Source organism: Hemibagrus wyckioides, linkage group LG13, assembly GCF_019097595.1.
Source record: "Hemibagrus wyckioides isolate EC202008001 linkage group LG13, SWU_Hwy_1.0, whole genome shotgun sequence".
NCBI lineage: Eukaryota > Metazoa > Chordata > Actinopteri > Siluriformes > Bagridae > Hemibagrus > Hemibagrus wyckioides.
Window position 1 is genome coordinate 16,673,288 of NC_080722.1, and position 284,214 is coordinate 16,957,501.

The 284,214-nt window shown below is 39.7% G+C and overlaps 19 protein-coding genes and 1 long non-coding RNA gene across 46 annotated transcripts in view; 13 read left to right on the plus strand and 7 right to left on the minus strand.

Annotated features, from left to right (window-relative positions):
* Positions 1-18,398: 18,398 nt before the first annotated feature.
* On the minus strand, positions 18,399-82,542 carry trrap (transformation/transcription domain-associated protein). Of its 2 annotated transcripts, none has more exons than XM_058406144.1 (71): positions 82,501-82,542; positions 81,498-81,665; positions 80,148-80,197; positions 79,912-80,022; positions 79,722-79,826; positions 79,526-79,609; positions 79,381-79,437; positions 78,852-78,977; positions 78,130-78,207; positions 77,906-77,994; positions 76,661-76,757; positions 76,401-76,539; positions 75,827-75,905; positions 74,913-75,147; positions 73,709-74,039; positions 73,169-73,266; positions 72,796-72,984; positions 72,150-72,341; positions 71,330-71,495; positions 70,209-70,465; positions 69,914-70,114; positions 67,848-67,999; positions 66,395-66,594; positions 66,028-66,245; positions 65,721-65,918; positions 64,795-65,055; positions 64,305-64,466; positions 63,951-64,047; positions 63,529-63,650; positions 62,503-62,673; positions 62,299-62,367; positions 60,621-60,740; positions 60,411-60,530; positions 60,150-60,314; positions 59,866-60,047; positions 59,546-59,744; positions 56,679-56,807; positions 56,074-56,340; positions 55,709-55,915; positions 55,434-55,592; positions 55,196-55,324; positions 54,952-55,062; positions 54,651-54,797; positions 52,876-53,089; positions 51,414-51,539; positions 50,644-50,790; positions 49,258-49,457; positions 48,758-48,879; positions 48,259-48,472; positions 46,866-47,045; positions 46,577-46,723; positions 46,022-46,141; positions 44,989-45,276; positions 44,348-44,485; positions 44,147-44,259; positions 43,768-43,903; positions 41,990-42,181; positions 39,777-39,972; positions 39,369-39,634; positions 38,119-38,219; positions 35,248-35,449; positions 33,428-33,589; positions 31,430-31,520; positions 30,950-31,149; positions 29,350-29,611; positions 25,436-25,661; positions 25,081-25,298; positions 23,324-23,508; positions 22,665-22,868; positions 21,417-21,611; positions 18,399-21,310 (listed from the first exon to the last, which is right to left on the minus strand). In XM_058406144.1, exons 2-71 carry the CDS (start codon positions 81,595-81,597, stop codon positions 21,026-21,028), a joined length of 11,499 nt encoding a protein of 3,832 aa, XP_058262127.1. In that variant the 5' UTR covers positions 81,598-81,665; positions 82,501-82,542; the 3' UTR covers positions 18,399-21,025. The 2 variants fall into 2 exon arrangements, with proteins under 2 accessions (XP_058262127.1, XP_058262126.1); XM_058406143.1 differs by having other exon boundaries at positions 18,400-21,310; positions 72,796-72,990.
* A 9,656-nt stretch (positions 82,543-92,198) lies between these two features.
* nptx2b (neuronal pentraxin IIb) lies at positions 92,199-97,974 on the plus strand. 2 transcript variants are annotated; one of them, XM_058405755.1, is made up of 5 exons: positions 92,199-92,874; positions 93,708-93,927; positions 94,140-94,384; positions 94,578-94,757; positions 97,030-97,974. In XM_058405755.1, the coding sequence occupies exons 1-5, from the start codon at positions 92,458-92,460 to the stop codon at positions 97,255-97,257; spliced, it is 1,290 nt and encodes a 429-aa protein (XP_058261738.1). In that variant the 5' UTR covers positions 92,199-92,457; the 3' UTR covers positions 97,258-97,974. The 2 variants fall into 2 exon arrangements, with proteins under 2 accessions (XP_058261738.1, XP_058261739.1); XM_058405756.1 differs by having other exon boundaries at positions 92,201-92,874; positions 94,143-94,384.
* A 7,357-nt stretch (positions 97,975-105,331) lies between these two features.
* On the plus strand, positions 105,332-124,339 carry baiap2l1a (BAR/IMD domain containing adaptor protein 2 like 1a). 2 transcript variants are annotated; one of them, XM_058406838.1, is made up of 14 exons: positions 105,334-105,769; positions 107,995-108,070; positions 108,170-108,256; positions 114,948-115,009; positions 115,751-115,822; positions 116,657-116,791; positions 118,171-118,323; positions 118,780-118,935; positions 119,587-119,704; positions 119,874-120,081; positions 121,704-121,763; positions 121,914-122,052; positions 123,244-123,284; positions 123,374-124,339. In XM_058406838.1, the coding sequence occupies exons 1-14, from the start codon at positions 105,719-105,721 to the stop codon at positions 123,444-123,446; spliced, it is 1,431 nt and encodes a 476-aa protein (XP_058262821.1). In that variant the 5' UTR covers positions 105,334-105,718; the 3' UTR covers positions 123,447-124,339. The 2 variants fall into 2 exon arrangements, with proteins under 2 accessions (XP_058262822.1, XP_058262821.1); XM_058406839.1 differs by lacking the exon at positions 108,170-108,256 and having other exon boundaries at positions 105,332-105,769.
* Positions 124,340-125,700: 1,361 nt separating this feature from the next.
* tecpr1a (tectonin beta-propeller repeat containing 1a) lies at positions 125,701-138,647 on the plus strand. 5 transcript variants are annotated; one of them, XR_009206361.1, is made up of 26 exons: positions 125,701-125,857; positions 126,599-126,831; positions 126,914-127,096; positions 127,165-127,287; positions 127,384-127,506; positions 127,598-127,772; positions 127,892-127,992; positions 128,119-128,220; positions 128,991-129,139; positions 129,351-129,898; positions 130,506-130,651; positions 130,760-130,915; positions 131,095-131,244; positions 131,537-131,694; positions 132,672-132,799; positions 132,911-133,013; positions 133,089-133,185; positions 133,314-133,393; positions 133,489-133,545; positions 134,023-134,197; positions 134,328-134,463; positions 135,066-135,158; positions 135,284-135,390; positions 136,320-136,393; positions 136,498-137,106; positions 137,194-137,222. XR_009206361.1 is itself a non-coding variant. In XM_058406470.1 (25 exons), the coding sequence occupies exons 2-25, from the start codon at positions 126,607-126,609 to the stop codon at positions 137,338-137,340; spliced, it is 3,582 nt and encodes a 1,193-aa protein (XP_058262453.1). In that variant the 5' UTR covers positions 125,701-125,857; positions 126,599-126,606; the 3' UTR covers positions 137,341-138,647. The 5 variants fall into 5 exon arrangements, 1 of the variants encoding a protein (XP_058262453.1); XR_009206358.1 differs by having other exon boundaries at positions 135,284-136,393; XR_009206360.1 differs by having other exon boundaries at positions 136,320-137,106.
* bhlha15 (basic helix-loop-helix family, member a15) lies at positions 138,409-141,572 on the minus strand. The gene is made up of 2 exons (XM_058406472.1): positions 140,558-141,572; positions 138,409-139,565 (listed from the first exon to the last, which is right to left on the minus strand). Exon 2 carries the CDS (start codon positions 139,533-139,535, stop codon positions 139,017-139,019), a length of 519 nt encoding a protein of 172 aa, XP_058262455.1. The 5' UTR covers positions 139,536-139,565; positions 140,558-141,572; the 3' UTR covers positions 138,409-139,016.
* Positions 141,573-145,459: 3,887 nt separating this feature from the next.
* On the minus strand, positions 145,460-153,769 carry LOC131363268 (uncharacterized). The gene is made up of 3 exons (XR_009206296.1): positions 153,680-153,769; positions 149,891-149,946; positions 145,460-148,016 (listed from the first exon to the last, which is right to left on the minus strand). It is a non-coding gene; the product is annotated as an uncharacterized LOC131363268 (long non-coding RNA).
* Positions 153,770-155,528: 1,759 nt separating this feature from the next.
* On the plus strand, positions 155,529-156,559 carry LOC131363207 (parvalbumin, thymic-like). Its single transcript, XM_058405521.1, has 4 exons — positions 155,529-155,688; positions 155,862-155,994; positions 156,142-156,251; positions 156,333-156,559. The coding sequence occupies exons 1-4, from the start codon at positions 155,628-155,630 to the stop codon at positions 156,359-156,361; spliced, it is 333 nt and encodes a 110-aa protein (XP_058261504.1). The 5' UTR covers positions 155,529-155,627; the 3' UTR covers positions 156,362-156,559.
* A 1,196-nt stretch (positions 156,560-157,755) lies between these two features.
* Positions 157,756-160,086, plus strand: LOC131363208 (parvalbumin-2). The gene is made up of 5 exons (XM_058405522.1): positions 157,756-157,837; positions 158,397-158,468; positions 158,762-158,894; positions 158,984-159,093; positions 159,785-160,086. Exons 2-5 carry the CDS (start codon positions 158,408-158,410, stop codon positions 159,808-159,810), a joined length of 330 nt encoding a protein of 109 aa, XP_058261505.1. The 5' UTR covers positions 157,756-157,837; positions 158,397-158,407; the 3' UTR covers positions 159,811-160,086.
* Positions 160,087-162,701: 2,615 nt separating this feature from the next.
* On the plus strand, positions 162,702-164,534 carry pvalb3 (parvalbumin 3). The gene is made up of 6 exons (XM_058405606.1): positions 162,702-162,793; positions 163,135-163,200; positions 163,409-163,541; positions 163,629-163,738; positions 164,095-164,153; positions 164,268-164,534. The coding sequence occupies exons 2-5, from the start codon at positions 163,140-163,142 to the stop codon at positions 164,118-164,120; spliced, it is 330 nt and encodes a 109-aa protein (XP_058261589.1). The 5' UTR covers positions 162,702-162,793; positions 163,135-163,139; the 3' UTR covers positions 164,121-164,153; positions 164,268-164,534.
* Positions 164,535-169,201: 4,667 nt separating this feature from the next.
* pvalb9 (parvalbumin 9) lies at positions 169,202-172,589 on the plus strand. The gene is made up of 4 exons (XM_058406367.1): positions 169,202-169,262; positions 169,536-169,668; positions 170,247-170,356; positions 172,462-172,589. The coding sequence occupies exons 1-4, from the start codon at positions 169,202-169,204 to the stop codon at positions 172,485-172,487; spliced, it is 330 nt and encodes a 109-aa protein (XP_058262350.1). The 3' UTR covers positions 172,488-172,589.
* A 3,941-nt stretch (positions 172,590-176,530) lies between these two features.
* On the plus strand, positions 176,531-189,948 carry ccz1 (CCZ1 homolog, vacuolar protein trafficking and biogenesis associated). 2 transcript variants are annotated; one of them, XM_058407161.1, is made up of 17 exons: positions 176,531-176,712; positions 178,424-178,509; positions 178,597-178,693; positions 179,492-179,589; positions 180,052-180,145; positions 180,532-180,612; positions 180,759-180,806; positions 180,885-180,968; positions 182,735-182,910; positions 183,887-183,968; positions 184,092-184,153; positions 186,560-186,671; positions 186,943-186,976; positions 187,085-187,202; positions 188,867-189,025; positions 189,147-189,274; positions 189,470-189,948. In XM_058407161.1, the coding sequence occupies exons 1-17, from the start codon at positions 176,704-176,706 to the stop codon at positions 189,523-189,525; spliced, it is 1,524 nt and encodes a 507-aa protein (XP_058263144.1). In that variant the 5' UTR covers positions 176,531-176,703; the 3' UTR covers positions 189,526-189,948. The 2 variants fall into 2 exon arrangements, with proteins under 2 accessions (XP_058263144.1, XP_058263143.1); XM_058407160.1 differs by having other exon boundaries at positions 176,533-176,712; positions 178,424-178,498.
* Positions 189,949-198,731: 8,783 nt separating this feature from the next.
* Positions 198,732-205,057, plus strand: dlgap5 (discs, large (Drosophila) homolog-associated protein 5). Of its 2 annotated transcripts, XM_058405875.1 has the most exons (20): positions 198,732-198,868; positions 199,448-199,680; positions 199,757-199,935; positions 200,020-200,082; positions 200,191-200,224; positions 200,338-200,406; positions 200,513-200,605; positions 200,709-200,786; positions 201,001-201,041; positions 201,138-201,325; positions 201,440-201,760; positions 201,862-201,950; positions 202,047-202,207; positions 202,353-202,454; positions 202,637-202,886; positions 202,993-203,773; positions 204,255-204,303; positions 204,394-204,568; positions 204,691-204,737; positions 204,857-205,057. In XM_058405875.1, the coding sequence occupies exons 2-20, from the start codon at positions 199,449-199,451 to the stop codon at positions 204,959-204,961; spliced, it is 3,057 nt and encodes a 1,018-aa protein (XP_058261858.1). In that variant the 5' UTR covers positions 198,732-198,868; position 199,448; the 3' UTR covers positions 204,962-205,057. The 2 variants fall into 2 exon arrangements, with proteins under 2 accessions (XP_058261858.1, XP_058261859.1); XM_058405876.1 differs by lacking the exons at positions 198,732-198,868; positions 199,448-199,680 and having other exon boundaries at positions 199,796-199,934; positions 200,018-200,082.
* An 83-nt stretch (positions 205,058-205,140) lies between these two features.
* rsph10b (radial spoke head 10 homolog B) lies at positions 205,141-211,070 on the minus strand. Of its 8 annotated transcripts, none has more exons than XM_058405880.1 (19): positions 210,846-211,070; positions 210,491-210,566; positions 210,294-210,362; positions 209,028-209,201; positions 208,857-208,942; positions 208,657-208,777; positions 208,375-208,551; positions 208,062-208,292; positions 207,707-207,896; positions 207,476-207,584; positions 207,312-207,391; positions 207,061-207,206; positions 206,884-206,994; positions 206,428-206,598; positions 206,212-206,265; positions 206,064-206,121; positions 205,840-205,965; positions 205,499-205,688; positions 205,141-205,351 (listed from the first exon to the last, which is right to left on the minus strand). In XM_058405880.1, the coding sequence occupies exons 1-19, from the start codon at positions 211,031-211,033 to the stop codon at positions 205,150-205,152; spliced, it is 2,559 nt and encodes an 852-aa protein (XP_058261863.1). In that variant the 5' UTR covers positions 211,034-211,070; the 3' UTR covers positions 205,141-205,149. The 8 variants fall into 8 exon arrangements, with proteins under 8 accessions (XP_058261863.1, XP_058261861.1, XP_058261862.1 ...); XM_058405878.1 differs by having other exon boundaries at positions 206,197-206,265; XM_058405879.1 differs by having other exon boundaries at positions 206,212-206,268.
* A 142-nt stretch (positions 211,071-211,212) lies between these two features.
* On the minus strand, positions 211,213-218,691 carry pms2 (PMS1 homolog 2, mismatch repair system component). Its single transcript, XM_058405886.1, has 15 exons — positions 218,410-218,691; positions 217,251-217,390; positions 217,071-217,157; positions 216,889-216,991; positions 216,326-216,509; positions 216,062-216,229; positions 215,104-215,201; positions 214,193-214,292; positions 214,026-214,110; positions 213,734-213,886; positions 212,810-213,653; positions 212,550-212,717; positions 212,368-212,468; positions 212,101-212,270; positions 211,213-211,534 (listed from the first exon to the last, which is right to left on the minus strand). Exons 1-15 carry the CDS (start codon positions 218,421-218,423, stop codon positions 211,391-211,393), a joined length of 2,559 nt encoding a protein of 852 aa, XP_058261869.1. The 5' UTR covers positions 218,424-218,691; the 3' UTR covers positions 211,213-211,390.
* Positions 218,692-218,839: 148 nt separating this feature from the next.
* On the plus strand, positions 218,840-235,079 carry eif2ak1 (eukaryotic translation initiation factor 2-alpha kinase 1). Of its 7 annotated transcripts, none has more exons than XM_058405891.1 (18): positions 218,844-219,628; positions 223,480-223,647; positions 224,726-224,862; positions 224,954-224,997; positions 225,110-225,203; positions 225,288-225,368; positions 225,469-225,565; positions 226,618-226,678; positions 226,759-227,071; positions 227,190-227,295; positions 227,420-227,526; positions 229,457-229,586; positions 230,467-230,546; positions 231,311-231,544; positions 231,953-233,750; positions 234,060-234,095; positions 234,723-234,758; positions 234,945-235,024. In XM_058405891.1, exons 1-15 carry the CDS (start codon positions 219,463-219,465, stop codon positions 232,067-232,069), a joined length of 1,935 nt encoding a protein of 644 aa, XP_058261874.1. In that variant the 5' UTR covers positions 218,844-219,462; the 3' UTR covers positions 232,070-233,750; positions 234,060-234,095; positions 234,723-234,758; positions 234,945-235,024. The 7 variants fall into 7 exon arrangements, with proteins under 7 accessions (XP_058261870.1, XP_058261872.1, XP_058261874.1 ...); XM_058405890.1 differs by having other exon boundaries at positions 231,953-233,400; XM_058405887.1 differs by lacking the exon at positions 231,953-233,750 and having other exon boundaries at positions 218,840-219,628; positions 234,945-235,079.
* A 1,659-nt stretch (positions 235,080-236,738) lies between these two features.
* Positions 236,739-245,181, plus strand: usp42 (ubiquitin specific peptidase 42). The gene is made up of 19 exons (XM_058406374.1): positions 236,739-236,892; positions 238,646-238,891; positions 238,988-239,197; positions 239,283-239,393; positions 239,485-239,584; positions 240,065-240,132; positions 240,308-240,378; positions 240,575-240,657; positions 240,790-240,901; positions 241,030-241,170; positions 241,283-241,389; positions 241,494-241,641; positions 241,721-242,350; positions 242,510-242,580; positions 242,704-243,624; positions 243,747-244,018; positions 244,103-244,267; positions 244,368-244,404; positions 244,527-245,181. Coding segments are annotated over exons 2-18 (3,450 nt in total). The 5' UTR covers positions 236,739-236,892; positions 238,646-238,653; the 3' UTR covers positions 244,370-244,404; positions 244,527-245,181.
* A 151-nt stretch (positions 245,182-245,332) lies between these two features.
* Positions 245,333-261,439, minus strand: cyth3a (cytohesin 3a). 3 transcript variants are annotated; one of them, XM_058406378.1, is made up of 14 exons: positions 259,948-260,298; positions 255,137-255,265; positions 254,094-254,176; positions 253,935-253,999; positions 253,758-253,824; positions 253,552-253,670; positions 251,691-251,771; positions 250,949-251,061; positions 250,227-250,375; positions 250,031-250,142; positions 248,904-248,980; positions 247,635-247,706; positions 247,389-247,543; positions 245,333-246,715 (listed from the first exon to the last, which is right to left on the minus strand). In XM_058406378.1, exons 4-14 carry the CDS (start codon positions 253,970-253,972, stop codon positions 246,643-246,645), a joined length of 1,056 nt encoding a protein of 351 aa, XP_058262361.1. In that variant the 5' UTR covers positions 253,973-253,999; positions 254,094-254,176; positions 255,137-255,265; positions 259,948-260,298; the 3' UTR covers positions 245,333-246,642. The 3 variants fall into 3 exon arrangements, with proteins under 3 accessions (XP_058262361.1, XP_058262360.1, XP_058262359.1); XM_058406377.1 differs by lacking the exons at positions 255,137-255,265; positions 259,948-260,298 and adding an exon at positions 261,210-261,439; XM_058406376.1 differs by lacking the exon at positions 255,137-255,265.
* Positions 261,440-265,851: 4,412 nt separating this feature from the next.
* On the plus strand, positions 265,852-272,348 carry minpp1b (multiple inositol-polyphosphate phosphatase 1b). 2 transcript variants are annotated; one of them, XM_058405553.1, is made up of 6 exons: positions 266,403-266,534; positions 266,676-266,941; positions 267,917-268,111; positions 269,937-270,034; positions 270,618-270,748; positions 271,210-272,348. In XM_058405553.1, exons 2-6 carry the CDS (start codon positions 266,695-266,697, stop codon positions 271,586-271,588), a joined length of 1,050 nt encoding a protein of 349 aa, XP_058261536.1. In that variant the 5' UTR covers positions 266,403-266,534; positions 266,676-266,694; the 3' UTR covers positions 271,589-272,348. The 2 variants fall into 2 exon arrangements, with proteins under 2 accessions (XP_058261535.1, XP_058261536.1); XM_058405552.1 differs by lacking the exon at positions 266,676-266,941 and having other exon boundaries at positions 265,852-266,534.
* An 813-nt stretch (positions 272,349-273,161) lies between these two features.
* Positions 273,162-279,855, plus strand: papss2b (3'-phosphoadenosine 5'-phosphosulfate synthase 2b). The gene is made up of 12 exons (XM_058407101.1): positions 273,162-273,326; positions 274,679-274,793; positions 274,944-275,179; positions 275,290-275,428; positions 275,526-275,644; positions 276,451-276,564; positions 276,763-276,874; positions 277,070-277,275; positions 277,400-277,535; positions 278,432-278,700; positions 278,813-279,042; positions 279,160-279,855. Exons 1-12 carry the CDS (start codon positions 273,300-273,302, stop codon positions 279,296-279,298), a joined length of 1,842 nt encoding a protein of 613 aa, XP_058263084.1. The 5' UTR covers positions 273,162-273,299; the 3' UTR covers positions 279,299-279,855.
* A 563-nt stretch (positions 279,856-280,418) lies between these two features.
* atad1b (ATPase family AAA domain containing 1b) overlaps positions 280,419-284,214 on the minus strand; it is a 12,478-nt gene continuing 8,682 nt past the window's right edge. For both annotated transcript variants that reach the window (XM_058407104.1, XM_058407103.1), the window contains one exon: positions 280,419-281,830. In XM_058407104.1, coding sequence (XP_058263087.1) covers positions 281,710-281,830 — 121 coding nt within the window. In that variant the 3' untranslated portion in view covers positions 280,419-281,709. The remainder of the gene's footprint in view (positions 281,831-284,214) is intronic.

A 284,214-nucleotide genomic window follows, 5' to 3' on the forward strand; every position in this document is an offset into this window, starting at 1 on the left:
TTCTGACACTTTTTACCTTGTGGAGACAATTGCCTATTTGTCCTTGCCCACTAAAAACAGCAGCTTTTATTTAAAAAATGTCAGCCATAAGGTTTTGTTTGGGTCTCTGAGGTTAAGCCTAGTGCTAGATTTGCACTCTCAGAAATAAAGGCTTGTTTCCTGGGTGGCATCATCAAGGGTCCATCCTTTATCCCCTCACTTCTTCTTTTACCTGGAAATATTTATACAATATAACTTTAAAAAGAATTTAAGGTAAATAATTGAACCTAAAGGACCACTCATGTATCCCGAAAGCTTTACTCTAACAAATTAATTACATGAACACGAGCGTGTATCATTTTCCCAGGTAGAAGATACACAATAAAGGTACAAAAGCTGTCCTCTTGATGATAGCACCCTAGTGACAGGAACTACAGCTCAGTGCCTTTATTTCTGTGTGTGTAGGTTTAAGCAAAATATTAATAATTGTCAGTGGAAGGTCCTCACAAGGATAGTGAGGCTAACCTGTTTGTGTGTGTGTGTGTGCGTGTGTGTGCGTGTGTGTGTCTGTGTGTGTGTGTGTGTTTCAACTCACAATTCACCTCTAGCCCATAATCAAAGTCATAATTTGACATGATGAAAGAACACACACACAAAAAAACAGATCTCACAGAAGCCGTTTATATCCTTAGGCTATGAAAAAATGACACAGCAGAATTGAAGAGGGAGTTCACTGTCCCAATACCAATGATTCCATTTTAGAACTGTACAGTGTAGCGTAGAACCAGCGAGTTCAATTATCTGGCGTTCCTCCAGATCTGATGGGACTAGGCATATGTGCACAGAGGCAATAGATTGAAAACAATCTGGGCTTTAATCTGCAGGGCTATCAGAGCCATGATCAGTAATTACTACTGACTGTCAATTTAGCACTTGCTTACAGGTCCAGGATGAAACCCAGTGCACACACACACACACACACACACACTTAGACCTTTAACTTCAGCAACTTTAGTTCTCATCTGCTTTAACACACACACACACACACAGACACATACACACATACACACACAGACTTTTAACTCTGGCAACTTTAGTTCTCATCTGCTTTAACACACACACACACACACAAACTTAGACTTTTAACTCTAGCAACTTTAGTTCTCATCTGCTTTAACACACACACATGCGCGCACACACACACACACACACACAGTATTATTTCTGTTTTAACGTCACACTCTTTGTGAACATCTGCACACATCTTTAGCTTAGCTTTAGTCTCAGTCACATTTTTGAGGTTGCAGTGACCTTCTGTGTGATACAATGTTTTCCCTTTATCACATCCTCAAGGTTTTAGTTCCCGATTTCTCAGTGCCAAACAAGAAACTATTCTGAGGCAGTTTTCTCATGCTCATGCAGTCCAGTAACTGAACATATAAGCCTGAAGTAAAATGTTGTGATCATTTACCACTAATATACACTATTTCACTTTTATTTTATCATAACCAGTCATGTGCTATAATGCTAATAATAATAGTAATATACACCTTTATGATTGAGCTTCTGGACTTCTTTACGCTCTTCTGCATGGTGGAATTATCCCCACCAGACAAGTCATTTCTTTATCTGATCCTGACCTGACACAACATGACAAATTGCTTAAGCATTTTTCTGACACGTTATCTGGATCGTGGTCTACTGACCCTTTGGATGTTGGCTATGTAAAATTGAGCCTATTTCTGTTCCAGGGTCCATACATCCCTCTGTTTTTCCATTCTGTACTGATATGCAAAGCCAAGAAACTCACGACACTACTTTCAAAAGGCATTGTTGTCCCATGCTCATCACCTACATTGTCTCCTCTTTTGGCCTTTTCCTAAACTGGCACTAATACATTTCACCGGGTGTTTTTTGTTTTAAGCACCATTCTGAGTAAACTGTAGAGATTATTGTGTGTGAAAGTCCCAGCAGATCTGCAGTTTCTGAAATATTCAAACCAGACCATCTGGCACCAGCATCCTTGCCACAATTAAAGTCACAGAAATCATACTTTTCCCCTATTCTGATGATTGATGTAAACATTAACTGAAGCTTTTGACCTGCATCTGCATGATTTTATGCCTTGTGCTGCTGCTACATGATTGACTGATTGGGTAACTGCATAAGTGTAGCAGGTGTACAGTAGAGGTGTTCCTAATAAAGTGACAAGCGAGTGTACATTGCTGAAAAATAAGTAAGTGATTTCTGGTTGGTTTGACTGCCTTTGGGTTATCCTATCTCTTATTAACATTCTTCCGTATCTGTACTGGATTTCTGTTTTGACTTCAGTTTGTACTTGATATTCCACACATACACTATATTGCCAAAAGAATTCGCTCACCTGCCTTGACTCGCATATGAACTTAAGTGACATCCCATTCCTAATCCATAGGTGTTCAATATGACGTCGGTCCACCCTTTGCAGCTATAACAGCTTCAACTCTTCTGGGAAGGCTGTCCACAAGGTTTAGGAGTGTGTTTATGGGAATTTTTGACCATTCTTCCAGAAGCACATTTGTGAGGTCACACACTGATGTTGGACGAGAAGGCCTGGCTCTCAGTCTCCGCTCTAATTCATCCCAAAGGTGTTCTATCGGGTTGAGGTCAGGACTCTGTGCAGGCCAGTCAAGTTCCTCCACACCAAACTCACTCATCCATGTCTTTATGGACCTTGCTTTGTGCACTGGTGCACAGTCATGTTGGAAGAGGAAGGGGCCAGCTCCAAACTGTTCCCACAAAGTTGGGAGCATGGAATTGTCCAAAATGTCTTGGTATGCTGAAGCATTCAGAGTTCCTTTCACTGGAGCTAAGGGGCCAAGCCCAGCTCCTGAAAAACAACCCCACACCATAATCCCCCCTCCACCAAACTTTACACTTGGCACAATGCAGCCAGACAAGTACCGTTCTCCTGGCAACCGCCAAACCCAGACTCGTCCATCAGATTGCCAGATGGAGAAGCGCGATTCGTCACTCCAGAGAACGCGTCTCCACTGCTCTAGAGTCCAGTGGCGGCGTGCTTTACACCACTGCATCCGACGCTTTGCATTGCACTTGGTGATGTATGGCTTGGATGCAGCTGCTCGGCCATGGAAACCCATTCCATGAAGCTCTCTGCGCACTGTTCTTGAGCTAATCTGAAGGCCACATGAAGTTTGGAGGTCTGTAGCGATTGACTCTGCAGAAAGTTGGCGACCTCTTCGCACTATGCGCCTCAGCATCCGCTGACCCCGCTCCGTCAGTTTACGTGGCCTACCACTTCGTGGCTGAGTTGCTGTCGTTCCCAAACACTTCCACGTTCTTATAATACAGCTGACAGTTGACTGTGGAATATTTAGGAGCGAGGAAATTTCACGACTGGATTTGTTGCACAGGTGGCATCCTATCACAGTTCCACGCTGGAATTCACTGAGCTCCTGAGAGCGACCCATTCTTTCACAAATGTTTGTAAAAACAGTCTGCATGCCTAGGTGCTTGATTTTATACACCTGTGGCCATGGAAGTGATTGGAACACCTGATTCTGATTATTTGGATGGGTGAGCGAATACTTTTGGCAATATAGTGTATATTTCGCTCAGGATTTAGTCTCAATCTTAATATTCTTTATATAGACTTAATATTTTAGTCTTAATATAGTCTTAATATTTTTAAGGTTGCAGTGACCCTGTATGTGATGCAGTGTCTTCCATTTATCACATCATCAAGGTTTAAATTTCGGATTTCTTGGTTGAAGTGGAAACTATTAGGAGGAAGTTTTATCACGCACATGCAGTCCAGTGACATCATATACAAGCCTGTCTTTACTCAGAGTTAGAGTGAAGTGATCACTTATCAATAAGATGTTGATCGTTTTCTACATAACCAATCATGTGCTAGAATTCTGTGCTGTATTTGTGATTTTAGGTCAGTCTCTTAGTTATTAGACACACTCTCTCTCTCTCTCTCTCTCTCGTATAGTATATATATCCTATAGCCATAAACATCTTTCTGGTTGGGCTTCTGGTCTCAGAATCTCTCTGCTCTTCTTCAGGGTGGAATTTTCTGTTTTAATTTCAAATAAAATTCAGCATTAATACACCATGTGTAATGTTAACAAGGGAGTTAGCAACACTGTGCAATCTGTGCAATACCTCCCCTCTCTCATTAATACCTGTTTGCACTGCCACTGTTTTTGCACTTAGATTCATGTCCTACTGCATACATCACCCTGTATATACTGTGATATTTTCTATTCTAGTTATTTATCTTCTCTGTATATTTTTATATTGTAGATTTTTTTTATATTACAGGTTTTATATTTCCTTTTGCTGCTGGTCTCTGAGAGCTACCAAACAAATTTCGTTATATCACTACAATGACAATAAAGACTCTTTATCTTTATTTAATAATAATATAAGGTTGTTTAAAGGTTGCAAAATTAAACCTTCATTCAATACTTGCCAAATAATAAGTACACATTAATAAGTAAGTAAGTAAGTAAGTAAGTAAGTAAGTAAGTAAGTAAGTAAGTAAGTAAGTAAATAAATAAATAAATAAATAAATAAATAAATAAATAAATAATACAGTATGTTAATAAATGCTAATAATTCACCGAATCCTGATCCCCAGGTGTAAATAAAACTGGAACTTGCTTTTCTGCCGTATATGAATGAGTGTTTTTAACTAAGGAATAAAGCACAACTGGGTGTTTAGATAGATAGATAGATAGATAGATAGATAGATAGATAGATAGATAGATAGATAGATAGATAGATAGATAGATAGATAGATAGATAGATATAGATAGGTAGGTAGGTAGGTAGGTAGGTAGGTAGGTAGGTAGGTAGATAGATAGGTAGGTAGGTAGATAGATTCTTTATTGATCCTGAAGGAAATTCCAGATATCCAGCAGCAATAGAGACAGTAACACAAAGACAGGTTGTACTGTAAATTGCACACTGTAAATCTTACAAATAGTCAGTATACACAGGGTAATGTGACCAGGATACCTGACCATAATTACTAGTGCAATTTTAGAACAAGAACTACAAGAAATATAAGAAGCAAATACAGTATATAAATCACAAAAAGGGGGGGCACATATAAGAGAAATGAGGTTAATGGCAGTGCAGCCCTTGATGTGCAATTTTATATGTAACAGTGACAGTGCAAATGGTATTATTTGTTCAAATACCAAAGTAAACGTGCAAAGAGCAGCATGAAAGTGGCAATGAAATTGAGTCTGTATGTAATGGCAAGATATGCAATAATGAGAGTAACTGAGCAGACCCTGAATCTAACAGATGAGAGCATTATACATGTAACACCGTGATGCATATAGCAGACAAGCCTTAGCCTAGATCTCCCAGTCCCCATTACCATATCCCTGTAGAGAGGTGTTGAAGAGCCGAATGGCTCTGGGAACAAAGGATTTCCTAAGTCTGTCCAGTGAGCAGCTTTGCGACAGAAAAAGTAGAAAGTAAAGCAGAAAATGTATTACCACTCCATTGTTTATTATTTTCTTATAATCAGTTTTCTTTATTAAATAAAGAATGAGCCATTATACTTGTAAATTTGTGTAGTTTTATGTTGTATTTAATGTCTGTGAAACAAGTAAACTTGTCACTTATACCACTTATAACAGTTACTATATTAACAGTCGTTCACACACCAGTCTCACTTTTTATTTCTCTTGAAGTAAAGCATATGAAAAGCAAAGAGTAGCTTGTTTTATCAGAAAGAAAACTTTAATGAACAGAAAATTAAAGCGATATCCATTTGCGCTAACATTTTCCCTTGTGAAAATAATCTGCATTATCTATACTAGTCTATACCAATCTGTACACACACACACACACTTTGTAGACAGAACCAGTCTTTCGTCAAATTCGAATTTTGAACAATCAATAACATAGTTCATTCTTTTTAAATGATTCTTTATTCAGCTATTTATTGTAAATCTGTTCAACATTACTGTACTTACTGCTCTCCGTTGTTAGCAAAAAAAAGGTCATGGAGCTAGTAAGAAAAGTGTGTTTACTTCTAAAAGTCAGGCACTATGCCGTTCCTCGTGCTTCCTTCTCTGGGGTTTTCATTGATTTATCGACACTGACAACTGTATTACTGCGTTTAATTAACACTTCACTAGAGTCTCCGGGTGCGATCTACCAATCACGCACAGAGAATGAGGTCATTTTTTTCTACAGTAACCTGACATGTTGATTAATTTGACAATTGTCCCCAGTGTCAAGTGTAAAGCCCAGGTAGATAAGAATTTTATTTGCGGATGGTTATATGGCTCTGACCCTGCAGCAAGAACATACTGTACATATTGAAAGTTTCCTTCCCTCTGAACTATTATAATATGCTCCCTCAGAGCCTGGAATGACGGTCTGTATCAGATACATTCTGTAGCTTCAGGCCTCTGCATGTTGAGTTTGCTTTGCTTTCTGAGTGTAATTATCAGTGTAGAGAAATACTGCTGTGGTTCAGGGCTATCGTATTCAAATTTCAAGCTTGATCTTCAGTCCTCATCACAATACAGTGGACAATAAATCCACCATGTAAGGAAAAGGCCAGTTGGAGGTTCAGAGCCTGTTTGAAGTAGGACACGCTCATAACCAGAGGAGCCACAGTGAGTAAGGAGGTACAGTCAGTATTTCCAGGATGAAGGAGTGCAATACGTGCCTTAAATCAACTAGTCCATGGGAGCAGATGGGGTCGCCATACACACACACACACACACACACACACACATATATATATATATTATATATATATATTATATATATATATATATATATATATAGAGAGAGAGAGAGAGAGAGAGAGAGAGAGAGAGATGTATATATGTATATATACTCTTTTTTTATCCATTTCTAAAACATCAAATTAATCAGATGGTTTATAAATAAAAATTGCGCTTAGAAATGAAGTCTATTCAAATGCAAGAGATTCTGAAGAAACTGCTCAGAACTACTTCCTTCAAAGAACAGCGGAAATATATTCTAACCAGAACAGAAAAAGGAGTTGGAGGTGCACAACTGTGCAAGAAAGAAAACAAATACCTGAGAGTGTTTACTTTAAGACAAAGATGCTCACAGGTCCTCAACTGGCAGCTTCATTAAATAATACCCACCAAGCCCCAGTGTCAACAATAACAGTGAAGAGGTGACTAAGGGATGCTGGGCTTCATGTCAGAATTGCAAAGAAACAGCCATATCTCAGGCTGGCCAATAAAAAGAAAAGATTGAGATGTCCAGAAGAGCACAGACATTGGACATTGGAAGACTGGAAAAATATGTTGTGGGCAGATGAGTCCAAGTTTGAGGTCTTTGGATCAAGCAAAAGAACTCTTTGAAACATAGAACAAATGAAAAGATGCAAGAACAGTGCTTAATGCCATCAGTCAAGCATGGTGGAGGCAGTATAAAGGTCTGGGGGTGCTTCGGAGGTGGTAAAATGGGATATTCGTAGTTGAAGGGACCTTGAAAAAGGAAGACTATCACAACATGCCATACCCTGTGAAATCGGGGCCAATTTCATCCTACAATAGGATAATGACCCAAAATACACCTCCAAATTATGTCAGCACTATCTATAGAATAAGCGGTCAGATGGAATTCTGTAATGGAGTGACCGGCACAGACTCTGGATCTGAACCCTATCGAGCTGTTGTGGGAGCAACTTGACCATGTGGTACAGAGAAAGAGTCCATCAAGACAATCCATCTTGTGGGAGATGCTCCAGGAAGCATGTGGAGAAATCTCATCAGATTACCTTGACAAATTGACAGCTATGCATGCTGCAAAAGGTGGCTTTTTTGATGAAAGCAAAGTTTGAAGAACACATTCATCATTTTGATTAAAATCATTATTTATAACTCTGACAATGACTACATGTCCTGTTAATTTGCTATATTTCCTATTCAACCAATTTCATACGTTTTTTACTGTAAACAAAAACAAGGAAACAGTAATGAACACAAAAAAGGGGGTGGGACTGCAACAAGTGTTAATAGAGGCCCACTGGGGCAGGAATCATGCTGCCCCATGCCTGTGCTGTGAATATTTTCAGGATAGGAGTAGGACAATTAATTACAAGGTTGCCAGAGTTGTGAATTTTATGCCAGCTGGGACAGACAAAATAGTCAGGACTGTCGAAATCTTGTTGCTCTGCAAATAATCAGAATTTAATCTAATAAATCTGTACAACATGGTCATGCACCAACAGTATGTCTAGAACCAATTCAACTGTAAAATATATTATAAAGAGGCGGGAAAGTGTTAGAGGGAAAGGAGGATTATGGAGAGGATCTTATCAATAAATCAGAAAGGTTTGTGCACTGTGCTGACCTTGTCTCCCACACAAAGGCTGAGAAAAAGAATAAAAATGTCTCCCCTGTTTCCACTGACCAAATTGCTTTGGGCTATTTTAGGTCTTTTGTGTGTTTTGGGAGATTTTTGCTAAAACCTGGCAAACCTTCTACATCAAGCACAAGGTATGTTTAAAACTCCTCAAAAGCCTCATAACTAATATCTTGTCCCACCAAAGTCTACGATCATGGGATTATGTTCTTTTGTCTTTAGACAAAAACTGTTTGCTTAGGAAAATTCACGCATTGTGCTGAGAAATCCTGTCAGTGTTTATCCGGTGTGTTAAATAAATAAATAACTGAAATGTGTCTCATTTCCTTTCATGCAGCTTGTAATATATGGAGGAAAAAAGAATTCCTGACATATCATTTTCTATGTAAAACATAAAAACAATTTTTTTTTCTTGGCCTTGTGTCTAATCAGATAGTCTTTTGCACATTTGCAATATTTATAGTCCACCATTAATCATTAGTTTGTCTTCACCACATATCCAGCCAGGTAAATTAAAGTCCGCTATCTGCATGGCCCAGCCACTCCACTGTGCTTCCTAATCAATGCCTGAATTATAGGATGTTGTCTCAGTGGAAATCAGGGCTGGTGAGGCTACGGTATGAGCAGTGAAGGATACAGTAAGGGCAATTGGTAGATTAATCAGTAGGCTGCAGACATTTTCATACTCTGGCTCTAAATAAAACCATTCTAAGGCCTTACTGACAAGCAGTCTATGACAAGCTCGCTTAGACCACTCTCAGCGTCTGATAATGACTCATTCTCTCGTCCATTTTCCCTAGCAAATGTTCAGTAATGATGTGAACACACTGGCTTTTACGAGGCTTATGAAAATGAATGAAGCATGAATGATGATTAATTCAACTTATCTCCATTTTTAGCTTGCAAAGATTTGAAATAAATGTTCTATTAGCTACAACATGCTTAAATAGACTGCTGTTATTAGGAGAAAAAGTGGCAAAAATGACCTGATTAAAATAGATTTGCATGAAGTTAAACTGAGTTGATGATAATGCCTGTAGTTAAAAACTTTTAGTTTATCATATGATTTGATTTGTCTTTTGTAATCATGATTAAATGTAACAAAACAATCATTAACATACATGGTGGTCATGTATAAAGGGAAAATGAACAAATTGAACAAATGGCTTCAGGGGAAAGGTGACTTGGTAATTAGTGCTTAAGACTCAGTTAATTACTGGATAATTAGTGAACTCTTGCGATCATACTTACTGAGTAGTAGTACTAGTACTGCGCTGGAGAACATTACAGTAAAGTGTTAACAAATTGTCTTAATAGTAGGGAAACTCTAGAGTGTGAGATCTGTGGTTGAAGTGCTATGCAAAAAGCACTGCTTAGAAACATCACTTTGAGGGCATCAGCCAAATAAACTGTGTCTTTTACATAAACAGGGATATTATTAGCCATGACATTACATTAACCTGCTTCTGGGGGGAATAAATCACTCCAGTTGTTCAGCTCTGATGTGTAAAGTGAAAAGAGGGGTTGAACACAGGAATTTGGTCATCAAATTTTGAAATGTTTTTCATTTATTTGAACACAGTATTCATTCCATCATTTCATTTCATCCGTAACTGTGGATTCATAACGCGAGCATTAAAGTATGAGTGTGTCTATGTTTTATATTCTCTGACACCAGTCCCAATATGAGTTATTAAAAAACATGAACCATGCATCTAATATGAGTAAAAATACATTTTGTGAGGATTCCTTTTATAGATGTCATACAAGGCGTTCAGTAGGGAGTTAAGCCATGTGTACGTGATGGATGGCAGGAAAGGGCTGAGCTATAGTGAAAGCAGGCCATGTTATGCTCCAAACTGGCTTTAGTGGATTTCCCTGTACCAGCAGCTCTCCAGTGAGAGATATTTTGCTCATTAGTCTGAACACATTGTTTGTAATGGAAGCTAATGGTTTATGCTTATGGAAGGAGCAGCAATTGCTCTTGTGATTTAGTGTGATGTTTATTTTATGGAAATCAAACAGCAAGATGAAATGAGCTCCACTTTCTGTGCATGGATACAGTATGTCAGCAATAATGTACATTATGCGAATACGCTGAACATCTGTGCATAATATATACGTACATGATGAAGTCATTCATCACCTCTAACTGATGTGTGTGAAGAGACTGTGTTTGTGCTACTGTAACAACACTCAATCACCAACAACTCACAAAACCCACATGTCAGTAGGCTAGGGATGCCTTGAAATGTCTGAATAGAGGACAACAAAAAACCTATGGAAAAATGTTAAGTGTGCTAAAAAATGAAAGCTGTAATTAAAGATTTAATCACTGATTCCCATGGAGGAAGTGTTGGTTGTTTTGATGAAGCTAGGATAAACCACTGGCCACATCATTAGGTCCTTATTGTGTTTTCAGATAGCACCGTGGCTGAGTTTAATAATCATTATGGGCCATAAAGAGAAGTGGAGCGAGGAATGTGTTTCATTAAAGATGTAATTCCAGGAACCAGCAGCTTCAGTGAGGAGACTGAACAGGCAGCCTCCCTGCTGAAACAACAGCTTAGCCCATTTGAGTCATTTGGCCTTGTTTTGAACTTAGCATCCATGTTAGTAGGGCTTAATTAATCTACAGACTTGAGCAAAAACAACAGAACACAACAAGACCACACTGGCCATATACATATCTTAAACCAGTCTGGTTTCTTCTGTGGCTTCTTTCTTCATTAAGGCTTTCTAGCCTTTAGAAATGTGACTCACTGGATGTTTTTCACACAGTTCTGTGTGAAACCACACAGAGAATCCCTGGAGATCAACAGTTTGTGAAATATTTAAAGCTACCTATCTGGCACCAACAACTATGCCGTAATCAAGATCAATATTGTCACTTTTTCCCCCTAATTCATGGTACTTTATCAGTATCTGCTTGAGAATGTGCATCGGGCTGCTTGTACAGGATTGGTTGTTTGGGCAAAAGTATAATTCTATATACATGTAATGTAAAAATATATAAATAAACTAGGTGTACAGGTGTTCCAAATATTGCTTAGTAATATTAGGAAATATCAATGGCCACTATATATAGATCCTTAACAGCTGTCTAAATTAATTACATAATTTCTAAACTCATTAAACCATCCATTGAGCCCTTGTGCTTTGTGGATGGGGACATTGCCATCCTTGAAGAGATAATACAAAGTCAGTATAACTTTCTATTGATTTGCAGTGACTCCTGTGTCTAAGGGGACAGGTGGACCAAATCCACGCCAGCAAAATGCCTCCACAGCATAACAGCAAGCAGTTTTTCTTTTCAGTTGTCACCTATCTTTATATTGAATAATAAATTACTGTACTTGGTGGTTTCTCTCACAATGTCATTTGACGGTGTAAAAGGGGACAAAGAGACTCTCATCAAGAAATCCAAATTCTATGAATACGCTAATTAGAAAGACTTCAACACTTCAAGCTCACCTCTTTCCAGTGTTGGAAAATGAAGCGCCAAATGAGGTGCCAATGAATCAATGATGGCTGATGGTAAATGTGTCAGAATAGTAAATCTGGTTATTCCATACTCCATATACTCTCTGCACTAATTGTAAGGTCAATAGGCCAATAGCTAATTAGAAAGCAGCTAACACATTCCAGTATCACTGTTTTGGGTGGCTGTATAGTGTTTATATGAGATACATTACTCTTCTTACACTATTTCAGTTTGGAGAGCACACATCTGCCAAATGCAAAGCAAATTGGAGAAAAACTGGAACTGTACATGCCTTAGGTTGAATTTCACATCGCTTATTATTGGGCATATGCTGCATACATATGGTGTAAAAAACATCCTATATTTAAGAAAATTTACATTCATCAAATATGATCCTTTTTTATTTTTATGCTAAACCTGAAAGTGCTGTATGAAAATCTGATTTAGCTGCTTGAGTCCTGATATGAGAATTATATTCAAACCAATCCCTCTGTGGCAGTGCTGCATTACTTTAGGGGATGTGTTCCTATTATATTATTACTGTTAACAAAGTGGCAAAGGGGTGTGGTGGCAGGGAAAAAAGTGCCACACACTATGAGCTCACTGACATTGTATGTTAGTAACACAATATCAGTTGTATTACAAAATCAGGTGACAGGATATTTAACTGCAGAGCTGGGAAAGTTACTGAGACAGTAACAGTTATTAATGCTGAATGTGGTTTCAGCAGAAACAGACTCCTCTGTTTCAGATCATCATATTCATAGAAATGCCCTTAAATGGCAGAAATATGTTAATTAAAAAGAACTGTACATTACCAGTAAAAGTCAAAGCATTATGACATTTGCTCCAGCATTTTCCCCTGAACTGGGAAAAAAATCATGGGCAATTATTTTTTATTTTGAGGTGCTGGCCACCAGCACCTCGCCTCCACCTGCCATGAGGTGTGATTGGCCGTGATCACTTATCTCTCCTGAGGGCTAAAGGAGCCGTCTCCCTCCACTGGAGGTGGAAATGAGCTGGACTTAAGATGCTCGGTGTGTCCTGCCACAACAGCAGCTCTTGTACAGTACAGCTTATCCTATGGGAGAAAAGCACATGTCAAGAAAGACTTTCATATAATAAAGATGAACACTCTAACAAGGGCTACTAAAGGAATCAAATGAGTTCAGCAACACAGTTATTTGGGGGGGGGAAAACATACTAAATGTCATTTTCTTTCCAGTGCAAAAAACGAAATGCAGAATTTCAAGGCTGTTGAAAATTACATTTACAATTCCAAGTGAGACTTACAAATCCAATCTGAGCACAGAGCTGTAAAAGAAAATGGTTTCCACCAAATTGCAACAAGTGCAAGGTAGTATTCGGCAGATATGAATATGAGCCTCAATAGCTAACTTTCAAAATACAACATATTGAAAATATATCAAAAATATTAAACTACACAGCAATAGCATAGCCCTTAATTTAGGTGCGGCTATAGCCTGAAAGTACATCTGAAAATCTGCAGGAATTGCATTATGCAGCGTGAATCTCAAAGGAATGTTTCCGATATCTTGTGGAATCCATGGCACAAAGAATAGCGGCTGTTTTGAGAGCAAAGTGAGACATTACCCAGTATTAGTATAGTGTTCCTATTAAAGTTCCTATTAGAGTGTGTACAGGAATAATGGAGACTGAGAGTTATGAAGCAAATGAAGCTGAATGGCAATTCTAGAGTAATAAGTGTGGAAACACGAGTAAAAAATTCGTTCATTTACATTTACGGCATTTGGCAGATGCCCTTATCCAGAGCAACTTACATTTTTACCTAATTTTACCCAGCTGAGCTGTTGAGGGTTAAGGGCTTTTCTTAAGGGACTACCAAGTGGCAGCTTGGTGGATATGGGATTTGAACTCACAACCTTAAAACCCAACACCTTAACCACTAAGCTACTACATCCCCAACGTACTAAATGGCATTCATTAATTTATTCAGTCATTCATTCATCCTTGTTAAAGTCATAGTGGAGCTGGAGCCTATACTGGAATGACTGACATTGAATGAATTCACCCTGGGAAAGATACCAGTCCATCACAGGGCACAATGCACACATACATCCACATACTCGCTCCCACCTACAGCCAGTTTAGCATAGCCAAAACCTCTACCTGCATGTTTTTGCAGGTAGACAGTGGGTAGAAACCAGAGAACCGAGAGTAAACAATCATGAACACGTGAAAATACACACAGAAACCAAGCTTAGGAGTACACCCGGGTGCCTGAGGCTGTGAGGCACGCTGCCCTGAACGAATATGGTTAAGAGACATCCAGGAATCACCAACAAGTTTCCTAAGCTGAGGTTTATGTTTGTATTGAAGCAACCTTGTATTATCAGGGAGGGAACACTGTCATATAACAGGGCAGAACTGGGTGAGGTGAATTGGGAGGTGATACAAAAAACTATAAAGCTGCTTGAAAAGATAACTCACATTACTGAGTTCATCCACTATGCATTTCCAGGATATGTTTATCTTATAAAACAGAACATTCAGCAAAAAAAAACAAAAAAACATTTCTATATGTTTCCAGATAAATATGTCATTGTCAGTTGAGGCACTATGATCTATGACAGGAGATGTCGATCTTGACAAGCTGGAGTAAAGCCAGTGGGTTTTAGTAGCACAAGCCACAAGTAACCTAATTATCTACCCTGCTTGCTGCATCAGCATTTCTAGATTCATACTGCAGAAAAGAGGTCCTGGAAAGGATAAATTATAGTTCTGAGGGAGCAAAAAATATCTCTCACTAAACTATTTTATCCATATCCTATAAACAGCAATGACTGAAATGTTATGATAGTATAAAGTTTTAGAAAAAAGTTTACATCCTGGGGGCTAAATTGTTCCAAGACTTCACAACTTGTGCTTGCATTCTCTCTTTTACACACTATGGATTTGCCCACTTACCTCCATCTTCATCACACCGTCTTCAGACTTGAATCCCCCGGCACGCACCTAAATGAATTGGTGTGTGCACTCCATTCAGGTGCTCTTCTCAGGCAATCCTCAGCCCAATCAGCCAGCTGTCAAGGTGAGACAGTTTTACATGGTGAAGCTCCAATGCCCTTGTCCAATTTCACTTTGGACTGAACCTGTGCTGAACGTGCCAATCCTCATATTACCAAACAAATTAAATCAGGGCATTGGGAGGGGGCTGGGGAGAGTCATCCTGTCAGACACACACCAGCTCTCCCTTCTCTGCCTGCTAAAAGATCAGGACACTTGGAGAGGAGAGTGGTTAATTGATTTAGGATGTGGGAGGTGTGTCTGACAAGCACCCAAAGACACACTGTAATGAGGGAAACTAGCAGGCCAGAAAATTTCCCCATCCCAACACAGTAAGGGGAGGGGAGCAGGTTTGACTCTCACTACCCTAAGACACAGTTTATAATCAGGGTGAAAATGGAGTCCACACTCATTTGTCCAGTCCTTTCACGTTTAATGTGATAGTAATGATAAAATCATTAGCCTCTAACACAACTACATGAACAGTAAGTAGTAATCGCACTCCATATAAAACTAAGCTACATGGCATCCAGGAAAGAATCAGCTTTAAGATCATTTTAAACCAGAAAAGTAAAGTATATTTATTCATTGTCCCTTTCACAGTCCCATTCTAAATTATTCATGTACCTGTGGGATTTGAGGATCATGGTGGACACAGAAATTATCCTGGGAGCACTGGGCTTGAGGCAGGAATGCACATCATGGCACAAACTCGCACACACTCGCACACACACACAGCCACACACACACACACACCTGGGGCAATTAAGATTAGCCAATATACCTACTGGCATGGTTTTTTGGAGGTGGGACAAAACCAAAGACTCTGGATAAAACCCAAACGAAGATATGTAGCCTATGCATAGAAACCTAGAAAGACAGGAAAGCTGAGCTCAGGATCTAACTTTCTGGATCTTTGAGGCGGCAATGTTTCTATCTGTACCACTGTGCCACCGGATAATAATAATAAATAATAATAATAATAATAATAATAATAATAATAATAATGATGATGATGATGTAATAGTTGAGGCTTAATAACAATAATAAAGATAATAAACATGGTCACCATGATGAGCTTTTCATTCCTAACCTTTCTCTTACTTTATTTTCTCTTCTCTCTCTAATTACACTGCCCCCCACCCCCCAAAAAAAGTCACTGCTCAATAAAAAAATAAAAAGTTCATTCATAAATTAAAAATATTCTTAAAACATAGAATCTCTTTAATTAAACCCTTACAACAACAACAACAACAACAATAATAATAATAATAATAATAATAATAATAATAATGCTCTGATACATTTTTCTTGGAGATCAAAATATGCTTAACAACTCCGAAGAACATCAAAATGACAAGGTATTTGACTAGAGAGTAAAGTTCTTTTCTTCACGTCAATCCAGAAGCATGTCTGTGCTTCTCCAGTGATCCAGCCACTGCAAACATATTGCAGCAAATGGTTAAGCGGAAAAAGCAGTGAGCCATTTCCGAAAAAGCCTGTCATGTTAAAGTTTTGTAACACCGTGGTTAATAGTAGTGTTCACAGAGCTCTGTGATATCTACATAAGACCATCATGACAACTGACATAAAACTGATAGAAAACTCAGTCTTATGCTCATTTGGGCTCACATGTTAAACACCATAACAGTGTTATCTGAGGTTCAGAGAAAAGGATGACTGACATTTTAATCATGGCATGGCAATAGTGAAATATTTAACAGCCAGGGAAAAATTTCACATCACTGCCAAAATGTTCATTATAACAATTATACAGAAGGTTTGAACTGTACAGTTGATTACATCATAAAACTTTAGACCAACAAACTCAACATAACATCAACATGGAAGTCATTATGGAAGTTAAAGTCACTCGCATGCAACTTAACAGGAACACCTGCACATTCATGCAGTTATCCATGACTTCCTGTCAGCTTGAACCAGTCAGATCTCTTACCAGCAAGGTATTTCCACCTGCAGACCCTGCTGCTCACTAGATGTTTTTTTTCCCCCAAGTAAACTCTAGAGATCCAAGGAGACAAGCAGTTTCTAAAATACTCAAACCAGCCCACCTGGCACCAACAACCTTGCCATGCTCAAAGTCCTTGAGGTCCCATCATTCCTCATTTCCAACATTTGGAACATTAACTGAAGCTCCTAATGTGTATCTGCATGATTTTATGGATTGCGCTGCTGCACATGATGGACTGATTGGGTAATTGCATAAATAAGCAGGTGTGCTTAATAAAGTGGCCGGTAAGTCTATGTTGAAATTATTAGGTGTTGATTATGGAGTCATCATGAAGCACTTATGCTGATGACATGTAGCGCTATATGAACTCAAGTAAAGTGTTGCCTAATTTTAAAGGCATCATTCAAAGAGCCTCTTTCAGTAATTCAGCAGTTGTGTCGTGACTTTCCTCTAGAAAAATGCCACATACTTGAAAACTGCACTTAATTCAGCCCATTAACTACTAGACCTATAATCCTTCAGACCAAATCACTTTCCATCACCATGAAAAGCTATTTCATTAGAATGAATTAAAACACCTCCATGTAATTGTAGACTGCAGACAGATGATATCACGAAGGGTGTGTTTGCTCTTGACAGAGTCGCAGACAGAGTGAAGGATTCTTCCTTTCATGCTCAGCATGTGTGCCAATCACAGAGCCCACTCTCCCTGAAGGCTTCCATCAATCAGCCTCCTCATCGCCTTCCTCTATCAGTCTAGACATCTACAGGCCAGGGAGAGGTATCCAAACCATCGTATCTCTTCCGCGCCCTTCTTTTCTCCGTCCTGAATCCACCCACAGCCTTCTGAAGGAACACACACGCAGCTATAAATAAGCCGCAGGAAGCTGACATTTTATTTGACAAGTTGCTCTGGACTGATTGTGTGCAATTGTTTGGGGGGCTTATCTTCTATACGGTTGTGGCGGGTTTCCCCATCTAGAAAACCTGAAGAGACACAGCCTTGTGCTTTAGTAGATCTTAACACCCGCTAAAAGTGAGCAGAGATGAATGAGGTGGTGGTTCAGGGAAACCATTAAACTGAGTCATGCTGTTTGATCAAGGCCAGATTTGGAAGAACTTGGGTGTGGTAAAGCTTTAAGGATGCTGAGGTTTATGGCTCTGAAGGGTGTGTAGGTGTTGACAGATTAGCGCAAGGCAGAAAGGAGCCAGTGGGATATAATGGCAGGGAGGTTAGACTGGAGCCAGGAGAGTTGTAAACTTATTCAACACTTTACTCTACAGTTTAATCTCCTCCCACAATGCAGGGGATATTCCTCAATCTTTTACACAGATGCTTCAAAATGTACTTTCAAGGACTTTTCACACACTGATTTGTTTGTATTCAAGACTACACAAGAGATGCTGTATAGTCAAGGGCAGCTGCAGTCAGGAAAGAGTTGAAGCAAAAAATTTAATTAAACAAAAGATGTTTCTAATGGAAAATACTGGCACTTCATGAAAACGTAAATAGAAATGAATAACAGATGGAATGATGCTGTCAACATTGATTATCTCATTTGAGTGGCACCTGTCAAGGGATGGCATATATGTGAACAGTCGGTTCTTGAAGTTGATGTGTTGGAAGGAGGAAAAATGGACAACAGCCAAACTACAATGGATAAATAACTGCCAGGGCATCCCCAATATGGCAGATATGGTGTGGTGTTGCCAGTGTACAGTGGTCAGTACCTAAAAATAAATTGGTCCAATAAAGGACAACCAGCAAACCCTGTAATAGGGTCATGGACACCCAGGTTTAATTAATACCTGTGTAAAGGGAGGGCTAGCCTGCTTGGACCGGTCCCATAGAAAAGCTACTTTCGGCAACTACAGAATATTTGCTTAAGTCTTGGTGCTTTATACCACAGCACACCTTCAGAGGTCTTTATTTGTCACATATACACATTACCGCAAAGTGAAATTTTTCTTCGCATATCCCATCCTTGGTGGTTGGGGTCAGACATGATGCAGCGTCCCTAGAGCAGGGTGGGTTGGGGGCCTTGCTCAAGGGCCCAATGGTGACAGCTTGGCGGTGTTGGGGCTTGAACCCCGATCTTCTCAACCCATTGAGCTATCACTGCCCCAACAGGTCAGCGCTGTTTTGGCAGCATATGGGAATATACTGTAACTTTAGCTGTGTACCAAAATATACTGGATTTGAAATTAAATAATGAACATAAGCAGACAAAATGCAACAAACTTTAAATTTATCAAACAAAACTGGCAAAACTACTTAAGACTTAAAGCTTTTAGTGGTTAACATTATTTTAGATATTTTGATGGTCATTACCCAGAATACTCAGGTCAACATCCATTTCTATGTTTTACATTGAGAGGCCATTGGGTTTCCCTATAATCATGGATGACAAAAGGATTTTTTCCCCCCCATTTGTGCAAACTTATATTTTTACACATGTAAAACCACATACATTTTGAGAGAAAGTTGTGTTAAACATATGAGGATGATTCCTGCGAGAATTTCTAGAAAGAAATTTCTTAGGTTTTCAAATAAAATAGGTGCCTTGTGAAGGGTGCCGGCAATTGTAGAACTGTGTCTAGGAACAAACCTAGAAACCTAGTGCCCATCAACTCTACAACTAGCAGGCATCATTCACACACTCCGCTCACACATCCGAAACAGTGGCAGCATCTCCGCTGCTTTTACTAAAAAGAGCAATTTATTAAAACAAAATGCTTATTTACATTTTACAGTAACAGTCCTTGAATTGGCACAACGTACGTACCATTAGAAAATGCAGGGACATTACCATTAGAAAATGCAGGGACGTGTACAAACTTGAGTCTAGGTCTACCAGTGACAAACAGGTCAAGAGGATCAAGAACCTAAGAGTAGCTAAAAGGCAGCTTCATACTTCCTTACCTTACCTCCTTATTGATTTACATAACACTATACACATGCTATATCCGCATCACACAATTGTCACCCAAATGAGGATGGGTTCCCTCTTGAGTCTGGTTCCTCTCAAGGTTTCTTCCTCTTACCATCTAGGGGAGTTTTTCCTTGCCACAGTCGCCTCAGTCACCTCAGGCTTGCTCACTTGGGATAACATCTAGGACTGTCTGTCTGTTTGTCTGTTCATATGTTTGTTGTTTTCTTATGTCGTTTCTCATGTAAAGCTGCTTTGAGACAATGCTCTTTGTTAAAAGCGCTATATAAATAAAATTGAATTGAATTGAATACTTAGCTTTCTGTATAGCTTGTATGACTGGATTCTAAAGGTTTCATCCATTTGGAAGGATAAAATAAAATACTGGTCTCAACACTATTGCTTAATTCTTAATGCTTATAATAACAGCTCAATGTGCTCTGCATGTCAGTATAGGGTGTAGTTTCTCCAAAAGAGCAGAGAAGATGGCAGAAGTGAGGATATGGGGTTTGACAGTAGTGCAGAACCAGGAATAGGCACTGAATATAATCACAGTAAGGTTTAAAAAAAAAAAACCAAAAAACAAAAAAAAAAGGGCAAGGGGGGTGTTAAACACAGTGGGGACTATTCACATAAACATAAAATCTAAAGTTATTAATTTATATGAATCCTAAGACACAAAACAATTACTATAACAAAGCTGGATAGGCTTTAACATGTCCCTTATTTGCAGACTGAAAACTATAAACTCTTAGACCTGAGACTTGTAAATAATGGAGAATGAAATCTTTTGGGACAACCACCTGTCCCTGGCGAAGAAAACACAAAACGCCACTTTTTTCGCAGGACTATTCTGTTTGCTGGAAAGTTTAGGCTAAAAATCATGTATGTTGCAACAAATATAGATGTTGCTAAGCACATCAGGTGAACAGCAGCCTTTATAGGCTTAAGTACAAAGCAACTTTTAATGGCTGGGAGGAAACACTCAGCCACAAGCCCTCTATTGACAGGAATAACACAATCAGCACAATAAAGATCATCTGACATTGACAGTTCATTTTTTCATCCTCCAATTAGTTTGCAAATACTTTCATACCCTCCAAAAAAGTTCATGTTTAGTAGAACCTAGTGCCTCAAGACACGTTTAACCTGGTCAGTCATCCAAACTGCTTCACAGTGACATGTCCATTCCCTCTCTTTTAAAGCTATAGGAGTGAGTCAATGTTTCTATAGCCATGGGTGCCAGGCTGGGTCCATGCGACATAAGTTGTCCAGACTGTTAGCAGCTGCCACCAGCGTGTTCACTTTACTCTCTCCACCCTCAAACTGAGCCAGGCTGTGCAGACGAGTCATGATGGCCGTCACAGCCTTCTGGACAAGTGACACCAGCTGCTGGCTGTCCATGTTCTCTGGTTGTCCAGCAGGGGACAGAGGCATTGTTGTGTCCTCTTGGGTCTTCTTGTGCCAGGCAATGATCTCGTCTCTCAGTACTGCTTTGAGAATGCCATCCACCTGAGAAACGATGATATGAAAATGATGAAAGATCAGCACTGCTTTGTTGTTATTAATATTCATACAAATAAATTAACTTTAGGGTTTAGCAGAGCATGGGCACTACCTTGAAGTTGGGCTGGGCGAAGCAGCGGGCCACAGCGATCATAGAAGCTGTGAGAGGGCCCGACACACCGATGGTGGTTAGAAACTCTGAGATGTTGGGTGTCAGGCGGAAGGGAACAGGCCGGTTGGCATCCAGATCCCCAGTGGCATCGTTGATGTCAAAGCGAAAGTAAGAGACGTTGAGCTTCCCTGTATCCTGTGGAAAATAAGAATAATGTAAAAACGCAGCACTAGTACAAGGCATTTCTGCTTCTCAGAGTGAGAGGCAAGAAGTATAAGCAACATGAAATGGAAGACACTGGGCTAACCAACAAACTGCAGTTTGGTATTGTGCCGTTTCATTCCACCTTCAAAGTGCTGTGTAATACTCACTTACACTGTAGTGCAGATTCATGTCATAATCCCAATTAATTCGATATTAGTTTGAAAATGTCAAAGGGAGTGAATATTTATGCAAACTACTGCACACACAAGATAGGTGCTACGTGAGAAGCTCTAAAATCGTTGACTACTAAATGCTCAAGACGACCAACGTGTGTGGAAAAGGTTCTCTCCACAGGCTGACCTCAAGCACAATCAATGTGCAAAGCCCTCCTGATGCCAATAAACAAGAGATATGTGAAAGCACACTTGTGCTTGGTTCTGTAATCTCACTGTGCCTAATAAGATCTGCAGAAAGGAGCATGAAGTGAGGACACTTAATCGTGTCGCTTAGCTGTCTGCTCCTCTGCTCGTCACAAAAAAAAGCAGATTAGGATCAGAGGATGGAGCATCTGTTTAACAATCATTTCTAATAAAGACTTTCGAACGTGCTCTGTGCTCCAAAATCTACCTGCCCCATTGCCATAAGGATGCAGAGCCAAATCTTCTTCAGTCAGCCTTTATAAACTGAATCAAGGCTGACAGCAGGAGACTGAGCAGATAATCAGGCCATCTGAAACACTCCTCACATCCGAAGAGCACACCAGCACTCAGCAGTACATGGGGGTGTATCAGTGCTTCATCTGCTGTGTGATGGTCCACACAGCATGCAAGACCACGGCTTTATTGGAGTCGCACATCTCAGATGGATCCCTAGAGCTGATCGAGTCTGCCTGGACTGTGTGTATCCATAATCGCTTGTGCTTAAAAAAAGCAGCTATATATTTTTTTTATACATCCAGATCCTAGTGTTACTGAACTGCTTATTTATCAGTAAATCTTAACCACCTTGTGGGATTTAACTCTACAGTAGCTGAGCAGTTGTTACCTGGGCAATCTGCAGCATCTCAGGGTTGAGGCGGTTGAGGTGCAGCATGAACTCGGCCAGGCCGATAAGAGCCAGCTGGATAGTGAACATCTTGCGGAAGGTCCAGTAGTCCGTGGCGTTGGGGAAGGTGTGAAGCGCCCATTCCTTCAGCATGCTGCGAGGAACCATGTTGCCCTGTACTTCCTTCAGGATGTCCCGCAACACCTGCAGAAGAAACAGTTACGCCGTGTTCAATACTTGGAATCTAACTGAGAAAAAAAAAGTTCAGCATCTGAGGTCTAATCAACATGGCTGTTCAGTGCGTCAACAGTAAGCATTGTGGCTGTTCTTAACTTTTAATTAAGTCCAATTTTATGTGCTAGTATTTGATTTAGATCAATCATATTAGCTTGCTTAGAGCTTTGCTAACAAAAGACAAATAAGAAGCCACTTTGGAGCTTGAACCTATCGTAAAAGATAATTGCATAACATTATGCAGAATGAATGAACATTATGAATAAATAAACAGGAACTTTATGCACATTGTGTTCATAATTTATGTTGCCTAAATGTCTCTAAATACTTATTAGGTAACCAATAATAGAACATTAAAATCTGGATTTTATTTTTTCTCCATCTGAGTGAATACGTATAAGGCTCCAGTGTGATAGATGTTTTACCTGATGGCTGGCCTGTGTTCCTCTGGCCTGTACCGTAGCTAATCTGTCGTAGTAGCGGGAGATGGGGTTGTCATGCTCAATGCCTTTCTTAGCACAGCGCTGTTTGTAGATCTCCACCAGTGAGAGGGATGAAGGATTATCCTCCACCAAGCGCATCTGAGGAGACACGGCCACCACCCTGGGCACTGCACAACACAGCACAACACAATCACATTTAATGGAGCCAGACAAAGCCCGGCTTAGTAGAAATAAGGCTCACTTTCAAAACAGACAGTATTATGCTATAAGTCTCAAACTGAATTAAACACACAAAAAAAAACCCACCACACACAGCACAATGCATCACCAAATATAGCCATATATTTAAAATCCTATAGAACCGTAGACTATGAAGAAACCTAAGCTCATCCATTAACCATCTTCTAAACATTTCCACAGACGCGCCACTGTCGATACAATCGTTCCATTTACACAGTGAGTGAACTGAGACTGCAATTCCCCAGTCATATCATTTTTTAAACAAAAGCAATCCATGGCTGAGAGAGCCTGTGAGAAAACACCTGTGAGGAGAGAGCTCTCGGGAAAACGCCCACGAGCTCGGAGCATGGGCTGCAGGAAACGACTAATACGCTGCAGGTTTGCACTGCAAGCACTTCATTTGCTTATGAAGACAAGTGACCTGATAATATATACCAAAAGAAAGGCAACTCAAACAAAGACAAACTGAAATGAAAAAACCCACACCAACACAAACAACCAGCCAATACAGATATTTAAAATTGTTAAGCTGTACAAAATGAACCCCTGTAAGGCTTTGCAAGGTGTCCTTGACATCTATTATGAGAAAATGATTTACATTGTGCTCATTCTATTTCTGTCAGGAGACTGGCAAAAATCATTTCTTATTCCTTCTGCTTCTCATACAGCTTAGAGAGGTTGAGCAGCCTCTTTGGTAGCCTCGTCCTACATTGTTTTCACTGCAATATCACACTCATCTGCTGAGCTAACTGGCAACAACTAGGCCATTTAGCTGAGCTCTGAACAGCAGAGCCAAGTACAAAATATACAGCCTTCAAATGCCAGCCACTAAAGCAGATCTATTATATACTGCCCAAACAGGGCTGAGTCACTAAGCAATTAGATGGATAGATAGATAGAATGACAAATCTTTAAAAGTACAGTAACCAAAATACATCAGGACTTTTTTCACCCCAAAGGAAACCATGTAAAATTTAACAGCATTAACATTTACGGCATTTGGCAGATGCTCTTATCCAGAGCGAATTGCAATTTATCTCATTTTTATACAACTGATGCATTCAGCCTTACTCGCTAACTACGGAAATTAAACCACTTCAGGATTTCAGCTTTAATATATGAAATCAGCAGAGGCAGCTTTTCCTTCACAGCATATAATTCTCAATTTTTTTTCCCAATCAAATAACTTTAATCCATTTTAAGTTTTACAAGAAATTTCTTTGGATTTTTTTTTGCAATAAAACACACATCTCTGGTTGTTCTAACTGTAAAAACATTTAAGAAGGCCTTTTCTTGCATAGCAGCTCAGTGTTAAGTGTACAAAGTAGTGTGCTGGGCTAAAAAGATACATACTTTTTTTGTGTTGGTTCTTTGTTCAGACCAACTTCACATTAACCACCACCTATGTTTTAAATTACCAAGTCTTACACCTATTAAAAAGATGCATATTAAAGCAGCCTGTAATTAAGCTATATAGTGATGAAATGTGAGGATGGTACCTGTGAAGAAGAGATGTCTCTTGGTGGTCTCCTTCCTCTTCTCCAGGCAGGGGTTGAGTAGGCGTAGGAGCTGCAGTACCCGCTCCTCTCTGCGTGACTCTGTCAGACAGGCATCATTCATCACCAGGTATGGGTAAATCTTTCCGTTGTGCCCACGGATGTAGAGGCGGCGAGCAGCAGTGTTGTGCTTCTGAACGATCTCCACCCTGGGCATGAACCTGAGGATGAGAACATCGCCTCATGGGTTAATCACTGCATGGGGCATTTTTACAGCTGCAGGTGTGTCAAAACATCTTGCCACATGAGTAGGAAAGGCAATCGTGTGTGTGTGTGTCTGAGATAAATTTTCTTTTACCTCGCTATCTTGATGTAATAGTGTGTGGGCTTGGGCATGAGGAATTCTCCTGGGATCTCCACTTCAGCTGTCTGGGCTGAGAAGTTGCTAAGGAAACGGCATTTCTCCTCAATCAAGAAGAACTTTGGCAGCTGTTTGGTCTTGGCTTCCAAAATCTTGATCCATTTCTTTAGTTTAGAGATGAGATTGTGCAGCTTCATAGAGCCGGGTACGCTGAAGTCGAAATCTGCACCGGCAAAACAGAGACATGACAGAAAGACAAAGACGAAGATAAGACACAGGAGAGATTGAGAGAGAAAAAAGAGAGAGAGAGAGAGATTGCAAAGCAAGGAAGAGGAATGGAGACAGGTGAGAAAGAGGGGGAGAGAAAGAGAGACGTGTTATCTAAGGATCAGGAATGAGAAGTGCTGTGCTGTACTCTCTCCCATGTTCCTCTTGTGATGCGAGTCTGCAGATAACATCAGCAGGCATGGAGAGGGAAGCAAAGCGATTACATACTCGGTTCAACTTTTAAATGACATTGGCAGAAAAAGAAGGTGCAAAAGGTGCAAGCTTAACACAAGCCATGTTCCTAATTTTGGAGACAACCTCAGGGCACAACTTATCAAATAGGCTAATACCTGTTTCACTTTCATAATGCTGTTGTGCTTCCCCTGTACTGTAAAACAATCAGAAAATGGCCTTGCTATACAGCTCGAGCTTTAAAAAGAAGGGCAAGGTTGTCAACATCTCACAATGATGTGACAGTCCTCACACCCTTCCCATGTCTTCAAACATTTGAGTGAAGTGCATAAGATTCAAAGCCTGTCACACTGAGCTGTCACTCAGCTAGGAGTAAAGCAGCGAAAATGTGCCTCATGCATACTGATGGGCCACTTAAAGATCCCTGACTGCCTTCATGACATGTAATAACGTCAGTGTTTTGAGTGTCATTTTGAGTGGAAACAAACTGCCATAAGCAAAACTTCTATTTTAAACACCCACTAAATAAGACGCAGGCAACAGACACACTTTTATAATATATTGTTGGTTTCGTCCAGTTGCTGCAGTTTCCTTCCACCTCCAGAAAACCTGCCTTTTGGTGAACTGACTACTAAACTGCTGTCAGTGTGTTTGAATGTGTGTGAGGAAAAGTACGTGGTGCCCTGTGATGGATGGGTATCCCATTCACGCCAAGTTCTTGCCACGTGGGAACCTGAAGTTTGTTTTTTCACCCCCCAAATCACAAAAATAAATGCTCCCTAGGCCAGAACACTCAAAAGCCTGTGCAAAAGAGGAGCTTTTCTGACCACATAGGTAACATGACTGGCCCACATCATTTGTTTTCTCTCCTGTTTACAGAGCCTGGGGTGCCACAGAGGCCGGAGTTTTCCCCATTTAATAACGGCATGTCAGAGAAACGTTATAAAATATATTTTTTAAAAACCTGCTATCATAAAAAACAGAGGTAATCTTTACAAATATTTCATAAATGCAGAAAATCCACCGATAATGAAGTGGGGCACTTGTGGGAAGTCTCTTTAGGAAGGTACAATTCATAGAGTGTGGATAGAGCAAGTTGTTTGCTGATAAACACGCTGCCCTCGAGAGGCTTGCTACAGAGTGTGTGTGCACAGACACAGCGTGAAGCGAGATTTCAGCTCCAGAGCGTGCCCCCAGATCTGCTTTGCTCTTGAGAGTACTGCAGCTTGCAGCATCATAGAAACAAACACTCTGCTCTCTGACCTGTGGACACAAAGCATGAAACGAAGACATTTTCTCCACCTAATAACCAGCCAGAGTGTAGAAGTGGCCAAGTGCTTGCAACAGGCCCAGAGTGAGGTGCCTGTGCTTCCGTGTGCACGTGCTCACTGCTTTAAATTCCATCATAGGACCGCTTGAGTGAACACAGGCTGACTTCTGCAGGTCGACCGGTAATGCAGGGATTTCTAGCAGCCTACTTTCAGTACCTGTGCAAGGTTACGGCTTGACTAGAGAAATACATATTTCATAGCATCAGACTTATGGTGCAACATTACTTTTCCCTGAATGCAAGTTACCAGGAAACTCAAAAAGCAGCAGAGGCCAGATTTCTTTTATCTGGGTATGATGGATTGGATAGGAAAACAGAGAAGACAAGAAGATTCTAGAGGAAGAGATGAGAAAAAGTAATAGAAATGCAGCAGACATGCAGCTATGGCAGCCACCCTCTATAAATAAGGCAAATGGTTTGGCTATGATCAGATTAAATGGGCTTTGCCTGGCAAATTATGTGTGGTGTAAGCGCATGTACTCTCATGAATAAAATTATATTTTCTATCCTTCGTCTCACTTTGGAAAACCAACGTATGCTGCAGAGTGGTGGGAGAAAGAATGTGAGTTATGTTGTGCTGCCTCACTACAGTGGAACAGCTGGCACCATCACATCTGCTTTACACCCTCTTATAGTCCCCCAGGACACACACACACACAGCTTGAGCTGTAACTGGCATTTCTACAACTCCACAGGCCTGAGGATGTGGCCAGAGGAAAACAGGAGAGTTGAGCTGGACATATTTGAGTTGTGTTCTCCAAAACGGAGACCTTATATGAAATGAGGGATTTTAAAATGAACTTTTCACACATCTCTCGCCATGCTTGTCCATCAGCCAAGTGAAACAAGGGAACTGGGAAGGTGGTATAATATGTTTAGAGGATAAGGGAAAGTCTTCTCGCAGTAGGGAACTATAAGCAAAGCTTAAGATTATTTTGTAGTAGTAGTAATTATTTTGTAAAAGTAGCAATTATCAACTCTACTAATGCGAGTGTTTTATTAATTTGCTAAATGAGAACATAACCGCATGCAATTCACCCTCTCTGAGAAACTAATCTGTAGACATTACATGGAGGGGGGGATCCTCCTCTAAGAAACGAAATACTGACGTGAAAAACTGAATTAAGCAACATGCTGAATTAATGCCTACGCAATCAAACACACCCAGCGTTCTACAGTCATCCTGCCACACCTTAGAAATATAATTTTATGGTTCTAGGCACCAGTTATCTCCTGAGCCAGGTGTTGTTAATGCAGCACAGGAGCTCTTCTGGACCAGATGTTTAAAAATCATAAACTGCAATCTTTAAATTCCACCACACACACACACTGTTTCTGTGTCACCCACAATTCATATCCTGCATATTACAGAAGAATTTGAAATGTATATACAAGTGTTAGCATTTCCCTGCAGTCACATGAATTATGATTTTTCCTCTACATATGCACTTTACTCCATGATCTAGCGATATCCATTGATATTTTTTTCATCCATCGTGTGATGGATCATTTTTTGATTCCTTGGCTAGCAAACATTTATTTTGTAGTTTAATGATAATGTACAGACCTATGCACAAATGTTCCACATTTACTTCCAAAGATTTTTTATTCAGGTAAGATAAAAAGGTACCAGCCGTGTGGTACACATTCAGTGAATATTCTGATTACTGGGCATATTACAGAAAACAAATTGCGTACACATATTGACTAAGATATTAGTATAGTATAGTTTAGTATAGTATAGTAAGTATAAACTAGTCTTGCCTGTTTCTACAGACATTGAAGTGTTTTTTTCCTCACTGGGATTCATAAAGCCCCCACATGCCCTAACTGGCAAAAATAATGTAGCTCAGACATATATAGAGGGCAAGGTAAGAAGAAATACTCTCCAAAGTAAACACTTACAAATTGGCCACCATTGTAGCATTACATGAGATATGAAACAATGGTTTTCAATGTGTTTGTGACAGAGGATGGAGTACATCCCCAACACTAGGCTCAGAGCTCAGAAATGTCTCAAGAATTGAGTTTTTCAACCCTGCATGTTAATATTTGGTGCACTTGCCCACTCAAAGCAGCACTTTAGTATTGAACGAGGCAAGAAGTGTGTGTGTACACTGACCTGTGGTAAACTGGCCCTTCATCTTCTGGAACACAGGATCTTGGGCCGTGGCCTGTGCTCTGCGAGCCAGAGACTCTGAGGCAGCGCTGGAGAACATGGTGGAGACATTGGAGACGTTCTCTAAGCCCACTCCAAACGTGCTCACCAGCTTCTTCACAAAGTTCAGAGTGTGTGGAGTAATCTTAGCATCCGACACTGCTCCGCTTTTCTCAAACGCCACAGAGTGACACTTAGCCAAGCCTTGCTGAAGCTGCCGCAGTACCTGAGGATGAGAGCAAGCTGTGAGGAGAAATACTCTGAATAATCTGATGTGTGTTCACTACTTTTTTTTTTTTTAGTGCAGGCCAATCCTTAAATACATATTCTTTAAAAAAAAAAAAGAAATGGGATATTAAATTTTCCCCTGAATCTGACACTGCCTCATTCCCACAACGTGCCAGATGCAGAGGGTCGTCCCCCAGGACAATGTGTTCACAGCCGTCGCCTTCCATCGTCCCTGTCCAGCTTCAGCACATCACTGCATCTGCTGCTGTCGTGGGCTGCCCATATCCCAGTGCCCAGTCCCTCTCGCTCTCCACAGCCATCAATCACACCTCTCTGCTCACCACAACCCAATTAGCATGAGAGCAAAAACCTCCCCAGCACTGCAAAACCACTTTTCAGCCTCACTGAGCCCTTCTTTGACGCCTGTGTCAGCTTTCATCTACACAACTACACAGACTCTGAAGACACCTAGGAAACTACTGAAGCCATTTAGGCCACAGCTCTGTAGAAATCTTAAATCTGAACTTATTAATTTTTTTTTCTATAAGAATCACTCACAGCTCTGACTGTAGTTCTGGCCATAATTTGAGGGAAAAAAGAAAGAAAAAGTTTTAGTACCAACATACCCAGTCTACATAATCTAAGCCTTAATAACAACTGGATTAAAATTGTGTTGCTTTTTAATAAAGAGAAAGGTATAACAATTGATATAGTGATGTTTTCTGTAAGGAAACATTTATTTAATATTTATGGAAGGAGAGGCTCAGGTGTTAGGGCCTTGTGCAAAGTCCTTTATCTTGAAGTCTCCACCATTATGAAAAGCTTACAGTCAGTTACAAAGACTTACATAATGAAGGAGTTGTCAGGATAAAGGACATTGTACTTTTAAGGTTTCTGACAAGCTAAATATATTTTTATTAAATAATTATTTTTATATAATTTACTATATTCAGGTGAGAGGAAAAAACAAAGGCTGGTAAGGGAATGCTTATTTATAGCTGCAGTATCATTAAACCATTAAAAAAAGCATGACATTCTTAAATAAATCATAAAAAATCTTTACCAAATCTGTGGTACAAAAGGAATAACGTCACAGTGGTGTGTGATTAAGATAAAAACTGCGAAAAAAATGCACCTTGTTTAAAAGTATATTTTGAATTGGCCTATTCTTATCTAAACCAGCACCACATCAGGTGCTAAAAAGCTCTGCAGTCTTATTCAGTGTAGAAAACATTTGCATGTATCATGCATCAATCACGTATACACGCTCAACTCAAACACATGCATTCTGCTCTCTTGGGACTAAATGCATTGCGCAGTTGGTGGTGTAGTCTACCTCTTCATGCCAGTTCTCTCGGAACCACACCATCTGGTCGACGATGCCCTCGAGAGATGAGAGCAGTGTGGGGTGCAGCTCTCGCTGCATGTGCATGATGCGGCTGCAGCGCCACATGGGTGCCGTGGCCCGGATGGGACCTGGATCTGATGCAGAGTGGCTCTGAGCTCCCACTGAGCTTGGCTGTTGCTGTCCAGAGTCTAAGGAGACACGCACAAGTGAGCACAAAATCAGTAATAGCATACACACACAAACTACTGTAAACAGTCATGATGCTGCAGTAACAGTATATTTTAAAGGAGATCCAAGTATTGTGTAAATTGAAAGGTGTTATTATGAATGCAGGAACAAAATGACTAGAAACCTTCACTTTTCATCTAACTTCTATGAGCATACATAATGCTGCAGAATAGCGACACTGTTTATCAGGTCATTATTATACCTGCAAGAATCAGGAGGAGCTATTCAAGTCGAACTCACCGCTCTTGTAACGCTCCCGCTGCTCGATCTTCAGTGTCAAATACAAAGTTCGTATGGGAAAGTACACAGCCTGAGGATAGACACGTCCCACCTGAAAGACACAGGCGCAGATTACACTTAAGATGGTCCCCGCAGGGCCGGTGCTGGAGCAGCACGTCGATGACATGTCTTCAAACTGCTGTGCGATAGCATGGGATTTTGAAAATGAAACCGCAGCGAGGAGAAGCAATAAAAATGGACAAACATCAAGGGCAGATTAAAACCGTGGCTCAATATGCCATTTTGTAAAAGCTCGTCATGTCTGGACAGGCCCTCTCCCTTTGAGATCTGCAGTGCCCTTGAACAGCCTCAAAGAGCGCTTGGAGAGCAAAGCCTATTCATCAAAACCCTACTCAGCCATTTACACTAAAACGGCTAAGAACAATATCTGTGTGTAATCAGAGCTCAAGGTCATGAAACTATTTTACTTCACACCTTGATCATCATCAGCATTTTCCACTTGCTTGTGGGCACACCTTATACCCAGCTCTAACTACACGCATAAAAAAAGCCTCCCCAGATCACACACAGCTTCAAAGCACCTTCAGGGAACCTCAGTCTCAGTACCTGACAGACAATATGACGGTGTATAAACACTGTATGAATGTTGGCAGGACTGTTTAGGGTGAGACTGTAGCTTAGAGGAGGAGTGTTTCTCCTCCAGCAGCCCTTCTAGTGGTCATGTCTCTCCTGGACAAACAGCCATTAGACTGGACACCGGATCCGCAAGAGAAGCAGACCGCAGGGGCGAGTGCTAGCTAGGTGTAAAAAGACACCTCAGTGCCTGGAATGGGCTTCATATGAAAATAACCAATAAGTACATGGAAGCTCTGGTTTTAAGAGCTTGGTAAGTAGCGCATTAAAATTTCAAAAGGAAGAAGGAGGAAAGAACACCCCAATAATCGGAGACACTGCTTGTTATATTATAAAACGTGTATGCACTATGTGGCGTATACAGCAAGGTGTCGGGTTGCCTTTGCTTCTGTTTCATCTGTGAATACTTCATAGCTCACCTTCATCAATTTTTCAGCAAACGTTTTAAAAACGTCCCGCCAACTGAAGTGCGGCTAAATAATTCAGCGCCTGAGATTAAGGTGCTCCATTCACTGGAGACTTCACTTGACAATGTAGAGAGCTTCTGCGTTCACCCTTCAATCAGCAGCAGGCAGTGACAGCTCTTAAGATCAAACTCAAAACGTCCTCTAGCAGCGAGAACGCTGAATGGATTGACTAGCCTTGACAACTCTGTTAATTGAGACAGCAGTATGTGCACATCTCCCTTTCATTGGTTGATTATTGGCTTAAGTGGCCTTAATCTTCCAGCTAAGCATCTTGAATGCAGGGTTGAAATTGGCAGATTAAGAGGCATTGCGCTTGTGTATCTGCGCAAGGAGGACGAGATGCCTGGCTGCATTCTAAACATCTGAAGAGAGGAGGGGAAAGGAGAGATGGAGGTTTAGGTTTAAGTTAAAAGCTCAGATCCTTCGCTCTGAAGGGCCCCTGGAGCCGCTGCCTGATCTTTGAAATGGAGGTGCTTTTAAAAGGCTCACAAATAAAACTCCATCAAGCAAGGGAAATTAGGCCTTCATTTAATTTCCTTTGTTCCTGCAGGTCCTGGGTGTTTGATATTAAACTCTGCAATAATGTGCTGCATAAATAATTCGAGAGGTGGAGGGTAGGCAGTAAAATTAAATTTGATAAACTAAATTTACATGATGCCAAGAACAAAAGGGACCCATTCAGATTAGTTTACTGATTCGCAGGTTAACAGGGGTAGACAATACCCCTGAGTTTTAACATCTATGAATGAGAAAACACACTGGGACTCATCTCTTGTTCAGTTTTATTGAACATGACAAGCGTTCATGCCAAGCTCTTGCCAGTTTCTGCCAACAAACAATAAAAATGCACCCTGGGCCACATCACTGTAATAAAGAGCACGATAATGCAGGTACACACCTGGCTGATGAGGTTGAGAAGAGGTTTGCCTTCAGAGCCTACTAGGCAGGTGAGGAGCTGAGGGATCCAAGCGAGCCACTGGATTGGCGGCACCCCAATGCAATACTTATCCACAGCATCTGCCAGTGTGTTTTTATCATCAAAACTCAGTAGCCACAATACCTAAAAAAAAAAAAAAGAAAAGAAAAAAGGTTCAGTGTTGATAAGATCATATGCTAAAATATATAACACTTCATACAAATCCAACACAAGCGGCTGAAGACATTCAAAAGTATGAACCAGCCGTCTGTCTAATGAAAATCCATTTACATGCACACATCTCAGAGAATCAGACTCATCCACACAACACTGGTCTGATCTTGTCCATATCATGATCCAAATGAGCAATACTCACTCGTGTGAATTTAACATCCGCTCAGCCGTATAAAACAGACTTAATGGTTTGTGAAATCATATCATCGCCATCACACTCCGTTTGCTTGTTAGAAGCTTCTGGATGTGGAAGGAAGGGGGCTGATGGCAGGTGAGGCTCAACCCCTGGAGGCGCTGATGGAGACATTAACCCCGCGATGGGCCACCAAGGCCACACAGCTTGTGGGTAATTACTGATAATCACTAGCCATCTATTCTCATTTATCATCTGTAAACTGTGCCAGCGGCTCTGTGTAGTACACAATTGGATGGCAGTGTTCCCTACATAATCAAATGCCCTCCCGGGGTGTCGGACCACCGGAAAAATAAATACCCACAAGCAACTGGAGCGAGAGTGCACCCGAGAGCATAGCACCATGTGGGCAATGTTCATACAAAACCAAGCATCAGCTCTAATAATATAATTGCAGACATTATCCACGGTCTATATCTGACTGCCACCTCTGATGATACTGGATTAATTTCATAAAGGGCTGCTTTTGTTTACAACAATTTAGGAAAGAGATGGGGATGGGGAGCTGAAAGGGCTGATGGATCCCTGGTTCTTTGGCTTTCAAAAAATGTCCATGGCAGAACTGAGTGAAGAAATCCGATGTAAAATTCCTACAGCAGTAAATCCAGTATAATTACTAGGTATATGCACTTGAATTGATTTATAACAGAAGCTTGTTCCCCTGTCACCTAAACAAAAAGTTTAATTCAATTCTGTCTACAAGGTACCACAAAGTACCCCATCAGCATCAAGATATTGATTACTTGTGTGTAGCAGCAACATGGTAACACAAATCACAAGAATAACATCAATTAATTCGGCAGATGATCGCTACAATACCTGCTGTGTTATAAAGACAAAAAGCATCCAGTCCATATAGCTGCTGGTCGCTATAAGGGTTTGAGACTGATGGAAAAGGGAACGCTGCTTTATATAAAGGGGAACATAGCCTTTTCTCCTCCTGACCTGCTGCTAGCAGATCACAAAGTGTTTATTGATCGACTGAAGCAGGCATCTCTGTGGTAGAAGGAAGGAGGGGGGGTCAGGCTGCACAAAGCTGCTTAGATTGGACTGACAGGGGTGGAATTAAGCTCTTAACCTCTAAGATGGTGGTGGGGGATCTAGCCAGGGTCTGCGGGGGTGGCAGTAATTGTTAAAGGGTTTCACAGTGCGCAGCACCAGGCATCTAAATTGAGAATGAGCATTTATCCATGTAACAGCAGACCAACAGAAACAGGCAATCAGGAAACCGCCTTATGATACTGTTCAGCAGTCAGCACTAGCAGAGTAGCTTGCTATAAGATGTCTTTAATGGAATAAACGTATCCCCTACAACCCTCAATTAGACCAGTCTAGCTGAGGACAGCGAAGGCTGCTGTAAAGCAGGAGTTCTTACCTTGGCTAGGTACTTGCGTGACTTGCTCTCGTTCTGATGCCTGCAAGCGTGGAGGTAGCACGTGATTGCAGACACACCCAGGTGTAACTGACGATCTTTCACAAAGATGTTCTCCAGGTAATCGCCCCACATGGCCCAAGCCTTCACTAGTACGTCATGCATCTGGACAGCTGCTGAGAAGGCTTTATTGGCTTCCTCAGATCTGCAGATAGGGAGAAAGGGGAAATAAATCAATTCCTCTACAGACTCACTGATGATCGAGACTTTCCAGTAACCCCATGTGATGGACATATTTTTGCAAATACAATTTGTTTCCCTGTATAGAACTGATAAAGAATCAATACAAAAAGGACCAAGAATCATTCTGGTATAGAAGTAAAAATCTGATGCATGTCATATAGATATTGCAAAAAGTGCAAGGATTGCAGATATGTGGCAATAAATTCAATATTACACGGACATGCAAGTCTATAAAATAAATATGATTTCAGTACATTAAGAAACTGTGTGCTTGGTAAATCCTAGCAAGGCAGCTTGCATCTCACTAATATTAGCTGACAGAGTCTGATATTTTCTTTCATCATCCAGTCTGCACCTCTGAGAGCCTTTCCTCAGTGATTATGCTTTCCTCAAGTTGGTTATGGAACTGCTTTTAGAACAGAGCAGTAGCCGAGCTCATAAAATGACTTTATAAGGGACTAAAAACAGTTGAGAGGAAACTTAGCAACGTGGCTTAAAGCCTCAGCCATTACCACCATCCCACGCACACGTCTCCAAGTATGGACCAATGTGAAATGTTTCCCAGGGCAACCACTTATAAGAAGAACGTATAATGAGCATGTGGCATGCAACAGGATTGAGCTTGATTGCGATGGGAACCAGGGGAGCCCACATCCACTGAAGCATTCACTTCGTTTTGGACATTCACCATGTGCATGCATCCAAACACACACACACAGCTGAGTACAGAGTGTGTGGCTATTCCTTTGCCCAGTCAAGTGTTTAAAGTCTCCGTCTGACAGCACCATTTCTTTATCAAATCCCCTGTTAATATTTGCAGAGAGTGAACATGCAATGATTACATTAAGTGCTGCTGAGGCTAGGGAAACTTTTGCTGATCCCAGAGATTTTACAAATTGCTACCGAGTTAATTATTCGGCGCTGTGTATTTAATAAGCTGTTGCGATTCAGCAGTGCCCTCCAGAGTCACCATCACCCTGAAGGGCATTGTCACAAGCAGTGAGGGCAGAAGCTGGCATGAAACCCACTGAGCCTCAGTGCTGCAGAGAAGAGCAACAGTGATGTGCTAGAACCGGGAAACTCCATTTGCTTTAGATCCAAAACTTTGTCCAATTACATTAAAGTTATACAGAATTTGGTGAAGAGAATTTCATACCTAGCATTTTTTTTTCCAATTTCACACCAAAAGTTTTCGTTACAAATGAGATCACCTGCAACAACTTCAGAATTTGCATTTAATGACCCGTGCATTCGAGCTGACGCGGACTCCACAAGTTTGTGCAAAACCTGATGATCCATGTTAGATCAAATCTATCCAGCCTGAACGTGTGTTTCAATAAAAAGGATGCAACTCGCGGACAGATCTGACCTTTGGAACAAAGGACACGGTCAATATCGCAAATCTGCTTACATTTAAATACTGACCTAGAGATTGTGTAACATCTTAAATATTGAATAGTATGAATTAAAGTAGTATGAATAAAATAATAACTCAACAGTTATTTTCAGCTATTTAAAATAAAGAAATCGCATTTTTTCAATGGGGTGTCAGACATTTAGACCCTGCTGGAACCTGCTGTATGACTTTAAAGCTTGAAACGTGTTAATCATCAGGAAACGGGCAGAATAATCTTAGAAATATGAAGATAATTGTTTCCTACAATTTGGCAAATTATCTTTCTGAAGCAGAAATACTGAAAAAACTCTGAATAATGAAAACATGAGGAGGAAAGAAGAGGCATTTCAGTTTTAAATGAAATGACCATAACTTTCTGAAGAGGAATATGTAATGAGTAGCAGTGATTTTTATTTATTTGTTTTAATAAACTGTATTTCACAAAAGTAGTGTTTTTAAAAAAAATTTTTTTTTTTTATAGTGGATTACTTTTTAAATCTCATTTGTACACTTACCGTGTTATATTCAGCCATTTTTCTGGCACATTTTTTTCTGCGGCTGAATATCAGATGACATCCACTACATTTAGTATACTATGTAGGGCACTTCTGCTTAATGTGTTTGGAGGATATTGATGCTAAAAGGGCAGGAATCGGCTTGGCACTACCTACAGATGTTCGCAAAATGAGGCTTCTTCTAATTTATTTCATTAATTTATTTTATTTCAACTTGGTTCCTGAGAACCTTCAAACTGAGGACCCAACTAAACAAAACCAGAAATGTCACTCAATACAAGTACGACCAATGGCGTCAATCATTGTCCAAGAAGCCCATAGCCATTATCTCTATCCGTGAATGCAGGATGTGAGGTTAATTAGTCATCATCCACTCATATTGGCTGCTAACGATTGCCTTGACCTCATTATTGGCCTAATGCTTCAGGAGTGATCATTAGCGGGGAAAATAGAAACACAGCTGTTTATCCGTCTCCTTCATTATGCCTCTTCTCTGAGAATGTTCATTTACCAAAAAAAAAAAAAAAAAAAAAAAAAATCTGTGCTCTTAATGGCCAAAGCTGTCTGCCAGACCATCATCCCATTTCTTTAATGTCAGTCTAAACCAGCATTCAGTGTGAAGAGAAGGACAGAAAAAAAGACTCAATAATGCTACAAAGGAAAGAAGGGAGACAACCAGACAAGGACAGAGGCACTTCAAAGAAGGGAATCCACACTTACTTATTGATCTGGGCTAAGAACATGCCCTTGAGTGCGTAGAACTCGGCAGTCATCTCCTTGGTAAAGTACTTGAGATTGGTAGACTCAATCACCTCAAGCCCCTAGTAAGACCCCAAAAAAAAATAAAGAACAGGTGATTTCACAATATAGCATTATAATACAACATAATATCATAAAACCTACATTACACACATTGTGTTATTTTCTATTAAAATTGGCTTTATTGGCAATTAGAAAGCACAAAACGGCAGTAATGGTTGGGGCTGATTTCTTTGTAGCCCAGACTGTAGATTCTTGTAATGCATCACTGATTACACCTCCATCTCCACTGGCCCTAAACCTGCAATACTGCCGCATCCATAATGACACATCAGCAGTGAATCAGAAGGAGCACATGCAATGCAATAGCAGGTGTAATAATTACAAACAAAATGCATACATTTCCTCAGTAATACATTATCATCACTTCCAAAAATGCCTTCAGACGAGATACTAGAAGTAAGCACACATTGTGGAAATCAAAGGGGCAAATTACACAAGGAGAAACAGCAGAAGCCCATGTGCTTGATTTGAATGAAAAAAGCCAGCTAAGACCATATAGGCAATGAGAAGAGGAAATTATTCTGCTCCCAATCAATTCCCCTGAAAGTTTCTTTCTAAAAAAAAAAAAAAATCCAAACTACTAGCAACTCTCCATAGCAACTCTCCAGTATGATCCCTGATAATAGCACCTGCCACATTCTCAGGAGTAGATTCTACGAAACTAGTGCTAGAAAAAGTCAGGAGCTACTCCTGAGAACACTGCAGGGGCCATCAGATGGGATCAGACAGAGGCTGAGACTGAGGCAGAGCGATGATGAAAGGAAGGAGAGTGAAGCAGCCCTATTAATCAGGCTTAAGAGGATGCTGGGGCCAATCCTTACACAGCTCATGACTGACAGCAACCAAGTCACTCTCAAAGGAATAGAGAGCAGAATTATTTGGACTAAAGGTAAACGTGCAAGGAAATACAGGTCCAATAAAAGACGTGCGAGGAGAAATGAATCAGGTTCTGTAATTCCACGTTGAAGAAAAAAATGGATCCTGTATCCACTTTTACCACTTAATTAACAATATTCAATCAAGTGTAGATTTCTTAACATCGTCATCAGTTAGAATACAAGTATGCAGAATGACCTAGTAGCAATATGGACTCTAGAAAAGCTTGACCAAACAGCATTATGATTGACAGCAGTGACTGATTGGCTCACCTGCATACACTCGTTCTTGCCCATCACGCCTGCTAGCTGCAAGTAGCATTTCACCTGCTGCCTGATTTTCTGAAAGCAGTCGACAATGGGCACAGTGGGGATGGTGTGGATGCGGCTCAGGATGTCCAACGCCACATTGACCAGTCCCTGCTTGCGAGCAATCTTGCCGTATTGGATGATAGCTGAGGCTGACGCATGCACACCCAGCATGGCGTTGTTGGTGTTGGGATCGTGCTGTGTGTTGCTCTCATAAGCTGATACAATGGCTGCACAGATATTTAACACAGATTAGCAGACAACTTCGCTTTGAAGCCATAAGCAAATTACACTGAAAAGCATACAACATATTGTGCATTATCTAATGAGCTAAACCCAGTGGGGCACAACAGCTCATGTATCCCAGTTTACCCTGGTAGTGGTGTTGACGCCACATGAAGATGCTGCTCCAGTGCGACAGGTCATCCGAGACGATCGGCAGCCGGTTCCTCCATGTTTTCACTACGGTCTTCATATCGTGTAGGCTGGTGTTACGGCCCAGGTTGGCTGGCTGGAGGCCCATGTTGATCTGAGCAGCCTCCTGCAGCTCAATAATCTGTTGGGCAGCCTGTGTGAAAGAGACAGAAGGATGGACAGATGAAACTCTAACTGTGGCCACAGAATACACCATTCCTTATAATAAATAAATAAATACATAAATCAGCTGTCTCAGTTTAGTTTCATCAACATGACTGCAAAATCAAAAATCTCTCAGCAGTTACATTTGTAAAGGAATCTTTTAGCTCTGCTTATCCAAACCGCTAGCAGGCACCTCACACTCTCCTGCATATAGCAATCGCAAACCTATTACTCTAGCTGTATTGCAGGCTTATGATCCTTATTGAAGACGACAAAAAAAATCGAGTGAAATGACGCCTGAGGTAGCTGGGCAAAAAGGGTGGATCAAAGTATCTTCTAACCCATTTATCCCAAAAGACAAGAGAGAGACTGTAAGCTGCTCAATGTGCTCCTGCTTCTCTGTAATCATGCCATCAGACAAAATATAAGAAATATGAATAGACAATAGACTTGCAAAATGCCTAGACTTAAAAATGCAATCTATTTCTCACTTCATATTTGTGTGTGACCGATTTTAACACATTACGCTGTAATGAAATAGATTCAGTAAATGTAATGCCATTACACACACAAATGCTTATTTAAAAAGTTTATGATCATTAGGACTATATGATTATAATCACACAATGACTAGAATGATTTATTTATAATGATTTATAACATAGCTCATTGTGAATTTCACAGAGTATACAGATTACACAGAAGGAGAAAAACAAGGAAACCAACTGCCTACACACACGAAGGCTGCTTGAAACGATCATTTCTAAGGCGCGAATCAAAGCTCTTGAAACAAAATAAACGGGGAAATACAATATTTTTCACAATTATCAGTTAATATCAGCTGATGCCACATTATACTCTTCATTCTAACTGCCCATTCATCATGTAAATGTAATTTTCTCATAGGTATTTAATCAAACGCTATCTGATGAGGAAGGAAAAGTAATTACTGCCATTTTAAACTTACTGCTTTACTTCCCCCCACACACACACACACTCAATGTCTGCTTGCCTGCCCCATCACTTTTAGTCTTATTTTCTGCATGAGGGAGGTGTTTCTCCCCCCTCTGTGGTACATATGCAGGACTAGAGCAGCAACAGGAGTAAACAAAATTTCTTGGAAACTTTCACAGTAGACTGCCCTGACCAGAGAGAGGGTCATCTGCTGGAAAAATTATAAAAAAACAAAACAAAACAAGCCACCCAAAACATATACTCACAGAAACGCAAAGGAGGCACATAACATCAATTCCATGGAACAATACATGTTGCTTTAGTGCTATGGCACTAGAACTACAAATCTGCTTTGTGTTACATTAATGCAATCATATAAGCCTATGTTTGCATATTTTAATTTCTGTTACTTTATAAATCCAATATCAGAAACCGTTTTAAAACTAATAATTTTCCTAATTTTTAATTAAAACCTGCGCAGGCTGCACAATCACTGATCTGTTTTACGAGCTCCAGCCAGTGACCCTGCTGCTAGACTTGTAGAGCTACGGAAATCACCTAGTCTGGCAGAAGTAATCTTACAGCCACACATCACCTTCACTGTTGCGTGCATGGTCTGATTATGCGTGTGCCACTCCAGAAGTTGCAACACACTTCGAATATTAATAGAAAGCACCTATTCACAATGCCTGTTAACACACACAGTCGTTCCTAATGACTTAAGAAGCCATCACGGCAGGAGACAGTCAGCATTACTCACAAAACAAACAGTTAGCAGAGAAATGCGTCAAAACAGTAGGAAGGAAATTGCGTAACAATATGTTGCAGTGAATGATTAAGCTTTTAAACCTGAGAGCACGCAGAATAACGCGAGAGCAGATTTCATATTACTTCGTGGTTTTCTGAACTGATTGTCAAGTTTGCCAGAGTGAGATAAAGTATAAACCTTCTACATATGATCATCTGTGCAACAATAACCATAAGGTATACTGTGGACTGAGAGTGACTGTGTGTGTGTGTGTGTGTGAGAGAGTGTGAGAGACTTTTCTGACCTGTAGCAGTGGGGTGTGAACATGAGAAACGATGTGAGGCAGTCTCCGCCATTCTCTGATAGCCAGGCTGCTGGCCATCTCCACCAAGCGCTCAATAAAGTTGAGTTGCTGCTCCTCTGGGTGACAGATGGCCAAGTACCCACGGTGCATGTTCACCTTCCATGCCATCTCCTTAGGACAGCTCAGTTCCACCTGACACACACACACACACAGTGCAATTCCTTTAAAATTCAAATAGGATTTTAATTATTTAAAAGATTTTAGATTACCTCATCCTCCAAAACACAATTAGGGCAAACCCTAAATTGCTTCCAATTAATTACATACATGCTAACTACATAGCGTATAACACAATAGCACTGTAGAACCTACATATTGCTCAATAAAATGTCCTTTGTAATAAAATCACCCAAGTCGTTTGGAAGAAAATCATCCAATAAGCACAGGTAATGCCAGTTTTTATTCATTTTACTACTGAAACAGAAATACTACTTCATTTATAAATATATGTGAAATAAATTAAACTGTAAACTTTATCATTATTTAGAACACTTTCCTTCATCAAGCAGCACTGGATCCAAAAGGTTTTCAGGAAACCAATTTTAATAGACTTGTATTCGGTAGCTAAATGCAAACCAAGGAAATTTAAAAAACGTAAATATTTTAAGTATGAATATAGCAAAACTACTCTGGCAACCCACACACACTAATAAATTCAGTAGGCATTACATATTAATATTTTTTATTATATTGGTACTAACTAACAAAGGCATTTTTGCAATACCTTGAATCAAGTGTTTATTTCCGCTGCATTTTTTAATTACTCAAAGAAAAACTATATAAGAATCGGTGACATTCACTGAAATATATACAATTTGACATCCTGGAGCGACAGTGAATCAGCGCTATGTCACAGCAACAAAGAACATCTTGGTGAAGAGCATCAGTAGTACACCAAGTTGACCTAACAGCATTATTTGAGATATTGGTCAGTGTTAAATGTTATTAACATTATAAATGAATAGTACAAAGTTATAAATTATTATTAACCATGCCAACGAAACCAGAAAACAAAAAGTTGTTGACATTCAGCTGTGCAGCGTGTTGAGGAGAGTGGGCTGAATTACAGCTATGGGTTACAGCACATTTACCCCGCTCAACATTTTGATGAATATCCCTGCAGCAGAAATTGCCATATCGTCTATGCTTTAATTGAAACCTGGAATATTCCAACTTCCGGAGAGCAAAAGCCACTACAGCACACTGCACCACGGCTCAGCGCAAACAAATCTCTTCCCAGCAGATGTTTGCGCAATTATTCAAACATGTATCTGTAAATATTAGATGCATAGCGAATGAAAAGGAGGAGGCAGAGAAGTGGGCCGACGGTGCCGGACAATTTAATTAGGTGTCACCTTAGAACAGAAAGTTCAGTGGATTCATTCCCTGGTCTCCTTGAACAGGAGCAAGAGTATTTATAATGTGTCAAGTGGCATCATGTCCTTTTTCCACCCGACTTTAAAAGACAGGGCCATAAATTAACCACCAACAGGGAGGCTACATTTCTGAAACGTTGTAAACAACAGCTTCCTGCTTTACCACACACTGCCTTAGGTGTTCTAGTATTCAGACTGATTTTTTAATAGTGATTATGGGTGGTTAATTTTGGGGTAATATCCCCACTCTGATGTCAATCAAGGAACAGTGTAGGAGATGATGGACAGCTAAGGACCGGAGGGAAGGAGGGGGTAACTGCATTGTCTGTTAATGTAAGTTACCTGCACCAGTGCTTCCTTCATGGCAGCCCAGTTGGAAACTCTCCAGGCACACTCCAGCACCAGGTATGGGTTGGTGTGACCTTTAGACTGGCCGTATTCAGTCAGCGCCTCCCACTGGTTCAGTTCTTTAGAGCAGCTGGAACAGAGGAGAAACAAACACAGCCCATGGTTAAACCTTTCCTGAATGCATGCCTCACAGCAAAGTAACTCAGAGTAAGCCAAATTCCATAAATTGAGTTTTGGACGGATTACAAAATCCAGCGTGGCTTTAGGAGAGGAACCTGTCATCTTGAGCCAAGTTCTGAGGGAATGTTTGGCTATGCAGCAGAGAGCTAAGACAGGTCGGCTTCCAATGATTTAAAAAGGCCACGGAACCTACCGGATCCAGTGATCCTCCCATAGCTGGTACTCGGGGAATATTGCAGGAGACGTGTTTGTCCGCTCATGCTCTTTGCGGGCTTTCTCCATGGCTTTCTCATAACTCTCTTGTGCCTGGTGAGAGGAATTTAGCGATTAATGTTTACAGGACGAACAGGAAATTAAGGGGTTTTTAAAGTAAGGGTACACTGCGTTCATCTACCTGCTCAAAGAAGCCATGCTGTTCATAAGCAATAGCTGTGCTCATCTCGGGGAACTTGCAGCGCTTCTGCCACAGCCCCGCCCACATGTCCTCTTCCTGCAGCAGGGAGTACAGCTCTGCCAGCGAGTCCAGGATCTCCTAAGGGACGAAAACACAAACACGCTTAGAGGCTATGGAACAATAGTGAACCATATTGCGCATGTATTTTGAGAAATGAACATTTTATTCCCTGTTTTATATGATATACATACACATATCAGAACATAAAATGGTAGGTTTTAATGGAAGTACAGATATGAGTCAAGTCTGTTTAGGTTCATGAGTAAGTATATGCCTCAGGCGTTCACCTAGTCATCCGCTTTGTATCACTAGCAAGCCACAATATTTCATATTATTAAAAAAAACAGCATGATTTTATATGATTAAAAATTACAATCATATAATCAAGGTTTCTTTCAAAATGGTAGGTAAAATATTTCAACCAGATTCACACAGCGCATTAGATGTAGTGCCATTTACATGCAAGTCGTCTTGCCTGCACCCATGAGGTCTTTGCTTTTTCTGATGCTGGACAGAACTCCAACCTATCGCACATCATTAAAACAAGAGAAAAATGATTTAGAATGAGGTCCTGGGTCTACCTGCTGAGGGGGCGTGATGCTCTCTTGCTCGTAGAACTCAGTGCTCTGTTTGGGTTTGATGTGAAGGCTGAGGCCTTTCTCGAAGGCCTGCTGTTCCAGCATGAGGGTAGAGCGGAGCCACAGATTATGCGTCTTGCCTAGGTACTTGAGCACACAGGGCCTGATGGGGATGGGAGGAACACACTGTGACATGGACTCCACAAAGCAGTTGAGTGCACTGGGCTGGCAGTCTCTCTGAGCCTGGTGACTGCCGCTGCACAGGAATGGACCCATCTCCCCAGACAGGGCCTGCAAAGGGGCCATGGAGCACAAGGTCACTTTCAATATTCATAGAATATAGCTTTCAAAAACAGATTATTCAACTTTTGGAGTGAGGATACTGAATGGCTTTAAAAAGCTTTAATCTCTTGGTAATACATACCTGAAAATATTTTTCAATGAATATTTAACATCAAAAATGGCAAGTGGAATAAAAATGCAAATGATGATCAGAGGATCATATACACATGACAGAGCTTGTGTTATGTACCCTAATTCAGTTCTTCCTTACCACTTAGCCAAAACAAAGCCATAAAGTGCTCGATTTCAATACTTGAAATGCAGGAAAATGCAGTTTAAAGATTCATAGCACCCATTATCACAAATCAAAGCTATTTAATTAGAATCTTAATGCTCAAGACATCTGGCCCATTAAATTCTTGATATTTGCATAAATGCATGAATTTCTTCCTCATTACCATGGTCTGCATGTGTAACTGCTATTGAAGAGGGCAAAGAGTCAGAGTGCCTGTTTCCCATGAGCCTACTGATTGGACTTTGTGAGGGACGACATGTGACCTATGACACTATAAGGGCATTTAGCTTGCAGAACAGGTAACGTTGCGATATGCATCATGAGCGCTGAAGCACTTCATCAGGTCCTAAGGTCAAATTAAGAATTTGGCACAGGACTATTTTTAGCAGAACTGAGTACATTTTTTTACGCTAGGCTGTAGCTAAGAACCCAAGTACAGGAGAGGACAGTGGGACTCACATGCTGCTGACGGTCTGACAGGATCTTCCAGAGACAAGGGAAAAGCTGCACCCATGTCTTCTCAGCCAAGGGTGTGGAGATGTGACAGAGCTGTACGAGAGCATTCAGCAAGGCTCCAGTCTAAGAAATACACACACTTTCAGCTCAGTTATTTACATCATGCATTAACATTACAGGTAAAAACGTAGTTCATATTGTAAGATGTAGTGTCTCAGCGAAACCAAATTTTTTTTTCATATTTAGATCCAAAGGGATCATCATTGTGATTCCTTATGAATGCATGCTAAATTTCTGACAGCCGTTCCTCTGGCAAATTGTGACAGGTGAGGTTTCTAATTACTCCCAGTCCTTGAGCCCAAACAAAAACCACAGCTTAACCTGAAGCAACTTTGAGTCTATACGATGCAATTTATACAGCATGGAGCACTTATTATTTCTGACTCCATATAATCTGTCTTATTTTCCATGGGATGCTAAAGTGTGTTATTGTGTGTTCTGCACACATCAGCCTGAGGGACGCATACCTGAGCAGCATATGTTGAGGTGGCCACTCACCTTGACCTCTCGAAGAGAATCCAGAAACTTGTCATGGCGGTTGGTAAGCATGTGCAGCTGGTTGCCCGCATCCCGCTCTGCCTGCTCCTTGGTCTTCGGCAGGCTGGTCTGATCCCCGGGTGCCAGTTCAATGTCTATCTCCACATCCTGGACACAAGGACAAGGCAGGGATTTTAATGAGGCAACTTTAAACGGGTGACTTTAGTAAGATTAGTTTTTTATGTCTTGATAACTTTAGGACCAGGAAATGCATACTGATGAGTAGGGATAAAAAAAATGCTACACAAACCTCCTCTTTGGTCTCGCTGTTCTCCCTCTCACGTGGTTCCTGTTTGATGTGAGTGGCCATGGCGAAGGCAGCACGGTCATGGCTGTCAGCCAGGTTGATGACATTGGTGATGGAGGGCAGCATTGAGCCCTGGCAGCTGGTGCCTATGATGGTGCCCTTTTCACACACAGCCAACAGCAGCTGAGGAACACAGAGTAGAGGTCTCAGTCAGTGGAGCTTGATGCCAGCCTCCATTATAACCATTGCACCCTCCTGGGGGTGGGGAGTAATCAATCCCCAGTTAGGTCTGCACCCTGGCCTTGCTTATTGATATCAGTACAACATAGGGTTGACTTCTGATCTGCTGCACACAACTACAACTGCTACAGATTTCTACACCGACAAAAGCCTAGAGGGCACGAATGCTAGAACATAGTTCTGCTACAGCACAGCAGGATGAATCAGTACACGCCACTAGGGTGTGTAGGGCAACATTAATAATTCACTAGCAAGCAGCCAAATTGATTGTAGCAGAGATGAGGGATATATATTTTTTTGAGCTGCAGCCCACACCGCTACCCTTAAAGTCAGAGATGTGAGATTGATGGCAAACACTTAATTCTCTGAAAACCATTTGAAGAAGATTAAACTGGACTTAAAGAGAAAGTACAGTTTGCCAATATTGTGTAGGTTCAGGTTGGGGTTTGTGAAATCTCTTCCTTGAAAAAAAACAAAAAACCTTTCAATGCATTTGTATTGTGTTTTATTGTGTGTTAACAATTCCCATCTTTCCCAGTACTAAAGAGTGAACACTTATTGATTCAAGTCAAATACTATTGGCAAATGAAGTACATCTGTATAATTCATCAAGTTAAAGCAGGGATTACTTCAGAAAGGAAAGGAAAGAATACGAAAGAAAGGAATCTGCATTTATGAGTTACCAAATAAGTGCCAGACCTTGAAAGGATACCACAAAACTTTTGAGAATGTGTATCTGAAATAAAAAACCTAAAAAAAAAAAAAAAAAAGTCCCAGGGTTTTTGTTTGTTTTTGTCTTATACCACATCTTAACCGTTTTAGTTTTGACTCTAAGTAATACAGCTTCATCGTATAATTTTCAACAGCTGCTCAGAGGTTAACATGTTTGTTCATTTCTCAGCAAAATAGACAGTTATTATATATAGACAGTTGTTAGAATTTTCCTTTAAGGCGATGTTGCTCTACTGCACATCTTGGTGTATCCCCTGCTCCTGATTCAACAAATCAGCTAATTAACCATCCTGAGCCAAATTAGTTAGATGCTGAGTTAAAGAACAGAAAACCCTCAACATGTTAAGTGCTCTGGTACCCCAGGACCAGGACTGGGAAATACTCCTTTAAGTAATTGTGTTTCTGTGTATGCTTTGCTCTGTACCTCAATGCACTGTTTGATCCAGAAGTGACTGCCCATGGCCTCCCAGTTCTGTGAACAGCAGATGTAAAGGAGCCTTTCATAGACACGCCGCTTCATAGAGCCATCAAACACCTCAAAGAACTTCGCTCTGATCAGTGGCTGAGCGCAGCGTAGCCCGGACAGGAAGGCCGGCTCCAGCTTCGATGTGATGTCACTTCCTGACAAGCTCTCATCCCTGAAAAACAGTGAATAAAAAGTTAATATGTTTGGAAAACTTCCATTTAAAATTAAAAAGAGAGAAGCTAAAACACACGCACTGGTTTCAGTGGTGGCAGTGTTTATTCAGAGTGGGCACAGGACCCCGTCATGCCACCTGGTTCTTAAATACCAAGGCCTACTCAAGCCCTTCAGCCACTCAAACTGGCAATGCACTCCATGAATCAGCTGTGGCCTTGTCGCCATGGCAATAGATGGACAGGGCAGCGCAGCCACACAACCCATGATTAATTGGTGCAATTACCTGTAGACGTAATTAACGAGGTCCAGAAACTGTGCATTTAATTCAAGGTCATCAGGAAACCGCTTCTCAATGTAGGTCATCATTTTCACCAGCAGAATGGACTTCTCTCTGAGATTAGGCATCTGGGCCAAAAGAAAGAAAGATGAGTGAGAAAGACAGAGTTAGAGTTACAGGGAGTTTTTAAAAAAAGAAAAATATCCATAAGGGGGGGAGCAAGCACAGGGTGAACAGACTGATACAGTCCATTTATCTCAGATTTATCAGGTGGGCTTCGCTCAGCTCCTTTTTCTCAGTGTCGGCTCTGTTGCCTCAGGCTAACTGAAAGAACACCTGGGTCCAGCCATCCAGCCAGGGCACGCTGCCCACTGAACAAAGCCATGAGAGCGTAACAGATGCACCCAATACACTCACATACACACAATCTTTTAAGAATGGGGTCAGAGCATCACATATAACCCCAAGCTTGTATTTCTAAAATGTACTGATTTTAAAATACCTACCTGGTTGGATGCCATGGGAGAGTTGTTCTTCACCCACTCCTCCACAATCTTCACCACAGCGCGGAGGACCTTCGGGTCTGGCGATTTCTCAATCAGGGAGGTGAGAATAACCTGGATGAAGTTCTTCCGCATCTCCATGTTCATTACAGACAGTCTGGTCTTTACCAGGTCCAGACTCAACATGACCAGCTCACTTGTAACTGACACACAAAAACACACAAATGTACATCAGTAAAGGCAATCTGAGGGTAAAATATCAAGAAATGATCTGTAGAACTGGAGTTGTCAAAGGAAGCTTTTACAAGCCATGATATGACGCTCTTTCCGCTAGTTGCTCATATCAGATTTAAATTTCACTCTCAGCTTGACAAAATCATCCAGAATCAAACTATCAAAAGACGGAAAAGAGATCCCTTTACATCCCGCCACAGGAAGAACTGGAGCTAAGGAAAGCTAGAATCTGAATGCATTTTCTGGTTGATTTGCGAGTGGTTAAGTGTGAGTGCTGATCAGCCGGAGCAGTAGGGAGATGGGGATTGTGCTAGTTGCAGATTGCTGATTTGAAGCTCGGTGTGGACTCGTGCTGTGTGCACAGGGCTTTGGTCTGACTGCCTCGCTGACGCTGAGTGACGGCTGAAAGTATGTGCATGTGTGCACAAGTCTGTCTATGTCCTGAAAGTACACTATCCATGACAGGAAAAGCACTACGGAGAGCCATGAGCCGAGAGGTTGGACTGGAGTCGCTAAGCTATCGGACAAGGTGAGGAATTTTCTAGCAGCTGTTTCCCAGCTCAGAGAAATTAGTGATCCCACATAACAATGGTTACACTGGTCCTTCTGCAGCACCCAGTGGTCAAATACAGACACCACAGGATACGCTCATGCTTCGAGGTAAAGACCAAGAGTTGAGTCCAGTCACTTACTCATATGCATAACTGACTGTAACCCAATCAGCAAATGGCATACAGGAGTAAGCCATAATAATTACAAATACCAAAGAGATAGAGACCCAACCTAAACCTCATAAAAACCTAATTATACAGCCAGCTCTGGGCCAAAGAAAAAATTCTTTCTCTGTGACACAAAGAGTCATGGCTTCAGAACAAAGCAGGGACAAAAGGGGGCTAATCATAAGAATGAGGACGGTCGTATGTGTGTGTGACAGGAGCAGGAATAAGCACCTGCAGGTGGTGTGTTGACAGAAAGAGGCCAGCACTCAAAGTACATTTTTGTTTAATTCGGCCTTGGCAAGCTACGTCATATCACCTTAATGCAGCAGTTTTTAGACAGCAGCTAATATGAATTAATACAGCATCCTGCAGGTGAGCTGGAGCCCTTTTACAGCTAACAAGTGTGATCTGGATTGTATGGATTTGGGTGGCTTACCTGCACTGGTCTCTGTAGCACCAGGATTGGTCTGGGGGCTCAGGTGCTCCCGTACCATCTTCTGAAGTGAGCGCATGAAAACGGAGATGAGGCGGTCGATGTAGCTGGAGTTGTAGCTGCAGGCTGACTTCAGGATCATCAGAGTTCCTGTAAGTGGAGGAAGGAAAAAGAGAAGGAGGAAGGGAGGGAGGGAGACAGAGATGAGGGTTAAGATGGCTCATGGGTATGGGGTCTCTCTATTGCACCAGTGCAGGGCCATTTAGCGGCGATGCCAACAACTTTGAAAGCAGCTTTTGTCTTAGACTCGTTGAATTACAAGGTCATTTTAAAGAAATCCGACTGCGATAGCAGCTGAGGTGGGGGTAGAGAGGATGAGTAATGCTTTTTTTGGACTGTGACTCTGGGGAGCAGAGACAAATGTAAAAAGTCACCCTGGGCGAGACACATACATCATATCAGTGGTGCATGTGCAACTGTATGCCTCCAGCAAGGCGGAATCAGGAGGTATTTATTGACCAGCAGTGCCATTTTGGGCCTGGATCAAATACCACTAACTATAAGATGTAATCCAATAGCGTTTTATCACCTATTGTGTGTTTGTGGGAATTAAGAAACCTGCTTTATGGAAATTGAGAAATCAAAAGCACTTCCGATAACAGGATATAATATTCTGACAAACAAAAAAAAAAACCTACATGAAAGTAGATATACACTACATAAAAAAAATAAAAAATACGGACATTAAAGTGGTCTCAAGAAACACCTCTTACCAAAGAGCTGAGTGGGGTTGGCGCTGGTGGCTTTCTCATAATTGGTAAGACCCTCGTAAATGACTTTACCAACAGCTGCATACAAACACTCCAACTCCTCATATTTAGAGGCCACTGAAGAGGTACCTGAGAACAGAGTGCAAAAAGAGAGGAAAAGAAAAATACATTAGTAATTAAAAATAAGAACAAAATAAAACAAGGGACTTGTTAAAATGACAAATACATCCCAAAAGACTTCACTAGGGTTCAAATGGAGATCTGGTAAGATTTCTTGGTCATCTGCCACCTATCTGCATGTCAAAATAAATTTGCCAGCTCAGGTATACTCACGATTTGTTAAAGGGTCTGGTACGCTTTGTTACTAAAATCATTTTTTCCAGTGTAGAGTACAGCTCAAAATGCCTTGGTAACCCAGGGCTATTCGTATCCCACCAAGTGTGTGTGTTTTTCTCATCACATAACTCCAGCCATGAAAGTAAGAGTTTCTGTAGATCAGGTCATGACTTAATGAGCCACCAAACAGCGAAAGACTCCTCAAAATTATAGATTTTTTTTTTTATTAAACCATCTCACTTGGTATATAAATGCTCATGGAGTGCACTCTTGAGCACAGTGAGTTTGCTAAATGGCAGCATACGCCACTGCTGGTAGAGAAGCAATTCCAGCCAGTCATTAATCAGGATGTCTATGAGACTGTGTTTGAACAATTGATGGTCTTAACCTTTGTCCATCTGCCCCTGCTAAGCTCACGCAGCAACTGAGCAACAAGGGAAAACTAAATTCATCACGAGTAATTAAATACGTAAAAATAAAAAAACCCTCACTTGGCAATGGAAAAGGCAACAACATGGCTGTTTATGGGTTATTTGTGGAGCTGAGCCATACTGCACCATACGTTGGAAAAAAAGCATCATAACTGTGGCCAGAAATGACTTAAACAGGAAGAATCCACATGACTGTGGATCTGCTACAGCACAAGTCTGTGTTTGGTTGATTGCAGTGTCAAAAATCTGAGCTTATCTTGTTTACTCACCACTACTTGCTTCACAAAAGCAAAATTGTTTACAAGCCAATAATAATTTTGTTCAAAATGAAATGTTTTTCTATTGAATACATGTGTTTATACATATGACAGCTGTACAGAGAATGGTATATAATTATAGAAGTTCAGCTCTATCATGTTTATCTGCTTTTTCCCCTTTTTTTGCAGTGTGTGCGTTTGTGCGACATTTGTGTGAATTCTCTTCATGCTACATGATACTATACGCTTTACTAGTAATCAATAAGCAGCACTTCAAACCCACCACAAACCATTCATTCCTGTTCTCAGCAATCTTGACCAGCACAGAAAACCTTAACACAGGAATCTTTGTTATTAGAAATAAAAAAAAAAACACACAGGTTTATTTCCTGTCCACTGGAATAAATACAGCTGGCCCATTGCTCAGGCACTTTAACTCACTGGGCTCAGTGGGGAAGATGCTCATGAGTCTGGAGAGTAGAGAGTGCACAGCGCGGAGGACTTTGGTGTTGCCGCAGGTCATGCACGCTGCGATGCCTCGCTGCAGAGGTTTGAAGTGAGCCAGGATGGCTGGTGACTGTAGCACGGTCAGCAGGAAGCTCAAGATCTCCAGCCCTGTGCAGATGTTTGAAAAGTTGGCCTGGTTGGGCTGCTCCTGTAAAAGACAAAAAGAAACATCTGAGATTAACAGAAGTGTTCGGCTTTAAAGCATGATAATATCCATCACGAAACAAAAAAGTGAGACATCACTCTTAAAAGTAGCAGCAGTTTCACTGATAGAAACCTCAGCACATCTGAGACTGATTCATGAAAGAGAGTCCAGCATGAGGCACGGATGTGTCTAAAGGAGACACACAGGTTGATATGCAGTGAGCTGCCCAACCCGGATGTATGTCCCTTAAACACACAGACAAGGCAGTACAACAAAATGATAGAAATCAGATTTGTGGTGCGCTTTATTTATGAGAATGGGGTTGGACAGGTAGTCTACTCCCTTACGAGACCCGGAGCAACCCATGAGAACTAGTGTCTTTGTCAGAGAAATAATGGAGTGATATCTTCCATGGGGCAAGTCTAGGACATACTGATAACCTTGTTAAGCTCTGTCAGTATAAACGCACAGAAAATAGCAGTAGAAATTAATCCACTAAAAATACAAGACAAGTCTAGGAACATAAGAACAGCTACACCATGTATATTGGTTATACATCACAAATCACGCCTGCTCACAGAAGGTATCCTTCGTTTTCAATATTTCAGAACATTAACCATGTTAACACTATAACACTACTAAATAACACATATCGGAGTATAGTGTCAGCAGTCAGACAGTTTCTCTCAAAATCTAGATGAAAGATAACGAAACTAAATTAGAATTATTTCCTATTTAATTTCTAATATAATTTCTTGCTAAAGAAAATACTTCCTCTATTTTGATACATTAACTTCCCTATTTAAAAACATAGCTCTTTATCAGAAGGAATCAGCTTCATGGCCATGAACGGCACAACCATTTAAAGTGAGAAAAACAAGATCTTTCCTGCTATTCAAGACAGACAAATGCCAAACTCCAGGAATCTACAATTACACAAGGTCCAAACAGACTGCAGTGTCATTTTATTGCAGCCTGGGGAATAAGGCTCCATTTGTGCATTTCAATCAAGCACACAAGCCAAGAGAAGGGCACATGTGCCTGGTCTTGTAAAGAATCAATAGAGTGGTGTGTCTGCCTTTGGAACAGTCTTCCTGTGTTTCAGAGGAAAAGAAGGAAAGAGAGGGCAACTGAAAAAGAGAGCACGTAAAAGGTTGAACAAACACAACAAAAAAAAAAGAGCGAGTGAGCTAGAGGAAGTGAGGCAAACAGAGAACACACCCTGAAAGAGTGGACAGACTGCCTAATTGAGACCCAGTCTCCTAGATGACAAGAGAATTAGTCACAGCGCTGAGCTTCAGAGAGTGAGAAATCAGTCATAAGCCAGAGGATATCGATTTGGCTCACATCAAAACCGCTTTTGGAAAGGCAATGGAAAGAATGAGGAGGAATGAGACAGGACGAGGACAAGGAGAATGTCTCGATAAAGAAAAAGAGGGCTGCAAAAACGTAACAATGGTATTACATGAGTTCTAACCACCATATTCTAACAAACTTTATTAAAACGCTCATTACCTAAAGGCAGGTATAACCATTTGTAAGCACAGCTTCCATGGGTACTCACCACAGTCATGAGCAGCTTGTCAAACCACTGCAGCTTGAGCTCAGCGCGGGGCCACATGTCTGGCCGGAGGGCCATCTTCATCAAATTCACACAGCGGCGGGAGAGTAGTTCACCAGGAGAGCCTGCTACGCTAGTGCTGTCATTCACCTAGGAACAGAAGACAGTTATCCTGTAAAGTACAAAATGCTACAATGCACAATGAAGAGACACTCAGCAGACAATGATCTAATTTACATCAAGTTACCCCACAATAATCCTTCTATTGGACACAAGAGAATAGAGGACAAGGAGGTTTATATACCTGGCAGGCGATGCGGATGAGGAAGTTGACTACGGTGTCTGTGTGCTGCTTCTCTACAGGTTTGGTGAGCAGTGCCTCAGTGCCAGGCATTGACTGACTGCGGCCAAAAACCTGATGAGAGAAATACGAGACTTTGTGTTCAAACATGACACTTTGAATTATTTAAGCAGATACAGACAGAGAAACCCAGACAGGCCTGCAGTTATGACATCTCAAACTGTTGCTGGGTTTAAGATTTCCTCACCGTGCCCACTGCACTGGTAGCTGTGCGGAACCTCTTCACATCCTGAGCCGAGTCCACAGATGCTCCCCGCTTCAACGCTCCAGCACTTGTGCCCTCACCACCAGCAGTTGCGTCTGCTTCCGACTCCGGCTGTCACCCAAAACATTCACAAACTGGGTTTATCTTTGAGGAATGGAATACTATGAAGGAAATTCAAACACTTTGATGGAAATTAATCTAAGAATTACATGCATCTGACCTGCTGATCTTTGAGCCGCTGAAGCTCCCATTTGATGACCACCTCAGCCAGGTCCACAGCCAGCTTCCTCTGCTCGATAGTGACACTGGGGGTGAAACCGAGTCTCTGCATAGCACTGATCATGTGCTGCACAAGGTGATGCCTGACAGGATAGTAAACCTGACCACAAACAAGCACAACGTCATCAAGGGTGACAGCAAGTGGACTGTGTGTTTCTGTTTGGGTACAAAAAAAGAGATTCATATTCATGGTGTACAATTTAAGCTGTATCATACCCTGAAATGCTGCACAATGAGGTGTAGTATATGGACCAGCTGTGGCACAGTGTGGCCCTCCTCTACGATGATCTTGCGGGTCCAGTGAGTGAGCATCTGATGCCCATCCTCCATGCGGGCTGGTACAGCTGGGGTCAGGATAGCCATGGCCTGCCGCACAATGGCACGAGCCTCCATAGTGTGAGCCTTCAGCAGACTGTGAAACACCTGAAACCGGAACATTCATGAGTATTCAGGCTCGGATAACCGTTACCAATAAATTCAAACTTCTTTCTAAAGGATCTGCAACCTTGTATTTATACAATAAACTGCATTCAATTTTGGAAGGACACTGGAGAATCTGATTTTTGACTTAATTTTCTAACCTGCAGGACAATCTTCTTGTGAATGGCAAATTTGGCGATGATGTGTGCCAGAAGCAGATGACCGCTGTATTTGCAGGCTGGGTCCACACAGGCTTTGGGTAGCAGACAAGGCCAGGCGAAGGTCATGAGGCGCCTCAGTTTGCTGTTCCTGCTCTTGTTGTTGTCGTGAATGTGGTGGGGTGCATGTTCCACCAGCAGTGTGGAGAACTGCAGCAGGTTGATCCTTAACGAGTCCAAGAGGTCAGATTGCTTCTCTGGGTCCAGCACCTGCACAACGGAAGGCTTACTTCATTTCATCCTTCTAAAAACACTATTACTGCGAGTAAATTCAGAGATTTGAAGTGGCTACAAAGGATCAGGCTATGAGAGTAACTGATAGGCCAGGCTCTCTGCCATGGTTAATACCAGACTGGGCAAGAGATAATCAATTTGAGTGTGAAACAAATGGAAGCCATTATCCCCTAGCATTTTGTCTTGGCTATAATCCGATTCGAAACAGCACAAACACTATGACCTTTAACAAGGTTGTGATATTTCTCTCAGACTAATATTATCCCCTGGTCAGAAGTGAATGACAGCTCGGCTGTGGAAGCCTGCAGCATTACCTTAGTGATGAAAACACTAGTGATGCTCTCAGGGTTGTCGCCCTCAGGGTTGGGTGGGCCCAGGAGCTGCTCTCCTTCCCCTTTCTCAAAGCTGTACAGAAAGGCTGGGTGTAGGATGTGCTGCAAAACCTGAAGAAAAAAAAAATGCAAATAAACAAAACATCAGCTATAATTAACAGATCATCAACACATTGGACTAACAATAATGCAGCAAACGCTAAGTCCAGGTTGCAGGAGTGACCAAGTTGTCAAGAGCGTGTTATAATTTATTGCTTCCTCAGAACTTCTGCTGCTGGGTGGCAGCTCTGATTTTGAGTCATGGGTGGCAGTTCATTCTCCAGCACTGTGATATTAATCACAGTGACATAAAAGCACATTACAATAACATCATTAGACTGTTTGCGTTCCCCTCTGGCTCTCCTGCTCAAATTCCAGGAAGGAGAATGATAAATGTAGAAAAAAACGTTGTAAGTGTTCAAAGCGGACATGAGATAAAAGGAAACAAAGTGAGGAAAACAGACAAAAAAAAAAAAACAAAGCAACAGGAAAAATTTTATATATATATATATATATATATATATATATATATATATATATATATACACGTACATACATACACATATATACACACACACACACACACACACACCTCAAACCTGAACTTCTGAAAAAAGAATCAAGTGCAAAAAATGTGTGTATATGTATATACATATACAAGAAAAATCCTTGCTTTGTTCCTTCTTTATTTTTAAGTGTTACACTTTTGCACAAAATATTTTACATTGTCAGTATTTATCATGATATGCAAGCTAAAAGATTGAGTGGCTGTGAGGAGGGAAATTTTTTTTTTATATATCTCATCCAAGACAGTTGCTTAGCTAAGGATATATTGTTGCTTGGTTTTCATTCTGCCATGTTCTTCAGTATGTTTGATAGCTGTTGTATATGATAAAGTTATTAACGTTCTAGAACTGGCAGTCTACAGTGTTTACAACAGTAGTGGATTACACAGTCAGTGCTTCCTCTGCATAGAAAGCAGTGATTTATGGGTATTCCAGGGAGAGGGGGGGTGCAAAATCCAACCTATTTTTGGAAAAGTCGAAGCCAGACACAAAAGGAATGAGAACCGCTGGAAAAATGCTATTTAATTGTTGTGTAAAAAAAAAAAAAAAAAAAAAAAAATCATTATGTAATTATCCCTACATACACCATGACCAATGGCAACAACTCTTACTGGTCATATATATGTGGAAACGAGCTGTAGACTTATCAGATGGACAACCTGTTCTGAAAAAAATAAGTAAAAATGTTTTTATGCTTATTTAAAATTAATAAACAAAAATGTGTAACTTCACTATTATCATTTCGTAGCTACAGTTAAAATCATCTTTATAAATTATTGATATCACTCAAAATAGAAATATCAGCAAAGGCACTTCAAAAAAAGCAATCAATTACTTTTATTAAACACAGTTCTCAAAACACAAATATCATGTCTGAATTCTTAAGCTGCTGTGCTCTCTCTCTCTCTCTCTCTCTCTCTCTCTCATTAAGCCTTTACAGAAAAGCATCAAGGCAGCACCACTTGAGCCAAGGCACATCCCATTACAAAAAGTGATCAATAATCATGTCTGCTCGTCCCCCAGGGTAATCAGACCAGTGGGCAAACCCGGCTTTGTCTGTCTCTGCAGGTGAGACAAAAAACTGGCTGTGTCTGCTGGCTGCGCGTTGTTGTTTAATAGTGGATGCTGCGTGTGGGTTTTTGTTGTGTTAGCGTGCGTGTAAAATAAATGATGGCACGTACGATGCTGGTATCAGGCAGGCTGCAGGGCTGCAGGTGTGCCTTCATTATCCCCCGCCCTAATGAGCCCCTACGCCGTTAGCATGACTGATGGAGCAGCACAGACTCCATTACACACTATCTATTATGGCAGCACACAGCCCCTAAACACAGACACCCCCCCACAGACATCAGAGAATAGAACAACAGAGAATAGCACTCAAAACAAGCATTGCGTTGAAACAGGTTGCTGTGTCTACTCAGAAAAAAAAAAACGTCTCTGTGTGCACTTTTAGTGGCAGTGATTCGGATACAGGCTGGCAGGAGGTGAAAAATGGTTACGCTTTACAGAGCTGTAGGAGGGCAGCGATGGCTAAACAACCAAAAATCATGGAAATTGACTGTGTTTGCAGGAGGAAAGTGACATTAATCAAGAGACATTGAACACTCTAAAGGCTCTAAATAAATAAATGCAGATATTTATATGGATAATTCTTAAAATGGTCACTAAGACACCATTTACTAACTTCCCATAAAACCATAACACCAGTGTTATGCAAACCTACTATAACTAGGTAAAGCTGTGTAACCTGCACAGAAATATTCAGCAGCCTTCCTCAAAGAGCTGCAGGTGTGTAAATGCAGTACCTCTACGAGCAAAGCCGAGATAAAAAAAAGTTTCCTCCCGGCTTTAGCCATGTGTATTCAGCAGGGCCTTTCAAATACAGGATTATACTCCCAGTGCTCAGGTGGCATGACAGGAGCATGTTCCAATCTCATGCCTCAGCCCTTTTTGTCTCTAATTAAGAATAGAGATTGTGTTTGTTATGCACAGGTACACGGATCCATGTCACAAAATCAGTCACACCCACCAAATACATCCAAGATAATAGAAAAGGGTCACAGCTAAGCACAGAGATTCCCTATGTATGCATGCAAAATACCTTGGAGAGCTTCTCGTCTGTTGATTTGACAAGGTTCAAGTCTCTTGGAAATTCAGCCCTGTATTATATTAAACTAACAATATTTAAGACTTTGAAACATTTCTCCCAATCACACCATCTTTACACATCAAAAGGTGTCTCACCTTGGCTTTGAGCTCGTCATTAAACTGCGGGTCGTTGAATTCGACGAAGCGGAAGAAGAGCGCTCGTTTGTGTGCTATGGTGTAGTTCTTCGGAATCTCTTCCTCCATATACTCTTTCAGGAAGGTCATGTTGCACAGGAAGCGGCCAGTGAAGGCTCGCAACAGCTGGAAGAGCAGTTCGATCTCAGAGTAGTTACGTCTGTAAAGCAACAACCCTCTCGGTCAACAACAAAATATGATTTCCATTAATATAATCATACAGGTTTTTTCCACATCCATGTGATGTGAAAAGTCCATGATTTAGAATGTCCTGGTCATACTTGCAATAGCTGAGCAGGCAGTAAGCCAGCAATTTAGGCTCCTTCCAGTTTGTGGCAGCCATGTTGTCTTTACGGTGGCGCTCCTGGAAAGCCTCGCTGACCCAGACACGCCTTAGCTGGCTCACCAAAGAGTGCTGGCCGGCTAGCCAACCTTCATCATTCTTCACTATAATGCTTATGATCTAAGACAGAAAAGAATTGGTTACAGTGCTGTCCTATAGTGAACAGTCACTCGTCAGATTAATGTGGAATGATGAGAATAATGACCCAAGACTTCTGTTCACCTTAATGGCCTGGAACTGCAGGTCTAGGCGAGCCGTACTGGTGGACGGTGAGCCGGGCCGCACCGTACCTGGAGTACCTGCAGGAACTAGCAGGGGGACGAAGCGACTCGGGTTTGAGGCCAACACATCTCGGAGGGGCTTGGCATCTTTGTGCTTTAAGAAACTCTGAAAAGAGGAGTTTATCACGTCAGCAAATCTTTCAACCACATGCAGTTACTGTAATGAATAAGTTTAGACGCAGAACACTCAAAAAAAGTTTACCATGAACATGCGGCTCCACTGCGGGTCATTCAGCGTGGCCTCCATCATGAACAGTTCCACTGTCTGGGAGGGGTGACGTGTCAGGAACTTGATGAGTGGCTCTCGGAAAGGACTGCCCGCCTAAACGGACACACACAGAAAAGTTTGTTGCCCAACTGTTGCCCATCATGGCAAAACATATATATATATCCATTAAAAAAAGCCCTGTACCTCAATCAGCATGGCTCGCTCAGTCTTCATCACTACCTCCAGCAGGGGTTTGACCAGAGTCTGAGGAGCAGCCGGGATCAGGTGAAAGAGGTTTATGATGGCTGAGCAGATCTTCATCTCCTATTTGGTATAAAAGGATAAAAACCATCACTCTGTTAGTACTTTGTACATAATTGTTATGACCCATGGTACAGACTAGAACAGAACAGCAAGAAACAGTAGGAAGAATTCCTCAGAAATAAAATGTAGGGTTTCGCATTTTTAATGTTGAATTTAGTAAAGACAGACTATGAAGCAGAAAAAAAAATCAGATGTTTCTAGATTAAGGTTCCTAGACACTTATGACCAGTACTTTGTTTTAGAGGACTACACAAGAGATGCTGTTTGCTGACCTAGGGTGGTCTGGGAGGATGGGTTATTTACCCCCAGGTGTTCCAGTGCTTGAGTTTCAAAAATGTTGGTACTTTAAAGCACCTGAAGCACCTTCACAGACCTTCAATTTTCATGTAAAATGTAAAACCAGAAAAAAAAAAAAATCCTATTTCCATACATATACATACACTCCTCATCACCAATCAGCTGTCTGAATACTGCACTCAACAATGACTATGTCTAGACTTGACGGGACGAACATAGGAAAAAGTGATACTCAGAAATCAAACACGACACCACAGACACAGAGGCACAGTTACAGGTACAGAGCACTCCATCAGCACAGAGAGAAAAATAAGCACAAGCACAGGCAGAACGCCTCCCAACACAGCACCATCTCACCTCCACACCCTCCATGGCAGGCTGCTCCAGAACAAGAGAATAACGAACACACAATCAGCAAAGCAGTGAGTGACAGGACAGCAGTGAAGAACATTAATGATGGAGGGGTGGCTGAGATGCGAGAAAGAAAGGAGATGCGAAGAAAAGATGTGAAGACCAAATGAGTGGAAGGGCTGATCATGAAGCACAGACTGACAGAAGGACAGAGTGTGGTCTAAAAAACTGTAGCTTTAGTTAAACTGTCTCATGACACATTTAAAAAGACAAGTTTGAAGAAATGTGCATAAAAAACATCACCCTGTTTCAATTCACAATTCATCATCCTGAGCCCCGCCCCCTGCCTGACACCGCCTCATCAGCATGGCCGCTCATGAGTTACAGGTACAGAGGACCAATTTGCATGTAATTGCGATACGTTTAGAGGAAGTGGGTGCAAAGAAAGAGTGCCACAAAGGATGTCAGTAATCTATGAGGTTCCATCCTCTCACCTTTTCTTTTCTCTACAAGGTTATCTGCCCACCAGATAACAAGGATCCAATGCTTGGAGTCTTGTTAGCAAGCCGAGCCATGGGAGTCTGGCGCCTAATTAATCATTGATTGTAATATGGCCACTCGCACCTCATATATGAGCAAGCTGTTCTTGGGCAGAACACTGTGGGGGGGAACACTCGACTCGGGCCTCTGCTACCACTCTCTTGAAACACAGCACTGCTAAAACAGTGTGACGATGCTGACTGCAGAGGCTTAATCTAAAGCAGAAAATCACTCGGAGACATATATCTGCATTCGGAAAAATTTGAAAGTCACAGTAAAGACCCAGAGAGTCAGCACCGACTTCCAAAAATAAGCTCACTCAGCCCTGCTGAACCCTAATGCAGGCAAAAGGAAACTGGCTCACACTTACACTGCCATCACTGCGCTGGCCTCCTTTATGAGTGAGCACCACCACCTCCATCCATTTCCTCAAGTGTTGCTGAGAGAAACAAAGCCCAAAGGTTACACAGCTATAATACAACCGCCGTGACATTTCAGAGTAAGTGATGGATAGAAGCATAAGTGACAGTGAGCTATGTTAAATAAAAGGTCTTCTTATGTGCTTGTAACTCACCATCATCTGGTCACAAAACTTGTCATTGAAGGAGTTGGGGAAGAGTCTTGTGACGGAGGTGAGTCTGTTTACCACATTTAGAGTCAGGCTGCGATAATCTCCCAGCATCATCAGCAGGGGCCGCATGTGAGTGTGGATCTGATCTACTTCAATGGTGGCTCCCTCCAAGAACTTAGAGAAAAGAAACTACACAATGAGAGACATTCTTTTACGGCTGCCTTTTTAACCTATGTGTTTAGGATTTTTAGGTCAATTGTGGACACTAATTAATGCACATAGTAAAAATCTTTCTGTTGTAAGTCAGGGCACGCCTTAGACACTGCATTTACAATTAGAGCATTTGGGGGGAAAAACGTGCTTTGACGACTCTATGAATGAATACATGGATAGTGTAGTGGTGTAGTTCAGCAGGTGACAGCTTTCACTAGCGTGCACTTTTAATAAAAATATTTACTACAATCCTGTTCATTCTAGTACAAACTATAAAGAAAAAATCTTTATTACTTGATTTGCAGGTTTCAGCCTGCAAAAGGGATCCGTGAACACTTCATTGAAAACCAGACATACAGAATTTGGAATATTATTATATTATAATGCGTTAGTTAAATCAGTCACATTAATATACCTAGTGTGGCGTTAAATTTATCATATGTTTTTGGCGCCAATATACATCATTACCCACACTGATGTGTGCGACATCTAAAAAGAGGAGAAATGTGACTTTATTCTTCAGCAGTATCATGCTGCACAAAAACAGCAGGCTGCCTTTCAGTCTCCTGTCAGCAGTGGGACAGAAAAACTCAAAGCCCAGTGTATCTCCATTAGCAAAGGAAAGGCCACTCTAATAAAGCCCAGGCCAGTCTTCCATAGCAAGATGATGCATCACAGCCACATTCATTTTCCTCACCGCCTGCCTCACTCCATCCTGTATTGATTGTTCCAGGCAGAACTCATTAGTGGCAGCACGGCAGGGAGAGATGCAGAGAAAGGGGAATAAAAGAAGACCGGTGTTGTAAGAGAGCTGACCTTTCTCATGCAGGCCTCGCCAGCCTCCTGCAGCTCACTGTTGGTGGAGTTCAGGGCCTTGAAGAGAGCTGCAATAATCTTTTCCCTAGACTGGGGCAGGTAGTTGCAGGCTGCCAAAGCATCTGAACAAGAACACACACAGAAAATATGTTTATGCAAAATGCGTATTAACGTTCACAGGAAATAATGTGACCTAACACACACTGAATGTGTAAAGCAGTTCTACAATTATAGTAAACAGGCAAAAACAACAAGAAAAATGTGATAAATTAAGTTCTAACAAACAATTGTGAAGGTCATTATAGTTCGTCTTATATATATACATAATTGAAATTTTGTCAGGCTGCCATACATAGCACAAGTACCACCTCTACACAGGTATGTTGTAAATTAGGAAGGTAAGAAGGAAGTAAAATACTTACTGAGGGCAGCAATGCGCAACGGCACCAGAGAAGGCAGACTCTTGTAGCAGGGCAGCTTCATAAGTGCGGCATCTTCAGCCTCACACAGATTCAACAACTGCACAAGACACAAATGACAAGGAATTAACAAGGAATAACCTAAAAAAAAAAAAAAAAGTGATGATCAAGAAAAAAAAAAAAAACCTGACTCTGGGGAAAAAAAAAGTGTCTTTGACTGAAATCGAATAAATAATAATTTAAGCCAGTTACTTTATATAGTGGATAAACATTGGGAAGAATTATTTTAGGGCGTGATTAGTTGCACTCAGTATGTGATTTCTGGCACTCCGCAATGTGTGAGTGCACGGAGATTACCTCAGTGTAGAAGACCTTGTGCTCGACAACGCTGAGATCCATGGTAAAGAGGCGAGGCTGCAGTGTGGTGCAGAATGTGTTCCCTTCCATCAGCCCTATCTGAGCGTTGGCAGGCTGGTGACGAAGAAGATGCTTCTTGGGAGGAACCATATCCTGAAGAACCTGATAGCAAACAAACATCGTTCTTAAAACTTTTCCTGATTACATGTGAAGGCGTACGATCATTGATGGGTTTTCTCTGTAACGACAACATTGCGAGAGGTTATATCTTTCAGCTGCATTTGTCACCGGATTCATTTATTGCTTTTGTTATCTCTGGGAAGCATCTGGAAGTTTTGTAATGCACAATATAAAGCTTTACTTTTTCACAACATGTTGTATTTCATATTCCAGCTCAATTTCAGATAGTTTCATGTGCATCCATCAGGTGTGGACAAAAAGAAGAAAATGTAATTATTTAGAGCCCTGATGGTACATCACTCAAACATACCTCTTTGTGAGGCTCCATGATGATAGTGACACTCTTGCCAGTAACCTGGGCCAGAACTTGCAATGAGTGCATGGCTTGTTTGCGCACAGTGGAGTTGGGTGAGGTGACCTCGCGCACCAGGTCGTGCGTCACCATGTGAAAGGACTTGTCCTGTGCACTGAGCAACTCCTCAGTCTTCTCCTCCTCCTTCAGTGGAGTGGCACAGCGCACCAGCAGCTGCTCCAGGGTGGTCTTCGCCATCGCCACTGCACCATTAGATACCTGCCGCAAACATTAGGAGGTGAGTGATTAGGATTCATTTTATGTACAAGGAGTTGGTACTGGTAGAGATTCAAGGAATCAAAACAGGATAAGTATTTTATTCCACACAATAACTTGCCAGCAACTACATTAAATACGCCATATTTTTTATTTATTCAAAGTTACAATTAATGTCGGAATAAACACAATAGTTTCTGTAAGCAAGTATGCTATAGCAGCTATAAACAATGAAAAGAAAATTTATGTTCTGACAAACCAGTCCCTGTGAACTATCTGCTTCTATAAAAACAATAACATTAGACTGAGCACATGAACATAAATCTGTGACTTGCTTTGCAGCCAGGACTACTGTCAGGAAATTTATCTGACCAATCAGAATTCAGCAGCACTATGCATCATGTCAGCAGAACACACATCCTAGGGGCACTGATTCTTAGTGGAAGAATTTATTCTGCATTTTTTTTTTATGATGATTGTAGTCTGTTTAGACTTGTGTTGCGATGGAAATGCCTAGGATCTGAGATTGGACATGGCTGTAAAAACTGTAGCAGCACATTCTGGGTGGAGCAACACTGGTGCCTCCCCTTCTACAGGGACAGGCACAATCCTCTAGTAAAATCTTCCTACACATAAACCTGGAGGTGCGACACTGTGACTGTTCCTACCTCGCCAGTGAGGTCCATCATGACAAACAGCAGGGCCTTGAGGAAGGTGAGTTGGTTCTGCAGCACCCAAATGAGTGGCAGTCTCTCCATGAGGAACTTGATAGACACCACTCCACCAAGCTTGGCATACCAAGCCTGCTCATAGCAACACGCACACAGACGCTCCACGATGTAGGAAAAGAGTGGCAGCTGGCACGCCTGGCAGAAGCAAACACTGCACTTTAACTCAAAATATGTCTTATCAAACATCAGCAGACATTTGACATGAACAGGGTTGAGATTGTGTGCTGCAAGAAGAAAGACTCACCCTCTCTTTGGATCCTAAGATGATGCTAGCGACATCAAAAATGACAGCCAGTGCAACTTCGCCGATCTTACACAGCTCTTTCTCCTCGTATGCCATGCAGATGGCGATGGCATCGATCAGTACCAGAGGATCCATTCCCTTAGAGCCATTCTCCTCACTGTGGAACATAGCAGTACTGGGCTGACTGCCTTGCTGGTAGCATGGCAGCAGGAACGGACCTGGGGAAGTTAAAAGAAAAAATAAAATAAAATCTGGATTCTGTAGATTGACCATTAATTCCAGCATTCAAATATAAGATACACAAGGTTTATTCATCAAAAAAAGAATTCATGGCTTTGCTGCATAAGGAATATAGTGTTGTACGTACCACACTGCTGAGCTACAGCCACCATGGTGTAATGGCGGATGAGACTGGCCACGAAAGGCAGAGCACTTGGACGCAGATCTTTAATGACCGCAGACATAAAGGCTCCGGTCAGGGCCTGTTCAAATGTCCTGCGTGCAGGCGTGTCCTGAGCCTTGTAGCGGTGGGAGATGATTACATTAGGGATCCATTTCTCTGTAAAGCTACAAGAAAAGGCCGGAATTAAAAACAGCTCACAAAAAGATTTCAACTTAATCTGCTGCACATCTGCAGCACACACGATCATAACTGAATATAATCTTACAAGCTACTTTCTGTAGCGGTTTACTTGAAATTCAGAATTCAGAATCTGTTATACACACACAGAACTAATAAACACATAGAAAGCTATTTTTATAAATCACATAGTTAAATAAATTCAGAGAGGAGAGGCCCGTCTCCGAGAGTAGAATTTTTGGGGGGGGGTACTGGCTAATATGTTGTGTGCGAGATGGTGGACTGAGTTTAGGTTTAAAAAGAAAACTGTAGAATTTTCATCATTTCAAGTCAGAAGTATCAAAAAATTTAAGTCAGGTAATAAAGGTTAATTAGTCAATGCCAAAAAGATGTTTATACATCAACAGCTCAGTCCTGTGGGAGCTTCTGCTTTGCATTTGACTGGCATTTGGTTGGATGTTTCATTATTTACCCCCACTGATAGGAACGCTATGATTGAGCGGCTGTTTTATCCATGCCTGAGCTTGTATTCTATAAGGCCAAATGCCAGAAGCAGCAGTGATGGATTGTGCCATTTCATTATCGCTATTTAAAAGACTTTGGCTCTGGCCTAGACATAGCTGAGGAGCTGGCTAGCGGAGGAGGGAGTGGCGGATCAATTCAAATTCATACCGCCGCCACTTGAATGGGACTCCATTATCCGGGCTGGCATTTGAGATATTAAGTGAGCATGCTGCATTCTGAAAAGGCACTTTTCACTGTGACCAGCGCAGTCTGCCACGCTCAAAGTGAGAAAGAGAGGATGTCATGAATCAAGACATCTGACAGCGGAGGCTGCTCTTCCCCCTTCATAACTGACACACTTCATTATCTCTGTGAGGGGCACAGGCAGCAGGCTTTTGGGGTAAACAGACAGAGAGGAAAGTCAATTAGCCGCAGCGCTGAGTTCAATGCCTGGGTAATGTGACCCAGCTACCCTCTACGCACAGCCGCTCGAACTGTCTGAGTAATTAGCCCCTTTTTAACAGGGCGCACGTGGCTCTGAGGAACCGCCGAGGTTAGGACGATACAGAAGCCAACTGTGCTCACGTTGCGCCCTGAGAACTGGCTGAAGAAACAAATGGAGGAGATAAGCAAAGCGGAAAGCCAGAGAACTCCTTGAAAACCTAAACTTTACATCCCTTTTGAGATGCCAACGGAAATGTATTTAAGGCTTGTGTGACAGATAAGTGGATCGTACTTAGGATGAGCGAGGAGCTGGTACAGGGCGTGTTTGTTGTCCTCCAGGCTGGTCATAGCCACCAGGAAGCATTTGATCACCTCCCATGCCTGTCGCCTGTAATATGGCTCTGTGTTGGCACTCTTCAGACAGTCCAGCGCTGTCTCTATAGCCTGGAAAACAATAGAGAAAAAAACACTTCAAACTTACCTGATGCCACCATATTGTAATGCAGCTATAGAGCATTAAATGTTTCTGGCATTTCCTTCATTGCATGTTCTGTTCCTCTGACTGAAATAATCTGACACAAAGCTACATCAGACTGAATTGCCTTAATGAGTTCAAGCCACTGCATAAAGATATATACTGACATGTGTTAGCTGCATAATGTGACAGGGGGGGGGGGCTGATCCAATTTTTTGTAATATGTGAAACCTTTTTTCCATGAAAGGTGAATCAAGTGGCAAAAAGACACACTTAGACAAGCTACATGCTAAAAATGACAAGGGGGGAAACAAAGAAATAAACATGGGGGGGTTCAGATCCTGAGGAAACTGGCTGTTCTGCTATGTGACATTTATAATAGGGTCACCCTTAAACCCCGAAAGGCATACCTTTATAAGAAAACCATTTTATTTTTAGATACATGCCACATTTCACATTAACACAGTTTATCAGTTCAGTAACTAACTTTCCAAAAGAGATTTTTGAGTTTTTAAATCTACATATAGTGTAGTATTCACCAGACAAACACTAGAAACTTTATCACCTTGTCTGAAAGCTAAACCTTATTAAAGTCGCCATGCTTAGACAAGAGACAAATACAGGCAGAACCGCCAAGGTGACGGAAAATGGGGGAGATTAATCAAGTCGGCGGTAAGCGAACTTGGGCTCGAAAGCACTAGCACTTCTGTGTGGAGTGCTGACTCGGCAATGCTGGAGGGACAGGAATCAGGATGGCTAAACAGCACTGCATCGTTTGTTAGCTCTCATTTCCAAGTGCTCTAGACTTTATCACTACAACCATTTCTCTTCTGAATTTGTCGCAATCAAGAGTTCTTAAAAAGCACTCCAAAAGTAGTCACACTTGGTGCTGGAGCAAAGGGCTGACTGGGGGTTGTTGTTGGTCCTGCGGGGGATATTGAGAGTTATGGAGCGTCTGAGCTTCTCTTAATCCAAACCGACAGAGCTGGGCTCCAGGCTGCACTGAAGAGCAGCTGCTGCTCGCTGCAACCGCGAGGCGTATGCAAATGAAATTAAGCTGCGCCAGCGTAATGGCGGGAGGCATCCATCTTGGAGGCACGAAGGCAATTACAAAAATGACAGTTTGTGTTTTCCCAAGTAGCGGCGGGCAGCAGGAAGAGCCATTAGCTGGAGCAAATAATCCCGTCTGCACGGCACAGAGAGATTGATTAAGGAGTGGGAGGAGCAGGAGGATGGGGACAGGAGCTGCTTACAGCCTGATGATCTCTTTAATTACCTGGGGAAGACACCGTCTCCTCTCTCACACACGTTACTCTCTGACAAGAATTCATTACACAATGCGAATCCTGTCCCCGGCCCCTCCTGTGCTGCCTTGAAGCTCACGCTAAAATACAATACAAAGCGGACTTTGCTAACACGAGCTTACATATGATTCTTACGGATTTCTTAAATGCCCTAAAGTTCAGTGAATGTTGCGTCACTGATCGCAAACTGCTAAGTGCATGACTTGGCTAAATTGCACATACAAAGCTGCCCCACATCCCTGCAGTATTTATGACTGCTAAGAATGTAACTGACTGATCACGTTATAAACACGTTATTATTTACTAATGAACACTTCCATATAAACAATTGAAGTCTCAAGATCTCTGCTTTAATTTCATATCGCTGAAAAACTGTGCTATGGAGTGAATAAGCAATGTTTCATACCATTGAGGAGGCATTTGTACAGTATCTGACAGGCCTTTTTTTTTTTTTAATCACGGTTTGTAGTCATTCCATAGTTTGCATGCATGAGCATCCTTATTCACTGCAAACAACCTCGGCATTTCCCGGACAAAGAGACTCCACACAATAGTGAAAAAAAAAGAAGAAAGTAATACCTTCTCCATGGGCAGCTGAATAGAGGCTTTGCAGTCAGTGAACTCAGCCTTAATGCTGGGGCCCTGAACCTCAGTCACCACATACTGCAGCCTCTGAGACTCCTTCAGCATCTTCCGGTTGCTTCCACCAAATTTGCCCAGCACCCGGTAAGCTACATGGGAGATGGTCTCTGCTGGATTCCTCAAAGTTCTCCAAAGGGCCTAAACACACAACAAAAACACTGTGGCTTCAAAACCAGCAAAAAAGTAAATATATATCTCCTCAAGTTCAAACTTCAAAGGTGAAAGACTGTACCTGCATGAGCTCAGCACGAACAGGCTGGATATGATCGTACAGGAAGTCTGGCTGCAGGTTGTCCACACAGAGCTCGAGAGTGCGCAGGCCCTGGCTTACCAGCGTCTGGGAGCCGTTGAGCGCAGACACCAGCGGGTCCATAAGCATGGGCAGGTAGGGAAGCAAAGAGCTCAGCCTCACAGGCACGGTCAGACACAACTCCACAAACAGATCCTTCATGTGCTGCTTATGAAGGCCACTCTGCAGCATGTTCAAACCTGAGGAGATTTATTTTTATAAACATTAGGCATGGCGAATAAAAAACACAGACATAGAAAGCATATATCTGGTATGGTATCCATGCTTAACTTAATATCAGTTCATAAATATTATTTGAGCTAAATATCAGCTCATAAAACTGCCTCATGTCATGTTCGCCACAAACCTTTCTAATTGTGGATAAAGGGCAAAATTGTCCATCAGTGTGTTGATAAATATGATGCTGGGAAGTAATCAATGCCATTATGAAAGCATGGTCACTCAACAACATAGCCATGTTTAAAATCGGCTTGTTTAATGGAGAATTTAGAAACGAGAACTTACAGATTAACATCAGTAACAAAACGCTGAATAAAAACACCCATGGAAATGATCTTGGACAGCCTTCTATAAATAAGCCAGGCTTTTAAGTTGCGAAGAATCTTTCTACATAATGACAGCCTGTCTATGCACTTAGATCCTAAACAGCTACATCCATCAGTGATCTAATGTTTTCAAATGAAAAAGCTGAAACTCACTGAAAACATTTTTCAAAATCAATTTAAATATGGAAAATACCTAACGAATAGCAGCATTTAATTATTCCTAAACTACATAACACACCTCAATCAGTCTCTCCAGTCTGTTTTTGCAGCCAAAAATGCTACCAGTGAAGACACATGTAATTACTTGCTCTGATAGCTGTACTAATGTTCGATGCATCAATGAATGGAAGAGGGCTTTGACTATATGTGTGTTGTGATGATCACGCGACATGTCTGTAATGATTTTTGAAAAACTGCAGCTCAATCAAAGCCGTTCATTTCTGGAGAGACTGCTCGATAGTTAACAGCAGCCCAGAACAAACAGAAGTGTTTGCTTACCCTGCAGCAGGTTGGGTAGAAGAGGCAGAAACTCCTGATACAGCAGGTCATGACTTCCTCCACCGATAGAACGGAACAGAGCCCTGAGCAACAGGAAGTAGTTGTAGGGCTCTTTGGCTGACTGGGCAAGTTCCATGGAGCTGTTCACAATCTTATGGAGATGGGGCTGCACATAGAAGAGAAAATGCCAAAAACAAATAAATACATAAACAAAAACAAAAACAGCTTAACAGATTTTGTGGTAATAAAAGATATAGAACCTTTAACCAGAAACCTGAATTTAGAGTTTAGCATGCTCCACAAAAGGCTCAAAGCACTGAGCATTTAAAGTGGGTCGATCAATACATTCATCTTTATCTGTGAAAGCCACCTAAAGTATGAGGATGTCATGTAGTACTTAAAAGCTGAAGGATGAATTACAGTTGTCATATTGAAATGTGACAAGAGAGAGCGAGTCAATTAATATTTTCTGAATATCATATCCTGCTCTCAATAAAGCAGGAAGCATGGGTCAGAGAAAAGAAGAATAGAGCTCTTCCCTCTCTGCACCATTATTTCAGTGACCTTCACTCTAGTCCTTGCTGTCAATCTGAGGCACAAGTGTCATTTCTCATCTGAGCAGCTGACAGAACGTATTAAAATTAATGCGGCGAGGATGCTAGCGCAGACGCCATCGTCGGCATGCATGTTGTCATAGTTAGGGGTGTGCGAGAATCTCTGAGCCATCAAAATCCACTTTCTAAACCAGCTATCTTTGTGCAAAAAAAAAAAAAGAAGGAAAAAAAAAATAAGACTGAGGACAAAGGTTACAGTTTCTGACCTTGAGCATCTGCTCGTTCTCGGCAGCAAAAAGAGAAACAGAGCCAAAGACAAGTTTGAAGAGTTTGAGGTAGAGGTTGGAAAGCTCCACGTTGGAGCCCATCTCGGGGAGCCGCTCCAAAAGGTATTCCACTAGGATAGTGGCAAACAGTGCAGAGGTCGACAAGTTAGCCAGGAAAGAGTTCGCAACAATCTGAAAAGTGAGAGAGAGAGAGAAAGACATTTACAGCATTTGGATGAAACTCTTAGTCTGTATTTACAGAGTTATCATGTGTGAGCATTAAAAAAATGGCAATAACTACATGCAACTCCTTAAGCTAACAAGTGCACTAATCAGTGTGAAAATTGGTTGATGTTTGACATGCTACTTGCTAGGTTTCCTTCTAGCAACTGTACTAACTACACACACTCATACACTAGACCAGGTGTCCAGTCTTGTGTGGGTGCTGGTGTGAGTTGAGGTTTTCATTCTAACCAAGTAGAAGCCACACCTAAGTCTATGGATAGCCAAGACTAACTGAATAAACTGGTGGACTCAGGTGTGGCTCCTGCTGGATTCGTATGCACCAACATCTGCCCTTGACAACAGAGTGTAAGTGCACAGCGTCTGGGAACTACAGCCTGATCCAAAGCAAACTAACACCTACCTGCAGGGCGTAGTTTTTGGAGATCCTCTCGACCATGTATGGCACAGTGGTTTGGAAAATCTCTTTAAAAGTAAGTGGGTTCATCATGGTAAAAACTCCAGCGAAGTGCTCCAGAACCTCCTTCTCCTCCTTCATGCGGACAGTCTGACAGTTGGCCACACGAATGTATGTCTGCCCGTTGCCAGCAATCTGTACCTAGCCAAAAGGGGGGGGGGTTTGGTCTCTGTGATAAGCTGTAGAACTTCACTGTCTGCATCAACACTCTGTGCCTCAGTCACGAGTTCATAACCCACAGAAAACCAATTTATCTTTTCACCAAACAGCAGAAGTCTTTAACAGCCAAGACGGTACAATAATTAAGGGTCAGTCATACCTGGTAAATATCCAAAGCCTGCATGGCATATTTGACCAGCTTGATGTAGATCTGAGTCTCTTTGGGCTGAAGTTGCTTGTTGGGAATAAATTGGGCTTCTAAAATAAATAGGAAAATTGACAACACAATCATATTATTACAAAAATGACGCACAATATAAATCACAACACTTGGCTCTACTGAGGATTGCTTATGTGATGCTGGCAAAACAGCAGTCACAGTTTAAAAAGCCTGAAAAAAATAAAAAAAACAAAAGCTTTCTGCTTGCTTAAAAATCAATAGGAGAAAGATAAAACAATTGCTAAAAAGAATATAGATTTTAACATCCATCAGCCATTAATCTGTACTGTAATAATCTGTTTCACTGCTGTAAAAAAAAAAAAATTCATCGTGTGACATTTATACCGTGACACACCTACACCGAGTATCAATCACAGAAGGAGAGAGATGTCTGCTTGCTGTGTACTTGTAAAAGTGAAGGGAATACGTGATGGATGACAAATCCAGAACTTATTATTTACAACAGTCATAAGCCCTTACCTCCTGGAGCTTTGCAGGAGGTGATCCCCCATGTGATGGTCTTCACCCCACACACGAGGGTCTTCACCAAGCTGCGGCAATCTGACACCTGGAAAGTTTGCTTGTCCTCTTTCTCCCCTGCTCTGTCAAAAGATGTGGCAGAAGGCGGGGCTGCAGGGACTGGTGTGGGAGGGGCAGGTGATGGTAAAGCCGGTGTGGTGGCTGTAGGGGTGGCTGGGACGCCAGGCAACGCTCCTGGATCCACTACACCCATCTCTGATTGGGGCTTGCACTTCTTGAAGATGGACACGAGCTGATAGCGTGCAATGGTGTGGAATTTTAACACAAATACCTGGTGGACATTACAAGAAAAGGGGTATGAAACAAAACACAGACAGAAAAATTCAGGGTCAGACTAGAGTACCTAGCCTGACCCAAAAACACCATTAACTCATTTACACCTTTCTATACCAACATCACACAAGATCTGCGGTTTCAGAGACACGCTGACCCAGCCGTCTAGCCATGACAACTTGGCCTTTGTCAAAGTCACTCAGCTCCTTACACTTGCCCATTTCCAACAGATCATATTTGAGAGCTGACTTCACTTACTGCCTAATATATCCCACACCTTGACAGGTGCTACAGTAATGAGATACTCAACGTTATTCACTTCACCTGTCAGGGGTTCGAATTTTATGAGCAGTGAATAGTAGAGATATTCACCAAAAACCTGTTAAATGGGTCCCGTTAAATGGAATTACAGGCTTTCAAATGTCAGAATAAACTATTTGTATGTCCGAATGATGACGACAGTTAACTTAATCATTAATAATTATTAGTTCATGATTATAAATAATAGCATCTAATAGGATAAGAAACACCAGGTTAGAAAATTTCCTTCTCCATTTGATCTTTAATTTTATTTTTGTTACTGATTTCTTTTAAACACGCCATGAAATATATATAACTTATTATATGAAAGTCTGAGAAACCTCCTTCCTTGCAGAATTAATGTCTCTAGCCCTTTAACTACTCACTGACCCAGATGAGCTACCAATAGCTGCATGTACTGCAACGAAGGAGCTGGACTGGTTTCAAATAGGGGTCTCACTTAACTAGTTACCCACAGATCGACCGGCTCTGCTACAGTAGTTTTTAATAGAGCTTGGTTTGGTTAGCTGAAACATTTTCCTAAGCCTGACCGTTGTAGATCCTGCCTCACCTCTAGCATCCTCATGAGGATATCTCTGCCATTGCCATTCTCCTGTTCACTTTTAGAGCGAATGCAATCCACCAGGTTGAGCAGCAGTTTGCAGGACATCGTCTGAATGCTACTGGGCAGGGACTCATCATCGATGTTCTTAGCAAACAGCTGTACAGCCAGCGAGAGGTCTGTAAGAGCCAAGTTCTGCCTGACATGATGAACCAGGTCTGCAAGCGTGCTGTAAGCCAAGGGTCTGAAAAAGAAAAGGACTTCACATTCATATCTTTGAATTACTTTATGACTTTCATCTACGCAGTGAAGAGAGGATCAAAGCACAGATGTTCGACAGTGGCAGATCTTTTGAGACAAACACTTGAGACAGGCTGGCTACTTTTTCAAGAACGCAATCCAGAATAAATAACTCTAATCATCCTGACAGATCCAAATATGAGCCAGGCTGAAGAATGAAGGCAGAGACGATTCTGAGTGGAAGCTATGCTGGCAGGCGTGTTACATTTGGTGTCCGAGTGATGGACAGTGACCAGAGTCAGGACAGGTTCCCCACCTTCCATCCCACAGAGGTGCTTACAGCCTGGTACTCAGAGAGAGGAACTGGGGCCTCCTTAGTCCACTGGGCTTTCTCATATCAGCAACGCATCATTAACTAGTCATTTTCACATTTTCTGATTATTGCATTTCCCCCCTGCACAGATTTGTCAGTAAAGTGGCAGAGACTGCAGTGTGAGACGTTTATGAAGACGCCACAGTACGATTGCCAACCCCACTAAATTTCAACATGCTCTGGGGAAAATGTGCCAACACCTGCCAGTATCTCTAATGGGACACAATGATGCAGTCGTGCTGACTGGCGTCACATTAATTCACACCTGTCCAAAGCATGCGAGAAAAAGGTTATCAAAGGGTGCTCTTACCGCAGAGTTTCCCTCGCCGTGTAGCCCGAGCCGATGAGTATCGACTCATCGAAAAGCTTGTCCATGCATGGAATGAATTCTGCAAGATAAATAGAATATCAGATACCAGCAAAACCTCTCAGCATTACAGAAAGGGCAAACAGCCCCTGAACCACGAGCCATCGATGCTGTGTCTTTGTAGTCAGAGCTTCTCATTGATTCATTTATTCTCTACAGGACTAATGATTTAGCTGAGTGTATCACGTTGCATTCTCAACTGCTATTGATTGAGAACTGAAGCACACAGAAAACACTGCAGGAGTCTAGCATGATGCGGCTCCATCAATTTTGCACTTCATTAAAATCCTCATAGGATATTAGACGTGAATGAAGTCACAAAGATCATTAACATCACCACATGACGTTCCAAAAAAAAAAAAGTCGTGCTAAATATTATCCCACGTCACGTCAAAGTACTAGTTCAGACAGTCAGCAAACTTTGTTTGGGAACTGCAAATAAAACTACTGTTGAAAGTGCGTGAGCGACGTGGGAGTGTGTTCTGGTGTAATACGGTGTAGGGAGACGGGGACTTACGGCTGCGCAGATCTGTAGTGAGGATGTGCTTAGCAGCGATCAGCAGCTCTTTGCGCAAATGAGCAGTCTCAGGAGGACAGTTAGACAGCAGCTGCAGCATCCCTTTCACCATCTGCTGAGAATACTTCGCAACCAGATCCTGACCAAGTGCACACACACACACACACACATTGATTAATCACATTAAGAGAAGTTTATGGATGAGTTAAGTCAATGTCGATCGTTTTTAAAAGGAGATCAATCTCTAATAAGCGAAGTACCTGATAGATGCGGATGATGTAGGCCAAAAAGGACAGCGTCTTGATTTGAGCAGCAATGAAATCTGCATAAAGTTCTTTATTATATAGTTTGTGTTGCCTGTAATGATCAGAGATAGGCAAAAATCAGAATTTAATTAACTTGATATTCCTTTATACCATATGTTCTCAACCTTAAGGCTGTGACCTCATGTAGAGATGCCACAGATGTGGGGTTTCTTTCCAGCTGTTATTTATAATGTAGTTTTGTTCACTTAGGAAATATTTCCAAATAATAATTTAAAAATTCTTAGAAAACTCCAGTACGCTTTATGCACTCCGAAGCACCTTTTCAAGCCATTTTACACCTATTTATCCTCCAAGACCAGCAGTCATGTTAATCAAACTGGACGTCCGCAGAGCATCTCATTAAAATAAACATAAGCTTATTTTTCACAGCAGGGCCATGGCACAAACTGATAAAAACACTAAATACAATATTCAGGCTACATTTTGCAATACATGCCCTTATTCTAAAAAGTGCATGGGCGATATTTCAGTCTCTAGCCTACTGCAGCAATGCTGCTTTAGCATAACTGTGTAACTATATACAGTACTAATCTACGTTTAATATACACCGACCAGGCATAACATTATGACCACCTGCCTAATATTGCATCAGTGTGCCGTTACCGGTTCACCACTGTTCCTTCCTTGGACCACTTTTGATAGATACTGACCACTGCAGACCAGGAACACCCCACAAGAGCTGCAGTTTTGGAGATGCTCTGATCCAGTCGTCTAGCCATCACAATTTGGCCCTTGTCAAACTCGCTCAAATCCTTACGCTTGGCCATTTTTCCTGCTTCTAACACATCAACTGTGAGGACAAAATGTTCACTTGCTGCCTAATATATCCCACCGACTAACAGGTGCCATGATGAGGAGAAAATCAGTCTTATTCACTTCACCGGAATAGTTAGTGCTCATAATGTTATGCCTGATCGGTGTATTTACTAAAACAGAGCATGAATACGCAGAATTGAATATTTTTGGCTGTAAAATGAGTTGTACCCTCACTAAAATATTATTGTGACACAATACGTGAATCTCAATGTTATTTACAATAACATCAATCATTTCTATCAATTCCCACATAAGAGAATATTAAATTCAAATCCAAGTTCAAATTCACTGAGCAAAAAGGTTGTGAAGCCATGCCATGTACAATAGCAAGTTTTAATATCTTCTTAAAAAGAAGAAACTGACCGTGCTTGAGCAGACACCTGGAGCATGATAGTGTTCATGATCAATGGCACAAACTCAGACACCACGTTATGAATATTTAGTTTGTAGAGCTGCAAAAAAAAAAAAGACACAAAATCATTAGTAGAATGTACAACTACCCATGAGACACCGGCTAGTTTCTACACACTAATTATCGTTATCTTTTATAAGAAAGCTTGCATGAATTTGTGACTTGTCTCCTTCACCTGATACATGAGCACCACGATGATTGGCAGTTCAGCCAGGACCTTGAGAGACAGCGACCCCCGAGGAATGATGGTATGCTGCAGCACAGAGACGAGGAAAAATGAGACACACCCTGCGGGACGACATCACTCAAACAACACAGAGCTCGGCTGCTCAATGGTGCACCAGCTGTCACTAATAAAATATGACACAAGGAGTAATTAATTGAAAGCGCTTTCCCTCGCATGCAGCATAATGATCACCGAGTCTATCTGGAAGGACGTTAATGGATTATCAAACAGCTGTAGATGATACAATATCTCCCGGATCAGACACTAAAGACCACAAGCACTTGTAATTGACGGAAAATGGGTCAATCTCGGGTGGAGGGCACCCTCTAGTGGCTGTAAAGAAAAATGCCATATAGAGAAAACAACAGATGAAGTGTGCTGAGGGATAAAAACAGCTCTCAGACATCAAATAAGCATCAGATTCTCAACTAAGTGTAAAGTAGTCTGTAAATTGAGCTTCAGTGGCAGAGGCAGAGCAGCAGAGACACTCAGATCTTATCAGTTTTACTTTCAGCGCCCAGAACTGATGGTACTTTAAACACACACACACACACACACACATACATACACACACACGTGCACCATTCTCTGGGCTAAAGCACATCGCTCTCATCATTGTGTCTCAAATATTATAAAAACAAAACACTGCGTGGAGCTTTGAAGGCACTGACCGTCCTGGTCTCGCTGTCCTCCCGCTCAGGAGCAGTCTTAACCAGCACTGATGTGATCATGCCCACCATCTCTGGAGAGGGCACTGTGTTCTCTGCGATCACCTGAGGGTTCTCGAAGTACCTCGTCTAGGAGAATCGGAGGACAGTTAAAAATTGGTGCAACACAAACTACGGGCTTTAACGATAACACAGGTTCCAGTGAGTGATCACAGGTAGTCAGATCAGTGGTTAAATCGTTATCACTGATTATCCAGCTTATCTAACAAAACATGTATTGCACATTGTACAGGACCAGCTTGTTATCCTTTAAGTGTACAATTCATTAAATCGGAATAAGACACTCCACTTAATCACAGTTAACTGGATATTTTAATTAGAGAGCAAAATGGCCACAGATCACACTTTTCCTTTATTCTGATGTTTGATGTGAATATTAACTGAAGCTCTTGAACTATAACTGCATGATCCTTTGCACTGTGCTGCTGCCACATGATTGGCTGATGTATTATTCAATATTACAACTACATACCACTACTTTCGACAGATCTTTGTAGATTTGCTTCACAAAGTCCAGAAAATGATGGATCTGTTAAAGGAGAAAGGGGAAACGGTTGAATTGGCTGCTTAATACTGATATGAAAACAACACGGACTGGAAACGATGTAGTGTTTCACCTCTTGAGAGATCGGAGGCCTGAACTGCTTATGCAGTTCAATGATGATGCGCAGGCAGATGAGCACATTTTCTTCACTTTCAATCTACAGAATAAAACAGAAGGGTTCAATAGGCAGTACTGGCAGTTGGAGTCAACGTCTAATAGTTACTATAATGTACGAATACTGCAGATATGCTGCGTGAAATCCAACTAACCTCAAGGAAGCGAAACATGACAGAAAGGATGTTCTTTACATGAGGTCGCAGGTGCTCATTGGTAGGGATGCGGTGGATAATTTCAAGGACCAGTTTCCTTAATTGCTGTAAGAGAACATTAGAGTAAGAAACCTGACTGGGTTTCTACAGTTATGAGTAACAGCCCAAAGAGAAAAGGTGGGTGAAGCACCTGAGTGGGCTTCTCCTGAAGAAACTGCACTTCTCCGTCCTGAAGAAAGGTGAGAAAGCGAGGGATGATGTGTTCTAGGAAAGTTGAGTACTGTGGAGATGATGTCACATTCTAAAACAAATAAAGAGAGAGATTAAAGAAAATAAAAATTCTAAATATTCGAAGTGTAAAACAGGGTGAAAAGAGGAAAACAACAACAACAACAGTCTACATTTCTGCCTGACTTTAGGACTTACCTCAAAGTTTTCACTGACTTCCTGCATCATTTTCAGCTTGGTCTCATCCTCTAAAATTGAGAAATAGCACACAGTTGGTGACTCAAATATCCATTTGATGTAGATTTGACGTCATTCTGTAAATTGGTCAAAGAACTTGAGGAGAAATACTTGAGGACTTGAAGGAGAAATACGCTATATTGCCAAAAGTTTCGGGACACCTCTCCAAATCACTTAATTCACGGGTCGGGTTTGGCACCTCAGTTCCAGTAAAATAAGCACATCGCTCTCATCATTGTGTCTCAAATATTATAAAAACAAAACACTGCGTGGAGCTCTGAAGGCACTGACTGTCCTGGTCTCGCTGTCCTCCCGCTCAGGAGCAGTCTTAACCAGCACTGATGTGATCATGCCCACCATCTCTGGAGAGGGCACTGTGTTCTCCGCTATCACCTGAGGGTTCTCGAAGCAATTTCTTAATGCTTCAGCATACCAAGGCATCTTGGACAAATTCATGCTCCCAACTTTGTGGGAACAGTTTGGGGATGACCCCTTCATGTTCCAACATGACTGAGCACAAAGCAAGGTCCATAAAGACATGGATGAGCGAGTTTGGTGTGGAGGAACTTGACTGGCCTGCAACACCCGTGAGTCCTGACCTCAACCCCATAGAACACCTTTGGGATGAATTAGAGCGGAAACTGTGAGCCAGGCCTTCTCGTCCAAAATCAGAAATGCACTTCTAGAGGAATGGTCAAAAATTCCCATAAACACACTCCAAAACTTTGTGGAAAGCCTTCCCAGAAGAGTTGAAGCCATTATAGCTGCAAAGGGCGGGCCAACTCTATATTAAATTCATGTGCATGTAAAGTCCCAGTTTTGGTCTGGCTCGCAGTCTCCACTCAAAATGAAGTTCCGTCACACAAAACTCACTCAACCATGTCTTTATGGACCTTGCTTTGTGCACTGTTGTGCAGTCATGTTGGAACAGGAAAGGGTCAACCCCAAATTGTTCCATACATTTGGGTTCCAGCAAACAGTTCCAACATAGTTGGGAGCATGAAATTATGCAAAATGTCTTGGTATGCTGAAGAGGTGTCCCAAAACTTTTGCCAATATAGTGTATTTGGCTATTCCTGGTTCTAGCAACCAAATTTACAATGAGAGAAGTGCATCTGTGAAAGCAAAACTGGGCTAAAACTGTTTGGAAACAACCCTCTGTTTTGTGAAATTCATCAGCATTTGTTTACTCAGTTGACACATGATGCTGACTGGGACATAAACACATCTCCTAGCGCTCAGTTTACATGAGGATGCCAGGGAGAGATCTACAGTGATGCCACAATCAAAAACATGTACGGTGATGCTCACGCGTGTTGTTGTCGGTGAGGGCGGCTACGAACTGCAGGTACTTCTTCATGAGGGTGGTCTGATCCACCACGGTGGCGCTGGGCGTGGCCACGAACGCCATGACGGCGGCGCGTGCAGCTCAATTAGGGGCGGGCCGGTGCGTGCAGGATTGAGCAGCTCAAACTCATCCTGTCCGAAATGACATGAACACACACACACACACAATGTCAACCACTTATATACACACACACCTACAAGCAGCGCTATATGCACATATCACTGACTTAGTGTGATGAACACAGCGCGTGCGCTATTTACTGGGTTTTATAAGCAGTGTATTATATACATAGGAATTAAAATAAAGTAAGAAATTTAAAATAAACGCCTGATAGCCAGCAGTGCATATAATGCATATGAGTAAGGCGGTGTCGCAAACAGTCTGCAGTGCAGAACAATTGGCTTCACAATACTGTACACAACATCCATCATATAAATATAGATATATATGCACATACACATATATCCATCACAGCGTGCTTTTAAAAGTTGCACACAAGCAACATTAAAGATCCCGGCCAACTTTTAACTGCGCGCGCGCCAAGTTGCAAGCTATAGATCAAGCAGCTAAGCTAATTAGCGCGCTAACAGCACGAGCTGCTGCTGCTGCGGTAAACAGCACATATCACTGCGGTGTGAAGTTAAAGAGAGAGAGAGACACGTTTAATCATTCAGCCATCAAGCACAGAGTTGAAACATGTATTAATAAACAGCATAGCCGCCGGCGCGTGAGCTTACACTGGAGCTAACATCCACACCATTCACAACACACTGCAGCTAACTTCGCTAACTTAGCAACTCAATGCCATTTCCACCGTTCAATGCTGAATAAGCATGCGCTTTGTTTTTTAAACACACAATAACAGACATCCAGGTGCACACGGATGCAAGCAATGCTCAGCGATTATATTCCGCTTTGTACAAATAAGAACATAAACATAGAAAGAAAGACCATCCACAAACTCACCAAGCAAGACGGAAAGCGGAAGCAGTTTTATTTGTATTTCCGCTCACACTGACTCAAATGCGGCGGAGGATTTTTGAAGAATCCCACATTCCGCCAGCCGATCGAGTAACTAATACTCTGTATATCTCCGACTTAATATCAAACCAAAATACAGTGCATATACAGTTTCGAACATATCACACCATTAAAGAAAGTAACACGTGTCTATGTAATATTTTTGTCATTTTCATTACGAAGAAATAGTCCCCAGCGGAAGGATGTTCCACTATAGCGGGAGTGAGAAGACCATCGAAAGTGATGGTCTTACATTTCCATTGTATTTAAACAGGTGAATCATTTCTGTGTAGTTTTTTCCATCCTAAAGATAAACCTGTTTCCTAGTCATCGAATGTCTATGCATGTAAAACACTAAACATGTCTTATGTCAACGTACCCAAAATATTTATCTGACTGTAGAAGTGCGATATATTTTAAATACTGAGCTCTGTGTACGTTTATAATGAAAACAGTTTAAACATGATTTAAGAACAAACATCCAAACTGAGCTTTATCACAATAAATATCATCTACACAAAAGAGAGGGATGGTTGTGTAAACACTCAACACTTAGGTGTAATTATACTATACACCACATGATGGCGATATCAACGTGTAATGTAGAACCGAACTGGTGGCACAGAGAGAGAGAGAGAGAGAGAGAGAGAGAGAGAGAGAGAGAGAGAGAGAGAGAGAGATGCTTTATTAGGAATATCTATGCACCTGATCATTCGTGCATTTTACCTACTCAGCCAATCATGTTGCAACAATAAAGATACAAGCCAACAGTTTCAGGTTGTTGTTGTTGTTTTTGCAGCTGTTCCCTGTTTGGGGTCACCACAGCAGATCATTTGGTCAGCATTTCGATTTAGTACAGGTTTTACGCCGGATGCCCTACCTGATGCACACAGTGTTTTTGTTTTTTACACCATTCTAAGATTCAAGCCTCCCGGTGGTCCAGCGGCAGGATCCCACACTCTCATTGCTGTGGCCCGGGTCCGATTCCCGGGCAGGGTGCTAACCCAGCCACCGAAGAGTTAGCTCTCAGTGCCAGTTTCAATCCTGAATTAACGGGGAGGGTTGCGTCAGGAAACACATCCGGCATAAGACTTGTGCCAAATCGAAATATGCAGACCAAATGATTTGCTGTGGCGAATCAACAGATCAGCAGTTTATGAAATAGTCAAATGCACAAACATTTATTGCAAATATCAGAAATAATGAACTACATTATTCATTTTCTAAAAACCTATGGTGTAGCGGTAATACAGTAGTAACATGCTAATAATGTGTGCAGTTAGTAAAAAGTTATAATGTTACTATATGGTAATTAATATGCATGGTAATAACACAGTAACAACACATTAATAATATAGTTATAAGTTGTTATTATATGGTTTTAGTGAGCCTGTTCCACTGCGGAATCAGATTTCTGTTCTTGGCTGACTGAGAAGTAAAAGCCAATGTGGTCTTCTGCTGTTGTAGCCCATCCACCTTAAGGTTTGATGTGTTCTGCATTTTGAGATGCTTTTCTGCTCACCACAGTTGTAAGAGGGTTTATTTGAGTTAGAGTAATCTTCATATCAGATCAGCAGTTTCTGAAATACCACAAATAATATTACGCTCAATGTCACAGAGTAAACTTTTTACCCTTTTCTGATGTTTACTGTGAACATTAAGACAGATTTATAGATAGATAGATACTTTATTCATCCCAAAGGGAAATTCACAGTTTCCAGCAGTATCCACAAACACAGGTAATATACAAAATAGGAAGGAATATAACAAAAATACTAAAATACCCAAATTAGGGTAAAAAATATAACAAAAAATATATCAAATAACAAAAATATAAACTGAATATATATACTAAATATATTAACTTAAGCCACATGATTGGCTGATTGAATAATGAATGTGAAGGTGTGTAGGTGTTACTTTATAAAACAAACAGTGAGTGTATGTTGATGGACAGACCTGTTTGAGAAGGCTTTAATTATGGATTTTGCGGTTACATTAACACCAGCATACTGTTGATAATCACTATCAGAGGGCACAGTCTGTACTAAAGCATTATTTAGGAATATTTGTACTTCACTAAAATATTATTGAATGTGTAATTATTAAATAATAATTTGATTGTGACTTAAATTTCCAAGAGTAAATCAAGTCCCCTCTGACGGTATTGTAACAGCTGGCCAACAATTTTGAATGACCTGGAAAAGAAAGAAACTCTTGGTGTAAAAACAACCAGACATCAAACAGTTTAGCCAAGAAAGATGACAGCAGTTGAGACACTGAGAGAGCTGTGAAGAAAAACCCCAAAATAACAGTCAGTGACATCACCAACAACCTCCACAGAACAGGGGTGAAGGAATCACAAAGAAGAGCTGAGATATAGCAGAGATATAGAGACCATGCTACATGATGTAATCCACTCATCAGCAGTAAGTATCAGAAGACCAGATTGGAATTTACAAACAAATACAGAGCTACAAAACATCTGGAACCAAGATGAACCTCTACCAAAGTGATGGAAAGGCCAAAGTGTGGAGGAAGAAAGGTTCTGCTCAAATCTGAAACATACAAGCTCATCAGGCAAGCGTAGAGGAGGTAATGTCATGGCTTAGGCTTGCATGGATGCATCTGGAACATTCTGACTAATCTTTACTGACAGTGTTGATCTTTAACTTATGATGGTAGAATAAATTCAAACCAATCTCTCTTGCACCTTAAGTATTTAATTCTCTGTCTCTCTCTCTCTCTCTCTCTCTCTCTAACAGTGATCCTGACCCCTTCTGCTCACTGGACCAGCCTGATCCATGCTGATACTCTGCTACTTGTTGGAGTTGGAGTTAGAGTGGCTGGTACCACTTAGAAACCACAAATTACTGCAATTGATGCTAACAGTTTTTGCTATGATGGCTTAGGTCTACAATTGCTATAATAATTTGAGAACTGCAATTGCACTTCATGTTATAACTGGAATATATTAGTTCATTTGTAATAAATCTAAAATACATGAAAATTTCCTTGATATTCTAATTTCTTTTAGATGAACCTCTAATAAACGTACACACTATATTGGCAAAGTTTTGGGACACCTTTCCAAATCACTTAATTCAGGGGTCGGGTTTGGCCCCTTGGTTCCAGTGAAAGGAACTCTTAATGCTTTGGCATACCGAGACATTTTGAACAATTTCATGCTCTCAACTTTAGGCATGACCCTTTTCTGATCCGACATGACTGAGCACCAGTGCACAGAGCAAGGTCCATAAAGAGATGGAAGAGCGAGTTTGGTGAGGAGGAAATTGACTGGCCTGACTGATTGGTTGAGTCCTGACCTCAACCTGATAGAACACCTTTGGGATGAATTAGAGCAGAGACTGTGAGCCAGGCCTTTTCATCCAGCATCAGTGCCTGACCTCACAAATGCGCTTCTAGAGGAATGGTCAAAAATTCTCATTAGCACAATCCTAAACCTTGTGGAAAGCCTTCCCAGAAGAGTTGAAGCTGTTATAGCTGCAAAGGGCGGGCCAACTCTATATTAAATTCATGTGCATTTAAAGGCAGATCTCCCAATTTTGGCCTGGCTCACAGTCTCCGCTCTAATTCATCCCAAAGGTGTTCTATCAGGTTGAAGTCAGGAGGCCAGTCAAGTTCCTTCTCACCAAACTCGCTCATCCATGTCTTTATGGACCTTGCTTTGTGCACTGGTGCACAGTCATGTTGGAACAGGAAGGGGACATCCCCAAACTGTTCCCACAAAGTTTGCTGAAGCATTAAGAGTTCCTTTCACTGGAACTAAGGGGCCAAGCCCAACCCCTGAATTAAGTGATTTAACAGGGGTCCCAAAACCTTTGGCAATATAGTGTAGAGGCAATTTATAATCACACTACCTGGTGTCAGCCAAATGAGGATGCATTCTCTCAAGATTTCTTCCTCATCTCATCTCAAGGAGTTCATCAGGGATAAATTTCTTCTATATGTAAAATTTAAATCCTGAATTTATATCGTTCTTTAAAGCTGCTTTGTGACATTGCTAAAAGCACTATACAAATAAAACTGAATTTATTTGAATTGAATGTGCTGCTTAAAATTCCAGCAGCTTCAATGCCTTCCTGCATTCCTGGAAACATTAATACAATAAATTATCATTATAACAAATAATAATGGGAAAAAAGCCATCTGGTTAATAAAGACATTTTCCAACTTTTTCCTATGACTGATTACGATCAGAATAGCCATCCTGGAGCACAATAAAATGATCCAGATGGTGAAAAGGTTGCATTATCATTTCAATGGCTTCAGCATGGAGCTGCACCAACATAAAAGAAGAGGTGACATCCTGTGACCCCCAGCGAATGAAACTTCAAAACAGATTAGCTCGATATATTCAGATACAGCAGATCAAACAGGCCGAGCCTCGGTGTGGAGATAAAGTGTGGCCTGCTTGTATGTTGCTTGAATGTTTGATCAAATGCATACCCTCAGCAACCTGCAATATTATTTCAACTGAATCACTGAATTATTACTAAAGGCATTTGTGCTTTATTTGGCTTTTGAAAATTAACTTAAAAAAGCATGCTTTTTAAAAAATGCATTTTAGTTTTAATGATTATTTCAATGGCATGAGTATACAGCGTTTGGGTTCTTTCTGGAAAATAAATGAAATGGCAAAAGAAAATCTTTATATACAGTCATCCAAACAAATGAACACATCACTGTTAACGTTAAAATTATTATTATTATTATTATTTTAATGTGATGTCAAATTATTTGCTTAGTATTATGGTAAGTTGTATTTTTAAAAAGTATTTTAAATTTTTTTTTTTCTTGTTTTAGACATAAATTTAATATATGTAATTTTATTACTCCAACATATTACCTTGTTATTAATTACTTATTCAATTACTAGTTAACTGTTTAATTAAGGGATTTTTTTATACATATGTAAGGCAGTATACACTGATCAGGCATAACATTATGAGCAGTGAGAGGTGAAGTGAATAAGACTGATTATCTCCTCATCATGGCACCTGTTAGTGGGTGGGATATATTAGGCAGCAAGTGAACATTTTGTCCTCAGAGTTGATGTTAGAAGCAGGAAAAATGGGCAAGTGTAAGGATTTGAGTGAGTTTGTGTGATTGTGATGAGATTGCGATGGCTAGACAACAGGATCAGAGCATCTCCAAAACTGCAGCTCTTGTGGGGTGTTCCTGGTCTGCAATGGTCAGTATCTATTAAAAGTGGTCCAAGGAAGGAGCAGTGCTGAACTAGTGACAGGGTCATGGACGGCCAAGGCTCATTGATGCACGTGGGGAGAGAAGGCTAGCCCATGTGATCCGATCCAACAGACAAGCTACTGTTGCTCAAATTGCTGAAGAAGTTAATGCTGGTTCTGATAGAAAGGTGTCAGAATAGAAGGCAGCAAAAGGGGGACCAACACAATATTAGACAATAGGTCATAATGTTATGCCTGATCAGTGCATGTTCAGTTTTATACGTAGATTTTATAGATATCATTTAAATTTGTTACATTATTCTTTTAAACAAATGATCTGAACCAGATTCATGGCATGGATTGGTTCTTGTAAATTTTGTATTTGGGCATTTGTTCATTAGAAGCCTCTTTAATATCGGATCAATTTCATTCAGAATTACTCCGACCTAGATAAAGATGCAAGTAAGACTGACTGCTAACAGAAGTTGGTTAGTGTGTTATAAACCACTTATTCCCTACATAACAGAGTTCATGGTCATATCAGCTCAAGGGAGACACACAGCATGAACACATCTAATCCTATAAACCAGCATGCATGCCTCAGCAACACAGTGTCTAAGAACTGATATTATTACAAAGCTCATTTGCTGAATTAACAGCATTTTCCCCTGTTGTGATATAACCTGAATGGATGTCTGCTCACTGCAGAGCACAACCCTTCACAGAGCCTTTCATAGAAAAACCCTTGAGAAGGCCATTTTACCTATTTTACATATTATGATGTTTGTGATTGTGAAAGGATCTATTCAACTATCAAGGAACTCTTTTGAAAAAGGGACCCATTTCGTGTTTCAATTAGAAAACTGAATGGCAGGTCTCTATTTTCCTTAGAGGACAAAACTAACAGAGGATTGGGAAGTGATTGTTCAGAATTCCAGGTAAGATATTTTTACTCATCCCTAATAGTTAGGTCACATTCACAGTAAGATCCCTAGAAGAAGCAATGATCCCTTACCAATAGGATCGCTTGAATTGTGTAAATATAATTTGTATAACAACAGCAAATATGATCTCACTAGTAATTAATGCATGATTATTATTTCACCACAACCTCTATTAGACTTAACTTTGTTAATAAAAAAATGCACATTTTAACCCACAAATCTATATTAATATACATTATATGGGTCATCATGTTTGGACACTCAATTAAATGAATAAAGCCACAGCTTTGTGGGTTCTGGTTTCTATACTGCATGTTAGATTGCTGCCTTGGCTACAATATTGAGTTCATGTGAGGACTGACCCCCGACCGTTACACAATATTGCAGACATCAGTGGTCAGAAGTTTTACGCTGACAATGAGATTACAAGGCTTGACCTTTTAAAAAGTACTTCTTTGCTATGCCTGAGCTCTGTTGATGCCCTGCGTTATGTAACACTACCTCCTATTTATATTATAATGAACTCTTTTTCTTGAAGGCTGATGATCATCTTTGGTGCAAGTTAAACTTTAAGACTCGATAAGATGCTCTGTGCTTAAACTATACAACTGTGCTTTGTATTATCTCTGTGCGTGTCTAATATCCTGAACCTGCCGTGAAAGGTGTGTGAACTTTGATTGCTCAGCAGTATACTGCTGGAATATAGACTGCATCGGGCATCACCTTTCACTGCAGTGGCCACTGCGGAGAGCCGACTCGGGGTCATTCAGCTGCTTACAACACAGATTCTGCACATGACAAATAAAATGATGTTAGATTTACCACTAAGGGTGCTCAAACAGTAGGTGGACATAATACACAATGATACATACTTATGTAATATAAATTCTAAACTTACATATACACATACAGTACACAATATCAACACTTATACACACAATACATACAAGAATAGGAACAGTTCTGTATTTAAGCTGTAAAGGAAATGTTTGTTTTATTTATTTATTTATTTATTTATTTATTTATTTCATCTCTATTATTAACCAGCCCTTATTCGAAAATAATTAATAATAAAATAATTATAATCTTATGCATGTTGCCAGTTGAATAAAATAATACTAACTTTTGAACTATACACTATAGATAGTGACATTACGGATTAAGTTTGTCTTAATTTAAGTTATCCTTAAAAGAAACTTAAACTTAAAAAAGAATTAAAAAAAAAAAAAGTGCATATGAAATGTCAGCCCACAGCATGGCACTGGCCTGCTCCAGTCCATAATAGAATTTACAGGAAACTGAACCTTTTCTTAACCAACACTTTAAATTAAAGGTGATCTGACCGGTCAGTGTTCATCTTGGATGTCAGTGACCTTTTATATCACTGAACAGGAAGATGGTTTGGTCAAGGGAGTGTACTGTCATTGCACATGCGTACAAGGCAACAAAATGCAGTAGTAGGGGCGAGTGGGGTCAGTTGTAACATTAATCACCTTGTAAAGATTTTAAGGACAACATTCTACGGCTCCAGGTTTTGTAAACAAAAAATGTTTTCATGTTAATGAGGATCTATGCTAGAAAATGATTGAACTGACCACCCTGTTGTTATGAAATGCATTTTCAGGTGAATGCATAAAGCACATGATGCACAAATACACGCATAACAGCATATGTTCAGGTTTCTATGTTCAGGTTTTGTGAGGTTCATGATGTTTTCCAGGGAGAAAGCAATTTTTCATGTAAGTGCAATCACTTATAACTGACCTTTGACATGCTAGCTAAACATCTTCGTGTTCTCAACGCTTGCTGATACTCAGTAAATTATTTAGAGCTGTAATTAAGATAGCATCACCGGCAAAAGTGAAGCCAAAAATGTATCTCAGGCCCTCCTGTGGCTGGCTGCAGTGCAGTTTTTACCCCACCCATTAGTGTATTAGTAAATGGAGACTGAACAAAACTTACATTTTAAATTAATTAATCTCCACAGAGGGTGTGTTCTGTTTTACATTCACGTTCAGTTGATCATAATATCTCACCCAATATTTGTTCTCTACAATAAATAAGTTTCATGATAAAGAACAGAGCATGATTGATGGCATCGGATAGCTCATGAACGTGCTTGTTTCCAACACGCACATAAAGCTTTTGACATTTGTAGCAAAGCCATGAAGTGTTATAACTGCTATAAACTGTTTTCAGACATCCTCTGTGGAGATTATCTGGTATGTTGGTGATTCTGATATCTAAGCTAGCATGTTGACATTGATATGTATCTAAACCAATGCGAACAAAATGAGGCCAGAAACCAAGACAGCTAAGACTAGATAAAATTGCGATATGATTTATTGCTGCTATGACCTCAACAAACACTTCAAATATCTTGATAAGCTTAGCCAGGCTGCCTTTGAAATAAACCTCACTGACAGAAAGAGCAGAAGATATAAAAGCACTTCTTTAGATGAGTAAATCTAGATGAAAAGCATAGAAAAAAGCAGCAATTTCTTTTATCTTACAAATGTATTTTTAATGTTACCTTTGATTGCTGTTTATATTTCCAGTTGTTACCTTACATTATGTACTTAAATTTAATTTACTTTGAGCAGAATGATGATGTCAGCAAGCTAACGAAGTACACTATATTGCCAAAAGTTTTGGGACACCCCTCCAAATCAGTGTGGTTTTTCAGGGGTTGGGCTTGACCCCTTAGTTCCAGTAAAAAGGAATTCTTAATGCTTCAGCATACCAAGACATTTTGGACAATTTCGTGCTCCCAACTTTGTGGGTACAGTTTGGGGATGACCCCTTCCTGTTCCAACATGACTGCACACCAATGCACAAAGCAAGGTCCATAAAGACATGGATGGGTGAGTTTGGTGTAGAGGAACTTGTCCAGCCTGGGCTAAACCGTACCTGATAGTTAGTACCAGGGACATGAGCCCAAGCGATATCAATGTCATTAAAGAATAGTCAAAAGGACGCAATGTCTCTATAGTCTAAAGGGGAGGAATGGCCATCTCTGCCGAATGAATTTAGCTTGCAAAACCCTGAGGCAAACATTCCAAAATTGGTAAAGGAATCAACAGAAAAATGATGCCTGTCACAAGGCACAAATACCTCCTTCCATCAAAATTGTTGATCCATATCAGTTGAAGAGAAAGACTGTAAACTTCTAAATGCAAATGTTGTCATTGTTTTGGAGCCATAGATCAAATTAAAGCTACCATATTCATACCAAATGCCACCAAACCTTAACAACTGACCTATTTTTTTATAACTGACCTCACTCTACCCTATCATATTAAAAGGTTTATACCATCAAGCTCTGAAGACCAGGGTGCTCATAAAATACACTGGTTATCATTTAGTGAAAGTATACAACCTATTGTTTTCTCAAGATTCGTCTTTTCTTCAGCATTTGTTTCTCGTTGGTTGGTTTCATTGGCTCTTGAATTCACGCGCATTTGTAGTGACGTAAATACTATCAACCTTTCGGGAGGGGAAGCTGAGGCATTAATCTTACAGTCTCAGTATGAGCGAGGGACCGGGAGAGAAATCATCACCGACTTTAATGATGAAGTGGTGTTTAGTGAGGAAATGACTCAAAAGACTTATGACAGCTGAGGACGCAAAGAGCGCGCGCGCATGACAGAGCCGTGAAAAGTTGTGAGGTGGACATTATCATCCTCAGTATCATCAGCATCGACACCAGCATCATCATCACTATTACTGTTACTACTATTATATCTCCGAAAATGCGGCGTCCTTCCGTTTTGCTCATGTGCGTTTTTACCGTCGCCTGCGTTAAAGCAGTCCACGGCCAGGAGGAGAAGGAAAAGCGCTTTTTGTGCACTGTGATCCCTGTTGATAAAGACCCGAGTTGTCCTGTCCAGACGGAGTTTGTTCAGAGTGTCCAGGGTGAAGGTTTGAAGAAGACAGTGATGCAGCTCCGGGAGACTGTTCTCCAGCAACAAGAGACAATAACCCAGCAACTGGGTGCCATCAAAGAGCTGACATCCAAACTGTCTCAATGTGAGAGCACCTCGGAGGAGTCTTCGTCGTGGAGGAACGGTAAAGACACGATGGACGATGTCCCGAGAGATCCGAATGAAACTCTGGACGCACTGGGCAAGACCATGCAGAGCCTGAAGGACAGGCTTCAAAACCTAGAGGTGAGATGGACTGCTCCCACACCTAAGCACAAGTATACACATTAACCAGATTTTGCTGATTACTTTTCTGTATTGCCTTGGTTACAGTGCATATGCATATAGGTAAAGGCACGCGCGCATGTACACACACGCACGCGCGCGCATATACACACACGCACAGTATATGGTAAAGACATTACATTAAACTGAATGTGAGCTGCACTGACATTGTAGCCCATGCAAAACATTTGTACTGTAAATCTTTTTGAAAAGCTTTTTAATAGTAATTAAGTGTGGGCGGTGAGGATTTGTAGGGATTATCCCCTCATCTTGTTCTATCTATATCTCTTACCTCGTGCAAACTCTCACACCACTCTAATTAGTGAACAATGCCATTTAATTACTAGTCCACCCCAACAGCCTTAAAGATAAGCGAACAACAAAATAAACGAAGTAATTCTATGTTATTACAGAGTTTATGAGGTTGTGTCTGTGTCTGTGAGGCTGAACTGAGCCACAGGATTCCTATAAAGCCCTTAATTTTATTCAGTGTGTCTCATTAGCCCCAAAATATGATAAGGTCATTTCTTTTTAGCAAGGTGTGAGACAAATGATTAGTATTACTGCATGGTTGATCAGGCCATAGGCCCGAATATGGGGACTGAATTCAAAATGATTACATACATTCTCACAACAAAACAGTGCTGTCTTAAAATGATCTCTGTAGCTGATGATTAATTTACACAATTTATTAAGTGATAACGTATTGTGGGTTATCATATGTGGCGTATCATATTTTCAGTATGTATCAAGACATGCAGAAACATAACAGATTAATAATCTTTTGTTCACAGCAACAGCAGTTGCGAGCCAGCCTTTCTGGAGCTCCATTTCCCAGTGAACTGCGAGACATGCTGCAACGTAGGCTGGGTGATCTAGAGAGCCAACTACTGAGTAAAGTCAACGAGATGGAGGAAGAGAAGTCACAGCTGTATAACGAGACATCTGTTCATCGCCAGCGAACAGAAAACACCCTTAACACCCTCATTAACAGAATTTCTGATCTGGAGAAAGGTATTCACAACCATTTACACATCTGATGCACGACTTATCAGGTCCATTCCTCTTAATTTTCTCCAGAGAATGACCATTTAATTTTTTATACAGTCATGAACAGGAAATTGGAAGTCTATGGCACTGGAAGAGTTAAGAGTTATTTTGCTGTTATACAGAAAACTATGTTTCCCACCAGAGGTGACCCATTACTAATTCACACTCTCTGCCAGCAGGTACAGGACTCAAGTCCCCTGAGGATTTTAAACTCTCCCTACCACTGCGCACAAACTACCTTTTTGGTCGCGTGAAAAAGAGCCTGCCAGAAATGTATGCCTTTACTGTGTGCATGTGGCTCAAGTCCAGTTCCAGCCCTGGCATTGGGACCCCTTTTTCTTATGGTGTCCCCGGGCAAGCAAACGAGATTGTGTTGATTGAATGGGGCAACAATCCAATAGAGCTACTCATCAATGACAAGGTAAATATAATTGTTTTCCAGCTATTTATGTGAGAGCATTTCAATCTTCTTAGGGTTCGGTTCATAAGTTAATATATATTTGAAAATTGTATACAGTTCAAAATAACATTTCCATAATCACATTTAAATTGGGCATACTCATTATTCACGTGCACACAGTTGTGAATTTTCTTACCTTTCCATCCCTGTGAAGGTGGCACAGTTACCTCTGTCTCTGAATGATGGAAGATGGCACCACATCTGCATTACCTGGACTACCAGAGATGGTTTGTGGGAGACCTACCAGGATGGCCAGAAAGTGGGATCAGGAGAGAACCTGGCCCCATGGCACCCCATCAAACCTGATGGAGTCCTTATTCTGGGCCAGGAACAGGTGAGAATAGCAGCAATTGTCTTCCAGGAAATAAGTGAAAGAGTGCATGTGTATTCATCATTGTCAAATTTCCATCTTCTTATCCTTTAAGGGGAATTTCCAAAGACAATTTGTTAGATAAGTCCCTGATGACCCAAAACACTGAGTTTCTAAATTGTTGTTGCTAGGATTATGTTAAAATATTTGACACTGCAATTGGATGTATTTTCCTTTTCAAAATAGTGAGAACAATGTTGAATGTGTAAGAAGGGCGATAATATTCTTAACATTTAATATACTATTTGATTTGCCTCTTGGGGCATGGTGGCTGAGTGGTTAGCCCATTTGCCACGTACTTCCGTATTTCTATCTCTATGTTTGCATGTTCTTTCTGTGCTCTGGGTACTCTAGTTTCCTCCTCCAGTCCAAAGGCGTGTGTTGTAGGTGGATTGGCATCTCTAAGTTGTCTGTAGTGTATGAATAGGTGGGTGAGTGTGTGTGCAATTGCAGTGGGTTAGAATCTTGGCCAGTGTGTCTCCCACCTTTGCTGTGACCTTGCATAGGCTAAGCGGTATAGAAATAGAAATAATGGATTAGCTTCATTGAAATTAGATTTTGTGTCGCCAACTATCAATAAATGTCAACTATGTGGTTCTGGATGGCTCAACAGAAAATTGTTCACCCTGTCATTGGAAGTTTTTGGAATTCGATTTTGAAATAGATTTTGAATCTTGACAATGTCTCAGCCATCTGTAGCCAGATTCCAAGGGAGCAAATCTGGTCATGCTTTCTGGGTGGGAGGAATGGCAGTTTGAGAATTCCACAGCTTAGTTGATTCTTGTGGCTCTCAAGTAAACAAAATGCTAATTGCCAGTTTCATAATAACAAGCTGTTGGGAAGCACTGTAACAAAAAAATGGAAAAGAAAAGCATCTCATAAAATACAGCATTAGAACTGCAACTTATATCATGAGTTGTGAGCTGAGACCAATTCAGAGAGTCAGTCACCACTCTTGGCACTCTCACATAACCAACCCACCTACAGCCATGTCTTTGGGACGTGGGAGTAAACCAGAAGAAACCCACATTGACATAGGGAAAGCATGTGAAACTTCACACAGATAGTAACTTGAGCTCAGGATGGAACCAGGGACCATGGAGCTGTGAGGCAGCAATGCTACCTGCTGCACCACTGCACCACCCACCAAGAATATAAAAGAGGTTTCTGTGGAGGTGTGGAACAAGGTCCCCCTTAATATAGACATTACAGGAAGAGACTGTTATTCTATCCAGGGCAGGTGCTGGATAGTCACAATGCTTAATTTTTTTTTGCAGTGTTCACATAAAATTAAAAATTAAAAAAAACGTTTGCAGGTCTAATCAGGAAATGACTAATTTGACTCAAGCTTTTAAAGTAGTGCTGTACTGAAAAAAGAGTAGTAAATGTTTTCAGTGCACTTGACATTCACCTCACAGACAGAAGATGGTTCTAGAAATGACAAGATACTATACTATACAATTTTAAATGAAAAGCATGTAAATAGATAGATAGATAGATAGATAGATAGATAGATAGATAGATAGATAGATAGATAGATAGATAGATAGATATTGGGCAGGCATAACATTATAACCACCTGCGTAATATTGCTGCCCTTTTGCTGCCACAACAGCCCTGACCCGTCATGCACTGTGTATTCTGATACCTTTCTATCAGAACCAGCATTAACAAGCGACAGTAGCTCGTCTTTTGGATCGGTTCACACTTGCTTTACTTGCTTTGGCCGCCCATGATCCTGTTGCTGGTTGCCTTCCTTGGACCACTTTTGATAAATACTGACCACTGCATACCGGGAATGCCCCACAAGAGCTACAGTTTTGGAGATGCTCTGATCCAGTCGTCTAGCCATCACAATTTGGCCCTCGTCAAACTCGCTCAAATCCTTACGCTTGCCCATTTTTCCTGATTCTAACACATCAACTTTTAGGACAAAATGTTCACTTGCTGCCTAATATATCCCACCCACTAACAGGTGCCAATCAGTGTTATTCACTTCACCTCTCAGTGCTCATAATGTTATGCCTGATATGTGTGTGTATATATATATATATATATAATATATATATTATATATATATATATAAAAGAAGGACAAATTAATATTTTCATGCGTAACTTGTGCAGGTTTGTTTCATATAGTATTGTATAATCTGTACCCCTCCCTGTATAAGAGGAAATAAATCAAGCAATCAGTTTGTTTTAATGTGTTGGTCTGTTGTTTATGGCCTCAACAGGACGTGGTCGGGGGCCGCTTTGATGCCACGCAAGCATTCGTCGGGGAACTGGGTCACTTCAATATGTGGGATCGGGTTCTCAGATCTGTAGACATCAGCGCCATGGCCAACTGCTCCTCTTACATCCCTGGGAATGTGGTGGCCTGGGCTGACAGCAACATTGAGGTGTTTGGTGGTGCCTCTAAAGGGCCACTTGAATTATGTGAAGACAGAATCTTTAACAATTAAAGAAAACTGTGGCCCAAATCCTTGTCATTGTACTTTGTGGTTTTGTTTCATAATGCAGTATGTATTTTTTTTTTTAAATAATTGTTTTGTATTTTATGTTACAGAATATGTATATGTGTTTTGATAGGCTTAATATTAAGACTGTGTCATTTAAGTGAGTTCATTAATGTTCTGTCTGGACTTTAGTATGTTGATGGTTTACTAATAGACCTGTATTAGGAATATCTTTTTGTTATGAATAAGAGAAGATATCCAGGGATGGAAAAAATTAACCATAATAACTGTAAGGTAGTTTCATTTAATTTTTTATTTATTTATTTAGAACTTATTTTATTACCTTTTTAAACGAACTCATATGTCATAAATTGTATTGTTCTGAGTCAGTCAACTCATTACACAGTGGAAACACTATTTTTAAAAGAAGTTCTCGTTTTAGCTTTCTGTCTGTTTTATCCAGGCAACAAAATACTGTCATAAATCAGCACAGACAAAGTGATTGACTCTTGTTGTATACATTTTTGTGACATTTTAAATGAATGGTACAATGGAAACTAATTTTTTAAAGGGAATCTTGTGTTTATTGTTCAGGTTTGGCTCTGTAGCTTTGTGTTTGTACCATGATTTATGATTCTCTTTGCATTGTGAGAAAGGCCTTTGTTGTAAAATTTTGTGCCAATGCTTATATTGCTGTTTACCGATGAGAAAATATATGAAATAAAAAACACTTAAAACTATTAATCCATATTTGCAAAATTGATAGCATTCTGAAATTTGTGCCAAAGACTCAGTACATTTGATCCAATTGTGCTGCACTTTCTTTGAGCAGTATGATCTGTATTCATCATCTTGCTTTAGAATTGCTCATGCATTTGACTAGTTGACTGAAAAGTGACATATATAACAGACACACACTACACTAGAGTGTAAGGGAATTGGTCCAAAGGCACAGGTGGCTTTATAAGCATTAGCTGGAATTAAGGAAATAGACGAGCACAAAGCCAAAGCTCTTGCCTCAGAAACACTGTTGAAGTGACTGGGCCTATTCTGTATATTACTCCTTAATTTTGCAGTATTAAGCTTTCCCGTCAGATAACATTAATGCCACTGAATATTATTATAGCAATCTTTGTGGAAAATGTCAAGGTTAATGTTCAAGGCAGGAGAGTGAGGTAGATTTATTTAGATTTGATCACGACGGTTTAATTCATTTCTAATTGGACAGAAGTCTGTATTCACTATAATGTTTCACAACATCTAAATAAGGTTAAAAAATAAGAAAACAAAACAACACAAAGACCTTATAAATCCACTAAATATGGATAAGATTGAATCATGAGGTATCTGAAAAGAAGCCCCATATGTATGACACTGCAAGCACATTTCCCTGCTAATAAATATTCAAATATAACACATTAAAAGCCATCAGATTTATCACACACATACATGCATAACAAGCAGAAAAGGAAAATATCTATTCAAAGCTGAGCTTGTAAAAAGCATGACAGCATGACCATTAACAAAACAGAGAAACAAAGCAGAAAGACACACACACATACACACACGCGCGAACACATTCTTTAGGGAACACAGTGACGTAGATGAACAAAATGAAGCCTCTTTATGCTTTTACAGTGGCTGATACATTCAACTTTTTTTTGGTACTGAATGTAAGAGAAAGAAAGAAAGTGAAAGAAATTTCATTTATCAGAAAATGCAGCGAGATGGTAATAAAAACATGTTCCATGTGTGATACAGACTATTTGAAGGTAGCAAGGCTATCAGGACTGTGTGTGTGTGGGGGGGGGGGGTGTTTCTGTGCTATTCATCATCAGGTCTGATGAATCAGATGCTTAGGTTCTTTTTCCATGGAGATGGTTGCAAATGCAAGCCCCTCTTGAGTGACTGTTAAAATTCAGTGCCTGCAAACAAGAGATAATTCATGGCTGCTCACTAAAAGCATGAAATAGAAAATGTTTTTTTTTAAAAAACACTCCATGCTATCTTGTAAATTTCATTAGTCTAGTTCACCCTCTAGTGGACAAAATACACACAGTCGCTCTCTCTCTCTCTCTCTCTCTCTCTCTCTCTCTCAAGCAGTAAGTAACTTGTAAGACTTGTTCTGCTTTGTGTTTACAATATTAAATCATATGAGATATAATATACAGTCAAGTGCATACATATTTAGACATTGTTATTTGAGCCATCTACCATACTATTTAAAGATGTCCCCTTAATAAGGGAACAAAACCAATTGGGCAGGCTGCTTGGCTGTTTAATGGTCAGCTTTGTTGCTCTGGATAATGGCATCTGCCAAATGCCTTATATGTAAATGTAAATATAGTTTGGTATGGTGTATGGTGTATGGTGTACAGTATGGTGTCATAGACAGCTGAAATAACAATAACGTTGAGGTTACATGCTGGGGCTAACATGCTGAGACAGTGATGAAGATGACAGGGCTTATCAGATAGACACAAGAAAATCAAAATTAGCAGACTCACAGCTGAGGCAAAAAGAATCCTTAAGACACAGGTCCATGTTAATGAACCAATAGAAAAGTAAGTTGCAAGTAGAAGAAATGGTTTCATAGGAGGTACTTGTGAGGTCCATATGTCTGAGACATGTAGTTTATTGGCTTATTTACACAAATAGGCTAGTTTATGATGAATCAGCATTGACTCATAATATATCACCCATATATTTGATTTTCATCTTCATCAGCCCCAAACGCACGATAAAGCAATGCAAAAGATATTAATAGATGAAGTAAGCAAAACCATGTGGAATTTAATGGCTGCTCAATCACCCAATTGTAACCGCATTAAGCTGAGTTGGATTGAAAGGTTTAAAAGACTTGTTCAAACGGCTGCACAAAGCTCTAGGGCATCCTGGAAGAGAAATCTCTTAGACCACTGAGACTGTTGTATATAGAAAGTGTGTGCAGCTGTTATAGTACATCTGCTGGAGGAGGTTTGGACAGAAATACGCCTAATATTGTGTTGGTTCCCCTTTTGCTGCCAAAACAGCCCTGACCCGTCAAGCACTGTTTATTCTGACACCTTTCTATCAGAACCAGCATTAACTTCTTCTGTAATTTGAGCAACAGTAGCTCGTCTGTTCACCACTGTTCCTTCCTTGGACCATGTTTGATAGATACTGACCACTGCAGACTGGGAACACCCTACAAGAGCTGCAGTTTTGGAGATGCTCTGATCCAGTCATCACAATTTGGCCCTTGTCAAACTCCTTACGCTTGTACAATTTTCCTGCTTCTAACACATCAACTTTGAGGACAAAATGTTCACTTGCTACCTAAAACATCCCACCCACTAACAGGTGCCATGCTGAGGAGATCATCAGTCTTATTCACTTCACCTCTCACTGCTCATAATGTCATGGCTGATCGGTGTATTTACACATTACATTGCCTTCTTCAATGTAACTGAACAGCAGTTTTTTTAGTTAAACAACAACAACAACAATAATAATAATAACTTGGCACCCCCAAAAGGGGCAGTACAAAATATTCCATTCTTCTTATACTATTGCATATTAATCTAACTGTATTTGTTAAGAAGTGTCAAACTATAGCTCAGACTTGATCAAGAGGAAAGTAAACACATCTTTTTTTTTACCATGTCAATACCAATAATAAAATGTGATATATTTAAAGTCTGACTAAAATACCGTCTGAAGATATAGATTGAGTCACACAAATGTCACTCTTGAAGCTGGAAAGAGCAAAATGACCTAGTTAGATAGCTTTAAGCGGTAGCTGGATTGAATCTAACTGTTTGATTGAAATGTCAGACATCTTTGGCTGTGAATAGTAGAAGTAAATTGGGGGTGTAATATTAACTGCCAGACAGGTAAATAACTTGTCTCAGACAATTATACAACAAATAAGTAGTTCAAGTTCTTTATATTACTATTATTAATAACTTTTGTGCATTATATTGATTTTCAGCAGTCTTTTATGTGTACTTGCCGTAATACTATAAAGCAACTGGGAGAGGAGAGAGCTACTCTGCATTATATTCAGTCTGCATTATATTTGTTTGCAAATTTGTTTCCTTTTGTTCTGCATCACTTTTAGTTAGATAGATTTAGAGAGATCAATACAACTTTAATGTCATTGCAGGTACAAGTACATAGCAACGAAATGCTGTTTATCATCTACCAAAAGTGCAAAACTTTGCAAATGAACAAGTGCGGATAAATATGTAAATATGTGCATCAATAAATAAGGCTATGTCAGAGTGTGCATAGAGAATTATGTGCAAGTAGGATTTACAGCAGATAAAGTGTACAGGAAAGAGTAATTATATATTTGTGCAAAATGTGTGCATTATGTACATTGTAACATTAACAGAGATACAGTGTATATATATATATATATATATATATATATATATATATATATATATATAGATAGATAGATAGATAGATAGATAGATAGATAGATAGATAGATAGATAGATAGATAGATAGATAGATAGATAAACTGTGGGTAATTAACAATTATGTACATTATAATTATGTTATACGGGAAAAATGTAGCAGAATGTACAGGGTAAGGCAAAACTGGTGAAGTGTTAGTTAAACATGAGTGCCCTAGCAGTGTAGCAGAGTTCAGTATATTTATGGTTGTGAGGGAAAAAAAACCTTCCCTGAACCCTGAAACTTCTGGTTCTGGTTCAGATGGCCCTGTATCTCTTCCTGGATGGAAAGAGGTTGAACAGGGTGGGAGGAATCCTTGATGATTTTGTGTGCTCTGTGCAGACATCTACTGTGGTGAAGAGACTCAGTGTCAGGGAGTTGGGTGTAGTAAGCTAGTTCCTTTTAATAAAGGAATATGAGTTTTGCTGCCCTGTCCATAATGTCTCAGTCATTTTCCTGGAAAAAATTAGCTCAAGTGAATGAGTTGCCCTTTTTTTTTGCTTACTAGTACACACTCTTGAGGTTCTGTCCCTCGATTTAATTTTGCTCCTGGCTCAAAGTAACGACAGCATTGGTCTTTGCTGCAGCATGATGGTCATAAATACCTAAGAAGCTGTTTCTAGTTCAGGTAAGAGTCTTTGTAATAAAGGTTATTACAGAAGCCTGTGAGATAATTAGCAATAACTGTGTAACAAAACTTAGGGGAGCAGTTTGTGGATTGCTAACAACACCACAGTGATACTAAGGCATTTAAAACTTCTCTGTTTGAAACACTTACAGTATAACACAACACACATCACCAAGTTCGTGATATCGCTGTGCTTAAAATACTCCATCACAGAAACCACTGATGATCCTGTGATGAACAAAAGGGATATACACTATATTGCAAAAAGTATTCGCTCACCTGCCTTGACTCGCATATGAACTTAAGTGACAACCCATTCCTAATCCATAGGGTTCAATATGACGTCGGTCCACCCTTTGCAGCTGTAACAGCTTCAACTCTTCTGGGAAGGCTGTCCACAAGGTTTAGGAGTGTGTTTATGGGAATTTCTGACCATTCTTCCAGTGTGATTTGTGAGGTCACACACTGATGTTGGACGAGAAGGCCTGGCTCTCAGTCTCCGCTCTAATTCATCCCAAAGGTGTTCTATCGGGTTGAGGTCAGGACTCTGTGCAGGACAGTCAAGTTCCTCCACACCAGACTCTGTTATCCATGTCTTTATGGACCTTGCTTTGTGCACTGGTGCACAGTCATGTTGGAAGAGGAAGGGACCAGCTCCAAACTGTTCCCACAAAGTTGGGAGCATGGAATTGTCCAAAATGTCTTGGTATGCTGAAGCATTCAGAGTTCCTTTCACTGGAACTAAGGAGCCAAGCCCAGCTCCTGAAAAACAACCCCACACCATAATCCCCCTCCACCAAACTTTACACTTGGCACAATGCAGTCAGACAAGTACCGTTCTCCTGGCAACCTCAGACTGCCAGATGGAGAAGCGCGATTCGTCACTCCAGAGAACGCGTCTCCACTGCTCTAGAGTCCAGTGGCGGCGTGCTTTACACCACTGCATCCGACGCTTTGCATTGCACTTGGTGATGTATGGCTTGGATGCAGCTGCTCGGCCATGGAAACCCATTCCATGAAGCTCTCTGCGCACTGTTCTTGAGCTAATCTGAAGGCCACATGAAGTTTGGAGGTCTGTAGCGATTGACTCTGCAGAAAGTTGGCGACCTCTTCGCACTATGCGCCTCAGCATCCGCTGACCCCGCTCCGTCAGTTTACGTGGCCTACCACTTCGTGGCTGAGTTGCTGTCGTTCCCAAACACTTCCACGTTCTTATAATACAGCTGACAGTTGACTGTGGAATATTTAGGAGCGAGGAAATTTCACGACTGGATTTGTTGCACAGGTGGCATCCTATCACAGTTCCACGCTGGAATTCACTGAGCTCCTGAGAGCGACCCATTCTTTCACAAATGTTTGTAAAAACAGTCTGCATGCCTAGGTGCTTGATTTTATACACATATGGCCATGGAAGTGATTGGAACACCTGATTCTGATTATTTGGATGGGTGAGCGAATACTTTTGGCAATATAGTGTACATCTAAATGCAATTTTTTTTTATCATTTATATACGGAACTTTAAAAATAAAATAAAATAAAATAAAATAAAATAAAATAAAATAAAATAAAATAAAATAAAATAGAATCGAAATTGTCAGTCTCTATTCATTAAGTAAATTTAAAATAAACTCTACAAATTAAAGAAATGGGCTACAATCACTATTTGAACATGACACAGTATCTCCCAAAAAGAATCGCACTATGTTCATCTAAATACTGCATCGCATTTTAGTATTCAGTAATAACTGTAACTAATTGTAAGGCCCACACTTAAAGAACAAGGTATAAGGATCCGAAAGGCTAAGGATGTCTGACATTTGGATTGCACTGAATTGCATCATATTTCAGCCCCTTCTCTGGGATAACATACAAATTCTTGAAGGCCAAAATCCAAAACCTCTAATAAACAATTCAATTCAATTTTTTTATATAGCACTTTTAACAATGGGCATTGTCACAAAAGTGGATGTACAGAAAATATATATAGATATAGACTAGATATAATTTTTCTTTCTTTAAATTCAGTAACTGAGCAATACAGAGGCAACCAAAACAATGAAATACTACAATACTGGTGTCTCCAATCTTATCCGGCTTCCTGTAGGTTCAGGTGTGACTTCTGCTTGGTTGATATTAAGACCAAAACCCTCACCAGTCTTTTGGATAAGATTTTAGACTCCATGATATAGAGTTAAACAGTGCTAACATTATTAGTTTTAAGTCTATCATTGCAGTTTTTAGGCCAAACAGCTTCTTTTCTTCTGCCATTAGAGAACATAACTGCTCTTCAGATGCTTCTGCAAATCCATCATTCTTGAAATCTGTACAGAACTTTTTGCACTAAATTTTACCACTCTGTTAAATCTAATTCTGTTGCTCATCGTCTTCCATCAATTCTACTGTCTGTTTCAGTCCATCTAATCAGTTGTTATATTTGCACACATCCTCTTCGGCTAAATGTGCACTCAGCATTAATGCACATTGCTGTGTGTGTGTGTGTGTGTGTGTGTGTGTGTGTGTGTGTGTGTGTGTGTGTGTGTGAGAGAGAGAGAGAGAGAGAGAGAGAATTAAATACTTAAGGTGCAATCAATTTAATGGTCATTAGGTGGCGCCAAATACAAAGGAATGCCTCCGTTTCCTCGCGCCTTTATCTGTATGCGTTCTGATCTGATCTTGCTTTGATCTTCAATCATTATAAGTATGATTTTGCATCGTTATTATTTTTTATTTATCAAAATGCCTCGCAATATGACTGCAACGTATTATATTTTATGCCTCTATGGACTCTTGAAACATAATATTGCCCAGGGTCAAAACTTGTATTTGAATAAAGTGATCAGCTCGCTATAATAAACAATTTCAGCAGTGCTGTGAAAAAGGGGAGCAGGAGGACCCTGGGGATGAAAAGTTGTCTATGTGAGAACGGATTATTTTTTGCGGGGTTGTTTGCGGAGTCCGGCGCGTTAAACTGTGAAAGACCCTAAATTTCTCGCGGCACCAAAAGAAAACCCTCCACGTTAAAAAAACGACGCGGCAGAAATGAATATTAGCTGTTTAGCAACGTGATTTGCCTAAGCCGTCAATTCATTCATCATCAAAAGCGGCGGGTGACGTCACGGACCCTACCTCTTCACATGCGACCTGTGACACGCCGCGTGCTGATCCTCTCGCGCTCAGTGTTCACTGGCATCTCTGCGCGCGCGGTGAGGAAAAGGCGCTCGTGTAGGCTTTCTTATTAAGAGGCGACTTTAGTGTTTTAGCACCGCAAGTTTCATCTTGGAATTGGGATTTATTAGAGAATTTTTCCCTGCAAAGTTCGAGCGAAGTGATTTTTTTTTCCCCCTCCCAGTTACTTTTTACTCCCCAGTGTTGGAAACGAATTGGTGGCCAAAATGTCTCGAGACCCGGACGACGTGAACAAGCTCACGGAAAGCACTTATAAGGTAAATATCAACAGAAAATTCTGGATAGTAAACGTGTGTAGAATATTTTAGAATAGAATTTTCGATTCCGGGAAAAGTTGTTTTTTCCCCCTCAGGCATATTGACTGAGATGAGACGCGGAATCAGGTTTAACTTTTAATAGTGTTTGTTTCTTTCGTAAAATTGACCTGAAATTTGACGTCATCATTTTTTTTTGCGTCATTTCTTCTGTTTTTTGTGTTTCCTGGTTTTGCTTAACTCTCATGTGAATAGAGTTAAAACATGTTTTGTCCTCTTTCACTTGGGTATCTGGGGTTGGATACAGAAACCAGTTTGATCTGGTGTGTGTGTGTGTGTGTGTGTGTGTGTGTTGCATACCTGTCTCATCATTGTTTTGTCATGGGTGTGTGCCTTGGGAACTGAAAATGGAACTTGTCAACTATTTACCTGACTCACAGGACTTAGTTCTTTGAAATGCAAGTATCCAAGAATAAAAGGAAAGAACATATTAATGATTAAAGATTATTGTATGATGCTATATGAAGGATGTATTGTCAATGTTTTTGTAAGGAAACTCATAAACTACTCATTGCCATCACTGGCACATCACCTAACATGGGCCTCTGCTAGACTCCTGAGTGGACAGAAGCCTGTTGTCATACTTTCCTGTACTTTCCAGCATGCATATGGACCAAGACATATGTCCACTTATTTGTGTGTGTTGTCTTGACAGCTGTAACTCATATTTCAACTTTAAGTCATTTTCGCACAATATTTGAATGCAGTCTTTTTGTGTGTATGTATTTGTGTTTGTAATAGCCAGAGACCATCTACATACACTGTAGTGGCAAAAGTTTTGGGACACCCCTCCAAATCATTGAAATCAGGGGTTGGGCTTGGCCCCTTAGTTCCAGTGAAAGGAACTCTTAATGCTCCAGCATACTAAGACATTTTGGACAATTTCATGCTCCCAACTTTGTGGGAACAGTTTGGGGATGACCCCTTCCTGTTCCAACATGACTGCACACCAGTGCACAGAATAAGGTCCATAAAAAGATGGATGAGTGAGTTTGGTGTGGAGGAACTTGACTGTCCTGCACAGAGTCCTGACCTCAACCTGATAGAACACCTTTGGGATGAATTAGAGCGGAGACTGCGAGCCAGACCTTCTCTTCCAACATCAGTGCCTGACCTCACGAATGCTCTTCTAGAGGAATGGTCAAAAATTCCCATAAACACCCACCTAAACCTTGTGGACAGCCTTCCCAGAAGAATTGAAGCCGTTATAGCTGCAAAGGGCGGGCCAACTCCATATTACATTCATGCGCATGTAAAGGCAGGTGTCCCAAAACTTTTGGCAATGTAGTGTATGAGAAAGTATGTAGAAGAAGCTCTGGTGGCATGAAAATACAACAGAGCAAACCAGTTTACAAAATAGGGGAAATATTTGCATATCTGATGAATTGCAAATGATTCACAGTCCTATATTTTTGACATCGTAGTTTGATTAAATAGATACATTTCAAATAAAATAGATATTTCAGTGCTTTTTATTGGACTACTGAACCCTCCTCGACTTGTATGGAAGTTTGTTCGGAAACACAGATGACTTTGTTTTCCACCAAGTGTCCAATCATGACCTTTTTGGCTGTGTTGGTAAAGTGGTATTATACTTTTTCGCAAATCTTTAAAGTTTGAAATTCATAAGAAAAGTAAGAACATTACATTTACTTTGGTCAGTATATAGAAGAATACTCAGCAACAATGAATTCTTCAGTCCCAAGCTTATGTGAAATGGAGTATATTGTGGTTATTCTGCTATATATATTGTGTTGTGACTGACCTGCATGATTTGACCACAAATATTTACTCGTATTGGTTCATACCCTGTGGTTACTCAAAAAAAAAAAAAATACACAAACACTAAAGAGTGCCTGAGATTGGATAGGATCCTCTCAGTACACAATAAAACATTGGGTGAATGCTTGAAAGACTCGTATCAGTATGTGAGTATATCGTTATATCGTAAAGGCTAATGTTTTGATTGCAGTAAAAAAAAAAAGAGTCTTAATTAGGGAAATAATTAAAACGTTGACAGAAATGTACCTTTACGTACAAACAGATAGGGTGTGTTTGTACTGGAAGAAGACTGAAAGATTAAATGTTTTATCATCAATCGCATCACTCATTAAAATCTAAAAGTGCTGATTATCTTCAATCCTGTTTTTTCTGCTGTTTTCCTACAGAATGTCATGGAGCAGTTCAACCCAGGACTGCGCAATCTTGTAAATCTGGGGAAGAACTATGAGAAAGCAGTAACTGGTAAATATCTAGCTGTGCTATATGATGGGTTTATTAGTGCATGTGTTCGTTATCACACATAGACCCGAGCATCTGTAAACACACAGTTCACTCTTGCAGCGATGACGCTTGCTGGAAAGACGTATTTTGATGCTGTTTCAAAGATCGGAGAGAATGCTGCTGTGTCACCGGTCTCCAGAGAGCTGGGTAAGTGTCATAGTCAGCATCAGTGTAGGCCACAGATGCTGAGGAAGAGGCCGATTATGTCCTAATGTAGATGATTCACTGCTGCTGGTTTGGAATATTGCTATCAGAAGGTTTTGTACAAATTGTTCTTGTTGTTTATTGGCACTGACTAAGCAGCTACATTCATTTGGGATGAAAATGGCAGGTCTTTCAGCACTAGCCTGTGATTTATTAACACGGATTCAGCAGGTTTTAATAATTGCATTTTAACTCCACATGTCATTGGTGTGTAAGTGAGGTACACTTTATGAAAAAGCAACCATGGTTCACTCTGTGTTTATTCAAGTTGTTAAAAGCAAATCAATCTTTTGGTTATTTATTGATTCAGATGTCGATAGCAGGGTTTGAGTTCTGGTTTTGATTCATGGCCGCCTGCAGGATATCTGAGTTCTAGTGTAATTCACTGCCAATCTTAAACCCAGTGTTTGAAACTTGGAGGCTCTGCCAGACAGCTCGAACACCCCCAGACAGTGTAAATTCTCTCAAGTGTCGAGCAAAGTACAGCAGCAAACGATCGCCTCTGAGAGCCCGACCACCCCACACTTCCACATCCTTAGTCCACCCTTCTAATCTCTCTCGATCTGCCTCAAAATGCTCTGATCTGACTCATGACTCATCCGTTTGTCTCTAAACGGAGAGATCTATTTAATGTAGTTATTAATAGATGATTTTATCTGGACTGTGATGATTAACAGGTCATTACCCTTATCTCTTAATGGGAATCTGCGCACATGGTCTTGTTTTGTAAGGTATGATGTAGCAACTTTTTTAGCATTTAGTTTGCCAACACTGAAGTTAAATTACACTCCTTCAGAAAAGTGGAAATGGATGGGAAAATTGCTCGCGCTCTCTCTCTCTCTCGCGCTCTCTCTCTCTCTCTCTCACTCTCAGTATGTCATGGCCATCCCATGTAATTCTCTCATCACTCTCACCACTCTTGTTTTTTTTGCAAATGGCTCTACATGATTAATTGCCATTGTGACAGTCCATTAGTGCAGTTCCAGATGTAGAGGTCTGTGAGGGCCGCTGGAACACTCACTTGGACTGGAATGTGACAAATGCTACAAAAAAGCTCTGTTGATTGTGTCGTGTGAGTGGCCAGAGACATTGAAATTCAGACAAGGTTGTAGAAGGTTCACAAACTCTTGCAGTGTTCATGTACTGTTTGTTTAGAAAAGTGGAGGATAAATCCAGCAGTAGAGAACCAGGGGGTCAGCCTGGTTAAGTCATTTCTCTGCTTAACCTGGAAGTGAGAGAGCGAGTTAAAATCAGGTGTCTGATAATGGTACTGGTTTTGTGGCAGAGTTTGAGCATTTGATTCAATCTTTAAAAGGTCTGTTTGGTGTAGACCCCTCACATGGACACTCTGTCCAATTAAGGTGCTCTTGTGTCGGTCAGTCCTACACTTCTGCTGTTCATATGTCCACATCTCTAATGGTTCCTCCAGCATTTACATAGTTCTTTATTAGTTTTTTCTTTTTCTTTTTTCAATTACTGTCTACAAACAGCACGCTTTCTTTAAGATATGAAGTAGGTGTCAGTTTATCCGGGAGCAGCTTGTTATTTTGGGTGAAAGTAATTGCTAAGATTTTAAAAACAGCCCCCGTTATAAAGGCCAAGATGGTACAACTAATTTGTGCTGTTGTTCACAAAAGGCTCATTAATAGCCTTTTTAATTTAATTTATTTAATTGTGGCTATTAACCCGAAGGCTTAAGTGCTTTCACATGTGTTTGATTAGTTCTTGGTGAGTTTGCACTTTGTGATAAATCATCTAGATTTCCCACATTTGGGGACATTGTGTGAAAATTTTTCACAACGAAGCATTTCAACAAGTAACCTTTAGTACAACGATATATGTATAGAAGAGACATCAGGAAATAGCAGCCATTGGAGGGTGTGTCATTTATTTAAAATATCACTGTGCTGTGCTGTTCCTCCTAGAGGTTCTTCCTCGTCATATTTCAAAGATAAAGTGACACAGGTTCCTTCTTCCTTTTCTAACTGGATTGAAATTTTCGTGGTGACGACTTTTGTTTTTAGCAATCAACAGACTAATCACTTTATTTCAGGAATACTTATATATTTAAGGAACCATATAGAAAGCTTTTGCGTGTACATTATGTGCTCAGCTATTTCTGATGAGTTGGAAGCTTACCTATGATCCCTAGAAAAAAACATTTGTTTGCTTGTATTGCTAATTTGTGCACAAGAGTCAACACAGATTCATTGTTGAATTTACAACTGAAGGCTGTTGCAGTTATCCCTTAATGTGGGTTTTGCTAAAAAAGTATATTCATTACTAACTGAGAACTGACCCAAAGTGCTATGTACAAAACCTGTACCAGAGTGAGTGATGTAGAGGAATAGATGATAAAAAATGAACACCGAAAAGACTAAAGGAAAAAAGGAAACATAGATAACAAAGTTCAAGTGTTCCACGTTGGCCCATATTCTTTGCCCTCATCCCAAAATTGATCCAATAGAGTAAAAGCAACTTCATTACCCACTTGCTGGCCCTGCTTCTCATGGGTGCTGCAGAGAGTTTGCAGATCTGAACAATGAGACAAACTTTTTATAATATACCATTAGCCCTGAAAACCTCTTGTATCCTTTCTAGTTTTGGTTTATGCGCAAGCCACTATAGCTTATCATTTTGATACACACTAAAGTAGAGAGTATTTTTTAATCCCTCTGGAGAAATGGCAATTTGGTGAAACATGCCCAGGCCCAAATGGAAAGCTATGACTGCTATCAGGAAAATGATGCCAGTTTTAATACAGAGGAATAGAAGTTTTATACAATAGCACCAACTTGCAACAGAAGCTAACTTGACAAGATTTCTAACTAGAAGCTCACAGTGCCCCACTCATACAAACATCTTGCCAGGTTTACGCTTTATTAAAAGTCTCTCCCAGGCATCAATGTGTATTATGTCATCCACATACACTATGGCAGATGCACAGTGAGACTGGAGAACAAAGACCAGTAGGTGTTGAATTATGAAATGCCAGTTTTATGATTTAACTTATTGCCTTCCTATATTAGAGCCCATGTATTAAAGGGGAAGTTATTTCTGTATGGCCAGTATAGAAATGACAAATATACAGTGTGTAGTGTATGTACTGTGAATAGACCCGGGTTAAATTTAGCAGTGGAGCATTTTTTCTTTCTTAACAAGTCTTACCAAACTTGGGGCGGTGATTTAAAGAACTTTCTCAAGGTCGCAGTTGCTCTGTGGGTTTTGGAGATTCACTCCCCTACACACACAGCTAAATGCACCCAAAAGAAAGAAGGTAAAAAAAAAAAAGTACTGGTTGTTAGATAATGAAGTTAAGGTATGACACATCAGCCTTTAGCCCTCCCACTCCTTCCAAAATCTCTGTAAACAGAGATTGAAAGGGCGTCCCAAATGTAGCATCAAAATGAGGGCCACCCCCATGGATGGCCAAGCACTTCTTCTCAGTGGTGATGCTCTTACACTGAGAGTCCAGCACTGTGAGGTTTCTGTTGCCCATTTGATGAGGTCTGAATAATGAGGTAAACCAATGATAATATCCTGCCAACCCTAAAAACTTTGGACGTTAAGATGTTATTTTTGTCTCTTTTTTTGTCTTGTATTGCAGGCAGAACACAATAGTCTCTGTCATAATATGGGGTAGAGCCTACAATAATATCCTGCATTTACTTATAACACTGTCACAATGAGTGCAGGCCAACATGACAAGATTTCTAACTCAAAAGGGCGCAACTAGAAGTACAGATGCGTAACCCCACCCATTCAGTCACATACTTCTCTGGCTTTTCTGTGAGCCTTGCTCCTCCTCATGGGCCATAGAACTGCCCTCTCACATTGCATAACGTGCAAACCAAACATGGAGAAAGTCTCTGGGAACTTTGGAGATAAGGGAGTATAATCCCAGGCAGCAGATTTCCTTTGTCATAGCTTTTGTCACAAGTAGCTGTCCTTTGGGCCATGGATAGTCCACCTGTCTCTCAGCCGGGTCTCTTTGGCCTAGATCCATTGAATCCTGAGCCTTTACTCAACCTTAAGCCTAAGTCTAGATACACCTTGGCATTGTCCTCAGGAAACATCCTGACCAAAGCAAAGGATGGATGCTCATTGGCCTGTTGCAGAGAAGGAGGATGTGGATGGTTATGAGGGTCCTAATGGTGGCACAATCCTCAGTCAGTGCTTTTGCAATTCTTCCATACTGCACATCTCCAGTATTTGCTAACTGAGTAGAGTCTAATCTAACATTGCTGTTTCTGTGGGGTTCCTCAGTGAAAGGGTTCTACTCGATGTTTGTTGCTTTGTGCCCTGAGCAGCATTCCAGTTTTTAGCAAGTTTTCCCCCTGGAGAATGTAGACCCAGGTGCTTGGGATAGAAGTTTCAAATCAGTAAAGTGAAACGAATGCTTCAGGCTTTCAAGGTCACAGTTGCTCAACAGGTTTGGAGGTCACATGCACAACTCGTAGAAATAAGCATTAGATAATGAGTTTTACGTGTGGTCCCGTCGGCACTTTTCCCTCCCACTTGTAGCAAAATCCCTGCTTCTGGTAGAAACGTGCACCTAAAATGCTACACGAAAATATTGCATGTTTCTGTAGTGCTGTTCTGTGAGTACAGAATGAACAAAAAAAATCGTTGTGCAATTGTGTTCTGTATTAAATCTCTTTTTCAATTCTCTCTGTTAAATTCATAGACTCTCTTTTTTCAGCACTGCATTTGTATGGTGTTTACATAGACAGAGCACTGAGTAGAACCACCTGCTGCTGTCTTTATAGAGGGTTAGCAGTGTTTACTCATATGGCTGCTCCTAAATTGGTATGCTTATTTGTATTGATCCTCTTTTGAAACGAGCCATCGCTTGATGGGCTTTCTTTTTGAGAGAGAGAAAGATGGTAAATAACTATATCATTTCGAATAGTGAAATCCAGGCATTCATTATTAGCTGCTCAGAAACATCTAGTAAACGTCTCTGAGCATGCAGTCTGTGCTCTACTCTCAGTCAGGAAAGGAGTTTTGCACTGCTGGTAGAAATAATGGGCTGGGTGTTGGATTAGCCCAGAGTAGAGCTGCTGTATGTGTCTGGCAGTGAGTGGCAGGACTGAGAGAGAGCGCTAATCAGACAAAAGACAGTGGTGTGCACATACATTAGTCAGCAGCGAGCGGGAGATGCTTTTCATCTTATTTTGACAGGAGCTATTACACACGCATCCCATCTTTTTCAAAGGTGATTCAGAGAAACAGTACATCACAACAGAACATATCATAGAGCTGATAATGTAACCCAAATATAGAATTGTAAGAGATGGTCCTGGACCAGTGACTTATTCTATTTATTAATGTTTTATTGCGTTAAACTGATGGCCAGGATAATCAGTCAAACTGGGTCTGCTGGGGAGGTGTTAAGATTAGATTCATTTTGTATGCACTTCATTGAGAGTGAAGGCTATGATATATTTTTACAATTCTAACAAAAAAAAATGATATAAAGAATGGAAAAAATGTGTGTGTGCACCTTGTGTTTTATATTTATGTATTATATTAACGTTAAGGCTCTGGGTTGTTGATCAGAAGGTCGGGGTTCAAGCCCCAGCACCACCAAGCTCCATTGTTGGGCCCTTGAGCAGGGCCCTTGAGCAAGGCCCTTAACCGTCTCTGCTCCAGGGGCGCTGTATCATAGCTGCCCCTGTGCTCTGACCCCAACTTCCTCAGCTGGGATATGTGAAGAAAAGACTGTGCTATAATGTATGTGTGGCGATAATGAAGGCTTCTTTTTATTTTATAAAACATGCTATAATTCATTTAGATTTAGTTGCTGGGATACTGGAGTTATGCATTGCTTTGCATGAAATAAATCAGTTAATGAACAAGGTGAAAGGAAATAAAATGGTGAGTTTTTGCCAGCAGTGGGGGCTGCTGAGAGGGTATGTCGCATAAAAACCAGTAATTAGAAGATAAAAAGAAGGTGTTGAAGGAAGGGCAGGTGTTCTGGACTTAATCTAGAAGCTGATGGAGGATCTGTGAAAGCATGGCCCTTGCTCATTATGCATACCTCCAACTTTCTAAACTTTTTCTATGCACCTATTTCCTTCTACACAGAGATCTTCCCACTACTATTTGACTTTCATGCTAGAAAGCTACGATTAAGCATATTCTTGCTTTGGAAGACAAAGATATCCATGCTTTCGCTGTTCATGGAGATGCAGTAAAAACACCGTCCTCATGTCCCTATATCTACAAAGGCAGCATTTACCAGCTTAATGTGCTGACCTTTCCATGGTAATGTTGTTGTAGCTGCTATTTGAGCATCACTGTTCATGCCCAGCACTGCTAATGCGTACCGCACTGTAGCCCCTTGCCTCTGTTTGTTTGCTGTGGGGTTTAAATTATATGACTAATGCCAGATGAGTGCTAGAAAGCTGACATAACACTCACTGAACCCTGAATAGTTGCATAACGTAATCATTTAAACCAGGTTTTTGTACTTGTTTCAATGATGCGTTTAATATTTTTAGATTATTTTGGGATAGATTACCAGTGATCTAACAGTATGGTATATATGTCACTTCCAGAGTGACTGAATTTTCTGCATGAATGTTAAATAGTTTTATCTGCAGTACTAAACTGGCATTTCTGTCTGCAGGGGTGGTCCTGGTGGAGATTTCTGATATGCACAAGAAGGTTCAGATGGAGTTGGAGGAGTCTGTAAGAAAGCATGAGTGACAATACAGATCTATTTCCCTCTTTCTTTTGCCTTCTTTCTCTTTTACCCTCCAGCTGTGCCATTGACTTTAGTGCCTGCTGTGCCACCCAGACCCCAGTTCGCAAACTACACACTTTGCACGACACTGAAAATCACATTTCACTCAAAATAGAACATTCTGTCTTTAGAGGCAGCGTTTTCTCTTTTTTTCTCACCCGTTTCTGTCCATCAATAGAGAAAGTACTGGGTGAGCAGTAATCGAATGACTTCTGTGAAAGATGATGTTTTTGATGTTACCTTTTAGCTCGGCATATGTCAAGGTCTGTGCACAGATTTTTCATAAACTTCTAGTCATTATAAAACCAGTTTTTGTCACCGAGTCAATTCATCTAATTCTCAGAAGGTCATGACATTCGGCAATCTGCACACTGTACGACAATCTAAGTTATAAATCCTTCACTGCTGCAGAGGATCCTTGTCACTGTAGTCCGTTTATCGTTTGTGAATTGCAGGGTCACGTGGCCTTTTCAATATTTCCACATTCCTAACCTTCAGCATTTCTTTGAGAATGTCCCTATCTGTATATCTTGGCTACACACATTCTCAGTGTTGTGAATATTTAACTACAGATAAGATATGCCTCCTGTTAAAGTTATTTAAGTGCGTGGAATGCAGTACAATTATGATGTTAGTGTTAGGACTGTTTACAATTTCTCATGACAGCGATTTTTCACTCTTATCAGTTCCAAAAGTTCCATAGAGATCTAATTACAGAACTGGAGAAGAAAACGGATATGGATGTCAAATACATGAATGTAAGTAGATTTCCCACTGAAACGGTAATTAGACTGCTAAATGTTTTAGTCATTTTGTTGCTTCCTCACAGCTCTATGCGCTCCATTTGCTCTATTCTATTCTAGGTCTATATATGATCAGGCATAACAACATTATGACCACCTGCCTAATATTGTGTTGCTCCCCCTTTTGCTGCATAAACGGCCCTGGCCCTTCGAGGCATGGACTCCACTAGATCCCTGGAGGTGTACTGTGGTATTTGGCACCATGTTAACAGCAGAAGTCCTGTCTTAAGGACTTCTTTAAGTCTTCTAAAAGTCTTTAAGTCCTGTAAGTTGCCATGGAGGTCCCACCTTGCAACTAACAGAACTTTAAGGATACTTACAGGACTTAAAGGATACTTTTGACCACTGCAGACTGGGGACACAAGAGCTGCAGTTTTGGAGATGCTCTGATCCAGTTGTCTAGCCATCACAATTTGGCCCTTCGTCAAACTCGCTCAAATCCTTACGCTTGTCCATTTTTCCTGCTTCTAACACATCAACCTTGAGGACAAAATGTTCACTTGCTGCCTAATATATCCCACCCACTAACTGGTGCCATGATGAGGAGATCATCAGTGTTATTCACTTCACCACTCACTGCTCATAGTGTTATATGTTATGCCTGATCAGGGTGTGTGTGATTATATATGTGTATGTGTGTGTATGTATATGTGTATGTGTGTGTGTATATATAATATAATATAATAATATAATATAATATAATATAATATATGTGTATATATATGTGTATGTATGTATGTATGTATATATAAGCAACCCTGCTGATACTGGGTTTTTGTTTTATCTCAGGCCACATTCAAAAGATATCAGTCTGAACATAAAATGAGGCAAGACTCCTTGGACAAAACACAGGCAGATCTGAAGAAACTGCGGCGAAAAAGCCAGGGGAAGCATAACAGCAAGTACGACATGAAGCAAAATGAGGTTAGCTATTTTATTTATTTATTTATTTATTCTGGTCAGTTTTTCCCTTCATAATAGGACTATTTTATACCGTCATGAAGCATTTGATGATTTTTTAAAATTTATTTATTTATTTATTTTGTAGCTGACAATTTCCTATTCAAGCATATACCTTCTTTTATGTAACAATGTTCAGTAATTATACACTCTGACTCTGCTGCTGCTTGTTTTTGCTTTAGCTGGCACATACTGTTATAATGTTTGCATTTATTTTTTTTTTTTGGATCTTAATGCCATGCTGTAACATCTGAAGTTATTTTCAGATTTATTTACAGCTGGATATTCATTACTGTTTACTACCTTTCATTATAATTATATTATACTACGTAATATGTTCTCCGTTCATAGTACGAGACTTGGCACTGTGTTGAATGACACCGTGAATGGCATTGTGTTGAATTCATTGTGCGCACGCTGACGCTGTGACGCTGACGCTGTTCTCCAATCTGGATGAGGTGTGCCTCCATCTAAAACATTTATAGCTGTGTTTTAATAAAAAAATAAAAATAAAAAAAATTCATAGCTTGAGATGCAATTTGCAAACATCAGGAACTCTGTGGCATGGGTGGATTCGTTCTGTGAAGGAGTGCTGACTGCCCTCAGGCAACAGAAATGACGTCAATAAAGATGACGACGAGGTTTGGCTATTGTGGAGAGTGCTTCTACTTTTAGTGGAAGAAGTGCAGAAAGTGTTGCTATATTTAGTAAAGACATAACTCGACAGATTCAAGAAAAGTTTACTGAATCTCCCCATTCTTTCAGCCCTCTGGGCATCTGTTCTTCAAGGCTGAAAAAGTTTATTTTGGGCTGTTGGATTAATAATAGTTTTTGTAATCCATAACCAACCCACTCTTCATTAAAATTTTACCGAATGTCAAATGTACTTCTGGCTGATCAGCACAAAGAGACCGCAGAGGTCAATATTGTCAGGTTCCCCTCATGTAGATATGAGGTAAAAGGTTGTGACGAGGCTGAAATCAACACCTGAGAGAACCCACTTGCATGGTCACTATGACAACACGGCCACAGCGAGATAATAGGAAGGGGAATCCTGCGAACACTGGAGATCTGCTTCTCATCTGCTGCTTAGCTTCACTGAGTTTGTTGTTAGTCAGTGGGTGGTGGAGGTCTTCTGTCTACAGACATCATTAGTCACTGAATAATGATTGTGTTGGTATTGGGGGGTGAGAGATATGGTGTAAATATATTCATGCTTATCCTAGTTAAGGACAGTATTATAGATAATTTTTTTGTGCTGTGTTCTACAGATGTTACACAGAACAGTGTGTGACTGTTTGCAATGTTTCTTAATAATTTGCCGAACTAACTTTGGTCTTTAGTATCTGGAGACTATTTCTTCGCGGCAGACAGACATGCAAAAGTTCATAGCAGACGGCTGCAGGGAGGCACTGCTGGAGGAGAAGAGGAGGTTCTGCTTCCTGGTGGACAAACACTGCACCTTCTCCTATCAGATGGCAGAGTTTCATGACAAAGTAAGCCCTATTATCATTTATAATGCATTTAAAGTGCCATGTGACTTTGGCATTTTCTCAGGTTTATGAAACATTAATGAATCCTTTTTTTAAAGCACAGCTTTGTTCTAGCAGCTCTGTGGAAATAAGTTTTCCACTGAAACAAATTTAGTTCTATGACAGAGTCTAGTCGAACATTACACTCAATTGTAGACAAATAAGCATTTGTATTTTTTTCTCACAATTTTATAATTAATCGATCACTGAACTTCGTACAACCACACACTGGTTGAAATATTCTTTAGTCATTTGAATAGTGTGTTTATTTATCTTAAAAAAAATTCTTTCTCACTTGAAAGGATTAGCCAAGAAGTTAGCCAAAAGTTATGGAGAAGTAGCGGTGTTATACACTCAGTCCCAATAAAACCTTTCTGTGTGGCCTTCTCCTGTTCCTTTGTCTTCTGTCATGATTCTCAGGCGAAGGAGATACTCTCTCTGAAGCTCCCTAGTTGGCAGGGCAAGTGCAATGATGCCCTCCAGGTGCCAGATACCATAATAACCATGATTGAGGGTATACGCACCCCGATCTCCAACTCTCCCAAGTCATCACCTCTCCTGGATCACTTTAACAGGGTGAGTATGTGTCCTGGATGATTAAGCAGGATATTCTCTTTAAGAAAGTTATCTGTTTGTTAATTGAAAAGGGTTAACGTAACATTTTTTGAGTGTAGTAGATCGATCAAGCATTAATTATCATTGCAAACTATTTTAAAAGCTCTTCTTGGTCTGTCTCAGTAGCTTTCAAGGCTGCTTCATACATACAGCCCTCTTCATTCCAGGTCTCGCGCGCTACACTTTCCTTAATGGTTTCATGCTTTTGGTTTATCTGGTGTAAAGTACTGAGTGTTTAAGAGTGGGGCTTCAAATTATGAAGATCATATGTACACTATATCGCCTAAAGTTTGTGTACATCTCATAATCATGCCAGTATGTGCTTTTTTTAACCATCCCATTCCATATTTAGTTCCCTGTTTGCTATTATAATAACCTCCACTCATCTGGAAAGTCTTTCCAATAGATTATGGAACGTGGCTATGGAGGGTTGTGTTCATTCAACCACAAGAGCATGATATAGCATTCAGAGACATTCTGTGCACTTGGGACTTCCATACTGTAGTGATAGTTTAGGAAAGAACCTCATATGCGCATGATCCAGGTCAGGTGTCCACAAACTTTTGGTCACAATTTTGTCACAATCTCCTCTTCTGTTTTTCTTGCTCTCAGAATTCTGACCCCATGGTTCCTCCGCCAGCCCCACCACTGAAGGCTCAGACCAGTCCGTTGGTAAATATGTTCTCACAGGAGATCCCCAGAAGCCCCGTGTCCCCAGAGCCTTACTCAGGCAAGACAGAGACTATATAGTAATAATAATATATAGTGTACTGTTTTCGAATAAGCTTCTTTGACTCAAGTTTTCCCACTGCATTTAAATTGGTTTGTCCTACTTAATAATGTTACGGGAATTTGAATGAGAATGAACTAACGTACGTTTTGTGATCTGAAACCAACAGACCAAGACAGTCTCGATAGCATGTCCAGATCCACATCTATGTCCAGTGACATGAACTTATTGAAGAAGCCACGAGTGCAGACCATTTTCCCACACACAGCAGGAAACAACGAGTCCCTCCTCAGCTTCGACGATGGAGAAATAATCACTTTACTGATTCAGGAAGAGAGGGACGGTTGGCTCTATGGGGAACTGGACAAAACCGGGCAGTAAGTCTAACTACAGCATAAGCTTGGTGTGTGTCTGTCAATGCCTAGTGAGCTTTTCCAGCACAAATGGTGCATTGTATTTTCTGTCAGTCGGTATCTAACTTTTGCTTTTGGATGTATTATGCAAGATCATCTGAGGCAAAAAAACAAGAAGTGGAAAGACTGGTTGTACATCATCAATTTTGAGCTTCTAAAATGCATACAGAAATTGGTGTGGTATGTTTGGTATGTCAGAGATCCAACAGATACAAAAGATAGAATGAATGTTCTAGTGCCTTGACTTATAGTTAGAGAGCACAAAGTGTGATTCAAACAAACTTTGTGATAGAAACAGAGGATAAGATGATGTCTCTCTCAGCTCTTCGTTTTTGTTCACTATGTGTCTAAAGACAAGGCAATGGAGTGTTGAAAAGAAGCTAAAAGTTGAAGCTTTGATATGTTGTAACCAGCACTGATTTATTTGAAAGTTGACACACCGAAAGCAACTTCGTGTGCAATAATCTTGTCTTGTCGGCCTAGTACAAACTTTATTTGCGTTTATTTTACTGGTAATTTAGTGATTTAAGATGATAGAACAACTGCTGTTACAAGATATTTATTTGGTCACAGTGACGAGGCACAGACATGAAGCTCCAGGTTATGTTGAAAATGCAGGTTTGAACTCATTCAAGTTTCTGTACTTTGGTTTATATCAGCTGTGTTGGAATATGTTTTACAAAAGCATTCGATTCAGAAAGGAAAGCAACAAAACAATAATAGAAAACTAAAAGTGAAATGTAAAATATTTCAACAACAGACTTGGAGTAAACCACAGCCACGTGTACAGCAGCTAACACTGGAGTTTGTAAGAAGTTACGTGGATTTTCTAATGATCTCGCAATAGTTTTGGGTGAACAAAAGGGTTTTGTGTCTAAAAGGCACAAGCAACATGTGACTGAATAATCCATGCTCGAATTATGTCTAGTAAAATCACCTAATAATGGAAAATTAGTTTAAAGTCATAGAACAACGAAATACATATACACCTTATACACCTCAAGAGGATGTTTTTGCTATATTGAAATCCACTCTTTAGCTCTATTAGGAAGTAGATGTAATGGTTATGAACACGCCAGTGAAGATGCTATGAAGCCATAACTCACTAAAGACATCAGTGCAATTACTGGTGCTTTTTGGAGTCTTTTTTTGGAAAAGGAACAAGTGGAAATAAGCAGTGTGGCTACCACATGTCTAGGCACAGTTGCCCTTTATCACAATTTGACCACACTTTTTTCCCAGAAGCCATTATGTTGTCATTACCGTTTTGAGAAATGAAATGTCTTTGTGTCTTGCTATTACTGAAGCAGGTTTAAAGCACTCTAGTTCAAAGTTACGATTGACTTTCTCTATATAAGACAGTTTCTAAGCAACCAAGGCTTAATGCATGTCTCTCACCGGTGGGAGAAACGCACCTCTACAGTGACTCGCTTGTTCTCGATAATGATTGCATCTTTCTATTTATGCAGCTATTGTATTTATCAAACATGATTTGTGTGTGAATATATATATATATATATATATATATATAAATAATGTCATCCATTTTATTTATTTTTTTTGATCCATCATGGTTATTTTCACAGAAAAGGCTGGTTTCCATCGTCTTATTGCCGACCATACAGTGAGTCTGTGATGCCAAAACTGTAAGTCTCTTTGCTTAATAAGTAATTATGGTTATATTATTATATAAATATGCTCTTTTTTTTACATTTATCCCAGTACCTGGTTTGAAAGAAATGATTAAATTGTTATGCTTATACAACCTGTTGTATGTGTGCATCCCCTTTGCACAGCATGAATGTGGCAGATCTCTCTAAGCAGTCTGATGATGAGGAGGAGGAGGAGGAGGACGACGATCAGCCTGTGTTTCTGCCTCCCCCTGACTATGGTGACTCATTCAGGAAGCCCTCCACCCCCTCACTACAGAGCACGGTATAACCCACACCTACTCTCCAGTCCATCTTTCCTCTATTAAGTCTGTCTGGTTTAGAAAACAATGACAGGGAATGCCTCTTTCAATGCTTAAGGCACAATGTCCTCTAAGGTCCACATGTTTAACAAAAAAAAAAAAAAAAACTCAAAGGGGACAGTCCCTCTATAGGTCAAGTTTCCCTCTGGGGATGAACCTGAAACCTGCCATCTGCTCTGCAGCTGCACAGTGCTGCTCCAAAACAAGCCAGCTTAAATAAGTCAGTTCTTCTATTGCAGAATTAAGTTTGACTTGAATAGGGGAAAGTAAGATAAACACAGACAAACCTTTGCATGAACTTAGTTTTACGGGAACAAGTGAAGGTTTGAGGAATCCTTTGCATTGCTGCCATTGTGCAAATTAAAAAATATAAAAAACAGACATGTGAAAAATGTTCCCTGCCTGGTTTTGTACACACACACATACACAGAGGGGAGGGGATGGGAGGAGGAAGGACAATAAGGTGAGTGTTAGATTCCAGCACATCAACATCTTCAGTACACACTTCAGTGGCAGGTGTGTATGGCTGCACTTTTTCTGTACTCTACAAAAAGATAGTTGTTGAGCCTGACTCCCTGGCTCTGGGAGAAATGGAAAAAAAGCTGGAAATGCAAGGCGCAAGAAAGTCCACTTTATGTTGCCAGTTGGCTGGGAATGTAGATTGTTGGGTAACGAGTAGGGCCAGAATCTGAGAGCATGGCATCATTCTGCCCCCTAATGGACACAATGTGCTCTAACGCCAGGTTTCTTAAAACTAGTTCTAGGAGCCAGTTGACCTCAACAGGTTTCTTAACTTCCAGGTCAGCTGAACAAAATCAGACACATGATCTTCCTGGTGGTGATGACGTTTTAACCTCCATTATGTTAAGTCAGTCATGTTAACCAGCTGACAGAAACATGTAAAGAAAAATCTTAACAATTCACCATCATTTTGCTTTCTTTTCCCGATTTCAAAATTCTTTACTTCTGTAGATCATGGAATATTGTTGTGCCTCCTGGCGTCAGTTGTTCTCAACAGCACCAAGAGAACAATGAGCTGATATTCCAATCCAACCAGTCTGACAGGGCAGCTTTGCTTAGCCTGCACAGAGCCTGGGACCACAACTGAAACACTGCCAATAACACTAACAGCTATGATGTTTTTTATTCATTAGGTGTCGTTGTCTAATGGCACATCCAAGCCTCCATTTCTTGGGTGAGTATCGCTCTGAGAACATGGTTTCTGCTGAATTTCCCTTGGTTTTGTCCTCTGCGTGACGACAAATAATCCCTATTTCTTTTCAGAGGTGGGAATCCCTTCGCTACGGTCAGGCTGCGGCCCACAGTAACAAACGACAGATCGGCGCCAGTCATCTAACGCTGTCCAGAATGAACCTAGATGTCAATTTGGCCCTCATTCTCATTTTGGTTCTTCATTTACATCTTTTTAGGCTGCAGTTTTAAAATTAAAAAAAGGGCTAAATCATAAATGCATTTAACTTCTATTTTAATAGCACAAGCCCAAGTTAACATGTGAAATTGCATGGATTTTAATGATCACTTGGTTTTGCATTTAGTATAGGTTCCACTGAATTCCTTTATACAAAAGCCCAGAAGTGTTTTCTAGTGTGATGTTCTATCAAAAAAAAAAACACATTGTTTGACCATATTGGTCTTTGTAGATGTTAAACCGTGACAGTTCTTGGTATACCTGTCTAGCCTTATTTGTTAGAAGCCGCAACTTTTGTTCAGGAGTGAGTATAAATACGTAAACCGCAGATATCACAAATGAACTAGAATGGTAGATGAACATACAATATTCTTTCTGTATGGTATGCAGTAACATCTGTTCCTGTTAACTTTGTGTTGTATAAAAAAATACTAATTTTCTAATATGTTTAGTGTCTTCATGTTGGAACGAGGTAACTATAAAAGCACATTTAAGTTACATAATGGTGTATTTCTCCCAATTTAAAAGGGAATCCTGCCTAGTGTAGACTGTGTACCAGGGAGAAATGACCGCGTAGTTCAATATACAACAAATAAAACGGGTTAAGTCTGTGATGCCTAGTTAAGCCGATGTGTATTCTTATTTTAATTTAACAAATGTCAGTTATATAGGGAATGGTCATAATTATTGTTGTTAGATATATTTTAGTTTCCTCCTGTTTTAACGTGTATATGGGGTACCTTTTTATTCTGTTCTGTTGTTGATTATTTGTGCCATTTTCTGTCAAGCAGCACTGGAATTAAAGCTAGGTTTTCATATGACTATTTCTCAACATTTACTTTCTTGGCATTTTCATGATTTATAGAACTGATTTATGGTTATTAATGATGATTATGCATACAAGTGACAAATTGAAGAATAATCATACATTTCTATTTATGGTATTTGGCAGACACCCTTATCCAGAGTGACTTACATTTATGTTGTTTATACAACTGACCAATTGAGGGTTAAGGGCCTTGCTTAAGGGGTCCAGCAGTGGCAGCTTAGTGGTCCTTGGATTTGAGCTCACAACCTTCTGTTCAGTAGTCCAACGCTTTAACCACTGTGATCAGCATGTGATTGATGGACAGAGGCAAAATTAGGAAATTTTGTCACTGTCCAAATATTTAAGGACCAGTTTCTAAGTTGTATTATTGAGGTGTTTGCCCCCTGAACATAGATGCCCATTTCTTTGGCGCTGATGGATGAACATTCTTCAAACAATAATAATAGCAATAATATATACACTGATCAGGCATAACATTTATGAGCACTGACAGGTGAAGTGAATAAGACTGATTATCTCCTCATCATGGCGCCTGTTAGTGGGTGGGATATATTGGAGGCAGCAAGTGAACATTTTGTCCTCAAAGTTGATGTGTTAGAAGCAAGAAAAGTGGACAAGCGTAAGGATTTGAGAGAGTTTGACGAGGGCCAAATTATGATGGCTAGACCACTGGATCAGAGCATCTCCAAAACTGCAGCTCTTGTGGGGTGTTCCCGGTCTGCAGTGGTCAGTATGTCTCAAAGGTATCCTTTTAATCCTGGGTCCTTTACACCCTGTAAGTATCCTTTATGTCCTGGATCTTCTGCTAACATCTTGGTGCCAGTCAGATACCACAACACTCCTTCAGGGAACTAGGGTCAGGGTTGTTTTGGCAGCAAAAGGGGGACCTACACAATATTAGGCAGGTGGTCATAATGGGTGTATATTCTGAATGAAAATTAATAAATTTAGGTTGTAAACTGCTGCACATCAACATAACACATATAAGCCTTTGACCATTTCTGTTAGCTAAAGCCTAGGAAAGCATATATACACATAAATACCGTCTAAAAATATAGGAATAATTGTTGTTGGGTGAACTTGAAAGGCAGGTTGCTGTTTCTACAGTACTGCCAGACTTCAGCGCGTTTCCTGAAAGTTCAGTGATACTTTGGCGCCACCTGCTGGCTATCTAACATATTTACCTATCCTTCCTACAGCAAAGGCCCTCTCTACCGCCATCAGCAGTTTCAAAACACAAAACATAGCCGATCCAAGTGTCTCCTTCCGTCCTTCCTAAGTACACTCTGTAGGGTATTAAACAACCGTCTTCTACACCCTATCTAGTGCACTTTGATAGTAATTTGACACTCGTCCGTTGTCACCGCGCTCGGCTACTTCCTGGTTGGGGATTAGTAGTGAAGAGGTGGTGGGAAATAGCAGATCAGTTTTTAGCAGCTTCCATTCATTTACAGCCGGCCTATGAATAATCTCAGCGGATATTCGCAGCCTTATGTCAGATAACGTCCAGGTAAGTGAGATAACTGCAGATATTAATAAGTGGGGAATCCTTGTTTTTTAAGGGCTTTGCTAAAATCTTGTCTTGCTATATCCTTAGTTAGCGTTATCTCCTGTAGTCTGTGTTTTCCAGGAAGATAGTCCTGTCATAAATATTGTATAAACACTAACATTTCTCTCAGTACTATTCTGGCAAGTATGTGCTTTATTATTATTATTATTATTATTATATTATTTGCATCAGTTGTTTAATTCCTCATCAGCTGTCACAGAGATCAATAACCTGTATTACCAGCTCCATAAACGAGATAGAGATCATTAAGGAGATCACGTGATGCTCTGTTGTTATTCTATCTTTAAGTTAGTGTTATTTCCGATCCTCAGACTTGTTTTTGGTGATATCTTTTTTCATATGAAGCCTCTGGGACAATATCCGTTAGCTAAATCTGAGCTTTATTGTTTTTGTTTATCTTTCATTAACAAGGAGGTGACCAAACAGCAGAGGGACTTTAACGAGATAATCAGAGGAGTCTATATCTTTGAGCAGGCGTTTAATACAATCAGAGTCATAAGTTGCTCTTTTTTTTTTATAGTAAAAACTCTCCAGTTAGTGTCTGTGAAAGTGGAAAGCAGAACATGAGACTGTACAGAACATGTGACAGCTATTAAGTGACCTATAATAAAACCCAAGCCTAGTTATAAGGGCAGTACCAGCTCTACTCTGTAAACAACGCAGGCTGTGTATGTGTTGCAGAGTGCACCATGCCGAGCACCCTGCTGTGGGCTGTAGATGTGTATGGGAGGGTTTACAGCCTGTCGACAGCAGGTCAGCAGTGGGAACAGTGCCGTGATGCTCACCTGGAGTTCAAACGCGTCACAGCTGCGCTCCAGTGCTGCTGGGGCATCGCCTGTGATCATAACGTTTACCTGTGTGTCCACGCCAGCGAGGTACCGATTCGCTTCCGGGAAGAGACTTATGAAAATCAGGTAAGCCTTAACCAGAGTGAGCACCACGTACGGCATGTGCACAGAAAGTTGTCTCATTTGTTTGAGGTGTGTTTTGTGGCAGCGATGGAACCCGGTGGATGGTTTCTCAGACCGCCTGTTGCCTAGCGATCGCTGGCAGTGGAGTGATGTGACGGGGCTGCAGCATCAGCCCCTGGACGGTTTCCAGGTTCCATCCGAGAACTGGGAGTGGGAGGCTGACTGGTACGTGGACGAGAACTTTGGAGGGGAGCCCACGGAGAAAGGAGTAAGTGAACGTGCTTGATCAGCTGCTGATGTGCTTGTAGCTAGAGCTCATTTAATGCACATTTGCAGGGTTGGACATATGCTATTGATTTTCCTGCCACTTACACTAAAGACAAGAAGTGGAACTCTTGTGTGCGACGTCGGCGATGGGTGCGCTACCGGAGGTACAAGTCACAAGACACCTGGGCTAAGGTGTGTGTGTGTGTGTGTGTGTGTGTAACTGGCTCTTATTTTCCGGCTTAATGCTTGGATGTTTGCTTATTTTCTTTTTGTGCTATGTGTCATCAGATCCCCTCAGAGCAGACGGGTTCCCTGCCAGACCCATTTAATGATATAAGCTGTGGTGGTTGGGAGATCACAGAGGAGCCCAGGGGGCAGATTTCTCTTTGGGCTGTCTCTCTGCAGGGGAGGGTCTGCATTTCGACTTTTAGTATAATGGATATTTTTAAGTCATTGTATAAGATGCGATTGTATCATGTGTACTCGCCGTGTTTTGGTGTAGGTGTGGTTCCGGGATGGCATCAACCACTTTAACCCTGAAGGCTCGGTGTGGGAGGAGGTTCCTACTCCAGGTGAGGTGGTGCAGATCAGTTGTGGGCCAGCTGATCTTCTCTGGGGGGTCCTGTGGGAGGGCCAGTTCCTGGTCCGAGAGGGCATTAGCAGAGATTGCCCTAAAGGTGAGTTAGTATACATGACAATACTTTTAGTACACTGTAACATAAGTAAACGTATGTGATAAATGTATAGGTGATCGTATTTATGCTGTTTTTATGTAACAAATAATTCTGAATTAAAGGTACTACATGGGTAGTAGTTGAATCACCAAACCCAGAAGTCGGAGCTATACATGTAGCAGTGGGCGTCAATGTGGTGTGGGCTGTGACAAAAGATCATAAAGTAAGACAAGAATCAGACATTGAGTCACTGACTGAACAGCCCTTTGTTCTTTATTCATTTGCTGTGTCGGTTCCAGCTGTTAACTTCTAACACTATTGATTTTTTCCCCCTTATATTTTATAATAGGTCTGGTTTAGACGTGGTGTGAATTCTCACAATCCATGTGGCTCAGGCTGGATTGGGATGGTTGGGGAGATGGTGATGATTAACGTGGGCCTTAATGACCAGGTTAGGCGTTAGAAATGTGCTTTTAATGCAGATTTTGAATGATGTTTTTTAGTGCACTTGTTAAAACATAATAATTAAGAGTTTTTGTGAACTAAGTAAACCTTTTTAGTTGTTAATGTAATTTTTTAAGAAACTTGTAATTATAATATTATTAAAATAGTTTTTATGAAGTAAGTAAACCTCTTTATTTATTAATTTAATTTATTTTAGTTTAGTAAGAAATATAATTCAGTCATTAGTACTCTTGGTGTTAAAAATTGAGTTTTATTTTATTTATTTATTTTTCTTTCTTCTTTCTGTAAGGACCTATTAAAAGAATACTTTATCATTGTTAAATCACATGGAAAGTTTATGTGCAGTTAGTTACCACAGGATTTCAAAACTGCAAAAAGACACTAAATTATAAGGATATGAGAAGGAGAAACATGAGATCTAAACAAAATCTAAACAAATTTCACCCAGATTTCCAACACTAGATTGAAACTGTTTTTTTTTGTTGTTGTTGTTGTTTTACTGGATTCTTCGTAAAACGTATTCAGTCAGCTGAAATTATTGCACTATAGATGTGGCAGATAACGTTGAAATGCTTTAAAATGTTGTAATATTCCTTTATAGTCCATTTTATCAATGCAGAACCATGCAGAATTGAATGAATTTAATCTAAATTCGATCTATATCAGTCACCTAATATCCCACAAGCACCGCTGAGCTGCAGTGCACCATGTATGCAGTGGCTATGATGTTTTTCTGACCATGTTGCTATGTTCCAGGTTTGGGGCATTAGCAGTGAGGACCGGGCGGTGCATTTCCGCCAGGGTGTGACGGTCAGTGAGCTGAGTGGGAAAACCTGGGTACCTGTGTCTGTGCCCAGAGACTCTGAGCGCTCTCACTCCAGCGCCAGTGCTAGCAGTCTGCAGAGGTGAGTGAAGGACAGCAGTGTTGTTTCAGTGGCAGAAGCCTGGGGGAGCTGTCAGCACGCTTTGTGTCAGCAGTGACACTGATTGACTGGCCTTCAGAATACTAAATGAATAATCAACAGTTCTGGCCACCAGCTGCAGTCTTTCATAATGTAAGCTAATATGTTGTTTGAAATGTCTTAGCATCAATGGCATGATGTTTTTGCATTGCAGTGCCGGATGTTTTTTTGGAGGCGAGGTCCGTCTGCAGTCACAGGCCTCCGTCCTGAGTGATGTGGACTGTGAAACAGAGAAAGCAGCAGCAGAAAACGTGCCGTCCTCCTCCGAGGTCGATGAGGTCCCTAAAAGACGAATCCCCAAAGTGACCAGCGACAGCTTCATCTCAGAGCTGGTGTCTGATAGAGAAGGTCAGATTGGGCAGCGCGGCCTCACTCAGGCCGCATCCATTCCCGAGGAGGAGTGTGCAGAGGGAGATACAGAGGGAAAGGAAAAGGCTGCTACAAATGTGCTGCTTCCCTCTAGCCAATCAGGACATTCGGACCACCAGTGGAGCAACGTGGACCTGGAGGAGGCTCAGACACACTTGACTGTGGGAACCGGTGGGGATGCTGCTGATACTTGCAGCTTGTCATCTGTAGCTACCTACAACCTGGGCATGGAGGAGCCATACGGGCCTGACGATCACCCGTTGTGGGCCTGGGTTAGTGGAGGAGGCTGCTATATTGACTCCCACTCCCAACTTCCCTGGTTCAACTCCACAGGTCAGTTATTTGTTTCAGATGGTATTAGCAGTTTTTGTATTTGTATTTATATTTACAGGATTTAGATATTGGGTGGTGGTTAAGACCGGAGCCCTCCGGATTCATCAGAAAGCTGTGAGTTCAGATCCCTGGGTCTTGGGTCTTGAACATGGCAAGGCTGTTAACCCTTTACTGCTCAACTGTCACTTTGTTTAAAAGCATCACCAAAACAATTAAATTAACACAGTAGTAGCAGTGATAGCTCACTGATTAGAGTTCTGACCCTGTGTTTTGACATTGAATATCTCCTAAAACTGTGTCATGAGACAAACAATCATTTCCTCTTAGAGATTAAATACCCAGGGTCATTCAGTAAGAGGCACAGGACCTGCAAGAAAAACATTTTTATTCAGTGGTTAAAGCTGCTTGATACCTTTTTAAAATTTTCTTGTCTTATTATTACAATAGCATATTACTCAGTAACTGTTATGATGTTTAGTTTACTTGTTTTCAAGTTCATATAGTTTTCCACAAAATATAGCCTTGGTCCTTTCTGTATTCAATTATTGCATATAGACAGAGCTAGGTGTCTGTGCAATTTTGACAGTGTAACACATTCTCTTTGCAGCTCTGGCCACCTCTATGCAGGCCATGTCACTCTCCATCACACCCGCACAGACCGCAGCCTGGCGCAAGCAGATCTTGGAACAGCTCAGCGAGAGGTCCAAGCGAGAGATGGAAAACTTTAAACATTATGAACAGGCCATTGAACAGGTGCTGCTTTCAGGGAAACTAACTTCTAAAACTAAAAGTCTGAATTTCTTCTGTATTTGCATTATATTTCAGTTCTCTAATCTTCTCTTTTTCGTTTCATGCCTTCAGTCTGTTTGGGTGAAAAAGGGCTCCATGCAGTGGTGGAGGGACTGGAAGCCTCACAAATGGCTGGATGTGCAGTTTGCACTGGAGCAATTCTCAGGAGCTGAGGGCAACAAGGATGGCATCCTGTTCATATACTATACCTTTAATGATGAAAAGAAGGTGATTCCCACACATCAGCCAGGTCTTCTCCACAAAGTTTGGGTTGAATACCATGTCCAGTGTTTAAGTAGCCTACCCCACAAAAAATTGCAGCACATTCCTAGATCTGTTAAAAGACAACTGTGTAAAAGTGATGTAGTGTTTAGAACCAGTGTCCTTTCTCTTGCTTCCTGCTTCAGTACCTACATGCATTCATTAATGAAGTCACCATCATGGTACCGGTACTGAACGACTCCAAGCACACGTTTGCTATCTACACACCGGAGAGGACCAAGCAGAGGTGGCCTATCCGTCTTGCTGCTGCCACTGAGCTGGAGATGCATGACTGGGTAAGGAGAGACAGTGCTTATAAACAGAACTTCTAAATTCACTCATTGTTAAGAAGTATAATGAAAGAGCGAGGTAGGAATCCGATAGCTGGTAAATGTTCAGTCTGGCAGCTTTACACCTCTCACAGGAGTATAGTATTTGTGACAAAAGCTTTGCCTAAACCCTGACATGTGGTATCTTGTTTAGTGACCATTTAGGAAGGAATCCCTCGACAAGTAGCAGACCGTGTTTATCTTGCTGATGCTACATTTTGAGGGACACTGTGTTTTTTTTTTTTTTTTTCTCCCCTAGCTGGCCTTGCTCAGCGTTTCCTGCTGTGATTCCCGTGGCATCCAGGGTCCACCTTCAAAGCAGGCTATCTGGTCTGTTACCTGCAAAGGAGACATTTTTGTCAGTGAGCCCACACCAGGGCTGGAGGCCTCACCTTACCCCACACCCTGTGACCAAATGTGAGCCATTTCTCCTATTCCAAACTCCTGGACTGCATGCTTTTTATTATTATGATGACGACGATGAAGATTATTATTGTTGTTTTGTTGTTATTGGTATTATTATTATTATCATTAGGTATTGTGTTATTGAACAAGGCTGAAAGATACAATGCAGGTGACTCCTGGCACCCTTTATCAGCTGCAATGAATAATGCATGCATTTAGTGATGATTTATGATCTATGACAACTCTCTCTAGTTCTATTTCAATCAAGGTTTTAACTATACTATTTTTATGTAAAAAATGATCAGGAACGCTTTGCCAGAGATTTTGCCAGAAACCCAGATAATGCTTTCACTGTCAATATACTGACCACATGGTTGAACAAGTTTTTTTTTTCCCTCTATGAGCAAAATCATCACAAAAGACACAGACGGTTAATGGGTGAAAAAAAATACAGTGGCGCAGTCATGGCCATATAATGAAGTATTTGCCAGAAAGAACATTCGTAGTCATATAATGAGGAGGACACTGCTGAAAGCAAAGAAAATCTCCAAATATCCACAGAACAAAATCAACTATTAAATAAGTGTTCAGCAAAAAACAAAACTTATGTTTAAGCTTCAAATATTACTTCTTAGATATTGATCAAGATATCATTCTTTGCAGATTTTCTTGAAGGGTGCCAATAATTACGCAGTTAACTGTATAATTACAGACCCAGCCCCTTATTTAATAACAGTTGATGAGTGAATAGTCAGGTGGGGTTGTTGCAATGTAAATGCAGATATAACAAGAACATTTTAGAGAATAAATCAGGAAGCATTGTACTTTTACTATGCAAGGAATTACAGCAGCAATGGAGCTGTTCTTAATAAGCCCATTTTAAAGGTTTTGGGTGTGGGAGAGTTGAAACATTTACCTGACATGCTGTGTGAATGTGTTGATTACAGTTGATTACTAATCAGTAATCAAGCAGTTTCATTATTGGGCAGGTTTTGGCGTCAGGTTGGAGGGCACCTGAGAATTGTGGAGTGTAATAGTCTAGGAGTGGTGTGGGGAATCGGCTACGACCACACAGCATGGGTCCACACAGGCGGCTACGGGGGTGGCATCTTTCAGGGTAAATCAGCCTCTATAGTTATTTTTCTAACACAGTACTTGTAGTGCATCCACATATAAAAACTGCAGATATTTGTTTATATAAAAAAAAACCCTTATCTTTCATATCCAGGACTTGCCAGCAGCACAGATAACATCTACACGCAGTCTGATGTGAAGAATGTGTATATTTATGAGAACCAGCGCTGGAATCCTGTGACTGGCTACACAAACAGGTAAATGCCATTTTGCACAGTTGGTGATGTAATAGTGTGTGCACACTCGCTGTATGTCTTGTGTGTATCCTGCAGGGGGCTCCCTACAGATCGCTACATGTGGAGTGATGCTTCAGGCCTCCAAGAGTGTACCAAAGCCAACACTAAACCCCCCTCTCCTCACTGGACATGGGTTTGTGAAACTACTCGCTAGCTATCAGTTTCCTGGACTATTATTCTGATAATATGTATGACTTTATTTCTTTTTCATATTACAATGTGAGGTAGCGTGTATGGTAAGCATGTCTGTTTGATTGGCAGGTGTCAGACTGGGTTATCGACTATAGTGTAGTTGGAGGAACAGACAGAGAGGGCTGGCAGTATGCAGCTGATTTTCCTGCGTATGTTTGCAAATATTCATTATACTACATCCTTGTAATGTGATCTCTAAATTGGCACACTATGTTTTTGTTAACAACATTATTTGTTGTGTCAGGTCATACCACGGTCATAAAACCTTGAAGGACTTTGTCCGTCGCAGGCGCTGGGCCAGGTATTATTAGCTCTCGGTCTTTGTGTTTATGTGGATATTGTTTGTAAAAACTTTACTATTTAATCAAATATTTTATGGTTGAAAAAGATACTAAATGCTTATTAAAATTAAAACTCTTCATAAAAATAAAACCCTACTTAGTCTTTATATCAATAGGGTTAATAAGTTTCTATATCCCATTCATTATTCCTAATCTACAAAGAAATTTGTAGTATAATACATACTGTAATATACTGTCATGTATCCATCCACTGCATATTTTCAAACTGCTATATGTTTTTATTATAATGCCTGCGGAGAGTGTTAACTCTGCCATTATTTGGATTAGGAGAGACCTTCCTTCCCATCCAGATAGTATTGCTAGCTAACACTGCTCTATGGCTGGCTAACACATTCTTGTTGTTATTAAGAACTTTTGATGATCTGTCAAACAGTTGGGGCAATCCATGTCACTGTGGTTTCACTTTTTCTGTACAGGAAGTGTAAACTCACAACAACCGGGCCATGGCAGGAAGTCCCACCCATCCCTCTGAGTGATGTTACAATTTTGCCATGTAGCCCAAAGACCATAGTGGAGCAGGTGCCTTTGTGGGCCATCAGCAATAAAGGAGACGTGCTTTGCCGTTTAGGGGTCTCCTCACTCACACCTGCTGTAAGATATCATTTTTTCTCATAATTTACTATGTTTTGTTGTGAATATATATTTTTCAGTAGCATTGTAAAAATGATTAAAGAAAATATCTGCAGCCTGAATGAATATACATCTTAAATTGGGTTTCTAGGGAACATCATGGCTCCATGTAGGAACGGACCAGCCTTTCAAGTCCATCTGCATAGGAGGGGTGTATCAGGTGTGGGCTATTGCCAGAGATGGCTCAGCATTCTACAGGGGAGCTGTGTCATCCCAAAACCCTGCAGGTGACACCCTCTTCATTCATATTAGCAAAGCTTCTCTTTATCGCCTTTATGCCTCTGTTGCAGATCTGACATTTGGTGAAGGAGTTTTGCATTTCGACATGAGTGCGAGTTAACATTCATAAAATACACCAAAATACATCTTTTGGGATTTTTTTTTAAATCAACTAAAAAAAAAGCACTGTATGTGACCTGTAATAATTGTGTAAGTCTTCAGTTTGTTTCCTTTGCACTTCTGTGCCAACAGTTCTGGAATCTTTTCTACAGTTCCTACAAGGGACCTTATACAGAAGATTAAGGACTGAGTGAAAGACTGAACATCTACAGTTACAGTCTTCACTGACACAAATAAACATGATTTGGTCCTGGGTTTTAGTGCGTAAGAAAAAAAAAAACCCTAGTAGTTTTGTAACATTCTTTACACTGTATGTAATATTCATCTTTCTGGCAACTTAACCCCAGGTTCTGTAAAAAGGAGAAAAGTTTTATGCAAGTCATACACTGTTATATACTGCAGGCAAACCACAGAATGTTGTGCCTCAACTCACTCTCTCTCTCTCTCTCTCTCTCTTTCTTTTTCTCTCATTGTCTATCTCTGCCTACAGGAGACTGCTGGTACCATATTCCCTCTCCGGCTTCACAGAAGCTCAAACAGGTGTCAGTAGGCCGGACATCAGTCTATGCAGTGGATGAAAACGGTAACACCTTTATTAGCTGCGAATCTTTCTTACACGTGTCGTATTTGTATTATGTACGTGCACAAAATCGGGAGTTATTGCTGCGCAATGCTGTGTAAGATTGAGGCGTGAATCTGTATGTACAGGAAACCTGTGGTATCGACATGGTGTGACACCCAGTTACCCTCAGGGTTCATCATGGGAGCACATCTCAAATAACGTTCGCAAAGTGTCTGTGGGGCCACTGGACCAGGTATGTGCAGTTACATAGTTGCTGCTTTGTGTCACTGAACAGAAAATCAGTTGGATAGTGTGTATTTTAGAACACTTATAAAGATGCATGATGCGTGGTGTTGTACTCCCAACCCAGTGTTATCACCCTTCAAAAGGCCAGGGGGTCACCATGACCCTGACTCACAGTCCAAACTGGCGTCATTGGTCATCGGTTCACCGAATTAGGGAAATGACTGACATGGCAGAACAGTAGGTTAACCTGCGTTCACAGATATTACATAGCTACTACTGAATAACTGTGCAATACCATAGATAACAGTAGCAGATTACTAAATACAAATATGCAAGCTTGGCTTTGTCACAGTTTGACATCAGCAGCCTGTACGTATCTGAGCCAGTTGAGAGTCGTAAACGTCCAGATTTAGTCCCCTTTTGCTGTCCTAATAACCTCCATTCATCTGCAAAGACTTTCCACCAGATTTTGGAGCGTGGCTTGTGGGGATTTGTGTTCATTCAACCATAGAGTATTAGTTAGATCAAGGCACTGATGTCTTGTGTGGAGGTCTAGTGTTTAAAGCTTTTCATTGGGGTTGAGCTCAGGGCTTTGTGCAGAACACTCAAGTTCTTCCAATTCCAACCTTGGCATGCCATGTGTTTAAGGACATCATTTTGTGTACAGAGGCATTGTCATGCTAGAATGTTTGTGCCTCTTAGTTTCCATTTCAGTGGAACTTGTAATGCTACAGCATACAGAGCCATTCTATAGAATTGTATGCTTCCAACTTTAGCTTGAGGAAGAACCACATTTTGGTGTGATGGTCAGCTGTTTAGAACTTTTTTGGCAATATAGTTTATAACAGTCAAGGTTTTGTTCAATTTTAAAAAGTTTCAATTCAATGATAATTTATATATCATATCTGGAATCTGTTTCCTGAAAATGTTTTACAGACATAAACATGCATGCTGTATATTTGGGTTGCAAAAGATCTATTAAAGAAAATGTCACTTACCAGCCAAAGCAGGTTATTTATATATTTTATTATTATTTGTTTGTGCTTTTTAATATTTTATAGTTACGTTTCATTTCATCACGTCCATGAGATTCCTGTTAACACTTATGTTGCAGTAACTAGAAACAATCCTCTCTGGTGGCTCAAGTGGTTAAGGCTCTGGAAGGTTGGGGTTCAAGCCCCAGCACCACCAAGCTCCACTGTTGGGCAATTAAGCAAGGCCCTTAACCCTCTCTGCTCCAGGGGCGCTGTATCATAGCTGCCCCTGTGCTCTGACCCCAACTTCCTCAGCTGGGATATGCAAAGAAAAGAATTCCACTGTGCTATAATGTATGTGTGGAGATCATAAAGGCTTCTTGCCCCTCTTTTCTTTCTCTCTTGAAATGAATAAGGTAAATATACTGACACTAGAGACTCCTTTATAAAATGTATAAAATGTAAATCTTTTGTATTATTCAAAACTACAGTCTGAGCCATAGAATTTAACGTCTATATATTCTCTCTAATATTGTTCAAAAGAAACAGCTGTCTAAGAAGGGTTATGCATTTAAAAATCATGTTTTTAGTTCAGTAGCACTTGTATAGCCAGGTGTCCCTGTTTTCAGGTGTGGATCATTGCTGATAAGGTCCAGGGCAGCCACAGTCTGAGCTGTGGTACCGTATGCCGCAGGCTCGGTGTGCAGCCCCTGGAGCCTAAAGGACAGTCATGGGACTATGGTATCGGGGTGAGTCTGTCTTTAGTGACGTAGCACATTTTTAAAAATGTTTAGCCGTTTTTCTGCTGAGCCAAAACTTCCCATCTCTAAATACAGGGTGGTTGGGACCACATCTCGGTGAGAGGCAATGCCTTGGAGGCCCCTCGTATCCGCATGCCATCTGTGACCGACAACAGGAACAGTGGCACGACGCTACGTGGCTCGCAGCCGCCAGAAATGAACGGCAACACTGTGGGCTGTTAGCAACGTAACCCTTTGCCTTCCACCTCACCTTCTCCATCCCCTGCTGTACACCCTGGTGTAGCAACCCTCCCTTTCCCTTCGAGCCATGTAGCTAATGTGTGGTGGAATTGACACTCATGCTCTTAAGCTTCTGAATTTCTGTCTAACCTTCATCTCTCAGCACTGACACATCTGATCATTCCTTCATACCAGTAGGAGGAGCTCCCATGCTATCACACTGGTTAGAATATTTCTAAAAATGTTTAAAAATAGACTTTTTACATGGTTATTTTGTATAGTAGGTCTTAACTGTATTTGATTTTATTTATTTATTTGTTTGTTTATTTATTTATTTATTTGTCTATGGATACACGTGTTTGGTCTTGGGTTTTTTTGTTTGGTTTCTTTATTCGATTTTAGTAGCAAATAATACAGTGTGTTCAGAGCTTGATGTAGGCTCGACAAGGTACTTTACAGTTGCAGACATCGCAAACAAAGCACACACATTGTTACAGACAAGGCCATTTCACCAACAGGAAAAAACACAAAGTGATAAGTCAGAATATATAATCATACAAATTCATTGACTGCTGACAACAGTTTGTTTTCCTACTGAACACTTGACATTAAAACCGGAGTAACATTCTGTTCTTGACAAACTTTAAGACGAAGTGTCAGCTGGCTGCTAGGACAATAAATCATCATACATTCAGTTGGCCGTTATCTGTAAGCTCGCTGTAGTGGTCTCATCAATACTTGTGCAATACTTCGCATTTAGACAATGATGGGAGGGGGAGGGGGTGTTTTTCTTTTCTCAGGAATCCCAAAGCTTTTAAAATTCAGAGCGTATGTTTCATTGAAATAAATAACAGAGGGACTATCTGTATTGTTCCAGAGGCAGCACAAATGAGATCTTGGAGTATTTTTATTTTTAGACTTTCATTATGGCCAGTGCTAATGTATGATCGTTGTTATTGTAATGGGACTTATATGCTGGCAGGTGAAATGTGGTCTTGTCTCAAAGCATGTTTTTAGGGCATTATGTGCAGGTACGTATAAATAAAAATAAAAACCATGTAACGACTTGAATGTTGTTGCTGGGAAATTTTATGTCAATAAAAAGAAAAGGCTTGTACAGGTTTGCACCATATTTCTGTCGACATCTCGCAATGAAATATGTCTGATAGGCTTTGGAGATTTTTACCTCCTGTAAAAAGCTATACTATGGGACAACAAATGAACCGTGTTTGTTAAGTACATTTAAACACTCCCCAGTGTTAATGTATGCATGACCTATGCCCTTTCAATAAATGTGACTTCAAATACTCCTTAAGGTTTTCTTCATTACTGTATCAAGATCCCCATCACTGTAGACAAGGGCTAGAGTTCACTATGTGTGTTATTACATTACATTGTCTCTAATTGCCAGTTCTTTTTTTTTTTCTTTTTTAATTGGCCCCCGAATGATGTCTGTCTCATTATGGCACAGTGGGAATGGATACAGTTCAGCATTGAAGACTATTTAACACAAAATAATCTTTCAAACCAAAATTGGACTTTTGCTTCCTCTGTAAGTCCATCTCGGAGCCCAAATTTTCAGTCTCAAGTTCCGCACTGGCAGCCAGCACTGTGTCTCTTTCGTGGTGAACTGCACAGTCTCACTAGTACGTTCCAGTGGTCTGGATGCAACCGTGGCGTTAGCTGCTGTGGCTTAGGCTGCGGATGTGGTCCAGGTACTTGGAAAGATCCTTGTGGCTCTCATCCTCCGGGTGCTGCTGAGCATCCACGTGAGGCAGGCGGGCACCCGACATGCCCAGGATGATGGTGGTTAAGGCTTTGATGTAGTTCTTGGCCAGTGTCAGAGTCTCAATCTTGGAGAGCTTTTTGTCCATACGAACATGTGGAATGGCCTCCCGCAGGGCCTGAAAAGCATTGTTCAGATTGTGCATCCTCTGCCGCTCTCTCTCGTTGCTTTCCAGCCGGCGCATGTTACGCTCCTTGGCGCTGCTGTGTTGGCATCGGCGACGCCTTGTGCCCATTCTCGTTCTGACATGGCCTTCGATTCCTGATGCCCGCCACGAAGCCCCAAGTGGCAGAGAGGCCTCAGATCCTTCCTGTTCACTTGAGCCAGGCTCTACGTCCAGCTGCAGGTCAGCATGCTCCTGCTCAGCCCATGAATGCTTACTCCTCTTTGAGCCCTTTCCTTTAGACTTCATGCTTAAATCACCCACACCACCGTGCAGGCCCTGAGGTAAAAGAAACACGACTCTGTGTTCAACTGTGTCTGAGCGCAAATATGCTTACTGATCATATAGATATTATGAACTTATATTGACTTGCAAAGTGTCTGATGGCCTGCACCAGCTTAGCATCAGCTGGACATCATGTCTCATTCATGTACATTTTCACAGAGAATTCTGATGAATATTTAAAAGAAATATTCATATTTATAGATATATACTAATTTAATATATTACTGACCTCACCATTAAAGTGTTTTGGAGGACTACGTGTTCAGAAATCATTATAGGTTAATAAAACAGGAGAAAAAAAACACTATGTGGTTAACAAGGCACAGTGCTGGCTTTTTCCATCTACACTAAGTTGCCAGTTTAATAGATACAGTACACCTATCTTTGGTGCCTTTAGAATTTATCATTCAGTTGGACATGGAAATACATTATACCTTTAAATATATTTATAAATATGGGCAATGATGTATGTTTGAGTGTATATATAAAGCTAAAGCTAGTACTCCACATGCACGTGCCGGGGTAAGAAATGCACAAAACTGTCAGTTTGGTGCCTTTACTACTGAAAGTATAAACCTCAAATGAATAAAATAGTTAAGTTGTAATTTGTGCTCAGGCTTTTTACTGTTCTATGGTAATGTCAAGGGAATTGCCTTTAACAACACACATCCTGAGAGAACTGAGACGACTCATCACCAGGATTCAGTATTCTTCCATTCAGGACACACACTATTCAAGACCCATCTTATTCTCTACAAGACAGTTTTGCTCGAGCTGTGCTTTTAAAGGAGACTTCAGGGAGATGAAGGACATGGCCATGATAAGTTCTCCTTCACCTTTCTGATCAGACATTTTGTAGCATTATACAGAATGTGCAAGCACTGGACCTGACACATTGTAATGTAAATATGTGTAGCACTACATGTCCATTGCATTGTGAATAAACTTTTTATTGATTAATGAGAGAAAAATAAATGATGTCTTACCGTGAAGCTGAATTGTATACTATACAACTGCTGCAAAAGTCTTCTGACAGCCAAAGTTAATGAAGAGCACTCATAAGACGCTCGTTAGTGTTGTTTTTTTCTCAGACCAGAGAGCTTTAAGCCACCGGTCACCGTTTTCCTTAACGAAATGAAGCGGTAACGGTCACATGCGCGCGCTACCTGTTTCTGTCTTATGTCCACGTAGCATTGATTCCACCAATGAGCGCAGAGATCTGCGGAACCATCCGAATCCGCATATTGCCCAGCTAAATAGTGTAATAACATAGTACTCTTCAGTACAGATATCATAGTTGGCACACTTATTCTGACTCCACGAGGAGGTTTGGGAGGTGTCCCGTAGCTTGCCAGGGGCGCGCGCGTGTGTCGGGGGGGCGCACGAGGAAACGGTTATAAATTTGAATGATTTGGGCAAATGAGGTGTGTGTGTGTGTGTGTGTGCAAAAGCTGTAAGGAATGAAATCATTGTCAAATAAATAAATAAATAAAAATGTATCTATGTAACCATCTTTCTTTTTGTTTACACAGCTCATGCCATGGTGGCTGCCTTAAGCAAACTCACCCCAGCAGCATTACTGCACTTATCTACCATTAGCTTTATCAAGTTTGCCCAGTCCTTTGAATTTCACATTCAAAGTGTTACACAGAGTATGCTTAGCACCTTTTTTTTCTAATAAATGAAGGAATAAAGGCTTATTACATTTACTCACAGTTTGGAAAACCAGTAAAACTGGAAGTATGGAAGCCACCCTTTTAATACACTCCAAATGCTAATCAAACATGAAGAAATCAAACATAGACATGCTTGTTTGATGTTAGCTGTAAAGTAAATGTGAAACCTAGACGTATACTGAATATTTACCGAGCATCCAGTCGTACATATCAAGAGTAAACTTAAATGTCTCTCATTCTTAGGAACCATGAGTTGTAGAGTAGAGGAGTTTTCGCGTATTAAACAGGTCCCCGTTCTTATAAAGTGTAACGTGAGAGAGCATTTCAAGGATGTTTCTGGGGTAAATGTGTCGTGCACACCTGCTGAGCTCTCACAGGCTATCAGTCCAGTCTCCCCCATAAACACACACACACACACACACAAATATGTCCTTGGTGTGCACAGTTTGAACATTCAAACTGGTGCCAAGGCTTCCTAGTCTCAGTCTGCTCTTTTTAATCTAGCCTAGTCTGACTGCTGAGACTATGGAAACATGTCTTATGCAAGTACACGGTTTATTCACGGTTGCTCTGGTACTGATACAGCGCTCTGGCAGCAGGTCAAGACTAGTTGATTCATCGGCAATTCATGCATTCGGTAGACATATACATACAGTACATGCACATGTAGATATACACCAATCTTCCCCAAGACTCTTCCGTCCCTCTGCTTACTTAAGGCCAAAGAATTTACATAATTGCATTTTCTGTAGTTCTGAAGTGAGCAAATATGAAAGAGTTTCTGATTTGCATGTTCTGTTTGCAGGAGTTAGTCTCAAGTACCTCCCATAATCTCTGGTAAACAAGTTACTCATTGGCAAATCTTTATGTGTTACTTTCCAGTGTCTGTGGCAAGCAAAGTAAATGATGTGTAAAAAGCCGTTTTTGTCTTAAGAGCAAGGATAAAGCATTGAGCAAATATTTTATAACTCACTTAGGAAAAAACACACAATTAAAGTTTAGACTTTGCTGTCGGGAGAAAAAGCACACAGCTGGCAGGCTTCAAGGGCAAGACTAAAAATAGCTAACCAAATACTGGTCCTTTATACAAGTGTGCCTTACACCTGTACTTTTCACCCAAGAGAGACGTGAAGGCAAGCAGATACAAAGTATACCACAAACTCACTAGCTGTTCAAAATGACAATTTTTTAAAATCATTTTTCAATTAAATGTTAATTGTTAATTAAATGTTATTAGAATTAATTTTTTATTTAAAACTCATCCTAATAGACAAGACAAAAATACAAGAACCACTGATTTATGGTGTGCAACAATAAATTACATGCAGTCAAACCCTTACATCTGCTGGACTGTTATGACTCTGATGATAACAGATGCTCCATGGGCCAGCCATTGATGTCATACTGCCTCTGACATCATTACACCTCTTCTGGTCTCAGAGGACAAGAGATCAGCCAGGAACCAAGGCATTAAAGCCTGCCTCATGCACCGTCATAAAAGGTGGATGAGGTAGATAAGTCACTTTTTCCATGAGCCAGAAGCTACCCAAATGAGAGGAAAATAATAATGGCCTGTTATGTCAGCAGGCCTAAGCTGGATGACCGTGAAATGCATCAACTAAAATCATTAAAGCATCTCTCTCTCTCTCTCTCTCTCTCTCTCTCTCTCCTCTGTCCCTCTTTCCCTTGAACACAAATGCGTTGTCCAGTTACCACACACTTATTTAAAATATTCAGAAGCCCAGTGGCTATGTGCTGTAGATAATTATCAGAAGCTTTATACCACATAGCAAACCCTGTGCATATGCCATGGTTAAGTGGATCCCTGTAGAAAAGTCCATTAGGGTCGATTATATGTATAAATTGATGTATGTGTAAATTATATAAATCTTTATTATGCTGGGCAAACCACTAATATTTTACACAATGAGAGTGTAGATATAATGAGAAATATAATAGAAGGATATCTAGTACATACATATATATATATATATATATATATATATATATATATATGAGACAGACATGTTTTATTTATTCTAGCATGTTAGCACTACTATTAGTATATTGCTGTGGTCTAAATGGAAAGATTTCATTTGATGATGTTGAGCAGATTAAGCAGCATTTGTATGTAGTAGCCTAAAAAAATAGTTAAACCACACTTCAAATAGTATATATACAGATATTGACATAATTGAAGTATTTTATCCTGTAGCATACCCAGATTTTTAGGAATGGGTAGTGAAGGAGGGGATGTGGTAGCTTAGTGGTTAAGGTGTTGGACTTCTGGTTGTGAGTTCAAATCCCACGTCCACCAAGCTGCCACTGCTGGGCTTCCGAGCAAGGCCTTTAACCCTCAATAGCTTAGTTGTATAAAATTTGATAAAAATGTAAGTTTCTCTGGATAAGGGTGTCTGCTAAATGACAGAAATGTAAATGCATCAATATACCTAAACATATTTAGCACAAGGTTGGATGTGTAGAATATCTGATGTGCTCACTGGTGCAAAAACTTTGTTCTATAGATCTTAATACTGATCCATTCTGTCTTGAGGACACTCAACAGAGGCTTAACGAATTTCTGCTACCAGAATTTATCAGTAATCAGTGCCCAGTGACCTCCTGAGAGATTGTATTGCAAATCCTCTTCTGGTCAACATTACTTCCATGAAGCACCAAGGACCAGATTAAGTTACTCTCAAAAGTCAGAAAATGACAAAATTAGTCAGTAAGCCCCTTTTTTTTTCCTGCATGGAAGAACACTCATCCTGTCGGAGAGCATCTATGGTTTTCTCCTGCTCTCTCAGAGCGATCTTGTATAAATATTGGTACCAAGCATCAGCAACTACGCAAAAGGAAACATTTTCCCCTGCCATGGTCACTAGGCAACCCTGAAATGGGTGACTCAGACAGCATACAGAACGATGACTCAGTTGGTGCTGTGACGAAGTCAGAGAAGCAATACACATGCAGACACATATAAATGTACACATGCCTAAAAAACACTGGGCAGAGTAGAGGCTGTACTAGAAGATAGAGATTTTATAATGCCTCTTCAGAGAGACGTTTGTCTGGGCACATATACACACACACACACACACACACAGGCTTCTGGGCGGGCAGACCTAATCTCCTGTGCTTCTGACATGTGGATTAACATCTCTTTGTCTAACAGGTGTCTTTAGCTTACACCCTTTCAGTCCCCACGCCCTACAAACACACACACACACACACAAAATGAAATTATAGGAGTGGTTCGAACATGCACTCTCTTAAGAGTTAACGAACAAATTAATCTAAATTGACTAATCTGACTAGATTTATCATATACAAACTAGCTTTACTGCAAAAGCTGCTGACTCTCAGCTAAACTCAGGTCAACCTCTGGATCCTTCCTTGACTGGTGAAGGTTGTGCCTATTAATTTTGTTGATAGTGTCAAGAATAACTGGTTCTACCTCAGTTTTATCTTCAGTTATCTTTGTGAACAGCTGTAACTCACGCAGCAGACAGGATGGAAAATATTTGAGGAATTGCATTTCAATTCTATGCATAAATATTATTTTGGGATATTTATACTTGACTTGATTGTTACTGAATTTTAATTCATGTGCTCTCAATTAATTACAATTTCAAGAACCTGTTGCTCATTGCATTTTAATTTAGACCTTCAAAGTGCTGGTTACAAATCCTAGGGTTTCTTCTTCTCTCATCTAGACACTGACTGGACACTGTGCAGAACTTGAACAGACTCCTACTCATTTTGTTTACACCGATCAGGCATAACATTATGAGCAGTGAGAGGTGAAGTGAATAACACTGATTATCTCCTCATCATGGCACCTGTTAGTGGGTGGGATATATTAGACAGCAAGTGAACATTTTGTCCTCAAGTTGATGTGTTAGAAGCAGGAAAAATGGCCAAGCGTAAGGATTTGAGTGAGTTTGACAAGGGCCAAATTGTGATGGCTAGACGATTGGATCAGAGCATCTCAAAAACTGCAGCTCTTGTGGGGTGTTTCCAGTCTGCAGTGGTCAGTGTCTATCAAAAATATCTTTTAAGTCCTCTAAGTCCTTTACGTCTTGTAAGTGTTTTTTAAGTGGAGACCAAACCATGCAACTTATAGGACTTAAAGGATCTTCTGCTAACATCTTGGTGCCAGATACCACAGCACACCTTCAGGGATCTAGTGGAGTCCATGCCTTGATGGGTCAGGGCTGTTTTGGCAGCAAAAGGGGGACCAACACAAAATTAGGAAGGTGGCCATAATGTTATGCCTGATCGGTGTATATTTCAGTTCAAAGCATCTAATCACATTAATAAATGAATAAAATACATTGTCAATGCACTGGATCCTGTAGCTAACAGTGTGCCACCAGGATTTGTTGATAAGCTAACTAAACTAAAGTCTAAGCAGCAAATCAGATTCTAGCTAATGGTAAATCTTTGTCATTTATATGATATTTTACCTCTGATTAATTAATTAGCAAACTATGTAGCATTTGTCTTGTATATGACCAGCAAACATTCATGAGATTAAGTAATGGATTTAAACTACAGTAAGTGCTGGTATATCACTGGGGTTCATTCAGGCTATGGATGTGATAGAAGTTATTTATTGTAACAGATAGACTACAGTTAGTGATGCCTTGTAATGTAGTTAGTTAATGTTTAGTTTATGTAACGTCAAAAAGAAACTGTGACCTGGAACTGAAATAGATTTAATTGGGATTATATGTCACAAATCTACACCAGGAGGCCCAGGGAAAGGCTGAAGAAACTGGATAGGTCAACAGCTCAAATGGCAAAAGCTGTTCACAAAAAAACCATATCAAATCTCTATATGTTGGAGACTCAGCAAAAATGTAAGTACCGTGAATAGTTCATTTCTTTCTTTTTTCTCTATTTCTCCCTTATTTTCTCTTATCTCTCTTATCTTATTTCTCTCATTTTGTGTACGCTCATGATATAAAATCTAGATTAAGTCCATTTCAGGTCCTGATTGCAACACTATAAATATAGAAAGGCCCAAGGGGGTGAATACTTACACAAGGCAATGTACTGGGAGTGTACTACTGGTTACTGGTTACCTGATTTGATTTCAAGCCCCTCCTTGTATGTCAAGAGACTATTAATTGAGCAAATTATTATCATCTAAAATTCAATTTTGTTGATAACAATATTTTAGCCAAGTTAATTGCAATTTAAGTCGCATGATTGATTTATCCATGCTAGAACAGCCTGATTGAGTAATAGCAGTAAGTTTTTTATGGTATCAGTCAGTGTTCAATATCCACTTTAGAGATTTAGTGATTCCTTAGGCTGAGCAGTTAATCTGCTTTTGTATACAAATTCATCTTTCGACTGATCTAGCTGCTTAGTACTGACAAGTAATGGTTATAAAAAATTAAATACAAGTAAGTCAGGCGTTTACATCAGTTATGATATCTGCCTAGTTGTTTGCTCTCCAGTGGCTTCTTTCCTTCCTTGCTTTTTAAAATGCATTCACTATTCATCTCCAAGGAGAGCGAAGTCTGCTCCAGTGCCACAGAAAAACTTCTGTGTAGCACACATTGGTCCATTACAGAAGCACCCACAATGGGCACGTGAGCATCAGAACTGGACCATGGACCAACTGAAGAAGGTATCCTGGTCTGATGAATCATGTTTTCTTTTGCATCATGTAAATGGCAATTTACTTGGGGAAGAGATGGGACGAGGATGCACTATGGGAAGAAGTGATGTGATTCTCGGACAATATTTTGCTGGAACATTTTACCTAAACATGGTTGCAGGCCAAATGCACCCCATCATGGCAACTTTAATCCCTAATGGAAGTAGCCTGTTTAGCAGGATACAGCACCTACAGTGCAAAAATTGGTCAGGAATTGTTTGAACATGAGAGAAACAAACAACAAAAAAACAACAAACAACAAAAATCAGAAGAAGCTGAGAAAATGCTGATCAAGGACAGATGCATCCTATCAAATGCAGCCAATATGCTGGTTTTTATGGTTTTTATGAAATGCAGCCAATATGCTGGTAAATTTCAGGACTAATCATGTAATTTTACTGTCTCATCAGACTGTAAAGAATAGACATAATTAAGGGTGCTAAAACACAGGTTAGTAGAGAACTTCAATGCCCTCTTGAGTCCATCATTGAGAGTACAGCTTAAGTAATGTAGTGCCCACTAGTGGTCATGTGCAAGAATGACAATTAACTCCATTCGTACCGTTTAATATACGAGAAACAGGGAGTGAGTGAAGAAGCTTGTTTCTGTTCAATGCAGACAATCTCCGTGTGTATGATGTGGACAAAACTCTTGTTAATGTGTCTTGGTCTTTATGCAGAAAGCTCTTCAGCACTGAGTTGGACTGAGAGGATGGCCATAGTGGTTGTGACGCTCCTCTGGCAACAAAATCACTGATGCTGGAGTTTTCCTCGTCACACTCATCAGCACCAGGATATTGTTCCCTGTGGACAGCGCATGTTTGCTCACACACACTCACACTCAGACACTCTACACATGCTTGCTCACAGATCTACACTGAATAAAGTTGCATATGGTATCTCATTCAGGCACATGGTGAGAAGGAAGAGGGGGCTCATGTTTCCTTGCAGTTGGGTTTCTATGGTTTGCTCCTGTCTGGTTTCACAGAGGACCCCTGATGAAGATGAATGGACAGACATTTGACACTTTTTCCACTTGACTTGGCAGCACTACATATACTGTAGAGTGGGCAAAAATCAGTTGAGAAATTTATCCCTAAAAGGAATAGAGAGAGAGAGAGAGAGAGAGAGAGAGAGATGTGAAATTCAAGATGTTCCATGAATGAATTATTATTACATAATTAATAAATATTGTCTGCTAAGGTAGACCACATGCTTTGAAAATGTGTGCAGATTAAAATACGAATCATCATAATAAATATAAAAAAATATTATTATTCCCAGTGCTGACTGGGAATCCTATAAACCAATGTGATGTTATAAACCTATAAACAAATGTGATTTTTTTTTTTTTTTAATATATACAGTTTGTCTACCTTGGTGAAGGTAAAGCTCTTGTTCTTCAGTTATAGTAAGCTCTGCTACTGATTAATAATAATTTTATTCCATCTAAGAGTTCCATCTCCTTCTTCATCATTTGTGGCCTTCTAACACCTGATATGGACACCTACTGATGTATGCGTATTAACCCCAGAGGTTAGAATGTGTCCCAATAAAAACCCAAATACACACACACACACACACACACACACACATACTTATATTAGTCCCTCCAATACCCATTTCCCTCACAAGGCTCTTTAAGAGAATGAAACCAGAGCCAAATCTTTAATGTGGCGATTCAAATAGTACGGCCTTCTCCACTAACCTACACAAGCTATTTTCACTATCATAACTTATCCAATTACACTGCTCTCATGAATTGTTTTTACATGTCATAGATTCCCACCCGGTGCACTGTACTCCTTCCGCGTTAACTGAAACTCATCAGTGGCATACAGCAAAAACCAGCATACTGTAACCAAGTGCTGCACCAATCCCAAAGAGTTTTGCAACATAAGTGACACAGGATCATGCGAGGATATCATGGGCGAAGTAAGCCCTTGTAAGCTTGAAAGCAATGCGACTCTACCACCAAAAAGGGGAAAGCCTCATTATTTTAAATCTGTTTGACTTGCTGTCACCACCGATTGAGCACACGGACAAAATATGCTCACAAAAAAAGTGGACAGGAACATCGATATATCTTTTTACACAAGAAGAGCAGAATCATCATATCCCTCCAACAGTTGACACCAAACAATTCATGAGAGCTGTGTAATTGGATGCTATTGGGCTTATTCTGAGCATGCAAAATAGAGCCAGTGGTGCTGAGAGCTGTGTACCACTACCTCAGCCCTGCTCGTCTGGTGCCTCACTGCATTCTGAATAAGGGACAAGAACGAGATATCCCCTTCAACTACTGACACCTTTTTTTGGAAACGTCAAGAGGGTAGCCTACACGTCAGAGCTGTATAGACAGTGAAAAGTACAAGCAGTACCACCGTTGATTACACATTTAATCAACATTTAATACAATACATTTACCCGTGAGGATATTTAAATAAATACCTTGAATCCACATTCGTTAAATTTCATGTAAATTAACAAAAAACTCTAAACTCAAAAGTGGCTAAAGTGAATCCGAGATTGCAAAGAGCATCAAATGTGAACTGTTTATGTACTTTTGATGTTCAGTCCTAAGCCATCCAGGCTTAGGATTTAGAAATGAGATCAGGCTGAGTTGGCACAGAGTCTGCCAATGAACATCTGAACAGTCTAAATAAGGGATGACTGTCCTCTGAGAACGAATCCAAGCGAGGCTCCTTCCACTCTATACGTTTCTGCTTTTCCTGGTACTATGGCTCACATGGCTAAGCACTTACCCTGATAAAACTTTTGAATCAACAAATTCACATAAAATACAGATATTGTGTTTTAAGTTCATTGCTGAATGGATGTCAATAATAACTCTTTTACTACAATACCTGTACAAGTGAATGTGTTTGTAAAATGATTGTGAGTAAATGTGAATGAATGTGAGTAAAATGATCAACAACCATGTGGCTATAAATAGCAAACATATATTACCTAATGTTGTAAACGTGAAATAGTGCAGATCCTCACAAGTCCACACCGGAATTCTCCTATGAAGGCAAAAGAAAGAGAAGAAAAATAACGCAAAATGGGTTCAGAAGTTTCTAGTGTCTGATAGGATAATGTAAAGGAACACAGAGAACAGAGAAACAAGCAGGGGAAACGTCAAGGGTAAGTGCGACTATCACAAGGATCACCCTGCCGTCAAAATATCGTTAATGCCAAAATAGAGGCTTTAAGAGAGCAATGCTTTGCTCTCATATATATAATGTAAACACTAATATGTTATTTCTCTTTATTTATAAGGTGTTGGACCTTTGGACATTAAATACAGCTTCCAACCTTCTTGGAATAGATCCATCAGAATACCTTCTATTGGAATTTTGTATTATGTTTCCAGCAAAACATCTTCTAGTTGCTTCAGAGAGGTTGGAGCAGGGAACCGGCTTCTCACGCTTCTCAAAATTTCAAGATTTCCCACATTGGTTTGATGATTTTTAAGTCAGGTGATTGAGCTGGCCAGGGCAGATGTTGAAGTTCATACTGATGACTGGTTTGAACTGACAGACTCAAATAAACACTCACTATAACCATGATGAGCAGAAAAGCATCTCTCCTACACTACAGAATTGAAGCAGCTATAGGATCTTTTTAAGATTTCTTACAGCGGCATAAGAGTAGAAGTGTGGATGTTAAACTACTGGAAACGTGTCAAAGTTTAAGGTCATACACAATAAACTTAAAAAAGCTAGATGTCTCAAATGGAGGGATTTTATTTATTAATTTATTTATCTTTTAGGTATAATGTTGATTTTAATACATTTTAATGTAAACTTTCAGTGAAATATTCGGCAGTAATTGTTAATCAGGATAACTAATCGTGTAAAAGGAGTGTCAATGATGGGCAGTACCGTACTTGACCTGTTCTCTGTGACCCCCATGGGAGCTGGCTGGGCAGCTGTGAGGAATTTAATGTGTTTCCTTTTCTCTGTAGTGTTTACAGATGGGATGAGTTAACATGGTCATTAAAAAGACCAGGCAAGTCTGGCAGACATCTCACTCACATGAGCAGAGACAGAGCCAACAAAGAGCTGCCCCCATTTCCCTTTCACCACCCCTCACAACTAGGAATTTTCATCTGTGATAAATGAGATGACAAAGGTTAATAAGCTGAAATGTAAAAATGAGGTTTGATAGTCAAGCAGGAAGGATCAAGTGTTAAGGATCAAGTCTGTCCAGCACATGCCGTAAGCCCATAGAGAGGCCAGTGTCTGCTCAGGGAAACCCCAACTGGCACACTGGGTAGCACCCTACTCCAGTTGCACTCTCTATATTTCAATCCAAAACACACAGAGCCAGTCAGGTGTACTATTCGTCACTTTGTCTACAAACCCATTAGCAGTATTTTTTGCCAGATCGGAAATGAATGGGTTTTTTTTAGATTTCATACAACCCAAACATTAGTCAAGAATTCCATCAAGAAAATCCAATATTACTCAAATTCTCAAAGAACCACATAGATTCAAGAGGGTAAAAACTATTTAATTGTCACAACCAGGTGCTATGTAGAGCTTCAGTGGCTGCAGTCTCTTGGGTTTGTATTTGCTGTCTCATTTAACACCCAGGATTGTCAACACCTTGTCCACTAAATCTACTTGGCCCCTAAAAATGGAGGAACTTTCAAAGGGTTTCCCAAACTAGATCACATTTTAGCTGACCTAGCCATATCAACTGTACGATTTCAGAAAATGTATTTGGTGAGCGATGCCCTTATTCTATATTTCTTGCTACATTTTCAGAAGTCGCTTTTAATACTATACTTGTCTAATATTTGCTCATTTTCAGAATTTAAATGAAATCACCTAAAAGATCTATTTTATATGCTAACATGGCAGCAGAAAGACAGGGAATTGCCCCCTGTGCTGGCTTCTCTATTTTCTGCCTGTGTAAAGGTGCCAACAGACTTGTTGCCGAGGTAGAGGATACCTGATCCACAAGCTGAGGTTGACCATCTCTGGTAAACCATGTGCTGGAGAAAGTGACTGACTACAAGATATTACACAACAGCTTTAGCCCTGTCTGAGCCCATCATACGAAGCACTTCACTGCATTGTGGAGCATGTTAAAGGATCGAACATGCTAATAGAATGAACTGCAGTGTCTTTGTGTCCTTTACTCCTCAGAACACATAGGAGATATGAGAGAAGAAGAGATTGCATAGGCACTCAGATGCATGATATGTTTCACCTCTTTGATTACATAACAGGAAAGAAAGCTAAAAAAAATATATAAAAAAAACTTAAAATGTGATAACCAGTTTGACTTTTAGATTTACATTTAGTGATCTCTTTACTCACAACTGCAATAGGGTGTTGAATGACGGATGTCAGAGAACAAATAAAACTGAGCACCCTGTTTGGGCTAAACCCAAGAGTCCTGCTGACATGCTTCCATCACAGCTGGTTAGCTGGAAATAGCCAGAGCTGAAATTGAGCCCGGGAAAACAGGGACCACGGTCTCAGACCTCGGGAATAGTGAAGATCCTTTCCTAATGAGTAGAGCATTTTCAACATGATTTGTTAGATAACACAAAAACTGCTCTGATCAAATTTCCAATGACAATGTCATTAAAGCATCAAGGGCAAGCAAAGGTTCTGTACAGTGTAAATGGTGTCGATCCATCAGGAGAAGATTAGTGGTTGGATTCCAGAGAATGCTTTAGAGATATCACGAACATGTGTAGGAATTAGAGAATACAGTCATTTTAACACAACACTCACATATCAGTGCACTGAATACTATTTCATTTCTTTGGCTATTTCATTATCAGAAAAGAAAGAAAGAAAGAAAGAAAGAAAGAAGGAAAGAAAGAAAAGAAAGAAAGAAAGAAAGAAAGAAAGAAAGAAAGAAAGAAAGAAAGAAAGAAAGAAAGAAAGAAAGAAAGAAAGAAAGAAAGGGAGAAAGAAAGAAAGAAAGAAAGAAAGAAAGAAAGAAAGAAAGAAAGAAAGAAAGAAAGAAAGAAAGAAAGAGAGAAAGAGAGAAAGAAAGAAAGAAAGAAAGAAAGAAAGAAAGAAAGAAAGAAAGAAAGAAAGAAAGAAAGAAAGAAAGAAAGAAAGAAAGAAAGAAAGGCCTTCTCCATGCAATTAACCAAAAATGAACAACCACTGAACATACGTGTATTGCTACTAGACCCATATAATATATATGTGTTCAATTTAAACCATAGCTTTAAAGCTTCAGCTGTAAAAAAAATTATGACATATTCTGATGTAAATGACATAATAATATAAATATTTTTGATAAACTAAGAACCACATGTATATTGAGTGTCCACACATTATGACACACTGAATACCTGCCAGTTATTAGCAAAAGATTATTACAAGGCTTATAGTGCATCAACCATCATCAATATATAAACCAGATACTGAGATAAATCGTATTGTCCGACAACAATAAGAACATACAAATATACCCACATGGAAATGCTGTAAGAGATGATCATTAATAATTTTGAAAAACTAAATACAACACAGGACAAAATGTTACCATACGTTATCACAGAGCAATATCGCACCACTACAGAAATAAATGTAATAAATCTTATCTGTGAATGCCCTTTGTGGCTCCAGGTATTTATTCTAGCTGAAGAGAAACAACATAATAGTCCACTGAAGACCAAGAAAATAGGTGTACTCCAGTTTGGCTAGAATAAAGACCTCAAGTGACACCAGTTTTCTGGATAAGACCCCTGCAGACAACAGATATAATTGTAAGACTCACCATAAGACACAGCCACACTGAATAAACCCATTGTACAATCCTATGTAGCTGAGTTTGTTGAAAACCACCTGTGTATATAAGTGTTGAAATGGAGAACAAAAGATGCAAAACTAAGTGTGTAAGACAAAATATGGACTCCAGCCCCCACCAATCCCTGTCACACAGGAAACCTGGCCTTCCTGCAAACAAGAGAATGTGTACGGAGAGGAACAAGGCCACAGGGGCAGGTAGCAGGCTGGGAGGATGTTTTTGTCATTGCTGGCTGGCAGCACACACCAGCATGCAAGCGTCCATCCTGAGGAAAAGAGCCTGTGGAGGAAACGGAGCTCACGTCACAGCAGAACACAGGAGAAGCCCCTCAACCTGTTGCACATGCAGACGTACACGCACACTCATGTGCAGGGTCCAAACACACACTATTCAAAGTGACTATCTCTTAGCTTGACTTGAAAAGACAAGTCAAGTCCAAGAGGTGAAAACAAGAGACATAAAATATAGAGATATAGCATGAAGATATATGGGTTAAGTGTTAAACCTCCTCATATCAGAAGTTTGGTCAGAATGTCTGATGACTTTCAAGATATATAACAGTGACAAATTGCTAACAAAATCCTTCCTGTAGTGCATTGTGTGTGTGGAAAAAAAATCCTTTCTTTTTTTTTTTTTTTTTTTTTTACTATAATTGTACACTCTTAAGCCTCACAGAGACTCTCTTAGCTGACTGTAATGAAATCATCTTGGTGTACTGAAAAAGCCCCGTCTTGACAACTTAGCAATAACAGGATGTTTATGAAAACATTCAGCTTTAAATGAATGAACCACAAAGTCAGTGTCAGATCTCAGAATGTTTTCCACCCTCATTGTGAAAAATTAAGTGAAAACAAAAACCTTTTAAAGAAAAATCTAAGCTAATACTAATAGTGTTAAAGAACCTTTTGATTATATTACACTATTCGGTCTTTTTCGAGAGCATGGATCAGCAGGATACATCTAGACTTTCCAATATTTTCCCAATCTTTCTTGGGAATTTCTATGAGAAAGGGTTTTCTGTCTAGCTACCCCATAGCCCTGACATGTGAAGAATATGAGAGATTGTTGTCACATGTAGAGAGTAATTGGTAACTCCTTTAATGTTTCTGTAGATCTCTTGGCAGCCTCTCTGGTAAGTGTTGGTCTTGTCCTTTTATAAATTTTTAGAAGGATGCCCTGTTTATGGTGGTGTCACTGTGGTGCTCTGTTTTCTTTATTTGTTGATGATGGCTTATACAGGGTTCCATGGTAAAGTTTTGGAAACTCTTTTATACCTCTCTCGTGACCAATATATATTTCAGTAATTGAGATACTGTGCATGCTTTGGAAGCCCTTTGCCGACCCTGGCTTCAGCAGATGAAATCAAGAAGATCAGCAAAAACAGCTTATTGTTTTTGGGGATTATTCAGCATCATTTCATTGATGGCAGCTTTATAATAATAATGATAATGCTTTTATCATGAGATTGGTTCATACTGAACATGGCCACAACCTGGCTACTCAGATAAATGTTTTCTTATTTTTCCCTTACATTTTTCTAATTATTTTTTATAAAATGAATCTATATACATAGTAAATCTAATCAAATCAATCAAATCAAATCTGAATTTATTACTTAAATTCAAATCTATAACGCTTACATATTTTAATACATAAAAATGCAATAGTGCAATCGCTTCACTAAACGTGTCACATAGACGATCAAATAAGACAGTTCTGTGCGTTTCTGCTATTTTATTCAAGGCAGTTTAGTCTCTAGTGTTGTTCAGTGCTGTTACAGGTCAGGTGGCATAAAGGGTTCAGGTGCAGTTGACACAGAGGCACTGGTGGTTTCTGACATATACTAACCAGCACAATACTTTCTCTTGCCATATAGCAGATAGACAGAGCTTCAGTAATTCTCCTTGCTTTACCGAAGATGGCATTTACAGACTTTCTTGCTGCGTCTGATATTTCTTCTGCCATCAATGCTTGCAAAGGTAAGGCCAAAATAATTTTTTTTTATTCGCTTGTATCAATGTTTTCATTTTTTCTAATGATTAATGCTTCGATCATTAGACTTTAAGAAACACAGATAGCCAAACATATGTGTTTACATATTACTTGTGCCTTTGTGGTTCTGAATTTCTAATTTACAATTTCCATAATTCAGCAAAAGACTCCTTTAGTCCAAAGACATTTTTTGCGACCCTGGGTCTCTCCAAGAAGTCTCCATCTGAGATAGAGAAAGTTTTTAGAATGCTTGACCAGGACAAGAGTGGATTTATTGAGCAAGATGAGCTACAGTTGAGTATATTTACATTTTCATCACTAATAATTAATAATAATAATAATAATAATAATAATAATAATAATAATAATAATAATAATAATAATAATAATAATAATTACACTGCTAATAATAATTACACTGCTTTCTGCTTTCCCTCTAGATTATTCCTGCAGAATTTCTCAAAGGGCGCACGGGCTCTCACCGCAGCTGAGATGAAGGCCTTCCTTGTGGCTGGAGATATGGATGGGGATGGAAAAATTGGCTGGGAAGGTAAGTTCAAATAACTATTATATTTTATACCCTTTAATTGATACTTATATCTTAAGTGATAATAAAATTTGTTTCCCTCAGAATTCTCAGCTCTTGTGAATGATTCCTGAGCTTAAATCTGCCAAACAACACCGGAGAAAGAAACACTGCTGAATGTTTACTTTGCGACAGGAAATGTATATTAAATCTTATATAAAGTTTTTTTTTTTAATTCATAATCAGTTTCTATAATAATATTATATACTTAATTTAATGATAACTTTATTATATCAATAATAATAATATAGAAGTCGTGTACTTTATATTTTACAATGTCACTGTTCTGCTTGGTTTGAAAATCTATGACATGTTAATGAATTAAAAAAATTAAAAAGGTTTTATGAAAGTCTAATTGAGGCATTGTAATTTAATTTGTCTTCAGCCACACATGAGAAGAAAAAAAAACATTTCTCAGAGTTTTACTCTCACCGTATGCCAGGTGATCAGATACAGATTGTGAGTGATTTTTCTCTGACCATAGAATAAAACATTTGAAATGAACTTGAAAGAAAACATAGTATCTACACACACACACACACACACCAGGCAAAAGTAATGAAACAGCAATAAAGAATTTCTCTCATATCTCTTGACCATTCTGGAGAGCAGATCCATTTCAGGCCTGCCATCTGACACAGGAGTTAGAAAGTGAAAATTCCTGTAATATGAAACATATAGAAGCTCAGTTACAGGCAGAAACACTTGTGCCTATTTAGGAGTTATTTGTATAAGCTTGCTTGTAAAATTATGAACGCATGTTGAGTGATGTGACACATTTACAGTTATAGCATTTAGCAGACACACTGACACAATGAAATAATGAGTAATAAACATTATAGATTATATATGAGTGCAGAAAGTAAATAAAAGTTTGCTTTTGTATTAGACACATTCATCATATTATTCATATTGATTTAATTTAATTACTATTATTTAATACTATATTATTTAATACGATATTATTTAATACGATATTATTTAATACGATATTATTTAATTACTATCTATCTATCTATCTATCTATCTATCTATCTATCTATCTATCTATCTATCTATCTATCTATCTATCTATCTATCTATCTATCTATCTATCTATCTATCTATCTATCTATCTATCTATCTATCTGCATTTAGCTCACATTCATATTTGTTTTGAGTCAGCTGTGTGTTGCAGGCATTACATTTTTAAGATTTCTCTACACATTTTATCCGTGATTGGATTATTGTTTCAGACACACATTAGAATGTGAAAAACGAATATGATGAAATGAAGAAAATGACTCTAAAATAAATATGAATAAATGATGCCTCCACAACAGGAGCTCGTGGTAAAATATTGTGTTTCGCAAAAGAGCTTAGCACATTACCCATTTTGAAAACCTATAAATAGTCCTATATGTCTACTGGACACATTTTTTTCAAAACTATTGCCAACCTAAGCATATGGTATCCTTTACAGTGCTTGAGACAAGAGTATAAATGCGGGAGAAGGCACTCTCAAGCCACGCCACCTGCCACATCTGTTGTAGAGAGCAGCAGCACCAAAGGTGAGGCCCATCACTACACACTCATCTCGCCATCTTTCAACATGGAATACACATTATGAAAAGAAGAGCAAAAACTTGCTGGTGGATGCAAAAGGATCTACTTCTGCGGGACACGGCTGCCTTCTTTATTCTAAGCTATTATCTCGTCAAGGATTTTTATCTGCCTGAAGGATGAGCTTGCTAGCCTTCTCTCATTCATGCTGTGATAAGAAACGGCTTTAAGAACGTACAGATAAATTTAAATGTCTAGATCTGTGTTAAATTCAACAATGTTCATATGTCTCCAGGATTTATATGAGTAATGTGTGTGAAGATCATGCTGTGCACGGTGATGGTTAAGTGATGTATAATTAGATTTTGTTGCCACTGCAACAGTACAGCTCTCTGTTCAGACTCTGATGAAGACTCTGAGATTTTTACTATGTAGACTTGTATTTTCTACAGTGTGAGCCTTAGTATTTAATGCCAGTATGGTATGCAGGATAAATGCTAAAAGTCAAGTGTATGTCTTTTAACTGTGATATTTAAATGGACTTTTCTGACGTTTGTTGATTTGCAGAAAATCTAAAAATGGCCTTCGCTGGAATTCTTAAGGACGAGGATGTGGCTGCCGCCATCGCCGATTGCGCTGGTAAGATGTCTATATTGCAGTCCTATATATATATAAAATAAATAAATAAATAAATAAAAATTCCTTTATAGTCAACAGTGGTAGCTTTCCAATAATTGGATCTCTCTGAAAGGGAAAACCTCTATAAAGCTTCTATACCTCAATCTTTTCCACAGATTCCCACAATTCACCCGTATGAAATACATACGAAAACATTAGATTTAAACATTAATATATGAAAGGTTTATTTGGTTTATTTTGGACAAGCTTTTAGATGGCAAAAAATACTAACGTGTAATTTCTCACATTTTCAGCTGCTGAGAGCTTCAACTACAAGAACTTCTTTGCCAAGGTTGGCCTGTCAGCAAAATCTGCTGATGATGTTAAGAAGGCTTTCTTTGTAATTGATCAGGACAAGAGTGGCTTCATTGAGGAGGATGAGCTGAAGTAAGAATCCAAACTTGCAACGCATAAATCATCTCCAGCTCAATTTAACAGATATTGATGTCTGTAAAACCGTGCTCTCTTTCCTTCAGACTGTTCCTGCAGAACTTCTCCGCTGGTGCCAGAGCTCTGACTGATGCTGAGACCAAGGCTTTCCTTGCAGCTGGTGACAGTGATGGAGATGGCAAAATTGGAGTTGATGGTATTTATAATTACATTTCAAAACAGATTTACTATAGCAGAACGTTTTGTGATCTTAAAATGATGATAAAAAAAAACCCTGGCTTCAGTATATAAGATCTAGATTAGCGATAATTTATTACAATACAATAAGAAAGAGCAATTTGTTCTAAATATGCCAAATTGAAGAAATTGTCTTAAACTCAATTTAAGAATCAGGTGAAAAAATTTTCATTCACAGTATGATCAAGTTTTCAGAATATCTCATCTTAAAGCAATGAATAGAAGACTGCTAAAACGCATAAGCGATACAAACATGCAAAGACAATTTTTAAACTTTTGGAAAAAAGACAGCAGATACTGTTATCTTACATACTTGAATATGTTCTGTACCTACCACCAGGGTACTGTTACTGCATGTGTACATGTACCTTAATGTTAGCAAATGTCTAGCGCATTTATTAAGACTATTTCCTATTAGTTCTTACATGAAAGTCTAAAAACTTTTAAGTACAATCTACTAAAAAGCACACACTTAATGTGACTCATTGGACTGCAGCATCATATTACTGACCAACAGAGTAAAACTACACTTAAATGTCATTGTTTTATTATTAGAACACATGCGCCTGTCATGATAGACCTAAAACATATCATAGACCCTTACCATAATATGTTTCATTAATTGTTTCTTTATGTTTTCTGTTCAACAGAGTTTGCTTCCCTTGTGAAGGCTTAAGTGCTCAAGGACCCCATTTCTTCTTTTTTTTCTTTTTGGAAATAGGTCTCTATACTTTTGTAGAGCCCCAGGCTCCAATACTTAATCATTTTTTTTTATATATGTATTTATTTATGACAACTCAGAACTCCTCACTGCAAGAAAAAAAAGTCTTACAAACTATTTATTGCTCATTTATTGCTTGTTGGGTATGTAATTATGTAAAGTGCCTGACTTGTGCAAATATAAAATGCCTTTTGCACTTTTGACAATTAAATAAATTTGCATTTGGTGTAATTTTGCTGTCATCTCTTGATTATCTAACACACACATAATCTGGCATGGAACAGCCTGATATACAATTTTTTTACATTTGAGATATCAGACAGTTACAGAAATTTGGAAATGAGTAGTTAATCAGTTCTTCCATTCAATGTACATGACACATAGGTAACACACTGGACACACTGCCAATTGGGATTAATAGTATAGTGAAAAGAAAAACTGTTAAACTCTTAAAGCTTAAAGCCAGAGATTTCCAGCCCTGTCTCTGGCATGGAGGGACTGAGCAGATGGAATATACAGACGTTTCAGCACTACGATCCACAGAGGATTCCTAAGCTACATTCCTCTATATACACTCAGCTACATTACTGTACAGGCATCGCTTACATGTGTCTATAATTATCCAAGGAGGCTCAGTAACATTGCGCATGTATGTAGTACATACATAAGGCTGGTGTTGCTATACCAGTTAAGTCTTACTGAGAATTACTTTTTACAAAGTTTTACTTAAGCCGGTCAGCTCAATTTTTATTCAAACACAAGAAAAAAACAGCAAAATACCCTTCTAACTTTCAAAACATAGCTAGATGACATATGTTTAGCATTTCTTGACATATGAAATGACTTCTGTAAACTTCCTTCCCTCACGTTGCACACCTAGAAATGAAACTTGTTTAAAGATCCAACTGAAGTCATTTATTTTGAAGGCTAAGTTTCAAGATTTTGGGTTTCTGAATGAACAAATCTCACAGCCAGTTTCTGTTACCCTTTATTTGATTCAGTTCAGGCAGGTTACAGTTAGTGTTAGATTATGTCTAAAATGGAAAGAAAGGCGATGAAGACATTTTTGATTTTAGAAAAGGACCACATGTGGATTGATTTTGCGTAATTAAAACAAACAAACAGACATACAAAAAACACTCCAGTAAGTGATGATACTGCCCCCAGCTGCCCCCCAAACCTGCTAAGGAGTTTATTCCAGCTGGATTTTATAAAGCTGTTATAATATTCTGTATATCTTAAATGTTAACCTCTCTCTCTCACACACACACACACACACATACACACACACACACACACAGGGGAAGAGAGACATAGAGAGAGAGAGAGAGAGAGAGAGACAGAGAGAGAGAGAGAGAGAGAGAGAGAGAGAGAGAGAGAGAGAGAGAGAGAGAGAGACAGCGAGACAGAGAGAGAGAGAGAGAGAGAGAGAGAGAGAGAGAGAGAGAGAGAGAGACAGCGAGAGAGAGAGAGAGAGAGAGAGACAGCGAGAGAGAGAGAGAGAGAGAGAGAGAGAGAGAGACAGCGAGAGAGAGAGAGAGAGAGAGAGAGAGAGAGAGAGAGAGAGAGAGAGAGAGACAGCGAGAGAAAAGAGAGAGAGAGAGAGGACGAGAGGAGAGGACGAGAGGAGAGGACAGAGCGAGAAAGAGAGAGAGCAGAGAGAGAGAGGAGAGAGAGAGGAGAGAGAGAGAGGACGAGAGTGAGCGAGGCAGCGAGAGAGAGAGAGTCGAGAGAGAGATGTGAGAGAGCCGAGAAGAGCGAGCGAGAAGCGAGTGTGAGAGAGAGAGAGATCTGTTTGGCTGTTGATTAAGTGGGGTAACCCAAACGTAAACAAAGTTTCACTCACGATTGTGTCTGAGCATTTTAATGACGAACAGCTATCACCTTTCACAGCCTTCATAAATAGTGCCATCTCTGTAATAACATGTTGGCGGAGTAGAAATACCTGAGGTGAAACAAGTTACAAAATACAAAAAGTGGGCTTTCCAGTAAGCATTTCTGGTGTACTGATTCATATATTTTAACAATCATGAAAAACTAACACAGCCTATATGTTACCGATCCTGAGCTGGCTAGATCATGTTGGATGGTATCGCCAATACATAATAAATCACATCATGCTTTTGCTTCAATACAATTTCAATGCAAAATCATTTTCAAAAAGTGCAAACTTTAAAGCACATGTACCGCAGTTGACATGTTTACAATAATATACACCCTAATAATAGCAACAATAAAACCAGACAAAATGACCAGAATTACACAGGAAGACTAATGAAAACTAGCAAGACATTTAGATCATATTATGTAATTTATAATATATATTTATAAAAAAAAAAAAATACATTACAAGAACAGTACAACAACAAACAACCCTTTCGATGGTGGATATAAACTTGTTACTCGATTGGCTCCGTGTTTTAAAAAATAGAATTCTCCCAGTTTTAGAATCTATACACCGAATAAACCGAACTAATAATCCGATTTGTTTACACTTGTGATCGGTCCTGAAAGCGAAGTAATTCTAACGCGTTTCTTTTTATTTTCCGACGTGCAGCAGCAGTGAAAGCAGCCATGAAGAGAGATGAAGATCATGTGAAGTGAGTGATTCCCAACAGCGCAGCACTGCTCTTCACTGTTCATCCGCCTCAGCAGCGTATATTATTAGCCCCACTGGTGAGTATTAAGCACTTTTACATATACGTACATTTTTACCATCTTCATTTATATGCTTATAAATAGAACAGCCTGACTACTGGATACGTTTTTCAGGCAACTGCTTGGCACGCGGTGTCTGTTACGCGCGTGCCTCAAGTTTCGGTGAGTGGACACAGCGCGAGCGTATATAAACCTCACCACGCGGAGCATGTGGTCACTGCAGTCGCCAGTTCTCATCAGTTCGAGTGCACATCGCTGCCCCTCCAAACCACAACCTAAGGTGAGTGCAGCCTTAACATTTTTATTTTGTTTATTTTAGCCTTAACACGGCTTTATTTCGTTAACCCTCGGACTAACTTGGAACCTGCATCTGGAATAAATCTGGATATGGCCAGGATGTACCACTTAAAATTTAGCCTTCAGTTTTTCTTTTGTGGTTTACCTTTAAAAAAAAAAAACCCTCTTACTTAAAACGTTTTTATGTTACTATACTATAATGATTACAATATTTGCACGTGCCACTATATATGGCGCTTTAGTCAGCAACAGTAATGTATGACTGTCTGTGAGGTGTTTACCTTTATAAGCCTAATGTCCATCCTTTTCTCCTTTCCTTTATAGCAAAAATGGCATTTGCTGGAATCCTGAGTGATGCTGACATCACTGCAGCCCTGCAGGCTTGCCAAGGTACTTTCAAGATCTCAGTCGTTACAAGACTATTAATGATTGTTACCTGAATATTTCTTGAGGGTCTTATGATGGCTCAACCATGAAGAACACTTTAGTTTCAACTGCTGCTCTTCAGGGCATTCTAGACAAGCTAGAGACTCTCAAATCTGCTTGCAGCATCAGAGTGTTCAATTCTTTACAACCATAATTGTCATTTGCTCTCCAGCTGCTGACTCCTTCAACTACAAGACCTTCTTCAGCAAGGTTGGCCTGAGTGGAAAGTCCAGCGATGATGTCAAGAAGGCCTTCGCCGTCATTGATCAGGACAAGAGCGGCTTCATTGAGGAGGATGAGCTGAAGTAAGAATCTATTTCTTTGAGTTTTATTTGGCTTTAGTATTAAACCATCTCATAATATGCATCTTAAACCTTATCTGTTCCCTTCAGACTGTTCCTGCAGAACTTCTCTGCTAGTGCCAGAGCTCTGACTGATGCTGAGACCAAGGCCTTCCTGGCAGCTGGTGACAGTGATGGTGATGGCAAAATTGGAGTTGATGGTACTTAAGCTTTACTACTCCTGGCAGATCATGAATGGAAGGCATTATCTTTTAACAACGAAGCCACATCTTCAGTAGATGTGACTATAGATATGCTGATTCTTTATACAAATGTTTCTTAAAGAAATATTTTATTAATATCTGAATTAGATATTATTAATAATTCAAATATATTACATTTTTAGTCTAGTGTCCATATACTTATTTACTGTTTAAGCTTTAACAATAACAGCTTTAACAGCTTTGTTTTTAATGCTTTGTATTTCTAGTGTGTCGAGATATGCATGGATTGGAGTCCATTTATAAAACTGTTTAATCATCTCCTGTATCTGTTTTTTTTTTTTTCAATTTTCCAGAGTTTGCTGCCCTTGTGAAGGCTTAAGCACTTCATGCAGCCTGTTTTTTGGAGATGATGGTAAGGCAAATGCTTTCCTTTATCATTTTGTAAACCCTAGTATGCAATATGGTGCTTGATCCGAACCCAAATCATGCTGCAAATTTAATATTCAATTCTCTTTTATACTTTCAGAGCTTGCTACTGTGGACAAGGGTTAAATGACAGCTGACCACAACAACCTCTTACTGAAAAGGAACAACAATTCCCAAAGCCAAGCTGATTTTTATACATGACTTTGACTGCGCACCTTCTGCTCCCAAGCTGCCCTCTGTCCTGAATGACTTATTGTCAAATGGTTGTTTAAGACATGTCTTAGACGTGAACTTGGGGTACTGTACAATCTGTGATGCACTTTTTTGGGAAAGGATGGTGAGGAGAGAATAAATGTTCTTTTTTTCATTTTTGTGTCCTCTTCTGTTTTTTAGTGTAACATACTTATGTTAAAAGGTGACTTAGGAAATGCACAAAACCACTCGAAGACACAAACAAAATGGATTTATTATAAGTCAACATACCTTACGTCTTATGTTTTGCTTAGATGTTAAAACTCTAAATCAAGCCAGAAAACAGAATATCTCATCTGAGCCCATTTTAATACAATAAGAGGGGAGGGGATCTAGTTACCTGGGCCCTAAAAATAGAAACTGCTCCTTTAATACAAAAAGTTTTAAAATCTTAGGATACACAAACAATCTAGGGTAGTAAATAATGTAGTACATGGCGCTGTTCATTGGAACAGGACCAAAACAACTGGTCTGACAGAGGTGGACACACAGTTTACAGATACCGATCAGCCTACAACACGTCATTGGCCTGATTGAAGGAAACCAGTGTACCCAGAGGAAACCTCCATCTGTGCAAATTCTCCCCGAAGATGCAAACTCTATGCATACAGGGCAGAGGCAGGACTTGAAACCCCACGCCCAGAGATGTAAGACAGACATACTAACCACTAAGCCACTGTGCCTCCCACCATTTAAAAATGGAAAAATAAACTAATACAATATTTTATATCAGAGAATATAGTTTAATATACTGCCAATGTATTTTTGCATGCATAATCCTAGTTTTAATTAATATATTAATCTAAAAATATCTTTAATATACCTTATTGATGTTATGGGCAGTTTCTAAAATAGCCTTTGATCCAGCAAATTCTATTGTTTACATTTTAATTGTACCTAAAGGTAGATACAAAATCAGTTTCATGAAATCGCAATGTGGGTGTTACATAAGCCATTTTTTTCTATTAAAAAAGGTGCTTTGATTTGCTACATTGATAAAATAATACCTGCATTTTTGTTAAATGGTTGTGCTTTTACAGTAAAGAAAACATGGCCATAGTTTGAAAGACAAGGTTTGAAATTGAGGTTTATTGGCCAAATATGGTTTTACATACACAATGGAAATTTAGTACTGGCTGTCGGTGACCCTTAAAAGTACAGATATAAAATAACACTACACTATACATTTAATTTATGCTATACAGGTGCAGTGATAGCTCAAGCGGTTAAGGCTCTGGGTCTTTGACCAGAAGATTGGGGATCAAGCCCCAGGCCCCCAACCCACCCTTCTCCAGGGGTGCTGCATCTTACTACAAGTATGGGATATGTGAAGAAAAAATTTCACTGTGCAGTAATGGTTGTTTCTGCTTACAGCTAAAAACATTTCACACAAAATTTAGTCCCTGTGATTTTAAGAGGGACTAAAGATTCTTAGATTCTGATAGAATCTATTGATTTTCACTGAATGTGCTTTACATCAAACTGTCAGACAGTGGTGCTGGACTTAATGCTGTTTCCTGTCCAGCTGATATTGAGTAAGAAAAATAACTTCAGTTCAAATTCACAATCATTTGTAAGACAAGACTCTATCCCTATAGCACTATGTCTCTATTTCTTCACACTATTCTGTGTGTGTGTGTGTGTGTGTATGATATATGTCAAATATGACCCAAGTTTTTTTGTAGACTGAAGGTAGTATTTTCTGACACTTCTTTCTTCTTCTTCTCTCGGCTTTTCCCTTCAGGGGTGGCCACGGCGAATCATCTCTCTCCACCTATCCCTATCTTCTGCATCCTCAACACTTGCACCCACTAGCTTCATATCCTCATTTATTACATACATAAGTATTTCCTGACACTGTTTTCTATATTTAAATACATAGCTGATAAATGGAGAAGCATGATTTATTTTATTTATTATTTCATTTCTTTATTTATTCTTTCACACTAACTCCATGTTTTCCATGCTTGGTTCCAATCATTTTTATGTCACCATATTTCTGACAAAAGAATCAATGATCCTTGTAGGTATTTTCAACCGTTTCTTACATTATGGCCCTGAGCAAATGTGATTTTATGGACCCTTAGTGTGTGTAGTGCAGGAGTGAACATGGTCATATATAGCAAATCTGAAAAGTGAATTTATGACTATTTGTAACTAAGACTAACAAAAAGCAACACAAAAACATCATTCAGGAGTGCTTGTACTTTAGATTAAGTGGTATTTTGCGACCTGGCTACAACCTGTGGAAAACTAACAGGTTAGCTAAATGATTACCAAATGCATACTCTTTAATAAAGATCAGTATCTTCAAACCTTCAGACTCTCTTCCTGCTTGAATGATAATCCCTTATTTGCTTGTGATTGCTTGCTATAATCATCCTTCAAAAATATGCAGCTTCTATCCAGAAATGCAAGATAAATAGTAAAGAGATAGTTCCCGACACTGTAACACTACCAGTAAGTTCTGTGACATTAGACTCTGTTGTCAGGCTCATATGTCGTCTCTTCTTCCTCAGGACAACCTCACAGCCCCGAGCTGCACTGTTGCTTTATCATCTCACACATTATGAGCATCGTGCTATGTTGAGGTTATGCTGATGTCTGCCACTGACACTTCTGCCACTGAAACCTCTGTCATTCATCCACAGGTTGCACTTGTTGCATTACAAAGTATTACAAAGAGATATGGGTGTCACTGTATATTATTGCAAAACATTAATGCAGCTGTAGTTGAAGCAAGACAAGTCTGCCATGCTCACGAGAGCTCTTTATCCTCATACTGAACACTGTCATGACTCCAGGTCCTATTCTGGACTGGGTCAAGGCAGGAACAGACAATATCTGAGAGATGCCAGGACATCTCTCTCTCTCTCTCTCTCTCTCTCTCTCTCTCTCTGTCTCACACACACACACACACACACACCCACACATGCACACACACACATTCATACCAAGAGGAAATATAAAGGTGATATATTTTTTTCCTGTAAATAAATGACAGTAAATGAAAAAGAAATTGGTGTGAAAGAGCCCGAGATGTGTAAGTCATAAGAAATATACAATAAGTAAGTTCACTACAATGTTATCTAAAAAACCAACAAAATAAACGTTGAATTTATATTGTGTTTGATGCTCTTTTATATTTGATTGAGCAGTTAACAGAGTTAGGAAAGCTTAGTTTTTAAATTCACTGAAGAAAGACTTAATAGTTTCTATTTAGTGGAATAGATGCAGGTACCACAGTGATGCAGTGGAAAGTGTTTTCCACATGTTTCTGCGGGTTTCCACTCTTGAGTCCCATTGTTCAAAAACATCCAGTAAGTGGATTGTTTACATTCAGTTGCCCCAAGGAGTGAATGAGTGTGTGAATATGTGTGTGAGTGGTGCACTGTGGTGGACTAGCATTAAATCCAGGGTGAAGTCTTATGCCTTGTGTACAGTGTAACTTTGAGCTCCATATCCACTGTGACCCTGGCCAGGTTTAAGCAGTTATATAGATGAATGAATGAATGAATGAATGAATGAATGAACGAACAAATGAAGGAATTGTGTAGATGCAGCAATTTAACTCACATATTCAGATGTGCCTTGTAAGAATAAAAAATGATTTATAAGCGTGTTGTCAAGGTGTCATATAATCACCTTAGGTGTGGGAGAATGTGCTCGATTGTGTGACTGCGACTGTAGACGCGTGTGAGTGTGTCTAGGTTGTGAGAGTGAGAGTGGTAATGAAGCACCGAGTTGTGTGTGAATTGGTGTGTGTAGTGCATGTGTCTGCAGGGCATGCACCGCTCACACTAAAGGTTAATTAGGCCAGAAAGTAGAGCCTTGTGGCGAGAATCGGATCCACCGACAGGTAACCTTATAGTCCGACATCGTCTGTGTCATCAGCCCTTATATAAATCCACACTGAGTGGGAAACACACACCGAGAAGAGCTGTGCTTGGAACCAGCAAGGGGAGTCACTGCACATCGGTGAGCATCATCTCAGCATCACCATTCACTCTGGCAGATAAAGTTAACTGGACAGTTAGACATATAGCCTTAAAATATAGTTTTAAAGCTTATTTTAAGCTCATTTAGGTTCAAGCATTATTACTAAACTAGTGAATGTAACATAGAACTATGTAAAATTTGCATTTATGTCTGTGATGGATTGAGTGGAAGAAATTTAATCTTGAAATCTTGAATGTAGTTATTTAGTTTCATTTTAGAATTTTCTCTGGAAAGATCCCTGAAGTAGCACTTAAAGTTTTAAAATTCTAAGGGTCAATTTGGTTATATTTACATTAGGTTTGTAATTTATTTAAAAAAAGAATTTTTTGTACTATTAGAAATTCCCTTATTTGGGTAGGAGCATGTGGTATATATTGATCTAATTGTTGTTGTTTGACTAAGGCATTAAACGTACATCAGTTGCCTTGAATGAACCATTATATTCCAAAGGTAAAAGGAAAATACTAATTTATAAAAGTTGCAACAACCCAAAAGACAAGTAGTACCAAAAGTACAATTTGGTCCCTTTGTGTCAAGGATCAGGTGCCTTTTTTCCCCCACAAATTTCTTTTTTTCCATGTAAGTGTAAAAGATGCTTAAAAGTGAGTTTTTACTGAAAAATAAAATATACTTAATGTTAGGAACATTCTAGTTTTTTTATTCTAAATTTCTCCTGCATCCCTGCATTTCTCCTGCAGCCTTTATTCAGAAAATTAAGCAAATATGGTTTTATTTCTTCACTGACGGAAATCATTTATCATGTTGTTGCTTGACAGGATAAATATGTCTCTCACTGATATCCTCTCTGCTGAAGCCATTGAAAATGCCATTAAGGACTGTGAAGGTGAGCTGAAGCAGACCTAAACACACTAAAAGAACATATGGTGGATTTGTTTCCTTGTGATTAAACTGAATTAAACAAGAATGTTATAATTAGGATCACATAAAACATAAAGGTTAGTGTTTGAGATGAAATGACTGCACCTGTAAATGTAAAACTCCAGTACTGGATCTTAATGCTAAGATGCTATAAAAGTTCCAATCTGAAGAACGGTCATGATGGTAGGTTTTCAGTTTGGCAACATCACCTGTCTCTCTTGTGTGCTTCACCTGGCAGCTCCGGACTCCTTCACTTACAAGAAATTTTTCCAGCTCATTGGCCTGACTAAAAAAAGTCCAGAGGAAGTTAGGGAAGTGTTCCGCCTCTTAGATGACAACAACAGCGGGTTTATAGAGGAGTCAGAGCTCAAGTATGTCTTATTATTATTATTATTATTATTATTATTATGCTTTTGTTAAATGTTAGTGTCCTAATAAATTTCCATCATTAACTGATTTTCAGCTTCCTTCTGCTTTTATACTGACTTTATAGTTATCGAAGCAAGCTGAAAGAGAGAACAGATGCAATACATAAAGCATTTAAGACTGCTTGCTTTTTAATAGTGAATAAACATTTTTGCTCTAAGCAGCTTTTGCATCAACTCCAATTACGTTCTGCCAGAGAGGTATTGTCACTAAGCTATTTCCAAATCTAATCCATCAGTTGGATGTTTTGTTTGGTTTATCTGCATTATGTAATTCTGTCTGTAGACCTTGTGGCAAGGGCAGGTAAGTAACTTTGTATCAGTGACTGCAGTATCATTTTTGCTGAAGGTTTTGCACACCTGCAGTGAAACAGAGAGCCTTAATGCTTTGAAATTGCTGATACCTGATTGGTTAGGGAACCAAGCATGAGAATGCATAAAATGTGGCTTATATTTAATTTCTAAAAACCGATCTGTGTTTTTAGTGTGGGATTAGTACTTAATTGTTTTTTTTTCCGACTCAGGTACTTCTTGCAGCGGTTTATCCCGGGGGCACGGACTCTGACAGTGACTGAAACCAAGAACTTCATGTCAGGTTCAGATGGTAACAGCGATGGCAAAATTGGAGCAGATGGTAAATCCTAGCAATAATTATCTTTCTTAGGTGTTGTTTCAATCATTTCACCTCTTTTATTGTCATGATAGATTTTCATAGCTTGTAAGAGCCCATAACAATACCACTCTGCATTAAGCACATGTAATAAGAGCGTCTTATAAACATACATCATATATCCATCTTACAAGACATGTAAAAATTGTGCATGTTATCTCGACTGTTACATCCAATCTAGAATGAAAGAGATATGAGAGATAATGCTTTATTGGTCCCAAGGGGAAATTGGAGAATTCATCTCAAGTAGAAACTGTCACAGCCTTCATGCCTCTTCATTTCTGAGCTAGTTTAGATATAACATGCAAATGTCTGTACTGTCTGTCATAATGTTTCAATCATAACCACCGTGTGCATAGATTTGAGTTAGAATGGGCCATACCTTCTTTCACAATAGCTAAAAAAATGCGTAGAAACCTTTGTGCTTTCAAAAGAGTATAAACCATAAACCCCAACCCTTACCCTAACCCTCGGATGTTGTTACAAGCTTCAGTGCTTAACATAGTTTAGCAGCTGATTTGAAGCATGTAGCAACAAGGGCTGAATGGAGCATGGGGCATAAGTAGCTTGCTGACCTGACTTAGAAATTGTTTGATTCTAGTCTATATTTTGTCTTTAACTTCAAAAGAGTAATAGAATAAAAACAAAACAACACACTAGGTGAGTTTTTAAAGTAGCATAAGAGCAGGGTTGTGTTCTGGTTGCAGGGCATATGTGATCGATATGGTGTGGTATTCTTCTATCTCAGTAGGAGAGACCACTTTGAGCAGCTTTGATCAAACACTGTATTCTGTATTTAGATAATAATGAGAGAGAGAGAGAGAGAGAGAGAGAGAGATGTCCTGGGATCTCAGATATTGTCTGTTCCTGCCTTGACTCAGTCCAGAATAGGAGTGGCCACAGTGTAAGAAATAAGAAGGAGAATATATTTCTTAACAGCTTCTTTAATTATAATAATAATATTATATTAGTATAGTATAAATAATAATTAATCCTATGATGATACATAGCCAATATCAGACTAGTAATTGCTAGTATGTAGCTAACTTTGATACACTTGCTCAAGCATTAGCACAGCTGCCTTGCATTCCCTCTCAATCTATATTATCCTAGCTAGCTATAAGCTAGGTTAACATAAACAAAGTTTGTATGGACAACTCTACAACATTTTTTCAGTTGTGTGGATTTCGTGACTCTGGCAATGAGAGAAATCACATGTCTGTGGCTCAGCTGGTGGATGTGCACATGTGTGTTAACATTGCATGCTAATTTACACGTACTTGCAACAGGTTGTTTTCAGCATTTGCTTTTACACTCACTTATGTAATTGGGATTTGAACTGATGCCAGTGTTTGCTGTGTCATGTGTTTGTTTCGATTCTAGGTATACTCTGCAAAATTCTGCATGAACATTTAATTTTGTAGAGTTTCTAGTTAGCTATGCTGATCAAAAATATCCACTGTATAATGCTATCGTCTGCTGTGAAATTTTACCAAATTGATAAAGTGAGCCCTAAACTCAGTGCTATATTAATATTCATAATCTGACAGTTTTCATTTTTTAAAACATTTGCTTGTGCCAAGGTCAGGTTTTGCATCCTAAGTCTTTCTGTTCTTGTTCTAAGGGTCCTATAGTTCATCTGTAAGTATTTAGTTTAAAAATAAATGACAGAAATCAGTAAAAAAAAAAAATGAGGGGGAAAACATTTTGTAAATGAATAGAAGAATAAACTTTTTTCTATGCAGGTGCAGATAACTTAGATAACTTGAATCCGTTTATTATTTCAGGGAGAAGGTAGATTCTTTCAGGTAGATTAGATTATATTCTTTCAAAGGAAAGTGAATCGTGAATGCAGGAGACACCGGCACCAGAGATCCTGATACAATTCATTCCTTCATTTGATTCAACACAGTTTATTTAGATAATGTAATTAACATTAGTCCTCAAAGACTTGAATCAGAGTAAATCTCACACCTGATCCAAGCAATATCAGGACGAATGCTCTAGAAGAGACCCAGATAGAGAACGCCTGATGCATATGCTCTAATGTCTCTTGTGTATGTTTGCAGAATTCCAGAGCATGGTCCTGTCTTAAAAGAATGACCGACTCCCAGTCCACTACCAGCAGTCATGCTGAAGTTTCATCTGTCCCACTTCCTTTTACATTTCCAAAGATTTTTCAAAGACCAACATGCACTCCCTTGTTTTTATTTTGTCTTAGGAAGGCATGTTTGATTGTTAAATGTCTTTCATTGCCCTCATGCTCATCCCACATGACCAAGGACAACACTGTTTTTGGAAATAATTAAAGTCACTCTAACTGCGATATGTGATGTCTTGTTTTTTTGTTTTGTTTCATATTTATATATATATATATATATATATATATATATATATATATATATATATATATATATATATATATATATAAAATTATTGTGCATTACACTGCTCTGCTTATCATTAATTAATCAGACAGCCAAGGATTCAGAACTGTTCCAGATTTCAGATTAATCCACAAAGCATTATAATGGGCTTACACAGAATTCACCAAAAAAAAGTGCATTCTCTGTTATTATTCAGATAAGTTGAAATGTTGTTTATATTGTTTTAATTTATGATTAGGATTATATACAATATTACATATTAATTAATTACATATAATTAGAACATCTATAGCCTCAGAAGAACATTATTGGCACATCCTGTTTCACGGGAAACTCTGTGTACTACACTGACCGTTCACTATAAACACTCACTGACAACTTTGGGAAATACCTGTACACCTGCATACTTATGAAATTATCCAAATAGCAAATTGTGAGACAAATTCAAATTCAAATTTTATTCATCACATACAAAATCATACACAGTACGACATGTAGTGAAATGCTTTTTACAACTGTCCTACATTTGAAGAAAGAAAAGAGTAAAAATTAAAGTGTGTGGACATGAAAAATAAAGGGATATAGTTAAAAAATATATAGAGAAAAATAGGTAAAATTAAATGTATTCGCTCACCCATCCAAATAATCAGAATCAGGTGTTCCAATCACTTCCATGGCCACAGGTGTATAAAATCAAGCACCTAGGCATGCAGACTGTTTTTACAAACATTTGTGAAAGAATGGGTCGCTCTCAGGAGCTCAGTGAATTCCAGCGTGGAACTGTGATAGGATGCCACCTGTGCAACAAATCCAGTCGTGAAATTTCCTCGCTCCTAAACATTCCACAGTCAACTGTCAGCTGTATTATAAGAACGTGGAAGTGTTTGGGAACGACAGCAACTCAGCCACGAAGTGGTAGGCCACGTAAACTGACGTAGCGGGGTCAGCAGATGCTGAGGCGCATAGTGCGAAGAGGTCGCCAACTTTCTGCAGAGTCAATCGCTACAGACCTCCAAACTTCATGTGGCCTTCAGATTAGCTCAAGAACAGTGCGCAGAGAGCTTCATGGAATGGGTTTCCATGGCCGAGCAGCTGCATCCGAGCCATACATCACCAAGTGCAATGCAAAGCGTCGGATGCAGTGGTGTAAAGCACGCCGCCACTGGACTCTAGAGCAGTGGAGACGCGTTCTCTGGAGTGACGAATCGCGCTTCTCCATCTGGCAATCTGATGGACGAGTCTGGGTTTGGCGGTTGCCAGGAGAACGGTACTTGTCTGACTGCATTGTGCCAAGTGTAAAGTTTGGTGGAGGGGGGATTATGGTGTGGGGTTGTTTTTCAGGAGCTGGGCTTGGCTCCTTAGTTCCAGTGAAAGGAACTCTGAATGCTTCAGCATACCAAGACATTTTGGACAATTCCATGCACCCAACTTTGTGGGAACAGTTTGGAGCTGGTCCCTTCCTCTTCCAACATGACTGTGCACCAGTGCACAAAGCAAGGTCCATAAAGACATGGATGACAGAGTCTGGTGTGGATGAACTTGACTGGCCTGCACCTCAACCTGACCTCAACCCGATAGAACACCTTTGGGATGAATTAGAGCGGAGACTGAGAGCCAGGCCTTCTCGTCCAACATCAATGTGTGACCTCACAAATGTGCTTCTGGAAGAATAGTCAAAAATTCCCATAAACACACTCCTAAACCTTGTGGACAGCCTTCCCAGAAGAGTTGAAGCTGTTAAGGGTGCAGCTGCAACGGGTGGACCGACGTCATATTGAACCCTATGGATTAGGAATGGGATGTCACTTAAGTGCATATGCGAGTCAAGGCAGGTGAGCGAATACTTTTGGCAATATAGTGTATATATATATATGACAGCAGCATGTTGCATAAAATCAAGATTTTCATCATACATTAGAATGGGGATAAAACCAGTGACCTTGACTCTAGTGTAGTGATTGTGCAAGACAGGCTAGTCTGAATATTTCAGGGAAAGTAATATCCATGGAGAGGCAGCATTGCAGGTGGAAGAGCCTTATTGATAAGAAAGATCAGAGGAGCATTGTGAGACTGGACTGAGCTGTCTGGAAAACTACAGTAACTAAAGAAAAAACAACTATGCTGAGCAGAAAAGCCTCTCAGATCGTACACCTCATCAAACCTTGACACAAAAACATTTACATAAAGCGGCTTCATTAGCTACTTTAAATAAACAGTAAACTTGACTCTTTTGTGCATTCTCTCTCTCTCTCTCTACCAGAATTACTGAATGTCTCAGGAAATTGTGACTATGAGCTATAAGTATATTTAACTCTTAACTATTATTTCTGTATAAACAATGTAATTTAACTAACAATCAAGTAGCTGGAGCTGAAATTTTAATCACTGTTGTTAATTTCCTGGACCGATACACTTAATACAAAAATACATTTAACATCAAATCATTAATCACTTAAGCCTTATGGGATGTGATCCATCCATTCATTCATTCATTTGTTTATTCTTTCATTCTTCTTCATTATCCAGAGTTTATCCAAAACAGCATAGATGGTATGTCTGTTGCAGGGCACATTCACACACTCATTCACACGTACTGAAAAGAAACTGGTGAACCCAGAGGAAACAGGGAGAACATATACACCAACCTTGAAAAACCATGTCCTAAAGGATCTCGCGTTGTACATATGGTCATTGCCATAATACACTATATTGCCAAAGGTTTTGGGACACCCCTTTAAGTCATTAAATTCATGTGTTGTTTTTCAGGGGTTGGGCTTGGCCCCTTACTTCCAGTGAAAGGAACTCTTTAATGCTTTAGCATACCAAGACATTTGGGACAATTTCATGCTCCCAACTTTGTGGGAACAGTTTGGGGATGACCCCTTCCTGTTCCAACATGACTGCACACCAGTGCACAAAGCAAGGTCCATAAAGACATGGATGAGTGAGTTTGGTGTGGAGGAACTTGACTGGCCTGCACAGAATCCTGACCTCAACCTGATAGAACACCTTTGGGATGAACATGCACACAAATCTAATATGGAGTTGTGCCACCCCTTGCAGCTATAACAGCTTCAACTCTCCTGGGAAGGCTTTCCACAAGGTTTAGGAGTGTGTTTATGGGAATTTTTAACCATTCCACAAAAAGCGTATTTGTGAGGTCAGGCAATGATGTTGGATGAGAAGGATCCATGTCTTTATGGACCTTGCTTTGTGCACTGGTGTGCAGTCATGTTGGAACAGGAAGGGGTCATCCCCAAAAAACAACAAAATTGGGAGCATGAAATTGTGCAAAATGTCTCGGTATGCTGAAGCATTAAGAGTTCCTTTCACTGGAACTAAGGGGCCGAGCCCAACACCTGAAAAACAACACCTGAATTCAGTGATTTGAAGCGGTGTCCCAAAACTTTAGGTGTACTATGACAATGTACAAAGCGAGATCTATTAAGACATGGTTTTTCAAGATCGGAATGGAAGAGTCCTGACCTAACCCCACTGAAAACCTATGGGGTGAACTGTAACTCAGGCTTTTTACCATATAGTGAGCTCAGCATGCCATTTATGTATCGCTCGCATAAAAACATCTAAATATCTACACAGGTTATTCTGAAGCCACTAATATTCTATGTAAAGCATTAACAGAATAAACAGACCCTTCGTGCAACACGTACCGAGCCCGTATTAGTAAGGTTTACACGGAACCGAATTATCGGGGCATTTGCTCTACCCGAGCAAGTCAGAACCCGGAAGTTTGATTGAGCGCGTCAGAGGTTTTCCTCATACAGGTTTTTTTTCTCCTTGGAGGAGGGTTTCTGCGCTCCCTCACTGACCACTGTTTATTCTCCCATGTTTGTTTATTTTTACACAATACGATAGTGAACTTGGTCGTTTGTCTTCTCTGTCGCAATGCTGTAAGAGACACGCATGTTTTTGGTAAGCACCTCATAAATGTACTCGAAAGCGCAGTGTCCCGGTGTTTAGTGTCCTGTTGCTAGCAAATACACCTAGCAGAGTAGCAGTGTGCGGATTTGTGGAACGGATTGTGTTTTTTGTTTGTTGTTGTTGTTGTTGTTGTTGTTGTTGTTTTTTCATGCGAATTGTAGTGGTCATAGAGGATATGTCCATTCAACCCGTGATTTTGTTAAGGATCACAACACCGTAGCAGCTGACTAGCCCTTTGAACACCATGGTAGCTTGACCACACGCTCAGCACCAGTGTGGTGAAGTGTCACAGATTCATTTCCACAAAGAGTCAGCGAATTTCAAGAAGAAGAACAAGGACATTCCTTTGCGGTCATTTCTTTTCCAAGTCCAGTGGCTTGCATGGTATTAGCTACGTTGCGAAAGTCTTGGGTCATCTCCAGTTTCATTGACTATATACAGTGGCTTGCAAACCCATTTTAAAAGTCATCAGAGTTGCCGGAATTACTAAGGAGAAATTATTAATTAAACTCTTATGCTTAATATTCAGGAGTCGAGATTCAGTAGTTGGTAAACAGGTCTAGTAGAACCACCTTTTGCTGCAGAAACAGCTGGTGATCTGTGAGGATAAACACCTCGAGCAGCTTTGCACACAGTTTTTTAAAGTGATTTTTCACCCATTTTGGGGTCAGATGGATGTTTTTTGTTGACTGCACATTTTCGAACAGTGCCACAAATTCTCCCAGGGATTCAGACCTAGAATTTTAATTTTAACTTTTACAGACCACTGTATAATATTTACATTTTTGAACTACTCCGTTCTCCATTTGAATCCTGCATTACTTTGGCCTTGTGTTTTGGGACTGTTGTCCTGTTGAAAGATGAAGCATGAGCATGATGCACAGTATTTCACTGTGACTTTACTGTATTCTACTGTAGTTTTGGTTGTGGTGATGATCCCATGCTCTCTCATTGCCACGGCCCGGGTTCGATTCCCAGGCAGGGCGCTAACCCAACCACTGATGAGTTAACTCTCAGTGCCGGTCCCAAGCTCTGGTTAAATGGGAGGGTTGCATCAGAAAGAATGATCTGCTGTGGTGACCCCGAACAGGGACCAGCTGAAAGAACAACAACTGTAGTTTTTGTTTTGTTGTTGTTGTTCTTTTTAAATTTTTTTCTACCCAGTGGAACGGCTTGCATTGGGTTTGCGCCAAACGTTGCACTATGAAACTTACTTATGAAACAGTATCTCAAACCTTTATTAGGTGACTCTTGTGCTTCACTTAGCTCTTCTTAAACGTGGTTTCATTTTCCTATACAGTCCTGACTGGTGCACCTTCACTTCATGCTCAGTCACTGTAACTCTTTCACTCTTTCATGGCGCTTCCCTCACCAGTCTAAACTTTTTATTTTGAGGAAGGGCTTTGTCAGGGCAGTGCATAGGTGGTGTGATGCTTACTGGGATGTCTAAGCTCTGTACAGCGTATTCCTAAATGATGTATTGTTTTTAACCTCCATAGAAAGGTCTTCATATTTCCTTCTTGCCATCATCTAGAGGGTTGAATACTTACAAATCTGATAAGCTTCATGGAGTTTGAATTCTTTTACAAGACACTGTATCCAGGCTCTATGGTTATATTGTTATGTTTATGGTGAGTCACGTGCGCTTTTGTATTTATTATTGTTTAAAATGTATTTCTTTTGCCAAATGTTGATTCTGCAGATTAAAGGCATGCCCATCAGGCTGCTTCAAGGGAGGACGAACGAACTTCAGATACACTCAAATGCTGATGATCAGGTGCCGATAGAGCAAACGGTTTTCAGTGTCTAGTTAATTCCTATCTTATGTAATCCACAACCTCTTACAGCATTTTCTTTCTGTTTCTATTATGTCAGTCCAAGAATGGCTTCTGGAATGCAGGAAAAACAGTACAGCCCGTCCCTGCTTAGTTTTTTCATCTACAACCCTAAATTTGGACCACGTGAAGGGGAGGTAAGTTTCACTCCAACCATCCAACAAGAATCCTTATCATATTCCCCGAATAATTTACCTAGGTTTACGTGTTAATGGGTTATTAAGGTTGAACAATGCAGTTAGACTGGAAGTTTTAAGGAAGTGGAAAAAAATATTAGTATTTTAAAGAATTTCTCCTAACTGACTGTAAGACAAGTCTCAAAAAACAGTTGATTTTTATTTTTCTATGATGGGAAGTTTGCAGGGTTTTTTTGTTTGCAAATAAAATATCCTTAACTAAGCAGGTCACAGGTCAGGTTTTTTTTTTATATAAAAATGTAAATAAGTAAATAAATTAGAAATAATTACAAATTTTTATTGTCATACTTGATGTTTCACAGATGCCATAACTTTTAAATGTAGAGTCACAATAAGAATTTGACTTTAACAGATAGTGTGCAGGATTTCAACACAGTCTTAAAGGGACAGTCTGAACAAAGACGAGACACCTAGAAGTTTAACAAATAAGTATATAAGGTAACTCATATAGTGGCCAAAATGTGACTTTGGCAGTGATAGCAGTGATGCTCTGGTCCCGGGTTTCTGATAATCTGATACACCAGTCTCGCTGGAGTGCTGAGATTCTGGCCACTGATTGTCCGGTGATGGTCCCTTTCCATTGCAATATAAAGGATTTTAATGCAGCAGGGTTGGGCTTCCCTGATTAGGCTTTTCCTGCTTCTGTAATCTAAAGGTCCATTGTTTTCATACTGATAAATATACAGTTAGTTTTGAGGTGTTGGGGATGAACAATTTTCATTGTGTTCTTTTCCACAGGAAGAGAAAAAGATCTTATTTTATCATCCCTGTGAAGTGGAGAAAAATGAAAAGATTCGCAACGTTGGACTCTGTGAGGCCATTGTTCAGTTTACAAGGTTTGCATCTATGACCAAGCAAAACTGATATACACTATCTTGCCAAAAGTTTTGGGACACTTGGGGGAGTGTTTTCAAGTTCCTCCACACCAAACTCTCTCATCCATGTCTTTATGGACCTTGCTTTGTGCACTGTTGTGCAGTCATGTTGGAACAGGAAGGGGTCATCCCCAAACTGTTCCCACAAAGTTGGGAGCATGAAATTGTCCAAAATGTCTTGGTATGCTGAAGCATTAAGAGTTCCTTTCACTGGAACTAAGGGGCCAAGCCTGAATTCCTGAAAAACAACACCTGAACTCAATGATTTGGAGAGGTGTCCCAAAACTTTTGGCAATATACTATATTTATTGATGTAATATTAACAGTATTATAAAACTAGTATTTTAGTTTGTTCCTTGTTTGTGCAATCATGTGTTATTTTAAAGTAACCACTACATTTCAGTAACCTTTTGCCTTTTATAGGACATTCTGTCCCACAAAGCCAGCAAAATCACTTCACACGCAGAAAAACCGACAATTCTTCCATGAGCCTGAGGAGAATTTCTGGATGGTCATGGTATAAGATTGTTTGTTTTGTTTTGTTTTGTTTTTTTTAAGAGAAATGTCCTCTATAGTGTTTTGTAAAACATTAAAAAATGAATCATTGATTATTTTGTACTTTATATATGTATTATGTTGTCAATTTTTAAATAGGTGTTTTTTTTTTTTTTTTAATTCCCTGCTGATTTATCTAAAGTCATTAATACGAAGTGTCTGAATTTCACGAAATGTTATGAAATATCATTTCGTGAAATTCAGACACTTCGTATTAATGACTTGAGATAAATCAGCATGAAAGAAATAAAGAGGCACCTTGTGTGCTTTTGTTGTTTGGACTGTCTCTGGTATTAATATATAACTGTATTTGTGTCTTATTTTCTCTCTGGCGTTTTGTCCTTTAAGGTCGTACGAAACCCAATGATAGAAAAACCCAACAAAGATGGAAAACCACCCACTATTGAATACCAAGAAGACGAAATTCTGGTTTGTGTTTTCTTACTAAATTTGGTTTATTACTCTCGTTGTTACTGAGCCAGTGACACGAAGCCTGCACTTTTCTGTTGCACATTATGCATATATGTCATTAGAACCAAGACTGATGACTATATCTAACAGTGTTTTTTTTCTAGGACTCTGTTTATGGTGCAGTATTGCAGCAGTGCTACAGCATGTATAAGGTAAACTGCATTTTCCATTCCGCTGAACTCGTTGATTTGTTGAGTGCATTTGCTTATTCAGTGCTCTTCTGTGTCCAGCTTTTCAATGGCACTTTCAGCAGGGCATTTGAAGCCGGCGGAGTGGAGCTACTTACCCAAAAGCTTGAAAAGTTCTTCTACAGGGTAAGATAAAGTATTGATAAGGAAAGTGATCTTCATCAGCTAAAACACCGTGTTAGTGAGTTTAATGTGAGTAGTCTGCACATATTCCACATGGTTGCAATTAGAAAGTGAAATCAGACGGAGGCCCAGTTACCTATCGGTGATCATTACTGATGAAATTTACACTTCCTGCAGGAATATGATTACAGCTCTCTTTAGTATTACTTGTCTGCAGTTGATTAGAAACTTAGCTGTGCAAATTAGTGCTGTTTGTCTAATGAGTTGTTTCATTTAAATTGCATCACTGAAGGACACATGCTTACTCACCTGTCTGAATAATTCAGCTGTGGCCAGGGGAAAGCCTTCTCTTCACCTCTATCCAAACCCAAGCCTTGGCCTAGTGCCCTCTGAGAACTGTAATGTGCACCCAGGGTGAAATGGCACAGACTGCTGTGCAAAACCATTTCAGCATCTTACTCTACAGCACTGTCGAATTACATGACATCAGCCTCAGTTAGGAGGACTCGCTGGCATCAGCACTTGTAGCTGCAGTTGTTTTTCTAGTCACACAGAAATGATCCATACCACTGGGTCTGATTTGGGAGGTGGTTTGAATGACAGCAGTTGCAACATCGAGCTTTGGGGTTTTTACTCAGGACAGAATAATGAAAATAATTATGTATACTTCACTGATGTAAGATTTCATACATTCAACATGGCGAGCACTGAAGAGAGGCAATACAAGGAAGCACCTTAGCCTTTCAAATCTGCAGTGTTTTGGTTTCGTTGTGGAGTATAATGGAGAAGAGAAAGCGGTTTAAAAAAAAAAAAACAAGCACTGCTTTTCACGTGCCGTCTGTTCAAACAGAAACACGTCCAACATGACGGCACATCTGTGGCACCATCACCCAGCTATATCACTGTCTGGAAGCAGGATGTACACCGATCAGGCAGAACATTATGACTCCTGACAGGTGAATTGAATAACCCTGATTATCTCCTCATCATGGCACCTGTTAGTGGGTGGGGTATATTAGGCAGCAAGTGAACATTGTGTCCTCAAAGTTGATGTGTTGGAATCAGGAAAAATGGACAAGTGTAAGGATTTGAGGGAGTTTGACAAGGACCAATTGTGATGGCTAGACGACTGGATCAGAGCATCTCCAAAACTGCAGCTCTTGTGGGGTGTTCCCGGTCTGCAGTGGTCAGTATCTATCAAAAGTGGTCCAAGGAAGGAACAGTGGTGAACTGGCAACAGGGTCATGGGTGCCCAAGGCTCATTGATGCACGTGTGGCACGAAGGCTGGCCCGTGTGATCCGATCCAACAGACGAGCTACTGTTGCTCAGATTGCTGGTTCTGATAGAAGGGTGTCAGAATAGGTGTGCATGACAGGTCAGGGTTGTTTTGGCAGCAAAAGGGTGACCAACAATATTAGGCAGGTGGTCATAATCTTATGCCTGATCGGTGTGTGTATACATAAAATAGAGTCCCTCACTACTGCCTGCCATCATACATACCCAACTGATTCAGAGACACAAAAAAAACAGTTGGGGTAATACAACATGCAAAAATATTGAAACTGAATTGCACAGAACCTTGCTGTTACTACAGACAGTTGGACAGTTTGCTTTCTTTTCTAGTCTAGGAATGTGCATAAATTAATTTCTAGAAATATTTTTAAATTGAAGGAGAGTCTCTAATAGAATAAAAAAAAAAAACGTGTACTGTTTTCCCAGTGCACCAGACACGTTCATGCTCTTATACCTTGTATGTGTTTTACTCTAGTACATACAGACGCTGCATCTCCAGTCATGTGACCTGCTAGATGTCTTTGGAGGAATCAGCTTCTTCCCCCTGGACAAAATGACGTATCTGAAGATCCAGTCTTTTGTGAACAGAGTGGAGGAAAGCCTGAGTTTGATCAAATACACAGCATTCCTCTACAATGACCAGCTCATCTGGTAAAGATCACCACAACTTATGTACTAAACAATACATAACTGATTAAGTTAGCAGGAACTTCTGAACACCAGCACTGACTCGAAACTTTATCTTGAGATGCAGCTCTGTCTGTTAGTCCAACACTTGTATTGTTCAATGTGTTATTATAATAACTAATAATGATAATCAATCAACAAGTCAAATTTAGTCAACATGAACATCGCCTTGAAAATGCTTAGCTGTAAATTGACAGAATATCAGAACTTGAACCTGGAAAAGTATTTCTACCTGGAGATCAAGAGTTATTCAATTCAATTTTATTTGTATAGCGCTTTTAACAATGGTCATTGTCTCAAAGCAGCTTTACAGAACATAGGAAACAGTGAAAATCCTAGTGAGAAAGCCTGTGGTGACTGTGGCAAGGAAAAACTCCCTTAGATGGTATGAGGAAGAAACGTTGAGAGGAACCAGACTTAAAAGGGAACCTCATTTGCATGACACCGGAGAGTGTGATCATAAATTATAATAAACACTGAGGAGTGTGATTCTTATCAGTTATCAACATTCAGTAAACACACTGCAATTCTTTCTCATCCATTTTTTAAGTCATATAGGAGTATTTAGTTACTGTTCAAGCAAACATCATCAGATAACACAAGTGTTAACTTACTTTGTTAACGTTACTGATGTTTTATTAATGCTCAAGTTCATTGTTATTTGTTAGCTAACACAGTAAACAATGTCAGTTAAGGATAAGCCCTTCCCTGAACTTTTGCCCGTAATCTCATTCATGCAAAGGTTTGGATACAGACCGAGTTCTGATATTAATGCTCTTAAAAGTCTGCTACAGAGGGTAATCCGTCGAATGTGCAACATACCTGGCAGGGGAAAAAAACTGATAGTCATTCTATCAAGCATTGAATCAAATATAAAGCATACTATATCAAATTTACTAAGCCACATGGTCATGCAGGTGTTTTGATTTTTATTTTGCAGGAGTGGGCTGGAGCAGGATGACATGCGCATTCTTTACAAATACTTGACAACATCACTGTTTCCAAGGCACACTGAACCTGAGGTGTGGTCATTTTCACTGTGTAGTGCATTAGTCACACACACACACACACACACGGAAATGAAAAGCAGTCTGTTCAGAGCACAAATTAATTTGCTGTTTGTTTGTGTGTGCGTGGTGTGTCAGCTCGCAGGCAGGGACTCGCCTCTGAGACCAGAGATAACAGGGAATCTGTTGCACTATGGCAGGTAAGTACATCACCATCCCATCTTGACATGCACCACCTTTCTGATCCTCTCCCTGTGTAGACTCGGGTGTCCAGGGTACATGGCTCAGTTAACAAAGCTCAACTCTGATAGATCACATAGTTCAAAGAGAAATTGTGAAGAAGAGAAGTGATGGCTCCGAGCAAAACCCTGTTCCATCTGAGTCTTTACTGGACGGTGGATTACAGGTCAGTGAGTGTACCAGGGTGGTGTGTGTTGCAGCTTACTGGCGGTAGTGTTAAGCCGTGCAGATTACTTTTATACACAGAGTGGAGCTGATGGAGTGTTGGCTCTCATCAAGCAGGCTGATTAGTTTAGCCACTGAGCCTCTTGCAGCAGGAATGTCTACACAAACATTACATTTATTTGATCAGGGCAGAAAACTGTGCCAGGGCTTTTAATTACTCTTAAGGCCACATGGGCACTAGTCAATCACTTCCACACTAGTAATCAGCTGATTATTTCCTGGACTTCAGGTAACCTCAGTTTAGTAGTAGCAAGTTTCAGGGGCTCAGTATTGTACTGGTAGGGAAATTCGATTCAAATGTATTTCTTTTTACAAAGCCTTTACAAAAATCCAATAAAACATTTCTAATTTCAATTCATTTCAGTTTTTACATTCAGTTCAAGTTGATAATCCAAGTATATATGTGTATACGTTTGGTCTGGTTAATTTATGGTATTTCTATCAATCGAACTATTCTTCTATTTTAATCACTTATTACTGTAGGTGAAGGTGGGTCAGTGATTTTTTTAAATTCAGGACAGCTACACATTTCACACAGACTCTGTAAACAAGGGAATAAACTAAAGACCATGACCAAAAAGGTCTAATCACTCCAGGACATTCAGCTGCTTGTCTCAGAGTCGTGTTCCCTGTTAATGCAGAAAGCTTCCCTACTTGCACTGAATGCTCAGGTTAGTCAGATTAGCGTCTTATATTGGTGTAGCTTTGTAGAGAATATTAAGGAGAGATATTATATTTTGAGCATCAACACAGTAATATATACTTGCAGTGCTACTAGTTGAGATGATGTACTGGAGTTGTGATGAGTTCAGTGATATAGAACTGTTGTTTAAATAAGTGCCCTTGAGTGCCCTTTTTTAAACAGTGATAATTTGATGTCAAGCCATTTATAGATAGCATTTAAGTTCCATGAAGCTGCTTTTTTAACTGTATTCTTGCTAAGTGGCTCCAAAACTGCAGCTCTTGTGGGGTGTTCCCGGTCTGCAGTGGTCAGTATCAAAAGTGGTCCAAGGAAGGAACAGTGGTGAACCGGCGACAGGGTCATGGGCGGCCAAGGCTCATTGATGGACATGGGGAGCTGGCCCGTGTGATCCGATCCAAAAGACGAGCTAGGGTTGCTCAAACTGCTGAAGAAGTTATTGCTGGTTCTGATAGAAAGGTGTCAGAATACACAGTGCATGACGGGTCAGGACTGTTTTGGTAGCAAAAGGGGGACCAGCACAATAGTAGGCAGGTGGTCATTTCAAATTCAAATTTTATTTGTCACATACGAAATCATACACAGTACGACATGTAGTGGAATGCTTTTTACAACTGTCTTACATAAAAGAGGAAAGAATAGAAAGAAAAAGTGTAACACATAAAAGTATAAAAATATAAAAGTATAAAAACAAACACAAAAAAAATATATATATGTGTGTATATATATATATATATATATATATGTATATGTATATATATATGTATAGTATGTGTGAAAAATAAAACAATATAAAATAAATATATGTGTAGACTCTATATGTACAGAAGATACAGTGTATGAATATATGTAGATAAAAGGTCTGCTAAAGTCAACATTGAAATGGTGATGCAAAAGAGTGTTGTATGTACAGTGTGCATATGTAAGATAAATATATAAATATATTGTAGAAGTGTATATGAGGCAAAATATAATGTCCAATTTTACAGGGAGCAAAGTGACAAAATATAATGTCCAGTTTTACAGGGAGCAAAGTGACAGTGCAAAGTGACAAAATATAATGTCCAGTTTTACAGGGAGCAAAGTGACAGTGCAAAGTGACAAAATATAATGTCCAGTTTTACAGGGAGCAAAGTGACAGTGCAGTGCACACACGAAGATGAACAGTGAGTGTTACTGTGTGTACAGAGTAGTGCAATATAGCATGTGCAACAATCAGCTGAGGTAGAATGTTATGTTATGTTGTGTGGGGGTAAGAATAGAGAGTCCAGATCCTAGGTGTACTGGTTGAGGGCCCGAATGGCCTGCGGGAAGAAGCTCCTCCTCATTCTCTCTGATAACACTCATAATGTTATGCCTCATCGGTGTAGTTTGGATATTTTTTTTTTTCACTTGTCCTTCTGTGTTTTGTTTTGTCTTGTCTTATCTAATCTAATTCCAGATTTTTAACTGGACCAGCCAGCCTAAAAGATCCAGATGCCAAATTCAGGTTTCCAAGAATATTTGTGAAGACGGGGGACAGTTACGAGGAGCTACATTTGATCGTTTACAAGGTGAGAGTTTCAGCCATCTCTTTTCAGTTACTTTTAAACTAACTCTAAACTAACTCTGTCACAAGTCTGAAGACACATTAAGTATAATCACAGAGAGATTATGAGAATATTAGATTGTGACAAGATGTTTGAGAGTGACAATAATGTGTTGCTTCCACACAAATCTCTGAAAACTGTGTGTGTGTATATATATATATATATATATATATATATATATATATCTCCATATCCATCATCATCATCCTCCTTCTCCTCATCATCTCTTTTGCAGGCTATGAGTGCTGCTGTGTGCTTCATGATAAATGGTGAGTTTGCATTTAAAACTTGTAGTTATACTAGTTGATCCTAAATGTAGTCCTTCAGCTGAGTGGAAAAGTATCTTAATATGTCTCATGTGATTAACATTTTTCCAGCATCAATGGAAGTCACGCGAGAGTTTTGTGAGCAGCTGGACGCACTGGTCGGCCCTCAGCTCACTCTGCTAGCGTCAGATATTTGTGAACAGTACAACATCAACAGGAGGATATCCGGGTCAGTACTCTTCTAAATGGTTCAGTTTAATGATGATTTGTCTTTTCTCTTTCTTTCTGCCTAAATAAATCTGATCCCTTAACCTCATTTATACCAGAGAATAATTTTGATTGGTCAGAATGTGTTAATTAATTGTATATAACCGGACAGCTTGGAGAGTAGTGCAGGCTGCGAGGCAAAATCACAAAATCACAAAGAGCTTGTTGTTCTACATTATCATTCCTATAGTAACAGCTTACACAGGGACTTGTAAAGTGGGCAATCCATGTAATCGAATAATAAACAGATTTTCAAACATTTGTTTAAAGCAAGAGATCTAATATAGTGACATTTTTTGGAAGAAGATATTTAACTTTTTATTCTCCTCCAGCATCAGCACTGTAATGGTCAGTACATTTTCAGACATGAGAAAGGCTTCAGGATAAGAGAGGACATTTTTCTGGTTGTGCAGAAACAGGAGGCATTTTTTTAATCTTGAAGAGAAAAGAGAAAGTGAGGGAACTTGTTTATAGCTGCTTTGACATTAATGACTTGTTTTATAGATTTTCTTCAACATTAAATGTAGCTAAATTGGTAAAAAATGTAATCAGTGGTAAAATTGCTGTGGAAATAACAAGCTCTTAAGAGAAAACAATCCACTTTGGGGCTTGTAACTCCACTTTTCATCAGGCTACATCACACATCCCACTGTTATTACCTACTTGACAAATAAAGTTATCATGCTGTCTTTCCAGGATTCACTTTAAATCTGAGTAAATATTTTTCCTTGATACGTTAACCTGTTGAATGGACACTATTTTAACACTAGTTACTGGACCTCATTTGTTACATATCCATTAAACAAATTTTTTCTTATGTCACTGTACAGTTTTGTTTTTTGGAAGTAAATATGAACGACTGCCAGGGTACCTCTCACTGCTAACTTTTGAATATACACTGTATTGCCAAATGTTTTGGGACACCCCTCCAAATCATTGAATTCAGGTGTTGTTTTTCAGGGATTTAGCTTGGCCCGTTAGTTCCTAGTTTCAGATTCTCCCCTCTAATTCATCCCAAAGGTGTTCTCTTGGGTTGAGGTCAGGTTTCACTGTGAAGTTCCTCCACACAAAACTCGCTCATCCATGTCTTTATGGACCTTGCTTTGTGCACTGGTGTGCAGTCATGTTGGAACACGAGTGTCTGACCTTACAAAAATGCAAAAATTCCCATAAACACACTCCTAATCCTTGTGGAAAGCCTTCCCATAAGAGTTGAAGCTGTTACTGCTGCTAAGGGCAGGCCGACTCCATATTACATTCATGTGTATGTAAAGGCAGATGTCCCCGTTTTGGAATGGCTCAGAGTCTCTGCTCTAATTCATTCTAAAGGTGTTCTATCAGGATGAGGTCAGGACTTTGTGCAGGCCAGGCAAGTTCCTCCACACCAAACTCTCTCATCCATGTCTTTATGGACCTTGCTTTGTTCACTGGTGTGCAGTCATGTTGGAACAGGAAGGGGTCATCCCCAAACTGTTCCCACAAAGTTGGGAGCATGAACTTGTCCACAATGTCTTGGTATGCTGAAGCATTAAGAGTTCCTTTAACTGGGCCAAGATCAACCCCTGAAAAACAACCCCTGTATGTCAGTTTGCAAAGCAGGTGTGTTTTTGTGTTTTGTATGACTAGACCAGAAAAGGAACCCCAGTTTAAGTTCATTTACTTCAACCACATGAACTTAGCTGAGAAGAGCACCATCCACATGCGCAAAACAGCCAGCGTGTCCCTCACCTCTGTCCACCCTGACCTCATGAAGATCCTTGGAGACATCAACAGCGATTTTGCACGGTACCTACCATCTCAGCACTGTGCCTAATAATAAATCATATGCTATTTCTTTATTTGATCCGTGAGATAATTTATCAGAATTACTTTTTCTAATATTTTTTTCCTCTCTCATTTGTCTAAGGGTTGATGCAGATGAGGAAATCATTGTAAAAGCGATGACTGACTACTGGGTAGTGGGCAAGAAATCAGATCAGAGAGAGCTGTATGTCATTTTGAACCAGAAGAATGCCAATTTAATTGAAGTGAATGGTATGTCCCTGTGCGTGAACACGTTCTCAGTGAATGTAGTTTGAGTCATTGGATAAGATATAAGATAAGATAGAACTGTATTAATCTCAAAGGAAATTCCTATCTTGTGTATAATGTTTAATTGTTATGTTTTTTAGTATAATTTGGTTGACAGGCTTTGAAACACATCACTGTTTTTCTCTTTTTGCGTTACAGAAGAGGTGAAGAGACTTTGTGCGACGCAGTTCAATAACATTTTCTTTTTGGATTGAGGACAATAAACAACAGAAAGAGTGGGATTTGGCCACACTACAAACTGTCAGCTGTTCACATTTTAATGACAGCATCAGTGTAATGCAATAATTGCATTGTAAAAAAATGAATTTTCATATTATGCAATTTTTAAAAGATTTTTATTTAATCTATTCAAAAAAAAAGGATTGCATTCTTGTAATGAAAAAAATTTAAATCAAAATTTTACTGTATATATAATATTGACATCCGCTCTTTTGTTCCATTCTCTTTTGTTTCTGCTTCCACTGACAGTCTAGTCACAGAGTAATTAAACCGTGTTAACTGTATCAGACTATATTTATGTCATTTAAACTGTTGTTTATGCCGTTATGTCATCTTCATTATAGTTTGTTAATGTTTTCCACTTTTTTTCAATCGACATTAAATTTTAATTCGCTCCAGTTTCGGGATTTCATTTGTCTTTGCCCCCACTCAGTGCATGCTTCTGAGGTGTGTTGGATCTTCGAGTGCTTGCAGTTACATTTATTTTATGCCACATAACGTGAATTGAAAGAAAGACAAAGTAAAAAATAAAAATAGATAAGTGCATATACACAAAAAGAGATATAGGGACACAACAAAGACACCAAAATAGACAAGAGGACACCTTAAGCACTCAAAAACCCAAGAAGTGGGGAATTGGGCACCCAAAAATAGACCTGGGGACACCTTAATGGCACTATAATAGACCACAGGACACATTGGGCACCTGAAAACAGTCAGGAGGACACATTAAGGACACCAAAATGGACGTGGGGACACCTTGAGCAACCAGAAACAGACCATGGGGACACCTTAATGACAGCAAAATAGACCTGGGGTCACCTTAATGACACCAAAATATACATAGGGACACATTGGGCACCCAAAAACAGACTTGGACACCAAACACACTGGGGGACACCAGATGGACACAAAAACAGACAAGAGGACACATAAAAGACACCAGAATAGAACGTGGGACAGCTTGAGCACCCAGAAACAGACATGGGGACACTTTAATGACACCAAAATAAACATGGGGACACCTTAATGATACCAAAAACAGACCTAGGGACACATTAAGGACACTGAAATAGCTCTGGGGACAACTTGAGCACCTAAAAACAGACACTGTAACAAATAAAGGACACCAAAATAGACCTGGGAACACAGAAACAGACATGGGGACACCTTAATGACACGATATACACTACCAGTCAAAAGTTTGGACACATCTTCTAATCCCATGGTCTTTCTTGATGTTTATTTCTTTCTACATTGTAAAACAATGCTGAAGGCGGCCGAAATACACAATAATCTCGTTTGAACAGTTGATATTGAGATATGTCTGCTACTGATGCTCTGTAAAGCCTTCATAACGACTCTAATCTGAGGTGCTGTTAATTGGTGATTTCTGAGGCTGGTAACTCTAAATGAACTTCTCCTCTGCAGCAGAGGTCAGTTTTGGTCTTACTTTACTGGGATGGTCTTCATGTGAGCCAGTTTCATCATGGTGCTTGATGGGTTTTGCGAATGCACTTGACAATACTGTTCTTGCAAGAACTATTCCAGAACACCTGACCTTCGTGTCTTAAAATAACAACTGACTGTTTTTTGTTGTCATTACATATGGATTACTTAAGTCCATGTGTGTTATTTCATAGTTTTGAAATCTCCAGTATTGTTCTAGAATGTAGAAAATAAATCCCTAAACAAAAAACACTGAATTAGAAGGTGTGTCCAAACTTTTGACTGATAGTGTATACCTGGGGACACCTTCAGCACCCAGAAACAGACAATTGGGACACCTTAATGACAGCAAAATAGACCTGGGGTCACCTTAATGACGCCAAAATATACATAGGGACACATTGGGCACCCAAAAACAGACTTGGGGACACCTTGAGGACACCAAACACACCAGGGACACCAGATGGACACAAAAACAGAGAGGACACATAAAAGACACTAAAATAGACTGTGGGACAGCTTGAGCACCCAGAAACAGACATGGGAACACATTAATGGCACTAAAAACAGACCTGGGGACACCTTGAGCACACAAAAACAGACCTGGGGACACATTAACGACACCAAAATAGATCTGGGGACAACTTGAGCACCTAAAACAGACACTGCAACAAATAAAGGACACCAAAATAGACTTGGGAACACTTTGAGCACCCAGAAACAGACATGAGGACACCTTAATGACACCAAAAATATACCTGGGGACACCTTCAGCACCCAAAAGCAGGCATGAGGACACATTAAGGACACCAAAATAGACCTGAAGACACCTTCAGTATTCAAGAACAGACATGATGACATGAAGTACACCAAAATAGACCCTGGGACTCCTTGAGCATACAGAAACAGACAAGGGGAGACCTTAATGACACCAAAATAGACCTTGGGACACATTAGGGACCCAACAACAGACCTAGAGACACATTAGGGACCCAAAAACAGACCTAGGGACACAAGGACACAAAAACAGACATGGGGACAAATAAAAGATACCAAAGTAGACCTGGGGACACCTTGAGCACGCAAAAACATACATGGGGACACCTTAAGGACACCAAAATAGACCTGGGGACACTTTGAACACCCAGAAACAGACATGGGGACACCTTAAGTACATGAAAATAAACCACATGAATTTTAAGGACACCAAAACAGACCTGGGAACACCTTTATGAAACCAAGAATAGACCTAGGGACAATAGCTTAAACACAGAAATAAGATAAGCCTATGATTAAACGTTCATAACTATTTCGAATAACCTTGGAATAAATATGATGCATTCAGACACACACTATTTTGGAGTTAATTCCTAATAATGGAAGTAAAATCTCTCTCTGTCTTTCTCTGTAGAGCTATACGTCCCACTCCTGAGCTCCCAGTGTTCTGAGTTTCCAGTGTGACCACTTCTTCTTTCTGGACCTGCCTGATCCATCCAGATGCTCTGCCCCTGGTTGGAGTCCTGTCGCTTGGTGGTGCTCACTGATGCTGTGGATAGATCTGCATGGACTGACTGTGACTCAGGGGACTGCTTGGGGACTTTTCACAGATCTGCCGTTGCTTGCGACAGCAAGGAATTAGTGTCTTTAATGAACTCAGAAACCACACTGACCTAATTGTTCCCCAATAGCGCTTGGTTGCTGTTGTAGAAAGGACTTTATTTACATTTACATTATTTACTGTTCAGTGCCACCCAAATGAGGATGAGTTTTTCTTCTGAGCCTGATTCCTCTCAAGGTTTCTTCATCATCAGGGAGTTTTTTCTTCCCACCATCGCCTCAGGCTTGCTCATTAGGGATAAAATAGTAACTTAACTTTAAACTTTATCATTTTTGTTCTCTGTTTCTATACTTCTGTAAAGCTGCTTTGTTAAAATGGCTATACAAATATATTGAATTGAATGGAATTAAGTGGCTTGTGTGGACACCGTTGTAAACGTATCCCTTCACCTATTCAAAGACTTTCTCGCCTAAAACCTGCTTTGTGGGGAAACTAAAAAAGTAAATAATAAAGGACAGTGTTTTGACACTTCAAATGTCACTATACCTTTCTACACTACTTTTTCTGTTATGTACACTGGAGATGTATTTAAATCACAGTTAGTGTTCCGTGAGCCAGTGAGCAGGTGGTAAAGTAAACTTTTTTTAATGTACAAAAAAGACCTACATATAAAATACAGTAGTTTTACTTGACTTCAAGACAAATGAGTCATGAGGATTTGTGAATCCTTGCTTGGAGGACATGAAGAGCAGTTTCCTCATTTAGTTCATAATCAAAATCACCAGACTCAGAATTGACCTCATGATGGTCTTTATCTTCAGACACATCCCCCCTTTATTTCACTGTCATGATCAAAAATGAATTCCAGAGCCTCAGGTCACCACTTGTTAGGAGTTACTCGGACAGTTCCTTGTCAAACCACCAGGGGGCTTTGGCGAGTGGTTTATTTATCATACTATAATTTATATAATTTGTATAATTTATGCTGCTAGCATCTTGGTGCCAGATACCACAGCACACCTTCAGGGATCAAGTGTCTCGACGGGTCAGGAGTGTTTTTACTGTAACTACTACTAGTATTATAATTTTAATGTCAATAGTGCACATACTTATCAAATCCATCTGTCAAGCTGTGTGTAATGATGTTTCTGTTAAGCGTTTTTAATTAAAATCCATATTTTGGTGTGATTTATACACATGGGTTTGTCCATTCTGTCTTTTGGAGGCTTTATTATGTCCATTTTATGATGATACATAAAAAAGACTTTAAAGGTCATCTGTCATGTTCTGATCATGTTACATTACGTTGCCAAAAGTTTTGGGATGTCTGCCTTTACATGCACGTGAACTTTAATGACATCCCATTTTTAATCTGTAGGGTTTAATATGGAGTTGGCCCACCCTTTGCAGCTATAACAGCTTCAACTCTTCTGGGAAGGCTTTCCACAAGGTATATTCCCAGTGTTTATGAAAATATTTGACCATACCTCTAGAAGAGCATTTGTGAGGTCAGGCACTGATGTTGGAGGAGAAGGTCTGGCTCGCAGTGTCCACTCTAATTCATCCCAGAGGTGTTCTATCGGGTTGAGTTAATACATTATTTTTTGGTTCAATACACAGGTGTCTCAAGTGTCTTTTTTTATAATACATCATAAACATTTCTCATTTGTTTCTCATATAATTACACAGTAAAAAGAGTACAGTGTTGCTGTATTACATATCAGTATTTTTCTAAAACAACAGCCATGTTACTGTGTAAAATGCTGTCAGAGAGAGAGAGAGAGAGAGAGAGAGAGAGAGTGTGTGTGTGTGTACTGAGACGAAATCACTGAAAGGGAAAAATCAGAAGGTTGTGAGTTCCAATCCCAGATCCAAATTACTCAGTTGTATAAAATAAGATAAAAAGTATCTCTGGATAAGGGCATCTGCTAAATGCCAGAAAAATAAATGTAAATGTCTGATATCTGCCTCTTGTCTCCTCAGTTCTGGTCAAACCTATGAGAGTGTCACACTTATTCAAAACACATGTCACTAAGACCTGTTATAAACATATTCTGTCTAATTTAACTCTGAATGAAATAAAACCTCATAAACCTTCTGATATTAATTATACTATTTTCCTTCCACCCTCATCGTCCTGACTCCTGACCCTGAGGCTGACCAGTGTGCCTGCACACCAGGGGATAGTGGATAGTAAAACAGCTTTATCTTCTTCATATCTCTCTGTTGGTTTTTAATAAATTTTGGACTTGTTTCATTTTGGACTGCAGTTGTTGTGTCTGTTATCCAGTGTGACAGTGCTGTTAAAGATTCATATAATTTGGTACAACTTACAAATCGACTTAAAACAGTTTTTACTTGTACTAAAGATTTTAGGAGCACTTCTACTCTTACCCTCCTTAGAGAATTATTGGAAAGGACCAGTTCTTTTACATTCCTTTTTGTGTTTTTCTATAAAAAAAAGCTAATATCAGCTTCATTGTGAGAGAAGTTCACACTCTGTAGCCACTGCAGAATATGGTTCCTGTATTTATGTCTGGTGTAAATGGAGTCCACTTTATATTATAAAATCCGTGTAAGAGGCAGTCCATAGAAAAAAGGTACCACACTGTATGTTCCTGTAGCTGTAGTGTATAGTTTGAATGCAGTTAAAAAAAGTAAACGTGAGATAGCAGTAAGAGGACCACACAGTAGTGCGGCTGGTGAGGCTGGGGAGCAAGAATGCTCTTCAATACTGACCCAAGCTGGGACCCAATCACAGAGCCTGAAACCCGAACAGTAGAAAAACAAGAAATTAGGAAGGGCAAGCCCACCCTCAACCTTTGGTTTCTAAAGTATTTCCCTCCGAATTCTGGCTGGTCGTTTGTTTCAAATAAAAGATGAGATGTTTCATTTTAAAGTCTTAAAAAAAGAAATTAGCTTTAAAGAGATCTAAGCATTTACGAGTAATTGTTATTCCTAAGTATTTAAAACTATGAGAAGCAACTTTAAACACTAAAACACTCATCTGTAATCAGAAATGGGAAAATGTATAGGGCATATCTCACCTTTACTTTTATTCAAAACCTATATTTATAACCAGAAAAGAGGCTAAAAGAATTTATAACTCTCAGGACGTCGGGTAAGGAAACAGTCGGATCACAGATATAGAGCAACACATCGTCAGCGTATAGTGAGATTTTGTGAACTGAACCAGCTCTCCCAATTCCCTGTATAGATTGTTCAGTACGAATGGCAATTGCTAAGAGTTCAATTACCAATGCAAAAAGCAGAGGTGAAAGTGGGCAGCCCTGTCTCGTGCCGTGTTTCAAGGGGAAATTAGAGGATAATTAGAGGATTAGAAGATAGTACATTTGTTAGAACTGAGCAGACTGGGAAGGAATATCAAAGTTTAATCCAGGAAATGAACGTGTTTCCAAAACGTTAATCCCATTCTACATGATCGAAGGACTTCTCTGCATTAAGCGGACGAAGAGCCTCCGATGGATGAGAATTAGAAGAGTAAATTATATTTAATGCTCTTGTTATATTATGAGACAATAATCTATTTTTAATGAAACCTGTTTGATCATAGTGTATAATTTCAGGTAGGATAGACTCAAGACATTTTGCAAGCATTTTAGCCAGAATCTTTACATCAACATTTGAAAGACTGATAGGCCTGTAAGAACCACATTCGAGTGGGTCTTTGTCTTTTCTTAAGATCAAAGAAATACAAGATTGACGAAGGGTTAAGGTCAGGCAGACATTATTAAAGGAGTCCTCTAACGTATTTAGAAGCAGTGTTTTAAGAGTACAAGTCAACAGGGAACAGGGGGTCTTGCCATTTCACAAATTCTGCATACCCTGAAATTCTGTGGAAAAGGCTGCTTCAAACTCTTCTCTCATCGTGTCCGAATATTGTAGGTATGGACAAATTTTCACAAAACTTTCCATAGGGAATCTATCAGAGGGAGGTTCAGGAATAATAATCTTTAAAATGTGCAGTAATACATGTAGGATCAGTGATCAAATTGCCATCACAGGACCATAGAGTCACCAGGTTTATTTTAGAACCTTAAATTTGTTGATCAACTAGCATGTAGAGAGGGGATTTCTAAGAAGGTATGGAATTCTAAAGAAGCAATAAAATTAAAAGATTAAGGGAGGGAGGATAAATAGAGGGGATGAATTATGGGACTTTGCACTCGACTGCACCAAGCCTGACGCTTCATGTCTTTTACGTGTCTTTTAGGTGTCTTATTGCTGAAGATATCTTCTGAAGAATTATCTGACTGCAATTAACCAAGTTTTGGTGTCCCTAAAGTGTCCCCATGTCTGTTTCTGGGTGTTCAAGGTGTCACCAGGTCTATTTCGGTGTCTTTTATGTGTCCCCATGTCTGTTTTTGTGTGCTCAAGGTGTCCTTGGTGTATTGTGGTGTCATTATAGTGTCCCCATGTCTGTTTTGGTGTCCTTAAGGTGTCCCCATGTCTTTTTTTGCTGCTCTAGGTGCGCCTAGGTCAATTTTGGTGTTATTAAGGTGTCCCCAGGTTTATTTAGGTGTTATTAAAGTGTCCCCAGGTCTATTTTGGTGTCATTAAGGTGTCCCCAGGTTTATTATGGTGTTATTAAGATGTCCCCATGTGTGCTTAGTGTCCTCAAGTTCTCTCCAGGTCTGTTTTTGGGTGCCCAATGTCTCCCCAGGTCTATTTTTCAATCCAATTCAATTCAATTTTATTTATATAATGCTTTTAACAATGAACATTGTCTCAAAGCAGCTTTACAGAACATAAGCTACAATAAACATGCAGTCTTAATTGTTTAAGACTGCATTAAACAGTCTTAAATGTTTAGACAAAAATTATCCCTAGTGAGCAAGCCTGAGGCGACTGTGGCAAGGAAAAACTCCTTTAGATGGTATGAGGAAGAAACCTTGAGAGGAACCAGACTCAAAAGGGAACCCATCCTCATTTGGGTGACACCGGACATGAACAATGTCCTTTCGGCATTTATGTATAGTCAGTTGTGTGACGTAGCACAGTACTGTGTGTATAAAATTGTTTTGTGTGCTTAAGGTGTCCACAGGTCTATTTTGGTGGCATTAAGTTTTCCCCAGGTACATTTTGGTGTCATTAAGGTGTCCCCATGTCTATTTTGGTGTCTTTCAGGTGTCCCCATGTCTTTTTTGGGTGCTCTAGGTGTCCCCCAGTCTATTTTGGTGTCATTAAGGTGTCCCCAGGTTTATTATGGTGTTATTAAGGTGTCCCCATGTGTGCTTGGTGTCCTCAAGTTCTCCCCAGATCTGTTTTTGTGACATTAAAGTGTCCTCAGGTCTAATTAGGTGTCTGTAAACTAATCCCCATGTCTGTTTTTGTGTGCTCAAGGTGTCCCCATGTCTATTTTGGTGTCATTTAGTTTTCCCCAGGTACATTTTGGTCTCATTAAGGTGTCCCCAGGTCTTTTTTGGGTGCTCTAGGTGTCCCTATGTCTATTTTGGTGTCATTAAAGTGTCCTCAGGTCTATCTGGTGTCATTAAGATGTTCCTAGGTCTGTTTTTGTGTGCTCAAGATGTCCTCGGGTCTGTTTTTGTGTGCTCAGGATGTCCTCAGGTCTGTTTTTGTGTGCTCAGGATGTCCTCAGGTCTGTTTTTGTGTGCCCAATGTGTTCCTAGGTCTATTTTTTAGACTACCCGATTGTCCCCAAGTCTAAATTGGTGTCATTAAAGTGTCCCCAGGTCTATTTTTTTTTTTATTTAATCAATGTGGGTAATATCTTGTTTACTTATGTCAAATGCTCTAGTGCAATGATTTACAATACCAAGATAAAACACATGACTTAATCAATCCACAAGATGAAATCCTTTCACTGAAAGGCTCGAGAAAGAAATGCAAAACAATTTATTTATACAGTAGCCCTGCTCTGCAGTATGTATGATATACATGTGTGTGATATACATGTGTGATATGTCTACAATGCTGGATTTTTTGTTTGTTCGTTTGTTTGGAGTTGACGAAATAAAGTTTAATACGGCACTTTAATTACTCCTTTTACTTTTTGTCTCGCGCCAGCCACTTGCGACTATTTTTGTACACGCGCTCGCGCACTGAAAACGACCAATCAGCGCCAACTTCCGAGTGTCCCTCGGCAAATAAGAACGAGAGTGTCGAATTTTCAAAACCTAGCCGCCATCTTCCCTCTGTTTTAACTGAAGTGTCCGAGGAGGAAGAGGAGGAGGAGGACGTAGTTTGTTTATTTCGTGTTCGATGCGGTTTTATTAGGCGACTTGCCAACGAACAGGCGGTTGATATAAAAGAAGTAAAAAAAATTACAGGTAAGGAAAAATATTAGATTGGAGAGAGTAAATATACGCCTACAATGTATCTGTTGTTAGCCTCAGCGTGAGAGGAAAGTTGCTAAAACGTCTCTTAATGCTGGCATCACTACAGTTCAATGTAACGCTAATGAACCGTGTCTTTATCTCTTTTATTCTTGTTAAAGTGTTTTATAGAGTCATGTTTCTCTGTTCTAAGATAGTTTCTAGGTGAAATGAGAAAGCTTAAACGCTTTTAAAGCTGAAATCTTATCTGACCTGGAAGTGGAGCTGTTCGCCATCAACACTAGTGATAGGTTTTGATCTATTATACAATAAATAATCAGACCATTTAAATAAATCTTATTTTTTAAATTATTAATATGTATATTTATATACAGTATATGGATTTTTTTAGACCTCATTCATTCATATCTTTTTTTATTTTTACTTTCTTTCGTCTTTTTTTTTTGTATCTCTATTGTATTAGATATAATATGCACCCTATGAAGTGCAGGTATTTGTTCCTTAAATTAAAAATGTTAATAATGGTACCCTTGTCGTACTTTAAATGCAGTTTAACACGCCTCCTTTTTGCAGGATGGATTCTCGCTTTGCGCATCTTTACAAGCGAGACAGCAGTGTCTCCATGATAAGGGTGAAAATGTCCAGGCGACGTTCCCAGTCCCAGAAAGAGAACAGGGAAAAGATGCAAAACCTCCGCAGACACCTGGACCAACTTCCAGAGCTGGAGCGCTCTTTGGATGTCTCCTGCCTTGAGAAGTCGGTTCTTCCTTCCCAAGAGATGGGGCACAAGGCTAAAGCAGATAAAAGTAAGATTCCCCCCAAGCTTTCCTCCTACCAGTCATAGTATGTTGTGCAATTAATAACACTAAGTTTTGGGACTAGATAACAGTGCTGTAGAAGAGAGGAGAAAGATGCTGGCACGTTTTAAAGAGAACAAAGCGCTGCAGAAGGAGAAAGAAAGGCGAGAAAAGGAAAAGAAAGGTACCTTCAAGGTCGGTCTCTACCGCCCACAGCCCTTGGGCTATTTGCCCTTGAATCCTGTTGTACTGAGTGCAAAAAAGGTGAGCTTAATTTAATTTCTTTGCACATTTGGACCTCGTGGCTTACAACTGTATTGCTTAGTGACTCTTGTGTTTTTATTTCAGACTGCAGAATCTATACAATCCACCAGAGTGACCCGTTCTATGAAACAGTATCTACAGCCAAAGGTACATTAGTCTACAGCATTCTCAGCTAATTCTCATATTTTTGTACTCCCTACACTATTTCGTGTGAAAGGGAAAATATGTTTATGGCAGCTTTTTTGTGTTACCCAGCAACCAGCTGTTACACAGCCTGCACTAAAGAAGGGTACGAGACAACTTTGCTTTTTTGTTTCTAGAATATTTATTATAAATTTTGTACTAAATTCAGTACTACAATGACCTGTAACAGTAATTCGGGTTTCATATTTTGGTCATCAGCTGATCCACCCATCACCAGAGCTAGCAAGTCTTCAGCACCAGCAATTGCCAAAGGCAGAACTGCATCAGGTAAGCCGTCGACAGGTTGTCCACACAGTCCCTCATGAATCTCAAAGCTGATGAAATAATTTTTTAGTTATAGTTTTGGATTTAAGTCCTCTTGTCTCTTTGATAGTTGAACCAGTTGTCAGAGCGCCAACTACTCGATCAGCTGCTAAAACTGTCACAGCAGCTGTAACCGCCAAATCTGTAACTAAACCTGCTGCAGGTATTTATTTTTTTCCTAACTTTCTTAAAATGCATTAGCTATTGCACATTATTTCTGTCATTTCCTAATCATTATATTTTGTTTGATGCTCACCTATTGCTAGACCTCAAACCTCCCAAAACAAAAGCTGCTAGTAGGCAGCCTGCAGCACCCTCATCAGCTAGAGGGAAAGCTATGCAAGGTAAGCTCAATTTACACAGAATATTTCCCAAGACATTTTCTTGGATATATATATAGATATATATATATATATATATATATATATATATATATGTTTATACATATATAAATATATATATATATATATATATATATATATATATATATATATATATATATATATATATATATATATATATAAATAATATCTAAGCTAAATGTCCCTTGTCCAACAGGACATTCTAACCCTGTGGCAGCTGAAAAGAAGGAAACCAAGGTAAATAAACATGCAGAGGTTTACAACATGTGTTTATCTAGTTTCTTTTTTACAGTTCAGACTGGTATAAATAAGGTTTGGTACTTGTATCACCAGGTTGCTGATGAGGTGGTTGCTACCGTAAATCCATCCCCTCCTCAAGAGGAAAAGGTGGTGGAGGACACGAATGTGACTCCAGTTTCATTTGCTCCCCAAGGATTTGTGTTCCAGGCCCCTTCTGGTCTGAAAACATTCCAGCCTACACCCCTTTCTCCTCGCTCTGCTGATGCCTTCCTCTCACCTAGGTATTTCATTTGTGTGCCAGTGATGAGTGTTCTTTTTTTAATATGAATGTCTTGAAGATACAATTTCAGGTTTGCATTTTGGAGTACGCTAATTTTTGGTATTTCTGTCTGTAGCTTCTCAGCTGAACCATGGATGGAGCCTACAAACCCAGTTTCTTTACCATCTGACTCTTCATCTGCTCTTCCTCTTCCCTCACCTCCAACCTGTATGTCTGAACCTTGTCTTGAATCTGTTTCTACATCTGCTCCTTCTCAGGATTTTTCTCTCGCTTCTTCTACCCCACCCACTGTCTCTCCTTCCTCTCTTTCTCACCCTCCTCCTGCCTCTCCATCCTCAGCTCCTGCTTCTACTCTTCTTCCACCTTCTTCACCACCTGCTACTGCATCTCCTTCCTCTGCAACATCAGAACCTCAGCATGACGTGCCCTATTTCAGGTGAAAGTAGTTGCCTCTGTATATACACAATTTATAATATATTTACATATGACTATTTGCATGAGAGTGTGGTATATGATGTGCTTGTATGTGTTCTATAGATCAGTGATGGCTAGTGAGACAGAAAGATTGACTGGGTTGTCTGAATTTTGGGAATTGCGGTTTGATGATTCCTCCATCCCGGAAGAGAGTGAGTTTCTCTGAAAGAACATTGAAATTCAGTCTTCATCTGCCAACTGAGCATATAGTCCTGAAATTGACATGCTCTCCTGTACTCTGTCTCCAGTGCGAGACCGAATGCGCACAGCTGTTGGCCAAGCCAGGCTGCTGATGAAGGAGCGCTTTGGCCAGTTCAGTGGTCTGGTGGATGACTGTGATTTTGGCCGAGGAGAGAAGATCACAACCTGCACAGACTTGCAGGGGTTCTGGGACATGGTGTACTTTCAGGTGATTATTTGAGAAGTTGTCCATTACTGAAATCTTTCTACTGTATATTGTGTAAGAAGGTACATGCCATTGCATGAGAATGTGTTTTGTGCTGTATAAACAGTTCAGTAATCCTTAGCTCTGGTCACCTTGTCTCTTGTATTAGGTGGAAGATGTTGATAAGAAGTTTAACACATTGAAAATGGCTGAAGCCAGGGGATGGCAAGAGGAGATCAAGCCTGTCACCAGGCAGAAGAAAGTGGTCAAGGTATACAGGCAATCCTTAATATGATATTTTTTTATGCATCTTCAATATTTGTATTGTGCTATGGTTCAAAGTACTGGAAATAAATGAACGAAATGAGCCTTATACTTATTATATTGATGCCAACTAAATGTACTTTTCATATTGAGTAAATAAACGTCCTGTGTTCCCTGTGCATGATGAAGCAAAAGCCCCCTGCTGCAGGAGGTAAGCCTGGAGCAGGTGCTGGAGCCAGCGCTGCTGCAAAGAGTCGACTGGCTGCAGTGAAAGCTGCCATGAAGGCCAAGCAGGCTGCGGCTAAAGCTGCTGAGGCTTCAGATAAAGCTCAAGATGAAACTACTCCTGCTTCAAATGCCCCAGCTAACACCTTGCCAGCCCAGACAGTGGTTTTTCATGGAGGCTTCTTTCAGGTGGAGAGTCCTGTCAAAGTAGTTGGTACGGCTCTACAGCCTTGACAATTATCTCAGTATGCCTTGTGGCATGTTTTGTGATTTGTGTTTGACTGTCAACTAACGAAAGGTATGAACACAATTCTCCACAGGTGCTGTAAGATCATCTCGGTTGAGTGCAGCTCCCTTTCCCCAGTGTTCCCCACATAGATCTAAATTCAGCACACCAGGAAGACAGAAGAGATCCACTGTAGTCATGCATCCATCTCCTCTTCCTTGCATTCGCACACCTTCTAAAAGTGCTCCTACTGCATCCCCTCCTAACTCTCCCGCTGCAGTTGCTCGCACTGCTGTAACTCCTGTCTGTACTCCTAAACGGCACGCTCATCCCCTTCCCTCCTCCCCCAAACCCCTTCATGTCAGCCCTGAGCAGGACCACTCTGCCCCCTATGCCTCACCTAATGGAGTCTCTCACACACAACTCAGCCAGCCTGATCATAACACAAGTCTCAACAACATCCAGTCAGACCTCATGATCACTCCAGTAGATGATCAAATGAACCACTCGGCAGAGATCAAGCCACACAGTTCTCCTTGCCAGACAGAGGAAGAACTGCCACTTCACCTTCCTGCACATTCAGTCAACAGTACCGAGCCTGAGGGAAGTGTTCAACAGTCTTCCATGACCGAACTGTCCCAGGAGCAAACCGAAGAGACTGTGATTGCTGAAGTGGAGATGTCCCACTCAGACGATCAAGCTCATGCTATGAGTTTCACCCACTCACCTTCAGCATACAAGACCACTCTGCAAGCAGAGATTGTGGAGAGCTGTGTCTCTGTTCCTTCCTCCCCGTCTGTGATGTCCACCACACCACAGCAAGTCCAAGACTTTCCAGCACCATCAGATAAATCTGACATGTGTGTTAATGAAAGGTAAGTGACACTAATGACTTCCAGTTCGAGATTTGTGATGGAGGTTGACTAAGTGATCTTCTGAAGGAAGTTTAACAAGCTAGAAGACATGGAACTTATGCAATGAAAACGGAGTTAGCTGTAAGCCAGAAATAAGTTATTTTACCTACAAATTTACACTGTAGTTACATGGATTTTTCTTCAGACTAGTGTTCATGAAATTTATATATTATGTGCTTTTCATTCTTACTATGTTTGTAGGAAATATTTAGTTGTCATATTGTAAGTGTAGAAATTGTTGAAGATGAGGATGGCATCTAAAGTTTGATAGTGCCTATGCCTTTCTTCTGTTAAGTCTTTCTTAAGATGTTCATGAAAACCTTGTCCACTTTAGCTTTATATCCACCATATATTAAGTTTCTAGACTGGAACGTTGGTTCACCTACGAGCAAAATCTAATTAGATGCAGGTTCTTGTAAATCTTTTATGTTTTCTTCAACAGATCTCCTATCAGTGCTGACTGTAAAGTGACTGAAAATGAAGACAGAGAGGTAATCATCTCCAATCAAGTCCTCATCTAGTAATGCTTATGAGGAAATCCATGCCAAATGAGTATAATGTACCTATTTTTATTAATTTAGACTATTCCTGGTCTGGACTTTGAGCGATATCTGCAACCCACAGCCCGATGCAGCTTATCTCCTGTGCGGAGTATGGCAGTGGAAAGGTTCTCACTTGGCCTAGAAGATGCTGAAATGGAGAGCCCTCAGGCCCAGGAAGAAGAGCCTGTTCATGATGCACTGATGACTCCTACAGGTACACTAGGTGTATTGCTCTTTTCTCTTTTTTTTTCTTTTTTTTTCACTTTTGGTGTTTCATGGAAGTGGATTTATGCACGTGGCCCTCACCGCTCACTCTCACAATTTTTTTTAATTCAGCTTTCCCCAGAATGGCACCACTGGTGGTCACTCCCTGGACTGAAGAGGTGGATTTGACTCTTTCCTGAATTTCTAATACACTTTCTCACATGCAGCAGCACTAAATATATAAAATCTCACTGATACTGTTTTATTTCATCAGTTAAACAAATTGTCGTCGTTTCAGATGATTGCCAATCAGCTGCTGTTCACCCCCGAGCAGAGGGAGAGAGTGAGGCAATCGGTGTGTGAGAGGGACCTCATGATGTTTACATCGCCTGAAGAGAACTAATTCAAGCAGAGACATGGACAAACATCACGTGGGCTTTATTTACTTTTAACAATACGATTTGATGTTCAATGTACCAAATTTATATATATATATATATATATATATATATATACCTTATATATGCGCTCATATAATTTTGCTCAATTAAAACAAGCTTTTTTTTTTTTTTTTTTTGGAAGACAATGGTGTCATTTTTTCTTCTTCTTGTTGGTTGGTGATTGCTTCAGATCCAAAGAGTTCAAGGAGGTCACTGGCGTTGAGCAAGCTATGGAGGAATTTTTCAGGTCCTCTAGGACATGGCTTCTCTCTTCATCTTCCACCATTTGTTCTTTGGAGCAATCCTCTTTTTCTTTGGACCTCTTCTCTTCTGCTCTCTGCTGCTCTCTCAGACTAAAACCAACATGTCTGATCAATAACATGTCCTTTATTTTTTTTTTATTTTTTTAACTACCATGCCATAAGCAGAAGTTACTGAAACAGTTTGCTTTATAATGTAAATAAGACTAAAAAATGTAATTAAGCCAAAAGATGAAGTACTTTGCATTTGCCTTGGCCTTTTCTAGGGTGATTCTGTTGTTTGTGGTTTGTCTTCTGCGTTCCTCTTGAATCTCCTTTTCACACACCAAGTTCTGTTCATATGCTGGGAAGAATGTGTGGGTGAAGAACTGGTGAATGTGAGTGATCCAGTTCTCTAGCTGTTGTTCCGGTCGCTCCTCTTCTGTAATCTCTAGTCAATAATATATAAACCACAGTAAGAGGGAGGTTGGTGATGAAGAGTAGCACTGCATGTTTTCTTCTTTTGGAGATGGTTTGGATTAAAAATAAATAAATAAAAAAAACACTGCTCACAGACTGAACACACACTATGGGGTTTGTACCTGCGTTTATACATGGAGGCTCAGTCACTTGTGTGTCTTTGACTAACACACTGCTTGCAGCAGGCTTGTTCATTTCCATCTCAGATGGGTTTGTAACAGCCAGTTTAGATGGGTTAATTCCCTCATCTAGTAATTAATACGAAGCCAAAGAAACGCATACATAATGTACAGCTATTTGAGTCAAAATTATTTATATGTGCATCTGACAGTACATTGTATTGTACCTTTGTGTTGTATCTCCTCAGTTAGAGATGATTGTACTGTTACCTTGGATTTGAGTTCCTAGAAAGAGACAAGAGTTTAGAAGTTGTTTTTCTGTAAAAAGGAATTTAAAGAAATTAATATAACAGAAGAAACCTCGAAAGATTTTACGCTGGTGGCAGCAGATGAAATGATGGTGCTTGAGGACAGCACGGTCGATTCGTACTGCTGGAGAGCGAAAATGAAACGTATCCAATTGTGCACACGTACAAATTTTTTATTTTTAGGTCCAAGCTAATCACACTCTCATTAGCTCTAAAACAGCATTGTGAGCATTCATATTCCACATTACTGAACCGAGGGGTCAGCGATGCTGTATTCACTAACCAGAGGAGACGCCAACTGGCTGGGAATAGGGCTGTTTCTCATCTGATCTCTTGTTGGAGTCTCATCAGGATTTCCCAACTCACACTGTCTGTGTTGTGCAGCTCCCACTCCATTTGCATTCTTCACTTCAGCACAAACCAGTAATGCCTCAAAGAACTCAAGAAAATTGATCTGCAATGCAGTTCAAAGCTCCAATCACAAAACATTTCATTATAATTTTAGTTATTTCTTCTATTTCTAAAGCTGCTTTGAGACATGTCCACTGTTAAAAGTGCTATACAAAAATGTAATGGAAACCAGTTAATGACTCCAGTTAGTGCATATTTGGTCCTACCATGTACCTGGTTAATGTATCTGGTGATCTGGATTGCTTGGTTTATGTATATTGGGAGCAAATATGTTTTTGATTACTCATAGCAGTTAGTTTTGAAATGTGATGTTAACAGTGAGCCCAACCTCCAAATCAAGGTTACTGTGAGTAGAAGCGTTTGCGATTGCAGGATTTTCCAGTGAGAGGATCACTAGCAATCTTGTTGTGGTTAACGTACAGTCAAAGAGACCAAGAACCTGGAAATAAACAATTGTTAAATTAGGTTTGTTTTAAAATGATGCAGTAATGATAAAGTTTTTTACCTTCAACATCCAGATGAAGTGCCTGGCGGTCATGATGTCAGAGACGACAGCGGAGATGACTTTAGGGACAGTCTGGTATATCTCCCAGCATCTGTCAATATAGCGCTTGCCAATCATAGCACGAAGAGGGTGGCAGTAAAGAGGTCCTGTGATAAATATTTCATCAGGTGGGTTTTAAACGACTGCATTTCCAATGAATATTTTGAAAACCATGCTGTACTTAAGGCCCTGTATAATGAATACCAGATCACCTTTTACATTCTTGGCACTGGGAATGATGTTCTGTCTCATGAGCTTGGAAAAGCACTCTTCAAGTACATTACTAGAGGACCTAAAGCATTAAGAATTCTGTAAGATTTCAGCCTGAAACCTTCACACTGATCAATTCTCCACTTGAGAAAAAGCAAACGCTTACTCAAAGTCTCTGTGGTAAATATGGTATGCTGCAACGACAATACAACTAATCCACTTCCTCAGCAACATTGTACTAAAAGGTGAATGAACCTCCCCTGGAGAGACATCCTCTATAGGAAAGACAAAGAGAAAAAATGGAGTCTATTTATCTAGAAAAGAGGTTTTTGATCAGGAATGTCATTCTAGCGCAACGTGTCAAACAGTTGTGCAAGTCATGCTAAGATGTATTTACTGTTAATAAGGTGGTCCAACTGTGCCAGGGTTAATCCATGCTGGTGGACACTGCAGTCCTTAAGAAAGCGCCAGAATTGTAGCTGACTGAGCAGGAAAGTGTTGTCTGGAGAGTTCTCATGTCCAAGGCTGCTGTACATACTGTATATTGTCCTCAGCAATGTGATGTGTCTCATAATGGCAAATTCCACCTGAACACATATGAGCATAATGAACGTCATCACAGATAGTATTATGGAAGTAACATTGCATCCTGAAGGCTACTGATAAAACAATGTAAGATGTTTACGAGATATAATGATAATAATAATATTAATACTGAACCATAATTAAAATGATTTTACAATCAGACTGACCTGTCTGAGCTCCTGCATTCTTTGCACGCCAGGAAACTGATTTAATAGAGTGTCAATGCTCAAAGCCATGTCAGGACCAAGTACTGAGGCACTATTGCCTAACTCATCAGCTCTACTAGGTAAGCCATTTAGTGTCCATAATGAAATAGTGGAGGATGCTGGGACTTCCACCATATGATCATCGCTAAACTCCCCGTCATATACGTGACCATTTTTGAAAATAAACTTTCCCTGAAACAAAACATTTTCTTTTAATGGCATGGAAAGAAACAAAAACTCCTTTTTAGGACATAGAAATTGCAAAATGATTTACCCGACCGTGTTTTTTATCCTCCTTCCAAGATCCAGTGTAAACTGCGCCACTTGCATAGACGAATGTTCCTTGACCATGACGCAGACCTTGAGCAAATTCCCCTTTATACTCATTCCTGGTGGGATACTGAGAGCTAGGAACCCGTCGCAAAAACCATGTGTGTACCCCATGTCCATGCTGCAGAGAATATGTAGATCTATTTAAAACATATGAGATGGCAATGTGGACTGCAGTGTGCTCGGATACAGTGAATTGGCTAAAAGACAAAAGAGATTCTCAGACCTGAACACCATTAACCCATTGCCCACTGTATTGCTGACCCATCTGAATCCATTTCATTGTTCCTTCCCCATGCCTGACGCTGTTCTTCCACTGGCCTTCATATGTGTCTCCTGATGGATAGCTAGTGTGAAAGAGAAGTGTATCAGTCATTGCTATGTGTTAGTGGACTGAAATTTGGAACTGTGGGAGTCAGCACATACCAGCGCATACCCCAGCCTTCTCTTTGGTTGTTTTCCCAGTCACCCTCATACCAAGATGTCGCCTCCAGATTGAAGAACATTGTCCCCTGTTACAATCAAGTTACGTATTAAATTAAGAAAAATACAGTTATTCGAAAATCTGTGAAGTCAGCTAGTTATATTCTTCCATACCTTGCCATGTCTTTTGCCGTTGTGCCATTGCCCTCTGTATATAGTGCAGGTTTTGGCAGATTTGTAAGTTCCAGTGCCATTTCGGATGCCATTGCATACTTCCCCCTCATAGGTGCTACAGTCTAACCATGTGTACGTCCCATGTCCCATTGGAGCATTTGATTTAAAGTCCCCCTGTCAAATGCAATAATTGTTAGAAAGTTGTAGTGTTCCTACCCTGCAGAGTTTAGTTCTTACACTTCTTTCTCCTGAGATTAAACCAGAACTAGGAGGTGGGGTAATCCTTCAAGGGTATGGAAAGTGCATCTTTTTATTATATAGGGGTCTAAACATTTAAATCATCTGATTTAAAAATGTAAATATTTGTCTAATGTCCTTTTTGGGGTGGGCAGCATTAAAAAAAAAAACCCAAAAGACTTTTAATTCTTCTCCATGTTGAGACTTTAAGAAGTTTGATGTTGTTGTACATCCTCATCTATTTATTGATCTTTAGTTATAGCTTTATCCTGGTCGAGGTGGATATGGAACCTGGCAACACTGGGAACCTCGAAGTCTCAGGAACAATGAGACATGAAGTGGGAACACACACTGAATTATGATACATATTATTATTAAAACCAATTTATCATGCTATGACTGAAACTGAGTTGAAGGTATCATTGCTGCCTCACAGCTTCACCATCCCTGGTATAATGCTGACCTTGGGTTATAGTTTGCATGGGGTTTCCGTACACCTCCCAAAAACATGGCAGTAGGTGGATTGCTGATATTAACTCACCCATACGTATGTATGAGGATATGAATGTGTGCTCCCACCTTATGCCCAATGTTCAAGTCATGGGTTCAAGCCCCAGGCAATCACTGAAACTGTTGTACCCTTGAGCAAGTCTATTAATCCTTTCTGCTCCAGGGGCACTGTATCATGGTTCTGACCCCATGTGATAAATAAAAATATAAAAAGGGTTCTCAAAAGAAACCCCTGGGACCTTGACCAAAATAAAGCAGGCACTAAAGATGAATGAATAAATGAATGAATGAATGAATAAATGAATGAATGTCTTAACCAAATCAGGTGTGGGACTGCATTAAGTTTAGAAATAAACACTACAGGCACAAGTTTATCCAGTGTACTAGATTTAACATTAAGTATTGCATGAAACCCCTTATCTTCTTAAAAAAACAAACAGAACAATTGAATGTGCGGTGACTGCTGTACACCATGATGCTTGTATTATTTGTGTGGGGATCAACTAAATGTTTACACACCTCATACTTTAGCCCATCTGCCCATGCGTATTCTCCATGGCCATGCATAAAGCCATCAATAAAGCTTCCCTGGGGAATAAGTGTTGAAGAATATCGTTGTAAATTTAAGCGAATAAGTGTGTTGCTTACTTACTTAGAACAGCTGCTTTGTACTATTTACAGTAATTATTACTTGACCCCTGAACCTTCCTCCGCACCTTGTACACATGTCCACCTACAAAGTGGGCGACTCCTTCCCCGTGGAACAGCTCTCCTGACCTGCCGCCTTCATATCTGAAAGACACTCAGGTCAGTTTATCTGCTTTGACATCTCGTTAGAGTTTACTTTACTCTGTTTCAAGCTGTCTGAATAGAACAGATTGATAGAGTGGTATATATGTCATGCAATTCCTGCATATAGACTCTAGGGGGCAGTGTGTGCGTGGAAAAGGTAGGTCAACGTTGATATATATATGAAGGCAGAAGGGTAATGAAAGAAGTGTTGTTTTACCAATCAAGCAGAATGAGACTCGGTCGTCTTTTATTGAAATAATAATACATTTAGTACCTAACCTCTGAATGATAATGTCTGAGAGGACATGCACAGCTGGAATCTCGAGCTCGGCTGATGTTTCGGTGTCTCGTGCAGTAGCTGATGCTGAGAGATCTGCACGCGCTGCTTGCTCGGCTATCAACGCTTCTGAAGCCGCGCTCGACGCGGAGTAATTCTGCAGTTCGTTAAGTGTCTTTATGTCCGACATTTCCTTTCTGTCTTCTTCCGCTAATTGCGGATTCAGCCAGAGCGAACCACGCGCATCAGCTAGGGCGCTACTTCGTGATCCAGCCTGGTGTAGGTCTGTATACAGCAACAGGTTGCTAGGTGATCGTGTTTGTTTGGACGGTGGATCAGATGAGTCAAACCTCACAAGCGTTAATCATCTCTGCTAACAGATGTTTATTAATGCACAGATAAAAGAACTAACTATGAACATAAAAACAATGAACAATGAAGCTGAATGCAAAATATACACTAATATAACTGATTAAAATGATAATAAAATATGCTTAAAGTTTCAGTATGTACAAGAAAGCATGTAAACAGAATGCTTCATCATGCATCAGTCCTGAGAAATAACATCGAGGTTCAGCAGGTGCCTGATGGTCGGTCTGCCGTGAGGACAGTTCCAAGGCTGCTCGATTTCTCCCATGTGGACCACAAGCTTCTTCATTTCACTTAGATTCAGTGCAGTACCAATCATTACCTGTGACAAGAAAAGCCGATATGAATGTGTGTTTGCAAAGGAATGGCTAACGCTGAGGATGCTTTGTAAATAAAGTTCGATTTTGCTTAGATGATGTCCTCTATGTATGAAGACTTTTGGGGGACGCCCTGTGTTTAGTCTAGTGAAAACAATTTCACGCACTTATGATACAGGAGTAATTCTTTCTTTTTTCTTCTGAATATCAAGACCCTTTTAAGCGACTTCAACATTTGTATACTCATAATAAGCTGTCGACTTTGCATGGCATGATCAAAATCAGTCATCTGAATGCCCTTGTTAAAAAGCAAGCACAAATAAAAGCATCAGTAGACTCATTTAGGCTCGTATTTCCTCTTACAAACATTCAAGTCTGATATTGGTACACGCTGTACTCATTCAGCAACAAATGTGAGTTTCAGGGGCCATTGTTGGTTTGATGATGTATTTTGTCCTTATAAATTACAATAAGAAACTGACAACTTCAAGACGTCTTCAAAGTGGTCTCCGCAATGCACGTGTAGTATGTGTTAGTATTAGAAAGAGCGCAAACATGAGGCTATACACACCGATTTGCGGCAAGCCCTCGACGCAAACATCTGCCTGACTCGAGAAGGCCTGCACATGACTCCAGGACTATCACTAAGCATGAAGATGAGCTCCTCAATGTCACCTGGGCCAAAGGTCCAGTTCTTACTTGTGGGTACAGATATCAGCTTCACTCTCTCCATGACTGGTGCTAGAAAATATGACATTAGACTTAAAATAAACCTCTACACACAGAAATACACAAGAATACGCTGAGCTTACGAATATTTGGTTGTTCTTGCATGTACCATTCTCATCAATGAGGAACTCAAAGCCATTTTTCTTGAAGATTTCGAGATTTTCAATCAGAATCGTTTCACTCACAGCAGGAAGGTGGAGATTCTGTGGACTGAGATGAAAACAGAAAATGTCTTTTCCCTTCAAAATGCATGCAAATTCCTAATAAATGTGCATCAAAGTCCAGACTTACGCTATAAGTCTCTGTCCTTTTAGGACAGTATGTTGTTGGAGCATCTCAAAGTTGTACTTTTCGTCTGTGGCATGCTGGTCAATAATAAAGAGATCTGACTTTAACTTGGTAATGATAAAACCCAGGTTGAACTGACCAATGATCTCCATCTCCTTAAACATGTCCTTGCTTAAACAAACAAACAAACAAAAACAACATGTAGACAAACCATATAAATGCATCAGGAATGTTATTAGTTGAAGAATAAGTGATCTCTGTACCTCATCTCTTTCTTCAACTCATCCTCAGCACTCTGGTTTTCACCAGGGTTAATCTTTGCCCTGAAGCGTCTATAAAGTGGCTCCTGCTCATTTTGCTTTTTCTTCTGGGTTTTTAATCTCTCCATCCTTTTAACCAGATCTGCCATTGAAAACTGCAAAGGCACTGTTTTCTTCTGTACATTGACCGGTTTGTCAAACAGTCCACAGGAAGCACTGCTGGTACTGGAGGATGGCAGTTGGAGCGGTTCTGATAGGTTAACATCCCACCTACATTTTTTAGCCTTGGGACTAGAAATCCTTTCAGGATCCATAACAGATATCGTCTCTTGCTCTATAGCCTCTAAAGCATCCTCATGCACCTCATCTACCGGCTCACTGTAAGGCTCTGATTTAATGCCATGTTCCTCTAATACGGAGTCTGGAGAGTCAAATTCACAGCTGCTTCCACACAGTGTGTCTGGGGTTTGTGTGATGGAGCTTTGCTCCGACAGACCTGAGTCAGCCTCCACGTCCTCATGTTTGCTTAGATCTGGTTTGACTGGTGAAGCTGCTTTTTCAGAAGCAGTTTCTGATGGTCTGCTGTAGTTAGTCTTTTCTGAGCAATGGAAGAAAGACTGCATCTTTTTTTGCGCTGGACCAGTACACATAGTTTTATTGTCCTGAGGAGAAGTAGTCTTTGTCCTGATGCTAGCATCCTGCTGTTTTGAAAATGCTGCCTTTAGTCCAGCTAAGATAAATGATGTCTTTGGAGTCTGTGTCAAAGTCTCTGAATCATCTTCTGAAGTCAGTGAAGCTTTCCTTGGACCTTCTGGACTTTTAGCAGAATCACTACATCTGGAAAAACCTGAACAACAGGAACAGTGAAACAAATCATTAGAATTTGTCGTATTTGTACATGAGAACGCTGTGTTTTGTGACACGTACTCCCTGCGATTTGTGGTGTGTAATTGAGACTGATTTTATTGACTCCAGTCTCATACATGGCGATGAGAGAGCTCTTCACGGTAGCAAGCAACAGCTTCTCCTCCTGCAGAAATATCTGACGCTTATCAGGTGTAACATTGACGTCAACGCATTCTACATAGAGGAGAAGAACAGAAAAGCAAAAGAAAAAATTAAAGGAAAAGAAAGCGTTGAATGTATTATTTTGCGTATACTGTATGCGATCTATCCATGTTTTTACAGTATGAGCCTTGGGTTTGTCATTATTTCTTACCTGAAGCAACAGAAATGTTTAGAGCAACAAATGGGTACTGATGACGGTTGAACATGTGGTAGACTTCGTTTACAAGCTTGGAAACCTTTAAGAACACATTAGATAGTAAAAAAGAAAATTATATATTGTATAAGCTGAATAAGGACAATTAAAGTAAATGTGGCCACCTTGGATGGATCACAGGGCCTTTTGTTAATAAAGAAGAACTGCCGGTCAGTTGCACTTCGTCCCACACCGTGATCGGCTTGCGACACATAACCAGAGATCCTGGAAGAAACAAATGAGACCTTAATAGAAAACAGATTTAAAAAGAAACAGTACCAGTGTTATAATTTGGATGCATCAATATACACTGACCAGGCATAACATTATGACCACCTGTCTAATATGTTGGTCACCCTTTTGCTGCCAAAACAGCCCTGACCCATCATGCACTGTATATTCTGGCACCTTTCTATCAGAGCCAGCATTAACTTCTTCAGCAGTTTGAGCAACAGTAGCTCGTCTGTTGGATCGGACCACACGGGCCAGCCTTCACTCCCCACGTGCATCAGTGAGTCTTGGCCGCCCATGACCCTGTCGCCGGTTCACCACTGTTCCTTCCTTGGACCACTTTTGATAGATACTGACCACTGCAGACCGGGAACACCCCACAAGACCTGCAGTTTTGGAGATGCTCTGATCCAGTCCTCTAGCCATCACAATCTAGCTCTTGTCAAACTCGCTCAAATCCTTACGCTTGTCCATTTTTCCTGCTTCTAACACATCAACTTTGAGGACAAAATGTTCACTTGCTGCCTAATATATCCCACCCACTAACAGGTGCCATGATGAGGAGATCATCAGTGTTATTCACTTCACCTATCAGTGCTCATAAAGATCATCTCACTCAGGCAGTCTCAGACCGGTTGTTAATCTGCATCAGAGTGCGATTGCTGCATTCTCACCTGCCCAAATGATCCTCACCAAAAATGAAAACGCATCAGGGTTTGATCCAAACAGACTAAACATGAAATGTCAAAGAACCTTTAAATAATTTATCTGATAATCACATTCAGAAGAGAGGCATGAAACTCACTTGAAAAGGTCTTTAGGAAGTTCTTCCCCAGTTAATCCATAATCCTCTTTAATACCCTCATTGGGAGATGTTTGCTGAAAAGGAAGCAGACTCTGGAGCTGTGAAGAGAGTGTAATATACATTTAGGACAAGATCAATCCCAAAACAAACACCTGTGATACAACCATTCATTCTTACCATTCAACTGTATATTCCTCACAAAATTCATACCACTTATCACCTATAGACCCGTTTAATCCTTACATCCAGGACATAATGTTTTAATCCTTATTTCTTTCCATGAGATGAATTGTAAGTCACTCTGGATAAGAGCGTCTGCCAAAATGCAAATGTAATCCTAATCTAACTACAATCCTGTGTTATCTACTACAGCATATGTGAAGCACGAAGAGCTGTTGATCTCTCTTTGTGTACCTTTCTTTCTTCTGCATGTTTGCCTCATATAACAGAATCCTTATTACTGCACACAAACCAAAGCCAAGACCATTTCAGACGGAGCACGTAATACTGATTGACTGCGGAGTTTGACCAAATCTTATGTCAAAACCTGAAGCCTATTTTACATTTCCTCTGACAATGAGCTGATGCCTGGACTGGAATCTACATTTATTGATTTATGAAGGTTCAAGACAGACAAAAACTGTGGTCTTTAAGCAAAAAGCTCAGAGGTGAGGAATAAGTCACCCCTTGGCTCGAGCTTGGAGATGGAGTTCTTTCATCACCGTGACCGCCATTAGGAAAATCATAACCTTTGCAAAGCATAGCTGTTTATAGTAATTGATAGATATGCACATAGATGACAATTTCAAAAGGGTAAAATGTTTTCTCACAGAAGCAACACTTTTACATAGTTATTTTGCTGTGCATTATGGGGCACACACATCTGATTACGGTTCTTAAAATTGACCGATTCCTTTACTGACTCCCTGAAGTAGCAGGGTTTTTTTTTTTTTTTTACCTGTTTAGGCCCAAACAGCGCTCCAATGTTGTCTCTCATGCTCTGACTCCCGCTGGTGCACATTACAGTGTTACGCTTGCCTTGGCCAAGCTGATTAGTGCATGTGATGCGCACACCAGTGGAGATGATGCAGTATGACTGGAGGACGTGGACCATCTTAGAAAACTCCTGTATGATAAAGCAGCACAATGTCTCACACACTGACATGTTCAACATTGTCAATACACAACAACAGCATCTGAACTATGCACACTGCAGTAAAACCTTTTTGATGTTGCGCTGAAACTCTTTATGGCGAACCGGTAGGGTGGAGAAGAGCTGCTGAAGGCTGATTGTGGTCCCCTGCTGCCGGGGATGAGGAGCTCGCTGGACGAGTCGGCCGTTGTGATCATAGACGAGCCGAGTTCCCACATGGCTGCTTTCATGGCAGGTCACCACGCTGAGGTCACTGAGGGCAGTTATTAAAGAAGACTCAAAAGCAGCTTTATGTCGTCAATATAACTATTTATTCTGATCTCGGAGATGCTCGCTTCGATTAAAGTGATTCTTATATTTCCACGATGTTAAATGTGCAATAAAGCTTCAAGAAACATCAGTAAAGTTTCAGCCATCATTCGGGCAGGGTCCGCTACAATGATGTGGATTTCAGAAATCGGAGTAATGGCCATCCAGTACTGATTAGATACGGACCTCTTCATGTTAATATCAAATATCATTATTGGATATCAGATCAGTGCATCATGACGAATACTGTTTCTATTGTAACAACATTGTGCACTGTTACTCTTGCAGTGAGATACACAGACTCAGGAGATATAAGAACAAACCTGAGGGCACACAGTGAGCTCAGGGCTTCACCACGGAAGCCAAACGTCTCAACGTGAATCAAGTCAGAGAAATCTCTCAGTTTCGATGTATGGTGCTTCAAAGCTGTGGAAACAAGTGGAGAAAATGAGCACAACAAAATGGGAAAAATACAACTTTGTTAGTTGCTGTGAATGTGACTCACTCAGCCCTTCGAAGTTCTCCTCCTCCACACCTTGTCCATTGTCAGAGACTTCCACCAGCTCTGTCCCGTTCTCTTTGAGCCTGATGTCTGAAATTCAAAGCCGAAACACTTCAGAATTAGGTTACACTGTCCACACAACAGTGCTTCAAATCATGATACTCTTAAAACGCATGCACTCACCAACTTGTGTAGCGCCTGCATCAATGCTGTTCTCCACCAGCTCTTTCACAGCTGTGGCCAAAGTCAACACCACCTGCCCAGAGCAGATCTGATGCACAGAGTGTTTATCAATGGCCCTGATGGCTCTAGCGGGCTCCGAGCTGCAATTACAAACCGACAAATCAGCATCATTTGCAGTCACCTCTAGAATAAAAACACAGTCTGAGACTCATTATGTGATACTGTATGTCCACATATTTACTTAGGAAACAAAGGAAAGTTTATAGACTAATATTGCCAAACGTTTTGGGACACCGCTCCAAATCACTGAATTCAGGGGTTGGTCTTGGCCCCTTAGTTCCAGTGAAAGGAACTCTTAATGCTTCAGCATAACAAGACATTTTGGACAATTTCATGCTCCCAACTTTGTGGGAACAGTTTGGGGATGACCCCTTCCTGTTCCAACATGACTGCACACCAGTGTACAAAGCAAGGTCCATAAAGACATGGATGAGAGAGTTTGGTGTGGAGGAACTTCACATAGTCCTGACCTCAACCTGATAGAACACCTTTGGGATGAATTAGAGTGGAGACTGCGAACAATTCCAAATGATATGAATGTAATATGGAGTAGGCCCACCCTTTGCAGCAATAACAGCTTCAACTCTTCTGGGAAGGCTTTCCACAAGGTTTAGGAGTGTGTTTATGGGAATTTTTGGGAAGTGCATTTGTGAGGTCAGGCACTGATGTTGGGCAAGAAGGCCTGGCTTGTAGTCTCCGCTCTAATTCATCCCAAAGGTGTCCTATCGGGTTGAGGTCAGGACTCTGTCAAGTTCCTCCACACCAAACTCTCTCATCCATGCTTTATGGACCTTGCTTTGTGCACTGGTGTGCAGTCATGTTGGAACAGGAAGGGGTCATCCCCAAACTGTTCCCACAAAGTTGGGAGCATGAAATTGTCCAAAATTGTCCAAGAGTTCCTTTCACTGGAACTAAGGGACCGAGTCCAACCTCTGAATTCAATGATTTGGAGGGGTGTCCCAAAACATTTGGCAACACGGTGTATTTCTCGTTTCTTTAATGTGTTCCTACTTTTGCCACACGTGTCTTAAAAACCTGGACAAGGATTAAATAAGTCATCAAGCTTAAGACTCAAAAATGTCAGGGAAAAAACTCTCACCTAGAGTCTGTCATTGTCTCCGAGGCAGCTAGCCAGCTACTAACTCTTCCTACCGGACTTGCAGGCAGGTCTGACCACTACACGCTGACTCTCACACCAAATGTTTCAATGTTAGTCAGCTAACCAACCGGTACAGTTTGAACAGGGTTTCCTCATTATAGCTTCAATCTTATAATCCCACCGTTTACTGTAGACACCCAAGAGTTTTATTTATATCACACAAACCACGTTCTCCATCGTTATCACTTCAACTTCCCGCTAGATTTATTATTAACCCCGCGCATGGGAATGGTTTCACCCGGAAGACCTGCAGATACATAGACTTTACAACCAATCAGCGGCGTACGACGTTCTGTTTATGTTTTAGAGCATCAGGTCGCCACGCATTTTGCGCAGAACGCAGCACATAACGTAGCCGTAGGTACGCAGCTCGCTAGCGGACAATATCGAGTAGCGGTCAATGTACTGAGTGGTATATTGGTAAGTGTATATATGTGTACGTAGTCTGTTGTCGAAAATAATTCCTTTGCTTCCTCTACAGACTTCTGAGATAACAACAGATCTTTAGTTTTAGACGTTAATTTTATTTAGCTTCTTTTACATCTCTGACACTCTATTTTGAAAGGTTTCATCATACCACGAGTAGTAAGCGATTAGGGACTGTGTGCAAATTCACAACCGTTTGTCGAACGTTGGCGTACAAGGAGACGTAATGTAATAGGTTTTAAACAATTCGTCTTGTTTATTTAAACGTGAATAGCCATTATATTGTATGTCGCTTTGCCTAAGTTGCTACGAATAAGAATTATTGAGAGCTTTCGGATTGAGACTTGATTCAGCGTAGACCTTTTTTTAGACGCTCCCTTAATACCGAAGGTTATGTAGTCTTTTGTTTTTAATTTTAGCTCCCTTTAGTTCGGTTTGTACTGGCCAGTTTCGGGAAGTTAGTTTCTCCACTATGTTAAACCGCTTGATGGAAACATCAAACGTGGAAGACCTCGATGATCTGAATCGCTTTGGAAACTGAAGACTTTATAAAGTACAGCTGGTGTCATGGCAGAAGAAAGTTCTAGCGTTAGAGCTGGTTGGGTGAGGGGCAGCGGCAGGGTGCAGCTCCACACACAGCTCCACACACAGCTCCGGGGCGCACGCGCGCGTGGAGGAAGAGGAGGAGGATTGTTCGAGCTCATAGACAGCGACGAAGACGTCCAGTTTGACAGTGAGTCCCTCTTTAAACATCACGTGACAAAAGTCTCCTTTACATTAGATTAGGGTGACTCTCACTAACTAGCAGGACACACACACACTCACACTCACTCACTCACGCATAATACCAGGTATCCCTACCATATTTATACACTTTATACAGTTAGTGACTGCATTACATCTGTTTCTATACACACCACCTTAGCCCCCTTTTACTCTATCCATCATTCAGCTAAAAGAGGCCACCACCATAGGAGGCTGGAGATAAGTGACACTGCCATGAGGGTTATATGAGTGTATCAGATACTGCTGAAGTTTTTAAACACTTCAGTGTTACTTCTTAGTTACTTAAAATCATTCATTTGGTCATTTTCAGTAACTGCTCTGGTCACAGTGATCAGGGTGTAGGAATACTTCCTGGGATAAACAGGGATTTAAAAAAATACAGAGAAACTCTTTCGGTACTCTGTGTCATATTTGGATATATGGAGGCTAATAAATAGATTCAAATTGATCCAAAATGATCTACATGTAAACATACACTATATTGGCAAACACCTTTGGTCCCTAACTTCCAGTGAAAGGAACTCTTAATGCTTCGGCATACCAAGACATTTTGGACAATTTCATGCTCCTATCTTTGTGGGAACAGTTTGGGGATGACCCCTTCCTGTTTCAACATGACTGCACACCAGTGCACAAAGCAAGGTCCATAAAGACATGGATGAGTGAGTTTGGAGTTTGGTGAGTCCTGACTTCAACCTGACAGAACACCTTTGGGATGAATTAGACCGGAGACTGTGAGCCGCCGGACCTTCTCGTCCAACATCAGTGCCTGACCTCACAAATGCACTAGAGGAATGGTCAAAAATTTCCACAAACACACACCTAAACCTTGTGGAAAGCCTTCACAGAAGAGTTTAAGCTGTTATAGCTGCAAAGGGCAGGCCAACTCCATATTATATTCATGTGCATGTAAAGGCAGACGTCCCAAAACTTACAATTTAGTGTATATAAGTGGAGCTTATAAAGTAAATATTTGTAACTGTTGAAGAGAGCCTGATCCTGCATGACTAATTAGTTTCTCAGTAGAATGAATATGTAACTTTATCTGAAGGAAATATTTTACTAAAAAAAAAAAAAAAAGAAAAACCTCATGGTGATTGAGATCTGTAATCAGTACAATGAAGGTCAAAATGAAGGACCAGGTGCTCTGTCTCACCACGCCTGACGTGAGGGAAATTCTACGCAGAGTTAACCCATGGAAAGCTGCTGGACCAGACAACATTCCTGGCAGAGTGCTCAGGGAATGTGCAGAACAGCTAGCGGATGTGTCCACTGACATCTCCCTGAACAGCTCTGTCGTCCCAAAGTCCACCACCATCATCTCCAGTGTCCTGTCTCCATGACTACCGTCCCATTGCACTCACACCCATCATCATGAAGTGCTTTGAGAGGCTCGTCATGAGGCACATCAAGAACCTGCTTCCACCATCACTAGACCCTATGCAGTTTGCGTATCATCCAAATCGCTCAACAGACAATGCCACCAGCACAACCCTCCATCTGGACCTCACACACCTGGACAATAAGGACTCGTACGTATGAATGCTGTTCATAGACTTCAGTTCATCATTCAACACAATCATTCCTCAGCACCTGATCGAGAAGCTGAGTCTGCTCGGCACCAACATCTCCCTCTGCAACTGGATCCTGGATTTCCTGACTGGAAGACCTCAGTCAGTCCGGATCAGGAACAGCATCTCCAGCACCACCACACTGAGCACTGGAGCTCCTCAGGGCTGCGTGCTCAGTCCACTGCTGTTCACCCTGCTGTCTCAAGACTGTGCAGCAATGCACAGCTCCAACCACATCAAGTTCGCCGATGACACGGCAGTGGTGGGTTTCATCAGCAAGAACGATGAGTCAGCATACAGAGAGGAGGTGCAGCAGCTAACAGCCTGGTGTAAAGCCAACAACCTGTCTCTGAACGTGGAGAAAACAAAAAAGATGGTTGTTGACTTCGGGAGAGTGACCACAGTGACCACTCTCCATTGAACATCGATGGGTCCAACATGGAGATTGTCAAGAGCACCAAATTCTTTGGAGCTCACTTGGTGGAGGACCTCACATGGTCATAAACACCAGCTTCATCACCAAGAAAGCCCAACAGCGTCCGTACTTCCTGCGAAGGCTGAGGAAGGCTCATCTTCCACCTCCCATCCTGACCACCTTCTACAGAGGGACCATCAAGAGCATCCTGAGCAGCTGCATCATTGCCTGGTTTGGGAATTGCACCGTCCTGGATCGCAAGACCCTGCAGCTGATAGTGACGACACTACCATCCTTTTTCCTCCTACTGTCTGGAAAAAGGTACCGAAGAATTCGGACCCACACAACCAGACTGTTGAACAGCTTCTTCCCTCAGGCAATCAGATGTCTCAAAAGAAAACTGAACTGAGGACACACACACACACACACACAATTGATCTTGTTTACATATATACATCAATTTTAAATATTTGTATCTGTTATAACTAAAATAACTTCTGCTGCTATTATTCACTGTCCCTAACCCTGTTTCTTCACTGTCTAACACTGTCCTTGTGCACATAGTTGGTGTTTTGTGTCTTGTTTGTCTGCACTGTCTTGTCATCCTCTGTACTTATGTTGTCCGCGTCACCTGTACTTTGTTTTTTGTTCTGTGTAGCACCTCTGGTCCAGGAGGAATGTTGTTTCATTTCACCGTGTACCACATCAACTATATATGGTTGGTTGGAATGACAATAAAGCTTCTTTGACTTGACTTGACTAAGAAGCCTGTTTTAATAAAAAACAAAATCGCTTTCAATAAAAGTTGAGTAAAATACAAATCTTCCAAGATAATGCTTAAGTACAGTATATTAATGAAGCACAATCACTCAAGTGTTTGTAAAAGACCTGATGCAGGTCATGAAAGGCTTGAAGGGATAATCAGCTGATGAACTAGTTAACATGACCGAGAAAAAAATATGCAAACATACAGAACCCTACAGAAATCTTTTATAACCTAATCCACATGTTATTTATGTGTTATTTATGAGATTTGTCTTTGCATTTCTGACACTTTAGAGCACTAATTCTAATGTCTATTATTTCACAACAATATATTTTCTTCATAATGTTGTTGTGAAGCTCCATAGAGGTGGGGATTGACATGTTTCATGCTGATAAGCGTTTGACCGTCCCTGCCCTGCTCATAGCTGTGCAGTGGAGTTGTAGCATCGGGTTGCAAAAGCTTAATGTGAATGGAGCAGAAGCTGAAATGGATTCAGAGCAAAGAGACATTGCGGGTTTGATAGCCAAGTTTATCGCTGCAGGTAAGAAATGTGGCTTTAATCAGATCTGCTGTATTCACTGACAATATGTTGTGTTTGTTTTTCCTGAGATCAGATACGGCAAAGCTTATTACTGTGTCTGTGTGTACTTTGCTTTGAAGTAGTTTGCGTATGCAGGCCATAAACAGTTATTTCCTGCTAGTAGTATTGAGCTTTTTTTTATAGGGTAATATTAATATTGTGATAAATTACATAAAAAAAATTGATGTTCTGAGTATTATCTGTATTTTTTTTGTTTATTTATTTATTTATTTTGTAACTGACTGCATCAAACTATTCTGATTGAAAAATAATAATAATTAATGAATAAATAATAATTAATAAATAATGAATAATTAAAAAAATTCTTTAAATAAAAGCAGAATTAAATAATTGAAGTGTTTGCAGTATTCTCACTTTGATAGTACTTGTAACTGCTCACCCTGCTCCATACATAGCCACATAATTTCCCACCTGCCTTTCATTTCTCATTTTTATATTTCCACAGCTTCAGACTCCGATAATAACCGTGAGGTGCTAATGGCCGGAGGACAGTATCCATCCATTCAGGAGTTTGCCTCTGCCATCCCTAACCACCTGCTGCTGGGGTCACTGCTCGAACACTTGTGCTTTGTGTACGAGAGAGACCCTGCTCAGTCTCGCATGCTGTTTAAGGGTAAGCTGCTGCTTCTTCTTTCGGCTTTTCCCTTCAGGGGTAGCCACAGCGAATCATCTCTCTCCACCTATCCCTATGTTCTGCATCCTCAACACTTGCACCCACTAGCTTCATATCCTCGTTTATTACATCCATATACCTCCTCTTTGGCCTTCCTCTTTGCCTCCTTCCTGGCTGCTCCATGTCCAACATTCTTCAACTAATATACTCTCCCTCCTCTGAACATGTCCAAATCATCTTAATCTGGCCTCCCTGACTTTCCCCGAACGTCCAACATGATCTGTCCCTCTGACGTACTCGTTCCTAATCCTTTCCAACCCCAAACTCCCAAAGAGAACCTCAACATCTTCAGCTCTGCTACCTCCAGCTCTGACTCTTGTCTCTTTCTCAGTGACACTGCCTCTAAACCATACAGCATGGCCGGTCTCACCACTGTATTGTACACCTTCCCCTTGATTCTCGCCGATATTTTTCTATCACAAGGGTTAAGCTCAATAACAAAAACAATTGCAGTGTTGCTACATTGATAGGTTCCGTTTAATAGACGCTTGTTTGTGTCACAGGTTCACAATCAGTCAGGGTATATAGCGTCTCTAGATATATCTAGATAGGTATCACTACCCACAATGCACCACACACCTTCAGATCCTCTAGCACTGATGGACTGCTCCCAGTATCTCTCAGGGTACAAGGTAGGTATGCATCAACACTCTTCTGTGTTCTAGCACTGAGGTGGTGGAATGAACTTCCCCTGGATGTCACTGGCTGTTTTCAAATGACGGGTGACTCTTCCTAAAATGCTTAATCTAGCACTTGTTTTATTTAAAAAAAACAAAACCAGAACTTGTCAGTATTACCTACAGAGTTGTAGACTGATGCTATTCTCAGTCTGCGTCCTAGTTAACCAGTATCGATATATTCGTTGATGGAGACATCAGAGCACTTCTGTACATCCCTCTGGATAAAGCTGTCTGCCAAAATCCATAAATTTAAATGTAGGTAAAGTGGTTGTGAAATTGTTTTGAAAATCTTGACCAGTCACTGTTTCCCTAATGTGGACAAATGCCCCACCCCCCAGTGATTGGTCAGCGACTAGCAGCAATGAACCTGCTCTCTCCGTTGGCCGTCAGCGACGAGTTCAGTACAGTGAGACTGCAGCACAGCCGGGCCTTCGCTGAGCTCCTGCATGCAGCCAGCTCCTCCCTGTTTCCTCAGGTAAACACAGGAACCTGAACAGCCAGAACTGATTACATACTTTCAAGAAAAGATGAGGCAAACAAATTTATTTTTTATTTTTTTGTGACAGAATCAAAGCTACCTAAATGTTGATGTCTCAAACCCAGTGCTAAGGTGAGGAGATCACAAACAGCAGACAGTTACACAGTGCTTTAGTTGGCGTTTTTATGTTTTCTATACACATACTCTATATCTTGTAGATCTTTTAGTAGCCTTTCTATTTCAGAACAAAAAGTGGTCTTTTCCAAACCTCTCGCTACCTCACTGAATTTGAAGAAATCTCACCACTGGGAAAAGGATCATACGGAAAAGTCTTTAAGGTGTGTTAATCTAGGACATGTATCGTAGCTTGGCTTCTGAATGGCTTTTTACATTTTAGTGAACATCCTCAATGTCTTTGGCAGGTGAAAAACAAGTTGGATGGACAGGATTACGCTATAAAAAAGATCCTGATCAAGAATGTAACAAGGAACGATTGCATGAAGGTAGAGCCATGTCCTGATACAGCATATTTCATTCATGTATGCCAAGAACCAACATAATGAAATGCAACGTATGTAAAACTGTGTGAATTATTTGTTGTAGGTTTTACGGGAGGTTAAAGTTCTGTCCAGTCTTCAGCATCTGAACATCGTTGGCTATCACACTGCATGGATGGAGCATGTGCAGCCTGCTGTGAAGAGTAAATCACTTATATTAAGTATATGTTTAACTCATTCTGACCTCTTTGATAGTGTAAGTGAGTATTCAGTTTTCCTCCAGGATCCCATGCTCTCATTGCCGTGGCCCGGGTTTGATTCCCAGGCAGGGCGCTAACCCAGCCACTGAAGAGTTAACTCTCAGTGCCGGTCCCAAGCCCGGATTAAATGGGAGGGTTGTGTCAGGAAGGGCATCCGGCATAAAACCTGTGCCAAATTGAAACATACGGACCAAATGAGCCGCTGTGGAGACCCCGAAAAGGGAGCAGCTGAAAGAACATCATCATTCATAGTTTTAATTAATGATTACCATTAGTTTAATTATTTTTATCTTGAATACATTTTTACATTTATAAGATTTAAATAGTAATTAATATTGTCGTGTTGTTTTTTTTAGCCTGATGAAAATCATCAAAATTTGTAAGACAAAATAATCGACTTTGTGTACATGAGCAAGTGTTCATTTATATTGAACATCTGCACAGCTGTGATTGGGCTGTAGACATGAGCCTGAGTTCTTTAAGGACCATGCCAGTACTACAACTGCGTGAATTTGTGTGCAATCTTGCTTTTATACAATAGTTAAATAAACAAGAAATGGATATCATGTAACTGACATCTTGGACACAGTATGGCCAAATGTTCTGTTTATTTTAGGAAATAAATCCCGAAGAAGCCACACTCACAGATGGCCAGAAAGATAGACGGCTTGCTAGATAAACATCATTTTGCATTCTTCTTAAAGGTGCTTCCTCTACAACTCGAGTCTCCTCTTTATCTGACAGGCTGTTATATTCAAGTCAAAAGTTATATTCCTGAAAAGAAGAGGTTGATGTATCTGACTGCGATGTCACTAACTCTACTGTAGTAATGGTTTTGAAGTAGGAGTGGTGAAAACAAACAGGCAGCGTCATACACACAGTGAAAGGTCCCAGGGCAATCATAGTAAATATAGGCATGATGCTCAAGATCTTGGAATGCTGCTCGAACAATCAGATCTAAGTGTTGTATAATTACTTCTATCATTTTCTTCTAGATTGTACACCAACCCTTCTGTCTGCCACACCAGCTTTAGAAACACTGTCGCAAACAGAAAGGTAAGATCATTCACACTGTTTTACTGAAACGGAGCAGTTGAACATTATTGCAGTTCCATGACAGTGAGTCTCTTTTACAGACTTGATGAGGAGAGCAACAGTAGCACCAATGGATCGTCCATTGTTTTTGAAAACTCTGAATGCTCAAAGGACAGAAAAGGACAGTCTATTAACATGCAAATTAATAGCTCAAATGATGTTCTAACATCTGCCGTGGCAAAAGAGCAGAAGAGTCAGGTTCTGTCCACAAACTTTGTCCCGTGTGTGTTCCTGGGAGAGCCACGCTCTGTTAGGGAGACCTGCCCTGCACTTTGCTGGGAAAGTTCAACACTGTCAGAGGAGTCATATGTTGATATGAGCAGTCAGCATTTGGCTGAAAAACATCCAAAGGAGGCATGTTGTTCATCATTTTCCAAAAAATGCTGGCAATGCAAAAAGTAGTGTGATGTTTATATTTCTTTAGTTAGTTGAGTTAGTTAAACATTAGTTTCACCTAATATTCATTCTACAGGTTCAGTTCCACTTAATGCTTTACATCCAAATGCAGCTGTGTGAGCGCTCATTAAAAGAGTGGATTCAGGAAAGGAACTCCAAGACAGACCTCACAAAGTCAACAGGTAAACTGAACGGATTATTAACTGGCATAGGTTATTTGCACTGTATTATTGGCTGTGATCATTTCTTTGTATGTCTGTATCTGTGAATATGAATGCAAGCTGTTTACGTTTGCTCTATCTGCAGGTTCCTTGAATTCATTTGACCCTCAACAAGCATCTCGTATCTTAAAGAAAATACTTGAAGGGGTGGAGTATATTCACTCCCGTGGAATTATGCACCGAGACCTGAAGGTAGGTTTGTACAAATATACTTCAGAATTTCACACAGTTCTTTAAAATCTAAAATCGTGAATAATCAGTAATAAAACGGGTTACTGTGGGATGAGGCTCCGTTTCAGAAAATGAGGTGTGACTGTAAGGGAATGATTCCACTGATTTGTTATTCTCACTAACGCAGCATTACCTTAATGGAAGATAAAGTCATCTAGTGCTTTAGTCTGTCCATCTGTCTGGGGAGCTGAGAAAGACAGAAAGGGGTTGTTGACGCTCAGATGTATGTTCACAAAGATTGATTGATTTTAAGCCTGGCAGCTTGATCTGGAAGAGAAACGGTCACTGGAAGATTTTCAGCCCAGTATTTAAAGCCGCAAGACAAAAGACTTTCAGGAAATTTTATTCTACGTTTTAGACTCATCTTATTGTATGATGCTTGCAGAAGAACATTTTAATATGGGTTGTGCTGCATGTGGCTCACTAAAATACAGCACTGGAGAACCAAACTATTACGTCTGGCCATTAAATGACTCCCTGTCACGTGGCCCGCCTTGTTTGTTTATTACATAAGGAGACTCCTATTGTTGCCACATTTTCTTTTGCACCTTAAAAAGTACATCAAACTGTCTATCAGTCAGACAGTTATTGTGCTGTATAAAGAACTCATTGATGAGTACAGGATACATTTGTTTCCTCTTCATTTTGAGTTTTATTTGGTTGGCTCATGGCATAAAAACATCAGAATAAGGTTTATTAACCAAGTATGTCTCTACACACAAGGAATTTGGTAGTAGCTGTTGGTTACCGTCAAAAGTACAGATATAAACTGACGCTATACACTTAAATTACAGATAGTGCTATACAATAAAATTAAATAAAGACCACAATATACAGAGTATGAGACAGGTTAACTGTATATAAAGTGTGATAGTGCATAGTAGTGCAGATAACAGTAGTGTACATCACATATAACGACTGTTTGTACAATACACAAAATACAGTACAAAATGTGTGAGTAGCGCAATCAGCAAGAGTGTGTGTAACATATGGGCGGAGTGTAACAAGCGTGTAAAGAGGATGTTGGTGCTTTTTTAACGGCCAGTTGTGTATAATCAAGGTCAGCTGTGGCAATCACCCTCATAAACATCACTAATATACAGACCTCCTCCCTGCTCTATCCACTACTAACACCCCATCCTTATCTGTGTGCCATAGCTAAGTGCTTCATCATACTTTCAACTATTTGTAGCCAAGTCAAATGTTTTTGTCAGTTGAACAGATGCACAAAGATATTGTGCTCCCGCGACTTGACGTACAATTGTACTCCAGGAGCACATAAGCACATTTCCGTGGTCAAGGGCAGCATTGTACAATAAGTACTTTAATGTAGAATTGTGGGAGTGTGAGGTCACTGGAAACAGTTTTAGACACTCACTGGCCACTTTATTATATACACCTCATCATTTATGCAATTATTAAATAAGCGGTCATGTGGCAGCCGTACAATGCAAAAAGTCATGCAGATACAAGCCAAGGCCTTCAGTTATTGCTCAGTAATATATTATTCCATTGACTTTTGACTGTGTCATAGTTGTTAGTGCCAGACGGGCTTGTTTGCTGGGATTTTCAAGCAACCTGCAGAGATAAAAAAAATTAAAAAAAAAACATCCTGTGAGCTACAGTTTTGTGCATGAACAATTTGTTGAAGAGAGATCAGTGAAGAATGGAAGTACAATTTGTTCAAATTAAGAGGAAGGCATGGTAACAGGGCAGGCTTCATGAGATGTCTCGAAATGTCATATTTCCATTAGCCAAAATGTTCTGGTAGAGAACTTAGAACTGCTAAAATTGCCAAAATGTTTAAATATTTATTCTTTGCATTTATTTGGAGGTGTAATGATGTCTTTCTTGACATGTCTTGATGTTACTTTTGTCCTTCTTTTTACAGCCAAGGAATATTTTCCTGCAAGGGCATGAGTGCCATGTAAAAATAGGTGACTTTGGATTGGCTTGTACAGATATTGTGATGAATGAAAACGAACAGCTGCCTTCCAGTTCTCATGTAAATGGAAACACAGGTGAGATCTGTTTCATTGTGTTAACAATTGCCCACACTACACCACCATTCTACATGGTACAGTAATCCCCCGTTTATCGCGGGGGTTATGTTCCAAACCCACCCGCGATAAACGAAAATCCGCGATACACGGACTCCACCCCCAAATGCTTTTTTTGTTTTATTGTTTAAGCCGTAAATGACCCTCCCACACTCTTTAAACACACACAAAACATTTGCAAGCATATAGCGAGATGAATTTTGGGTAAATTCGTAGAAATATCACATTTATAGTGAGTACTGTATGTATGTATGTTTCTTGCCAGAAGCCTTAGAAGGTGCAGAGCGTTTGGGCGACATAATAGGCCTTGCAGAGAAACCGTATATATACCGTAAAATATAGCGTACACAACTAAAACAAACACTCGGGACAGTGACACGCGAAGAACTGGGATGCTGGAGAATTCTGCTTCCCTTTCTCCAACTGCACGCATAACCAGCAGCCAATCACAACCGTGATTAAATGAATGGGGCATTCCGATTGGCCAGACTCGTTCCTCCAGCCGTGCTGTATTTTGATTTTTAGCATCCCCGCACTGCGCTTTCCTAATTAATAATTATATTTCTCTTAATAAATTACCTTATTTCAACATAAAAACAATTCACTATAAGGTTTGCGGATACCACAATATATCGGGAAAATCCCCCCAAAAAATGAAGTGTTCCAAATAAAAATCTGCGATATACCGGGACCATGATATATGAACCGTGATATAGAGGGGGATTACTGTATTATAAAACTTTGCAAGCTTGATTAGGATCAACTAGTGTTGTTGAGAGTCTTGTCTTTTACATCTCAGCTTCTGTATTGTAGTCTAGGTTTAGGTTCTGTTGTTTTTCAGAGTCCTCTCACACTACAGGAGTGGGCACATTTGTTTATGCTTCTCCAGAACAACTGCAGTGCTCTCATTATGACTCAAAGGTAATTAAAACTACTCAGTTTGGTTTACATACTGAAATGATTAAACTTGAGCCAAATTGAATTCAGGTGTTGTTTTTCAGGGGTTGGTCTTGGCCCCTTAGTTCCACTGAAATGAACTCTTAATGCTTCAGCATACCAAGACATTGTGGACAATTTCATGCTCCCAACTTTGTTTGGGGATGACCCTTTCCTGTTCCAACATGACTGTGCACCAGTGCACAAAGCAAGGTCCATAAAGACATGGATGAGAGAGTTTGGTGTGGAGGAACTTGACTGGCCTGACCTCAACCCGATAGAATATCTTTGGGATGAATTAGAGTGGAGACTGCGAGCCAGGCCAAAATTGTGATGTCTGCCTTTACATGCACATGAATTTAATATGGAGTTAACCCGCACTTTGCAGCTATAACAGCTTCAACTCTTCTGAGAAGGCTTTCCACAAGGTTTAGGAGTGTGTTTATGGGAATTGTTGACCATTCCTATAGAAGCACATTTGCGAGGTCAGGCACTGATGTTGGACGACAAGGCCTGGCTCGCAGTCCACAATGTCTTGGAATGCTGAAGCATTAAGAGGGCCAAGCCCAACTCCTGAAAAACAACACCTGATGATTTGGAGGGGTGTCCCAAAACCTTTATATAATATAGTGTATATTAATATAATCACTTATATAGAATGTCTCATTGAACAGCTAGATAGTAGACACCAGGTTCTGCTGTTGTCTCTAAACTTGGTGTCTCAAAGAATCTTTCCTCTTTGTTCACAGTCTGATATATATAGTGTTGGGGTGATCGCCGTTGAGTTGTTCCAGCCGTTTGGGACAGAGATGGAACGTGTGCAAACACTCGGAGATTTGAGAAATGGGAAGCTTCCAGATGAACTGTGTAAGAACTCGCCAGCCCTGTCTGAGCAAATTAAACTGCTGACCAGCTTGGACCCCACACTGCGACCAAGTGCTTCCCAACTACTGCAAAGTGATCTCTTTAACAGCAAAGACATGGTATGTGTGCTTGCAATGGCTTCTACATATTGCATATCTAATAATATTCAATCTGACATGGTTTATTATGTTTTGCTGCACTGAAAACAAACTGTCACAATCTCAAGGTCAAGATAACAACAGAGTCCAGTGAAATATTCTCTAACCATTCAAGCTGATTACAGGATAATTTAAGCATATTTGAAATTAGTCGTATAATTAATCATACTCAAAATTTAGGGAGGGGTGAGATACTTCATAACGAAGTGGAAGTTGCTCCATTTATACCTTTTTTGAAAGGTGTGTTGCTGAAGTTCCTTCTCAGATTTGTCGTGATGCCGTGTGACTGTGCATTGGGAATTAGGATAAAATGAAACTGTTATTATAATAGCTTACAATAACATATTTGCTCATCCTCGCAATTTCAAGGTAATCCATAACTTACAACAGAGGATTACTGAGCAAGAAGAAGAAATCATTCAACTCAGAAGACAGATCAGTAAGCTACAAACTTCACAAAATGGACCAGAGAAGTCATCACTATAATAACTACTGAATATCCAGTTGTTATGAGACTCTGGCATATTATGTGTATAGTTTTTCCTTTATTTATTTTTGGGACATGTTCCAGTGTATGTGTAAGTCAACTTTGCCAGACAAATAATAAATAAATAAGTAACCATTCAGGTGAATATTAGACACAGAACACATGTATTTCTGGGAACAATTTTTCTTCTGTCTTAAAAAACATTAAAGAATCTTATATTTCAGTGATGGATTGATATTTTTGGTTTGCACGTTGGGGAAATTGGTGTTGTGTATATTGTTAAACTTCCTGAGCTCATGGTCAGTGTGACCAGATTATTTACCTGTAAACAAGATAAAAAGATACGAAATACAAAGGCATGGCTTGTACTTTGCAGATGCCTCTGTGGGCATTCGCTCCAAAAGCAGGCTAAGAATATTTCTTTGCCTAAAGTTTAAAACATGAAAAATGGATTCATGCTTTTGATGCAAAATTCTGACTCCACCAACTCCAAGATTTATCAGGCTAGACTTTTCCAGTCTTCAACTGTGCAGATTTGGTAAGTGCCCACTGCAGCTTTCTATTCTTGGCTAACAGAAGTGGAAACCCACTGTAATCATCTTCTGTTGAAGCCCAACTACCTTATGGTTTGACGTGCATTCTGAGATGCTTTTTTGCTCACCACAATTTGCAGAGTCTGATTATCTGGTGTCTGAGTGGTTATCTAACCCTAACCTTGTAGCCTTTCTTTCACCTCAAACCTGCACAATCTCTGCTGACTTCTCTCATCAACAAGGCGACCGCAGAACTGATGCTCACTGGATGTCTTTTCTTTATTGCACCGTCCCGGGTCAACTCTAGACACTGTTGTGTGTGTGAAAATCCCAGGAGATCAGCAGTTATAAAATGATTCAAACCAACAATCACGCCACTAAATCACATTTCCCCTCATTCTGATGGCGTGAACGTTACCTAAAGCTGTATCTGCATTGACTTTCCTAATAATGGGAAATAATAAATAATTTTGTTACTAATAAAGTGAGTGCACATTGCCATTCAGGTTGTTTGAAAATGTTTATTTACTATCAGATGAGGCTTTGTTGAAATTCTTCTTCAGCTTTTAGCTCATTGACTAAAATCTAAAAACCTACAGTACAGTACTGTATATACAGGTCGGGCATTAGTATTAGATATCGCGAGATGATCAACCCGCTGTTTGCGATCACGTTGACGCATGCGTACTAGGCGTCGCCTCGTTCCAATGCACGTGAGCGTTTAAAGGATGCTTGTTATTGCGTTGCCATGGTGATCGCGTTTACACACTTCTCCACGCGCCGAGCACGACGACAAGGTAAGGAGCGGCGAGAAAGTAAATGATTAAAAATACTTAGATTAGCCTAGCGTTTCCGGTTACCAAACGGTTTAAAGTACGTTTCTAGTCTGTAGAGAGAAAGTTTTGATACTTTAAGTATTTACGGTTCATGTTTCGTTTTCCGGTTGCTAAACGGTTTACGCTACGTTACTTCATTTCGAGTCTGTAAAGCTACCTGGGAAAGGTTTGATACTTTAAGTGTATACGTTTAATATACATATATATATATATATATCTACTTAAAAAAGCCTTAACTAGCTATTGTCGCTGTTGATCTGTTTCCCATTACCATCTTGATCGGCTTTCCACGCGCCGACTAAACCGACAAGGTAAGGAACACCGAGAAACCAAGTGTCGAAGCACGTGCTAGCCTAGTGTTCTTCTATTGCCAAACATTTTCTTATCTGCGTTACTAGATACCAAGTCTGTGGGAAAATTTGGGAAATATATTCAAGTAGTTTAGGTATACCTCCGGTTAAACCCTTCGTGACGTATGTCCGTTTAGCGCGTGCGCACACACACCCCAACATTTCTTCTAGCTTAAATCAGTGCTATGTCCTCACATCACACACCAGATTTAATCTTAGATAAATTGTTTTGCTAAATGTTTCTTTTTTTTTGTCTGTCTCCATTTCCAGCTATTCCAGAATTTCCAACTGATTGAACTAGAAACGGTAATTATAATAAATTAATTAATAAATTAATAAATTAATTTTAATTTATAAATTAATAAATTAATTAATAATAATAATAATAATAATAATAATTATTATTATTATTATTATTTTAGAAAACAAAAGTGAGCTTAAAATGTAGATTGATTCCTCAGTTTCTTATATTATATGCAGCTTTTTGTGACGTATTTCTGTATATTCTTTAGTGAATATCTATATTTTTAATTTTTTTTTTTTACATTTTAATGTATCCTATAAGATGCATATTTATATATACGTTTAGCTGTATTTTTGCGTCAGTTGCTTCTTTGTGTAAATGCGTGTGTGTTTCTGCGTGCGCGCAATATAAAAAAATAAAAAAATAAAATAAACTCTTACAAATATGTCGTCTGAATTTACTTTGCCACCATGCCCCTTAAAGTATGATATTTAAAATGTATGAATTTAATTCTTATTTATTTGTAATATTATGAAACTAATTCGGGTCAAATCTGTTATTCGTTTCAGTGTTCACCCCAACATTTCTTCTAGCTTAAATCAGTGCTATGTCCTCACATCACACACCAGTTTTAATTTTAGCTAAATTGTTTTGTTAAATGTTTCTTTTTTGTCTGTCTCCATTTCCAGCTATTCCAGAATTTCCAACTGATTGAACTAGAAACGGTAATTATTATTGTTATTATTATTATTATTATTATTATTATTATTATTTTAGAAAACAAAAGTGAGCTTAAAATGTAGATTGATTACTCAGTTTCTTATAAAATATTATATGCAGCTTTTTGTGAAAATATTTTATATCTTAGCTAAATTTGTGTCTCCAAATGTTTTTTTTGTCTCCATTTACAGGTGATCCAGAATTTCCAACTGATTGAACTAGAAACGGTAATTATTATTTTTATTATTATTATTATTATTATTATTATTATTATTATTATTTTAGAAAACAAAAGTGAGCTTAAAATGTAGATTGATTAATCAGTTTCTTATAAAATATTATATGCAGCTGTATATTTCTCTATATTCTTTAGTGAATATCTATATTTTTATATTTTTTTTACATTTTAATGTATCCTATAAGATGCATATTTATGTATACCTTTATCTGTATTTTTGCATCAGTTGCTTGTTTGTGTAAATGTCTGTGTGTGTGTGTGTGTCTGTGCGTGCGTGCACGCGCAATATAAATAAATAAAATAAACCCTCACATATATGTCGTCCGAATTTACTTTGCTTCCATGCCCCTTAAAGTATGGTATTTAAAATTTATGAATTTAATTCTTATTTATTTGTAATATTATGAAACTAATTTGGGTCGAATCTGTTATTCATTTCAGATGCATATGCAACTTTTATTTAATTCAGTTTGTAATCTCACTAAATCAGTTCAAGCCATTGCGTCTATTATGGTCAGATGTGTTCATAAGTAGACGCTGAACCAGAAACATTCTGCTATGCGCTATGCAAGCTAGCTGATAAAATCATACGCTGAACTATAGCATTTACTGACCTATGAATTAGCAAATTAGCATTTTACTACTGACAGTTAATAACAATCAGTTATTTAGCAGTCTAGCTGTATATCAGTGTTACTACATAATAATAAATAATAACAAGATATTTTAACTGAAGAGTTATTATATAGAGTTTGGGGGAGACTCACCTCAGAGTCCGCAGGTTCAAGCATTCAGGGTTTTAATTTTCCTGTTGTAGCTTCTAGCCAATTTATGACGGTCCACCTTGGTATAAGTGATAACACGGTGTCATGGTTCTCTGAGTCGGGCCTGGAGATGCCAGATGTCCATAAAGTAAAGCCAGTTTTGATAGAGATAATGATCAATAATTATCAAATCACTGAATTTAAACTTAAGCCTATGTTCAATTTTAACATACTTAAAGAAAAAGTATCTTTTTTATTGCATTTTATTTTCATTTTCTAAATCCCTGACCAATAACTTTAAATGCACAGATGACATTCACTTTTCATAGCATTGAATAATTTACATTGAATGAAAGTTGATTTTCTGCCCTGGGCATTAGGCAACAAGTTTTTGACATTGAAAATCATGAGGCAACAATGCCAATCAAATGCACCTTGGGGTAACAATGCCAATCAAATGTACCTTGGGGTAACAATGCCAATCAAATGCACCTTGGGGTAACAATGCCAATCAAATGCACCTTGGGGTGACAATGCCAATAAAGTCATTGAGAAGGTGAAAAAGTTTAGAAATAAAAAGTAATCATTATATGTGAACCTATTATTAAAATCCTTATTTTGAAGATCACTTTAACAGTTTAAAGTTAACCCACGTCCAAACGACAGCAGTGCACTGCAGTTGTCCTCGGCCAGATAAATGAATAACACACACCACAGTTTTCTCACTTTATGTAAACACGTGCAGATGTTATTGACCGTGTGAGCCACGCGCTATCATTCACTACCCCGGCTTCCAGACAAACACTGAAAGAATAACGTGTTTACAAATACATTATATATATATATATATATATATATATATATATATATATATATATATATATATATATATATATATATATATATATAAAGACATAAGACATAACGAGGCCGTCTAGAGTAAAGCACACACATAGTCGGACATTTTGGCGGATAGGTTCCTAGACGCAGACCGCAGGCCTCGTGCTGGTTGGTTAAACCCTGCTGCCTGTTACCCGGATGTAGCAGTAGGGAAACTACGTCATTGTTCACCGCCGGACGCTCTATGGATATTATAATGGACGAACACAACTAGATAATTATTAATAAAAATCACAGGTATGTTCGTTATTTGATTTTAATATCATACACGGTTGTTGTTGGTACAACCGTAGCCGCCGTGTAACTCTTTAGCGTGCCTGCTTGGCGAAGTGAAAGGGCCGGTTAGTGCGGCGAGTTTGTGATGTCGGTGCGGAGTGTACGCTAGCTAAGCTAATGTTTCTGTGCTAAAGCGCACCGGCGAATTTTAAATCTCGTGCCCCTCCTATCCTGGTGGCCGCTAGCTTCCTCGCGCACACTTTCAAAACACCGCCGGTTTTTAAGGCGTACATTTGTGTGTGTATATATATATATGTGTGTGTGTTTAGTCGGTTGTGGTCGGCATCGGTTCGTGGCAGCGCGGCGCGGGGCAGTTGTCTCGCTCATTCGTGCTATTCCACACGTCCAAGGCGGCATAATACCGTACCGAATATACTGGGTCAAAAATAATAGGCCACCAGATGGCGTACTTGATTCTGACCTAGAGTTTAGTACAGCAGTACCGAGGTGAAGCTGTGTACTGCGATGATGTTCTTGGGGATTGTGTAATAGTTTTGTTTCGCCGTTACCATGGTGTTGACAGCACCATCAAAAAAAACCCGACCAGATATACGTGCTGAGGAGGAAAGTGGGCGATTTATAATCTAATCAGTTTCGGTTTCTTCCATGTTTCGTCAAGAAAACAAAACATTAGTGGTGGTTACTTTTAGCGCGAGGCCTGTGCCGTCCGCAGGAAGCCGGAGCTAGCTTTTAGCTGCAGTGAACAGGCTGGTTGTAATAGGAGGAGGGCGGCGATTACAGCGCCAAGGTTTCACTTCTCCCACAACACTACCTGTGTGAACACACATATGTAAAAAAGAAAAATGCCAATTAGCTGTTAATCAGCCACATAACGAATGAAACTGTGCCGTGCCTTCGGTCCGTTTTGAGGCCGTGACAGAACTAGCGCTAGTTCATAATCATGTGGATAATGCTAGACTGCCCGGGTCCTGCTATATAGCTAAAGCCTGACAATTCACAGGTCGCACAAAAACATACGTTAAACACTAGATTCAAGAACGTCTCAAACTACTGGCCTTTATTTTTGTTTGTTTGTTTGTTTGTAAACTACAACAGCGGGTTGTTTGTTTGAAGTTCAAGGTTTCGCAAATGTCGACATTCCTCCTTCGTTTCCTGCAAGTCACGTGGTGCCCCGGTAGCGTAGCAGAGTACACACTGTGTCTGCAACAGGGCTGTATCAAAGCACGTGCACATGTCCAGGTTTTCAACGTCAAAAAAAAACAACTGTACTGCCTAAAGCCCAGGGCAGAAACAAATTGTTTTTCTTTTTAGTGTAAATTATTTAACGCTATGAAAAGTAAATGTCGTATGTGCATTTCAAAAATCAAATTTTATTGGTCACATAGACAATCATACACCGTATTACATGCACTGAAATGCTTTTTACAATTTTTGTAAACTTATAATTAAAAAAACAATCAAATAGAAAAGGTCAGGGGTTTAGAATATTAAAATAAAATAAGATACAATAGGATAAAATTGAAATAGCTGTGCAAAGTAGAGTAGCAAATGAAATGCTGAATAGCAAATGAAATGAAAGTGGTATTGACCAGTGTAAAATAAATAAATAAATAAATAAATAAATAGACAAAATATTTTTCCAAAAATGCTACATATGAAATCTGTTCAGTTAATGAAATGTGGTGGTATGAATATTGTATGTCTGTTATGAATACCTTTATAAATAATGTGCATCATTATGTGCATTTTACAGAATGAACGATGACTATAGTTGACAAAGCTTCAGAGAAATCTGACTTTGAGTCAGCGCAGTGCAAGCGCTCCAGCTCCCTGACTCTTGTCTCCTCTGGAGGCGTGGACGACGGTAGTTCCAGCTGGAGTGTTGACTCTTCTACGGCTGAGCTTTCCAGGACCATGGCTACCTGCGTGGCTCCCAGCCTCGAAGTTGCTGTGTATGGAGGCACCACAGCACTTCCAGCTGAGAGGCCAAATGAGCAAGGCAAGTACTACATGGTTGTACTACATTTTCCAAAGTTGTTCACTTATCTGTAGGCTAACTTTTTATAACACATGATTGGTCTGCTTCGTCCTGCAGTGGCCATGAGTTGCAGTGATGGCATCACTCTGCCCCAAAAGATCCTGTTTCCATCAGAACGTCTCAGCTTGAAATGGACCCAAGTCCATCGTATTGGAGCAGGTCTCCAGAACCTGGGCAACACATGTTTTCTGAATTCAGCTCTTCAGTGTCTCTCATACACTGCGCCGCTTGCCAACTACATGCTGTCCAGAGAGCATTCCAAAACATGTGGGTCATCACATATTTTACTGCATAAGTTTCGGATGTATTGGGCATCCTGCGTTTCTGATCCTTGCTGTATTTTCCCTTAAAGGTCATGAGCCCGGATTTTGCATGCTGTGTACCATGCAGAATCACATCATCCAGGTGTTTGCTAATTCGGGGAATGCCATCAAGCCCCTTGGTGTGTTGCATGAACTAAAACGTGAGTATACACTTCCTGTTAAATGAAAATAATATACTGTTTCGCTTTGGATGTAAGCATTTTAAATGTATTTGCTTTTGGCATGCTTTAGGGATTGCAAAGCATTTCCGTTGTGGGAATCAGGAGGATGCCCATGAGTTCTTGCGGTACACAGTGGACGCTATGCAAAAGTCCTGCCTGCCTACCAATAAGTGAGTCTGCTTTAAAAATAATCAAATCAATGTGGTGCAAGATTTATTTTTAGTGCTTGTTCAGTTTTTTTATGTAATATGTCGATCATTTGGGCACCTAGTATTCTAACGACTACTTGTCTGCCCTGGCACCTGACATATTTAGAGAGGTGACATAAAGTAAATTGACATAATTATTAAAATATACAAAAAATGTAGATCCACTTAGTCTTTACCCTGTTTCTCTGTGTTAGTAGCTACACAGTAATCAAATCACTGCAGGAGGAAATTATGGTCACTCCAAAAAAAAAAAAAATGAGAAGGGAAATCTGTTAGGTGGAAGCTGTGTGTGTGTGTACATTATTGATTGTTGTATGTGTGTGCTATTTTAAATCTGGTTGAAGACACCTAACTGAATTAAAAACACTCATACCATCTGTCACTTGATGTTTACACACTTTCCATATCATCTCATGATGTGTGACATTTTCATTTTATCAGATTGGACAGGCAAACGCAGTCTACTACTCTGATCCATCAGATATTTGGAGGATATCTGAGGTCCAGAGGTGAGTTGGCAATTATGCACTTATAGATTTATCTTCTCCCCTTTTCACGTGATGGAGACAAGTGCTAGATTTGAAAAATTGTCATATGGATTCTTATTAGTATCACTGTTTGTAAATGCGGTAACGCTATGAACTGTATTGACACTGAGTGACTAACTGAATTATGTTTCCACAGTGAAGTGTATGAACTGCAAAGCAGTATCAGACACATTTGATCCTTATTTGGATATTGCACTGGAAATCAAGGTAATATTTGCTGTGGAAAAAAACACTGGTACTCTTATCGAATGTTTACTGCTACTGTAACAGCAGTGTACTGTATAGACCATATTTCAAGACAGACGTTTGTCATTACTTGATCAATACAGGCCCCATATAGCATACAGGACTGTAGCTAACACTCAGTTAGATTAAAGTTATGTTTCCTTGTGCTGTTTTACAGAATGCCTCAACTATTACCAAGGCTCTTGAGCAGTTTGTTAAGGCTGAACAGCTGGATTGGGAGAACGCCTACAAGTGCAGCACGTAAGTGTCACGAGGCATATCTGATTATATTAACTCTGACTGTAATATGTACACAAACTTTATATTGCAAATAATAGTTAATGCTGAATATATTGTAGACTATCAGTCTTATTCATTCTTTTCTTATTGCAGTTGTAAGGAAATGGTTCAAGCCTCAAAAAGATTAAGCATTCACCGCAACTCCAATGTGCTCACCATCTCTCTGAAGCGCTTTGCCAACTTCAATGGAGGCAAAATCTCCAAGGTCGGTATTTCCTGTAAATGTTTTAATGGGCTAGGCAAATTGTTTATTTTAACAGATTATTGTATAGTGAGCAAAAAAACCCCCAAAAACCTCTTGCTGTAATACCCTGTATATCTTTCTTTACACAGGATGTGAAATACTCGGAGTATCTCGACTTGAGGCCCTACATGTCCCAGTCTCACGGAGAGCCGCAGATTTACGGGCTGTATGCTGTGCTGGTGCATTCAGGCTTCAGCTGCTATGCCGGACACTACTACTGCTACGTAAAGGTGAGACCTACTGCACACATTCAGCTCTCAAGCTTTAATCAAACCTTAACAAGAGCTTTGTGATGGTGCTGATGGATGGACTAATGTGGAAATGTGTGGTGCTTTGTTTCAGGCAAGTAATGGCCAGTGGTATCAGATGAATGATTCATCAGTGACTCCCACTGATATACGATCTGTGCTGAACCAGCAAGCGTACCTGCTGTTCTACATCAAGCAAGGGTATGTTAGAGTTATTAATGCTTGAATAGAATTTTCTTGACATACATTTTTAATTGGGATGTATCCTGTTTTTGCTAACATTTTCTGCTCTGATTTACTTTTAGGTCTACAGATCTGAAAAATGGAGATTTTAACCAGGGTTTTACTCCAGGCCACTCATCTCCCCGGCCAGTTGTAACAGCTAAGCTAAATGGGCATTCTTATACCTCCTCAACCATAATCGGTCCACAGCTCCCTCCTCATATGTCAAAGGTACAGCCAAAGCATGAATAAAGATCTTTTTATTAAAAGGAAAGCTCCACCTTAGGTAACACTTTTACTTATTTTACAGAATAACTCGTATGTCAATGGCAACGGCTCCTCAAAAGAGTACAACAGTGGCTCAAAGCCCAGCAGCAGTGACATCAGCAGCGTGAGCAAAGCCACCTCCAATGTGTCTTACTCTTCCACCTCATCTTCCGCTTCTCATCAGACTGTCCAGCCCACAGCCATCCCTGAACCTCAGAAGAGGCTCAAGATGAGCTTTATTGTCAGGGGTGGAAAGGTGGTACGGTGCAACCGGACCCCATCAACCCCATCCAGCAGTTCTTCATCATCAGCCAGCTATTCTCACCCACAGTCTTCATCCTCTACCTCAAAATTCCAGCGCTCCAAGCAGGTTAATGGCACATCCTCGTATCGCAGTGCAACTTTCCTGGTCCCCTATGATGAGGAATCATCTGAGGAGTCTGACCAGGAAAGCAGAGTCTTGGACAACGGTACTGCTAAGCCTTCTGCCGTTGCCAAGGCAGCCAGTGGGAACGGTGGCATGCACAGCCCCCTCTCTCATAGTTCAAGCTCGCACTTGCCTGAGACAAACGGATCTAACAGCTTCTCCGATTCTCACGTGGGCACAAATGGGTCAGGACATGGTCCCCTGAATGGCCATCACAAAGTCAATGGCTTCAAACATTCTGACAAGGTATGAAACATCTCTAAGTCTGCTTCTCAGAGATATTTTACACTTTTAATGAAAACAAGCTTTATAGTGATATAAGTACTTTATTAACTTAAAACACTACATTTGCTAAATGCTGTAAATGACTATTAACATCTTTTGCATGGTGATTTTTTTTTTAAGGCATCAGACAGTCCAGCCTCTGAATCTTCCATAAGTGACACTAACAGTTTAGACTCCCAGAGTGTGTCAAGGTAAGCAACGGATCCTTATCACACAAGCTCTTTATCTTGATTCAGTCTGGTGCATGCTACATTATGAAAAAGATACGTAAAAAAAAAGAAATAACAATTACTATTTATATTCTCTCTGTTTAGCTCTAAGTCAGAGGGCCTGCTCTCCCCATCAGACTCCACGGAAAGAGCTAAACCACTCACTGACCCTCTCACTCAGCATGTCTCACACCCTGCACCCACACCAGGCACAGACACCCAGGTGCTGGCTAAGCCAGTAGAAGTGACGCCTAGCACACAGGCCACTTTAATAGAGGCATCAAGTCAAATGAAGGCCACAACAGAGTCCACTCTAAGCAATCACAGTCTCACCCATCAGGCGAGTGATGAACTTACATCACCAAACACAATGGAGACAGAGACTGTCAAGGACGCAATTAGCAAGGAGGATGTAGAAATGTGTCAGTCAGGCAAACCCAGCTCTCGTGAAGGAAAAAGACTGTCCGAGCACCAAGAACATGATAGAGATTCAAACCAGCCACATGTTTCTACTGCCACAAAGGACCGGGACAGAGACAAAGAGTGTCATCGAAACTACAGAGAGCTCAAGGACAGGAGCAGAGAACGTCATGGACATGGCCATCGGCCAGAGAGAGAGTATTATCCACATAGGGAGCGCTCCCGCAGTCGTCATAGAGATAAAGAGGCAGCTCGGTCCTGGGACAAATATTCCTACCACCGCCGAGACCGCCCCTACAAAAGAGCCAGAGAGGAGTGGTCACGGGACTGGGAGCGGGACAGGAGATACCAGACTTCACACTGCTCTTCAAGCCACTATTACAGAGAACCAGGCTGGCGTCGTGCACGCGAAGACAGTCGTGATAGGTTGCACTACAATGGAGAGCAGAGCAGCAATAGAGCAAAGCCCTCGTCTCCACGTTCCAGTAGTTCATTGCCCCGGCACGGGACCACAAAATGCAGCTTGTCAGGTGAAGACAGCACATCTGAAGAGTGCAGGGCTAAGAAAGTAAAAAAATCAAAGAAGAAAAATAAAGACAGGCACCGGTAAGTAAACGTTTATTAGTTTCTGTTGTCTATGATCTGCAACACTGTCCTTATTGTATATACTTTTCCAAGCCCAAAAGTAGTTTTAAATTTCTGTAACTAATATCTCTTACATTTTGTAGGAGTTCAGAAAGGGATGTGTCTGACAAGAACCAGGACAGCAGCTCCTGCCGACACAAAAAAAAGAAAAAGAAGAAGAGGAGGCATGAGTCGGAGGACAGATCTCACAGAGAGAGGCAGTCCACCCTCACTTTAGACAAGCATGATTGGAAAGGCAGGAATGGCGAGGAGAGGAGGAACCGTAAGTGCCACCGCAGCTCTGACCAAGATGGTTCTCCTCACCGCAGCAAGCTTTCCTGCACGGAGGATCATCGCCAGCTCAATGGTCACTCAGGTACGCAACATGACATTATGTTTTTAAAAGGCTTTGATGCAGAATTCTGCTCCAGACTGAACTTCTCTTGTCCGTGTGCTGCAGGTAATGGCGTTAACCATTACAAAGGATATGTCCAAGGATTCTATCATAAAGAACTGGGTGCACAGATCAAATATGGAGACCTGAAGCATACTTCCTCTAACAACAGCGGGAAGATATTGCTATGCGCAGGAGACACTGGAGAGACAGGCCCTGTGCCATGCAGATGTAAGTGAATGCTATTTATTGGAAATGTGAGAAACTTTTCTTGAGATACCTACTCTCATTACAAGGCAACCAAATAAAAACAGCTCTGTCTTTTTCACAGGAAAAGGTGAATTCTAGAGACCTGCCTCAGACCTAGGGTGAGATATTGATGGTAGTGAAAGTCTTTTGGATGTTGAATGGGGGGCAAATAAAACAAGATGTACTTTAGTTTTAATATAGTTATTATACTTATGGTTTTCTTTTCTCTCCCCCCCCCCAGATCTCTGAGGATAATGGAAAACTCTACACTTTCTAAATATTGTAAAGGTGCTTTATTCAATGAAGACATACTGTATTTTTTTGCAACAAAAATGCTTTAAATTTTTTTTAGGGTTAAGGATTTTTTTACCATGCTGTACAGCTGAACTTTAAAGAAATTCGATGAAAAATGTAAAAAACAACAAAAAAAAAAAACACAAATTAATATATACACTTAAACCGGAAGAAGAAGCCTGGAGCTTTAACATCAAAATTGCTGCTCAGACATAGACTCAGGACTTTCTCACTTGTGAAGACAACACACATTCTCCCTTTAAGGACACGTACCTGGGAATGATGAAAAAAAGTGAACTAAAATGCTGCATAAAAGTGAAAAGACTGTCTCCCGGCTGCGAGCTATGATGTCACCATTTCCACCATTCTGTTAAAAATCTCAACGGAACTGATTTTAGTGCTTTGTGTGCACTTACAACCACAGTTAACCTGGACACACTTGACATTTTCTGCCTACTTTCCCCATTTTTGTAATTTCTTTTTAAAACCCACGATCGTCAATCTCCGGGATCCATCTAACGGCATTATTCCGACTTTTCCCAATTTTCTTCACATAGGAAAAATTGTACATTGCATTATATCACGTATGGATGTGGATTATTTTGTGTAGGTTTTAATCTTTTGGTGTTAAAAATACTGTGAATTTAAGTTAAAACTGTACTATCAGTTATTTGTTTGCAATCCTGTATCAGGAGATCAGTATAAACACTTCTTTTAGAACAACCACTCAGCATAATGTAGGCCATGTTTTAAAATACCCCCCCCACACACACACACTTTTGACAAAAATAAGTAAAAACGGTTATATTCAAATCCTACATTTTACTGTAGCATGTTGAAAAATTCTATGTTGTACATTCTGTATTAATTAAGAGGGAATAGGCCTTAATGTCTACAATTGTAATATTTTCTCAGTATGTTTACAGATTTTTTTGGGGGGATGAATGGATATGTATGTGATGATGGGTTGAGTGTTTGGCTTTGTACAGGGTGAGGTCTATTCTTGCCTTTTGAATAAAAAAAAAAATTAAAAAAGCTCTTGTGAACGTTTCTTTAATTTTCCATTTTATTTATTACTTACTGAATCGGAGTTTTCACAGTAGACATGTTCACATTTTTGAAGTTTTCCTGATCCTCCCCACTGATCTTTCACCTTACTTCATCGACCATAAACATTTACCATTATGGGTTTTAAAAGACTAGTTTACGATCATGAAAGTACTCGTAATTCATACCCATTTATTAAAATCCTTTGACCTTTACTATAGGTCACTCCATGGCTTCACAGAAAGGCAGACAACTATTAATATAACATTTTCTTTTATTCCAGTTATGCTATGGGGAATCTGACCTGTAATTTAGTGGGGATGTTAGAGTTAACTGGTCCTGGGGAGTAAAATAAATAGTTCATTAGAATAATATCCTGTAACCAAAGACTGAGTTTCACTAAAACATTTAAGGTATCACAGACACAACAGAAACATCCTTCATTTGCTTATATGATTTAAAAAAGTTTTAACAAACAATAAAGTATAGAAGTATGGAAAAAGTCACAATCAGTCCTGCTGATTTTGATCACATTATCATAAAAATAATTTTAAATAATAGATTAATTAAAAAAAAATACTGAAAGGCCCCTTTGTTTAAGGGAAGTTGCAGAATTTTGGGCCCTACAATTATTTTATTTATTCTCGATAAGATAATAATAATAATAATAATAATAATAATAATAACGTGAGAATGAGAGGCCAATTTTACAATAGACTGTAATATTAGTACGAACGTGTGGTCATTACTGCAGTTGATCAGTAGAGGGCAATGTGGTACTGTGTCCATTTTCTGCCAACACTGCAGCTTTTCTGCAGATCACCACGTTAAAATATGCATCAACCATGAAGTGTTTTATTGCTGCGAGTCTTTGATGCTCTGAGTGGAGGGAGGTCTCTGTGTCCTGCAGCTAACCTCCTTCAGGTTCCGGAGTGATTTAATACGCTCCCCTGTAGCTGAGCAGACAATAGACTCTCTATTAGAGATCAGCAACTCCTGCAAAGGTCATCCTGCTGTCACTTCTTAGTGGCGACTCGCCGCTTTCTGCTCGCCAGCATCTCGTAGAAAGGGTCCCTGCTGATGCTGGCCCTGTAAACCATAAGAGGGACTAATGAATATAGAAAGTCCTGGTTATACAGCTTAGGAAATACAATGCAGAGCTTTAGGACTGGGTAATGTTTTATTCACTGCCGACATGAGACCTTGTCCTTACTGGGAGTGAAGGGTTAAAGAGGGAAATTGGCTAAGGGTTCCCAGCAGTGCCACAGGACATGCTGATACAGCGTTTGCTGCACAAACAAACTATGGGTACACTGGACCAGTCACACACCACTGTAAAAACTGAGGCATGGGACCCTAAAACTCAGAGGCAGATTTAAATCTGCTGCATCTATAAAACTGTAACATGTATTTTGTCCACTATTGCTAAAGGACAACTATTCTTCAAAACATTTAGCAGAAATACTTAATGTGACAAAGGATGTGTTTTAGTTCCCACAGGAAAAGAGGGACCGAACTGGGAAAATCTGTGTAGCTTAGCTTAGCTTAACTCTCTGCAGTAGTCAGTGCTGTTTTATCCACCGGAAAATCCCAGAGCTCTGGTCCGTCATGCGCCATTACTCCTATCAGGTCCCAGGCTGTGGGTTAGTCATAGTGTACACCAGTACCTCTGGCACTGAGCTGTGGTCTTCCCCTAGCATTAACATTACTTGGATGAGAAAGTTACAAGAAAAAACGTGTTAGAGGATGTGATGAGCTCTACCTGATGGATTTGATCCACTCCTCTTTCTCCTCAGGAGTAGGGGCTGATATTCTGTACACCACATGGTTCCCCTCTACAACCCTGCCGTCTGCCTCTGTTTTACACGCTTTGATTACCTGGCCTTTATGACTTGGGTTGTAGAGCTCAAAGCAGTTCTAAATGATGACAGAATCGAAGTGTTATATTTGATAATGTCATTCTGAAACCATTTTTCTTTATGACAGGATCGCTAATAGCAATGCTTACTGGTTTTCTTGGCTCTTCCACCTCTCTTATGCTGAGGTTCTCCAGTGGAATGATCCCGCGAGGCTCTTTATCCTGGAAATACAGAAATTTAAGGGTTTATACTGCAGCATGTTTATGAGGGAGAGAGATTAAAATGGTGAAGAAACTGCACGAAGCTGCTATTGTTTGCTTGGGAGCTAAATCTGGCTCACGACGCTGGAAGGAAATTTCCTGTCACTCAGGAGAACTCACAGCAGGGGGGTGATTGTTTTAGGATTGCCAGCTCATCTCTCCTATGTTACTGGGGCTTTAAACTTGTTTTATTGTGCACTCTCATGTGGTACAGCTGTACTAGATTAGCTGTGAAGGGCACCAAGTCAAGGGAAGTTTATTTGTACAGAACATTTCATACATAGGAGTCATTTAGGGGGGGTGCATAAATAAATCATTGATTTAAATCAGGATCAATTAAAATAATAGATTTACTTAGCACCATGAATTTGACCATTAAAAATAAGATATTTTGTATTTTAAAAAATTTTAATCGTTGACATTTTGACTTTTTTGTGCATTATTTTTCAAATGAATAATACACATTGTGAAGGATGCCAGGTCCAAACTACCGGAATCATAAAAATACTTCCTCATCCCTCAAATGTAAAATATAAGAAATGCCATATCACAGGTATACTGAGGTCCTAAGCTCCAAACCAAGAAGCACTTTTCTCCCATATCCCCCCATATATATATCCCCATATATATATATATATATATATATATATATATATATATATATATATATATATGGAAAAAAATAAGAGACCACTGCAAAATAGTTTGATGAACAGTTTTGTTTCATTTTTGCTGACAATATTTCTCCTAAATTCAAAATATAACTATAGTTATTTAGAGTGTATATTTAAAGGAAATGACAACACATCAGAATAACCCAAGATCATGCAGTATTTACAGAGCTTTAAAAACTCAAATAAAATAACATGCAAATAATTTGTAAACAAATTGTGTTAATGCTTTGGCTAAATAACATTAAGAAATCAGTATTTGGAGGAATAACCCCGATTTGCATGTGTTTTGGCTCCATGCTCTCCACCAGTTTTTCACATTGCTGTTGGGGAACTTTATACCAAAAAGCAAACAGCTCAGCTTTACATGATGGTTTGTGACCATCCATCTTCCTCTTGATGACATTCCAGAGGTTTTCAATAGGGTTCAAATCTGGCAGTGGTCTCTTATCTTTTTCCAGAGCTGTATATATCACGATTTACTTACCGTTGTATATTCAAAGTAATACAAGCAGTTATCAGTGAGAATGAACCATCTCCTTTTCCATGTCTTCACTCTTCCTCCTGTGAGACAAAGGGACAAAGCAACAGTGACGTCAGTGATAACGTGCTCAAAACGCTTACCAAAATATATCAGTCCCACAGAACTGACACGTGAGGTAAACTTTTACTTATTAATTTGATATACAGTAGTAATTGTGGCTTTACAGTAATCCATAATTAGCCGTTAAGTGCAAATGAGAACTCTGAATGATAACGTTTATTTTCTTTTGAAAAAAAAAGATTTAACATTAAATATGTTTTTTATTTGGCACTGAAAAATACTGCTCAAACATACCAGAAAATACAGACCGAGGTTTAACGTATCGCTCAATATCTTAAAATCACACACTCAGTATCTTTAATTCCAAGACTTCAGATTGTTAACAGATTGAAAAAATAATCTGTAATCCCACTTTATTAGTCATTTTCACCCTCACTATTTCCAAAAATTCCTCACCTCATGTCATTATTGGATAGAATAGGTCGGGTCACACATTAAGAAATACGAGACAAAAACAAAGCCACATGTTCTACATATAATATAGGGCACCCTAAATAGCCATGCTGCAAATCTTTTATAACAGGCTGCTTATTCTGAAGCGTTCTGTACAGATTACTAATCTGATACAATGAATATGATGTGATCCTAAATAAAGTATGTTGAATATAAAATATGTTAGAAAAGGTAAAAGAGGCTGCCTCTTACGAAGCACAGTGGAAACAGTCAGTGAGACTGAGTCAGTAGCTCAAGAAAAACTGCACTAGTGTGTAATTTAACTGTGGAATGAAAAGCAGGATTTGGTTTCACTGGAGCACTTAATATGAGTGGAGAGGAAAAGAGGAAGAGGGAAGCAAATAGATGTCCTCCGAGAGAATTCAGCAGCTGCAGGCAAGCCCGTGCCTCTCTCAGCTGAAGCAGTGTGTTGTTCCCCGGAGGGGATCACATTTACAAAAAAGTCTTCCAAATTCTTGTGCCTATTTGGGCTTTATTTTTGCTTTGTTCCATTTATCATATTACATTTCGATAAGTGTGAAAAGATATGATTAGAAGGGGATAGTAATGTGACTTGCCTAGCTTAAGCAGCCACCCTTCTCTGTCTGGATTGAAGAACGTGTGCGTCAGATCATTTCCGTCATCTTCAGGGATTTTGAAGGGCTCGTTTTTAATGCTTTCATATAAATTCTGCATGCAAATAAAACATATAGAAATGCTGAATACATGTTGATTAAGACCATGTTTGATCATTGTTTCTCAACGAAGGCTCACCTTGAGCAGCTCCTCGGGTAGATCACCACCTTCATTGATCCCGCGGTTCATAGAGATGAATCTCTCCACACTGGGCTTGTCCCTGACATTGGGGTTATGCAGGCTGGTGTTGAGCATAATGATGGAGAACGACAGGACGTAGCACGTGTCTGCGAAGACACCATATTTAATAAAGAGCTCTCTGGAAAACCAGTGCACCAGAGAATTTTCTAGAGATCTTTGAGCTTTGCATAGTATTGAACATCATCCAAACCCAAACTCTAGGATGAATTTAGACAACATATACTGCGTACCTCTCTCCAGTGAATGAAGAGTAAACTTATTTTAAAAGAAGCCTGTTTGGACAAAAAACTTCTGATGGATTGGCACAGGGCAGGCTACATTTCTAAATAAATGATGGGTCTTCCTGGCATGTTGGCCTTTTTCTCTTGCCAAAACATTGCATTTTGTAGTGCTTCACACTGTTTCTAAGCCAACATCAGCACTGTTTATCCCAAAGGGCTCTTTTCCCAAAGCATCCACACTCATTAGAGATTCCTCTAATTTATTCCTATAGAGGAGGGAATGTAACTAGTGCTTGTGTACAATGCTAAATTATTCAGGTCACGTGTGAGAGGACTGTAAGGAGAAAGGACTTTGATCACAGGTATTATCAAGATTTGTTTAGATTGTTTAAAGCCTGGAGAATCCTTTTCAAGTTTTGTCACTATTAGGATTTTCACCTGAGGACTGGAAGACGCCTGGGTTGCACTGGCAATATCGCGATGCAAAAGCTTCCATCATCCTGTCAATCTTCTGAGCCTCACCAGGGAGTCTGAAGCTCCACAGAAACTGCCTGTCAGAGAGAGGAAATAAGACAGCAGTTGATCACAGCTGAAATATTTGGGTTTTTTTTTTCTGGAAATAAATGATATAAGAATGTGACTAAAATAACAAGTCATATATTTTCTGTTATGGGCAGCACGGTGGCTTAGTGGTTAGCACTGTTGCCTCATCCTGGGTCCGAATCCCAGGTTCAAACAGGCAGGGGCCTTTCTGTGTGGAGTTTGCATGTTCTCCCCGTGCCTGAGTGGGTTTACTCCGGGTACTCCGGTTTCCTCCCACAGTCCAAAAACATGTATACTAGGTTGATTGGTAATTCTAAATTGCCCATAGGAGTGAGTGTGAGTGTGTGTGGTTGTCTGTCTATATGTGTGGCCCTGTGATGGACTGGCGACCTGTCGAGGATGTACCCCTGCCTTTCGCCCAGTGTGTGATGGGATAGGTTCCAGCAGCTAATTAGGAATAAAGCGGGTATAGAAAATGAATGGATGGATATTTTATGTTACGCAAAAAGTATCCGTTAACAGAACATTAAAATTACTTGTCTACACAAAATTGGTTTTAAAACATGAAGGTAGTCATTAGAGGCATTATGATGCTGTTTCAATTTTCAGTACGCCGAGAGGAAAACCGACCACTCACCGTAAAGCTTGCACTAGGTTGAGGTCTGCAAACTCATGCAGTTCCACAAAGGCCTGTAGAACGCTGATGTTAAAATCATCCCTGAGGACAAAATAAAACATTCAATAATCCCTTTCCATCATCAATCATTAAGAGTTAATGTTCAGAGGTTCACAGTTCATGTCAATCAAACATGAGAAATTTACACATGTACAGGACAAAAAGGCAAAGCAAATTTACGTTTTAATATTGTCAGTAATCCTGCCTAGAAAAGAACTAAGCATACAGAACCTACAGAGGTACAGTAAAGCCAGTAGTTAAGAAATAAAACTTAATGAACCGATTAACAGCAGCCTCATTACACAGCCTAACTGTACCTTCAGCCTCGGCGATAACAGATAAGCCAGCTTTGCAAATACAAATGCAATTAGCTAACTGCCAAAAGTAAATCATTCATCACTGTTTACAAAATGTAGCCGATAAAAAGAAGAACTCCTTTTTATATCATGTATATTACCCTTCTGTACACATGAATCTACCTGTACCCTCACAGTCTGTTACACTGTAAAATCCTTGTATGGAAGTGGTGGTGGGATGAGGGATGGGCAGGTCACACATACAGTATTGAAGATTTATATCTCGATGTCAGTCTAAATAGAGTCTACACAATACACTATTGTAGCCAAATTGACTGTTCTCTCTAGTGCACTGGTTTGACTATAATTCACCCCAAACTGCAACTAAATCTAAACCAAACATCAGCAAAATATTATTTGTTTCTATATCAATTGGATTAGAAGAGCTGTACTTGTGAGGAAAGATCTGGTAACCCTAATAGAAGCTTGCCATTTTCATCTGTAAAGTGGTATTAAACGCTGCTGGACTGAGGGCTCAGCACTCAGACCTGGTGAAGGTCACACTGAAATGTTTCATTTAAAAAGTTTATTTTTTAAAATGCTCTACCAAAAGTACAATATAATAGAAAGGGTTTGTCTTCTTGCTTTACTAACGATGTAACACACATACACATCTCCCATACTGGAATATTGGTTATACAGTCATATACACCGATCAGTCATAACATTATGAAGTGAATAAGACTGATTATCTCCTCATCATGGCGCCTGTTAGTGGGTGGGATATATTAGGCAGCAAGTGAACATCTTGTCCTCAAAGTTGATGTGTTAGAAGCAGGAAAAATGGACAAGCGTAAGGATTTGAGCAAGTTTGACAAGGGCCAAATTGTAGTGGCTAGACAACTGGATCAGAGCATCTCCAAAACTGCAGCTCTTGCGGGGATTGCAGTGGTCAGTATCTAGCAAAAGTGTCCTTTAAGTCCTGTAAGCATTCTTTAAGTCCAATGGAGGCCCCACCTTGCATCCTATAGGACTTAAAGGATCTGTTGCTAACATATTGGTACCAGATACCACAGCACACCTTCAGGGATCTAGTGGAGTCCATGCCTTGACGAATGAAAATGGGAACCAAGACAATATTAGGCAGGTGGTCATAATGTTATGCCTGATCGCTGTATTTCAGAAGGACAGTGTTTATGAACGTAGCCACTTTTACATCATTTGCAGCTGGAAATATGTGTTGGAGGAATAGATTCAGGCTGAGGAAAACTCTCGTTCTGATATTCCAGTGGGGCTGAAAACTGACAGCTGGCAATATTCAAAAATGTAGTTTTCTGTAGGTATTAGTCTGGGCTGTGTTACAAGAGCCATATTACGCAATCCTGTATGTTATCAGGGGATGTGGGTTGATAGGGGGAGACTATCAAGGGATACCGGAATCAGTTTTAATAGATGCTTTACAAACCTGCAAATGTCTGCAAAGTGCAAAGTAAGACAGCTCAAAGAATGAGAATGCTGCGACTTACCTTTCCCCTAAATAGTCCCCAATGACTGTTTTATTCAAGCCTTCTCCTTTGTATAGGAACTGTGCAATGTCCTCAGGTGTGTGTTGCAAAAGGTCATTATCCAAAAGAAACCGGATACCCTAAAAATATTACAGTTAATATTTTATATTGCTTTAGCCGATAACCTTTCTAATGAAAAAACATATCAGTACCACCTAATCCAATACCTTTTTAGGATCCATATTGAATTTCTTTCTTCCAATAGCCATCTGCTTATTCCTCTGAGTGGTCTTTCTATACAAAAAAAAGAATAAATAACTGATTATTTTCATGGATGAAATGTCTAAAACTATCAGTAATCTAGCAGCACTAGCAGTGGATAGCTGGTGGTTAGGTGCACGTACGTCTCTCCCATGCATGTTAAATGTTCAATCTCTGTCATCACTTCAGCAATCTCAAACTTTAACCGCTGCAAGACAAAAAAAAAAGAACATGAGCCTTTATGGAACCTTTATGCTGGTTGGATTTCTTACTCATGCATCTGTTATTTAAATCACGCATACTTCAATGTCATCTAGTAGTTCTTTTTTCCTTCGTCGAATGTTAGACAGTTCATCTCTTTCTGCCAGAGAGAGATCTTCGGGGACTGTTGAAAGAAAGGTATTGAAATTAGAGACAGCAAAGTGAACCAGTTCCTCAATCAATAATATTCACTTTGTTAGCGATTAACCTTTTATATTTTAAGCTCAATTTTTAAATGAGGGCATTTATCCTCAAAGTGTCAGATGATAGTAAGTGAAATGTCAGGCTGGTTAGAAAGGCTGGAAGTGGCAGCATTCTTTAGTTTAAGGCTAGACTGAGGAAACTATGAGCTATTAAATGACCGTAACTAAGGAAGTACACAGGGTCATGGTCAAATGAGGCGGAAACAAATTCGCTTGTGCCACACTTTTTACGCACACACACACACCTTCATATATATATATCTATGTGCTCATATTTAGTGTTATATAAAGTTAACAATCATCATTATCACTTTATACCTTAAACCTGAGACTGTAAGCAAATAATGCAGTTCTGGCAGGCTGGACTGTGACTGTGCTTTGTGTAGCTGACACAGTTGATTTACGAACATTCTGTCCATCTCTAATTATGTAACAGGGACACATTTGGAAGAAGAGCTCATAAGTGCGCTAATGTGGGATTTCTTGCTGTTCTCGCCATCCTCCTCTTGAAAATAGAGGAAAAGTAGTCTATTAACGAAACAAAGTTCAACATTCATCAAAGGATTTTCTCGAACACAAGGCAATGTATTTTACTCTAACCTCCTTTTTGTGTGTTAAAGAGGCTTTATTCAATCCTAATAAGAGCCTCTTTATTCGTTACATAAAAGAACGCTGAGCAGCCCAACATGCCTACAGTATAAAGGTGAGCCATTTTCTCCCATAGCACTCCTTGTGCCTTTGTACGGGAAATGAAGCTTACAGGATAAAACAGAAGATAACGTAATCAGATCTATCGGCCTATCCGGCTACACATGATGCCTGTCTTATGGAGTGACGTATCAGACTGTAGCTCAAATCTCTGGGTGTGGAAATTCGTTTACCTTCTTCAATGACATTCCACCATCACTCGCATTTCACATACGGAAATGAAAACCGCTCTGGAGATATAATTTCAAAGTGTTTGATTTGATGTCAGTTTAAGACAATGACTTCTGCCGGATATCCTGATACTGTAACATGAAACCAAAACCACAGCCAATAATACAGATTGGTTAGAGAAATGTATACACTACCTAAAACAATATTAGCGTTTATTAACCGTCTATTATGCTTTAAACCTGCCGCAAAGACACAACAGTAATTGTGTAATCACATAATGATTACACAACAGCGACCTTTAAAAATAAATACATAAATGAAGCTACCCAATAAACAGTGACACACATTGTCAAGGTTTTTAACAATAAAGGCATAAACTGCAGAAATGCAATGTTATCTGTTAATAAATTGATTTACTAAAATAAACAAATAAACAAACGAATAAGATAAGATAAGATAAGATAAGATAAGATAAGATAAGATAAGATAAGATGAATGAATGAATGAATGAATGAATGAATGAATGAATGAATGAATGAATGAATGAATGAAATGCTGTGCAATGAGAGAAATAGAGTTGGTTTTTTGATTTTGCCATGTAAAGTGAATGAAAGTGATTCTAGCTCAAGTTATGTCATTTACTACATAATCAATGCCTTCAACAAACTTTATTGCATGTCCATAAACACTACCTTTAACTTAAAATCCCTAAAATCGCTAAAATCATCTACTCAGATTAAACGCAGTACCGTTTGTGTCAAGTACGGCATCTGCAGTATCACAGGAATATGAAGTAATACGGTCTGTCAGCTTCGGAAAGAGATACACACTGAGTGAGGTCATTCTTATATGACTAATGTTAGCAATGGGTTGGATGGTCCCATGGGGGGCCATTTTCATGGCCAAGATATGAGACCGGAGTAATTCAATATGATGTCAAACTGGATCGATGAAAGCAGCCGAGATGAGAGTGTTTGGCTTGGAGGATTCTCCTGCGTGTTCATGTTCCTCAAAACAGATTTATTGGATCCTGGATCCTCTGTACAATCAGTATTATTTGGGCTATACACATTCTAATTAATTTAGAGGTCAGTGTGCAAATACGAAGGTTGAGCTTGTAGCAAATTTGTGTTTGTTCAGCAGCACCTACATGAGATGCTTATGCATTCAAACGAGAAGTAAAACAGATGGACAGGAAAAAGAGCTTAGCTCTGTATAAAACACGGCTAGCAGTTCCTGATTCTCATTTGGGACTCTTTATTCCCTAAGTTCCCCAAATCCATTCATTTATAACACAAGCGTTTTAAGCAATAATAATACAGGAATAAACACATACTGTTACATCTGTTCTTCACATATACTGTTGTGCAATTCTCAGCGTTATCGCCCTTTGTGTGAGAACAAAACTACACAAATGTGTAAGAGGTCGACTTCCTAAACAGTGTAATAACTTCAAATGAACATGGACCTTTAATACTTGAGCCTATTTCTGAAGTTAACTGTTCTTTTCAGGACATACTAGAACTGAGGGCATGAAGCCTTTATTATTGCCACACATACATTACAGTGGAATTCTTTTCTTCACATATCCCAGCTAAGAAGCTGGGGTCAGAGTGCAGGGGCAGATATGATACAGCGCCCCTGGAGCAGAGAGGGTTAAAGGTGGTGCTGGGGCTTGAACCCCGATTCTCAGATCAACAACCCAGAGCTTTAACCACAGGAGCCGCCACTGCCCCCGTATAAAAAATTCTAAAATACTAACATTCTAGGGTTAGAGTGATATGATACATTGACCATGTCCTTGCTATGTTATGTTTTCATTTAATAAATAATTAAAGTACCTTTTTACAATAGTTAATATCTAGTCTATAATAATACCTAAACTTAGAAATTCTGAAGTAAAAAATAATGAGAAGAATCTTTTCTCAATACAAAGAAATACTATGAAATTAAACTTAAGTAAGTAGTTATGTTATAACATAACTATTACTATTTAGAAATTGGTTAATGATTCAGAGGCAAATAATTCCGTAAATAACTAATATTTACCATTAGCTAGAACAGCTTCTGTAAATGATATAAGTTCAACCTGCCATTAGCAAAGAAAACAGGCTAACTCAGTTAAATATAGCCAGTTAATATGAGCAAATCAGTGAAACCTATATCAAGTCTTTGCTTACTCCAGCTTAATGGCTAACTGTCATCATTTCCATGCAACTATAAGCTTTCGTAAACAAATTAATTAAATTGCAATTGATCAAAAACAGAGCATTCATTAAAAAAGCAAAACCTCTGTGAGCAATCCTTTTCTTAAAGGAGACACACAGAGAGGTTTATTGTACCAGATTTGTTTTGTACAATCACCCCTTACAAGAATCAAGAGCTGTCACAGAACCTCTCAGTTTTTCCTGCTCTCCTTCTGTGTCAAGAATGAAGACATTAAAACCGCACAAAAATGCCGTCACCTCACTCATCTCCATCTCCTGCTGGGAAAACAGCATAAAAGTCAGTGTTCCCATCTCATAAATCAGTTCCATATGTGTCACTGAGACAACAAAAAGCACTTCACACACTCTGTTGCCTGTTTTATTTTTTTCAAATGGAGGAAAAACTCTCATTGGAATGCACAAGCTTGCAATCTATATATAGTATACACAAAAAATGCTGTCTTGCTGTGCAAACACAACTCCTTATTAATTGAAGATCCTATTATGGTTTAGATCCAGACTTTTCAGTCACTAATAAGGCTGAAACTCACTGAAAGGGTCTGCGTCTTTACACGAAAATCAAAATGGCTAACAAAATCATTTTAAATATGATATGAATGGTTTTTAAAAAATTATGTAGATGTATCACCGTAATGACAATGCAAACTGAACATTGTCAGTGTGTTGGGTCAGCAGTGACACTCCCTATAATGAGTATTAATGAGGTGATGACCCCTGCCTGGGTCTGATCTAGTGGCAGACAGAACCCTCAGGAGAGCCAGACAACAGTGGCATTGAATTTGCAATAAAAGCACAGACCAGTGCCAAACTTCACTAGACCGTGAATTGGAGCAAGCACCTACTGGAAACACTAGCTTTTGCTATACACATACTTTATTTACACGTTTACGAAAAAAAAGAACTGAGACAGTTTGGCAAGTTGCCCATGCTGGCTTTAATTCAGAGTGTTGCTTTTTCTACCTTTTCAACCGCTAGCCAAAGAAAATGGAGGGACGCTTTTCCATTTGGGCTTTCCCATGGCCAAATAAAACAAACTAGCTCCTGTATCACTGAGTAAGTCAATGAATTCGTTAGAATGAAAGAGTCTTATTTACTTTGACCTCACAATTCATCACACACACACACACAGGCGTTAGCATGCTGATAGAACCACTCAGGTCTCTGGAGACATGATAGCTGGATCACCTATTTAGTGGTGTGGTCAGTCACTGGAAATATGTGGAAAATAACAGCATACAAAAGATATCTGTCTTAACTATTATTTGAACATGTCTTCATCATTTTTCTTAATTTTATATTTTCATAATATCTCATCAAATTACAACATTCACTATATGGTCAAAAGTATGTGGACAACTGAGTGTTGAACATCTTATTCCAAAACTATAACAGCATTAATATTGAGTTGCTGCTGCTGCTGTTGATCCACTCTACTGGAAAGGCTTTCCACAAGATTGTGGAGCGTCACTGTGGGGATTTGTGTTCATTCAGACTCAAGAGCATTAGCGAGGTCGGAGCCTGGCGCACAGCCGTCATTTCAATTCCTCCCAGTGGTGTTTAGATTTTCAGCTGAGTTAAAGTCGGGGTTCTGTGCATGACACACAAGTTCTTCTCTATCAACTTTGGTAAAGCGTTTGGTAAATGCTAGAACACAATTAGACTAGATCTCCTAGTTCCAGAAAAGAATAATCTTAATGCTACAGCACACAGAGGCAGAAAGAAGAATCATGTTTGGGTCTGATAGTCAGGTGTCCACACACTTTTTGGCCATATAGTAGGTTTTTCTTCCATGCTGATGACCTGCCTAAAGAACTAAAAGAGTTTTAACTTAGCAGACAATGTGTATCAACACAATCGAAATCTTCAATTATTAGGTTTATTATTCTGTTGTCTATAGGAATATTCTGGCTATTTACTGAGGCTTCTTTATTGTTGAATTTTCCACAGAAAGAGCAGGTCCAAGTTTTTTGCTTATTTCAGGGTTGTTTTAAAAAATGATCACTTTGAGCCTGCAGAACAGATTAAATAGTAGCCGTGATTAAGCTTATTTAATAACAGACACAACATGCAAAATGAATGAAATGACATGGAAAACAGATTATTAAGTGCCCCCTCAGCATAAAGCACACGGACTACACCATGGAAAAAAACAGAATATTTCCGCTTTATTTTTGTGGATAATCATAAGTTGGTGCTAATAATAATAATAATAATAATAATAATAATAATAATAATAAGACCAATCTTATTAGTGTAATAATAATAATAATAATAATAATAATAATAATAATAATAATAATAAGACCAATCTTAATAGTGCTATTATTATTATTATTATTATTAATAATAAAAAGAAGAAGAAGAAGAAGAAGAAGAAGAAGAAGAAGAAGAAGAAGAAACTTCTTTAATCAATTTCAAGTCATCCTTGAACCTATTATAAAGGAAGCAGCACAGGAACCACAGCTAAAGCAGCATTTACAGAAATAATAACTATTCAGAAAAAAAAGAAGAAGAAACCTGGATCTTTTTTATCCACTATACCAGTCACAGCAATGGACAGTGTCTAAAATAAAACGCAGTCTTACCTCTGTTGTCCTCATCCATGTTCATGTCGTCTGAACGATCTAAGATAAACAGCTTATCACAAACAACAAACCCCGCACACAAGGTCAATCAGCCTGTTTACTGACTTTCCCCCTCTTTCACGTTGACGGTGACCCAAACTGCAAGAGCAACAGTATCCTCTTAACGCGTCCCCTGACGGTCCGAATGAAGATTTCTCGTAACGCAAGGTCAAATCTCAGTGCACATACAGCCAGTATGGTTTTTTTTTTTGGTGTTTGTTTTTTTTTTTCTTTTTACATCCAGTCCGATCCACGGAGAAAAGCAGAAAGAGCGACAGATCTGCTTTCATTCAGCCTCAGATACAGAACAGAGGAGGCGTGACGTCATCTCGGTACCCCGCCCCCGATAGTATGGCTCAGAAAAGATCGATTTGAATCACTTTAAGTGCTGAATCGCCTGCCTGGTTAACATCACTCAATTAACAATCATACAGCTCTGGTTTAATTTATATAATTTTCTTCTTTAGGTATTTCATCTACTATGTGAAGATATACAGCTCTGGAAAAAAAAGAGACCACTGCAAAATAAGTGGTGTCTTATTAAATGCTGACAATATTTCTCCTAAACTCAAAATATAACTATTGTGTATATTTAAAGGAAATGACAACACATCAAAATAACCCAAGATCATGTAGTATTTGCAGACCTCAAATGAAATAAAAAAAGCAAATTATTTGTAAACAAATTGTGTTAATGCTTTGGCTAAATAACATTAAGAAATCAGTATTTGGTGAAATAACCCCGATTTGCATGCGTTTTGGCTCCATGCTCTCCACCAGTTTTTCACATTGCTGTTGGGGAACTTTATACCACTTTTTTTCCGCAAAAAAGCAAACAGCTCAGCTTTACTTGATGGTTTGTGACCATCCATCTTCCTCTTGATGACATTCCAGAGGTTTTCAGTAGGGTTCAAATCTGGAGATTGGGCAATGGTTTCTTATTTTTTTCCAGAGCTGTATAATGGTTATATATATATAATTTAAAAAAACAACAATATCCTATCATGTTTAGTACAACCTAATAAAAACATATTTCTGGCATTTAGCAGACACCCTTATCCAGAGCGACTTACATTTTTATCTCATTTTATACAACTGAGCACTTGAGGATTGGGGCCCAGCAGTGGGAGCTTGGTGGTCCTGGAATCAGTAGTCCAACACCTTAATCACTAAAAGCTACCAAATCCCCCATTTCAAATTTTAGTAGGGCTTTTTAAACTTACTTGTACTTCCTGAGGCTTGTGAATACTAGATCCAGGACTTTTCCAGTGTCAATCATTAACCGTGTCCTAACGGATTTCCAACTGCCCGCGAAGAACAAGACCAACTGCCTTTGAATAACACATTCGGAATGAAATGCTACGGCTTTTCAGGATTTCTGTAGGATTTTTTTGGGTGGCACCCAGATTGAAAATCCATAAACATACAGATGACCAAATAACTTACAGGAATTGGTGTGGTTAATGGACAGGTCTGACCAATTCCTGTGTAAGAGGAGCTGTGATCTCATTCATAGCAGCATGTACACTATGAGTCACACACACACGCATTCAGAAATCACCTACCACATGATTTACCTAAAGTACATCCTTTGAGTTGTAGGTAAAAATAGCATCTCTCTGTTTTGTTATTTAACATGGGTACATAAAAATATATTTATAATAGTTCGATAATTCAGCAATGATTAAACACCAGCATTTCAAAATAACCGTTTATAAAATTGTCATAATTCTCTTTCCCCCCAAACACTAAAAGTACACCAGTTCATGTGCTGATGTCCTAAGAAGTACGCCACAATAATGGGAAGTGGCTCTCCACAAAACCCCACCTTTCCACCCATTCAACACCCAGCAGTCTAGGAAACAGTTCTGCATATGTAATACAAAAAAAAGAGAAAAGAATTCTTGAGAATAGACATCAGTGTTAGCTCATTTGTGACATTTTTCAAAGCTGTATCCACCTAACTGTTTTATCAAGCTCTTATGTAAAGGAACAGAAAGAAGCCCGCTGTCATCTGCATACTTTCAGATATGACACCGGGGTCACTTCTGGTGAATTGTGTGTATTACTCATCTAACATTTTACCCAATATGTGTATCCTTTTATCAAGCTTCTGTGTGCTCTTGAATATGGATAAGACCTTTGAAATGTTGGGCAGATCATCAGTGTAGGACAGTATAGATTCAAGATTCGAGATTCAAGATTTTTTTTGGGGGGGGGGGGGTCAAACAGTTACATACAGTATTCAACATGCATTGCAAACATGGCCACTCCCCCAAAACTGTGCCTATAAATAAACTAAATTTAAGAACTAAGTTTTAAAAAAAAGAATGAATGGAAATAATAAGTTATAAGAGGTAATAGAATATGTTACATGGCGTGCAATTATGTTATGGTTTAGAAGGTGCACACTTTATAGAATAGAAATTGATACACTGGACATGTTGGTTAGTTACATGAAGTCACTGTAAAGGTCAGAATTTCCATGGAGTTTTATCAGCTTTTATCATTCACTTTTAGTTTTGGTTATGCCACTTTAATACCAGCCTACACTGCTTACACTGCTGCTACTAAGCCCCACTCACTCCTGCATTATATAATGAACATCCAGACATGCAGATGGTGGGCTATAAGCACTTTCTTGCCATTGTGGCCTCATTACTCATTTTAAGAGAATCAGGCACTAATGAGAGTGCATCTGGGTCTCTCTCTGTGTGTGAAGCAGCTGGACTAAGCTCCTCCAAGCTCTCCTCTATATTATGCTGCTGTATTGCTGCTAACAGCTCTTCAATTTGGGTCATGCCTAATTTTCTCCTTCTAGGACCTGAGCAATCAAGCCTTCTGCCCATGTCTGCTCTTGCTGTTACAGCACAGCAAATGAGCTTAACTTTTTCTTGTTTGAGGCGTTGCAACTGTATGTGCTTCACTCTAAAGATGTTCCCAAACAATTCGGGCATTATTCATTAATCAACTCCACTGAGGCCTGGGAGAACAAAAACACCATTCTGCTGTAAAATACAAAAGCCTAAGAATGGTTAAATTCGTTCAACTGCTCAGACGTTACAAAATGATAATTAGTTATGCTCAGCAAGAAGCAGGATTAGAGCATTATGTCTTTGAATCTATTTTCAAAACTCTGAGAATAGGCTGAGGGCAAGCTGAGAATAGGAAAATGGAAAAATGTGACATAGCAGTGCCCTTTTACAGCCTACCCATGTGGGATTATGGTCATGGTCACTTTGCTTTTGGAACCCTGGAAGGAAATGATCATATGGGAATAGTCTGCTAGTTCCAAAAGAACATAAAAAATTTAAAGAGGAAGAGCTACCCTTACTGTCTTTTTTGTTGGTTTTTAGTTAGTTGGTGAATGTTTTTCTCGAAACAGAACAAATTTCAGACCTGGTCACTTTACTGGACCTGGTCACTTAATATTTCAAATAAACATGTAAAAACTTTTTTCTATGCTAACTACTAAAAATAAGTACCAAAACTTCAGTTACTGCACTGTGTATTTGTACAGGAGATTTGCAGTAAAGAAAGTCAAACATGGGGAGAAAAAGAGCAGGAAGAGTTGACTCTGCTTGTGTGTGATGTACTGGGGAAAACAGAGACTCCTGGGTGGGAATGACATCCTGCATGAGGAACAAAGAACATATCCGCTACAGCTCAGGAAGAGCCTGTTGCTGCGACTTTTCCTTTTTTTCCCCCCTCAGTCATAGAGGAAAGAAAAACAAAAATAAAATGCTTTCTCTCTGCTGGCTGTGTAATGTCTGGTCTATTTGGACCTTTTATTTATTTATTTATTTATTTATTTATAGGAAATTCTTTTAACATGCCAGCATTAAATGCTCAGGGTTAAGTAATCATCTCAGTGAGCCTGACCTGTGCACTGTGCTGAGCAAAAAGAAATCTTCACACCTATATGGATTTACTCATATAACCTATAGGTTAGAATTTGAATCTTGTAAAGCTGTGGGTCCAAGGAATGAGTCCAGACATTCCTCACTCTGGTAATTATACAAAGTGAATAACTTGTGGAAGCAGCTAAATAATAGGCTATGGGGTTAAACAATAGTGCATTGTTATGTGAAAAGTATTTGAAATATGTGGCATGTCTTTTTGTTTTCTAAAATCTAAAAAAAGTACAAGAAAGCAAAGTAAAGAACAGTGACCACTACCTCTAATATTAATCAAAAAGCTGTCAAATAAACTGTTGCTTCCTATTCAAGCATAACAAATGCTGGCCTATTAACTAGCTTTAAATTTTGCCGCAATATTAATTCTATAATACATAACATAGACAATGCTTACTTAAAGGAGTAAGCAAGATGGATAACACACAGGAGAAGTTCAATTATGATAACTACAACTTTCTTTCACATGGTGAACGCTGTTTGTATTTACATACAGACCAGTCTATAAGCCATTCTAGCAGCACTAATGCAAATAACTAAAATGCATTACATGCAGGACTCTCAGGTCTACATGCAGGTGGGTTGTCAAGTGACATACGATGACAGGAACAGTTGTTACCTCTGGCACATTTGACTAGTATTTGCATGCTACTTTTCCTTATTCCTAACTACAGGGATACACATCAGTGGACTCTGTGGGAACTGCTCTGAAATTTACATTCACAGTTGAATGTAAATTTAAAACTGATTGTAAACTGGTGTGAACACAGCTGTGTGGTAGCCTTGGAAACCGTGTTGTGAAGTATTTAGACATCGAGTGCAGAAAAAACAAACCAACATTTCACCATCTTCTTGGTGAATACAAGGTTAAGCATCATTTCTGGACAAAAAAAAGTTGAATCTGTAGACATGCTGATATTGAATCTTCTCACATGTGTACGTCTGTTGATAGAAAATTAATATTTATTGCATTTTTTTCTTAGGGTTAGTTCTTGAATGCCCTCTGTTTCACAATACTAATGCAAATATTATAAATATTATAAGGAGCAGGTTTGTTCATTGCAACCTGAATTAGCAATTTAAAAAATTGATATGACTGGACAATTTGTTATTAAAACTGAAAAAAACAAACAAAACAAAAATAAAATTAGTTTAATAAAATAAAATTCCCTAAAATTCTCTGCTCTAATTCATCCCAAAGGTGTTCTATCAGGTTGAGGTCAGGACTCTGTCAAGTTCCTCCACACCAAACTCACTCATCCATGTCTTTATGGACCTTGCTTTGTGCACTGGTGTGCAGTCATGTTGGAACAGGAAGGGGTCATCCCCAAATTGTTCCCACAAAGATAGGAGCATGAAATTGTCCAAAATGTCTTGGTATGCTGAAGCTCCTTTCACTGGAACTAAGGGCCCAAGCCCAACCCCTGAATTCAATGATTTGGAGCGGTGTTCCAAAACTTTTGGCAATATAGCATAGATAGATAGATAGATAGATAGATAGATAGATAGATAGATAGATAGATAGATAGATAGATAGATAGATTTCCACCCAGAAACCACTGGGAATATTTTTTGCTCTCTCTTTCTATATGTAAATTCTAGACATGTGATTTCATTTTGAAAGTAAGTGTCATTACTGCCATCTAGTGAAAATACTAGTATTCATGTTTATGTAATTCAGTTAAGCTTACATTATTGCACGTTTAACTGCAATCTTATCTATCAATTAATAATTTACACGCAAATATAAGTGATTATTTTATTTGTTTACAACAACTATAAAAAGATCATATTCACTGATCAAAAAGACAATCGTATTCTAACCCGGAAAACATTTTTACTGAAGAAATCCCACCTCCTGCTCTGTGATTGGTTGTTTTTTTTTCTCACTCGCCAGCAGTCCACCTATTGAAAGTGTAGGAGTGTGGGCAATCACCCAATCAGCAGGGGTTCTTCGGAATACGAGTAGGAAATAAAGCAATAATAACTCGAGGCAGTCGGCGTCCCGGAATATGCGGCTTGCTGCATATCGATCAGGTATCGCTTTAAAGATGAAATCTGCAGCGTGCAGAAACAGACATTTTGTCCTTGCTTGTTTGTGTGTAATCATGGCTCGGGTTTCTTATTGTAAGCTCACAAGCTCAAGCATCCCAGCCATTGCTGTGTACTTTGGAACCAAAGGTCGCTATGAGGAAGTGAACCCACATTTAATAGACGATATTTTATTCGTGAATAAATCTGCGGTCAGTCCCCCAGCCGCCGACTGCCGGTCAGTGCACTTAGTTGCGTTGATCAGACACGGCACGCGCTTCCCTACAACCAAAAACATTAAAAAGATCCACCGCCTGTATGATTTAGTGATGACTGAGGCGTCCGCCCCTGACCAGTGGCTCAGGGACATTAAAAAGAAATGGCCCATGTGGTACACTGAGGACATGGACGGCAAACTAGTAGAGAAGGGGAAAGATGACCTGAGGCATTTGGCCGTGAGGTTGAGCAAGTCGTTTCCGTCCCTGATTTCAGAGGAAAACCTCCGCAGAGAGCGCATGGAGTTTATAACCAGCTCCAAACACAGGTGTGTGGACAGCATCCAGGCTTTCCAAGAGGGACTCCTCAAACAGTGGGGTGCAGGAGGTAAAACACATCAGCATCTCATTTTTCTTCAACTTATCAGCTCCACAATAAAAAAAAAAAGGATAATTATCTATACTGCATTAAACAAAAAAATGTAAATACTGCCCCACATCCTAGTGAAACAATTCTGTTCATTTTTAGAGATCTTTCAACAGTAAGCATGGACACAAAACAGATTTACAGAAATCCAGATGCGGTCAGTAGCAAGGAAAAACTCCATGAGACGTCACGAGGGAGAAACATTATAAACAGACTCAACAGAGAACCCGTCTTCTGGGTAACACCAGATAGTTGGACTATAAATTGTTATTTATTCAAAATTGCATGCTGTAAAGTCAAACAGGACAGTGTGGCGAAAGGACGTACAGTATGGAGGTCATATTTCACAGCAGCAGTTCTTCTGAAAGGTAGAAATCAAACATTTATATGAGATTATCCACTGAAAAAGAAGTGAGACTTTAACTGTTTTCTGGAAGTCTTTAAAGTCTACATGGATGAGCGTTTACAGCAGCAGATAGTGAGTCACAGAAATTCAATGGTGAAGAAATAGCATGAATCCGGTTCGTGTGAATTGTGAGAGGAGCAAAGATGGCAGAAGTGTGTCAGAATTGATTCCATCTCATTTTAATTGTTTTTTTACCGTTTATGTGTCCAGTATTTAAAAGAAAATGCACAAAATAAAATGTCACAGATACAACATATTCAGCTTGTCCCCTTCTACATAAGCATGAACCATAACAAGGAACATTAAAAAGACCCATTGCCTGTGTGATGAGGTGATATCTTACACCAACCAGTGGCTTACTGGCTTTAAAAAAAAATAAACAGCCCATGTGGTACACTGAGGATATGGGTGGGAAACCAGTAGAAAAATTGAAAGATATATTAAGCTATGAGCAAGTACGTTGAGCAAGTCGTTTCTAACACTTGTTTCTGAATCACACTCTGAATCAAGTCTTTCCTTTTTCTTTTCAGCTATTGCACAACACTATCACTTTTAGTAGAGTACTAATAAATCACTCATTCCCAAGTGTAACCATCAGAGATGAGCAGATGCTTGTAGGATTTTTAAATCTTACTAGAAAAGAACTTCACCCATGTCTTGAATCACACATTAACAGTTAAACCATTAGGATCCTTTAAATTGTGATCAGCCCATATGGAGAACATGAAATGTCATTAATAACCATAAGAAGCGACTTGTTTCAGTAATATTTATTGTAGTATTTTGTGTTCTAGTATTATGTATGATAGTAATATTGTGGTTTTTGGTTGCATACCAGCACCCTCATTACCAGGTCTAAATGCTTCACTGCTGTAGTAGGTTTCATCTTTTGCTTTCTGTTCATGGTGTCAGCCAATTCCCATCTTTATTGTTGTAGATGTGGGTTTCAGACACTACGTGAATGACTCCCTCATGCGATTCTTCGACAAGTGCAAAAGATTCGTTGAAGGCATTGAGAACAACAAGACCGCCTTGAAGGAGGTCAAACTCTTCAAGGCATCTCTGGAGATGGATGAAGTCTGCAGGCGGATGGCCAGTCGCTTACAGATTCCTCACAGTCAGATAACACCAGGTACAATTTTGCCTGGTCTCACTATAATCTGTATGGTTTTGCCTGATTTTGCTGTCACGGTCGATAATCATGCATTGTATGAGTTGCTAACCTGATGTGATGTGCTGATTTAGTGCCAGTACATCTAAAGGTGGCCAGTGACAAAGTTCTGGTAGTGTCAACATCTTTAAATAACATTCTCAGAACAACAGAACTGCTACACCACTTATCTAACGGCAACCAACAGGAGCTGTAATGCTAGCATCTGGTGAAAAGCAAACAAAGACAGAACTGCTACGCAACCGTGTTTTCTGCAGGAGCCAGGATCTCTCAGATCATATTTATTTGAAATGCCGGTTTATTGCTAGAGCATATTCAACACCACTTTAATTACATAGCATACATCCTTACATGATAATAAGCAGGACTCATCTGGTATCTCAGTTCTTCATTTCACTTATTCCTGATTTAAGTGTCTGTATCTGTGAAATTGGAAAATGTTCCCAATCTGCTACAGCAATAACTTATATAAAGATATATTAAAGGAGATAAATTACATTTAATGCACAAAACAGTGATTACATGTAATTACATAATTATTATTTAGCCGGTAATATATGCCAGCTAGATAATTTTGTCATTATAGGGTGTAACAAAGAAAGTGTGCTGTCATTATATAGATATTTCCCAAGCTATATAAAAAATTTAACTCTCATATCAGGATTTACCGTTTATTGGACGGACTTGCGATTTAAAATAGCAGTTTACTTTCACCCAAGTTTTGTCTGCTTGTTTAGACATATATTTAGCATTTACTTAACATTCTGCTGAAGTGAGATTGACAGAATGCCAGGAAGTCTGAAATTTGAGAAAATAATTCCCCAAATTGGCGCTAGATTTATTAAAAAGTCACAAGAGATATGCATTAATAATAAGCTTTGTACAACCACTATTTACTGAGAAAATCCTTTGTATGTTTAAATTATAATATGCAACTTCCTTTTCCTCCCTTCCTGTTTCCAAAAACTTTCTCCCTTTTGCAACAGGATGAGGAGACACCTATACTGTAAATAAAGCGCACAGATGACTGTTCTTCTTTTTAAATGATGTAGAAAACTCTTGCATAAGAAGTGTCTTCATGATTAGCTTAAAGAAACAGCATTAGTTCGGGGAACGCCTTTGAGTAAATTTACACAGCAACGGACTGACCAAAATTATATCCTGATTTAATGCACTAGAGTCAATAAAACCCGACTAAAACATTATCCAATAACCAGCTGCTTAATACAGTCTATCAATATTATAATAATATAACCTCATACTATAATAATAATATAATAACCAATATATTACTAGAATAGTATTAGTAACAAGTATTCTGTCATTTAATCACACTTCAGAAAAGAGAAATATTTCAAAAGCATCTGATTTACAGACTTGGTAGTATTTATCAATAATGACCCAAGCATGCCAAGAAGAGGGGTATGCTTTTAAAAGCTTTCTAATCAGAGGTTAATTTTTGAAATATGAAGGGAAAAGTTCAAGACACTTTGTGCTATATAGATATTCATCTCAGTGAGCTGTAATTACCCTTAATTCTATTCTCGGCAAATATATTTATGTGTGTCTTTGCCAAAGTATAAATAAGCTTATGTGGAGGATGTGAATTCAGCATAATAAAGCATTGTAGAGTTTGTTTGGTTGTTGTGGTGTTTTTATACTATCCATATGACACTAGCAAACAATGCAGTAAAGATGGAGAACTGACGTATCGTACTGCTCTGTTTGTAACTGCCTGACTTTAGGAGAAAAACTACTAACTTCTCCTTTGTCTTTTTCTCCACAGATTTGGTTGAAGCCGCTTTCTTCCTGTGCGCCTATGAGTTTGCGATCAAGTCTAGGAATTCTCCATGGTGTAATCTGCTGGACGAATCGGACGCCCAGGCATGAATCTTAAACTCTTACTTTCTTACAATCTTGTTGTTCATTAATCAGTGAGTTGAGTTTTGAGTCATTCAAAACAATGTTGTATCAAGGTGGTACGACTACCAGTGAGTGTCCTTTAACAAACATTCAACAGCATATATTTGTTAAGGAAAAGGATCAGGTTATTTTCCCCCAGTACCGTTGGTTTCTTCTGCATTTATTATGTTGTCTCAGGGGGTTTCTGCTTGTTATTGTCGCCTCAATCAATCATTGCCTCTGCTTCATTTATTCAAAATGACAGTCGCTGTTTAAAAACTGCTCAAAGTCTCAGCTTAAAGCATATATATATTATGTATAAGGGTAGAGTATACACCAGAGGCATATTACGCGTATTCAGTGGTAGAAAAACGTCATTCATGGGGAAAATGCCATTTCAGTTTGTTTAAAAATTGGCTGAGCTTCTACTACTGTCTGACAGGTAAAATGAATCACACTGACAGAGCTTAATAATTATACAGTTTTCTTTAACCTATTTTCTAAATTAAATTAATTACAGGCTACACCACTGGTATGACAGACTTGTTCTGTGCTTGTTATTCAGGTCCTCGAATACAAAAGTGATCTGAAGCAGTATTGGAAAAGGGGATATGGCCATGATATCAACCGCAAATCGAGCTGTGTCCTCTTTCATGACCTCTTCAAGCGACTCGACCAGGCGTCCTATGACTTCAGGTAGGCAGGATTTATTTTTCTTTTCGATTTTTTATTAAATGTATGAAGACTATGATATTAAGTAATGTCTTTTGAGTATTTATAAGGTTTTTGTTAAGCAGTGGTCATTGTTGTGCTCAGCTGATCAGACCAGTTTGAGAACGTGCTGAAGATTTTTAGACTATTACCGATGACTTAAATGCTACTGTTTACTGTTAATTATTTTTTATGATGTGTGACTCATTCATGTCATGTGTTTATATATGTCACATAATCATGTTTATATTGTACTGTAGATATATTTACAATAGTATCAGCTAACGTAGGAGTTGTTTGTACTGTCTATTCCTAACATTCATAACACTTCTTTGAAATGCCATTGATTTTCTTCACCTAATAAATCTAAAAACAGAATCTAGTCTCGACTCTTCGCTTTTGATTTTAGGCAAGATGTATGAATCTCTTTAATTACCATTATTCAGGTTCGGAGAGGTCACTAAGGCGGTTACCATCCAGGTGGGCCATGGTGAGACTCTACTGCCTCTGTTGTCTCTGATGGGTTTCTTCAGAGACCAAACACCACTAACAGCCACTAACTTCCCAATGCAGCACAGCCGCAAGTTCCGCAGCGGTCAAATAGTGCCTTACAGCGCAAACCTGCTCTTTGTCCTGTATGAGTGCACAGATGGACTCAGGCTCCAGTTCTTCCTCAATGAGAAACTGATGACTTTTCCAAACATAAGTGACCCTGCTCCACTGTATGCTACAGTCAGGAGCCACTACTCTGACCTCCTGGGAGGCTGTGATTTTGAGAAAGAATGTGAATTGCCTAAAGATAAAGTCAAGAACACTGAGCTGTGATGTAGATAAGATAGACTGGGCTGAGGGTAAGGGTGAGAGTCATTTTTATTGGTTGAAATACGGGTGAGAAGGTTAACCAAATATGTTTGATTTTACTGGTGACCAAAAATGCAGTTTATTTATGGTTTAAGACTTTTTTTTGTTTCTTTAGTTGGAAATTTTATTGAAAGAAGCCAAAACTGATTAAGTGACTGTGTGACTGCTAGGTACCAAAAACATTTTTACTGAAAATGAAGCCTTTTTCAAATAAAAATGCGTATTTTTTATTTAAAGTGTGCACATTCAAAGGAAGCTTGTTTGCTGTCTCTGTTTGATTTACACGGACATAACCTGTTGTGTTAATGTGTACACTGATGATAGCCGTGTCAACATTCTCTTAACAATCAGGGTTAGACATCTTACTAACAACAAATATCCAACAAATGAGTTTGTTTTGCAAATGTAAGCATTTATCAAAGAATTTGGTTTGCTAAATACATTTTGTATATATGCAGTGTAGATAGTTTACATTTCTTGAAATGCTTTTTCGAGAGTGTATCATGATTATACCTATAGTTCACAGAAAAAACACGGAATCAGTGAATTGTACATGCAATTATTTGGATTCTTAATCATGACAAGAATATAAAAAGGTTAATCGAATGTACTAAAACCAGACTTTTCATACATGGTACAGTGGCGCAGTAGGTAGAGTCACAGATTAAAGCTTAGGCTTGGGTTATTGTCATGCAAGTGATTTGACTAAAATAAACTGGGAGTGAAGGAGTGTGTGTGTGTGTGTGTGTGTGTGTGTGTGTCGCCCTGCATCCCATCAAATGCTCCCAGATCCACCCCCCTAGATTCCCAGACCCTGACCCCTGAGGTTAAAGTAGCTACTGAAAGAAAGTGAACCTAAAAGAATTTCAACTGGAAACCCTACCTAGGTCAAATCCTACCTGTGTACATATTCCCCGGCAGCCCAGATACCATCATTGCTGACCGTTCAACGCTGTTGGACAACTTCCATAACACACCTCCTTGGCATGTGTCCAATAATTTGTGCTTGCGTGTGTATGAACAAGCAAAATGCTCAACAGTGTTGAACTATGATCTGTCAAGATTACAATTTACCTACCTGGGGCAGATTTTTACTTTTTGTTTAGGTACATATTAAATTATTGGCCTTGTAGTAGTGACATAAGGAAAACAAGAATGCCTTTTAAGCATTTCGTTCAACAATTTTTAGCATCATAGAAAAGTATAAGATTTGTAAGTAGGATCTAAGCACTTGTACCTCTGGGGGCAGGGTTTGCTAGAACATATAGACAGGTAGACAGATTTATTTCTTTTATTATTTCTTACTTCTTTATCACATTATTTCCCCCCCAAAAAATATTCCTTTTCAAGTTTCAAGCTTAATTGGAATTCCACTTTTGCATAGCAAAGCTTTTGTGAATACTGCCCTGAGCAATCCTCCAGTCATACACCACGCCCCCGTATCGAATAACATCCAATTACACGGCTTGCATGCAAATACCGGCCTGAGCCACGCCCCCCTCGTGGCTGCTCCGAGTTGTGATACGCGGGAGGAGGAATTTCAGGAAGAAAGTTGTATGTGCTACGTGTCCAAGGGTTTCTCCTCTCCTCCACTTACTCCTATTTAACTCGTCCCCCGATCTTCACTGGTTTCATTCTACACTGAAACCCATCGATCAAGCAGTTGCCATCGATCATGTCCGACACCAAAAAGCTTAAAACGGTAAGTACAGTGTTTGGGATATTAAACCTATTGTTGCATTCATGCTGTAAAATCTCAGTTAGGTAAACACGACCGAGTCTGATACAGGGGTGAAGGGGGGCAGTGTCCATTAAAAAGTTTCTTGCTGAGTAAATTTGGACCAAAAAGAGTCAGTTGTTGCGTTTCCGGTCAGTTTTCTCTTGTGTAACTGTACGGGGCAGATCTGGACACAGAGGCGAGATGAAATGTCCTTTGGCCAGGATGATCGTCTTAATAAGGAGGAACTAGAATTCCGGGCAAATTCTTTTTTGCTCAGAGTTATTCTCATGTTTTTTATTTATTTATTTATTTAATTATTATTATTTTTTTTTACATAGATCAGTTTTTGTGATTTAGTCATGTCGAAATTGTATTTGTTTTGTTCTTTTTGCTCTTGGTAAAAATCTACTACTGAATGACTTCTGCATCATTCAGAGAAACTTCTTTGTTTGCCTATGATTACGTGATGCATTTTATTGTCCTCAGTTTTTCCCCCCTATTCAGTCATTTTTTTGGGATGAAAATGTTAAAATCACTGCGATCAGCTGTCTACCATTTATTAATTAATTAATTAATAAATAAATAAATAAATAAAGCAAGCAAGCAAGCAAGCAAGCAAGCCCATGTCCAAGATCAGATTGTATCTTTCAGACATTCCGATGCTGATAAACCACCTTTCATCTACTTACATGATCCAGTTGCAGTCAGGGTTGTGTATGAAAAGACAAGTTTTACTGTGACAGAAAAAGTAGCTCACTGTTTATGGCAGTCAAAGGAGGCCCTGATGTACATTGGACCTGCCTGGGTGGGTGAACGGCTGAGAGAAGTGTGGCTGTGTTCCAGCCTGGCCACCTCTCCAGTCCACTGGCCTGCATGAATAGTGCTGTTTGTTTCCCCAAGTCCACCCCTCCCACTAAGTCTTCCACCTCTCTCTCTCTCTCTCTCTCTCTCTCTCTCTCTCTCTCGTTTTCTTTCTTTCTCTCCCTCCTCCCTCTCCTGCTCTTTTTAACATTCCAACACTAAATAAATGAACGTTGTGGAGATGCCGGTGAAATGAAGCAGCCGGCTTTCAGGTCATTCAGAATTCAGGAGGGTGGCTGCTGCCTCATGTACTACTGAACAATCCCTTATAGCTTTATAAAAGTGTAGCATTTGTGGATCTAAGTTCACATGACAAAGCCAAAGACAGTGCCAAAACACCTTTAACCTCATGATGTTGGTAATCTATTAAATTGTTTGGTGTCCTCAAGTTACAGATGATGGTTTTTAAGTTTTTAAGTTTTCACCAGCAGGTAGAATAGGATACTGTTTAACTCCTATAATTTGATGATTAGGCTCTTCAAAGGGCAACCAACGTTGTTTACCAGGCACACCATGTAAGCAGGAGCAAACGAGGCCAAGTTGTGGGAACCAGAGGTGGATTTCGAGGTTGCACTGTGTGGCTGACAGGTTTGATCAGTTTATAATCAGTTAAAAGAAAAACATCATTTTAATGTACAACACGAGTTGCTATGCTTAAATCCAGTTCGAATTGGGATCATCATTCATTATAATGTCTGTGAAAAGTTCAGTCTCAGTGAGTTGTTTATCTCCATCCAGGATTGTCTGGTGCAGGGAAGACGACTGTCGGTTTTGCTCTGGAGGAATATCTAGTTTCCCATGGCATTCCGTGCTATTCTCTTGATGGTGACAACATTCGGCATGGCCTGAACAAGAATCTGGGTTTCACCACAGCAGACAGAGAAGAAAACATCCGCCGTATTGCAGAGGTGGCCAAGCTGTTTGCTGATGCTGGTTTGGTTTGCATCACTAGCTTCATCTCTCCTTTTACACGGGTATGGTGCACCTAAACATGGAAGGATTCAGTGCTTATGCAGCTTAGTGAACATCTGGCAAAATTGTACTCAAAACACTCTTCTTCTTTTTTTTCCTGTGGTGACCGAAGGACCGAAATGAAGCAAGGAAGATCCATGAGGTTTCAAACCTGAAGTTCTTTGAGGTGTTTGTGAATGCACCACTGGAGGTGTGTGAAAGCAGGGATGTCAAAGGGCTTTATAAAAAGGCCCGTGCTGGAGAGATTAAAGGTACATATTGACCAGACTTTGCTGCATGTAATTGGATGGTTTGGAAACTATTTAAATATGTGGTTTAACTCCATACACTGGCCCTATTACTTTTTAGGCTTCACAGGGATTGATTCTGAGTACGAGAAGCCAGATTCCCCAGAGCTTGTACTGAAAACGGGAGAGCTCACAGTGAATGAGTGCATTCAGCAAGTGGTAGATCTCCTTAAAGACCAGGTAAGGAAGTACATGTTCTACTGGAAACTGTAAAATCTCCAAAAAAATTCAATAGTAGTCCCTCAGTTCAGATTTATTTCATGAACATAATAAAACTATTCATATATTATGCTCACTTTGAGAACCATGGCTCAAAAAATTTACATTGGGGTCCAAAAGTCTGAGACCACATTGATTTATAATTATTTTATTATTTTTTTCAATTTATAACTGTTCATAAAAAGAAAGTTTTAGAACTTTGAGAATTCTAAACCGAACAAACAAACAAAAAAACACAGAATAGCTAATATGTATGTTTTGTTTTTGTTTTGAAAATTATAAAACTATTTATTTATTTATTTATTTATTTATTTATTTATTTATTTATTTATTTATTTATTTATTTCTAAGTCACTATTTAAAGGTAAGCAAATTTGTGATATAGATCATATTATATCCTGTGAGTTTTATTCCTTCGATTGAAGCATGGGTTCCTGCGGAAAGCAGATGGATTTGCTTTAACATTGATCATCAGATTTTACACAAACATCCGTGAGTGCAGCGTCATTAAGTGTAAAAGGGGAAATACGAAATACTAAGAAATTCTGCAATACATATAAATGTCTTCACAAGCGACTGCTGCTGATATAATTTGTAATGAAACCCTGAAACAAAATGCCAAGCAGAAGCATTTTCCCTAGTGCTTCCCTAGTTTTGGGCCCCGCTGTGGTTTTAAAGAGACTCAGCGTTGGTCGATTTTGTCATTTTTGTTTTCAGGGCAGTATTAGGATTTAGGAGATGATGCAAATGGTCTTCTTTGCTTGCAGGAAATTGTGCCAAGTGGTCTGACAGAGGAGGTCAATGAGCTGTTTGTCCCTGAAAACAAGATGGATTTGGCACGGAGTGATGCCAACACACTTCCAACTGTAAACATCACCAAGGTAATGCAACACTAACCTACACACAATATAGACATTTACTCTGCCACGCTAATGTGACGTACAAACCGTCATTACATCCTGAGATGACTCAGTTTATTCCTAGTCATATACAGCTGTTACATTTATGAAATGGCTCGCAATTATGTAATACATTTTAAGCAGAAACAGTCATCTGAATCTTGGTTTCTGTTGCATTAGTTGGATCTTCAGTGGGTTCAAGTGTTGGCTGAAGGCTGGGCTACTCCTCTGAAAGGCTTTATGAGGGAAAGGGAGTTCCTGCAGGTCCTTCACTTTGGCAGTCTACTCGATGGTAAAGACACTGAACAACAAGGAAAAATCCCTCTCTTTTAACACCAGCACCAGATTCTGTTACAGAAAATCTAACTCTTGTGTATTGCACAACAATCAGCAATTTCTTCTTTTTTTTTGCAATCTTAGTAAAGTAGTAGAATTGTACTTGTCAAGAATAATGCTTTTAAATGTTCTCATTTTTTTTCACTTCTAGGTGGCACCATCAACCTTTCTGTACCAATTGTCCTACCAGTGTCCAAGGAAGACAAAGACAGGTTGGATGGTTGTGCTGCTTTTGCCCTGGTATATAAAGGTCGCAGAGTGGCCATAATGAGGAACCCTGAGTTTTACGAGCACCGTAAAGAGGAACGCTGTGCCAGACAGTGGGGCACTACATGCATCCAGCACCCTTACATCAAGGTCTGACAACATTCATATACGCTCATTTCCTAATTCGTAATCATGCCATGCCATCTTGTATCGCTGTGGACTGTTTTGTATCAGTTCTTTTACTGCAAGATTTACAACCTGGCTTCATTCTTAGATGGTTATGGAAAGTGGTGAATGGTTGGCTGGTGGAGACTTGGAGGTGTTGGAGCGAATCAAATGGAATGATGGTCTAGACCAATACCGCCTCACTCCGAAGGAGCTCAAACAAAAGTTTAAGAAAATGAGAGCAGGTAATACAAGACGATTTTTTAAATAGCCATTAATAAGATTTACAATAGGTTTAATTAGGGTTGTTGCTGCAATTAGTCCATTTGAATCTTGTGTTAATTAATACTATAGTAATTGTAAGGTGTAGTGATAATAGCTTATGAATAAGCCTTGAGGAAAAAAGTACAGTTTGAAACTCTGATCTCTTTGTACTACATGTACAGTTGGTGTGTAGATGTAGCTTGTAACCTTAGACATAGTTAGATATTAACGCAAACATACAATAAAGTGTAAAGCATTACCATTTTATTGTGAGCCATATTGTTCGTATGTGGTCTCGTTTGACTTTATTGGCAACTGACAAGCTTGGCACGCTTTAACACTGCTAAAGTTAGGTTGAATAAGATATTCCTCTATGTATCAGGAGTGTTACCAGAAATGTTTGACTCTACCAACAGGTTTTGTTCTCCATTTATGTATAACCCACTGAACATGAATTCTGCAGGTGTTTAAATGGCAGAGGTCATGTATATATCAGTGGCATTCAAATGGAGCATTCTTCATAGCAACCAAATATTTATTTATAAATATTTTACATTAATTATTAATTACATTAATTATTATAATAGCTAGTGCTACCTGGCAAAGATTTTCTCAGAGCAGCATAAACAATGAAGCTGGAAATTCAAACGCTCAACAATAGTTATTCACATGCTGTTCTGTGGACAAAAGAAGGCTGCAACCTTAGATCAGCTAGGCTGTAATACTTCCTGTCTGTACACTGTAATTAAACTATCAGTTCCATCAGTAAACATTTCAGGAGGTTCTGGGTGTTCTCAGAACCTCTATGTATCACACAGATTTTGAATTGTGGTGATTAGCATCTCCCAAATGTAAACCACATCTCCCTTTCTTGCAGACGCAATCTTTGCCTTCCAGCTACGCAACCCAGTGCACAACGGCCACGCGCTCCTGATGCAGGACACCAGGAAGAGGCTGCTGGATCGCGGCTACAAGAAGCCCGTGCTGCTGTTGCACCCACTGGGTGGCTGGACCAAAGAGGATGATGTGCCGCTGGATTGGCGCATGAAGCAGCATGCTGCTGTTCTTGAGGATGGTGTCCTGGATCCTGCCAACACCATCGTAGCCATCTTCCCATCGCCCATGATGTATGCTGGTCCCACGGAGGTGAGCTCACTATAATAATGATGAACGTTGACACAGATTTTACTAGACAGTTGCTTGAAAGAGTCTGATTATTAGCCAAAGGCTGTTAGAGTGTGTGTGTGTATCTCTACAGGTACAATGGCACTGCAGGGCCAGAATGATTGCTGGTTCCAACTTTTACATTGTGGGCCGTGACCCAGCAGGCATGCCCCACCCAGAGACTAAACAGGACTTATATGAACCCACACATGGTGGCAAAGTGCTGACCATGGCACCGGGCCTCACTTCTGTTGAAATCATTCCATTCAGAGTTGCTGCTTACAATAAAGAGAAGAAAGCAATGGACTTCTATGACAAAGACCGGTTAGTGGCTTTTCAGAAGATTAGAATTTTTAAAATGTCAATAGTAGATGTTACCAAAAAAAAATCGCACTTCCTGGAAATGGATGACTAAAACTATGGTGTGTTGATCCTTTTCAGGCATAGCGACTTTGAGTTCATCTCTGGAACCAAAATGAGGAAACTGGCTCGCAGTGGAGAGAATCCTCCAGATGGTTTCATGGCACCCAAGGCATGGAAGGTCCTCACTGAGTATTATAGCTCCCTCCAAAAAGATTAACTGTACATTGGCAACAGATAAATGCTATCTATTCATTTTTATAAATTATAGGGTTTTAGTCAATATATTTATAATACAAGTCTTAACTCAAAATGATTTTGTATTTCTTCTGTACAATATTTTTTAAACAGATTATTTAAAAAATGAACGTTTCTGTAGAGTCTGTGGAAAACAAATTGTGAAGGTTTTGCGTCTCAGCATTTCTGTCAGTGTTTCATTACACACAGAGGAAAAAAAAAATTTCCATCACAGTGAAGTGAAGACATGAGATTTTTGAAAATTTTCCTGACATGGAATCATTACCTTTTTATTGTATATGTACATTTAAAATCAGTTTAGGTTGCTAGACTTGATCAAATTATTACACCTGATATACACTTGATATACACTTCAGCTTAATGAAAACAGATTATACCTCAGAAAAAAAACAAAACAGTATATTAGCTGTACTCACATTAACATATCCTTAAATTGCCTAAAGTAAACAAAATCTATGCAAAACTAACTCAAAGTGATGTCGGAGTCTAATGAGGATATTCAGAGTGCTTTGGGATCCATGTGAAAGACAAAACATACTTTCTTGGTAAAGTAACAACCTTAACATATTTATTACAAAATGAACATAGTGTAAATTATGTCCTTTATTCCTTATTGTATGATCTCTTCTCTGATCATTTTTCCATTAATGGTAATACTACCAATAAATCCAGTAGTACACAAAACATTGTTTTCCTGTGTGTGTCCAAATGGTTACACGATATACATTGTTTACTAAGCATTATATACACACTATAAAGAGCTTACAACTCCTACGCATCGCTTTGCTTGTAACTTATTCAGAAAATTCTCTGACTCAGGATCCACACATACTAAAAATTTTTTTTTTTTTTTTTAAATAGGACGGATAGCTTACTTCACACAGACAGTCTGTAGACCCTTATTTATTGCTAGAGAAGATATCACGTTACACTTCACAACAGCTTTTCTCCGTACACTGCTCAAAAACATGCTTTATATTTCAGTCCAAAGAGCACTGCACTGTGGATATAAAGAGTTTACACACCCCTGATAAAACGTCTTTTTTTTTTTTTTGGTGATACAAAAAAAGTAAACAAACAAATCCGGTCAGATCTTTAATGTGACACAGCAACCAACAACCAAGTGAAAAACATTTCTGGTAGAAAATGAAAAAAGCTTATGATAACCTGGTTGCACAAATGCACCCAGACTTTTATAATGGGGTATGTGGCGGTGCACCGAGTGAACCGATCACATTCAGTGACTCGGATTAACCCCACATACAAATCAGCTGATTTTCTTCTTGAATTCATCATGGTTTCGTCTGACTCCTGAAACCGTGTATACAAACAGCTTCCAAAGCATGTACAGGATCACATTGTTAAAATGTATCAGCATGAATATACTATATATAGTGTGCTAAACACGTTTAGCAACAAGTGGAGCACAACAGTGACATTACCATGAAGAGGATGTCCACTCTAAATGGACTAAAGCCGAAATCGTATCAGTGAGGCTGCAAAGAGGCTTACAGCATCATTAACGTTATATCTGGTGACGTGCTTCTCACTCCCTGCAACTGACAATCGCTCATAATCTTTACAAGTTGGGCATGTTTATTCTCATGGAAAATAAAAACCATCCAAATCTGCCTCGAATTTGCTAAAAGTTAGATACAATCATCCCAATCTATGTGGCAAAATGCGTTATGACCTGACGAGACCAAGGTAGAACTTTGTGGGCATGATTGTGAAAGATGCTAAATTGATGAAGCATGTTGGTATAGTGGTTTAAAAAAAAGCTGCATGCCTCCGTTAGAGGAAAAATGTCACCTTCCGGCTCGATAACGGCCCGAAGCGCAAATTCAGGTCAACAAAGAGAGGGCATCAGAAGGAATTTAGTTGGTTGCGATATCACATAACAACTGACATCTTGGTTTCATTTTCACCACAAAAAAAACCCTGCACTTTTTTCCCCAGGACATATCCACTGCATCTGTAAATGTACTTCGCTAAACACACCAGTAATTCTTTAGTACTACAAAGGAATCCCAATTCCCTTACATTATCTTCTTTATTTACTGAAATTAATTATGACCTAGGTGCTTTATATACATGTTACCTGCTTCTGTACAATTTTATAAATATTCTAATATCACATGCAGCAAGTGCTTAGCAAACCTAATGCCTAAAAGGCACTATGATACAGAACAGAGCAAAGGGGGGGAAAAAAGGCATATTGCAAAAAAATAATAAAAATAAAAAGTTGATAGATCAAACATCCTGTTTCTAGAGCACCTTCTTATGCAAACCATATTATATGATAAACCTACAAAAATTATTATGATGATCTTCTGGGGGAAAAACAATTCACCCTGGCCAGTAGTATCAGAATCAGTCCAGAGCTGAATCCATCATCATACTTGGTGTTCCTGCTGATTTGGATTTCTTCATCTTTTCAATGGCTTTTTGGAGGTCAGTCTGCTGGATGGGTCGGATGAAGTCTTCCTCTGAACTGTTGACAAAATTGGCACCATTTTAGTTCGATAAAAATAGGTTAGAACAGATCAACCTTATAGGATTAGTACTCAGACTCTAATAAAGAAACAATTAAATGTTTTAGTGAACAAAACAAGTCTGCTTTCAAGACAAGACATTACAAATTCTGGCTCTCCTGGAAAAATGCACACACCCTTAAATCACATTGTAGAAGGCATTCCTGGGTCTGCTGCATGCTGCCTGGCTGGATTTTTTTTCCCTATCACAAGTCACTCTGAATGAATTATGCCTGTCATATGTAACGTATATTAAAAAAAATTGCCAGACAAATGACAGATAATTAACATAATCCTCTCATATAGCTGCTTGACGTGAATATACAGCTGTTTAAAGAATCTCAGAGGTAGTGTCATTTGATCCTTATGGCAACACCACAAACAAACAAAAGCTGTCTATATAGCAGAGCACACAGAACAATGTGGAGGATTTAAAGTTTATTGTTACAAAAAATGAGAAAACTGTGTTTAAGTGTTTAGAAGAAATGGTTTTAAGGACAATCCTCGAAACTTTTCAAGTCAAGAAACTTTTTTATGGTTGAAATGACATTTCCGTATTCCTCTTACAAATTATTAGCCTTAACCAGTTATTTCAGCTGTCTCTTATTTAGCCTTAACCAGTTATTTCAGCTGTCTCTTATTAAGTCAGCATTCTCCTATTATTAGTAAGTTATCTAATAAATAACTCTAAATCTCAAAAAATAAAAAGAAATAAATATTATTTTTCTAACCGAGAAGTGGATTGTATTTTTCATTTTCTTAACAAAGACTACATTAAATAATTCATCAGAACAAACAATAGTATGAAGAAAAGAAAGGCCTAAGGCTCATACTTCATCTACACTGAAGATCCTGGAGAATTCCCCCCATATACAAGAGATGTTTTACATGGCAACAGCAGCATACACCATTTTCCAGAAATCCAAGCAAAGAGGGGAAAAAAAGAGGGGGGGGGAAACCATACAAAAAAAAAAGAAAAAAGAAAGATGCTGGAAGTCTGTTTGTTCCTTAGTCTTTTGTTCCTAGTCTCCATTCCTTTTCATTTTATTTTGACCTCCGACATTGTTTCTACAGTATGGTCCTATGAAAACAGGGTTGATGCACCGAACAAACATGCCTCGTGAATACAGCTAGCCACAGATCAGATTGCTTTACATCATTACTATTTGTTACCCTATATTTACATAGAGGTTACTTCTTCATCTGCGTGTAATTTTGGCTAAATAAAGTTTAAGGGGGAATAATGTGGGCGATCTAACATGAAGGAATAACTTCACTCACCTAGCTAAAGTACCTAGACAATATCAATTTTAATTTGATAAGTAATTATGTGCCATTAAAGTGTACATAAAGTCTTGACATCAGCTGGCTTTACACCAGTGGTGCTTTTTAAAACCGTCAAAGTACTGGGGTGTGTGTGTGTGTGTGTGTGATTGAAATTTACAGTACTCGATTCCTCTATATGATCCTAGTGAAAGCTAGCTTCTTATCTGCACTGTGTCAGGGCTACGATTCTTTATAGTCATTGCACAGAGGACAACGAAATTAAATCCATCTCCTTATGGTGTAAAAAATGAGAATAACAAAGAATGAAGGATTAAAAAAAAAAAAAAAAAAGAGTACATATGATGAACTACGTGATCAGATAGGAGTGTTTATTGAGAATAAAGAAATAGCAGCTAAATTATTGTACACATGAACAGTGTGATCTGACAAACGGAGATTTACACATGCTTTAAATGAATGAACCACGCCATACTACAGTGACACCTGATAATGATTCATTAAAATATTGAATTTCACCAAGTCTGACCAACTGACCAGTGGTTTGTTTCAGTGCGTCTCTACAAAAGAGGGACTTTACTAACTACATTTACAAGATAAACTTTAATATTTCAACACCACTATACTCGTGACTCTTCCAGTGAGTGTACAAAACAGTTCTGTTCACAGTGCAAGTCTTCTTATAGGATTTTTGATCGAGAGATTCACTCTTTTGCAATTTATAGGCACTGAGGAGTCATTTTTATACACCAACCACTATTTTCTTTAGAATCTGCAATCCTAGCAATCCATCCTAAATATTTTTCTCATGGTCTTTCCTATCTCCAGTCCTTTTTTAAGCTCTAGCCGTTGTCTGAGGTGTGAGAAGGAGATGTTCAAATGTAAAAAGATACCTCCATTGTAATACAGTGACAGGTAATACAAAGGAGCTGGAGGGATAGACAGGTTCATTCTTTCTGACCGACACTAATGTGATCTGCACCCTATTACACCTCTTTTGTAGCTTTAAGCTTATAAACTTTAAGCTTTCTTTTAAAGTCACTACGGTTTATTTGCTTTT

What these genes read in the sequence shown, in the direction of transcription:
- ccz1 (XM_058407161.1), top strand. An exon ending in ACCAAGAAGACGAAATTCTG is followed by an intron (nt 180,613 to 180,758) that starts GTTTGTGTTTTC and finishes TTTTTTTTCTAG; the next exon opens with GACTCTGTTTATGGTGCAGT. An exon ending in AGTGCTACAGCATGTATAAG is followed by an intron (nt 180,807 to 180,884) that starts GTAAACTGCATT and finishes TTCTGTGTCCAG; the next exon opens with CTTTTCAATGGCACTTTCAG.
- pvalb9 (XM_058406367.1), top strand. Translation starts at nt 169,202, where the DNA reads ATGTCTCTCACTGATATCCTCTCTGCTGAAGCCATTGAAAATGCCATT. An exon ending in TGCCATTAAGGACTGTGAAG is followed by an intron (nt 169,263 to 169,535) that starts GTGAGCTGAAGC and finishes TTCACCTGGCAG; the next exon opens with CTCCGGACTCCTTCACTTAC. An exon ending in ATAGAGGAGTCAGAGCTCAA is followed by an intron (nt 169,669 to 170,246) that starts GTATGTCTTATT and finishes TTTCCGACTCAG; the next exon opens with GTACTTCTTGCAGCGGTTTA.
- minpp1b (XM_058405552.1), top strand. Translation starts at nt 265,913, where the DNA reads ATGCGGCTTGCTGCATATCGATCAGGTATCGCTTTAAAGATGAAATCT. An exon ending in CAAACAGTGGGGTGCAGGAG is followed by an intron (nt 266,535 to 267,916) that starts GTAAAACACATC and finishes TTATTGTTGTAG; the next exon opens with ATGTGGGTTTCAGACACTAC. An exon ending in CAGGCGTCCTATGACTTCAG is followed by an intron (nt 270,749 to 271,209) that starts GTAGGCAGGATT and finishes ACCATTATTCAG; the next exon opens with GTTCGGAGAGGTCACTAAGG.
- trrap (XM_058406143.1), bottom strand. Translation starts at nt 81,597, where the DNA reads ATGGCGTTCGTGGCCACGCCCAGCGCCACCGTGGTGGATCAGACCACC. An exon ending in CAGGTGTCTGCTCAAGCACG is followed by an intron (nt 76,758 to 77,905) that starts GTCAGTTTCTTC and finishes TGATCATTACAG; the next exon opens with GCAACACAAACTATATAATA. An exon ending in TGCCTGCTCAGCTATTGCAA is followed by an intron (nt 59,745 to 59,865) that starts GTATGACCAGGA and finishes GTTGCTTTACAG; the next exon opens with ACGTAACTACTCTGAGATCG.
- nptx2b (XM_058405755.1), top strand. Translation starts at nt 92,458, where the DNA reads ATGCGGCGTCCTTCCGTTTTGCTCATGTGCGTTTTTACCGTCGCCTGC. An exon ending in AATTTCTGATCTGGAGAAAG is followed by an intron (nt 93,928 to 94,139) that starts GTATTCACAACC and finishes ACTCTCTGCCAG; the next exon opens with CAGGTACAGGACTCAAGTCC. An exon ending in AGCTACTCATCAATGACAAG is followed by an intron (nt 94,385 to 94,577) that starts GTAAATATAATT and finishes ATCCCTGTGAAG; the next exon opens with GTGGCACAGTTACCTCTGTC.
- dlgap5 (XM_058405875.1), top strand. Translation starts at nt 199,449, where the DNA reads ATGGATTCTCGCTTTGCGCATCTTTACAAGCGAGACAGCAGTGTCTCC. An exon ending in ACAGCCTGCACTAAAGAAGG is followed by an intron (nt 200,225 to 200,337) that starts GTACGAGACAAC and finishes TTTGGTCATCAG; the next exon opens with CTGATCCACCCATCACCAGA. An exon ending in TTCCTCCATCCCGGAAGAGA is followed by an intron (nt 201,951 to 202,046) that starts GTGAGTTTCTCT and finishes CTCTGTCTCCAG; the next exon opens with TGCGAGACCGAATGCGCACA.
- tecpr1a (XM_058406470.1), top strand. Translation starts at nt 126,607, where the DNA reads ATGCCGAGCACCCTGCTGTGGGCTGTAGATGTGTATGGGAGGGTTTAC. An exon ending in GGGAGCCCACGGAGAAAGGA is followed by an intron (nt 127,097 to 127,164) that starts GTAAGTGAACGT and finishes GCACATTTGCAG; the next exon opens with GGTTGGACATATGCTATTGA. An exon ending in GTCATCCCAAAACCCTGCAG is followed by an intron (nt 134,464 to 135,065) that starts GTGACACCCTCT and finishes CTCTGCCTACAG; the next exon opens with GAGACTGCTGGTACCATATT.
- bhlha15 (XM_058406472.1), bottom strand. Translation starts at nt 139,535, where the DNA reads ATGAAGTCTAAAGGAAAGGGCTCAAAGAGGAGTAAGCATTCATGGGCT.
- pms2 (XM_058405886.1), bottom strand. An exon ending in CTTCCTAAAGACCTTTTCAA is followed by an intron (nt 214,293 to 215,103) that starts GTGAGTTTCATG and finishes TGTTTCTTCCAG; the next exon opens with GATCTCTGGTTATGTGTCGC. An exon ending in GGCCCTGTGATCCATCCAAG is followed by an intron (nt 214,111 to 214,192) that starts GTGGCCACATTT and finishes GTGTTCTTAAAG; the next exon opens with GTTTCCAAGCTTGTAAACGA.
- LOC131363207 (XM_058405521.1), top strand. Translation starts at nt 155,628, where the DNA reads ATGGCATTTACAGACTTTCTTGCTGCGTCTGATATTTCTTCTGCCATC. An exon ending in TGCCATCAATGCTTGCAAAG is followed by an intron (nt 155,689 to 155,861) that starts GTAAGGCCAAAA and finishes TCCATAATTCAG; the next exon opens with CAAAAGACTCCTTTAGTCCA. An exon ending in TGGAAAAATTGGCTGGGAAG is followed by an intron (nt 156,252 to 156,332) that starts GTAAGTTCAAAT and finishes TGTTTCCCTCAG; the next exon opens with AATTCTCAGCTCTTGTGAAT.
- rsph10b (XM_058405877.1), bottom strand. Translation starts at nt 211,033, where the DNA reads ATGTCGGACATAAAGACACTTAACGAACTGCAGAATTACTCCGCGTCG. An exon ending in GTTGGACCACCTTATTAACA is followed by an intron (nt 207,585 to 207,706) that starts GTAAATACATCT and finishes TCTTTCCTATAG; the next exon opens with AGGATGTCTCTCCAGGGGAG. An exon ending in GCCTCCATGTATAAACGCAG is followed by an intron (nt 205,689 to 205,839) that starts GTACAAACCCCA and finishes ATTATTGACTAG; the next exon opens with AGATTACAGAAGAGGAGCGA.
- eif2ak1 (XM_058405887.1), top strand. Translation starts at nt 219,463, where the DNA reads ATGGCAGAAGAAAGTTCTAGCGTTAGAGCTGGTTGGGTGAGGGGCAGC. An exon ending in TGTGCAGCCTGCTGTGAAGA is followed by an intron (nt 225,566 to 226,617) that starts GTAAATCACTTA and finishes ATTTTCTTCTAG; the next exon opens with ATTGTACACCAACCCTTCTG. An exon ending in AACTGATTGAACTAGAAACG is followed by an intron (nt 234,759 to 234,944) that starts GTAATTATTATT and finishes CTCCATTTACAG; the next exon opens with GTGATCCAGAATTTCCAACT.
- pvalb3 (XM_058405606.1), top strand. Translation starts at nt 163,140, where the DNA reads ATGGCATTTGCTGGAATCCTGAGTGATGCTGACATCACTGCAGCCCTG. An exon ending in AGCCCTGCAGGCTTGCCAAG is followed by an intron (nt 163,201 to 163,408) that starts GTACTTTCAAGA and finishes TTTGCTCTCCAG; the next exon opens with CTGCTGACTCCTTCAACTAC. An exon ending in ATTGAGGAGGATGAGCTGAA is followed by an intron (nt 163,542 to 163,628) that starts GTAAGAATCTAT and finishes TGTTCCCTTCAG; the next exon opens with ACTGTTCCTGCAGAACTTCT.
- papss2b (XM_058407101.1), top strand. Translation starts at nt 273,300, where the DNA reads ATGTCCGACACCAAAAAGCTTAAAACG. An exon ending in GTTTAAGAAAATGAGAGCAG is followed by an intron (nt 277,536 to 278,431) that starts GTAATACAAGAC and finishes CCTTTCTTGCAG; the next exon opens with ACGCAATCTTTGCCTTCCAG. An exon ending in GACTTCTATGACAAAGACCG is followed by an intron (nt 279,043 to 279,159) that starts GTTAGTGGCTTT and finishes GATCCTTTTCAG; the next exon opens with GCATAGCGACTTTGAGTTCA.
- LOC131363208 (XM_058405522.1), top strand. Translation starts at nt 158,408, where the DNA reads ATGGCCTTCGCTGGAATTCTTAAGGACGAGGATGTGGCTGCCGCCATC. An exon ending in ATTGAGGAGGATGAGCTGAA is followed by an intron (nt 158,895 to 158,983) that starts GTAAGAATCCAA and finishes TCTTTCCTTCAG; the next exon opens with ACTGTTCCTGCAGAACTTCT. An exon ending in TGGCAAAATTGGAGTTGATG is followed by an intron (nt 159,094 to 159,784) that starts GTATTTATAATT and finishes TCTGTTCAACAG; the next exon opens with AGTTTGCTTCCCTTGTGAAG.
- cyth3a (XM_058406376.1), bottom strand. Translation starts at nt 259,972, where the DNA reads ATGAACATGGATGAGGACAACAGAG. An exon ending in GGGGACTATTTAGGGGAAAG is followed by an intron (nt 251,772 to 253,551) that starts GTAAGTCGCAGC and finishes TTTTGTCCTCAG; the next exon opens with GGATGATTTTAACATCAGCG. An exon ending in ATTACTTTGAATATACAACG is followed by an intron (nt 247,707 to 248,903) that starts GTAAGTAAATCG and finishes CTGTATTTCCAG; the next exon opens with GATAAAGAGCCTCGCGGGAT.
- usp42 (XM_058406374.1), top strand. Translation starts at nt 238,654, where the DNA reads ATGACTATAGTTGACAAAGCTTCAGAGAAATCTGACTTTGAGTCAGCG. An exon ending in AACGCCTACAAGTGCAGCAC is followed by an intron (nt 240,658 to 240,789) that starts GTAAGTGTCACG and finishes TTCTTATTGCAG; the next exon opens with TTGTAAGGAAATGGTTCAAG. An exon ending in TCCCTCCTCATATGTCAAAG is followed by an intron (nt 241,642 to 241,720) that starts GTACAGCCAAAG and finishes CTTATTTTACAG; the next exon opens with AATAACTCGTATGTCAATGG.
- baiap2l1a (XM_058406838.1), top strand. Translation starts at nt 105,719, where the DNA reads ATGTCTCGAGACCCGGACGACGTGAACAAGCTCACGGAAAGCACTTAT. An exon ending in GTCCCCAGAGCCTTACTCAG is followed by an intron (nt 119,705 to 119,873) that starts GCAAGACAGAGA and finishes TGAAACCAACAG; the next exon opens with ACCAAGACAGTCTCGATAGC. An exon ending in TCCAAGCCTCCATTTCTTGG is followed by an intron (nt 123,285 to 123,373) that starts GTGAGTATCGCT and finishes ATTTCTTTTCAG; the next exon opens with AGGTGGGAATCCCTTCGCTA.